This window comes from Lepisosteus platostomus, chromosome 17 (assembly GCF_059453375.1).
Source record: "Lepisosteus platostomus isolate fLepPlt1 chromosome 17, fLepPlt1.hap1, whole genome shotgun sequence".
NCBI lineage: Eukaryota > Metazoa > Chordata > Actinopteri > Semionotiformes > Lepisosteidae > Lepisosteus > Lepisosteus platostomus.
The window spans coordinates 9,090,498-9,328,546 of NC_142627.1; the positions used below are offsets into that span (position 1 = coordinate 9,090,498).

At 43.9% G+C, this 238,049-nt stretch overlaps 7 protein-coding genes and 1 pseudogene across 14 annotated transcripts; 3 read left to right on the top strand and 5 right to left on the bottom strand.

Annotated features, from left to right (window-relative positions):
* Positions 1-1,869: 1,869 nt before the first annotated feature.
* On the top strand, positions 1,870-24,831 carry LOC148646082 (atlastin-2-like). Of its 3 annotated transcripts, XM_088609866.1 has the most exons (14): positions 1,870-2,029; positions 10,669-10,937; positions 16,672-16,806; positions 17,191-17,295; positions 17,495-17,545; positions 17,845-17,901; positions 18,488-18,580; positions 18,983-19,121; positions 19,587-19,714; positions 19,791-19,847; positions 20,600-20,671; positions 21,210-21,641; positions 22,530-22,544; positions 22,649-24,831. In XM_088609866.1, the coding sequence occupies exons 1-14, from the start codon at positions 1,957-1,959 to the stop codon at positions 22,757-22,759; spliced, it is 1,737 nt and encodes a 578-aa protein (XP_088465992.1). In that variant the 5' UTR covers positions 1,870-1,956; the 3' UTR covers positions 22,760-24,831. The 3 variants fall into 3 exon arrangements, with proteins under 3 accessions (XP_088465992.1, XP_088465995.1, XP_088465994.1); XM_088609869.1 differs by lacking the exon at positions 22,530-22,544; XM_088609868.1 differs by lacking the exon at positions 22,530-22,544 and having other exon boundaries at positions 23,206-24,831.
* Positions 24,832-25,926: 1,095 nt separating this feature from the next.
* On the bottom strand, positions 25,927-32,022 carry eif4a3 (eukaryotic translation initiation factor 4A3). Its single transcript, XM_088609870.1, has 12 exons — positions 31,741-32,022; positions 31,331-31,403; positions 31,175-31,241; positions 30,322-30,384; positions 29,371-29,503; positions 29,127-29,207; positions 28,532-28,673; positions 28,202-28,340; positions 27,507-27,622; positions 27,113-27,220; positions 26,722-26,849; positions 25,927-26,197 (listed from the first exon to the last, which is right to left on the bottom strand). Exons 1-12 carry the CDS (start codon positions 31,892-31,894, stop codon positions 26,181-26,183), a joined length of 1,221 nt encoding a protein of 406 aa, XP_088465996.1. The 5' UTR covers positions 31,895-32,022; the 3' UTR covers positions 25,927-26,180.
* A 2,015-nt stretch (positions 32,023-34,037) lies between these two features.
* gng4 (guanine nucleotide binding protein (G protein), gamma 4) lies at positions 34,038-51,485 on the bottom strand. Of its 2 annotated transcripts, none has more exons than XM_088609871.1 (3): positions 51,307-51,485; positions 43,972-44,079; positions 34,038-38,243 (listed from the first exon to the last, which is right to left on the bottom strand). In XM_088609871.1, exons 1-3 carry the CDS (start codon positions 51,331-51,333, stop codon positions 38,115-38,117), a joined length of 264 nt encoding a protein of 87 aa, XP_088465997.1. In that variant the 5' UTR covers positions 51,334-51,485; the 3' UTR covers positions 34,038-38,114. The 2 variants fall into 2 exon arrangements, with proteins under 2 accessions (XP_088465997.1, XP_088465998.1); XM_088609872.1 differs by lacking the exon at positions 51,307-51,485 and adding an exon at positions 49,454-50,061 and having other exon boundaries at positions 43,972-44,075.
* An 810-nt stretch (positions 51,486-52,295) lies between these two features.
* Positions 52,296-142,265, bottom strand: lyst (lysosomal trafficking regulator). Of its 2 annotated transcripts, XM_088609865.1 has the most exons (55): positions 142,003-142,265; positions 141,241-141,520; positions 119,638-119,729; positions 111,143-111,341; positions 107,810-107,900; positions 103,309-105,391; positions 100,415-101,375; positions 99,801-99,962; positions 98,784-98,943; positions 95,731-95,951; positions 94,678-94,744; positions 93,953-94,062; positions 92,448-92,874; positions 92,020-92,173; positions 91,352-91,525; positions 90,845-91,005; positions 89,566-89,756; positions 88,823-89,068; positions 87,753-87,926; positions 86,098-86,247; positions 85,497-85,634; positions 84,961-85,159; positions 84,235-84,363; positions 81,608-82,268; positions 79,456-79,636; positions 78,924-79,093; positions 78,440-78,670; positions 77,830-77,996; positions 77,124-77,276; positions 76,342-76,503; positions 75,045-75,236; positions 73,838-74,016; positions 73,008-73,217; positions 71,763-71,939; positions 71,446-71,522; positions 71,161-71,349; positions 70,378-70,523; positions 70,179-70,275; positions 69,642-69,703; positions 69,335-69,390; positions 68,036-68,188; positions 67,335-67,579; positions 66,705-66,771; positions 65,689-65,845; positions 65,026-65,166; positions 64,168-64,385; positions 63,360-63,590; positions 62,810-62,999; positions 62,031-62,167; positions 61,363-61,461; positions 60,522-60,661; positions 59,664-59,761; positions 58,857-59,013; positions 57,130-57,201; positions 52,296-55,962 (listed from the first exon to the last, which is right to left on the bottom strand). In XM_088609865.1, the coding sequence occupies exons 2-55, from the start codon at positions 141,319-141,321 to the stop codon at positions 55,824-55,826; spliced, it is 11,724 nt and encodes a 3,907-aa protein (XP_088465991.1). In that variant the 5' UTR covers positions 141,322-141,520; positions 142,003-142,265; the 3' UTR covers positions 52,296-55,823. The 2 variants fall into 2 exon arrangements, with proteins under 2 accessions (XP_088465991.1, XP_088465990.1); XM_088609864.1 differs by lacking the exon at positions 76,342-76,503.
* A 7,592-nt stretch (positions 142,266-149,857) lies between these two features.
* On the bottom strand, positions 149,858-182,275 carry LOC148646086 (nidogen-1-like). The gene is made up of 20 exons (XM_088609659.1): positions 181,901-182,275; positions 174,523-174,825; positions 173,510-173,745; positions 172,471-172,937; positions 172,248-172,388; positions 170,704-170,955; positions 169,927-170,127; positions 169,043-169,276; positions 168,361-168,498; positions 166,784-166,912; positions 165,870-166,013; positions 164,154-164,282; positions 160,084-160,317; positions 158,259-158,419; positions 155,831-155,957; positions 154,928-155,099; positions 154,209-154,366; positions 153,237-153,360; positions 151,308-151,420; positions 149,858-150,623 (listed from the first exon to the last, which is right to left on the bottom strand). Exons 1-20 carry the CDS (start codon positions 182,108-182,110, stop codon positions 150,496-150,498), a joined length of 3,801 nt encoding a protein of 1,266 aa, XP_088465785.1. The 5' UTR covers positions 182,111-182,275; the 3' UTR covers positions 149,858-150,495.
* A 7,983-nt stretch (positions 182,276-190,258) lies between these two features.
* gpr137ba (G protein-coupled receptor 137Ba) lies at positions 190,259-203,937 on the top strand. Of its 2 annotated transcripts, none has more exons than XM_088610414.1 (8): positions 190,259-190,442; positions 193,173-193,667; positions 196,626-196,675; positions 197,971-198,193; positions 199,568-199,717; positions 200,404-200,532; positions 201,528-201,649; positions 202,028-203,937. In XM_088610414.1, the coding sequence occupies exons 2-8, from the start codon at positions 193,296-193,298 to the stop codon at positions 202,137-202,139; spliced, it is 1,158 nt and encodes a 385-aa protein (XP_088466540.1). In that variant the 5' UTR covers positions 190,259-190,442; positions 193,173-193,295; the 3' UTR covers positions 202,140-203,937. The 2 variants fall into 2 exon arrangements, with proteins under 2 accessions (XP_088466540.1, XP_088466539.1); XM_088610413.1 differs by lacking the exon at positions 190,259-190,442 and adding an exon at positions 191,527-191,759.
* Positions 203,938-205,059: 1,122 nt separating this feature from the next.
* On the bottom strand, positions 205,060-230,684 carry ero1b (endoplasmic reticulum oxidoreductase 1 beta). Of its 3 annotated transcripts, none has more exons than XM_088610409.1 (17): positions 230,164-230,684; positions 225,804-225,923; positions 222,045-222,128; positions 221,471-221,512; positions 220,024-220,062; positions 217,333-217,415; positions 216,422-216,495; positions 215,837-215,957; positions 215,699-215,745; positions 215,415-215,426; positions 214,289-214,315; positions 213,429-213,521; positions 213,080-213,326; positions 212,743-212,812; positions 211,710-211,796; positions 211,138-211,271; positions 205,060-209,447 (listed from the first exon to the last, which is right to left on the bottom strand). In XM_088610409.1, exons 1-17 carry the CDS (start codon positions 230,317-230,319, stop codon positions 209,387-209,389), a joined length of 1,497 nt encoding a protein of 498 aa, XP_088466535.1. In that variant the 5' UTR covers positions 230,320-230,684; the 3' UTR covers positions 205,060-209,386. The 3 variants fall into 3 exon arrangements, with proteins under 3 accessions (XP_088466535.1, XP_088466538.1, XP_088466536.1); XM_088610412.1 differs by lacking the exon at positions 230,164-230,684 and adding an exon at positions 227,654-227,942; XM_088610410.1 differs by lacking the exon at positions 220,024-220,062 and having other exon boundaries at positions 230,164-230,683.
* A 5,060-nt stretch (positions 230,685-235,744) lies between these two features.
* LOC148646089 (C-reactive protein-like) lies at positions 235,745-236,998 on the top strand (annotated as a pseudogene).
* Positions 236,999-238,049: the final 1,051 nt, after the last annotated feature.

Below are 238,049 nucleotides of genomic sequence, written 5' to 3' on the forward strand. Positions count from 1 at the left end.
ATTTGGAAGACACACAGAAGGCTTCGCTGCTTATAATATGAACTCTTTGCTTAGTTAAACCGATTTACTATAAATCCATAATAATGTTTTCCACTACTTGTACAGAGATGTAGAGATGCCTTGAGAAAACATTGCTCAAATATCATCTGGATATTTCTGGATACTCCATTGAACATATTTATGAACATGTTTAGCATTTAATTCTTAACTTAACCGGTGTGAGCTTTTTTTATGGGAAGACTCAATTGTAAAAACCCCACCCAGTTCCCTCCTCACAATAAGTAATGTTTGAGGGTTTCTGCTTGGACCTTTAACTATATACAACCTCTCTTTGTAGCTCTGTGGTCACATTTAGGCAAAAGACAACTTCTCTTAAGGATGAGTGGAAAACGTAATTTAATGCACCAGATTAATGAACATTCAGCTGCTATAGACTAGCCCACTGGAGGATAAAACTCAGGCTGAAGTAAAAAAGAACTGGGTCACCTGTTTCCAGATCCGACTTCTCAGCTTTTCAAAACCTTATGAACAGACCTCTCCTCCTTTTTAATGCCCGTACCCGGGGTTTTGTTTAACATACTGTGTGAAAAACCTGTTCCCAAGTAGTTTAAACCTGACTATATACTGCATGTATATTGAAAGAAAAGTAACACAAAATATTTCAACACTGTAAATTTCATGTGCATCCCAGAACTGTATTCAGTAGATGGCATATCACGGAAACATCCAGTACCATAACAGTTCCATTTTTATATGGGTTGAAAGGCCACGTGCCTCTTTCTGAGATTCAAAATGCAGCAATCTGTTAGAAATATTCTGAAATATAGCTTTTAAAAACAGAGGGTCCCACTAACTCCCCTTCCAACAGCAACCTTAGCTTTCCCAGGAGTCTCCCATCCAGGTACTGACCAGACTCACACCTACTGAGCTCCAGTGGGCTGCTAGTTGTGACTTGCAGTGTCATTTAGCCACTTACAAACATGTTTGAAATAAAATGTCTTCCATTTTAATTCCAGTCATTGTGAGAATGGACAGTTCATTAGCAAAAATGTTTCTTAGGTATGGCAATTATTTTAACACCTCATTCCTGATTACAAATAATAAATTACTTATATTAGAAAAAGTTATTTTTTATATGGAACATATGTTTTTTTAAATCAGATACTATAAATAACATTGAGAATTTAAATGAAAACAATTAAACGATTTATTTTATTGGTAATAAAAGTTAGTGTGCATTGACATGTGTCACATATGTATGTGATGCAATAATATATTACATTTAATTAATATTTCACATTTTCAAAAAGACATAATTGATGAGAAAAAAATGTTGCTGGTAGAATAAACTTAAAAATCTTCTGGCTCATCCAACCAAATCAAATAATAATTGTATTTTTTGTACAATGCTTTAGTACAGCACAAATGCAGGTTTTTAGAGTCTGAAATGAAACTAAACTTTTGGATATCAGAGAAACTGCCGCCATTTTTTCAGCAGAAGTAAAACTGCGGCGAGGACACCGCTGCAGAAACAGAAAATCATTAACGCATTATTAAGGATATCCTGTAACTCTTGTTCAGTCGGAGCAGAGAGTTGCACTGTTAACCTTCAAAGAGAAACTGAATTTTAACATTAAAATCATTCAAAACATCCAAAAATAAGAAAGCTAAACCAACCCGTGATATTTATGTAAGTTATGTAAGATTATTTGAAAAAAAAAGTATCCCTAACAACTTTTATATTGCATGTATGCGTATGCGTTTGTTTGGTTCGATGTTACTTATTGTTGTTTGTTGTTGTAAATAGTTATAGAGCACTTAAAGAAAGTTGCACCGCAAACCGGCGGGGCTCCGCTTTAGGACCCAGAGGACTGCCCTGGCGATGCCTGAACTAGATAAAAAAGGGGGGTTCAGCGCCTGACGTCAGCGGGGTTTGATTATTTTAAACAGAACAAGATGGCGGAGGAGAGCGGGTTGAAGGCTCGGAATCATTCTGAACGAAATCGGAAAAGCAACGTCTTTGGCGAAGGTAACAGTTTATCCAGCAGCTATCCCGAGCAGCGTTGCTCTGAGGGGACGGGAAGCGATACGTGCCCCGCTCCGGCGAGCCGGCTGGCGCTCTGTTTTGTATCTGTTGTTGGTGTGTGTGTGTGTGTGTGTGTTTTTTTTGCTGAATTCTGTACCGAAAAAATAAATGTGTGTGTGTGTGCGCGCTTGTCGCTGCCCGGCGGGGAGAGCTCTAGGCGCACGGAGTAGGTGCACTTTGGGCAGGGCGCTCGCCGTGCCGGGGCTGGTGCGCCAGGTCCCGGCTCCACCTGGCCTGCGCCGTCCCGCTGGACCGCACTGCTCTGCCCGGGCTGACCGGGGGGCTGCCGCCGCCGCCCCGCGGGCCACGAGTGGCCATGCCGGCCCGTCCCGGGGTCTTGGAGGAATGATGAGGTTGGGGCGGGGGGTATACAGTCACCCCTGTGTTCAGGAAAATAAAGCACACCGGTCTATCCTGGTCCAGATATACATATGTGTGTGTGTTTTTCAGAACAGCCGGCGCCGGGTCGCAAACGTCTCTGGAATTGCGTTGGGCGCTTTGACCTGTTTCGGTGCGGTTTTTTTCACCTTCCTTTGAGATGGCGGGTTTATTTACTCAGGCATGTATGCCCCTTGCTAATTGCCGTGAACCCCCCCCGGGAGGTCGATAGAGATAAATGGCGCTGTTTATTTATTTTTTCTTCCCCAATATCGACTTCAGAGGAGGTAGGGGCACGGCAGCTGTTGTGACTGGCGCTGCGCAGGTGCGCGCGTGTCCAGATGCGGGTCTCTGGACCGAGCCGAACTGGGTCCGGGCACTGGCATTTACCCGAAGGGCTAGACGTTTCTTTGCGAGTGAAACAGAAAAGCCACCTGTTATGTTGCACCAGTTTAAGATTCTGAACTGAGGGGTGGTTCTGTGCCGGGGTTGCTGCTCTAAATGATTAAATTGACCAGCTCGTGGGGGGTGGGGGGGGGTATTTTGCGGGGCTTACGCAGCGCGTGGCACACGGGGTCCGGCTCGCGCCAGCAGATGTTTCTTGAGCTCGGCACATCTGGAATTGCGGTGGCCAGTAAAATGACCCTCCAGCGCTGTTAGTGGCAGTTTTTTTCAGGGAGCTTTACCACTGCACCTATCAGAATAAAATGACTAAACCACGAGCAGTCATTTTTTAAAAAAAAAAAGTCGTTTCTATGACTAATTTAGATCAGAAATGGACGCTTTCTCGGTTTCCGAGTTGCAGTCCTACTTTTCCCTCCTCCGCCTGCCATCGCTGAAGATTTGCAGAACTTGGGCGCACACGGCTTTATGTGGATTGAACTCAAGTCTCTATTAGGCGGTGGCAGAGCATTTTAAGAATGGACAGACGCGAGCAAAAAAACTTGACAAGGAATAACAAGTTTTGGTGGAATTTGGTTCTGTTGCATTACAACGTGAGTTTGACTGCTTTCCTGTAAATCCCCGTACTTTACACACTGTGCAGAAGTACAGTAGCATACACATTTGGCTGCATTTCTCCTGCCACCTGTCAGTACTTTGTGAAGAGTCCCCCCCCCCCCCCCCCCCCCCCCTAAGCTGAGATAATCTTCAGGCAACAGTATTTTCCCAATCATTGCTTTTGCAAGCTGCAAGGAGTAAAAGTTTCACTTTTCTTGGCTGTGCTGTTTCAACTTTGGTCTCCTATGTTGCAATTTGAACCCTGGTCCAGTTTGGAACTGTCCAGGGTGTATTACACTTGGCATTTCCAGATGATAAACTATTAAATTAATTTGTGTTGGTTAGACATGCAGGGTTATGTAACTAGTGCTGATGCATAAGAAGTAACCTCCGGTACAGAACATGTCTTGATGAGCAGGACCCTCATGAATACAAGACTGTAAGTCAGACCTGTGCCAGCTGTCATGCACTCAGTCAGAAACACCTGTTAATGATCTGAGCCTGTGAAGCAGGTCACGGACCATCTTGTAAGACCAGGTCATTTCCATTACACAAACATTTGTCAGATCCCACCATCAAAACAAGACTGAACTGTCTGTATTTTTAACTTTATTTCTGTATCATGATGTGTGTGTGTATATATTTTCTTTTCCTTTGAATAAAGGCATCACCCAAATTGGTGAGAAACTTTTCATCCGTGTATGTATTGATTAATCCTCCAGTGAATCTCTTTATATAGAAGAGTAAAAGAAGTAATGTTTGTCTTCGGATAATTGTAGCGCAGAATTGACTTGCAGCATCAACAGCAGGAAGTCCTTTCCGCTTGCGTTTGGCCACTCGGAACCAGTGCTTCTTAAGTTTTGGAAGCGGCCGGCGGGTCTTTCGATCTTCCTGTTGGTCTGCTTCAGCCTGCGCAGTCCTTTCCTAAGGCTGTGGTGCGGAAGGAGGACCTTGTGAAGTAAACACAGTCAATAGATGGAGTCTGTCGGCCACAGTCCCTGCAAGAGATGCCCTTAAAGCGAGGAGGTTGCGTGTCGCTTAATTCTGATCAGGGTGCTGGCCTGCACCTTGACCAGAAGGAGTTTGTTCTTCCAAAGCTCTGTTGACTTTTTTGCGCGCGCGCCTGTGAGATGCCCGTGTGTGCCGTCAGGCTAGGTGTGGAGGGCTGTGCTTGTAGCGCTTGCAGAACTTGCTGTTCCTGCACCAGATTTGGGGGTTATCAAGCCGATGTAAGCGCTCACGTGCGGGGAAGCCTTGTGGGGAGATAACGACTGTTTGGTCTAGAGCTGCTCTGAACTGTGGAGGGCACGGCCCGCTCTCGCAGGCCTTATCACACACCGGGCACTGATTTGCTCAGACTGACTGCGGTCTGAACTGCAGACTGCGGAACGGCCGGTGGATCAGACTGCTGAATCGGTTCTAAAAACTGCATAAGAACAGGTCCGAACAAGAGGAGGCCATTTGGCCTGTCCAGCTGTTTCAGTAGGAAGCAGCTGATTGATCTGATCCAGGTGCTCTCACTCACTGCACATGTCTCTGTGGCATCTGCTTCTGTCCACTGGTTTGTGTCTCACTGTTCAATCTAGGGGAGTCTTCTGGGCTGGCTTTGTCCATGCCCTTGAGCATTTGAGTGCTTGTGTCCAGTCCTCTTTTGGCTTCCTGTTCAAGACCGTAAAGGTTAAGTTCCTTCAGCCTGTCACTATAGGAAACTGAGGAGGGTCTTATTGCATCATCAAGTAGTAGGCTTTTCTTTAGTTTAGGCATTAAGCCATTTTAAAATGCCATTTATTGTGTGTTACAAAAACATTTAACTTGTATGCCTGTTTTGAAAATGGAGCTGAGTCTTACAATTTTGTTGGATCTGCTCAGAGCTACTTCCCACGGTCTTCACTCAAGTTTCTTGGTATTCCACAGTTATGAAGGGCCATGGAGGGGTTAGTTCCTAAACATGAACTTCAAGAAATCTTGAAATCTCTGTGAAGAGTGACAGTCCTATGTTTTGGTGCCAAGCTTTAGGCCTATGACAAGAAATGTTTCTTTGTGCTGGGCTTTTTTCTCTCTTCAGTTGAATGACAAAAACTGGGACCCAGTTATAAAAGTTTAAGGTGAGAATGCGGGTAGAGGTATTGGATACTTTTGCACTGTGGTTAGCACCCTGCCTGAACTTCAGAGAAATGCAAGAGCCCTTCCTGTAAATCTACAGTTGGTTCTTAAAATCTTAGCAGAAAGTCAAATCAATATTCAGTGAAGAAAACTGCATTAATTAACTTTAGCATTAGGGGCAACTCTATTAAGGCTACCAAATCTTTTTAGTTGTTTAGTGAAAAGACTTAAGAGAGTCAATCATTGTGTAGGTTTGGTTTCACTGGAGTGCTTTTCAAACAACTGTTTCTTGATTACGGATTTAGAATTCAAACAACAGGCTTTTGTTACACAATTCTGCTCTACAGCTCTGGAGTTGGTTTTGAGAAATGGTCTGCTTTTAAAGAGCGATTGTTTGCTTTTCCCTTTACTGATTCATAAGTACAGTGCCCATCTCGCACCACCCCAAACAGAAATAGTACGTTTCTGTGACCTTGTCTGACCAGTTCTGGAGCAGTTTTGCTTGGTGTTGGTTAATAGAAATGGGAGTGCTTTCTGAGTGATGCTGTATCAGCTCTTCTAGCTTGGTTTTTTCAGGTATGATTTCCATCATTCTTCAGTTCTCCTAATCTTTGACTATTTGAAAAGCATCGTGAATTTTAAAACGACTGCATCGCAATTCTCGGTTTATGGCCGTGATTATCCTAGGTATCCTAACCTTTTATAGCTTTAAACAAATTGATGTAAATTAACTTTTGTTTTGTGGATTATTTGTACCTTCTAAGAATTGGATTTCATACAATATCAGCTTCAAGAACTGTTTACAGTGCGTCATGCAATGTTCTCTGCTAGTAAGGTCAAAGATCTATTAAATTCTGCCTTGAGGACTTCAGTTTACCTTTAACATTGCATTTGAGCATAACCTTCCTGCTATGCATAAGTTCTATATACTGTAAGTTTATTTCAGCTAGTACTGTTTTGATACTGTATTTGCCTAAACACAGTAGATTGATTTTATTTGGGTAAAAAGACTGCAGCTAAAGACATGCAAATATCTTCTTTTGAAGAAGCTGAGAAGAAATAACCTTTTTTGCATAGATGTATTTATATAGCGATGGGGGGAGGGAATCTTGAATGTCATGTTATCGGGTATTGCCCATCTGCCATGCTGTGCATCTCAGTTCTTGCTCTTCAGATGTCGTGAGGACAGCAGGATAGCCTTGGCTTAAATTGCAAGGAAATTAAAGGGAAATGCAATTGAAAAGGAAAGCAGATGTCTGGTATGTACATTGCTGTCATATAATGTAAATCCAGATTAATCTTTCTCTTTACCAACTTATCCTTTCACACATACTGCCAAGAGTGTATTTTATTTGTTAATGCAATGTTAAGTTTGTGGGCACTCTGCTGTTTGTAGGTAATTTGTGTCATGCGTTTTCCCAGTTTTACAATGCATAAGTACGTGTTAGTGAGGTCTTCCTAAAGCTCAATGGCAAGGATGCAAAAATACCTGACAACTGTTGCGGTTTCTAATAATAGTTTAATTTGTCTCCTTCATGCCAGGAGTGCATAAGTACCAGTACTTTAGCTACGTTTTCATTTTTGTCAAGATAGCAGCTTTGGAGTGTGTGGTGTTTAATCTCCACCACGAAGACTAGTCTGGTTAAGAAGCTCCAGGAGTGCGGAACTGGGGCTTCAGGGTGGGCTGCTTGGTCACGTTTGGGTAAAGGGGCATGGGAACTGGCTTCACTGTGGCACAGAGTTAGCTTCTGGCTGTGGTACAGCAGGCCTCCCTCCACGTCCGTTCACTGGCTGGCCTGAAGGATTGTGTGTTCTGAGGTCCCATTCCAGCTGTCAAGCCGCAGGAGTGAATTCACTGTTCTCCTCACCCTGACTGTAAAAGGAAGCTGGGTGGAGGCTGTATTGTCAGCGTGTAGCCGAGTGAAACCTCGAAGAATGCTGGGCGTTTGTTACGGGGAGGTGCTGTATGAGCCAACTTGGTATCGGTCTTCCTACTGATCCGATTTGACAAGACCAGCAAGGAGATTGTTTCCAGTTCGAGCCCGTAAGAAGCTGCGTGTTCTTCAGTGTGCGTCTTCTGAGAGCAGAATAACAGACTAGACCTAGGCTCTTGCCTGGGGACAGGGGGTGATTCATACTACAGTATGTGGTACGAGGTCTGCTTTTTGTTCTTTTTTTTTATATGAATTCCATACGTTTCTAGAAGTACTCCACCCAGATGTCTAACACGGGTTCCAATTCAGAATGTAATGAGCAAGGTTCTGGTAGGCACTGTACATGGTAGTGCAAGTAACATATTCAAACAATTGCAAATTGTGTAGGCTGTGCATTTCCTTTCCAGTGAGATTTTTTTTGTGGGGGTTGTTGTTGCAGAATGTCCGACTTGGGACATTAATATACAGCTAAGATTTTACACTGAACGGCTGTTCCAAGCATCTGCCTTTCTGCATGATATAATGGGAAATCATTGGTCATTGGTTTTCTGTGTCCCGTGTCGAGAGTACCTGAGCACGAATGCAAGGCATTTCCAAATGTTATCTTCTGTTGACCAGAATCATCACTGAGGCTGATTTTCAGCCTGTCCCATCTGCATGCTAAAAACCGCTGTGCCTTATTATTCTTGCTGTTAAGGGCCCCCAGTGGGAGAGTTGTCTCCTGACAGGGTAGAGCTGTTGAGAACTTGGCAGGGCAATGTTGTCTTTTTTTTTTTTCACGCCTTGCTCACATGAAGAGGCACGCTTGAGAACATGCATGGAAGAGCCTCGGTATTACCCGAGCGCAAGTCTGTATGCTACACGCATGTATATTTAGATGGTTGTGAGGTTCCATTAGCTCGCCCATAAGGAGCATGGCTGGCTGTCACTGGGAAACTTTGTGAAATAGAGAAGGTTTATTTATATCATGTTCTATATGGCAGCTTGTAATACCTGCAATGTCATCATTTGCAGTAATGTGATAAGGCCCAGCCCTTGCCACACTCTTTATGTCTGAATGTTTTGTCCTTGGCACAACATTGATGGAAGTGATCACTGCGTTCATGAAAGAATCCGGAGGCTGCCGTTGGGGCGCTAGACACTGCACCATTCCCCCACCCCCACCCTCCCCCAAGTGGATGTGTTCCTGGAAAAACCCCATCCCCTCTGGTTCTTGATCTACCTAGGCTGTTAATCAATAAAGGTGATGGATCTGTAGTTAAATACAGTTCTTGGCTCTCGCGCTCGGTTGGCATTTCCTGTGCCTACCTTCTTCCAGATGTAATAGTGTTGTTCCTGTCTGTCAGGCCACCGATAATTTAAGAGTTTTGGAGTTCTTAGTGTTTCTTTGCAAAAACCCACTCTCCCTCTGGAGCGTTTTCAAAAGCAGGAAGTTTAATTAGCCCAAGTGGTTCTAAAGGCCCTGTTAGTGAAAACTCAAGGAGGAGAGAGGATTGAGAACGATGGCTTTTAAAAAAAACCCATGAGCACTTAAGTCCCGTTTTTGCCTCCTCCCGGGGTGGGTGACGGGTCATGAGAGCTGACATGTGAAGAAGCAGTGGTGTGGACAGGCTCCGAAGTCTCTGAAGTCACTCTGGGTCATGTGCCGGGGCTGGGGGATGGTTTGCACATATTTGCTGCAAGGCATTGGAGAGCCAAGATAATTGGATAATGACATGTATACAAGCGAGCCGTACCGCTTATAACTGCAACAAATTTCCCTGTTGCTCCCGAAAATGAGAATAGTTTGTTTTGTAGTGGGAGCACTGGTGTTTTATTGCGCGCGTGTGGCACGGGTCCATTTATTTTGCCGGTTTACGCTGGCCATCGACAGGACAGACGGACACGGGGAGTACTGTGGGCGCTGGGCCCTCAAGAAAGCCGTTGCACGCGGGCGTGCCGCGCGGATGAGCGTGCGAGAGGGGGCACGTGGGTCGGGCTGTCGTCAGGCGCTGCAAGTGGAGCTCGGTCACCCTTGGACCTGGCCATCAATTGGGTTGCAGTGCCCAGCAGTTGGCAGACCATTATACAACTCTGCCTCACATTCCTCCCAGTGGACTGCACAAAACCTGAATTCATAGCTTAAGAGGATTTGGCCCCGCTGCTCCACATGAGCTGTTGCTCTAACATACTAATGATACGACAGTATTGTTCTCCTAATAAACGAGGCATGTAGGTTTGTTCCCTGTGAATTGTTCTTAATATTCATCAGGCTGGCTTATTCAAGCGTTGGTTACCTCATCACCTGTGCCCACGTAGTTCCCTGGCCAGTGCAGTGCTTTAGTGGCTTGTGGTAGGAGTGTCGCAGTTCGTTCTGATCTATAAAATGATGCCTAAAATATCGGAGTAGTATCAAATCTGTGTAATGTGTAAAAACTTGTATAAATAATTTTGTTTGTATGATGTTTGGTATAGCTTTTTAGTTTCACTATATCAGTTATTTAAATACCCAAGTACAAGTGTCAACTTAATTTTATTGATCCCGTTTTGGAATAGTACTTAAATGGGAGTTCTTTAATGAAGTCCAGGTGCTCCTTAATTTCAGGTCTGTGTTGTAATGTGTCAGAATACTTGTAATGTTTCACACTTTTGTCAAAATTAGAGCAGACCTAAACAATGACTGGTTTTTCTCTTTCCCCAGGGCAAAGACTATATAGTGCTTTGATTGTGCTGAAATAAAAAAAGAATCTTTTGTTGGAACTGGACGTGGTAACTGCAGAGTTGTATTTATTATCTGGGAACTGAGTTAGAGAGAGAGAGCGAGCTCCGTTCATTTGCTTCCCGATTTCCTGGTCTCGGCGAGTGCTCCTCTGATGTGTGGATTGTTGCCTGCTTGTGTAGGCTTTTTTTTCTTAAACTTGCAACCAGCCAAGAAATGTAGCTACTGAGACAGTCTAGAGTCACGTATGAGCAGGCAAGGTTGTTTCAAGGCAAATGAGAGCTAAATAATTCTATTAAATGCTGATTATAGACTAGTCATCTGTCATGATCTCGGGACTCCAGAAGTCTAGAATCGGCAGGCTGGCAGTGTATCCAGGATAGCTCCAACAGAGAAACCTTGTGCTAGCACGTGCAGTGCAGTAGAAAAAGGTGACATGATTATAATTTTTTTTTTTTGGGGTGTTCCAGATGTGAGCGGTGTGGAACGGCTCTCCCTCAACTCAGACGGCTGGCCGCTGAACGGCGGCGATGTCCCCATGAAAGAAGCCCGGCCCGTTCAGATCGTGCTGGCCCACGAGGACGACCACAACTTCGAGCTGGACGAGGAGGCCCTGGAGCACATCCTCCTGCAGGAGCACATCCGGGACCTGAACGTGGTGGTGGTGTCGGTGGCGGGGGCCTTCCGGAAGGGCAAGTCCTTCCTGCTGGACTTCATGCTGCGATACATGTACAACGGGGTACGTACGCCGGCGACGAGGCGCCCTGGGTGGCGTCGCCAGGAGCTTAAGTGCGGTGTGGCAGGGATGTCTACGCGCGTGGCATTTCTAAATGGTCATATCTGCCTTCTGCAATGGGATGTGCTGCTTACACTGGTGGCCCCTGTTTGACTCCAGGTCAGCTGATGCCCGAGCATGAGCCAAAATCTCTTGCACACATTTCACTGAGCTTCATGGGGATGATCTACAGCGTATTGACCAGCACCGAACACTTACAGTACTGGATTTGTGCACACTCTCCAAAAACACATTGAGATGCGTTGTAATTGTTTCCTTTTGGTGGCCAGTTGAAGACATACAATGAGGTGGCAGCTGGGGTGACCAAGCTTCTCCCTGGGTTATGCCCCCAGCATCCCAGGGCTAATCCTGCTTCCGATCGTACGAACCGATCGTACGAACTATGGAACCCAGTCCATAGTTCAGGCTGGGTTTCCGAGTCATCACAACTAATTGCAGCATCTCTGATTGGATCTTAATAAATAATATTAGAATTGCTAACTTCAGTCTTTGTCGTGGTCTTGGTAGAGTGCTAGTTTTGCACAGTTTGAGAATTGTCGGTTTTCTTTTTTTTTGTTAAAAAGTGTGCAGAGGCTTTAAGCATTCCCCGACGCTGGAGATGTAGGTTGTGTTTTTTTTTTCTGAAGTTCATGAACAGCTCCTTTTGAGTTCACTGTAAGAAAAACATGTTCGTGATGAGCTTTCAAATGACCAAGAAATGCATTTAGGTGCCCTGTAATACCCACGTTTTACGTCTTCATGCTTCTCTGAAAACGAAGACGTGGCAGGGGCGTCTGCATTTTAAAGTTGCTTGAAATGGGAGGCTGTCCTAACTTACCTGTGAGGGGCTGAGTGGAGGAAGAAGAGCTGGTTTTCCTCATGAGGAGGTGACTGGGAGGACTCCTGGCCCTGGCGGTATTTGTCAAGTCGGTGAGCTTGCAGCAGGATGTGTGGATCACTTTACAAGCTGTGATTTCTGCTTATAGGTCGGGTAACTTGGGAGGAGCTATTTTTGTATTTGTGTTAATGCTGTGAAGGAGAAACGAAATTACTTCTTGATTGATTGTCGGTGTCCTTTTAGATGTTCTTTTGATTTGATTTTGTGATTTCACAGCAATTGAGAACGGTCAAGTTATGGTCAAGTTGACATCCTGGACCACTTTCTATCTTTTCCTTTTTAGTGCAAATGAAAAATAAACCCTTAGGTGCTTTGGAAATTCCGATGAAAGGTTAGGGTGTGTTTACAACAGTTTTGTTGTCCAAAACAGCAGAGCACTCAATTTACTGCATCTTGTGAAAGTTCGGATGTCCTATAGTACATGAACTTTCAGCTTGTATTTACTACCAGGAGAGACAATAGGCATTTTCATTCCTACATCGCACAGAACAAATTGATACCAGGTTTTACTTTGGAGAAGCGGTGTAGCAGACTGGTAGTGCTGTGAGGGAGAATAGCTGTCGTTTGTCATGCTTGTGCTTTTTGATGTTGTTTTCCGCTGTTGGTGTTGTAAAATGCTTGTCAGAGGTGTAACTGAGGCGGCAGTCCTACTCTGTCAACAGCATGTTTAGGGCAAATGCAATCCAAGCTGCTGGACTTATTTTTGTAGTCTTTGGTCTTTTCTCCCATCGCTTCTACAAGACTATATATAGCTCCTAGTTCTCGATGCGTAAGGTACCTCCATGCTGGGCAGAATGACAAGTGCAAAGTCACCGAGTGTCCGTGCATGTCCACTGCAGCCTGGAAACCATCCAGAATGCTGCACATGAACGTGTGGTCCAGGCCGGGGGGTTGTTTGGCAGAGCCTCTGTGATTGGCTGTCCCAACACGGGCAGGGCGGGGGCGGGCCCTCCCCACGGGGAGCCGTTATCTGCACACGCGTACGAGGCCGGCGCAACGGGAAGCGGGAGGCTTTGAGCCGTCTCCGTGTGCTTATCTCTGCCTTCTGACATCTGTTCCCTTACCCTCACGCTTTATTTTTGCAACTCCGCTTTTAAGAAAAACCAGCAAAGCTCTGTGAAATGGAAACGCGTGACGATTCCTGTCTGATATAAACGAGTCAGCTGTCAGGGTAGTTCACCAGCACGGCATGATAACAATATTAAATCTGAAAAGTGTCATCTCGATGCTTTTGATGGATCGCTTTCTTTCCTGCCAAGTGTAGAAAAGGTTTTATTTCAGCAAAGCGAATGTTTCTTAAAGCATCGTGGCTCACTGCCGCTGTGGATACATCCATCCCGTTCAGCAGGTTTACAGTAAGGTTTGCCGAAATCCTTGATTGCGTCTTCAGTTGTACCTGTGTGCTTCTGTAGACTGGCGTGAGTATGGGACGCTTTGAGCCGACGCATGAATGTACACCTGGGGGACTGCTCAGCTGGGTGGTGTTGCCCGTGACGTTTAAAAGATAAATGGCTGGAGTGTGGGTGAGGAAGTGCGGGCAGACCCCTCCCACCCATTCTCCCCCGTGTGCGATCACGGTGTTCGGAGCTGCCAGCTGAGCTGTGAAAAACACGTGGCTGTTCCAAATTGGCTAGGCGTTAGTTTAACCCACACCCGTTTTCATCTATTATTAAAATTCTCCCATTTAAATAAAAGCCAGGGATGTTTGCACACAGTGAAATGTCTCATTCTTCTCATAGCTGACGTATTTTTAGAAGCTGTGGGATCCTAGGCCTATATGTGCAAGTTACAGATTAAATAAAATAATGTGAAAACAACCATTTATTTTTTTTTTAGTTATTGCAATTTGTTTGCTTATTTTTGTTTAAAACAACTGGTTAATTGCTTCCCTGGTTGAAGGTTGCTGCTCTCATGTAGTCTGATATCTAGAGATGATTATGCTTTAAACCTCAATTTAAAGCTATAAATTTCATAACAGTGGCATAAATGCAATTTTAGAAATGAGAGGGGCTTAGATCATGTTTTCTGGCTTTAATTTAAGATGAATTTAAGTTTTCATTTAATCACAGTAATTATCGGTTTCAAATATGAATACAATTTGAAGTGCTAAGAGTAAGTTTCATACACATACTGTAGTTTGAAATAAGAAACTTAATTCTATGAATTAAGTTAAATCTGTTTTAAACAATGTGTTGCTGTAACATTTTATTTGTAGCAGAAATGTCCAAAGTACAGTAATTACATAGTTCAGGTGGGTAGCTGCGTCAGCATGCGTAGGCTGCAAAGGAACAAGTAGTAGGTTTATTCCATGCTGAAAAAAAGAAGAAAGAGAACACAACGTTTCGGCCGTGGAGCCTTTTTCAGGTTGCACACCTGAAGAAGGCTCCACGGCCGAAACGTTGTGTTCTCTTTCTTCTTTTTTTCAGCATGGAATAAACCTACTACTTGTTCCTTTGCAGTAATTACATACAGTGCCTTGCGAAAGTATTCGGCCCCCTTGAACTTTTCAACCTTTTGCCACATTTCAGGCTTCAAACATAAAGATATAAATTTTTTATTTTATGTGAAGAATCACCAACAAGTGGGACACAATTGTGAAGTTGAACGAAATCTATTGGATTTTTGAAACTTTTTTAACTAATAAAAAAATGAAAAGTGGGGCGTGCAAAATTATTCGGCCCCCTTGCGTTAATACTTTGTAGAGCCACCTTTTGCTGCGATTACAGCTGCAAGTCGCTTGGGGTATGTCTCTATCAGTTTTGCACATCGAGAGACTGAAATTCTTGCCCATTCTTCCTTGCAAAACAGCTCGAGCTCAGTGAGGTTGGATGGAGAGCGTTTGTGAACAGCAGTTTTCAGCTCTTTCCACAGATTCTCGATTGGATTCAGGTCTGGACTTTGACTTGGCCATTCAAACACCTGGATACGTTTATTTGTGAACCATTCCTTTGTAGATTTTGCTGTATGTTTGGGATCATTGTCTTGTTGGAAGATAAATCTCCGTCCCAGTTTCAGGTCTTTTGCAGACTCCAACAGGTTTTCATCCAGAATGGTCCTGTATTTGGCTGCATCCATCTTCCCCTCAATTTTAACCATCTTCCCTGTCCCTGCTGAAGAAAAGCAGGCCCAAACCATGATGCTGCCACCACCATGTTTGACAGTGGGGATGGTGTGTTGAGGGTGATGAGCTGTGTTGCTTTTACGCCAAACATATCGTTTTGCATTGTGGCCAAAAAGTTCGATTTTGGTTTCATCTGACCAGAGCACCTTCTTCCACATGTTTGGGGTGTCTCCCAGGTGGCTTGTGGCAAACTTTAGACGAGACTTTTTATGGATATCTTTGAGAAATGGCTTTCTTCTTGCCACTCTTCCATAAAGGCCAGATTTGTGCAGTGTAAGACTGATTGTTGTCCTATGGACAGACTCTCCCACCTCAGCTGTAGTTCTCTGCAGTTCATCCAGAGTGATCATGGGCCTCTTGGCTGCATCTCTGATCAGTCTTCTCCTTGTCTGAGCTGAAAGTTTAGAGGGACGGCCAGGTCTTGGTAGATTTGCAGTGGTCTGATACTCCTTCCATTTCAAGATGATCGCTTGCACAGTGCTCCTTGGGATGTTTGAAGCTTGGGAAATCTTTTTGTATCCAAATCCGGCTTTAAACTTCTCCACAACAGTATTACGGACCTGCCTGGTGTGTTCCTTGGTCTTCATGATGCTCTCTGCGCTTTCAACAGAACCTTGAGACTATCACAGAGCAGGTGCATTTATACAGAGACTTGATTACACACAGGTGGATTCTATTTATCACCATCAGTCATTTAGGACAACATTGGATCATTCAGAGATCCTCGCTGAACTTCTGGAGTGAGTTTGCTGCACTGAAAGTAAAGGGGCCGAATAATTTTGCACGTCCCACTTTTCATTTTTTTATTAGTTAAAAAAGTTTCAAAAATCCAATAGATTTCGTTCAACTTCACAATTGTGTCCCACTTGTTGGTGATTCTTCACATAAAATAAAAAATTTATATCTTTATGTTTGAAGCCTGAAATGTGGCAAAAGGTTGAAAAGTTCAAGGGGGCCGAATACTTTCGCAAGGCACTGTAGTTCATAGTCTTGCAAAGAACGTGCAAGTTTATGCATGAATTCTGAAGTGCACTAAAGGCGTTCCAGTACTTAATGAATTTGTCCTGTTTGCAGGAAATGGTACTACTTTTAAAATGTTCTATAAATGATTGGGTTTTCATCACATACACTGAAACATTGTCAAATTGGGCGGAGGGGTGGCTCTGTGGCTCAGGATCTGCGCCTGTGGCTGGAAGGTTGCCGGTTCGTATCCCGCGGCCGGCAGAGGAATCCTACTCCGTTGGGCCCCTGAGCCAGGCCATTAACCCCAACTGCTCCAGGGGCGCTGACCCTGCGCTCAGCCCCAGGCTTCTCTCCCCGTCTGTGTGTCTCATGGAGAGCAAGTCGGGGTATGTAACCCCTGAAGAAGCCCTCGCTGGTCTTTCATAAGAATCACAGGGCTTTCTTGCAGCCTGCTGAAATCTTTTGTAACCAGCCAATTTCTGCACAGTATGAAAGTTAACCCTATCAGGGCATATAACCTGTTTCCAGTAATTGTGTGAATTAGATGTTGGCTGAGTCCATGTAGTTCCCTGGTGTGTGTGGTTTGATTTGAGCTCTTTCTTTATGAATGCTGACGGCACAGTGCCCTCCAGTGGTACAGCTTGGCACTGCCGATGTCTTAACATTCACAGGCCATGGTCAAGGGGCATAAATGGTTTTTGTTTTCTTTGCCTTAGAATTCCAGTTCTTGGCTGGGAGGCCATGAAGACCCCTTGACCGGCTTCACCTGGCGCGGGGGCTGTGAACGAGAAACCACCGGCATTCAGGTCTGGAGCGAGGTCTTTGTGGTGGAAAAGCCCGATGGAAGCAAGGTGAGTCTGCCCGCAGTGAAGGGTTTACCTGTTCATCCGAAAGATCCTTTTCCGTTGGTCCCACAGTTTTACTCTTTCGTAGAACAGATAAGTGAGCTCTTAACTGCGCTTCACAGTTTTCACCATTCACTCCAGTCCACAACTGGCTCGCTTGGCTCATTCTCTTGATTTGCCAGTGAATGTGTTTGGAATCCTGTTAAAACAATGTGCATACTTCCTGTACATACTAGAGGCTGTTCATAATCCGTTTTTACCAGTTAATTTTTCTCTTATTAAATGTTCAGCCTCTCGTGTCCCTGTAATTATATTTGGCAGTGCAGAGTGTCTGCTGCAGATGTTGTGTATGGTTGGGCACGTGGTAAATGACCTTTATCTCCTTTGTAGGTCGCAGTGCTTTTAATTGACACTCAGGGGGCCTTTGACAGCCAGTCAACCATCAAAGATTGTGCAACTGTGTTTGCACTGAGCACCATGACCAGCTCAGTACAGGTTTGTGGTTTTTCCATTAACTCTTCAGTATGAGCAGTTTAACTCTCATCTCCCTGTACAGAGGGGTGCAGGTAATTGCATTGTTAAAAAGCAATATTGAACCTTTTAATCTTCAGGGAAGTGGTGTTTTAAATGGGTTAAGTGAAGAGCAGGGAGAGGTCTGTGCCTCGGTTTTTATGTTTAAATTTGTCTTTTACAGGTGTACAACTTGTCCCAGAACATACAGGAAGATGATCTTCAACATCTTCAGGTAGGTATACCCCCCCCTCCCCCCCACTATATTCATTACGTATTCATGCAAACACTGTAAATATAGGATGCAAACTTGATTTCATTAGACTCCAAGCAAAGTATTGGAGAGCGCTGTGTTAATCACAAGTCACAAATTTGCTAACTACTGTTGTGCTTAAGGTAGGTTATTGAAACTGGGTAGTGGGAAAACAGGACATCAGGTTTTTGAAATCTCTTCAAAGATCTACAGATCTAGATCTTTTTTAAAAAAAATCATTTAAGATGAAGCTCATCATTTGTTCTGTTATTTGTCTATAGCTCTTTACGGAATATGGACGCCTTGCTATGGAGGAAATCTACAAGAAACCCTTTCAGGTATGTTTTTCTCGGATTGCCTTTGGTGATGAACATGTATCTTATTTTTCAGTAACAATCTAGTACAATAAAAGGTCATGATGAGCCACAGCCTGTCCTTGCAGACAGTGGGCTGGGTTATGGCTGGCTAGGGATGTGGGCCGGTTAACCTGGCTGGCACGCCTTTGGATTGTGGCAGGAACCCCCCCCGGTCATGTGACAAGCATGCAGACGCCACACAGAAGGTGTGAAGGCCCAGGCTGAAGTCAAAACCATGAGCGGGCGACCATGCTCTGGCCCCTTCAGCCCTTAAATCATTAGGCTTGCTTACATTCCTCATGCATCATGCACAGTCTCTAAAATACAAATTATTCCTTTAGCAGAAAAAAATTGCCAACATTTTTGATGGTTGTATCAAACCTTTTCTTTCAAATAATTCTTCAAAATACACTTTTCAGTTTTTTTTTTCTTTGAGCCCAACTTTTATTCCTACCTGGAGAGTCAAATCTTCCCTTCCCACGAGCTGGGAGAGTTTAGGAGAGTGCATTTTTTTTTTGTCAATTTGAAACATGAGCATTGATGCTCCATCTTCATTGTCTCCCCCCAGAAACTTATGTTTCTTATTCGAGACTGGAGCTATCCATACGAACATCCTTACGGCCTGGATGGAGGAAAGAAGTTTTTGGAGAAGAGATTGCAGGTGAGTGCAACATCCTTTTTTTTAAAAAAAAAAAGTGGTTTGTTGCATAATTTGGGGTGGGTAACTGGAAATGTCTGAGTTTCCTATACATCGGGGAGCACAGTGAAATCGTAGCTGTTTCAGAAGAGTTGCTGAGAGGCTGAGGCATGCATTGCAGAGTATTTATCAAGGAGCCCTGCTCTCTGTCAGTTGCTTAAGCCCTGCTTCACCTTTCATTAACCTACATAAGGCTACGAGTGAAATGGCCTCCAAGCCAGACTTGCCATTGGTTATTTTGTGGGATAAAAAGAGCATCTCGTGCTGGAGGGTACTGTGTGTGCAGCAGGCAGTAGGGGTTACCCATCTGTCAAGGCTTCAGAATAGCTCTTCAGAGGGTTTTCAACGTTCGCCTCCTGTCGACAGGTGAAGGAGAACCAGCATGAGGAGCTCCAGAATGTAAGGAAACACATCCATTCTTGTTTCTCCGACATCGGCTGTTTCTTGCTGCCACACCCTGGTCTAAAAGTTGCCACTAATCCCCACTTTGATGGAAGATTAAGAGGTATGGCATTCACATTCACCCCAAAATTCATCAAGCCCTTCATCTGCTTCCACTCTAAGCGAGAAGGAACTGCTCTCCAGGACTTTCAGTACGTGAAGATCTTGCCTGGTCTCCACTCTGTTCCATCCGAGTCTTGTCCTTTGCACATCGAGAGCTAATTGAACTCAAAGGAAATTACACCTTTAGCCAAGAACCATAGTCTGCAGCGAAAGGCCAGCATTATTTTGGATATTTCACATTTCTGAACAATGCAGGTGCATTTAGTTGGCTTTTCTCATTTTAAAACTTATTGCCAGTTTTGTCAATTTTTTTTATTCAATAAATTGTGTGTACCTTATCGACTTTCAATGGTGTAAAATGTATTTCCAATAGTGTTTTCTGCCTTTGGCTAACTCAAAAAATATGGGAAGGATTGTTCTCTTCTGCATGGTATGAACTTACTGGCGGCTCTACTGTGATGTTTAGATATAGATGGTGATTTCAAGAAGGAGCTGCAGTCTCTTGTGCCATTGCTACTAGCCCCCAAGAATTTGGTAGAAAAAGAAATTGGAGGATCCAAAGTGACCTGCAGAGATCTCGTGGAGTATTTTAAAGTAAGTAAAAATCATTTTTTGCCTTCATTTTAGCACCACGGATATTGTTCCTTAATGTATTTTTTTTAATCTCTAGGCATATATCCGGATATATCAAGGAGAGGAACTCCCTCATCCCAAATCCATGTTGCAGGTAACTGGATTGTCAACTGCTCCTACACTTGTTTTTAATTTTTTTTTTAATTATACACAAATAATGCTGCAGTGAATTGATAGAATTACTTGCTTGAGATGAAGGTTATTGAGCTGTGCTTTTGTCTCTCTCCCCCACACACTCAACTACTTACACTCACTGGAGAAAATCCTAGGAACCTCCTTCATCCAATGTTGGCATATTTGCAGCCTAGTCCCATTCATCCCACTCTGGGATGAGGGTAGCGGGTGTTTCGGATACTGGTTTTCAGTAGGGTTGACATGGGAATTCTTCAGCCAAGGGAGGTGTTGGAATCGTCTTGTCTTTTCAAGTCAAGCACATATGGTCTGCTTGCCACTGGGAGAATCTATTTTATTTGACTGGGATTTCCTCATATTTTAGCCAGTGAGTGTATGATGAACACTCTAGGTCCTCCCTTCATTTAATGGGATCAGTTTTCCCTTTTTCACATAGCAACAGATTGTGCAATCAAGAATGTTGCGTGAATTTCAGGTGCATTTGTGAAAATGACAGAAGATCATCCTATAGTCCGAAAGGATTGTCTGCACTTTGAATAACATTTCACAGTCCCCGTATTTCCTGCAGAAACCCCAGGATGGAACAATTCCATCAAACACCAATTCAGTCTTGAGGTTTATTCGGGTCTAAATTGTGGACTGTCACTTGTTGAAAATGGACGATTACATTGTCCTGGTGCGGCAGGTAATGAAGTGCTTTGTGTTCATACCCAGGCAACTGCTGAGGCCAACAACCTTGCAGCTGTTGCAGGAGCAAAAGACGGCTACAACAAAAGCATGGAGCAGGTAGGCATGTCCTGGCTTTGCAGCAGTTCTGAAGATGCTCTTTGCAGCTCTTGGTGGACGTGCTTGATTAACGCCGCAATCCGATGAACCTTAAGTGCAGGCACACCGTAAAAAAACAAAACAATCGTGTAGCGCCTTGAAAATAAACTGCAATTAAGTGGAGGTTCTAAGGTCAATAATCTCCTTTTCACTAATCTGATAGATGCCTTACTTTAGAGTCTATTGCACCTCACACTGGAGTGTTTTAAATCATGTATAACGTTTACCTGACCTTACTTTTGACTGAGGAAAAGGCTTGTCCATTGAATGAGGTTCTGGCTTTAGCTCAAGAGGAAATAAGCATATAGGAGAAATTGCAGAGTCCTTTACCCCCAAATGACTGCGGTCGATCTGACACCGGTTGGGTCACCTGCTGGAGGGAACGGCACGGCTCCCGCGTGTTCCTCGAGGAAGCCGCGCGCTCCGAGGACCGCGCGACTCGCTCTGTCCTGGCCTAGAGTACGACCGCCGCCGCTAACCTGTCCTGTAACGTGCCCAGGTCTGCGGCGGGGACAAGCCTTACATTTCTCCCAGCGAGCTGGAGCGCAGGCACGAGGGCTTCCGGGAGTCCTGCGTCAAGCAGTTCTGCTCCGTGAAGAAGATGGGAGGGGAGGAGTTCTGCCGCCGTTACCAGGACCAGCTCGAGGCGGAAATCGACGAGGCCTATGCAAACTTTGTCAAGCACAACGACAGCAAAAACATTTTCTTCGCCGCCCGCACGCCAGCCACTCTGTTTGCCGTTATGGTGGCCATGTACATCGTCTCAGGAGTGACTGGTTTTATTGGGTTGAACCCGGTAGCGACCCTTTGTAACCTCATCATGGGAGTAGCTCTTGTGTCCTTGTGCACCTGGGCGTACGTGAAGTACTCGGGAGAGTTCCGAGAAGTGGGGATGCTCATCGATCAGCTAGCGGAGACCTTATGGGAGCAGGTGGGTGTCGGCTGTTCTTCCGTTGTCCTTTCTGACTTTGGATTCCCGCTCAAGATCGAGGCGAGGTCATTGTTTTCAGGAGAAGTGTCCGAGTGGATTGCTTCGGCTGTTATTAAAAGTCACTTGAACTTCTGCAAGATTTGTTTTTGGGAGAATGTATGAAAGTGACGTTTGTGAGGAAATGCATCTAAACCCAGGTAGTAGGTTATTCTTATATAGTGTATGAGGTAAGCTGCTGTAAAGACCATTTAAGTTGAAGCCAATTTACTCATCCTGCATCTGTCCTGTTGAATTCAGCTTTGCAACCTGCTTTTGCTTCATAAACAATGAACAATGTTTTCCATCTTTGTACACCAAAATCAGAGTTCACAAATGTTGTAGAAACACTTATATTTGGTTAGAACTGCATTTCCAGTGGTTTTAGTGTAAGAATCATGCAAAGCAGTACATTAAGATGAATGCCTTGCCCAGCCCACTGGAAGATAAAACGACACCACGCCTAGGCGTACTTTGGAAGGCACGGTTTTCTCCACCTTTTTGCCTTCAGACTTCAGAAGATCTCCAGAATATTAGGAAACTAGTTGATGTAACTTGACCAGTTTATCTGAGAATTTCTAATCCAGTGTTCCATTTTGACTGATTTTGGTTTACAGAATAATTCCCTCTCCCCTTCAACCTTTTTGTGTGCTGCTGGCCTCTTGGGGCGTTTTGCAGTGCAGTTAACCTCTCGCAAATTAGAGAGAGTTTGATCCAAGATCCACACATTTCAGTGATGACATGAATTGCTGCTTGCCTGATTTGTCGGTCTCTTTTGACATTTCCCTGCTTTAAATCCTAACCTTTCTCTTATTCTAACCCTGTTCTTGCTTCTTTTCCTTTGCTACACAGAGGACTCCCAGAAAGGTGAGACAGGATGGCACATCCCACCCTTGCTTTTTTCCTTGCTTCAACTTTATTTGGTTTTCTTTAACATGTCTGCTGCTAACTTGACCCATTCCCTCTTTTAGGTGTTTTCCAAGCTGTTTGAATTGTTGAGAAGTCGAATGGCAAGGCGTTCTTTTGTACCTGCCACGCGAAAGAGACTGTCCTCAACCAACAATAACAAGAAGAAAAACTAGCTGTTTTTTAGTTTTTGGCTTTGTTCTCGAGCTGGGTGTTCGTCTTTTATTTTTATAAAGTACATTGTCAGCGCTGTGGACAGGCCAAGCAGGTCTAGATAAATACTGTGCAGACTACTTGGCTCACACCACATGTAGAGTACAGGTTTGCACCTAGATCTTTTGAACTGTTTTTTTTTTTTAAGAGGTTTGGGGGACAGTTGGTGGGAGTGGGGTGGATGTTCTGGTTATTCTTGTGTGATCTTCACATCAAACTTCACATTGCCATCGTTTACTTTTTTTTATTTGAGTAAAAGGGTATCTTTTATAAGTAAATGTTTTATTTTCTTACCGTTTCCGTTTTTTCTTCATTCATGTCCAGATTTACTTTGTTTTGGTTTTTTTCCCCTCTGAGTTTAGCCTCGTTTTACCATATTCTTTTCCTGTCGCACATTCTCACTTTTCAGGTTTTGAAGCCCCTGAGTGATCATGTTATGGAAGACAACATGAGACAGACTGTGGCCAACCCCATCAAAGCTGCAATAGCAGGGCAGGTCACCCAGCACGCCAAGTTAAAGGCACACTGAGAGGCCCGATCGCAGGCGCCTTTAATCCGACTCTGTTGTAACTCGAATGCTCGTCGTAGACTGAGGACTGTTTGAACCAAAGTTTGCTCTCTAATGTAGAATTAAGAGCTGATCCGGCTTCACCGAATGCTGCCACCAATTCTGAAGATGCCCATCTGGCGAACTGTTGCAGTCTTTCTTTTGGTTCAAAGTGGGGAAAAATGTTCTTGCTAAATGTGACAAGGTTGATGCGTCACCCACTTTTTGATTAGATTGATTGGGAATTGAGATTTGTCCCCATGACAGTGGGACAGTGAGCGCTGGTTTAGAATTTTTTATCTCTATTGTACGCAGAATTTTATAAGTGGATTGCACTGGTTTGGTTTAAAGGGTATTTCAGGGAAAGGCAGCTTTGCAGCTGCTTTGTTTAACTCAAGCAAACCTTTGTCCTAGTGACTTTTTGTGAGCCTGTCTGGACTAAATTTAAAGATCCTCAGTGGAAACAGATTTGCGAAGCCTCGAGCCACTACATTTTTAATAACAATTTTAGTGTGTACCAGTATTAAACATTGCATGATATCAGATCTACACGGCACGCACAACATCAAGGTAAAGTTACTGTAATTAGGGGAAATTAATTCACAACTGTACATTGCCTTGCCTTCATAGCTGCAGACTGGCCCTAAAAGGATTTATCAAAGAAAAGCTGTACTAAAGGTGACTTTTCTTTTTTTCTGTAACATAGCACTAATGTAAATTGATTATGCCAATGTTTGTGACAATTCCATCCAAAATACATTGCCTACAAGCTCATGTCTGTACAGTTTAGATTTTTTATCAGATCTCAGAGATAGGGCATGTATATGAACTATAAATATATAAATACCAGTTTTCTATAAAGGTTTTTGTAGTTTATTGAAAAAAGATTCTGTAGTAGGCTAAAGTGCAGTTAATGTAAAGGAATGTTTTGTGGTTGGTGTAAATGTGAGAATGCTTTTTTAAAACAATGTGAAATATCTTGCCTTGGGCACTGTAATTCCACCCCTCCTGGCAAAGCAAATTGGAATGCTAGTGGAACTTGATTTCTTTATTTTTGTTGCTTTTTAAAGTTATTTCTTGTAATTTATTTTCAGTACATAAAATCAAACTATAGTAATTCATGCAGATTAAATTGGGGAAGCAAGGGAGATCAGGTCCTATTGGGTTAGTTGTGAAATGTCGTCTTGCTTTTAAAAAAAAACCTTGATTTTTATTTTGAGGTTAAATAACTTCAAAGGGGGAGTAAGGGGGTGTTTTCTTGATGGAGCTTCTGGATGGTGCTTCCTGCTTGTCCCTTTTCAGTGTCATTTGATTTCTGGACAATGTCTTCTAATAAATAAGCCTTGAACAATGTTATTTGTCCTTAAAATAGATTTTACAAGGTTCACTAGAAAAGAAAAAAGCACTTTCTTTCCCAGGGGGAAATGCTTCCTATGTGGTGATCTGCTGTTTAGTGTTTTCCCTTTTCAATAAAAGAATTCTATATTGGCCTTGTTCTTCCTTCAAGTGCAACGGATGGTTTTTAATCAACTTTAGAAAACAAATTGTCTAAGGATTAGCTTTAGTGAACTGGTCACTTCTGAAAGAAGGATGTCATGAAAGTGAGATTTACAAAAGTGTTACTCTAGTTAACTTACCTATGGCTAATCGCCCAGGTTTTAATACCAGACTTTATTCTGCACTCCATTTCAATGATTGTGCTAAATAGTAATTTTTCCCAGTCAATTATGGTGGTAGGATTTTATTAAATGTATCTGATTCAACTCTAAAATGGGTCTTTTCCCCCTTCACCTTAAATCTCTTAACTTTATCTTGAGAAAAGCCTAGAAAGCTTAATTTGTTTTAATGTAAGTGTGCTTCATTGCCACCGTCTCACCCCGATTTGTTAGTTTTGCAGCAGGTGGAGGGGGGGACTTCAGAGTTAGATAGTGTGGCTTGGCAAGAGGTATAAATGAGAAGTTCAAGGCAAACATTTAGTACCAATATTGTATGGCAATTTCCCTGCAACCCTAACCATGGTTGCCTAGAGTTATTGATCTAACTGCAGTAAGATAGATGCAGTCATGGGGGACTGATTTTAATCATTCTTATGCCTCAAACTGTCACAACAATATAATTGTGCACAATCAGTGTCTTGGACTTCATTTAGAATTAAATGCACCACCTATTAGATATTAAAGATAAACCATGGGTCAAAACCACAGCAGGAGCATTTTTCAAAATGAAATAGTATCTGAGAGCACTGCATATGAAAACTACAAAGACATGACAACAGGCATATAATGCAATGGACCATGCCCACTGCCTCTGGCACACCATAGTTGAGAGACACATCCACAGTTATAGAATTTAAGCACAACTACATGATAAAGAGATGCAGTTACTTCAATGGTCAAGTTCAAACAAAGCTGCTGCCACTTCTGTCTGCCAAATTCACATTCCTTAATCCTTTAGGGCTTTGTGAAGGCTGCAAATACAAAGCCATGATTTGTTTTTATCACAAGAAGTTCACAAAAGGTTCAAATGAATTTCAACAGCCCATAGCTGTATCATTTTAATAAAGTCCCAAAAAAGATGCAAAAATTAAGCACTGGGCAGTCCTTTTATTACAGAGCAAGGTAAAATGGATCACAGTGAATCATTAATCAAATACTTTATTTACAAGTCTAATATAAGCAGTGACATATTACAATATCCACTATTGTAAAAGATGCAAAAGATTCTTACCAATAAAACTTAAAAAAAACAAAAGCAGAGTCTGAAACTCAAGGTTTTAATATAAAAAGTCCCAAACAAAGATATACTGGAATTCCAGGCCCCAATATCTTCCAGCTTCTTCAGATCAAGTCCGCAACTGGAGAGAAACAAATTAAGTTACTGTCAATGAGTACAGTAAACTACTAAAATATAAAAAGTTTTAGAAGCTCAATTGCATGTATTTAGTTTTGACTTCTTAAGAGAAAGTGGATTTGTATACAAATTTCCCAAGCTATGGTAGAGCTTATATAAGCAGTCCTGATCCTAGACAACTATAGCCCTGTGTGTTTATAGGCATTTCACCTCAAGCATAAACAAAACCAAAAAATCAAACTGCAAGAAGGGATCAGATCACCTTGCTACTTAAAATGAGCTGAAGGAAAAACCCAGAAGACAGGGGTACCTCAAGGTTCTGAATTTAGACTGGTTCAAATAAATGTTTGCTACATGTTTTAAAAAAAAATACATTATAAACTAAACCCAGTCTTAGGAAAACTGCCACACCTGGAAGACAAAAGAAACCCACCTCGGAGAAAAACACACAAGGGTAAAAGAACCTAATAAACCACTGTACCCCCTACTTAACCACTGCACTGCAACCAAAATCAAGCAGAAAGTTACCGTTCATTGGCATCTCGTCAATCTGCGTTGAGTAGTACTGTTCAATGTCCCGAAGGATTCGGATGTCATCATTCTTGACAAAGTTGATGGCAACACCCTTACGCCCATAACGCCCTGATCGTCCAATTCTGAAAGGTAAGGAGGTGCATCAGCTCCATGTTCAGGGCAAAGTTATTGAAAATAACCAATGAACAGACCAAAATGTCCAGTTTCATTTTAATATTAATGAAGAAAGAGTCCAGATGAGCACATAAGTGCATCAAATGAATAACATCTGGTTCACACGATGGGCTACCTAAGGCCAATTCCATGATGAGGTAGAAGCCATTCCCCAAGACTGTAATGGCTATTTAAATATGCCACCTGACACTCAATTATCAAGGGACAATACCTGTGAATGTACAATTCTCTGTTGTTGGGCAGATCGTAGTTGATAATCAGGGACACCTGGGGCACATCCAGACCTCTGGCCCAGACATCTGTGGATATGAGAACTCGGCTGAAAAAGCAAAGACATGGGTTAAAACCACTCTTCTACACCCAAGACTGGTTGACCTAGTTTTGCCCAGTGCTTTGAGGGTAGCTTAAACCTAAAGCCACAACAAACCTATACTAATCGAACCAAAAGTAGGTTCTATTATTTGAGATGACTGCCTCACAAAAAAAAAGAAGCAAAGTCACCTTTTAGATAGGTTACATACTTTAAACCAAATACACATTCCCCTGACAGGCATCGGTTAGGCAGACCATCTTGAGGAAACTAGCAAAGTAACTTCTCTACATGCCTTGCGCCCGATCTGAACTCTTTCATGATGGATTCTCTCTCCTTCTGTGGCATGTCTCCATGCATCGAGGACACTGTGAAGTTGGCCTCCCTCATCTTCTCGGTCAGCCAGTCCACCTACAGTCACAACAAAAACAAGATCACAAAGAGAGTCAGTACCATATACAGGAGTCTGCAACTAAAATGCAGCTACTGTTTTGTACTAACAAGGTAATGTTAAAAATGAAAGAAGCAGATGCCATTCAAGTACCCCCAGCTGTCTGTGAGATTTTCATTATGGGGACTGTTGAAAGAGACCAAGCAACGACTCTCTATCACTCCCGATTCCCCCAGCACTTGCACAGTCCTGGCTTTGGTGGGAAAGGTTATGGTACAGTAAAGACTAACTTCCACTTGACCGATTACCAATTTAAAATCAAACCCTTCCCTTTTGCCATTTCTGTCCATACACCTTTCCAGACCTAAGTATACCCCACCAATAAGTCTAACTGAAGCCAGAGTTTCATGGCCACAAATTGTAATCCAACCTCATCATTTATTCTGAAAACTATCTGAAATCTAAGATTTAACTGGACCAAAGTGTGCTCATGACCTCCTGTAAAATACTGCACGAAAAACTAAAATGGGACAAAATGCCACTGTTTCCAATCCAAAACATATCCACTAAGCTGTTCCGCTCTTCAGAAAAGCACAAACCTTCCTCTTGGTGTTACAGAAAATGACAGCCTGCGTGATTGTCAGAGTGTCATACAGGTCACACAGCGTGTCGAATTTCCATTCTTCTCTTTCCACAGCCACGAAAAACTGCTTGATGCCTTCTAGTGTCAACTCATCACTGAAATAAGGGCAAAGGAAAAGAAACTCAATTAATATATGAGCTAAGAGATACGTAAAGTAGTCAATTTACTTGTGAGCAGCTTTACAGCAAGACCCAAAATATGAACCCATTAAGACGAACTAAAAAAACTAAATTTGCAAGTGCACATCTTCCTTGGTGCAACAAATTTATATCCGGAGAGCTCTTACCGTTTGACCAGGATTCGGATGGGGTCCGTCATGAATTTGTTGGTCATCTCCAGGATTTCATGTGGCAACGTGGCGCTGATCAGACACACCTGTGTAGCAGGTGGCAGGTATCTGTACACATCATAAATCTGCTCTTTGAAACCTTGAAAAACATAAAAAATAGGTTTATGTTACCATTTAAAAACCAACATTTAACACTCAATTTCAGGAAGGCCTTAAAAACCCATCTAAACTATACTGATACCCATCTATGTACATTTCTCTCAGTGTCAAGGCTTTCTATACAGGTACACAATACAATAAACCCTACATGTGTCTGAAGTGCTGTAAATAAAAGTAATTTGTTAAAAGGGATATTTGTCTTTACAAAACCATTATCCACCAAAACTGAAAATTTGATACCATTCAGTCATATAAACTGAATGCATCCGACATTTGAAATACTCTGAATTAGGAAATTACCCACATTTTGAAAATCTACATATAACTAATAGACTGGAGCATTGGGTAGCAGGTGCTGCTGGCAAGAATACAAAAAAAAGGAACACTTTGTTGATGCAAGGTTCACAAAAGGGAAAGAGCAGCATCACTCTACCTTTGTTCAACATTTCATCGGCTTCATCAAGAACCAGCATCTTGATAGCACGGGTTCTCAGGCTCCTCCTGCGGATCATGTCTGTTGAAAGCAGCAGAAGGCAGAAACATCACAGTAAGCACCACACAGCCGGAGGCCAGGTCTGAAGCCAAAAACGGTTTACAAGATGCATGCAACCCGTCGTTACTTATGACGAACGTGCTTCTGCAAAAACCAAGTCTGGAGGAATTCATGCGTTCATTACCAAACACGCGTCCTGGGGTCCCTGCAACAACGTGCTGTCCATAATCCAGCTTCCGGATGTCCTCGCCGACGTTTGTCCCACCGATGCAGGCGTGGCACTGCACGTTCATGTAGTCGCCCAGAGCCAGAAGTACCTAGCGAGGATTTCAAACGAAAGTGACGGCTCCGACACTACGCTCAATTTCTCAATTCACACTGATTGAATGGAGCCCCTGTACCCACATGACTGGACACTTGAGCCTGCAGCCCATGAACACGCTAAAGCAGGGGCTGAGAGGCATTCGAGCTTCCACTTTCTTCAAAGAGACATTACCCAAGAGGCTGAGGGCAGGATGGAAGGCTGCATTAAACTTCACTGGGAAGTTACACAGAAAAGGCTTCATTTGAAGAGGTGTTATCACAGGTTTAACTTCCAGCAAACATGTTTATCGTTCTGGAAAAGATCTCATTTACGGGGGAACCGCAGTCCCAATCCCAGTTATTAAACCCCAGTAACAAGGTATAGAAATGCTACAGCATTTTACAAATTGAGCACAAAATCTTGAGCTTTGTCAAAAAACTGAAAGTCACCATATTTTTGCCAACCCCTGGTCTTGCCACGGGCAAGAGTGCGAGTTCCCGTGAACTGGGACGTGAAGCAGCCCTTCCTGCTCACTAGTCACTGTAACGACTAATGTAATGTACGCACGAACAATTACTGGTGGTGATATACCTGTATATATACCTGCCTGTGATATAAATAGAAGATTTTACAAGTTACTGTGTCCATTTTACTTTTATTGTGGTTTGAAATGCACTTATCAAGGCTGATTTTTTCTAACCCTGAAATATAAAAACAGTGTTGCAGTTCTTCTTCAAAAGACTCTCATGCATCATGCACCATAAATTATTGAACAACATAAGAATCTGGGGCTTCAGAGAGAAAAGACGAAGATAAATCAGGAAATCCAACCTTTTGTATCTGCCCAGCCAATTCTCGGGTTGGTGCCAAGATGAGTGCTTGTGTTTCACGAACCTACGAAGTTTAGAAACAATTGTGAGGCACATTTAAACTGAGGCAGGAAGACAATGTGGCATTACATGTCATTTCTGGTAGATGCATCACTCACCGGGACTGATGAAAATATCAGCTGTTACACAGTGTACAACAGTCAAAGCAATCTAGACATTTAAGCAATTCCACATATTGATGTGCAAACTTATACCGAAAGCTCTTTTCCCCATCTTCACGGGTTCTACTCCAAACTTCCAACAGTCTCACCTCAAGGCCTGACAGCCAGCTGTTTGACATTTGTACATCTCCCACTCATGCATAAAGACCAAGATATCGGTGTCAAACAGTTAGCAGACAGTTAATCTGCAGTCTGGAATGCCAATTGCACATTACAGAACGGAACATTCATAGTTCAGAGAGCTGCAGTCAACAGCTTAGGTAAAAAAGTGGGACACTACAACAAGAAGAATATGGTACAATGATTCATTCGTATTCACATAACGATGCAATGCAATATACCGCTGTAGACCACAGTACAAAGACTTACAATACATCCGAAAGAGCCTCGGAATGAAGAATATCTAAGTTCACAACAGAACAGATGAAAAAATACCCATTTCTGTATTTGATGAGCAAGTAGTAAACAAAGATAACCAAGGAATAAGATGAAAAATGGTCAAATTCTCAATGGCGCGATGCCCAATTATTCCCTTCACCATACACGTTGAGATTGTTTTTTTTTTAAACTGCACTTTTCCCCCCTCAGCTCCGCCAATACCCTCAAAGGCACGAAATAAAAACACAGCTTTACCTGAATATCCAAGCACTGCAGTACGGAGATACAGAAAGTTGCCGTTTTGCCCGTGCCAGACTGAGACCTGGAATGAACAAAAAGTCAGGTTTTCAACACCCTGCTCCAAACAGGATCGGCATGCAGACTAAACGTCTTCTTCAACGCTGAGCTTACTGTGCAATGACGTCTCTTCCTTTGATGATCTGTTTAATCGCTCTTTGCTGGATAGCGGAGGGTTTCTCGAAACCTGTATAAAAAACATGAAACCAACACAGAACTCTATTAGAACAACGCTTCTCAAGTCTGAACCCCACCATTATAACGATCTCGCCAGGGAAGGTAGACTCAGGAGCGAAAACACAAACAGCTCCGCCTCCATTTACGACGTTCTTAATATTTAGCCTACTTTTCCCAATGGTAAACTACAATGAAGCATTTAACACCTCAATAAAAGCTATGAAAAAAAATCGAAATATGACCTTGTAGTCAAACCGTCTGCGCATTTCTAGAAGCTTTAATTAATGCGTGCCCATCTTCGTAGGCTTTCAAAACTGAACAGGCCCCAACCTTATCCCCGGGCTCACCGTAAGCGTAGATGCCGCGGAGGAGGTCTTCCCTCAGGCCCATCGTATCAAAGGTTGGAGTCACATCCACCTCCTCGCTCGTCTCGAACTCCACTTTAGTCATGTCTTCCTCCTTCAGGAGTCGTTTCCTAACCGGTGCCGGGGCGGCTGCCATATCGAGATGGGATACAAAGGGACACCTAAAGTCAAGACCAGGAACGATACTTTTCGGGCGCCGACAGCAGGCCAAACTGCAACCAAGAGACGCGTGCTAAATGACGCTAAAAAAAGGGTCCAACGCAGGTAGTGACGTAGGATGTGGAACGGAAGTCAAGTCCACCGTCATGTGACCAGAGAGCCACCAACCGGCTAACATTAGCGTTCGAGATGAGCTAATCACTAGTCTGATGAGCGTATGAGGACGCCATCTTGACTAGGTGCATACACAGTGCTTCACGGTCACCGCAACAAGTATATAACAATTGCGTCGATTTTCTCTTGAATTTTCCACTCTTGATTACAGTGTTTAAAAATGAAGCTCTTATGAAAATAAAATAATAAAAACGTTGTATATACATAAATGATATTTATATGGAGTTCAAATGATTACATTTTTTTCAGTATATGGAAGGTAGCTATACAGTACACGGTTCAATTATGTCAATGGACGTTCGTTAAAAAATCATTACATTTTTTAACGATAGTCTAATTATGCAGCATTCTAAATGATCTTGGGAACTGTATGTACAACAGGTAATAATTTTAATTATACCTGCTAAAAAAAGTAATTCTCCTAACATTTCATTAGCTGTGTGACAACTATCGACCTTTCATGTGTTGTCGTTTTTTTATTTTAATACATTAACCAGAACAAGCAATAAACAACCACTTATCGGAACCACAATAACTGCCTAACGAGGCAGGTGGAGAGGAGTATGGGGATGCACTGTGTAGCCTTGCATCGTATATTTCACGCACAATATACGTCACCTCACGTTAAGATCTATAAAAGTGATCGACCCTTTCAACCATGAAATGTTAATACCGATGGTAAGCGGTGAGCAGCAACAAAAAATAATCTCGGACTTTCCTATATTTTTGTGCTACAAAGGCTCCGCATCCGGTCTGTGGACAGCACTTTCCCAAAACGCCACACGGGGGACCCCGATCCACATCACTTTATCGTCATTCGTGACGTTTGTCACAACGTCTAGTTGAAGATGTAGGTTAATGTCTGGCAGAAATCCTGAAAAATGTCAAAGCGGTACAACGTGCAGAGATCTTAAGACCCACATCACCCACCCATGAAGTACAGTGCTAGGCCCGTTTATTATAATAATAATTCCTCGCATTCCTTGCATTTTATGAAGCACTTTTCATCCCAAAAGGACTCCAAAGCCATTAACAGATAGGAGGCCCGGAATGGCTGAAGTGGTGCACTCACCTAGATGATACGTGACAAGCCCCACTGCACAGCAGATCAGGAGAAGTGAGAAATTGCTTTACCAGCTGAACTAAATTTGCTGAAATTTGTGTAGGTCAGATTGTACAATTGTACATTCCACCCAGAGTGGAATGTAGCCTAGACACTGAGGTTAACATGTGCCTGGGGTCTTTAATAACCAAGTGTTCAGGACCTGGGTTTAATGTCTTACTGGAAGATGGCACCACCTACATCATTGTTCTGTCATCACACTGACACTGTAATTACAAAATCTGCTTCGGATGTTGTTTTGCATTCTCGAGAATGTTTTTTTTTCTCGGTCTTTGTTAAATCACAAGAAGTTTCAGACCTGTGGAGCAGGGTGGTGCAAGCTGTTGGGTGACTCAGTCAGATCTAGCCCACTAAGTAAGCAGAGACCCCTGAAGACAGAAGTCAGAGATCTGTGGTCTGAGGAATAAAGGTCACAAACAGTACACATCACCAGCATAAAACCCCCCAGTGCCATCAGACTGGCTAGTTTGTGCCAGAAAGGTGTCAGAAAGAAAAGTGATTTGATAAATGTGTGTCTTCTTTTGAGCTAGACCATTGGCAAAAATCATTTGTTGTTCTACAATGTTGAGAGTTTTCTGGGCTGCACAGATACAGGTCTGAAGTTCAGGTTGGACCCACGCTTGAGAGTTCAATCTCTAAAGGTTCTGGATAAAGAATTAAAATAGGTTTGCAGTGTCACAACATAAAAAACCTGTCTCTCTTGTGCATTGGCGCTAATATGACTAATGACATACAAAACTGGCCTCATAGAATGACAGTGTATGTTTTTTATATTTTTTTGTTTATTTCCTTCTGCTACATACATGGCTGTACACTTTACAAAACAGGTTGAACTCTTTATTTTTTTTTCAAAGCTAAAGCACCACACATTCCATGTAATACTCAGTGCTCTGCAACATATTTCATATCTACATACGTTTGTAAAAATGAGCAAATTCAAGTTTAAAAAACGGCAAAAGAAACATCTAAAATTGTGCTTTTTTTTTCTCAGTCAAGACTGTGATACAATAGTATACAAGATAAGTCTTTCTCACAGCACTTGACAATCTAACATGCAGGTAACAGGATCTACTGTCTCTTTCTAAAGAGAAGAAACGCTGTCTCCTAATTGAGCAGAGAAACATGCATTCTCGTGCCTTTCAAGTAAGGCAAGGGCCACGCAGATCTGAACTTGGGTTTGCAGGTACATCACAAGTCATAATCATAAAAGTAAAAACCAATAAATAAGTAAAGAAGTGAAGCGAAACCGATAACTAAACAATTTAGAATACTAGGTGTACATGGAGTGCTGGTCGTTAACATAGTTCAGCGTCAAGACAGGCAGTGCTCTGCAGCTGGTGGATTCTCTCCTGCCATCTATCATCACAGTGCTGCAGAGTGGACCGTTGGATGAAGCAGACTCTTCTCCTGGTTGCACTAGTTAAAAAGAACCTTTGCTCTGGAAAATATCAACTACAAGAAGGCATTCTTCAACAGGCTTTTTACGCCCTTTCCAAAAAAAATTCTTTGATTATAGTCTGCAAACCCCTTGGTGCTGCTGATAGTAAGACATGATTCACTGATGGCTATTTAACGCTGGAATCTGGCAGTCCTCAATAACCACCAACAAGACACCAAAGTATTCTAATCATTTACAACTGTGGGCTAGTACAGGTAATACTGGGACAAAATATTTAATAGGATGCACTTTAAGGTTCTGAAAAGGTTGGGTAATAAGTGATAGAGTTAACACCTCATTCAGGAACATCTTGCCTCTAGTCTGGGTTCAGGGTAGCAACACTTGACGTCTACAAGGAACAGTTAAAATCATATTGGCACTGCAGCTGCTTCAACAGCTAAATCAGCTGAATATTTTCAAGGCTCACTGGACAGCATCAGGGTCACAGGCATTGTTCGGCAAGTGCATACACACTCTCGCAACACACCGTTCAAAAGCTAAACGAAAACGAAACGTCTTTATATTGGTGTTTATATTGTTTTAACCAAATTGTTCCTTTTTTGTTCACATATATATCTCTAATTTGCTCCAGTTAAGAAAGAGGTTAGGGACAATGTCCCTAAACAAACGAGACGATTCCTGGGACCCCTTTGAATTCCTCTACACCAGTCCCTGGCTTTTTCCTGCCACTCCCCTCTCCTACCAGCAGACTGACAGAAATCAGATCTGGAGCTCAAAGTAAGGTAACAGGCTATTTTACAAAACAAAGCACGTCGGACTGTGCACCCATTATTTCTCACAGTCTCAGTGGACTTGGCGACAGGCTACTTTTTGTGCTGCGGGAAAAAGACCTCAGAGCTGACACTAGCTTTGATTTTGTGTTGACCCTTGAGCCAGCTGGAAATCAGGTTTGCAAAACGGAGAGAGATGCCAAGCTGGATGTCTGGCTCCCTTAAACGCTGACAAAAAGCCAGCATTAACAGATGGTTGTATTTTTAAATTCATTTTGGCAATTCTAAATACTACATACAAGCAGGTTCACCCCAATTGTTATTTTCAATTAAACCCTTACTGTACTTCGTTAAATAAGAAACAAACAAAATTGCTTTCCTGTATTATATATAATACAGTGTACTCTTTAAAGGGGTTGAGTTATCTCTATAGTGCCAAAATTATAATGAATAGCTGATCCGCGGCTCAGTCGTAGCCTGGCATTCAGTCCATCACACACCACTGGAAAATGTGTAGTTCAGGAGGGGTTTAATTGTGACTATACCAGGGTGGATTGTCTAAGATGGCAAACAGGCCTGCTATACGTAAAGCTCCAGGTGAGCTTCCTCTGCTGTAACGAGAACAGTACAACAAAGACGTGTAGGGCCTGCTGTGCAAGGTATGGAGATCTAGCAGATTCAAGTCAAAGAAAATGAGCAATGACAGCAGCGGGATGCACACTCTCTAGCCCTGTGAACTTTATAACACACAGTCATCTTTTCTGCAGATGGACAGAAGGCCTTTGTCGGCGCGGAAATGTTGACAGTGTCTAATAAACATCCTCAGAGTAGAGAGTGTGCGTCCTGCTCGTCTCGGTGCTTTGATTGATACCCATCAGAAGGCATTTCAGTAACACTGGGTGTGCTTTTTCCTCTTTTTTTTATTTTAAATAGCAAATCATCTGCTCTTGTTCTGTTGTTGCATTGCATTGTGTTTCTCACTATGTTTTCTGTGTTCCACGGGACACTGGCGTATAGTTTCTCCCTACATAATGACAGATGATCAGATTACCACGCATGGCCCATTGTTTACCAGAGTGGCCACAAGTCTGGAATGTGTCTAGTTTAAATAACACTCAAACCCAGCCAGTGCCGTTAATGCTGTATTCTCCTTCACCAGGGCCAGTCAGGGTGGGAAAGAGGCCAGCTGTTGGTGGTTTTGTACTGCTTAGGAGAATCACAATGGAGCTCTACCACCTGCCAGTCTCCTGTTGTAAAGAAAAGGGATTGTTCTGGAGCATGTGACGTGGCACCCTTACCACAGTGCTTCACAGTGTGCGTTAGCCAGGTGTCTTTGAAGTGGACTGTTCAATTCCACAATGACCTCTGCCTGAAGATGTGCCTTTTTTCTTTGCAACACTACACTAGCTGATTAAAACAAATTTAAGCAAAAACACTTCCAGAACATCACACAGAAGTATTTCCACTTCCTGGTGAGACGACATTAATTCCTTTAAGGTAGACTTATATTGGGGCTTATTCTGAACATTACTTTCCAGCTTGGAAAAGCCAAATCAATCATGATTATTCTAATGTTTGATAGAAACATGGCTGTCGTTGTGTCTTATCCTAGTGCATTACAGATCACTGTTTATTAAAGATCCCCAATGTAACTATTTTCATTTCAAGGGTCTCTCCATCTCAAAGCACAGTATGACTGGAGAACATTTAAGTGGCCAAAAACTTGGATGTGCATTAGTCAAAAGCCAAGTGACTTTCAGAAAATCTCAAAATACCTTTACAGGACTTAAATCAGCAGGCTCGAGTCTTATATCTGATCACTTTTAACAGGGAGCAGAATGCGGTCTCTCTGAAATGTGATTTCTTTTAGCTATGTGATTGAAGAGATGGTTATAGAGGACAGAAAACAGGAGAAGTGGAGGAGGCTCAGTCTGTAATAGTCTCACAATGCAATCAACAAGCGTGCAAATGTAAGAGCAGCTGCAATGGAAATAGTCCAAATCATAATACTAAAAGGTAGCTGTGCCCTTTTCACAGTAATTGCTCAGATTAGGCAACATCAGTCAATTATAAAAAAAATTCAACTCGGCATAAAAATCTATTGCTGACAATTAGGAATTTTAACTTAAATACATTGTACCAATATTTTAACGAGTAGGAATATGTCAAGAAATTAATGTACCTCATAAAAAGGAAAAAAAAGGTCAGGCACAGCCGGGGAGAAAGGATTCCCCTGTGCATCTGTTAAAATCTAGACCTAATTTTCAGCTGCTCCCTTGATTGTCCTGAATCTGCCTTATCTTGCAAAGTCTCCCCACCCCCCATTACCAACCACGTTTCATCTTATCTTGGGATTCAACTCCTGTTCTGGAACGCCACTGTCTCGCTCGTGTTGTGTATTGTTTTAAAGCACTCGGGAGTATTTTCTTCTTCTTGTGTTTTCTTGCCTGAGGCCCATGGAGAAAGTCTAGTCGTTTGAAACAAAAATCTCTCTTTAGGCAATGAGCGACGCTGTTCTCTACTAATAAGCATAACGAACCTAAACGAAACACAGACAACCAAACGACACCAGCGACTGGACTGATGCGACTCCTGCAGTCACCAAACTGAGGCGGCTTTTAACGGGGGGGCCGACTCGGAACTCCTCCTCGGCTCCTCGTTAACTCCTGCGTGTGGTCAAGGTGCTGGGCGCTCAGGAAGCCCAGGCTCGCTGCTCGGCCCGGCGGGGGCCTCAGAGGATGGTGCAGAAGAACTTCTTCTCCCGGAAGGGGTTCTCGGAGGCTGGCACGGGCACGATGAGCGGGTCCTCCCGGATGTGGGCGTCGCAGTACGCCATGAGGTCCGCCGCCGCCTTGGACACCTGCGGGAGAGACCGCACAGGGGGAATAAACGCACGGAACGCTTCCATCCCGTCCCAGATCCCTGTCCTGGAGTGAGGGAAGCCTGCCTGCCGGGTACTGCCGGCGTCACGCTCCACAGCTTTTCCTAGAATTTTCCGTCGTAGCCTTCATTTACATAATCGTGAGAAAATCACAGCGAGTTGTAGAGAGTCGCAGCTTGCGCCCGTGACCGTCAGTTGTGTAGTGTGACACCCCCAGCGATTCAGTCATAGCGCTCTTAACAGCCCCTACGACTCTCTGCAACTCGCTACGACAAAATCAAACTGGTGGGCTCTGTAAGACTGGTGTCTGCGACAGTCAACAGCCAATGAGCGCTCAACATGGAAGTACAATGCGTGCAATGCCCACAAACAGTGAAGAACAATGGTGGTCAAACCGTATTGTCCACAACCGAACAAATGTGGTCTATCTTGTGTTTTTCGGCGTATCCCCTTCTTTTTTCTCGTCACAAAGGAGAGCACAGGCTACAGCAGAGGCGGCAACTGCCTGCTTGTTCTCCATGTTGTTTGTTTACTTTTGTGCAGGTGCTCCTCTTGTGCTCCACGGTGATTGGCTGCCGGAATGAGGCGACCTCGCGGTTCTTTCGCGGCGCAACGAGAGATTTGGAACCGTGATGAAAAGTCGCGAGGGAATCGTGTGATTAGGCACCCCCTGCGATTCCTAGTCGTATAATTTGACACCCTCTAGGACAGGAAAGGCAGTGAGATTCAGCAACTGCAGTCGTTAAATCTCACATGCTCTCCGATTAGAAGTCGTGTCGAGTCGCGTAGTGTGACGCTGGCATAAGCAAACGAAAGGGTTCAGAATGGGCAGGGCGGCTGCCAGGGCAGCCTTTGAAAATATTAAGAAGATTGGCTTTAGAAAAAAATATAATAACAACAAAACATTTACTTTCTAGATCTGTAAACTGGGAAATTCCACATCTGCAATGACCACCTGGAGAGTACCCATTAACACAGCAGGGCGTTTCACTGAAGCAGAGCACCTTTGCTCAAGGGCATTCCCACCTGAGATCTAAGCTCATAAAACTACAGTTACAAGTCCAGAGCCCTAACTAGTGCTCCACATCCACAGTCCAAAAAATGCAGTTTTATTTTTCAGTCACACAAAATTAATGGGACCTTTTGTTGTCACGACTGTGGATCCTTTTGGTTTTCTTCTTAATTAAGATCTTAGCTGCAACACAGCTTGGCACTGAAGTTTGAACAGAACCTAATTAGCTCTGCAACAACCACAATATCCAATGGTAATCCACCCTTTGTGGACGCAGTTTTGGAGAGTCTTGCAAAATGAAAATGATAATAATACTGATACTGTGAATCAAAAACATGAAAAAAGGGCACAAGGTCAGAAGTGTGCATGATCACTAGTATCATTTCCAAAATTCACACTCCTGGGTGCACAACCAGAATCATATCTTTTGACTCTTAAGTTTTAAAGATGCATTATTAGATCAGTGGAAACCAGCACATGCAGAGTAACAATTACATTTTTAAACAGTTTGACATTACATTAAGTGGGAGAGGCCCCTGTGTAAAAAACAACTGAAGGGAAAGAGGAGCTCCTGAATTCAAACCGAAGAAGGAATTCTCTAAGTATAGAAAACTGCCTGTTTGTGACATCATACATCCCACACCCTTGAAGGTGATTTCAAGAATTCCTGGGAATTCTGTTATAGAGACCAACTATAGCAACACCGACTGCCTGTGGAAAGAGCCGTTCCACTGTGACATTTTAGATTCCGGAGTTAAACTGCGGAGAAAGGTGTGGAAGAGGGAGACAGGAGAGGAAGCTCACTGTGTGCGGAGCAGCCAGGGAAACACTGCTGGTGAGGGTGGGTGAGGAGTCTGAGTGTGAGTGAACTGGTGCTCACTGTTGGCTCAAGAGCTGGGCACGCAGACAACCAGACGACACCCTTCTTACAGAAGACATGAGTGACATAACTCTGTGAGTGGAGCTGAAGTCTTCACAGTGACCAACAATGTGACCAGACCATACTGATCGTCTGTCTCTCCACCAAAAGCACCTCCAGTTTCAAAAGCGAAATGCCCGACACAAGCGTAGTGTGGTTGTCGCGAACATTATTTTTAATGGACTGTTAGAAATGATGAGCCAGTGTTCCAGCTGCTGATGTGCCCTTTCGTTTCGAACTCTCGGGAGATGAAAATGCACCACGGGCGAGGAACGCCCTGCAAATACACAGGAAACACAGCTACCGAGAAATTCCTCTCTGAAATGTGCCACAGATTTTTTTGCTCAAACCCTGTGTGGGAGGATGTAAAATGGAGTCTGCTCCTTGATGGATTCTGTTACCATGGCTCCCCAGCGCTTTTATTCCTATGCTTTGGTCATGTCACAGTTGGGTCAAAACCAACTTCGTCTGAAGCTCTCCCCATTTCTGCTAAACAGTAACTCCGCACCTCTTCCCTCTTCCACTTAAGGAAGCATCAGTTTGGATCATATTGCTGGAAAAAGTGTAAGTGAAGCGCTTGTTCACTCCACTCTTGCTCTCCTGCTGACTCTACATGACTACCTATGTGGATATGGGTTTGCTACAGCCCTCTGTGGCCATGAGTGACAGCACCCCTCCTTCTGAGCTGGGCGGGCGAGACGATGTTGGCGCTGCAATGCCATCAATGACAGGGGGATCAGTGTTTATTTTTAGGGACCAGGGTGGGTTTAGAAATGTATGGGAATGGGCAGATTATTTGGGATGGGGGATTACTTCACGACATTGTTTCCTTTTAATTTTATGTTTAGCCTTCAATGGCCTGGGGGTAGAGTAGTGTGGTGGGAAAGCCTTAGGATTCATAACTGACAGGTTGTGGGTTCGAGTCTCCGCTGCAGACAGTGCTGTGGTACCATGAGTGAGGTATCGCACCCCAGTTGCTCCAGTCCACCCAGCTGTTTAAGTGGGAATGAGGTAATCCCTGCAATGGACCAGTGTCTCATGCAGGGGAATCACCTGCTCTCTATCCTACCTATGCTCCAGAAACCAGGACTAGCTGTGGTATGGAGTTTATTCTGCTTTACCTGTTAAAGGCTTAGTCAAGTATTACTCAATAATCCGAAGAACGTGAGGTATCTCATCAAGGTATTACATCCTATAAGAAATTCAAATTCAGGATGTGTCCAATGAGCTACCCTATATAGTCCAGTGTTGCACCTAGCATTTGAGGAAATCCCATAAAACCGAACAAACGTACATTTACTGCAGCCAGAGAGACCTCCAAGGCAGTCCTGGAGAACGGCTATATATGTCTGACCTTGTTTTTTTTTTTTTTACATTTATCTTTTCCACACGAAGCTTCAAACAAGCAACGCACGTGTCTGTCAGCTCAGGTGTTCTTCCGCTTATAAAATCCGAAAGCCGAAGCTGGTAAAAAAAAAAAAGAATCAATAAACACGGATCCGCAGGAGTCTCTGAACTCACCGTGTCGTCTTTCCTGCTGCTACAAATGCGACTCCAGATCTGCTGCTGGTGCCTGGGCTGACATGTCATCCAGTTGGATGAGCTAGAATTATATGCCGCACCGATGGCGGTGAGGCCCTCTAATTACCACATATCTCGTTCCGCCATGCGATTGAGGAAATAATGAATACTCCTACCCGCTATCAGCTGAACATGTACTTTGTTCCTACAATCGATACCTCCTTCCACTGGCAGCCCCATAATTAGATTTAGAGATGAGCGGAAGAGGCCAGAGTCAGTTCTACTAGGGAGAAAGACAGCGCCTGGCAGGGGTGTGTGTGTGTAGGGGGTTATTACAACTAAAGGCAAAAAGAAACTATTAAACTTGCTACATGGCACAAAACAGCTGAGACTACCTGAAGAAGGCAGCAGTCCTTTCCTGTAAAACAAGCCCTTTATCCCCGACTTCCAGTCTGGTCCAAATCCTAAATGGGCAGTTAGCCTTGTACAAGTTTTATTTCCCTGCAGTGATGTGCCACGCAGTCTATAAATGAGAAAATGTGAAGGTATTCACTCCAGTCATATATATTTTGTTTTGCAGCTAAAATGTGAATAGTACCCTTTTAGAAAGAAAGAACAGGGTCTAAGCTAAAGTGGAGATTTTTTTTGTCCTTTGAAAGAACAAAAACAGGAAAAAAAAAGGCCAACGTGTAATGAAAAAATGATATACTTGTAGAATACTTTTCACTCTGGTAATTACAGTGCCCTTCCCCTGACACACAGGGTAATAGCTGGGGGAGATACACTGTACACCAGTTATGTAATTAAGGAGCTTTAAGATAATGTCACAGCCCTGGAGAGCAGGGTTCCAGTCAGTTTTAATAATGCTAGCAGCTTCATTAAGCATACAGCATCACGAGGCATCTTCTACATTCTTTGTAATAAACTGTGTCCGTATAAAATCAGTAAGGCACTCCAAGACAAAGAAACAACACTGAAAAAATATGAGCAGGATTTCTCTGTTCTGTTTCACCTTGCAGTGTTTCTAAACTCAAAGAGTTCATGTGACCAAGCTTCTACAATTCCATGTCTCTGAAATCAAGGTGTATCCATCCCCCACAAAATGAACTTCATATACAAATACAGAGGGTAAAAAGATTTCTCTATAAAAACAGCATCGGCATGATAAACATCCTCAGACTGTCAGATGTACGTATTTTGTATCCAACCAATATTTAGTCCTTAGTCTTAATTTTTCTATAGCATTCATAAAACCATACCAGAAAATACAGGTTTGATCATTTCCATCTGTTTGTTTATTTGTGAGGAAATCGGATTCCTACCACTGACAGTATCTCTGTTGCATGTGCTTGATAACATAAAATATCAAAAACAGGACAGCTTGTCTTGTTGCAGTGTGCACTGAATAGAATGATCTTTGTTTTACTTGGATTTTCATTCTTTATAGACTTGGTTAAAGGCAAAACAAGTGCAACTATCTACCGATCTTTATATCTCGGAGGCCTTCCTTTAGTTGTATCTCTTACACTGTTTATCAGGGCATCAAGCTGTGCTGTGTCCAGTAAAGTCATCACCTCTGTCAGCCTAATGGAGGTCTGCTCTCAGTGCTGCACAAACAGCCAACGTGACTAATGTCCTGGGATCAGTTCTTTCAAAAGTTTGCCGTGTTCAGCTCACTGCAACTGGAACTGAACCTTCAATTTAGGAAAGGCTGAGTCCTTGTGGGATCTGATGTTACAGGAAATCGAAGGAGCGCGCACCCACTAGTAATCCAATAGCTGTAGATCTTTGCAAGACTAGACACTGATCTCTCATACAACTTTTCACCACATTCAAGTTGTTTTGTTTTCCAGAAACTGGGTTAGGTCTAGCATCAGAGTTACAATTAGCTGCATAAGTACAATTATAAGCGATATGCAGACCCCTGTGGTCTAGCAAATGGCCTTTGGCAAAACAAAGTAATCTGTAGGTGAAAGCTCGTCATCACAGGGCAGGGCAATTAGATTGACCATAACATTATTTGCAGCAACAGACAGCATGATCCATCTGCAATATTAGTACAAAATGTAGTAAAATAAAGTACAGAACTTAACTCAAATGGCCCATGAGAGCTGCATTGTTTTTTTAATGGTACTTTTAAAAAGACAACATCTTTCCACTGAATTTGAAAATCACAGATATTATTACAGAATGTCAGTTTTCAAATGCAGTGTCCTCACTACTTATACGTGCACTCAGTCAGACAGTGGCAGTACCTTCATTCTGTCCATACAGGCCTCCATCTTCAGCTGCTCCACTGCCTTCCTGGCCTGTGATATACTGGCTGTGCTGTTGTTGGCCATGCCGTCCTTCATTGTGGCTACCTAAACAGAGAAGATAACAACACAGACACAGAGCTCGGTGACATCACAATCACAGAGCTCGGTGACATCACAATCACAGAGTTCGGTGACATCACAATCACAGAGCTCGGTGACATAACAAACACAGAGCTCGGTGACATCACAATCACAGAGCTCGGTGACATAACAAACACAGAGCTCGGTGACATCACAAAAACAGACACATCTCTGCAAGTTTGATTAATTAGTTGGACACAGCTCTCTTTGCTCTTCCATTTCTTTGCTCTTCCATTTCTGGCACACAGTTATTAATGCCCTCTCTCTGCATGTCTTTGCCTGCCTGTAGGAGGCGCTGTAGGGGGGTGGGGTGCCTTATACTGAGGACCATGCGGTATAGGATCCAAGAGATGGCACGCCTGTGCACAACCTACATCAATTTACGAAACCGGACTTGGGCAAGCAGAGTCAGTGGGCATCACTGCTAGGGTCACTGAACCCTGCCCCAAGGACTCTGAAAAAAAAGGCTGATTGAAAATGTTGCCTAGGAAACACTCTGGAGGAAAGTCACTGCAGGCATCAGGACAAGCAGACAAGCAGCAGCGGTAGAAACGAGAAACAAACAACGACAGACGCCGGGGACTGGATGCCATGACCATCATTCCTCTCCAAGAGCACGCACCGTTCCTCGCCGTCACCACCTCCGAGCGCTTCCCGCTCCGCACGAGTGCGTAGGAGCATTCCGTGGAGATCGAAACGAGTGCCAGCGCAACGTGCTGCATGCCGTCCACTCCAACGTGTCGTTGTTGAACGGCATAACAGCTGAAAGAGCCTCACAAAGGCGAAACAGAAGCGGCAGCCGAGTCACGCCACCTAGGCCTCACACTGACAGTGTTTTTCACAACTCCACCATGCGTCAGGCATTTAAGGCAACCAGCTCTTTACTGCGCAACATTTCAGGAGAATTTCAGAGGAAGATGGTTCTCATAGTAAAATGCTTTGAGGCCTGGGAGTATGGGAATTCCGGAGCACTTTAATTCCCAGGGGACACGTGATGCTGATGCAGCAGACAAGGAGCTGTTCAAGTGTTCCCTGTACTGATGAAATTCAGTCATCGCTTGTAACTGCCTCATATCTTGTTGGATGTTGTAATCATACAGTAGACAAATTCTCCTCTTCAGTGCTTATTACAAATTTCAACACACCCATTGTTACATACGTAGCTTATGTCACTACAACACCAGTAACCTAGAAGATACAAATCTAACACAAGGAAAATCAATGAATCAGAATTCTGCTACTTGGAAAATTATTAAAATGACTGGGTGCTGGGGAAAATGATTAAATTGGTTCACTCCCCTAAATGAGCGCCTGAGTGAAATAAGAGCCATCAGATCTCCAGAGGATCGGACTTCATGAACAAAGCCCTGAAAGGTCAGGGAAAGAGATCCTGTCATTGCTGGTTCTAAAATGCACGCTTGGAGAAAAGAGACTTCATTTACAGTTTCGATAAAATATTTTACACCTGGAACTGTGAATTTTAACTGGCTAGATCTGCATCTTTCCCCCCCTCTGAATGCTGTTGGGTCAAATACACAATTTTTAACAAAGTGAGGGTTCATTCTGCAGCTGACAGTAAAAAAGAAAGCACCTGACAGCACTTAGCTATCTTTGAAATTCAAGCAGCCTTTTGCCCTAATGCCTGTTAATGCAGCTCCTTGTGATCAAGGGACTAGTTTTCATAGTGATCCCTGTTCCAGTTTGCAGAGGCTCGCAGGCAAGCACACGTCTCACTTGAAATAATTCAGCCTCCGTGCCTGTGCTACTTTTAAACGCCTGTGTGGCGATATCAAGCATACAGGCTGCAAATGACTTTTAAAATTGCATTAACACAACAGGAGCAATTTTTAACACGGCGACTGAGTTGGTGCGTCACACTTGCCAGCTGTGTCGCACACAGGACCTCAGCAGCTTGTTTCAAGGGATCAATACAAGATGAGGAAGGTTCCTCTCTGAAAAAAACCCAACTGAAATCCCACATAATGCAAGTGTGTGACAATCCTTCAGTTTTAATCTCTGGTGGCAGATATACTCTATGTGCGACAATCTTTAGGATAAGATTTGACATTAAATGTTCTAGGTTTTACACCAGTCCTTTCTTGCCTATAGCCATAAAAGCTGCAGGACAGCAATGGTGCCTGCAGCTTCTGCACTCCCAAAACTGCCCTACAATCCTTCCCCATCTGCCCAGGGTTTGGATCCAACCCAGAACACTAACAATTTACTTTCTCAATGCTTCCATTTAATCCTGCAATATAATTGCGTTTTCAAGCACGTGTTAAATATAAGCATGGGCGTGTTAGCATGTGGCAAGCGCTGCATGTGAATTTAAAGTATATGATTGGGGTGGGATTAAAAAGCAGCAGTAATTGTGGGAGTATTGGGCGGCATTGCTTTAGCAGATGGGAACCTAAGGCAGAGGAGCTGGTAAGAGAAGCTCTCGACTGACCATCATTTCTTGCTACCAGTACCCACTCATGTCAAAGACCAAATAATTATGAAGCTAGTTCACCAGAGTGAGCTCATCCAAGCTTGTTTGACACCTGCTGAGCTAAAACAGGTTAATGACCGCACTGCCTCCCACTTGAAGAATCTCAGGAATTTCTTCCTCTGTAAGGTAGTGCGGGGAACCAGTGTGAGCTTCAAGCAGACACATGGGCTTGATTTCTCAGTCCATCGTCTCTTACAAACACATCACACCGAACTGGGGAAAAGCCTGCTGTTAAAAGGCTCCGTATCCTTTTGGGACCAAAAATTGTTACAATATTTTTTAAATGAAAAATAAAAGAACATTTCAGAGAAATGTTAACAATTGTATCTAATGGCACTTAGCCCCATGGTCACAGCTCACACAGTCATAGGCTGACAGCCTTTTGTGTCAGAAGACAAAAAAAAACCCATGATCATCTCAGTGGTGCTTGTTTTTCACAACAATAGCTTGAATCTTGGCTCCTCCTGCTCCCTCATTAGTGACCCTCTTGGCTCAAGTTCAGTGAAGCCACAACACTACCCACATCCGAAAATCTGGAGGCTGCTTGAGCCAGAAGAGATTTGTGGAATCTGGAGTCTAGGCCGTTCTTTTGTAGGCTTCTCTCTACAAGAATGACTTGAAACCTACAACACCTTCCAGGCCAGATTCCCTCTACTGCAGGACAGCCACACCTTGCTGTCCAACCCCCATGTCTTGCAGACAATCAAAGTTTGGTGAGTTCATGCAAAGAAGAAAGGTCGTTCATTCTACAGTTCTCATGTCAGAGGTCCCCCATAGTGCCTTAATGCTGTAACCTCTCACAATCCCACAAAAATAACTGGCTTTCCTCAACATCCACCTGACATCTCCGGCAAACCTGCTGGATGCAGACTGGGCAGCCTCAGTGTTGACACGCAGTAACATTTCTATGCCAGCAGCACCACTACAAAGCCGATCAGCTGGAGGAGTGAGAAACTGAAATTCAGGGGGCAACGTGAGGATGGCCAGACATTACAGGAGCAGAATCTAGCCAGGACACCAGGGTTAATATCCCAGCTCTTACGAACACTGTCAGGGCATGTTTAACAACCAAGCAGCTTGGTTGAGCTCATTGTCTCATTTGAAGGAGAGGTTTTAGAGATCGGTTGGAACAAAACACCCTGAAGGACTAGAAATTCTTCATTTCAGTCAATGATTTGCTTAATGGATCAATAACCTAAAAGCGTTCCAAGTGATTTAGGGTGTAATATAAACCCAACTGGGCTGAGTTTCTCCAGAAGCACTCAGAACCACTGTCTCTGGACTCCTCATTGACCCCACTTTTTCAAGCAAATGAAAGAGCAGTTCAGGTTAAGGTATCACACATCACATGAAGTCATTTAGTTGCCTGTATGCTTATTTTGTGATTATGTAATGGCAGACACCGGAAGGGTACATTAACACACTCATCATTTTAGTCATCTGCCCCTACAAATGACAGGCTTTCCTGAAACACAGAACAAGCTGATGGATGAACCGGGTGTCCAGGTGTCCAGAGGTTAGAGGTCATGTGTGGACAGAAGTATAACTGAGATACTGTGAAGAGGATCCAGCCAATCACAGCTGAAAAAGCCAACACTTATTCTCAGAAGGTGTGTTAGCTGGCAGCAGGAAAAACACAAGGTAAATATAAGATAAATTAATCTAAACATTAAATAAGAGTTCACGCAGATGACTTCATGTAACCCAACGGCATGGAAGTATATTAAAAGATTGTTTGGAATTCACATTTAATTGGTGTGATAATGAATTATTAAAACATTCGATTTATTTCATTTATAACTAATTTAATCCATTAAAATCATTCAACATCTTGATCAATTTCAAACACACCAAAGTAAAACACACCAGCGACAATTTGTGCTCCCACTCGGAAATACGACTCCCGTGAAACGGAGCAATGTGATTGGACAGACCGAGCCTTATATTTTAAAACGTTTGTGTAGCGACGTTATACGGCAACCTGACAATACCTTTACAAAGGCAACATAAAACAAGTACACAACACTGTTCACTGCGAAACGTGCTGTAGGAATGGGAATTTCACTGTGTTTGCAACACGACAAATAAAATCTCCTTCGCGTTTGCAGACGAGCTATTTTAAAGCAGGTAATTTATCTTTTGGCGAAGCCGCGGTCGGCTACAGTACAGTATGAGGATCTTTATTATGCACGAGGGGTGGGGGGTTCGAATAAATCTTTAGGGAGGACGAAATGAAATGTTGAAAAGAAACGTCTTTGAGGGGGGCGCGTCTAGATGTCTTCAAAGACGGAATACATCGATCATTTTTAAATAGACGTGAGAGAATCCACAATACACATTCCCCCATGTCTTCATACATCCACGAAGGCTCCATTTACCTACTACTACAGGATGAACTAGCAGCACTACGACTGTACCCTCCAAAAGGGCATTACAATTTTCTGAGGAGCTGAGGAGCCTCTTCATGTCGTACAGTAATTATATGGGTCAACCGTGCTAGTCAAATCTAGCACCTCAATGTAGCGCTACCAAGGCACAACTTATAGTGGAGATATTATATATATATTAAAAACGTAATCCAAAAAGGCAAAACCCAGTAATTGACTCACTGCCATTGTTTTACCGAATTCCAGTCTCCAGCGCTCAACGTGAACATTTCATTGCTGTTTGATCTCTCCGCGAAAAATCGGTATATTTTCACCTTCTATTTGCTTGCTAAATAGCTAGAACCATGTTTGTTGTTCGCTATAGGTGTTAACCTTGCAGAGTAGGCATTATTCCTTCGTATTGCATTGAGCGTGTCACGGACATAAGGATGCACTTGAAAGAAAATCAGTTAAGCATCACCTACCTGCACGGAGAATTGCCCGGTATTCAGAAATCAGGACCGATTTCACCTACAAAGGATCAGCAGAATCAGAACTAGGGGGCGAGAGGACTCGCATCCAGTTAAAACACAGCAACGAGACGCACTCTAGCCAGTTACAGTGGAAGCAGACTCGATAATAGCCAATTTTGGTTCTTCGGCATCGTGCTTTTATTAAAGCGATTTTAAGAAACCTTCTCCTGTGCTCTCTGAATGCACGCAGGCGTCCTGTGAATAGACACAGATCTCGGATTCTGAGAAATGCACCCCCCGGTCTGGATCAGCACTGCCGGGTTTGGAGAGATGATGATAAATGCAGTTGGGGGAAGACCTGCTCCCTAGGACGAGGGAAATGTAGGGCACGGAGGGGTGTCGCTAGCCATTAGACACCCAGAAACGAAGGCTGTTCTTGCTAATGGGCAAGTAAAACGATTTGTGAGGATTGCGTTGGCAATCGTGGACGCTGGCGCACAGGGGCTGTCAGAAACGGTTTCGTTTCGCCCAGATTCTCCGACACCGACCGGTTGTGCGCCTCCCCGCCCTTCCCTTGCTACAGGAGTGTGAACATGGCATCCGCTGCATTTTGATTGTGCCTCGCTCAACCGGCCCTCATCGCAGCACGGTGCTCTGGGGACGGAGAAGGCTTCCCTGCTTAATTTTACATCACAGTTTTGCATCACTGGGTCTCCCAGTTGGTCCATCTTGAAAAGTGAGTTACGGTCGTAGGATTCATCAGGAAAAAACCCCCCGAAGCTTTCGCACTGCAATATTTAGCTGGTCTTAGAGGCAAAATATCTTTGTAAAATATGATCCATGTTTAAAAAATGCGGTGCCAAATTACGAATCGTCAGTGTACAAACCGACTAATTTATCTTGCTTCATCTATTCAATGTGAGCATGATAGCGTATTTTTTTAAAGATGTAATGCTTCTACCTAAATAGATCTAGCATAGCAGTATTTTCAATTAACAGGCAATCACAAATACATTGCCCCCCACTGATAATTTGCTCTTATGTTGTAAATTTACAACATAAATAAGTTGATGGTCAAGCTGCATCTTCACAGGATGACCATCCTAATTGATTTGTAAACACCAGTCTTGTTCTTCATTATATTTCATTAGTTATTATAAAAGGGCTTGATCAAAACAATAACATATAGTTTAAGGTTTAGGTTTATTTTCTGCTTGGTTTTTTTTGCTATTGCAATCGTATACTAATTCATTTGGTATTCCATTTTTCCCCTGTAGATGGAAATTTGTCATGTGGTATTGTGGGGAAAAGAAGCATTCATATATCTAGAAAGAGCTACCGACTTCCAGTGTAGCGAGGAGAACTCATGCACAAGTCCTGCCATAAAAACGGAGCTGTTTGTACAATTACAGCTGGTGATACTTTACATTATTTTTGTCATTCCAGTCTCACCCTGTAATTATGCCACCACTATCAAGGAGAGCTTTTTTGCCTTTTATTTGACCTTTCACAATAGTTTGAAAATGTTTTGATAGAATAGTGATTACATAGTATAGAAAAGGAAGAATGTACATATCATGACAATTTTTCATGACAGACCAATATCGGTAAGGATTTATAAACGACTATGTACACCGTGCTGATCTGCAGAGGCTGAGAGTGCTTACAGCAAGCTGTGCTGTCCCTTGGAAGAGATTCTAAGATTTATCACTCTGTGCTAAGATGTATAATCATCAGCATCTACCTTAGGTATACCAGTTGGCAAGCGCTGTGCTATTCTAAAATAGACAACAAATTAATAGTTGCTGCAGTGCAACATGTAACAGCATATTAAATTAAATGCACAGACTGAAAAACTTACACTTGTAAATTTCCTGGACATCCTCATTGACAATCTCAGGTCAAGTGCACTCGGGAAAGCAGTCCTCCGGCAGCTCTGCTACAGGGATGAGGAAGATCTGGCGATCTCCATCAACACAATGATAAAGCTCACATGTACTCCTGCAGGACCCGTTTCCCTTGGGGCTCTACAGTCTCTTCACAGGGGACTGTTGGCAGCCCAGAACCGATCCTTCCTTTACAAAAAATAAAAGCCTGGTACATAATTGATGTGCTGGGACATCTGTCCTCCCTTTCCTCGATGCAAATTCCCAAAAATTACAACCATGTTCCAAGAATAGTTTTAAGTGTGATCAGCTGACAAAAATGCAAGCTAATTAGAGTATGTTAATCTTAACGGTTCAAGTAAAAAAAAAACAATTCCCAAACAATTAAAATGCCAGATACAATGGTTTTTTTTTTTTTACACGACCTGAATAATTTGTCAGTAAACAAGATTGCCTGTGGATGTTGCCCGTGTATATACAGTAGCCGAGCCGCGCGGAGTTAATTTCCAGAGCCGCGGCGCAGTCCCTGCACATCGGGCCGTGCGTTACAGCGGCAGTTTCCCTGGGGCCCAGGGCTGGGCCGAGCGCGCTTCACGCATGTACGAGCAACTTCCAATCTGGGACATTGGTGTCCCCACGAGAAAGGGATAATAAGAGCACAGGGGATTTCTTTATGATTCTCGTCCATGCCGCTGTTTGATTGGATTTTGCGGTCTTTTTTCAAAACAATTTCTTTGAAATCTCAGATTCTGATATACCATAATCTAATAGCCCGGAGCTCTAACCTTAATTTCAAAGACTGAGCCACACATTTTACGCGTTTTAAAGTAACAAAACACAACTAATGTACTGTATATATCATGCATATTATATACAGTACCTTGAACACAACTTCACTGATATGACACCACACTGAAAACGTACACAACCTGACAATAGTCTTTAGAAAAAAAAAGACATCCTCTTATCCTTTCTTAATTATATATTTTATTTATAGTCATGACTTAATTTGTACATACATAGGTACAAAAAATAAGAAATACCCCCCCCCCCCCCATTTCAATTCCTATTTTAAGGAGAAAAATGAAATTATTCTAATTTATAATGAAACCATGAATTGAATTGACAGCTAAATTAACTTACATAATTCACAAGGGAATATAAATTACACAGCGAATCATTTAAACAACCAAAGGACAAACCATTTTACAGTTCCTAATGCATTGCAGACACCTGTTTTCCATGCATCTCTCGTCTCCCAACATTCACACGGCAGCACAAAGGAACAATACTTGGCTCTGGCTGTCAGCCAGCGGCCCTTCGGAACACAAAACACAGATGCTAAAACGACTGTTCCACTGGAGCAGAAATGCACAAGGGAAATGGTATATACACGTGCACAAAGGGGCAGAAATGGGTCCCAGACCACACGACAATTGGCAGCAAAGATCAACTGTAAACATCAAAGAGCGTTCAGGACACAGCGCGTGGTGTCGAAAGGTGCTTATTTCCTTCTGCAACAGCTCACAGAACCCATGAGCGTGATGGTGACGAGATGGAATTGCACAAACCCACCTTAAATCCGACCGACAATAATAATAATAATAAAAAAAAAACATTACAACGCTGTAGTGTGCAGAAAGTCAAACAATGAAGCACAAAGGATTGACTTCAGTCAAACAAACCTCCTGTTGTGCTGAATTCCGCAAGGCATGGAACAGGCAGTCCTCCTGCGTTGTGTTATTCCGCTATAAGAGCCTTCTTTACCATCGGTTGTCCTCACCCTCCAGGAAATTGGGACTCGGGAGTGAAATGGACAACTGCCTGGCTCTCTGGGAAGTACTTTTGCCCCAGTACTCCCAGGCAAACCCAGGGCAGGAAATGGATACAGAGCAATCTTAAATAATTTAGTGTCTTACTTCTGAATGTCTTTGTTTTCACTCATACAGATTTCACTTCACATTCCCCCTCCCTCCCTGTATGCAAACCCTTATTGACTGCAGATAGTCCAACCCCACTCTGTGAAACCCTCTTTGGTTTCTGGGGACAGGTTGAAATTTTTCGGTCACCCCGGTACCTTAAAAAACGTTATCATACCGCAACTTGCTTTAGAAAGGGATGCTGTGACAAGAGGCTTTGTGGTACTCCGCTAAAACATTCTGCAAAACTTGGAAGACATGCAGAGAAAAAAAGCTCTCAGGGCCATAGGTGTCCTTGCAGGTTTTAGCTGATGTGACAAAACCTAGTGAGAGCGAGCATTAAGCAGGATTTGTGTGTCCTGACAGGGCAATAAAGCAGTAGCTTTCAGCGCCTTCTGTCTAGTTCGGTCACTCAGCTTTCCAGAACATAAAAATCAAGGAAACCCTGCATTTGCACAGATTCTCGGCAAACCGCACAGACCATTCGCCCTCCACTGTGCCTCACAATCGCTGCAGTAAATACCTTCCGTTTTTAATCCCTGCCGTCACAAGGCAGAACTTCAAATGGTGTTATTTTGAAAATTTGCCTTGTTTGGTGGACAGTGATCAAATTAGCCGAGATTAAATGTAGCATAGCTCATTTGTCAGAAAAGACTGAGATTAAGACAAAGACGGTGGGATGAAAAGGGATGGGCATGAATTTGGAATGCATTGGCTGCTAGCAACCAAATGTGCCCCAACAAACCTGCCCTCTATTCTTAACCCTTATTGCTTTATGTAGTGACCACAACACTGTCCAGCTCCCCAGGTGAGATCTCCATTCTGAAGCCCGGGCAGGGAGGAGATCCCAGGTCTCTTTGAGACTGCGGGGGTCCGTGGCACACCAGCAGAAGAGCGGAGGACGAGACAGCTCGCTTGTTTGCGTAGGTGGTGCACTGAGCTTTTAAGAGGTCCGTCTGGGATAAATCAAGGACCCAGGAATCTCCTAAGGCTTCTGTACGCACTTGCTGCTCTTACTGTCACCAGGTGTTCACACACCACGCTGATGACTTCTGACAGCCATTTTATTATTCAGTAAGACCGCAGGGTCTCTATTCTGCAGGGGGAAACCCTCCTTCAGCTGCAGTATTACTCCACACTACAATCCCCCACCCCTCAATATCCTATTAATTCAATATTAATATTCCAATAAAAGACAGCTTCCGGTTGGAACATTTTGGAACATGACCCTGGTGCGAGGAATCCTCTTGATTACAGGACGCTCCTGCAGAAAAGGATGCTAAGGTAATCCCAGGACAGGCAGGGGAAACAAGGCTCACATTACGCCAATCCAAGCAAGCAGGTGAGCCTTGCTTGTGCTGATGTGAAGACAAGCAGGTGTGTAAATCACACTTCTAATGATTTTGCAGGTAATTTGGCCTAGAAAAGCACACTATTTCTGGCCACTGGAATGTTTTGCAGGCCATGCTGGTCTATGAACTTCTAACACAGTAATACCTATTCCAGAAAACTGAAATGAATCCTTTCTGTCCTAAAATCCCCAAACAAACAAAATTACATAATATAAAAAAGGTCGTATCGTCCCATCTACTGGCTGCAGATTTCGATGAAAGCAAGGCTGTTTTCATCAGAAAATGTTTTTCCTTCCTCTTATAACCTGTGTGCTTTTACACACACAGGTTTTTAGTTCCTGATCCTTTTCAGAATTTGATAAAAAGGCCCAGAGAGAAACTGGACATCCTAGGAGGATGAAAGCACTCAGGCAAAAGACCTTATTAAAGAAAGTCATACAAGTAGAGAGGAGAGGGCTTACATCCAATATCAATAATAAATACTTCATGCCCGCTGGTGAGCTGCATCTGAGGAAATCAAAGCAAAATGTAAAGACAAAACTAAATCAAGAAAAAGCAGGGCTGCGATTCCACCCAGTCTCTAGCGTCCAGGATCACAAACTGCAGCAAATAACCAAATGCGGCTCGCTTAATTTGTGAAGGCTTGTGCCGCAGGAATCCAATATACATTTTAAGGGGAACTTGGGCCCTGACAAAGCTGCAGCAATGACACAGGAGAATGGACTGCTGTTTCCTGGCAATACTGAACAGCTCAGACAAACGGGCTGGCCCGTGAGGCTGTTCCTGCAAGACGAGCAGCACGAGCGACGGGGTCGATTTTGGAATCCGGTACGAGAGACTGACACTCAAAGTCTCCATCCGATGATGAGCTCTTGAGGAACCGACAACTTTGGAATGAAAGCCGTCTTACGTTTTGGTCTCGATCGGGTGGGAAAGTACTACAGCGCAACTCCAGAGCCCAGGGGCATGGAACAGAAGCTTCAGGATGGCAAAAGGTCGTGCAGACGATATGAAAGTGAGTCTCTGGCTGCAAGAGCCACATCCTCCTCCTGCCCCATCCTTTCTACATGAATACAATCCAGTGTGAGCTTAACAACCTAATGCATCCAGCTTTCTTTTTCCTTGCCCCAGCGATCCTGCAGATCCGGGCTGGGGTTTGGTGCATGCTGATGGATGCTCTCCCTGGGGTGGCCTTGCACTGGGTGGGGCACACGGCAGCACTCAGCCAGCGGCGTAGCTGCTGAGGAAGGAGTAGAACATGGGCAGCTTCATCCTCTGCTGGTCTCTCCGGCACCAGGCGATCACCGTGCCCTCGCTGTTGGCCGTGTAGAGGTGGTGGCCGTCGCAGGAGTACGTCAGGCTGCAGCACCGGGGGGGAACAAAGCCATTCGCAATTAAAACACCAGCAGCAACCAGCACAACAGGGGCCACACTCAAGAATATCCTCTTCTATGCTAAATGCAAAAACAAAGTTCAAAATGTATAGCACTAAGTACCGTGGGAAAACACTTCCTGAATGTAAGTGTGAGAGAGCTACTATGAACAGGGATGTTTACTGAGGGCCAGGCCATTCACAATGGCTCATCAAAGAGATGTCTCCCAGGCCCCCAGGGGGGGCCACAGCCTGAATCCTGGAAGATTCAGCTCCTCCCCACGGTCTGCCACCTGCTGCCAGGCTGGTGGAGTGAAGGCAGGCACTGGCTAGTCTACAAGAGCTCCGGCTGAAGGTACTGACGTGTGCACGAGCTTCGCGAGTTGAGCTATAATTCAAATAGAACGTCCTTCTTGTATTTAATCATACTCTGTCGTAATGAGCAGCAAGGTCGATGGAATGCCCCAGTGAATCCCTCGTATGTTTCTCATATGTAAGAAATGGCACACCAGGGAACACATCCCCTTTGAACCCAGACTATAATTGCCTCTGTTTCCCTCGATTCCCACAGTGCTCTTCTTTCTGGGAACGCGCTGACAGGGCTGGGGGAGGCATTGCTGTATCTGCTCGCTCTTCTTTGGAGAGATTCCAGAGCAGCAATATCTTGTTCAGACTACAGTTGGTAACTGCAGTTGTACACTATATGCCAAGTGAGGGCTTACTAGTGCATTACACTTTTTTAATTCTGTGCTTCCGATTCCCACAGCTCTTTGTAAACCGTCAAAAACTGACGGTGTTTTTTGGTCGAGTATCAGGGTTGATCCTTATTCACGGAAGGCTTGAGTCCTTTGAAGGTTGCAGACGTGCACCTGAAAACCCCCAAAACTTTCATTTTGAGCCCAAAAGCCATACTTCTTATCTTAATTGCACAGATGTCAATTGCATATCCCCCAGTAAAACACTGTATGTATCCTGCTGTATCGCACAGTGAGGCCCAGAAATGTCATTCTCACAACCCGGCAGCTGGTGGTATTGTGAACCTGGTATTGTGCACATGGTAATGTATCAAGAGTGGGTTTCCCTTTAAAGCTGGTTGAAGTAAACAACAAAATACAGCTCAAAGCAAAAACAGACCGAGCGATTAAAAGGGCTTACCCAACGATGGGCTTGTTCGATTTAGGGAATGTGATTTCTCGCACTGGTTTCAGGTCCCACGTGCTCCACAGCCTGCAAGAGCAAAGTCAGAGAGCTCCACGTCAATCTCAAAGGACAGAAAGAATGTACCACCCCCCCCTCTTTGCAGAAAAAATAATTTGTCCCTCTCGAACACAGATTTTGCGGTGCTCATAATGTTTTGCTTGAGAAGCCCAAAGTGCACAGGACTCGCGGCTTAATGGTGCCGAAGCCCCAGACGATGAAAAACACCGGTGAGTCACGTTCACAGTCTGCGCGACTTTACTAATTGCTGGTGTTTGTTTTTAGAAGGCGCTGATTTAGCTACAGGAGTCACTTTCTCAGTCATCAACCTTGGCTCCACAGCTTTATTACAGACCATCTTAGTGGTGGAAAAATAATGATGAGGTTGCCGTTGTGAGCGAGTCATACAGCGGTCTGAAAAAGTGATTGTGAAGTCCTAATTAAATCTGGAAAAAAAGGCCAGGTTCAGTTGAAAGCTTAGCTTTTCCCCCAGCTCTTTAATATGTCATTAAATTGTGCCTAACGCCATTAAAATAATGTAATACTGTATTAATGCACATGGAATACAAAATTCAAAAATGAATTTAAAGATGTGTATGTATATACTCACAACATAGAATATATACGTTTTCCAAATGGAGTCTGCTTTGTTATTTCATTTAGTTCGAGAAATATTTAACACATTCATTCTCTACACACTCTTCTTATTGGTCAAGGGTATCTTCCTCTTAGCGTGTCATAGAAAAGGATACTAAGGGATTTAATCAAGTTCACACAGGGTATTTCCACCACTGTACTAATACACACTAAATGAATCTTATAGTTCAAGTAGGTAGCTGCGTCAGCATGGGTAGGCTGCAGAGGAACAAGTAAAGGTTTATTCCATGCTGAAGAGAGAAGAAAGGAAACAACGTTTCGGCCCTGGAGCCTTCTTCGGGTGTGATATGTAAATAAATCGTATGCTCACAGACACGGTCATACTGTATGAGGGCAGAGTTGGAGTATACCAGCTCTGCAGGGATAAGAAGAATATTAACAAAAAAATGTTTCAGCTGTGGAACTTTCTTCATGTGTGTACAACAAGAAGTCTCCACAGCCAAATCGTTTTTTCTTTGTTTTTGCTTTTGGAATTTTTGCATGGAATTAACCTCTGCTCCTTACGGTACGCGCGCATATAATTACATCAATTACAAAACTGGGGGTGGTTCAAATCGATCTTGAACAGCTGAACCCGTACTGGTGATACCAACTCCATGTGTAACTGTCCACTCCTCTGATGCCACTTCAGCCAGCGGGCAGGAGCCTAAAGGACTTTAACAGGTTTATCAAATCAAACGGCAACCGTAAGAACATAAGAATGGTTATAAATGAAAGGCTATTTGGCCCATCTGGCTTGTTTGGGAGCTAGCTATTAATTCATCCCAGGACCTCATCTTGCCTTCTCCTGAAGGAAAGCAAGGTTAGCTTGTTCCAGTGTCCCCCAGCCCTGTGACCCACATGTGACCCAGTGCAGCGGTGCAGTGTGCGACAGTCTCTGGCCTGAACAGCCCTGCGCAGATTCTGCTCCCAAGATGCACTGCCCGGGCTCCTCTTGCCCATTTTCTCAAGCCACAGACAAAGCCCTGTAGTGCCGCCGCGCAACCAGGAAGAGCTGCAGGGTTGGGGTGAAGCTGAGGTGCCCTTGCCTGACCACGCCGTTCTCCAGGCCCCCCGCGATCACGTTGACGGACATGCCCTCCGTCTGGTTGGAGAAGGCCACGGAGCAGATGATCTCCCTGCAGTGGACGTGGCCAATCAGGTCCCCGTTCACCGTCCACAGCCGCAGGTCACTCCCGCCCCCCACTGCGGAAACGCATCGGACGAGGGGTCACAATCCACAAGGAAACTGCACTGCAGCTGCAAACTGAACTGTTACACGCCTTGTACGACACTGACACTACTGAACCCCTGTCATCAGCCCCACCAAACTGGAACCTGAAACATATTCAAGTTTGCTAGTGTATAAAAACACAATATTGATCTCTTATTTTTCCTTTTTCTTAATCTCTTAGTGTTATCCATGTGAGTATACCTGCATTACTAGCTGATATTTTTATACCTTGGCGATTCAGAGTGGAAAGGTTTCGCCTCCTCTGAAATTTTACATAGCTTTTATGGTCCCATAAAACAAAACCTGCTGCTTTTTGTAATACCAGATATGCATGTCTTCAGCCTACACCACCACCTTCAGAAAGGTGGGAGCAAATTCTGCAAAAGTTGAAAAAAACATCAAACCACAAACAAATTAAAAAATGTGTCCAATATGTCCAATGACAGTGAAAGTGGATGTTGTACTATAGTACTAGGCAGTACTATCCACTGGAGGATCATCTAAGAATGCCAGCTTTTCTTGATCTGCCGAATCACCACTAACCCAGTCTGAAAACAATAACTGACTGGTTCATAGTTTTTTCACAAGTACACTGTGGAAATTCAACAACCTGCTCACTCACCGGAGTCACACACGGTGGCGATGTCTCCTGTTGTCTCACTGGCCGACACTGCAGTGACAGGGCTTTTGTGCCCGGTAAGGCTCTGCACGTAACACAATCTGCACAGAAACGAAAGCGCAAATTCAGAAAAATAAAACTAAAAATAATAGAGGAGTGAAAAGCTTTCACCTGACAACCATGTACTGGACAAGAATTACAGGTTTCAAAGTGCCCCAGACTCTAGACAGAAGTCAAGGTGTTACTGTACAATGAACCGTTACTTCTCTCGGCTCAGGAGTGTGAAAACATTAACTCCGCTCTCTGAAACTACACTCGGCTTGCTCAGCAGGCGGGTTACAAGCAAAGGGTGGCCCCTTGGCCATTCGCTTGTCAGCATTCCTGGGAAAAACTGCTCACGCAGGCAGAACCGAGCGAGCTGCGGCCCAGGATGAAAATTCATTAACTGCACAGACTGGCTGCAGCGGAAGGTTCCTGTCAACTTTTAAAATAAACTTGCAGCTGGGCAGAGAATGGCTTTCACAGCTGCCCACACTGAGATACACTTTGACAACCAACAGTAGGTCAGGTTGTCCGCAGTTAGAATCGCAGCACTCAGTTCAACAGAGGAGAATGTGTTTAGAACTGGTGCCTGGATACTATGGCTCTCAGCAGTTAAAGAAGATGTAGTGCAGAAATACAAGGAGACTCCTTTAAAGGACATAGGATAACAGCAGTCTTTAAGGACGGTTCAAGTTCTGATGGACAGCAATGCAGCACTAAAGGGAGGAAACAAGCCATGGTTATTGATTCAGTGTACACCCGTGTGCAAGCACACCGCACAGAGCAGAAAACGCCACGAGCTGTACTAGAGGAGCTCACCTGTTCAGGTCCCAGATGATGCAGGTGCCGTCCCTGCTGACGCTGATGAGGATGCTGTAGGGCTTGCAGACAAACAGGCTGGTGACCTCGGCCGTGTGCCCGTATAGGTGGACCTGAGACTCCACCTCCATCTCCGAGGGCTGGCGGGGGGAGAGGGGGACGCAGTCATGTGCCAGGAACTTCTTGGGTTATTTAACGAGTTTGGAAGGTAATTCTTCAGTTTCCTCTACAGTTTTCATTGGTATATTTGCTACATTTGTCCTTTGAATGTTGGTTGTGACAAATCAAACAGTACCGGAGCCCTACGAAAAGCTCAAAGGACCATAAATGTCAGGACACCGTGCAAATGTAAATTCTGCGCTAACGATTTTGACATAAAGGTCTGTTCTTCTGAATACCAGTGGGGAAACACCGAGCTAAAGGACTAGTGCATTCATCATTATTCTTCACACACTGTAAATCCTGCCAACAATAAACTTGACCAGATCAAACAACATCATAAGACTAGCTTGGAGATTATAGGTTTAGAGACCCACCAGAGTAATTATAAAGACTAAGCATGCAGCCAGTACCTCTCTGTGTACGTGAGACCCGACACAGCAGGACAGTGACCACATCCTAACTAAAAGAGCAGCATTCCACTGGCTCTGATGTAAGTTTGGTTTACAACAACTCTATCTTTAGTTTCCCAGGAAATGTGTTTCTAAGGAGACTGGGATGCTACTAATTATGCTTGTACAAAAGACTGAAAAGGCTGTTCTCCCAGCTTTGAAGCATAGGAGGGGGGGGGGGGTATCTTTTGGTTACCCTGGAAACAAGAGTCTGGCTTAAAGGTACGTACCGCGCTGCTGGTGAATCGGCTGCCGTAGGCTGTAATGACTCCGCACTTACTGCCTGTGAAGAGCTGGCAGCTGTCAGGCACCCAGGCGCAACTGGTGACCTGGAGTTGAGAAAGAGCAGAGCTGGGACTCGAGGACCAGAACGTGCGCTTTCTGCAGCACTGCGCTGGCTGGCTGAAAGGATGAGCTCTGCAGCGATTCTTCTTGTCAGGCAAAAAAAAAACATATCTCATGGATTTCCTTGAAAAGCCTAAAGAAATTAAAACCAAAATCTGTCCAGGATGTAGAAAATAAGTGCTCTGTGACAGCAGTGTCATGTAGGATACTGTGAAATGCAAACCCAGAAGACTGGTCTGGCAGGTTGACCTGTAATAATTTGTTTTATTTTTTAATAATCTTTAAGAACCACCACACACACACACACGGAGGGTGCAGCTCTATTTTTCTCTTTTAGTCACTTCCTTTCCTTGTGCTGCTTTAAAATCTTATAGAATGTCTTAAAGTGAACGCTGCTCTTTTGCCAAGAAGATTCAATAGGAAATGGCTCTTGCTTCGCATGTTGTCACCCTTCCAGCGGTACCTACGCCGCCCTGCAGTTATAGCAGCAGAAGAGGCGTGTTCCCTCAGTTCCCGACAGGTGGCGCCGGCCTGGCGGGGAGTCCGGTCTCACCTGGTGCAGCTGGGAGCACTGGATGAAGTTGACGGGCGGCTCGCTCTGCTTGCTCTTCAGTCTCAGCATGTTGTCGGAATAGCCCCAGCTGAGGATGGCCGACCACTGGATGTCGGTGCTGTGCATGCTCCGCACACCTGCCAGGGTGACAAGGCGGTGAGACAGCAGGAGAAGGAGATGTCCCGTGTACATCTACTACACAGCCCTCATACTCTCTCTACTGGCTAGAAACCCAGTCGTGCAACAGTGAACAGCCTCTGGAAACCCAGGGCTCAGTACAACAGCCTCCAAAGAAACCAACACTCCTGGGGCTTTTAAACCTCCGGGAAGGTCAAAACAGTTCTTCAAAGTCACTGTGATCAGATGGTTCTTTCATCACAAATTTAAAGAAAAGAGCCACTCTTCAAGGGTTTGTTAGAAAGTTACTGACATTTGACCTGAATCACGTTACTTCTCTCTCAAATATGAGAGTTAGGGCACATTGTACAGAGCTTTCAAATCAAGGGCAGCATCTTTTGTTAAAATGTAGGCAGGGTATGACAGAGAGGAGTGCGTATGTCTTCTGTTCGGCCTTAAAAATAACGAGAACCTGCTGGTATAGCACATCACGGCTCTGAAGAGTGAAACAATTAATGTCTGCACTGTAAATGCTCGTTAAAAATTAATCAGAAAAACACGTGGGTGGAGTGCAATGGCCAGGGGCAGGAGACCAGACTGCCAGAGAAGTGCGGGGCCTGTCCCGACCGCGCTGGGATCATGCCCTCCTGCTGGCGACTTGCCTTGCTCCTTGCTGTAAATCATCATCAGGCAGAACTTCCTGGACAGCCCGCAGATGGCGCGGGTGGGCAGGGCCAGCAGGGACCCGAAGCGCTCTCCGTGGGGCTGGCTGAAACACACCACCGGGTCGGGGGCACTGGGGGAGCCCACGTACTCCCCCCACTTCAACCCTTTGATCCAGGGCAGGGGGCTCTGGAACGAGATGGGACACGACCAGTCACAACAGGACATCTGCCGACTTTGACCATTTCCCCCCCCACAAACAGGCCAACCAACACAGCCCAGAACAGGCCCTTGTGTCTTTATTCGCTGACCCACTACGCAGACAGGCTCAGGGACACCAACAGCGATATCACAAAGCTCGAAGTTACATTTCAGAAACTTTTTAAACAGGCTGGGCTAGCCGGTTTAAACCCGGTGTATACGATACTGTTCTTCCAAAAGCTCTTCTTCTATTTTCTGGCGGGACTCTTTACGATGAGCTACGTTGACCACACAGCTGAGCCCCTGGATGGGTCTTGGTAAGCCCGTGCTCCCCGGACAGGCCCATACCGGGTAGACTACTTCCTTGGCGTGCTCCCTGGGCTCGCGGAAGGCCAGCTGGACGAGCAGCCCCATCGCGGCGGGCAGCTCCCCCTCCATGACCAGCCGAGGCCCCGGCCGGCTGATGTGGGCCGTGCTGAAGAGCTGCCGGGGCGTCTGGCCGTAGGTCTTGATCATGGTCTCCAGGGCCCTCCTCTGCACGGGGTCCTCCACCGCCGACACGTCCATGCCGAAGTACGTCTGCGGGCAAAAGCAATGACACCCCACAAACTCAGATCCATCCCGCTGACTGAAACATAATACGCAATCCACTCCACAGCAACGAGTGGAAGTTTTGCCTTGTCAGGATCTGAATAAAACCCAGATTCATCAGGGAATTCAGACAGACCTTCACATGACGAGGGAATGCATGGCTAACCCACAGCCCCCAGTAACCCGTAACTGGGCCACAGGCTAGGATTGACTTTCCTTTCAGCTTCCGATGACTGTCAAGTACAGTCGCTAAAACCGAAGAGAAGAAGCAACACCCAGGAAGGGGAGGAAGGAGGAACCCAGTTACGACACCCACGCCAAAGCAATGTGACTCCTTTCAGAGCTGCAGGCCCTATGACAAACCAGCACCAAGCCCTGAACATCTCTGCTTTATGGAATCACTTTGGGCACCTCAGACTAGACAGATGCGTGACGCCAAAATCACATTAAACATTCTGAGCTCCTCATATACAAGAGTTGGCAACTCATGACACCTCAAATGCGCCAGACCGCCCCACAAGGGGAATCCACATGGTTTCTCCTGGTGCACGCCGGATCGGCTCACCGCAGGGTGGAACACGTTGATGGCCTGCACGGCGGCCTTGCCCTTCTGCTTGAGGCCGAAGACCAGGTCGATCCACTGGCACAGGGTCTGCGACACGTAGTCCGACTCCAGGGCCTGCCGGTGGATGAGGATGAAGAGGCGGGGGTCGTTGCGAGCCCAGGGGGGCAGGTTGACGTGATTCACCCGCTCGCTGTTCTGACGCACCCCGAAGTCGAAGCCTGCGGCGCAATGGGAGGAAGAGGAGGATGAGGAAGGGCGAATAAGTCTGGAATTCCGAGGCAATCACACTGCTCCCAGTGGTTAGGCTTCTGCTTGTTTTCAACTAAATATTTTAATTGGCGTCCTGCCCAGATTTCCCATTGGCTTTTACCAATCATGGCCTCCTAATAATTCCCATCCCTGAACTGGCTTCATCACTCTGTCCTCCCCACGGAGAGCTGGTGCCTGGTGAGTGTACTGGTGCACTATGCCTGCTGTCACATCATCCAGGTGGATGCTGCACATTGGTGGTGGTGGAGGTGAGGTCCCTATTACCTGTAAAGCGTGTTGAGTGGAGTGTCCAGAAAAGCGCTATATAAGTGTAAGCAATTACTGTTGTTATTCATTTGATTACATTCACTACAGTCATAATGCTGGGGCTTAGATTGAGCCAAACCCAAAGCCAGTTTAATAAATAAAACCATGTGCTATACAAATTAACCAAAAAATGTACTTAAAATCAACACCGTAAATCCTGTGTTGCACTGAAAATCAGTTTTTGGTCAGATCACTTCTAATTTTTCCAGTAAAAGAAATCATTTTTCAGGGCCTGTTGATTTAGCTAGAAGACGTTAGAGCAAAGCAAAAAGATTATCCTACCTTCTCTGTTGACCAGGAACTCGGGGAGGTAGAAGAATTCCGGGATCAGCTCCTTCACATCCGTCATGGACTCGTAGGATGAAAGGCGCCATGTGGTATTCATGGAGTGGAACGTCCGGTCTGGGATATCAAAGCTTTGGTCTATGGGTTACGGAAGAGAAGGATTCACTATTAAAGCTCTTGATAATGACACTGCTTGTGTCGGTTTACAGGCTGCAAGGTCTGCATAATTTATGCATTAAAACAAAAAACCTTGGGAAGGGGGGGGAATTATAAAAGGTCTGGCGAGCACTTTGAAGAGGAACGCATGCATGGAAAAAAAAACGGTAATAGACGGTAACCGAGTGGCAACCGCTTTCAAGATCAAAACTCTCATTTAAATGCACACCTCTAAAAAATAAGAAAGCAATTCAAATCCATTTAACCATCTAGGCACTGAATAAGCTTCCGTACATGATGTGCCAGAGTGGACTATATTGTACTGGTTGATCATACAGTGGAGAGACTTTGTGTATCCTGTGGATTCTATTTTTGTATGTTACTATTGTTATACGAGGCTCTGCAGCGATACTTCACGGTCTTTTTAATAAAACACACAGGCGATCCCAGCGGAAGAGGGAGATTGATCACAGCAGGAACCACTGACGTCCATGGCAGCCTTACCTTGGTAGGCCAAGAACATTTTAGTGAAGGGAGGCATCCTGACCAGGAAGTGCAGCACAGTGCCGCTGTTGGAGTAGTGGGAGCCGTAGTGGTAGGGCTGGACCGGGGGCATGGGGTCGTCCTCGCGGGTGCCCTTCCGAAACTCCTCCTCCAGGTACTGCGCAGCGAGGCAGGAAAGGAAGAGCCCACCTGTGACCAACTCGCCATCGGGGCTGCTCTCGTGACGACTGCTACGGTCAGGAGATTTGCCAGCCCAGATGGAGAAACCTCACACTCTCTTAAGCAAGGAAGCTCTCCACCATGCAACGAAACGTGGCTAAGAGAATGTCAAGAAACTGACTGTTCGCCTTTCATACGAGGGCCAGAATATAAAGTTATCGATACAAACTCTGAACATAAAGACACGGCGTCTGTCTTCATCACTCGGGACCCCAGCCATGCTCCCACACTGTGCTCCCTCAGTGCTCCACTCACCAGCTCACAGGAGCCGAAACGTGTAACAAGCAGAAGCTTGGTAATAAACAGAGCTTGTTTGTTATTATAGTTGGATAATTATTGCTTTTAGCCCATGATTATCTAAGCAGAATAGAATTACGCAGTAGAGGTAATGGACTTGTGTGGAAACAGACATCAAGGCCTATAAAAGTTATTAACTTTATGTTAAATGAGATCCATACTTTTATTATTACTATCCTTGCTTTTGTTTCGTCTGATTTCATTCAACTGGATTTTCCATACCCGGAGGACAAATACGTCGGCTGCGGACCACATTGTTAATAGACATAATTTGACAAGACAAGACAGCCAGGTCTCCGACGCAAAAGGAAATTAATTGGAAACAGCTTTTCTGGTAAATAAATGAAAAAGATCAGAAAGGATGAAACCGTCATCACCTTCCATCCTAGAAACATATAAATGATAAGGACAGCCGGCTGCCTCAGGTAACAGGGAACTCTGCAGTGAACCTTGATGACCTTTCCCACGGAATTCTGTTTCCCACGGAATTCTGCCTTTACCTTATAGTTGTCGACGTATCGGTCTTCCTTCTCCTTGGATTGCACTGCTATGGGTTTCGCAAGGTTCCTGAGGAGAAACACGGGAAGCACTGAGCAGCAGAACAGTCTCAAGACTCCAGCTCGTCTCACCTCTTGCAAATCGGTTTGAGGCGCGTCTTTTTCCTTTCAAAGTCCTCAGTTAAAATCAGGGCTGTGCCCGTTCTTAGTGAGTCATGGCTGTTCCCTGGGCAGAGACTATATATATCTAGCAGGAGAAGTTACCTGGCTCCACCATTAAAGTTGCTCCTGGTGCACAGAACGTTTTAAGTAAAAAGACTTTACAATTAAGAGAATCCACATGGTGCAGTTTGTTTCTCATGTTTTTACAGGTGTGATCTGATGTCTGTGTGAAGTCATGGGTTTGTTTTAACAACACACTTCAGATTACTCAGGTTCCTCTCACACAACTCCATCTTCCACTCTGCGGGAACACTTTCTTGAACCCAACAAAGCCAGCCTAAAAATGTCGCGCAGTTCTGGGATCACTGGAATCTTTGCGTTGCTACTGTCACAGAAAACAAGCAGCAGCATCATTTACTAATCTCACATTCCGATAGAGACAGAAAGCAGAGACACCGAGAGGGGGCAGACCTGTAGACAGCAGCGTCGTTGAGGTCTAGGGTCTCGCTGGTGTAATCGCTGAGGATGAAGGGGAACACAGGGTACTGCATGAGGTCACTGAAGGAGCGCCCTGCGTGCTTGTTCAGGTGGGTCAGGTACTCAAAGTTGGAGATCTGGCCCGAGCCCCACAGGTGCGTTAAGGCAGTGATGTTTCCGTACTCCAACAGATTGGGGAGGTTGGAAGTCAGGATGTTGTGGTAAACGTCATCGCGGACCTGAAAGGGGGAGACAGGTGGAACAGACATTTTTCTAAACTCTCCCGATTTCTCTCTTTCATTTCTTTAAGACTACCTAATGAAACAAAGCTGAAACGCATCTCTTCTTATGCCCTGTAATTTCTACCATTAGCTAAATGTTTTTCTTTTGCAGGCTGGTATAATAGAGTTCCCCCATACAATTATGTGAATGTGTGAACCTTTCTGTACTCACCAAAAGAACCGCGCTACTGAGAAAGACTCAGCATGGGAACCCCCTACACACCGACACCTCCGTGCCAACACAATCAGTCACCCCACGAACCCTCTTACAGATTTCACACAATTCAATTTTCTTTTCTTCTTGTACCGAAATTTCAAAGTGCTGTAACCATAGAAACCACAGTCAAGTTCACCCAATTCAAGTTCTAAATAAGAAGAAGGACTCGGTGACTCATGGGGCACCGGGCGCCTTGCCTTGGCGTTGTCGAAGGCCAGCAGCAGAGTGCGCCCGTTGGTCAGGAAGATCTCCGCGGCGTTGTCCCGCAGCTGCCACCAGCGCTTGTGGGCCTCCTTGATCTCCTCGTAGGTCCAGGAGAACGAGGCGGGCTCCGTCTCCCCGGGAGGGCTCTGGAAACGAGACACAGGCCGCGCCCGCAGGCTGCTTCAAACCCCTGTGGCCTGCGGGCCCAGGGAGCCCCACCCCCACGGCCGCGCCTCCCGCAAGAAACCCCCCGCCCGGGATCACAGGCCTCACAACCTGCCGCCACAGCTGGAGCGGAAACCGCCGAGCAGCAGACGTCCGATGCTGGAAAGTCCAGCACTGGCATCAAGAGACGGACGATATATCTAATATATCCGATACTGAATGGTTTGCAAGCTCATCGGGGGTCACCCACAGCTCCTTCTGAGGGCACTCACCACTGCCATGCACAACCACCCCCACCCCGCCCCCGACCTCCTTCACGCAATGCCTAGAAACGGCAGGAAAAACAACAGGCAATCGACCAAAAGAAAAAAAACCCACAAACTTTCCTTCAGCTCCAGCATAAGGCTAAAAACGCCTTTTCACGGCAGACCTGGACAGATCCCAGAACGGATGCAGAGTCAAACTAGCTGGGTGTGAGACGAAGCCCAGTGTTGGAACTCATTGGACGGCTCCATTTGCTGGGTACTAGTGTGGTGGCTGCGCTCACAAAAAATTAATTACCTTTCAAAAGAAGCTGAAAATTCCCCGCACACAAGAAATGGGTTGTCTGCTGTGCTTTACTGCTCAGCAACAACTCTAGTTAGGTAACAGTGTCCATGCCCTTTCATGAAGTATACTTAACCTTCTCAATTACAGAGAAAAGCAGTGTAGTAGTGTTTTTCAAGTGTTCTTGATGAGACAAGGAAGAATGGAAAGCTGAATGAAGAGGCTCCTTTGGCCAGCCACCACACCTTGTTCTCCAATAGCCTACTTCGAAATCCAGCATTGAACAACTATCGTCAAGGATGTACATCAGGCTCCTTGCTCTATTTCCATCAACCCACTGGGGCTGAATTTCATAAGCCAGGACGTAATTTGGATGAACAATAGAGAAAAATGTTTTAGCAGTTCCAGGAAGAAGAACTGGTTTGGATTAGGGTATGCATTCAGGTATGTTCTCAGGCAAGCAGACACCTGCAGCAGCTGGTCAGGCTGAGCAGCACTACTAAACACAAAGAGGGTTGTCGATTTCCAGGGTAAATGGCGCAAGCATCTGGTCAAAACTGATCAAGAATGAGAAATCTTACTTGACTATCACAGGCATCAGTGGCATTGTCTTCCACGAAGTACATCCCAGACTTCCCTGCAAACAAAACGCAAACAAAGAAGGCAGAATAAGCGATCCATTAGCCCAATGGCATCCACCCAGAAAAGCAGGTAACAACTGGGAAGAGGCTAACAAAACTGCGGCAAAATTAGAACAAGCACTTTGATGGAAAAAACCTACGGTGTTCTAAGAACATTTCTGATACATTTTACTATGCAGGGTGGTTAAACGGTTACCTAGAATAAAGTCAAGCGGTGGACTGATGGGGATTAGTAAGCAGTGCTTACCCAAGAGCAGCTCCCCTGGTGTCTCCCTGGAGGGGGCCACGTTGATACACCTCCTGGTGAACCTACAGAGCCAGAACAATGCCAGAGGTCAGCTGCACAGCCTTCCATGGACACAGGCCTTTACTTTAACAGTCTGATGTTTTGGCACCTAAGGTTACCAAGCCAAATCCAAAGGGGAATTATCTCCCTGCCACAAGCAGTGGTGCGACTACTACAGCAAGACAGGTGACTCTGGATCTGATATAAACCCACAGTTCTGACCAGAACATGTTAACTCGACAGCAGTCACTTTTGCTAAAAGAAACATGACATCAGCAAAAGAGGAATGCATTTTCAGGTGGTTAGCAGAAGCATAAACCAAAATACAGATTTTTTGGCACATGTAGTCGATCAATTCTAAGTCTATCAATTCTTCCATATACAGTTGTTAATCTTATCGCCCCGCTTCAGGATTGGAGAGGGTGAGACAGACTACCAGCTCGGGGGAAAAAGAATCCCTGCTGTGGGTGCACCTCTGGAGAGCTCAGGGCTGCCTACCTGATGGCCTCGCTGGTGGCCTTGTCCTTCACCGTGGAGGAGAAGGAGGAATGAGTCTTGTCTTCGAAGAGGTACGCCAGGGGTGGCTTGACGGGCTCTACAGTGAAGAAGAAGAAAAAAGTCACTTAAAGAGACACGGGGCGGGCAGTGGGTGAACCGGTGGAGCAGCTGGTTACCAGCTGGTGAGAGAAGCCCTCACCATCGGGCTTCTGCCGGTCCTTCAGCAGGTACTTGTTGGGGATGGTCAGGTAGCACCGCTGCAGCCGGCGCCGCTCCCGGTTCGGGCCCTCGGTGGGGTCCAGCTGCCACGAGGTCGGGTAGGACGCCTGGTCGTACCACACCGCCCTGCAGGGAACACAGACGCGTCACTGGCTTCGGGAGGCCCCAGCTGACGCCCCACACCCCCCCCCACAGTCGTGTCACCCACACCATGGGGAGCAGTGGGGTACAAACCAGCACCCATTACCCAAGACGTCAAGGACTTCAGTTCAATACTTCACTGCCATAACCACTATCTGCAGGGAACTTGGTGAGAAAGGGAGACAAACGCGCCCAGTGTGGGGCACGAACCCACAACCCCGAGGTTAAGAGTCTCTTGCTCAACCGACTGAGCTAGCCTGGCTCAAACCTTCTGCCCGTGGTTGAAAGGTGAGTGGCTGGACTTCTCGCCAACAGATTCAAGCACTACGGGTTTCGTGCTTTAACGACAGGCAGTGTTACAGACATTCAAATATCAAATCACATCTTCTGCTGAACATTCTGCACCACAAACGTGCATCATTGCTGTTGGTGAAAAACACACAAAAGGAGAAACGACTGCTCTGTGAACAGTAAGGAGGTGGGCTAGGAGAGACAGCCCAGGAGGGTGCTGTCCACGCCCATGCGGGCAAGCGGTCTGGACTGCTGTCTCCGTGCTGCGGAGGCGGAGGGGGTGCGCGGGGACGAGCTCACGGGAAGTGCCCTCTCTCACTCACTGACTCACCGGTCGTGCGTGAGCTGCTGTACCAGCTCCTGCCAGTGGCGGCTGGCGCTCAGCTCCACCTTGTACATCCCCCGGATGTGCTGGATGACTTTCTTCCTCTCCATGCCCTGGCGCAGGGACACGTTCTGCGTGATGTCGGCCGCGATCTTGGAAATGTCCTTGGACTTGCTGTCCAGCCGCTGGATGAGACTGCGGGGAGGTGGGATAGGAGTTTCTGATGAGATCCCTTCAGTACTTTAACGTTGCTCTCGCGTGACCTTCAGGAAAGGCGGGGATGTACTGTACCTGTGTTGGACATTTGCCATTTTCTTTTCCCAGGCGGCTTTGCTATTTTTTTCTTCGGATTCATATTTCAGCTGTTCCTATAAAAACAAAAAGCTGGGCATGAAGGTAGCTAGAGGATAACGTGACAAAATTAGTTTTCACACAGCAGATCCCACCACCGTAAGCCTTATTATATCCTAATTAAAGACAGAGACTAGAATGCCTTTGGGTTATTGTGCATTATTGTTTCTTTAGCGGTGGGAAGGGAGCCCGACGCGTCTCACTCCGGCTCACACGAGACGAGTCCGGCGTCGCCACGGGGACGGCAGCCTGCTTACCTCTTTGATAGCCTTCATGAGGTCGGGCTTGGGCGGGGCACTGGGGGGGATGCAGCGATGGCCACACAGCTTCAGGGAGGTCATGAAGACGCCCACGGCGGCCTGCTCCTCCTTGGACAGATGCTCCTTGTGATCGTGCAGCAGCTCGTAGAGGTATAGGGCTAATTTTGGGCCGTGCTGTGACCAGCAATGCCCCCAATCCCCAAAAAGAAAAAAGAAGAAAATAAAAAAGGACTTTTTTTTTTTTAGAAGAGTGACCATACAAATCCCACACTGTGCCACTTCAGTTGTGAAAGAAAAGGTTTTCTTGAGTGATCTAAGTTTTGCTTTCTACTTTCTGTCCCAACAGTTGCCAGAGATGCACCGAGAGAACAAAGCTGGTTGCCATGGCAACACAAGCAATGAGCCCGATAATGAAGACCTCCTCGAGTTTTTCTTCAGAACAGCAGCTTGGCAGATGTCTAGATATAACGCACTGGAAAATGGCACTTGCTGGCAGCTGAAAGGTTACTTGCCTTCCAATTTGAGAATTTTTTCTATCCGTTAACGTCAAAAATTTGTTTTGATGGCCTACCATCACAAGACGCGCCTCCGAAAATTGACTTTTTTTTTATTTTGGTGCGTCTCAGGCTGGAGCTCCATTTCTTACAAAAAAGTAATTATTCACAAAATAGCTTTTTCATGTTAAGGACACGGTTATCGATTTTATGTCTGGTTGTCTCACCCTTTGAAAACAACACTTCACAAAACTGCTCTGTCACTCAGCTCCAAAAAGCATCACGAATAAAATTTTCAATGCATGAGGATCTGAGCGCAGGCAGTGTCTTCCAGGCACCACGCCAGCTTGCTCTGCAGGATATACAGTATACATGGAAGTGCATTTACAACTGAGAACAGGGGGCACTTTTTAACACCAAGCATGGTGGCAGTGGGGAACAAGCTGCCCAGCCATGCTGTTGAAGTCAATACCCTGGCATCTTCCCAGCTGGATGAGATCCTCCAGACAGGACAGGAGGCACTGTTTTACACAAAGGCTGGTGGGAGAGTGAAACGGGCTGACAAATCATGCTGTTCAAGCCGACACCCTGGTTTCTCTCAAGAAACCGCTGGAGGAGATCCTTGGATCAATTAACTACAAACTATCGAACTGATCTGATAAGCTACACGGTCTCTCCCTGTTCATAGCCTTTCTTAAGTTCTTACATTGGACACCTGCTGGACTGGTTGTCTGCGAAAGGAACTGACCTCCAGGCCTGGGCTGAGGCACTCACGCAGGATGTCGGGGTGACTGTGGTCGTTGACGATCTCCAGGGCATGCTTCCTGTGCTCCAGGGGGCGAGCCGGGCACAGGATGTGGACCAGCAGGCGGCCCATTTGGACCCGGAAGGTGTCCCGACAGGACCAGAGAATTCGCCTCCACTGGCTCCGGGGGGCACTGCCTCGGCCCCCAGTGCCCTGAGGGAGACAAGCCCACACAGCCGCACACATTAGCAGGAACCCCTCCTACCGCTGTCATGGGCATCTCGATTCTTACGCTTACTGGAGAGGACTGGTGGCACTGTGGCTAAGGATCTGCGCCTGTGGCTGGAAATCCTACTCCGTTGGGCCCCTGAGAAAGGCCCTTAACCCCAGCTGCTCCAGGGGTGCCGTATAAGTGGCTGACCCTGTGCTCTGACCCCAAGCTTCTCTCCCTGTCTGTGTGTCTCATGGACACACAGACAAATTCCTAATGCAAGAAATTGTATATGGCTAATAAAGTGATCTTATCTAATTCTCAAATTAGAGAGGAAACACAGCTGATCTCTGGTTCATCATCCACACACTAAACGGATTTGGTTGCAGAGTCAAGAACATTTCCTCCAACAGGAAGGAAATTGTATATGGCTAATAAAGTGATCTTATCTTACTGCCCTCAAAGCAAAGACCTCGAAGACAATACAAGCACACAGACCGGCTCCAGCGCGTGCTCTTCGCATGACCAGCAGGGGGCTCCAACACAACACACGTGGAGACTCCGAGCACTGACGCTGCCCGTCGATACTCGATTATTTCAACGGGGGCTTTCAGGAACTCACAAAGCCTGCTTTGATGCCTTCCATCATGAGCTTCAGGATCTCCTTCTGAAACGTCTTCATGTTGGCAGGGGGGGCTGGGGTGCCGTTTTCCTCTGGGTGCTCACACTGGGCACCCGCAGCTTGCTGGTGGCTGGGGGACTCGGGGATATTCAGGAGGTCAAAGAAGTCCTGGCTGACATCTACAGACACGGAGAGGCCAGAATTAGTACATTAGTGCAGCTTCACATCGCACATCAATACACACGTGGTTCTCCCAAGACAAAACTCACACAGCTTCCGAGGTGAGGAAACAAAACACTTGGAAAACATTATTTTATAGTGTTACTTCACAGATCTAAGGCTAGAAGAAAATTAACTGCTACTTTAAAGGAAATAAAAACAAATATCAATTCCGAGGAGAACTGGGCTTTTTCTTTAGGAAAACAAAGCCTGGGTACTGACTTTGCAAACAAGAGTCTACAGCTCATAAAACCTAAAGCAGATTGAAGTGCTGTGCAGTGGGAGTCTTACCAAGCTCCTGCCACTCATTTCCTTAAGTGTTTAAGGAGAGCAAAACCGCAGATGACTGCAGCTCTGGATCAAACTTGCATGCAACACCAAGACACAACAAACATTTATTAAAACAAAGACATGCCAACAGCCATATCACCCGGCAGTTCACAGCTGGCAGCCCACTGGAGCCCAGCAGGTGTCAGCCTGGTCAGTACCTGGATGGGAAACCTCCTGGGAAAAACTAAGGCTGCTGCTGGAAGAGGTGTAAGTGGGGCCAGCAGGGGGCGCTCACCCTGTGGTCTATGTGGGTCCTAATGCCCCAGTTTAGTGACAGGGACACTTTACTGTAAAAAGGCACCGTCCTTCGGATGAGACAAACCCAAGGTCCTGACTCTCTGTGGTCATTAAAAATCCCAGGACATTTCACGAAAAGAGTAGGGGTGTAACCCCGGCGTCCTGGCCAAATTTCCCATTGGCCCTTACCAATCATGGCCTCCTAATAATCCACATCTATGAACTGGCTTCAACACTCTGCTCTCCTCTGGTGTGTGGGGAGCGTACTGGCGCACTATGGCTGCACACTGGGGGTGGAGGGGAGTCCCCATCATCTGTAAAGCGCTTTGAGTGGAGTGTCCAGAAAAGCGCTGTATAAGTGTAAGCAATTCTTATCATTAAGAGTTCTATGGGGTTTCAGGACCGTGCAATGGGGTGTCACCTTGGTAGATGAGCCTGTTGACGGCCAGCACGGTCAGCCTCTGCAGCCGCTGCACGTACTCCGCCTCCGCCGCGCGGATGGGGTTCTCCTGGCTCATCCTCCTCTGCATCATCACCGCCAGCTCATCGCTGGCCACGGAGCGCAGCTGCGTCAGCAGGGAGTCGGACTGCGCCAGGGAGAACCTGCGAGGGCCTGCGCACGCACACGCACAGGGAGACACGGCGTTAGCCAGCTGCCCGAGCTCGAGACGAGAGGGGCTTCCACAGCTACCGAGCACTGCAGCACGCGAGAAACCTCAGCTTTCCAGTTTGGAAAGGAAAATAATATTAAGAAAACCCATACGCTAAAAGAAATTTGCTTTTATTATTATTGTTTGGAATACTCGTACATTTACTCCCAGCGTCTTTCACTCACTAAATTCTACTCACATACTACAAGCACTTTGAGAATCTACTTTCAAAGGCACTATATAAAATGAATTTAATATTATTATTTTCTCTAATCACACTTTGAGAAACTTGGAAGACTTCCACAGATAACTGTAATGCAACAAGTACCACTGCAAAACGCTAAATGCACCGTAAGAGGTATCTCAAGCACACCGTTTTGGGTTTTGGAGCCTCCTGGTCAGAAAAGGAGGGAAATTGCCCTTTTGTAAGTTTAGAAGTTTAGAACGGTTCAGGCAACAGACGTTCTCACCTATGTAATAACAACGTCAAGACACAATTCACACAGGCTAGCTTCTGAAGCAACTCCATAAATATCTGTAATGGGATTATGCTTAGTTCTTACCCCAGGCGAATTTACATTTGATCAGTTATCCATTAAATCCAAAAAATAATCAAATGAAAGCCTATTAAAACATCGTAACTCAACAGTTCTTTGGGTTTTCAGAGCATTATGAAAAAATCTTAATCACGAGACTTGAGCGCTGGCATTAGTAAGGTGAGAGGTAAATCGGTTTCATGCAGTTATCTTCATTTCTAAGGCTGGGGGACCAGCTGTCTCCCTCCCTGCATTGCAGTGAGCTGGCGTCCCTTCGCGCGAGGCATACCGTCAGGAGAGATCTTTCACTACGTTCAAGGAATAATACAAAAAAAAGAAATTCCGACAGCAGGAAAAGGGAGTCAGATTAGATGCAGCGAGCAAGGCACCAGTGATCGCTCGGTCACTGGGCGAGTCAGAGGTTTTCATGCGCGAGTTCTCTAGGCTAAGTGTCCGCAATGGAGAAACATTCTGGAGGAAGGGGAATGTTGTCCTCCATTGAAGCGGACAGGCACGGAGGCCATTACTGCACCTGTTTCACTGGGAAAGACATAGCCCGGGGATCCCGTGGGGGACGGGAGGGGAGACTCCAGGGATAAAAAGCCGTAGGAAGCGGGCAGCGGAATCTGCCCGAAGGAACAGTAATGCTGTCTCGGGATGCGTGGGATAATGGAGTCTTTCATGGCAATTGAACCTTGGTTTCAAACAGGTGCAAAAATAACAGAACAAGGAGAGCTGTGAGTGACCCGCGCGCAGGTGACGACGGCCGCCTGTCCGACGCACAAGGGAGCCCACGCTAGGAGGGGAAAAGAGGCTTCAGGCACCCTGGTCACACCAGGGCTGAGACCCTTTGTTTGCTCACTGAACATCATGCTGTCCGGCCTCAAAACGGCGCAAGGCAATTTGCAGAAACAGTCAAGAGGATATAAAAAAGTATTTTGACAAATTCCTTATTGCAAGAGGAAGACGTCGGTCATTGCTCTGTATAATCTACGGCTCGCAGGTTTTCTTACACCAACCCCCCATTCCAGTCACCACAAACACTGATGCCCTCACTCCAATGTGAACTGGCATTGTTCAAGCTGGAATACAGAGTCACGATACTCTTACAATACCCACATTTACTGTCATCAATGACACAGACCCTTGAATTTAGATTTATAGTATAATATGTAATTCTTCTGATTAGGTGAAGTACTTTTACAGTAGCTATGGTGAGGGAGAGATTACAGCATTAATGATCATGCTATGTGCCCTAGATGAGTATGCTGAATGTGAATACCTACTGTATATCTTGCAGGGGTCTTTTCTCACCTGCAATGCTCTTGCGCTTCTGGTAGATGGCGCTGTGCTGGAGAGGAGGTAGGTGCACTGAGCTGCTCAGCTTCTGGGGGTCCTGATTTGCTGTCGTCTTGATGAACTCTATGGCTGACTGGAGAACCCGGAACTGCAGAGCCACAGCCATTTCTACACACATCGGGGAAAAGGGAAAAGGGAGGAGTGAGACATGCAGGAAGACATTCCTTCCCTGTCGATGGAAGGATCTGTGTTTGTAAGAGCTGGGCGGAAAAAAACAAAACTGCAACTGAGATTTTCTGCACTTGTGTTCAGAAGGCAGGTCAATTAAGGGGATAGACTAAATCAGTTACCATTAAGGCAAATTTTCCATTTTTGGTTTATTGACAAGGGTGCTTACGACATTACCAGGCATTACTGTAGGCCAGTGTTCTTCAAATTCAGTGCTTGAAGGCCACAGGGTCTAACAGTTTCCATTCCATTTTTAGGTAACTATAGTTAGACTTTAGTTAATTTAACTAATTACTCTCTTATTTCAGCCACTTACTCCCTTTCCCAGGTCTAAGGAAGGTCATGATTCCAAGAGAACTGTAATGATTGTGGGTTAGCCTAACTCCCAATTACTTTCCACCTGCTAGCTGGATTCTATATAGGGATCTCCTGGCTGGGACTGTGCCCCGTGGTCCCGAATCGACTCTGCCTGCCAGAGGCCCCTAGGCCTTACCCTGTGTGCGCTTGTTCTTGCTGGTCTGCAGGTAGCCCAGCAGCGTGATGAGGTCCTCGATGATGCGGAAGTACTGAGAGCCCGAGGAGCTGCAAGAGTGAATGGTCACCGCCACCAGCACCTGCTGGATGTCACACACCAGGAGCTTGTAATCGTTCAGCGGGATCCTGCGAAGGGGACCAGCAGAAAGGAGCCATCACACCCAGACCGTACAGCCTTCAGACAGCCATGATCTACACATCCTTATACAACAGCAGATCCTTCCTTCTGCTCAGCTTCTGGAAGATCTGTACAGATGGCACTATAAACAACAAGTGATCCGCTGTACTTCCGTAATCTGATAGGTGCTATACTATAATACTCTATTCTGATAGGTCCTATACAAATATGAATAAGAAAAATAAAAGTGTTATAATCTAGAGGCTGGTGATCTCATTTTAACACCTTGTGGAAATTAGTTTATGAAATCCCACCACAATGTAATTGAAGGGCAGTGGGGTTTTTCCAGGGTCAGATGTGGGTTTTGCTGCTGGTTGCTCTGCTTCAGGACCCTCAAGGGGTAAGATCTGAATTAGATCAGAGACCAAGCGCTGCGAGACAAGTCAGTTACCTGTTTTCCAGGCCATTGAGGGCCGCCAGCGTGTTGAAGAGCACGTAGAGGAGCCCGTTGTCCAGCAGGATGTCGGCCAGCTTGGAGCAGGCGTTGAGCAGCTGCAGGAGGACAAACAGCGTGTTGTGCACCAGCGTGTTCTCGTACAGGGAGTTCTCGATCAGCCCCAGAACCGGAATGATGCATCTCTTCAAGAAGGGGTCGACCTTCTCCATGTCCTCCAGGTCCAGGCTACACAAAAAGGTGAAGAAGAAAAAGGAAGAGCTCACTTTTTTGGTGGCAAGATCAGTGTACTAAGCACAGAATCTCACTTGTATCTCCCTTTTTGGATAGTTTCAGAAAAACCATGCAAGGGGCCTCTTGGACATAATTAATGACTCTTCTGGCGAATGTGGAAATGCAAACTAGGTTCAACAGATACATAGAGGTCAGGATCTGTAACTCTCTACTCCCTCCCTCTCTCTCTCTCTCTCTCTTTACTCACTCCTCCTCCATGCCCACCGGACGGCCGAACATCATCTCCAGGAAGCACTCCAGGAGCCCCTGTGTCCCCTGGTGCAGGTACAGCTGATTGGCCAGCAAGGAGAACCCATAGTTCTTGAGGAACTTCTCTCTCTGATCCTTTGTTGACCGGATAAAGTACGCATCCAGCAGCTTTAGGAAAGAAAGATGAACAGTCATTTCTGTTGTACAACTCCTTAACTGTTGCTACTTCATGTTAACATCAATGTAAAACACATAAGAAGTGTAAACCTCCTGTTCACATGATAAGCATCTCCGTGGTTAAGAGACATGCTCTACAGTACATGCGCTGATATGAATTACTGCGATGTGAAGCTCAAATTAGTTCTGTTTGACATAAGTTGCCATGGTCGACCTCATCACATGGAGCTCATTTTCCAACTCCAGACTCTTCCAGAAGGCACATCTATCAAGGAGGGAAGAGTAAGGAGAAAAGCAGGGAAAACAGGAAAGGGGAGAAGAGAGGACGCAGGCAACAGAAGAAGAAGCCCCACCTTCATGACTCCCAGCTGTATGAGGGGCGAGGGGTGGTTGACCAGGACGATGAGAGCCTCCGGCTGGATCAGCTTGTCCATCACGTCTTCCAGCATGAGGTCCGGCAGGAGCAGCAGCACGCCCCGCAGCAGATCGTACAGGCCGCAGCAGATCAGCACCAGGCAGTCCTCCGTGCTGGACCTGCAGGCACGCCGCAGCACGAGTCACACACCCTGCTCAGACACTGCACTGCCAACATTCAAGGCCTCATCTATGGGAGGAGGACTGTGCTTCACACAGAGGCTGGGCCTTTAAATAACACTGCTGTTTTTACCCCCGCACTATGAAACTATTAAACTCCCAGCCTCTCGTAGAGCCTACGATCTGCACCCTTACGGTGCCTTCTTTCTTTCTCAAAACGTGAACGCACATTGAAATCTCCCTCTACCTCACGTGTCAAGATGTTTACTCTCCATAATTTTGTATCCTTTACTTAATTCTGTCATTGTTTTGCACATTACCTGTTACCTGTTGTCTTGCACATTATCTGTTGTTTGCACTACTTACCGTCTGAGAGCTAGCTAAATATCATTTTGTTATACCATAAACCTGTGTCTGAGTATAATGAAAATAAACTTCAACTTAAACTTGTTCTTTAGGAAGAGGTCATTAAAGCAGTATTACTAATACAAAAAAAACCCAAGTATTGTTACTTGCACCACTTTCAAAGCCACGCAGCAGTTTCGAATGAGCACTTCATTCTTCTAGCCAAGTCGGCTCACTGCTCGAGTTGTGGGTCTTTTACAGGAGAGATGAAAAGGGTCCTTGTCAGGGCGTCTCCCAGTGCCTCAATCCAAGAGCCCAGACTGGCAATGAGTGAGTGGGAGTGTTACAGGAAAGATACTTTCAGAGATACTTCACTGCAAGCTCAGTGAAGGCTGGCACTTTGCACAGTGGCTGGACTTTGTGAACACGGAGGTCTCCTCCATCCGGTATTGCTCTTGAGGTTAATATCTTTTTTTATCATGCTGATGTTTAAATGAACAGTCTGATTTTCTCATTGCTCAGTGAGTGATTTCATGTATTTCATGTATTTTCACAGTAGGGAAGAAAGCCAACAATCACAAGTACCGATTATCATTACTCTCAGACAAGGATCTGTAAAACTTTCATTTTCATTAGGGCACATTATGGAAGGGATTTTCTGTTACAGTTTCAGCATGGCTTTTCACGTACTGCACTGTCCCTGTTAAACCAGCACAGGTCAGGATAGAGTACCGCTGCAAAACAATTCTCACTTTTTTACAGCAGGTTAGTAATGTGGAATACTGCACCAGCCAACATTTGACTTCAGCTCCATTTGCTCTAGAAGCAGATTAAACTGGTTCTTTTGACAGCCCATGCTGTAACTGTGTACACAGTAAACTCAGTATTGCAGAACCAATATTGAAAGCACATACTGGCAAATAAGAACTTTCTTTCAAAGGGATCAAAGGGCACCCCCCGAGGAGATAATGAACTACATGCTGGCTGAATTGAACTCACACACGAATGCAGTGAGTCCATAAACGAAGACATACTTTAACCTACATTCACAATGCACTGAAGCTGGCCTAGCGGAGTATACAGCTTATTATTGTGTATGTATGTCATATATTATTATCATTGTAATAAGATGTGAGAAACGTTTTCTCTTTTTTAAAAAAACAAAAACAAAAGAAGAGTCAGCTGTGGGTTTTTTTTCTTTTGTCTTGGCTGGCTCTCGGCTAAGGACGCCTGTGACCGCACTCAGAGGAGAGTGAGATGGTGTACACAGAATCTCCGACCCGCCCTCCTTTGAGCTGCAGAGCCATTCGTCTTTAAACACAGCCACCACCTCACAGGCAGCAGCTCAGCCTGAAAGAGCTGGTGAGGGCTGCTGGGTGTGCTGCACTGAGGAGAGCCGGCAGAGCTCGGTGGTGCTCAGGATATTGTGTGCTGCCACTTTAGGGAATCCTGCTCCAAGTGACATGACGCAGGAAAGCTTTTAGCAAAACTGAGCAGTACATGGAATTATTCCGCAGGAGAAAAGGCACGAAGGGTTTGCCGTCTCACCGTAAACACGCACGTGTAACTGCACGAACATTAAGCACAAAGAAAACGGGGTTTGTCTGGCAGCCTGGCCGGCCTCACCTGTCTCCCGTAGAGTCGGGTCTGCTGTAGGCACGCTCGTAGCCGGGAGAGAAGGTGTAGCTCTCCCAGTCCTCGGGCAGCTGGCCCCTGTCGGCCAGGCTAGGCCAGAGCGCGATGGCCAGGGAGCCATTCTGGGCCGGGAAGGCGAGGCCCAGGCTCGCGAAGTTGCTCTGGCTCCTCTGGAAAGACTGGATGCCCTTCAAGCTGTCCGGGCGTCGGATGCCCTCCTCCGCCGGGGGGTCGAACTGCTCCTCCGACTCGAGGCTTCGCGGGCTGCCCTCGCCGCTGCCGTCCGCCAGGCCCTCTGGCCTGCTGTTCTCTCCCGCCTCCTGCTCAATGCGGATGGTGGGCGTGCTGGAGAGCTGGGGGGTCTCGCCCGCCTCTCTGGAGTCGCAGATGGTTTGGACCGACTCGCAGCTGCTGACGAGATGCTCTTCGCTGGCCCTCTTGAGGGTCTCGGTGGCCCCGTGCGCCTGCTGGGCCCCTGAGGACCGCCTCTCATGCCCGGCTCGCCTGCTGGGCTCCCCCAAGGCTCGGCCCGCCTGATGGGGGGGCAGCGGAGGGGAGGAGGTGGGAGAAGGTGACCAGCTCTGGGGGTTGCGGAACTGGCTGTCCACCACCAGGCCAGTCTCCCGCTCCGAGCTGTGGGCCGCGATGGTTTCTGGAGACAACAGAGCGAATTCAATAAGGATCTCGTCTTTTATGGACGCCAAAACCCAAGGGGAATCTTTCTGTCAAACGGCAAGTGAAACATCTTCAAAATCCAACCACTGATTTTGCAAGTAAAATAGAGTACATTGAGCCAAATGTTGGTTAGTTGCTGTTGCAGATGTCTACATCAATACTCTACACCAGTGGTTCTCAAACTATGGTACCGCCGCAAGGTGGTACACCATATGACCCTGGAGCTTGGTTGTGTGCACCGAAAAATCAGGACGGGTTTTCTATTTTAATAGGCGTTGAATACGCAGCTTAGTTACTACCATACAGCACGCACTACTACTTGAGTGGACACAAGAGCTACTATGTAATTCTATACTATTCTATAGGAATGTGTGCTATAAACGCAAGTGACCAATTGTATTTAAAAAAAGTTATCTCCAGCAAATAGGGAGGTAGAGAATATGTGTGATTTTGTAACAATGCCAATGTTGTAAGCACAGGAATGCATAGAAATGCGTGCTAAGAACGCTGGCAATCTTGTGAGCACAGGAAAGCGTGATAGATAACAGAATAATATTTAAGAACTGTTCTAGGTTAATTTTCGGAAAGTACACAGAGCATCTATGTTTCGCTCCCATGCGCGTGAAATAAAAACCTCTCTTAATTTCTGAGATGGACTCCTGAAACGGAAACGGGGAAAAATGCAAGCTTGCGGATTGCTAAAGCAGGTAAGCCCCACACTATTTTTGAAGAACCTTATTTACCGTTGGCAAAAGAGCTGACACGTATTACATGTGGAGAAAAAGCTGCTAAACAGCTCGACTGGCTGCCCCCTCCGAAAGACACAGTCACTCATGAATGACTGATATGGCGGATGATGTCAAAAGTACACTGATAGAGCGCGTTAAGATGAGCAGATGCAATTAGATGAGTCTGTAGATGTCGTCGATTTGACCAATTTGCTCGTTTACGTTAGATACGAGTTTGGGGGTACGTCCCATAAGGTCTTTCTGTTCTGTAAGCTGCTACCAACGGGAACTAGAGGAGAGCACATATTTAAGCTTCTGAATGAATTTATCGAAGAGAATGGAATCGACTGGAAAATGCGTTGGAGTTTGTACAGATGGTGCTAGAGCGATGACAAGCCAATGCAGTTGCACGAATTAGAGAGGTTGCTACAGAAATGAATGGACGCATTGCAACATCCACCGCGAGAACTTTGCTGTCAAGAAAAAGCCTGACGATTTAAAATCTGTTAGACTCTGTTGTGAATTGTATCAAGGCTTGTAAAATTAATTCACATCTGCTTTGATCGACTAAACAGGCTCACCCCTCTCACCGAAATTGTGCTTTTTTGTTTATTTTTAATTGTTGTTGTTCCTGTTTTTTTTTTCTGTAAAGGGCTTTGAGAAGCCACCTTTAAAGGTGCTACATAAAATAAAGTATATTATTATAAAATGTATTATATGTGCATGTGAGTGTGTGCACGCGCGCTCATGTTGGTCATTGAGAATTTCTGAGGTTTCTATGAGAAGACGACTTGTAGGTGGTACTTGGATGGTTTGGTTTGATCAGGGGTGGTACTTGGTCCAAAAGTTAGAGAACCACTGCTCTACACGATGCAAGTGATTCACACTTTCAAAGCGCCTTAGATACCAACCGCTCATAAACACTGGTATTCCGTGTCCCAGGGACTACCAGCTGCGTTTTAGCCATGGTGATGCAAAAGCCACCATCTTAAAAATGAGCAGGCTTAGAACTTCGTGAAATTTGTGAAACTTTGAAGCAATGATATCATTACCCTGAAAACAGAAAATGGAGGATTGCAGATTGATTTGGGTTGCAAGCGAACAGAACTGGACTTGAGAAACCTCTTTGGAAATGAAAGGACCTTTGAGATGTCATGCTGTGGGTTTCCCATGGCTTAAGAAAGGAGCACAGTGCTTCGGGGCGCTGAGAAATACCTTCTACAGGAGCCTCAGTGAAGCCTGACGGGGAAAGAGAGACAGTGGAGCTGCCGGCTGAGCGAACTCCGCTGCTCGAATGCCTGAGATACATGAAGGACTGCACCTTCTCCTGATAGAGCTTGCCATCTAAAATGCACACAAAGCAGAGACAGAGGATTAATGTCTTTCTGCAGACAACCATCCATTTCAGAAGTGCTGTGGCCTCTTACAGAGATTTGGCACCTGCCTGGATATCAACATTGTCCCACTGTTTTTCTAGCCTAGAAAATCTTTTCCTACAGTCCAACACTAGATTAACCCATAAAAACATTTAAGCAAGCAGCAATTCAAATTTCTTTAATCCAAACAGTATATCAATGGTAGATTCTGAAAATCTGCTCAGCCACTTGTACGTTCACAAACCACGTACATTCTTGTAGAGGAATTAAGTTAACATATCCATTAATAACTCAAGGTTGAGGACTGAAATGATGCCACATACCATTTGTCTTTTGACCAAGAAAATGTGCTAAGCAGCGTAGAAAGTTTTTATTTTGTTTGGTTTACTCTAAGATTTGAATCTTTGATGTACTTAAAAGACCTCCTCACAAAGAAGCTATGTGCTTGATGGTTCAGCCATTTCTCACCATTTAGTTACTTCCAGCCAAAACCGTCAGCAGCTTCCTGGCTGAGTGAACGTTACTCTAGGGCCCAAGTGAAATGGGGGTGGGGGCGGGGTCTCACCAATATGCAGAGAGAAGTAGAAGCTGGAGGGCGTGTGGCAGACGTAGGTGTTCGTGGGGGGATGTACTGCAAGCAGAAAGTTGTAGATGAGTCTGAGAAGGTCCAGGTCAGGGGGGGATCCCAGCACCTCCTGGATGATCTTGACGAAGGACAGGCAGACATCCTGTGGGATTGATGTCAGGTGCTCGTTACGATGCTCCTGAAGGACAGAAAGGAAACCCGAATAGGGGAACTCCATTAGAAAAAAGGCCTGTCCAGTGCACCAGTGAACAACAAGCATATTGACGTGAATAGCTCTGAGGAAAACACCAGACTTTCACAAGCTCACAGAGAATTGTAGATACAGAGGCTGCCTAATTTGGAGTGTTTGCCTCTCTTTACTTTTTTTCACAGGGTTAAACGTACTTTGCTGTAAGTACTGTAAAACATTGCAACCACACAGAAGGGCTTGTGGAAAGGAACAGCCCCTCTGCAGGAGGGCGGGAAAGTTCGGACTGCACGTGGTTACAGAAGGGCTTAGCGGCCCAGTGTTGTACCTGCAGCACTTGACAGGTGAGCAGGAAGTGATGGACCACCTGCGCCTTTAGGAGCTGCTTGATGTTGAACACCTGCTGGGGGTGGTGAACCCTGATGAGAATCTCCAGAGCTGCCAGCAAAGTCTCCCAAACGCCACTCTGAAAGACAACCAGACACAATGGCTTATTCATGTACAGTGTTGGGGACACAACAGTCAGGACGGCTTCCCCATACACATGGTGCAACAGACAGAATAACTCAGAGTTAACGGAGAAAGAAAGCTGAAATATAGCACAGAAAAAACCTTGAAATCAGTTCTACGCCTTTTACACCACATTGCATTCCCATCAGAATTATTTTTACCTGATTTTTCACATATCAAACAAGCCTTTAAAAGTCTGCAGGTTTACCCACGTGTGAACAATTATTGATTATCATAGCAGAGCATAAATTTGTAGTGTGCATAATGTTTAAACTCCCTTTATTTCTTATCCATGAAACTATCTCCATCACAGATTTCATGCTAAACCCACTACACTCTGCTGTGGTTGGGTCACCAAGATGAAAAGAAATAATTGTCGGGTGGAAGGAAACCATGGAGGGCAGCAGTCTAAGGGCTACCTGAGCCTTGGCCCAGATCTTCCAGTCCCGCAGCACCTCGGACAGCAACGTGAGGTCCACAACCACAGCCGTAGACTCCGGATCCAGCCTGAACTGGCCGTCTTCGCTCACAGTAAGGACCTGGCCACTGCAGCAGCCATCGAGCAGGGTCTGGGCACAAGCCACAGAGCAGTCAGGGTGGTGTAGACAATCAAGACAGGGACACAACTGCTTTCAGTCCACAATTAACCCCATAGCATGTCACCGATATGAAAGTTGTAATGTTATACCTTTTATCCTCATCAGGGGAAAACAATTTATATTGGTGATATACAGAATCAATGATGCCATCTCCATACAAACAGACCATCTGAATGACTATTAAAACAAAAGTCAACACGTCGGATGTTAAAGTGAGCTTAGGGTTTTTGTTCATCCAGTTCAATACAAATATTCTGGAAAAACTGGATTACTGCAAAACTATGCATTGTGTTCCAAAAACCCAGGTGTATGGAAATTATGACAGAGGAGGCAGACAAACTCGCAAACTACGATGGCATTGTAACATACTAGTACCAGTTCAAGAAACGTATCTGTACGAGATTAATGATGTCATACCTTAAGATTTAAATAATACCCATTCATAAGCCATTAAGAAAGGCTCCTGCACAAAGGAAACCATTCATTCAGCACCACTACACCGCCCATCACTCCAGCAGAACAAAAGCCTTACTTCTGTGCTCCACCTGCATTATTGAAACCCACTTTCATACATGTATGCGAGGAACAGATTATCTGTAATTATATAAATGGCAAGACAATGGAAAGGGCATGTTATGGGCCCAGGATATGGAAAAGGTCATATCCCTTATAGCTCTGTCATGACAATATTTGTAGATCTAGGCAAGCTGGGAAATATCAGGAAGGTGTGCATCAATTGAGGGTTGCTGGTTTGACTGACCACAGCTGGAGCTTGTGTATAAAACGGTGTGACAAACACAGCCCAAGGTCTTTTGTTTGGAGTCCAGAATGGTGGATATCAGTTTAGGGAAAATAATTATTTTCTCAAAGAATACAGAAGGTGAACTTTCACAGTTTTAAGGGAAAGAGGAAAAGAAAACTTCAAGAAAAGTAGAGTATTGTTGTCGCTAAGTCAGTGTAGGAGATTAGCTCCCTCACCAGTACTAAGACATGGAATATAAATTAGGATGTTATTCCACTTTCATGCAAGAGGACAAGTGTAAGTAATCCATCTGTGGTGACCAGGTTCATACATCAGACATACAACACTGCATTTCAGACATTTTACATTCTATCAGGCTTTCTGCAAACGTGAAAGTAAAGTGACAACCATTACAGTGCCAGAAAATGGATATCTAAAAAAATACCAAAAACAGATACGAGCTAACAAGGCCTTTGTAAAACCAACTCCTGCTCAGACCCAGCAAGTCTGTGCATTTCAGACAACACACAAGAGAAAGCTCCTGAGGGTAGAGGCACTTTTGGAATGCCAACTGGACAAGATTATGTCAGCAGGACTGAACACTCAGAACTTATTCGGCCTCCTTGATAGCCAGAGAGACAAGTTCAGACTGAAGTTTATTTATGTTCATGTTTTTGGAGCACATAACAGCAATGTCATGTCATGTTAATGGTTCTGCAGAGGCACTGCTGACCTTTAGCATATGGTAGCCCACGATGCACTTGGACTTGATGAGCACCTGGTGGATCATGGAGTAGCCATGGCAGCTCTGCATTTCGTGGACCCGGTGCTGGTTGTACCTCACGAGGGACAGGAGCACCTGCAGGGCTAATGCCTGAATCTTCTCACAGTCACTGAGCTCCACTGCCTAAAGAGAGAGAGAGTGAGAGGGGCTGTGTGGACGAGAGACGTTACCCACCAGCTTCTCCTGTCTGAGAACGCAGCCAGCAGTCCACCTCCAGAGGTTTGAATCTTCAAAATCACACTGTGCAGGAAATTACATTTCATTTCTGTGTGCTGTGCAGTCAAAACCAGACAGACTCATGAAAAAAGCAATTACCTACCTTTTATATAATGTCATTTTTTAGACAATGTGGGATAACTGCAGTGTTCGAAAGCATTGCTAATTGCATTGAATATTAGTGGAGGTAGTAAAAATACACGTCATCTCAACAAATAAGACAATTTGCTTTACAATTTAATTCTAAAATGCTTTTTTTACAAAATGTAAACTCCTTAAAAATCACATTAAAACCTGGACTCTCAGGGTTTCCAGGGGAGCTCATCCAGCAAAGTGCTGGCTATAACCTGGGTTCGAGCCTGGGTCATGATACTAGCCAACTGTGACTGTGACTCTCCAAGGTTGTGGTGACTCTCCAAGTGGCTCAGTGTCCCCCCCAGCCAGGGTAGAATCCCAAGTAAGATCTGGGTTAGCCAATCAGCACTATCTTGATTCCAAGAGAAACTGAATCCTGGGCCTGCATGTTCATGGTGATGTCAGTGAGCCTCCCAGCCAATCGGCACAGAAGCTCCTGTACGGCACTGCTGAGCCTGTAGTGTGTCTAGACATAAATGGCAGGTCAGAGCATGTCTGCACTTTCTCAGTCTCCCTTGGAGGGCACAGGGGCTTTTGATAGGAATCCAGATTTGTAGAAAAAGTCCCTAAGGGTGCAGATACATAATGAAAAATGGTTTGTCAATTCTCATCCAAATGTCCGGGTTCACCAATCACAGGTCATTCGGTACTGCTGTGAGGACACTCACCCTTGCGAAGAGGAAGACGAAGGTCCCAGCCCCCCCGATCCTGTGCAGAATGCTCTGAAGGCCCTGGGGTTCGGTGGGGCACAGGGTCCTCAGGTACTGGGGCTCCAGCACCATGCTCTGCGCCTCTTTAGCACTGAAGGGTCTCTGAGAGGCCACCATCTTGGCCTGCCCCTTCAGGCGGATCACCGGCTCGTAGATGGTGTACTGGGCTGGGCAGCTGGGCGCATAGGCCACTGCTAGGCTTTCCTGAGAACACATAGGCAGACCTCTACTGCTCCTCTAGAGAAAACTTCATCAAGACTTCAGTCTCACAAAACCCAGAGGTACAGCTTAGATATTCACAGGGTATTTTAAAGAACACTTCCACTATAGAAAATGGTATAGTTCTTCATTTTTTAAAAGCAGCTGTAACACTTTATCTAAACTTATCTTGAAATTATCTAAACCTTATCTGGCATTGTAATAAGTGCAGTAAAGTACAGAAATTGAGCAAAATCCTTTAAAAACCTTTAGATGTCATGGCAATCTTTCTGAAACAGTGTATCATTTAAATTACAGCTTTGGTTGAAAATGTAAAATACTGGAAACTGAATATTAGAAAGGCAACAGGCAACTTTTCCTGTAGTTCCTCTAACAACATCTAACAATGCCTTTACTGAAAAAGGAGGCGTTTTGAAGGCAATGATTCCTGTCTTCTGTGTGCTGGGAAAAAATCCAGACTCAATGACATGGCAGACACTTACAATCAGTGGCCCAGGGCCGATCTCCCTGTTCTTCATCAGCAGCTCCTTCAGTTCCTCACACTGCAGCCCCTCCAGAGTGATGTACTTGGAGAACCTCAGGCTGGGCTTCCCGTATTTGCACGGCATAATGGAGGTGAAATCTGGACCACTGGCATACAGGTAAAACGCCTCTTCGGGACCAATCCTAGAGCCTGGAAAAGACAGAGGCGAGAGATCAGTCAACAGAAAGACCCCAATGCAAGTGTGTTAAAAGTGAAGCTCCAGAGTGCTTTACATCCCCGTATCAGTAGTTTCAATTTAAACTCTGAACCAGGCCTCTACTGCCTTTACTTAAAGCGTTATTACAAAATGTTTAAGGGGACATCATTCCAGGTGGAAATTGCCTCTCAAAGTCCATGACAGTAAGAGGTTTTAATCTAAGTGGTTTCAACTACTGATGTACTTCTCCACATTCAAGAGGGAAGGTGTATTCCATTTTCTGGGGATTTTTCAATGTTGAAAAATCCAGGTGTCACAAAAAATGGTTGAGTTTATAAATATCATTTTTTTTAAAGGGGAACTGCAACACTATTTTTATATTTCGGGATCAGAAAGAATCTGCATTGATGAGTGCATTTCAAACCATAATGAACTTCAAATGTACACAGTATCTGCAGCTCCATATTCTGCGATTCAGAACGAGGCAACAAAACTTCTGGTGATGTGTGCGGCCTTATGATATTGCAAACAAACAGGCTTGTGAATACATAACCCAATAGAAATATGGCTCTCGACTGCTAGATGGTTTTGATGACAAACACTACTTGTTAACTGTCATATTTGAACATTTCTGTATTGAAATGTCTGCTGCACAACCTGTACTTATTGCTGGTACATCACGTTACATTAGTCATTACAGTGACTAGTGAGCAGGAAGGGCTACTTCATGTCATAATTTGGCAAACTATCGCTCTCGGCCTCGGAGAGACCAGGGATTTTAGACAAAAAGGAGACCATACAGTACTTTACAAAGTTCACGATTTTGTGCTTAATTTGGAATTTGTCAACTTTTCAAGACTGTCAATTAATTTGTTTATTTAACTCCCGATCTGAGATTGTTGTACTGCTGTTCCCCTTTTACGGTTGTGTGTGCGATTGTAAATTCTCCTGAAAAACACCAAGCATGTCCAATTGGATCTCTCCAACCTTTTCACTGCCCTAACTGGCTTTTTTGAAGACTGGCGTCTTACTTTGGGAGTGCAATCATGCCTGGTGTGACAGATGGAGAAGAGGGCCTTACCGTTAAAGAGCAGCAGACTGCCAATGTCCCAGCTCCCTGCCAGTCTTGACTGGTCCTCTGCTGAATGAACATAGTGGCCCACCATGCAGAAGGTCTTATTGCTGTCTGAGGATAAGCTGGACTTCCTTGGGAGAGTGTAGTCCAAAGAGATTTCGCATTTCCTGCAGGGGGAATACAAGTGTGCATGATATTGCTTGTCCATGCATTTATCCATTTACCACTCTGTCACTTGCCTTTTGATTTCATGGAGTAAACAAAAACTGCCTTTAAATGGAAAATCTTTCACAGCATAGTACCGATATAAACCCTGACACAAAGGATTCAGGATCACACTTAAACTACAGTAATCTTTAAATCAAGGTATGCTTCTCAACTAAAACTGACTCAACACTACATGTCTGAATGGTAAGAGCCAGATTTGAGCAACACCTCTGTCTTGACAGCATCGTGCTGCTGACGCGGGTGTCAGTATCATCGCTCAGTGTGCTAGGCATAAGGGTGCCCTACCTCTGCCCCGAGACCCACATCACCAGTTTCCCATGCACATTCTTCTTGCCCTCTGGCTGCTGGGTGTAGTTGAAGGCCAGATGCTGCCATCTGCCCGGAGTCAGAAGGCCTTCCTCCGACTCGGCCTGAGCCAGGAGGCCAGCCTTCATCTCATCGTTGGGATCGATGCAAATCCTGTCAAACCATCCAGACACCACAGCACTTAGAATGTGGGCCCCCCCGACCAGACCCCTTCACAGAGACAACACTAACAGCCTCTCTGCACCTTTCAGCGTGCCTAACTAGAACAAAGAACTAATGACATTTGTAATGATCCAGCTATTTCAATTGTGTTCTTTAGCTTGCAAGGTTGCAGGGTGGAACCAAGAAACTTAATTAATTTTCCTGGCTCTACAGAGACCCTCTCAGCTTATATAATCCATTGCAAACTAAAGCAGGTTAACAACTCCGTACAGACAAATCATTACCAAGGACTTTGTAAGGCCTACAGCTCAGCCCTATAAAGGTGGTAGCTGTCGATAGTTCAAACTGCACTAGTAATAATAGTAACATAGTAATAGTAATAACACAATAATAACATTATAACAGTAATAACATAATAAAAGTGATAACAGTAACAATGCAAACTGCACGGTATTACTGTTCCAACATCTAGCAGCTGTGCTTACCGGAAAATGAATGTCCCTGTGTTGAGATCAGCCCAGACCTGCAGCATTAGTGCTTTGGAGCCCAGAGAGATGACATGAAGACACCCTTCTTCCACCAGCTTGTCCCCAGAGCTGGAAGGACCCTGCTGGTCCGCCCCCCGTTTCTTCTCTCCTTCTGTGAAAGAGACACTTCAAGATGTGTTTATTCCTTCACTCCTATGAGGAAAGCATTTAAATCTGCCTCCCAAGGGCTTAACGCTAGACGTTGATTTCCATATCCAGAAACTCAGAACATTTCTTAAGTCTTTACCCCGTTCTTGACCTCTTGCTTCTAAATCGATAGGCGAGTTTTAGCACATCACCTCCACGAATAAAAGGATGGAGCGAACACGTCTGCGCAAAGCAAGCAATGCGGAAATCAGACAGACGCCCTCGGAGAGCGACAGTACCTGTGCTGTCCACGCTGCTGTCCCTGAACGCCCCCAGGTGCATCCTCCTGCGCTTCCTGCTCTTGTCTGCAGCACCGTCCCCGTCGGCAGGAACCTGGGCCCTCAGCCACAGAGACACGCCGAAGCCCTCCGCCATGTGGGGCCAGCAGTTCTGCCCCACCAGGGGCAGGTGGATGGGAGCCACGTGCCAGGAGGATGACAGCTGGTGGCTCAGGGCGTCGCCCTCGGCCTCTCTCCGGCCGGGAGACGCCCGGGCCCTCCGCAGCAGCCCCGCGCCCTTGGCCCCCGGCGCCCCGCTCTGCTTGGGCCCTGCGGGGGCCCCCCCGGGGCTGGAAGAGCTGGGCAGGAGCGGGAAGGACAGGTGCTGCAGGGGCTCCATGTGCACGTTCGCTTCCACGATCCGGAGGATCCCGTTCAGCAGGATCTCCTGCAGCACAGCCAGCGGGGGGACAAAGCTGAGGTTCCGATTCACTGAGCTGCGTCAGCTCGGCCTCTCTGCCCTGCTTGGTGGCTTACTGTGGTGCCCGGTCATTATGAACAGGAAATTAACATCTTCACTTCTGCTCGGTGCAGTGAACTGAAATCTGTGACACTGCAATTCTCTGAGTTGTTCAAACCTTCCATAGTTTGCACACTATATATTACAGATATGGTACATTGCACAGAGCGCAGTGTTCTTTACAGCTTTAGAAGACGTCTTAGGAAAAGTAGAGTTGTGGTGGGAAAGCTTTTCTTGGGCAAGTTAAATGACATTGCCGGAATTCTTTTTTAAAACTGTGCCAGCTTTTGAGAGCTGCCGATGTACAAATTAACAAGCTGCAGTGAGGTTCTCAAAGGACCTTCATCAGCGTAGCAGTACAGAAAATGCAGGTTTTACAAACAAATGCACTGGCTGCACAGTCCCTTCGCACACATTAGAACAGAACATCCACAGCCGAGGACAAGCCATTGAAGAAGGGGAAACTGTCTGTGCAGTGAAAAGGCCAGTCTGACCCAGTGAACATGAGTATAGGATGGAAAAACAGCTTCTGTGAGGTAACTGAGGAGACTGCTTCATCTTCATCATCAACAATCAACCCAACTGTCTGTCTTAAAGGAAAGCTGCTCATAGGCAATTCCCACCAGACAATGTACAAAAATCACAGCCTAACACGAACATTAGCTCTGTTAATGGTGCTGCTTAACTCAGTACATATTAAAGTATAAATTCCCTTGGTTAGAATGAACTCTGCAGTGTTTTCTAATTAATCACATCCAAGTAAGGAATGAATGAACAGAACTGTAATCACTGTCTGGAATGTCATTCTCCTAGAAAGCACCAGGCCAAAGGCAAATATTATGCTTCTTACTACAAATGGTTTCACTTCTGTTAATTCCCAGTAGAATGAAAGAAACAACACCTGCTGAAAGAGGATTGTTCTTGAGATATTGGTATTTTGTACACAATTTCTCAGAGCTGTTTTCGGGTACCTTACTTCACTTTGGCTGGGGAAAAGTGTACTCACAGTGGGGGGTGCTTTCTCCAGAAAGAGTCGGATCAGCAGGGACAGCTCTTCCGCCTGGATCCGCACACTCACCATGGCGACCAGGAGCTCCACCAGCACAGCCTGGCACTCTGCGGGGACAGGGTCACAGTTCACATCATCGACGCCAGCTTAGCTGACCCTCCCAGGACATCCCTCGTGCCAGCTGCCCCACCGACAGCTAACCTGGGCAGTTCTGAAATCTACAACCCTGGCAGCCTGACAAACTGTAGGTGAACATGAAGCCATCAAACCGAACAGGTTATAAATCAGGGGTTCTATTTAGGCAACTTGGAAAAGTACATTTATTGCCTTCAGCTTCCTATTCCTGCGAGGTGGTTTTGTCATGTTTCTAACTGGAGTAATTAATTTGGCACGTCTAGCAAGTACTGTAGTTAATTGATCTGATCTCCTCCAGATGTTTCTCTAGAGAAGCCTAGGACCCGGCTGCAACAACATGGACTGGTTCCACACTCCCCCAACCCGCTGTGCAAAGAGGTACACAGCGGGTTGTTCTTGTTCTCTTGTTCTCAATTTTAAATGCACTCCCACATTGCATTTGGACATTGCAAAAACATCCATTTTTTTTTCTGAAGAACTCCAAAGGGATGACTTTGTCCAAGCCTTTTTTTAAAAACGACCTGTGAGTAGGGCCTGTATTGTACTTGCACAAAGTAACAGCAGCAAAAACGATCCTGATGACATACCTGCTGCAGAAGGGTCTGCATGGCTCAAAATATTCTGAAATCCTGTTAAAATTGTTTTCACAGCACCCTACGGAAGCAAAATATCGTTGAAAAAGTTAAGAAAAAATATTTATGATTAACAAACAACTATCAAATTTTCATTCACTAGTTTTATCCCTCATCTTCAGAAAGGGTGGGGGAGGTTATTTCTCCTTTTACTTTTTTGGTCTTGGATTAACTGTGTAATTCTAAGTAATTCTAAACACCTTGAAACGTAGTTGTACGTATTGGGTAGAGAAATGAGGACATGAATATAACACTGGATATTAATAGGACTACAAGGATACTGACTGCTGATTTTACTTATTATAAAATATATATAAATATATTATAAATATATTATAAGTCAGTACAAAACTAAATTACACCTCCGTTATCATTCAACACAGAGGTGTTAAGTTTTCCTGGAAAAAAAATTTCTAGCATTGTTGTCTAGTGCAACTGCATAACACAAACTAAGCATGACAAATTTAGGGACTTGTCTTAAGATTGGACTTATTTTATAAACAAACCAGGTATGAACGTGTGCTTACATATTTGTTTTACAAGGCAGGCTAAAAAGACCCCGTCGTTGTACAAAGTACTGTAGGGTGTGTTTAACCATGTGAAATAATCCCTCTCATCACACACACAAAATTGTATGGTATATCAACTAAAATTCTGAAACAACACAGATTTGCGACAGGTATCAAACACAAATGGATTCTCACAGAATGGTGAAAGACTATCTGAAAGTTTATTATTTATTTCTGAATCAAATAGTGCTCAGTTATTTCAAAAGGATAGTCATTCCAACAGACATCTCAAGCACACGTTTGCGGTAGGGTTATGGTTACGATCAGAAATAGGGTGAAGGTTACACTTCGGATAATGCACAGGGCTCTGGAGTGTTTCCAAGCGGGCGGATCAAAGATGTGCATGAATGGCAGCTGTGAATCACATGGCTCGGTACGCGCGCTCCGTCTGACCCATTCTCTCGCCCGCTGACTCAACGCTGACTGTCGAGCTGCTCACCTGCTGGTAGAGCAGCATGGCGTTGCGGGGGCAGCTCTGCACCACCCCCAGCAGGCTGCGGAACACGTGGGTGAGCACCTGCAGGTCAGGGGCTCCTGCCGACAGCAGCTGCAGCTCCATGGTGCAGATCTCGGGGTACAGGAGCACCCCCCGGCTAGGATCCTCTGCCAGGCTCCCCAGTTCGCTCTCGCCGGGAGGGGGGGGCTCCGCTCCTCTCTCTCCTGTCACAGAGAGCACAGGGGCAGGGCAGAGCCTCGTCAGCTGAAGAAGAGGAGCCGTTTCACATGCAGTCGATGTTGGATAATGATTTCTACATCAAAGCAAAGCGTTGGCAACCTTTCAAAAATGAGAGCCCCTGTCCAGAAAAAGGTAGGCTAAGGAACTGCCTATAAACAATTCCAATGTAAGAGTGAAGGCACTCAGGCCATTCAAAGACCCAGTTTGAGCTCAGCACCAGCCGATTCAGAGGTAAGATAAGAAACTGGGTCATTCCACTTCACCTCTCAACCTGCTACTCACATCTCCATCTCAGTTCAGGAAGACGAATGCACATCCAAGAACAGAGCAAGCCAAAGGTTTTATCAACCTAAAGAGTACACAGCCTATAACTGCTATTCACTGATCATGGATAGACCCCCTCCTTTGTCATAAAAGCTAGTGGCCTAAAGAATTCTTGCATCAGGAAAATACAAAGTTTCCAGAACGATGCTCCAATTACTACAGCTCCCACTGCAAAAGACATTTATACCCGTTACCTCAGGTTACTCATGTAAAAGCTTAGTTTCCACTTGGAATCTTTTTGATTAAAAAGAATCAACCTTCATGGCCTGCAAGAAAAACCACCACTTGACAAAACCCTGGCATGAATTTGTATTCTGCTTTCATTCCCTGATAGGTGAGCTGATGTGGAGGAGGCAGGGACAATGAACAGTATACAGGGAAACAGTAATGTTACGGGTAATTACAGCTCATGATTATGGGGGATTGCTGAACATTACATAACCTTTATACAGTTTCCATTACTCACACCTACGCCTTTCCATTTAAACACCTGACCTTTGGCTCTGTAAATGGATAAGCACTGCACAGCAGACAGTCTTGATACGCACGACTCGCGATTTGGACACAACAATTGCTCCTCCTTACTGAAACCCTGTCCAATACACATCAATCTGGTTCCAAGGCAGAAATGCAAGGCTTACGTCATGTATGTGACAAAACGACTCTTCCCAGTCTGAGCTCCTTATGAGCAATTTAATGCTTCATGTTTATTAAGCCACGTGTAGCAGCCAACACGAACTACATGTATGATTTAACACGCAGACAACTGGGGAAAGGCAAGAAGGGCAATTGTTTTCATTGGTAAAATCTAACACTGCACACATCTTTGGCACCTCCTATATCCACAAACTGCTAACAGTCCCTCTCCAGCTCTGCTTTCCTCTCTTATAAGCTCATTAACTGATTGGGGTGATTTTCAATTAATACCGCACTGTTAAAACAGCTGCTGGCGTTGGGTGATGTTTACAGCTTCTGTGCATTTTAAGAAGATTGCAAAAACAATTGGCTTGTTTTCTTCAGTGCTGTGACCAATATGTTTGCTACCCATTGTTTTTTTTCTGGATATCCAAATCGGATCACTCTGAAGCAAACGTTTGCGAAAGAGGCTTAAGCACTCAATATCATCTTTTCACTCGCTAGTGCTTCATGAGTGGTTTTTGTAGGCTGAAAGCAATGAGAGGAGACTGCCCATTCCTAGCCCTCCAATGAATACAGATAACGCAGGCACTTCGGCGTCTCAGATCATCACCGCATGGACTGACAGCTTTGAGGTTCAAGCAGGCTACAGTCTAGACAATATAATACCGGAGTCTGCCACACTAATGAGTTTCCTACTTTGGCATATAAAAGATTTTATTATTATTGTGACATTTTGTTTCCCCAGACAAGGAATCAGTACAGCTACAGGATCAGTGGGCCCTGTGAACACTTCAGTGAAGTGTATCTGACGAAAACGAAAACGGCAATAAGACAGAACAGGGAGTGTGCGTACAGTAACCACGGCAACCCTCCTGATGCGGTTGCCCTGGAAACACCTCTGCCGTCAACTAGGAGATGCTGGGCCTTGTGGGGAAATGCGAGTTGAGCAAGCGTATCGATTTCGAGCTTGGGCAGAAAGTGCTCATCGATAAGGGAGAGCCACAGATGTTGAAAAGAAACGGCGTTCACTGCTTCTCATGCCCAAATAATGGTCCAATAGTAGGTTCTTTGAATAGAGGATCAAAAATAAAACAATTGGGGTCCTGGAGGGCTAAAGAAAACCACAGCAGTTCCCCGTTCACTGCGAGGTCATCCCGTGCAAGACAAGAGTTTCACCAGGACTCAGGCTTTGCGTGGAGTCCTCACACCAGAAGGAACGTAACATCGGTGGGGAAGTAGAAGTGCAAGTCTCTATTCTCAAACCAAACAAGCAAAGTATTCTTCTGAAACACTGCATCATTAAACTCACATTCTTTGAATAATAAGATGGTGGTAATGTAACACGGCAATAGAGCAGGAAAAAGCAGAAAGTCTGGAAGCCTAGGTTGTCACGATACAAACAAACAATATATATGCATAATGCAGTGATGAGTTGCAATTCACATTTATTGTGGCTACTATTCTCTGTATCTCAGAGACCGTGAGCATCCCACAGCACCGCTACTCCAAGTGCACATCTGTCCACACCCCCAGGCAAGCACGGATGTTACAACTCTTAAAGCTGCTAAAGCTACATCTCCATCAACCAAACACGAGAGGAAAGTAGATTTTTCTAAAGTGTTATTCTTTAGCTCAGCTTCTTCTGGGCAAAGACACCTCTCCCTGCGTCTACTAATCAAGTCGTTTCCAACCGCTAACAAAACACCCTATCGTAAATCAGAACAAATTCATTTCAATATGTGCATCAGTCTCCTTGCCCAACAGTACCCTCAATTTTTTTTACCACAGGTTGCTTATGCTAAATAAGCTACTGGTCACCTCTTTGGTGCTGAAGCCCAAAACCCGCACTCTACCTTCCTCCCGGCTGGCCATGTCCTCGGGGTTGCTCTCACTGTCGGCCTCGTACCCCTCCTCCTCGCCCGGGAGTTTGACGCCGCAGCACTGGGGCTCCTCCACCTCCTCCGACAGGTCCCCGAGGGGGGCGGCTGACTCCTCCTCACCGGCCTGGTGCTTCTGTCGCAGTGGGAGAAGAGGGATCAAGAGGGCTTCTTCCCCTGCCTTTCTCCAGCGGGCCTTCAGGCTCGTCTCAAAAACAACAGGATGGATTTCTGCTTCTGACTTTCCTTGCCTCCATAACACAGAAGTGCGCCTGCACTTCCTATATACAGTATCGCAATGTCGACACTGCCCCCTAGAAATGTTTAAAATCCTGATCTCTGCAACATGATCATCCAATTAAATTAAGACATGCATCAACTTCTGATCAAATAAGATTAATTCCTTGCCAGGAGAATAGTCGCTTCATTGCATACAGATGTTTAGTCAATTAAACTGTAAGTCAAGAACAAGCTCTTCCAGAGCTGCAGGAATGAGACGACAGCCTTGTAAGCACTTCTGTGTGACACATCAGGGAACCACCTCTTACACAAGATGTGGGCAAGAAAGTCTGGTTGTGCAATGCAAGACTACAGTGCTTCTTTCTTTCCATTGAAAACCACATCTCTCTTTTTTAACCCATGCAGTACAGAAAACCTGTACTGATTTCTTTGGATATTCCAAGAAAAGTCCAAAGCTGTGATCTCCAACTCCTGTGAACAACTCCTGCCCCTGATTTTCTCTTGATTAACAGAGTACTGGCAATCATTTCTGCTGGTCTTGTTTCTGGCACGTTATTAGCGATTTGAGAAGGGATTTGACTCAAATTTCACGGCTCTCTCACAATGACTCATGACAATTGTCACAATGTCTTCCTTTAACAGGAGGTAAAAAAGTGCAAGGACAGCTGTTTAAAAAGTTGAAGTGTTAATAGTGAGCGTCGCACATGTGCCTTTACAACAGTGATATTCACCGCTGGTCCTGGAGGTCCTTACCCTCTCCGTTTTCTCCTCAGGGGATTCCGAGCCGGAGGAGACCTCTGCCAGGGCCACGCGGAGCAGGGAGTCGAACAGCGGGAGAGCGAGGTCCGAACTCACCACCCCGGAGTGGGACAGCTGCTCCCGCACCTCGCCGAGGGTCTCCTCGACGGTCAGCTGCTGTGGAAGACCAGACACACGGTGACGCAAGGTGCCCTCAGCAGCCCCGCAAGGACCCCGCCAACGGGTGTTGAAACGGGGAGAGGCCAACTTACAGCCAAGAGAAGTCCAACAACATCAGAATAAAAAACTGGGTAACAAAAAGGGGTATCGCCGCCATTCCAAAATTTCATAACTGTTTCTCAACAAAGGAAGAACATAGGTTTTGTTCATCTCTAATGATTTCAGAAGTCGTAAAGGAGTGAACTACTTTAAAAATGTCATCAAAGAGGGGCTCTGAAACACAAGACTGGAGTCGAGCTGTAATTAATTCAGCTAGTGCTACTGCAGTGATGAGAAACAGCCCAGACCTTGAACAATCCAACAAAACTGCATTAAAAGACACTACAGCAGCAGTAGTGGAAGAGGACACTAAACTTGAAACCACTCAAACAACACGGGGAAGTCAATACCTGAAAGGAGAGCTCTGGTTCTGTTTTCTGGGGTCCCTGGTTAGCACTGTGCAAGCATATTGCCAGCAGAGCTTCCAGGAGCCTGATGCTCTGAAGGGGCCACTCCTCTTCCAGTCTCGCGGCCGAGTCTTTCCCATTGGATGCAATCTGTCCCAGGCTGCAGGCGTCGGCCAGCCCCCGATGGCAGTCGTCCGCCTGGGTGGGCAGCGAGGTGACGGACCCTGGCGGGCGGAGATCCTGCTGGGATGGGCTGGAGCTGCCTTGGGTGTCCCTCTTCTTGGCCTTGCTGTCCTTGGTTCTTAAAGCCAGCTTCTGGATGACCATGATGATGAGCCGGGGGCAGACGTCCAGCCCGCCTAGCTTATAGAACTGCCTCTGGAAGACAGGGCTGGAGAGGTAGATCCCGCGGCAGGCGGCCCACACGTCTGCTGCCCGGCGGATCTGTTCCTTGGAAGGCAGCACCACGCTGTCGGGGGACAGACAGGGCAGGCGGCCGCCCAGGGGCTCACTGGCCGTGCTGTCGTACCCCGAGGTGTCCTCCGAGTCGTTGGCCGAGTCCCGGTCCGCCTCCGCCTCCTTGCTGACGCACAGGAAGGCCACGCACAAGAAGAGGTTGATGGCGCCGAGGTGGGCCTCGCTCCCGCCTCCTCCCCGGCTGCTCCTCCTGCGCGGGCCGGCCTCCTTCAGCCCCGCGTAGAACCTGCTGAGGTTCTGTGGCCCCTCTCCCGCCGCCCTGCCGCCCGGGCCTGCCCCCTGCTCCAGCGCCTGTGCCTCCCTCTCTCTCTCCTCGGCCTCGGCGGTCTCCGGCTCTCGCAGGGCGCCGGCTGCCGGCTGCTCCCCGGCTGCACTCAGGATCAGAGTCTCAAACACTTTCAGCGCCGACGACCGCACCGGGTCCAGGTAGATCAGCTCCGTCATCTGACTCAAGCCGTTACAGCTCAGGAACTGGTCCCTGATCACCCTGAGGAAGGCACACATCGGCAATGAGACCTCCTGCGGCACGACTCGGCACGACTCGGCACGACTCGGCACGACTCGGCACGACTCGGCACGACTCACTTTGGTTTCAAGTCAAACTATAGCACAGCCAACACATCAGAACACGGAGGAAAACAGGAAATGACACAGAGGAAATGGACTAAAGGGAAGAAGGTACTGTAAAGTAATTATTTACATCTTCACTCTCGGGAGTCCGAACATTTAGCAGTCTTAAGGTCTATAATGCTGATGTATGCAAGGACATTTGTGGACAATTAATATGTATCAGTTATATGAATAAATTATTTAACAGCTTACCATATTCTTAGTATGACAAACACAGAATTACAAAACTGATCTATAAAAAAATATGCACATGAATATAGATTATGTAGCTTGCATGTCATTTAGGCCAAATAAATGGCTGATCTATTAAAAAAGGCAAAAAAAGAAATTTAAATGGACGTATTTCATAAATCACTGCAGCGATTTAAATTAAGATATTCTAGGGATTTTAAAAGCTTCCAGAAATGACAAAAAAAAACATCAGATCTCATTTCATATACAGTATATCTCTATTTAATGGTAAATGCAGAGGATGAATTAATTCCTTCAGGACAGTCAGAAACTGAAAATCTGGGTTGACATGTTCAGCTGCCTGCTGTGAGAGAAGCTGAAATACCAGAACCATAATCTTGCAGGATGCAGGATTAAACCACTAACATAACCTAAGATACCGCATGACTCTCACAGTAGAGAAATACTTCCATGTAGTAAGTTTCTTAAAGTAACAGGATGGACCTGGTTTAAACACACGTCCAGGACATGTGTCAAGATGGAGAAAACTTGTGCAAAACCCTGTGCATCTCTCCTGAATCAGTTCCTGTATCAAAATGTTCCTCCGCTGTCTCCTTTGTTGCCTCACCTTTTTATTTGTATAAGTCACTATAAAAGAATTTAGCAAATTACTGAAGAAGCAATCCCTTTTCTAAGAAATGAACCACTGTATTTGTCTTTCAAGACATTCAAAGCTGTCAAAAAGGCTTCAAAGAACAACATGCTGTTACTAGATTATACAAGGGAATGAGGGAGCTCCGTTTGTTTAAAAAGCCTGCTCTATGGAATTCTAATCTCTACAAAACACACTCCAGGGAGGACACTCTACACTCAACACAGGACATTTTTTCTCTCAGGTTTTCCTCTAATTTGTAACTTTACTCTTCCTATAACTCTGCTCGCGAGACTGGCTGTCTTGCCCTTTCTGTACCGTTCCTATATCGCCGGCAAACCTGGAAGACAGTGTTCACTGCTGCACTGCTCATGAATAAAAATCCCCTTAGCCACATATTTTACAGTAAGGGGAAAAAAGGCAAAATTGTACAGTGCAGGTAACAAAGCACAAGTGAGGAGGTCATCTTATCAGCTTGTGTCAAGTGCACCACACAGTGCTGAAAAAAAAACTATTTTAATTTAAACTTCATTACCAGCTGCTGAAAATAAAATCAAAACAAAAATATTTTCTCTATACGAATACTCTATACCTCACTATAATCATTGATAAATTATCATTATGATAATTTGAATTATTTGATGAAAGATCATTATGTTATTTATTTACACTTATTATGTCATTACAGGCCTCATTCATATACCTGCTTTATCAGCCAGCACCCACCAGCAGCAATGCACTGCAGATCAGGTGGGGAAGCTCTGCTTCACTAGATGGATGAAGAAGGAACTTAGCCAACTGCGACAAGAGGTTTAACGGTGTGACACACTCGCCGAGAGTCTGAAATCCTTTAATCGCCATCACAAGACGCGTGCGCGCGAAGCCAGCTCGGATCGAACGGGTCTTCGGCATTCACCTTCAGCCTGGCCGCTCGCTGGAGGCGGCCACCGGGGGAAGGCGGTCTCACCTGGACTTGAGGAGCGCAGGCAGCGTCTGGAGGTAGACCTGCAGGACCTCCAGGGGCAGGCAGGCGCTGTGGTAGCTGCAGACCTCGGCGCAGGTGGTGGCGATGGCCAGCTGCTGGGCGTGGTGTGCCAGCTCCACTCCCCTCTGGAGGACGGGGCTAAATATGTGGGTGTAGAGCTGCCACTGCACGACCGCATTGCCCCGCTGGGTGAGCTGGCACACGTGCCCGGCGATCTGCAGGCTCAGCTGCCGGTCCTCGCTAAACACCAAGTCCTGGTAGGCCTCCAGGGCGTTCCACTTCCACAACATGTCTTCTGCCCCTCCGCTGGGCAGGATCCCCTGGGGGCGATAGGACGGGCTGGGCGAGGCCGAACTCGGCTCGGCCCCCCCCTCCAGGCTGGGCAGCTGGCTGCCGTCCACCGTGCAGATGTTGCAGGAGGCCTGCCTGGCCTTCTCGGAGGGCTGCCCCCCGCCCAGCTGCTCCAGCACCAGGCGGCTCAGGAGGGTGAGCACGTGGGGCTGGTAGCTGCGCAGGGCCGGCGCCCGGAAGGCGTGCAGCAGCGGCGCCACCACGGAGCGGGGGTCCATGCAGCAGCAGATGCCCACCGCCTGCACGCCGCCCAGGATCTGCAGGCAGGCGGGCCCGCCGGAGGACACGTGCTGCAGGAGGCGGAGGCACTGGTGGGCGCAGGCCGCCAGGCAGCAGCAGCGGTCGGGGTAGCGCACCTGCCCGTCGGGGGCCTCCTCCTCGAAGGGGTTGTGGTGCGCCGGCTGCTTGAAGGCGGAGACGGGCAGGCCCGAGAGGTCCCGGTGGTGGTGGAGGAAGTGCGAGTACTCGCAGCGCCGATGGCGGCGGCGGGCGCACACGGACTGGTGCAGCTGCTCCGACTTGGCCTTCTTGACGGCGCTGACGATCTTCACCACCCCGCCGACCAGGCCCCGGGCCCGCTCGGCGGCCTCCGCGGCCACGCCGGCGTCCCGCGCGCCCAGCCACTCCATCTGCAGCACGGCGTCCTCGAAGAGCTCCAGGCCCCGGTGCTGGACGAACTCGTGGAGGAGCTCCACGGCCTGGCTGAAGAAGAACGGGTTGGGGGCGGAAGCCTGCAGGCATCCCAGCAGCACCTGCAGGACGCCTTCCAGCAGCTCGGGCAGCAGCAGCGCGCGGTGGCGGCTCCGGGAGAAGGAAAAATCGTCCTGCACCTCCCGCAGGGTCTTCTTCGGGCGGGGAGCGAAGGGGTCGGCCTGCCTCTCCAGGCAGCTGCGGATCCTCAGGGTGGCCCGCAGGAGGTCTGTCAGATTCCTCCGCAGGTTGTCCGGCAGGGCCTCCCTCTGGCCCACGTCCACCGCCATGAGGTGGAGTATGGTGCGCAGGAGCATCCTCTGGATCAGGGCCGTGGGCTCCTCCGTCCAGCCAGCCGCCAGGTCCTCTCCTATCCCTCTGCCTCCCTCGCCTTCCTCCCCGCCGCCGCCGCCGCCGCCTGGGCCGCAGCAGTCCCCAAACTCGGCGAGGACCTCAGTCAAGGTGGGCACCACGCTGACGGCCAGGCAGGGGTTGTGATTTAACGTCATGTCGAACTTGCAGACCTTCTCCAGCAGGGAGAGCAGCACGTGGCACAGGTCGAAGGGCGAGTTCTCCATCCGGTTGAAGATGGACAAGGCAGCCGGGTCGCTCAGCGTCTCGGAATCGGAGGGCGGGCCGCCGGCGAGGCGCGGGTGGGCCGCAGTCCTGTCCGCGGTGGTCATGGCGTCCGCGAGGGGCGACGTCGGCGGGGGCGTTCTGGACAAGCGGGGCTGGCCACTCACCAGGTGGCTCGAGATGTGTGCCCTCCGGTACTTGCAACCAGCGCTGATCGTCTTCTCATCGGAATTGGCCTCCGAGTCGGAAGTGGAGAGCTGGGATTTCCGGGCATCCCTCACCGAGTAACGCTGGGCACCCCTGCGCTGGCGCCGGGCTTTCCAGCTGCCGGAGGCGCGCTTGGGGGCCACCGGCACCTCCGAGCCCGTCTTCTCCTGGGCTCCCTTCACGGGGGGCACCCTCCCTTCCCTGCTGAAGCAGACCTCCGCCAGCGAAGGCAGGATGAAATCTGAAACAGTCAACGAAATAAAAAAAAATCACCACAGCTGGGGTGAAAATAACCTTATTTGCTGGGGGAATAAAAAAAGATACCCGGAACAACGAAGTGCCACCAAAATGACATTAAAAATGGCTCTTCTTCTTTTTTTTTTAAACCCAAGGATGCCCTATCCAAAATGAGCATAATACACAACAAGGACACAATCAAATATTTTGGCAGTGTTAGAAAACAAGTAACATTAATAGTTTAATCGCTATTGCGTTATTAAATTATTAAATAAGGCATGCTGCCCTACCATTTAATGGTAGCAAGACAGTGTGCCCCAAATCAAGGTCTGCATCTCGCCTATGGGATTGATTCACAACTTAAATATAGTAACTAATAAGGTAAAAATGTATGAGGCCCTCGTTAAAAAGGATTAGCAGGCCTTTACTAGAAGCCTGTGTCTCATCAGGGTCAATAACCTCAGTCAGCAACCAAGATTGTAATAATAATCCTGTGCAGCACACAACACCCTGAACAACAATATTTTAATAACAGTTAACACTAATGAGGTTAGTCTTAACCTTGAGATAATCGAATATATTTATAATACTACAACCTTTTAAAAGAAGACAATGAACAAGATGGATGATTGAAGCATACTGGGCACAGTTACTGAAGCTCATTTCTAAATACACCTTGCTATATATAGATTCACGCTGAAAAACATTTGCAGATAATAAACTAGCTAACAGCGAGTAAAAAACAATTAGCTAACAGCTAATCAAACCTGGTCAAGTTTTATTGGGTGAACTAAAATCTAGTTTATTGGGTGAACTATAATGCCTGCATTATTGATCATGATTGTTTTTAATGTAAAAGTATTTTAAAAAATATAAGGAAAAAAATAAGCGTGTCGCAAAAATACTTTCCCTTTTGGTTTTGATTGCTAAGATCTAGAGAATGACCTTAAGAACTCATCGCATGCGAGCAGTTAACCTTTAGACATTTGACAAGCATGTGTCATTAGTCTTTCACTTCCATTTAAATGCAGTAAAACCACATTGCAAGATGCATTCAAGCTTTCTGCTATAAGCTTAGTGACACTATTATAGGAGTGTATGTTAAAATAAAATCACAAAGATTTAAAGACCTCTGCCCCTCCGCCCCCAAATAAAACCAAACAGTTGTATAAGCAGTTGGAGTATAATCTTCCGCTTTTCATGCAAATGCAAGATGTTTCAATTCTTCTCTGGGAAGAACAGGAAGCTCAGGCAGGAGAACACACCCATCCTCAGGTCTAGACTCTTGCAATAGCTGGCCTGCATGTTCCAGCTTTATCTAAACTGCTGTTGCAAGAAAAACAGAGTGTGCAGAGGACAAAGCCAAACATCCAGGGTAGTGGGAGGATGGGGCTGGGAGTCTGCTCATTAAGGAATGATAGTTCAATAAATTACAAGTTTTAGAGCAATATTGTAGAACAATGTGATTCCAGTGCCATCACCAAATCGTTGCCACATAATTTGAATACTTCTCTTTTACTCCATGAGGTTATCTCAGGTTTTTTAGGCTCTTAAAGAATCCTAATCACACCTTGATTATCCAAATCACCTTGAGTGAAAACTATCCCCATATCCCCTTGAATCCACTTGCTTAGCTACAGATTGTGTATATACGTGTGCTGCCACTGTGTCTGTGGTTAAGTGCTCCATGAGATTAAGGTTGTAGCACCAGGTAACACAGCACATTCACTTCAATGCCCTGCTTTGCATGTACTTCTAATACTCAAGATAATTCAATACCAGAAGTACCTTAAGACCCCAAAACCCAGGGCACCTGTAAAGGCAAGTCCACTTTTTAGCATTACTTTAAAGCTGTATGGCAGTTTCCCTATCTCTATCTCTACAACGCCACTGTAAACACAGTTTGAGTGGGAAAACTGCATTTGCTTGTCCACTTGAAGACTCCACAGCCGAAACATTTACGAGCGTGGAATTAACTTTTACTTGTTCATTTTTAGGGAGTCCCCTCTTGTAGACAACTACCAAGTTTTTAAAAACTTCCAATTCCTGTTAAGGTGGAAGTCCAAAAGGTTTTGATGCAGAGGGCGTGTCCCCACTTGGGTGAGACCCCAATCACCCTCACCTCGCACATAAACCCTTTTGTTGACACTACAAAGAAAGAGAAATATGGACGGGGGAAAACTGTGCCCCATCAGCAAGGAAACCAAAAATCACCTTCAGTCTTCACATGGATTTTAATGGGAGAATCTTTACTTGATCCATTGCTCTAAATCATGGTGACAATGCAACATCATCGCTTTCGACAGCTCCTGGAGTCTCCTGCCCACTTAGTAGAGTTAGAAGAGTGGGAGAGTCAGGCTGGGATAAGCAGCTAAGAGCAGCCCAAACTCGGTGCGGATGTCCGGCCAGTGGAAGGGCTTACCTGGGGCTCTCTCCTCCTGCACGGGGATCTTCCAAACCAGAGGCAGCAGCGACAACAGCAAAGTCAGCAGCTCCTCCCTGCAGGTCAGCTCCTGTCCAGGAACAGGCAAAAGAAACGCAGCTTTAGTCCCAGTTCCCAGAGCACAGGTCACAACCGCTTCCCTCAGCCAAACCGCAACAGTAACTTGTCTTCCAGAGGCTGCATTGATTTTCTCCCCTCTCTCTCTCTCCCAGCCGACTGAGCTGCCAAGCACTGTACAGCACGTGCGAATTAAGTACCGCAAGGGTACCGAAAGAAAAAACGAGCTCGACAGCCAACCAGAGCTCTGGGACAGGCTACGTCAGGCCTCTGAGACACTGCTTCCCATAAATACAGTGCCCACCTACCCCCCCCCCCAACTTTCATGTTTAAAGAATTCCTCACAGGGGAGAGAACATAGCTCCCCAAGTGCGAATTAAAAGTAAATAAAATGCCGCTGCTTCTTCTGTGTCAAGAGACGTGCGACTTGGTTTGAAGGCAAACGGCGGCACGCGCAGCCCACACACCCACCTCCGCGGAGACACCAGGGCCCGCGGGCTGTGCCTCCTGGGACCCTGCTGCGCTCGGCAATGGCACGGCACCCTGCTCGGAGGCGAACAGCAGCCTCACGGCCTGGCTCATTCACCAGATGTCGCAACTCAGCAGAGTAAGCCTGCCAAATCACAGCTCGAATCCGGAGAGGCAGGGTCCAGCACACCGCTACGCATCTCCCCACCACCTAAACCCCCCGTCCTCGCGCTGCTCAAAGCTCAGCACGGTTCTGTTACAGCAATCGCAGCAGGAGCACCCCTTCCAGATAATCACGGAAGTGTTTTACTTGGTCCCACATTTTTAGGGGCTGAATGGTTCTTTCATAGGCCAACATGAAAACAGACTGGCGTCTGGCCATCTGTCATTAGCACTGTGTTCTCTAAGAGCTCAGCATTCGCACTTTGATAGCTACAGTATGGCAAGATGCTGGAAAGCAACTGAAGGTCTTACTTTAATCGTCTTTTATTAATGTCCTGGTTTCTACCAGGTATAATTCTTTTCAAATGTTTTATTTTTAACCTAGGCTGATTTATCTCAGCAGTGAAGAAAGAAGCCACAGTAAGTCAAAAGCTCAGACTTTGATTTACCATTTCTAAGAAAGAAGCTACGCAGGAAGCTAGCAGCAGTATCAGCAGGTTTTATGACAAGGGCCCGAAATTTGAAAAAGACCAAAGACCTCATGGAAGAGCCATGATCCAGACATCAGACATCCAGACATCAGACACGCATAAAGGTTCGTGATGCATCGCTACTGTCAGGGAAAGATACAGACAAGAGCTGAACACCACCTTCTATAAACACAAGTTGCTTTCCTCACTGGCCATGCAAGGAATTGGGAATGATGGCAGTGTATGTAGTTAGGTGCAGCTGGGCTGAAGGGTTGGCCATCCCCCCCGATTGCTGTTGTCTGCCTGGCTGGATAGAGAGGTGACGGACTCAGCTGGACACTGAAATAAGTGTATCCATCGTGTTGAGTGGGTTATAATGTTATTACGGGGAGACAGTACAATCATTGCTCTCAGAGGATCTACAGTATGTATCCTCCAGCCACAGGAAGGAGGATCAAGAGCTCCTGAAACATGCAAAAACAAAGCTCAAGAAAAACTTGTTCCATACTTTCCCTCTGTTTTTGTTTTTCCATGTTCAGAACGTTCAGAAGTATTAACCCAAGAGTCAGACTGATACAAATGAAAACTACCCAGAAAAGACAGTGGTACTCATAACAAAGAGAGCATTTTGTTTTCTCAGAGCATTTTGATGAACATGATGATTTATAGACTACGTGACAAACAATCTTATAACTATTTTGTGTGGCAAAACAGGAAATCATATGACCATCATATAGCAAAGACTTTTGAAATTTCCATCAGAAATGGGTAAGCAATTCCCAGAGGTACATACAGTATACTGAAAGTAGTATTTATTGTCCATGTCCAGCCTACACACATTTCACTGAAGCTGATTGTTTTCCTTCTGAGAAGACATTCTTAAATATCTGCAATAGGGACTGCATTTATTATCACCAGTTACACAGAATCAATGAATCAGACAAACATAATGAGACAGCATTCGAGGCTAATATTTCAGAAACGCATTTCACAGGTATTCATCATTTGGAGTTAACATCATTCCTTAATATTTTAGAGTATCTTCTGTGATAAAAATCAACAGGGCACTGAGTCCAAGTGCAAGGCCTTTCTTTCATTGTGAAAAATCTATCTGGACGTCTACTGTTAAAAATGAGAGAGGCTGTGACTCATGGATTTTATGTTTAAACAAAGCTTTTCACAAACACTGTAGTCACACTTCCTCCACGGCACACTTCTGCCAGCTCAGAACAACTCAAATAGGACACGCTGGCTGAACTGCCCCAGATCAGTATAAGCTCACTAATTAAATCAGTCAAGGCTTAGGAAAGAGAATTAGTTGCCAGATGAGTCCATTTTACATGAAACAGTGCACAAGGAAGGCTTTTTCTAAATCAGAAATACAGTGTGCAGCAAGGGCAATGAAAGAGTTAAGACTTCCAGTCTGGTATGTGTCAGCGGATCCGTGTTAAAGTCTTATCTGGTGCTCTGATGAGCTTCGGTCAGGTACAGCTCCCAGGTGAAGAGTTACCAGCTATGTGGTGAATAATTCATGGTGCTGCTGGGGCAGAATTCAATCCCAGCCACGGTTTAGAAGTATATCTGATACTCAGTACCACCTACAGGTTTCATCATTTAACAGTATCTTGAGTCGGTACCTAAGCAGAAGATAAAACCTCTGCAGTTTTCCACATTACCATGTGTCTTCTTGTGGATGTGGGAACATGAATACTATGCCATTGTTCAAAAGTGTGTGTTATATGGAAATGTAAACTGCTTCCAGTTGTGAAGAGGCACAATCTCTCACACTTGTCAGCAGAAATGTGTAACCATAGGAAGGCCAGAAAAACAATGTCAACATGACTGACACGTTCCCATGGGCAGAACTGCGCTCGCTGTCATGTATGGTCAAACAGGAGTTGGGTGTTCCAGAATAAAGAAGGACAGCTATACAAACTGGTAAAAAACTATTAGAGGGGAAATTAGGCCGTCACATTTGACAGGAATGCCCAACACAGGGATGACTATAAGTATGAATGCATGAATTGTACATATAAGTGGTTTTGAAATTCTGTAAACTACCGACAGAACGGAGATTCTGGGAGATTTGCAGAGAATGAATACTGAATGAGTGCGAGTGTGTGAGGACTGGAATGAAGGGGAGGCGGAGCCTCACCTGGTCAATGATGGAGTCCAGAGTGCTGAGCAGGAGGAAGCCCCGCCCCCTCACCAGGTACTCTCCCAGTGCCACCATGTGACTCTCCTCTTCCTCCTCCTCCCGCGCCTCCACCTGCTGGGCCACCGCGCTGCACAGCTGGTGCACATCAGTCAGGAACTCCCGGGCCAGGGTGTTACTGGAGCTGCTCATGTCTGAGCTGCAGAGCAAAGGAAAGAGAACAGCGTTCGCTGAAGACTGACTGTCCGTTCACAACCCGAACACGCTGGATATTTGCCCATCACAGCATGGTGCATCACAGCAGCAGACTGAATTCTACCTCTCCTGGCAGAAAAGGCCCACATATAGACACCTATTGTGTGTCTCATGGAGAGCAAGCTGGGGTTTGCGAAAAGAAATTCCTAATGCAAGAAATTGTATATGTGTAATAAAGTGATCTTATCTTCTATAAATTGCATCCATCAGACATTGCATACTGCTGACTAGCAAATGAGGCAAGGGTAGAAAAAAGGAAATCTCAAACGAAGGCAAGTAGTGTTATCAGTGCTTCTATTAATCCATGAAACTGGTAACTATCTTAAACCAGGGTTACTTTCCTCTTCAGAGGTGCGGAATATATTTGGGTAGAATTGGGTTTTTAGACTTGTATTACACCAATAATACAAGATTCCATTCAAGGCTATATTAGTATACCGGATTGAAATTCTGATCCCCTGCGAGCTCTATATAAACCTCCCCCCCTTATTTGGATGCCGCCCGGACTGCAAGAAACAATCGCCTGTCACGAATTCTGAAAATCTTCTCTGAATGATCCTAGTTAGGCCCTCACTGCACTTGAAAACAATGCAGACTTGAAGCTACTGTACAAACAAGAGATGGTCACAGAACTGACAGCTAAGTTCTCACTTACCCGAGATGTTACGCAATGCAATTTTCCGTGTGTGGTCAGAGCGTTTTTCGCCATTTTTAAAACAGGAAATCAAGCGCACCTCACATCGCTGCTTATTACACACGACAAAAAGCACAGCAGTGACACTTGTGAAAAACTAGACTCGACGCTTGAAATTGCAAACAATTGTGCATTTCAAAATTTGCACAGCTCTGCAACCTTTCTCAACAACATGAATCTTAAGCGTTTTTGCTGCTAAAATAATTTTGCAGCAAGTAAACGCGTTTGTCAATGACACCTCTCTGCAATTTATCCAACACTCCATCCATCCTGAGTCTGCAGTGAAGATGTTTTTGTGAGTTAATGAATTTAAGAGACTGGGTATTGGATACGACAGTAGAAGATACAGATAAGATACTGGACACTACACCACTTATGACTCTGTATTAAGTCTTTCCATGCACAGTGTTTCTCAACAACACAAAGTAGAATATGTATAAGTGGATCAAGTACAATCTGATCCAGACAGGGTTAGGTTCTGAAAATCTATTTCATGGATTACATTAAACATAACCATCGTGTGCATTTTTGTATTTCAAAAATCCACATTTCACATTTTAACAAAACGTGCCACTGAACACATGCCTAAGTAACTATACACACTGCTTAAGGCTTTCTTCAGTGATACATACAGTGATTGAAAGAGTGGTGCCGAAACAGTTATGTAACCTTCTGCTGTAAAGAAGGCATGCTACCAAGCTGCCTTCAATTAAATCAAGTGCGAATTAAATGCAATTTTCTCTATTAAACAAAGAAAAAGATTAGGACCATATCCCACAAGTCTTTACTGCTAAACCCATTAATCTCTCATGTCCGAGCTCCATTCAGTTCGTGCTGCAAAAACAGGATTGTAACGTTTCTCAAGGCAAGCTCCACGTCGGACAGGAGGCGGGTTCCTCACTTTTGCCCAAACGCGCCACCAAATAACCGCCAGACACCACGAGCGAGGGCAGAGAAACAGCGACCCGTAACCCACTGCCTTCCCTCCTCTCGCAGCACAAGAGCACCGAGGGCAAAGAGAGGCATTGAACCACGTGAGACACTTGGAAACTTACAAACTTCCCTACCTGCTCTTCTGTTAGCAGACGCAAAATCAAGCAACCCCCCTCCCCACCCCCACCCCACTGAAAAAGAGATCAGATATCGGTATTCCTCACTGCGTTCATTCCCGGAGTGTGATCCCCAGGGATCTTTCAGGATTACAGGCTGTACCCACAGACCATCCTGGAGAGCTTAAGACTGAATTTTCTGTTCCCGAGCACAAATTCCATTAAATTGGAATTTAAAATGGAAGCCTTCCAGATTTGGAGATGATCTGAGCATCACATGAAAGCATGTGATGTCACATGGGACCAGCCCGTGAGAACAATACTGCACTAGCCCCATGCATAAGAGTGTCATGTGTAATATTATTACGACTACTAAGGAAAATCATACATTTTCACAGCAATACATCCCACAGGATCCCAAAACATATCTATCTCTAAATAAAAGACACCAGGAGCCCCACTGCATTACAAAGCAGATCAGGTAGGGAAATGAGAAATTATAGTATCAAATGAGTTAAGCAGGAAAAATTTTAAGCCCTACTGTACAAGTGCAGAGTCTAATTTAGCCAGGACAGCCGGGTAATTTAGTGCTACGAACTGTGCCACGAGTTCTTAAATGACCATGCAATCAGAACTTCAGCTTAAAGTCTCATCCTAAGGATGCTACCTCCTGCAGCACAGTGCCCTTGGTCAAAATACTGGCACGTGGGGCTGGAATGCCTGGTTCAGAGGGAACAGCGCCACCTTCTGGTCGGCGAGCACCACTCGCAGCAGCAGCAGCAGCATGAGTTTCCCCTGCAGGTGTCCCGTCCCAGTACCGACCACATCTAGCCTCGTTTCATTTACAAGAACAGGTTACAAAGAAGTAACTGCGATGACTAGAGCTGAGTTTTCTACAAAGGTTTGTACTAATCCCTTCCGAAATCTGGAACCTCCCATTCCCCTCCTCAGCCAGACTCATCTGGTAGGAAGTGTTAATCTGGAAACACAATTAGATCTGTGCTAAGAGGTTAGTAATCCAGTACACTGCAAGTGGTTTGTGTTTGGTTCCACTTGCATTAATAATCAGGGCCCTATGCACACTTTCCAATAGCATTTGATACAGTAGGAGCAAGGTTTCAAGATGGAAAAAATTTCTTTTACTTTTCAGCGATGTACACACTCAGCACCGTGCATCAGTTCTTTTTAAAAACGTTCTTTACAATCTTCTCATACATAAACGCTACTTTTCTAAAAAAAGGAATGGAATTATTTATTATTCCATAAAACATAACATATTATAACATAAAAAAGTTAACAGAACAATTGTACTCTGAAGGTTATAGAACCTGTATGGCATGTTATTCATTTGAGGGCATGTGAAAATCTGACTTATCCTTTGCATTTTGAACAGGGGTCACCATGCCACCTCACCAGGACTCCTGAAAAGTGTGACAGGCTGGGGCCTGACGTTTCAGAAGGAAAACATGCCATATGAGATGCAGGTTCCTGGCAGGATTTAAGTTACCTGTGCTCTGCAACGAGAGCCCTGCATAATTGACACTAGCCTCTGGTCGCCCTGCCTCACTAGTGAAACCCCTGCTACCTGCGTGACTATCGTGTTCCTTACGCCTCAACACCAGTCAGAGTTTCACTGGGATACAGCACCACGATAGCTGGCTGAACCAGCAGCGAGATAAACTAGAATAAACCAGGACGCATCAGAGAGCGCAGGTCAACTAGCACTGCACAAAGCTGAACTTACTCCTTAGCTGCATACAATTCCCCAGGTCCTGTGGAACACTGGGTGTCCAGGAATAGCAGTTTACTTTCCAATGCCTGGAGACAGGACAAACAGTAAAGGGCATCCAAATATGATTTTTTTGTAACACAAAATTCTTTTTTAGTCTTGCGATTATGCACACTATAACGTGAACTGTTACCATGCACAGTGATGTCCTGCTGTTGCAGCTAAATACAGTGAGCCCAATATTAAGTGTGTTGTGCACTATAACCCACAGAAAGCTGACGGGACTCCTGAAAGACACAGCCAGGTTCTGTTCAAAGCTGAAAACCACATTAAAGGCTACTTTCATTTTTAGTTCACTACCAAAAAAGAACAATAAAAATCTCAATAATTTCATTATATCAAGAAGATAGAAAAGGGCTGTGTGGATTGTTAACTGACGTTGATGTGCGACTGCTTTTCAGAGACCACTTTTATAAGGACAAAAAGAAAAAAAAACCTCCAGACTGCAGCACTGAAACTCTGCCACCCCAGCAGTGTCAGTGTCACAAGCCGATTCACAGCCCTGTGAGCTATCACACCTACCCTCCAGTTATAGCCCTTAACAGGTCAGAAAGCCAAGCTTCAGGTTACAAAGGAGGGCTGTTTGCTCAACGCTCTGTTGTCTTTTTAAAAAGGATAACCAGTTATACGAATTCATCTGATTTTTTAGAAAAATACACTTTAGATCATTTACATATGCAAAGCTAAGCATGGTTAGAGGGTAAGTAAAATATATATATATATCTCTGTTAATATGAAGAATTGAAAGAAAAATTAACTTGCAAAAAGCTTTTCAACTTTTCTTGTCTTCCTTTTGTTCTGTTCAGAAAATACCCAATATCCAATGTGCTCTAAATAAAACAACATAAAAAGATATACCCTTGTCTTTTGTTTGCCTTTTTAAGTGCTTGACCATGTTGTCTACAAGATGTAAATGATGTGTCAACATACAAACCTAAGTTTTATGTATAAATACAGTAATAAGATTCAGGGTGCCACAAATTTATGCAAAGTAAGTGTTCCACCTGCCAGAGCATGTTAAAATAAGAGCACGCCTGAGCAAATTAGTGTAAACTAATGAGCAAGAAAACTTATAACTAATAAACTCACCTGCATGCAATGCCTCACTTGCAAAAGCTTACCAAACAAAATTCCAATCTGGCAAACAGTCTCTCCCCCAGCTTCACAGCCTTTCCCACAAAGTTGCTTCTAATGAAAAGTGGGCTTGTCACGAAAATGTTTCATGACAGTTTCTAAAAGGCCCAGTTGCTCTCGGACATCAGGTCTCGCACCTCCGCTCCCCTGCCAGCCAGCCGGCACTGAGCAGAGGCAGCTCGTACAGCAAGGAGGTGAGAGGTGGCACAAAGCTGAAAAGCAAAAGTGAAACCTGCACAGGACGCTCTTGCTCCTGCTTCACATAGGGCTTGCAGGGCACATAACCAGCCACAGGAAACAGCGGGGCAGCGATTCCGAATCTCGGGACTATGCGTCCAGCCGGACTAACTTCCCTGCATGTTCAGCGAGGAGAGGTCTGTGCCGCGGAGCACCACATCTGTACAGCATTTGCTTTGATTCCTTGCCAGGGATTTGCTTTTTTTGTTCCATGAAATGAGATGGCACACGTGGCTCCTCTTGACTGCACATCCTAGAGAACGCCTGCACTATGAAAAGCTTTGCGTTTCCTGCATTGTTGTACCTTTCAGGGTCAATCTTGGGGAATAAGAAGCAGGGGCCACTTACCGGTGACAGGGCTTCTGGCCCGTAGTCTAATGGCCGAGAACACAGGACGGGGTGTATGAAAACTGAAGGACTGTTTACCACCGGCTCAAGGAAAACCGAAAAGGTTCTACTATTTCATATGAGACAAAAGGGAAGAAAAATTGAAATATACAGCTGTAAAAGTAAAATCCGAATGGTTGCTTAAATATTCAAGTCAGGATTTAAAAAGGGATACAGACGAGGATTCTTGATAAAAATGAAGGGAAGTTTCCAACATTTGGGGCAATCAAAGTGTATCTAAGGGATGTGAAAACATGATGGATACTGTAAATGATTCAGCTGCCCAGGTTTCAAGTTAATGATAGATATTCATTTAGGAGAGATGTCAGCTGTACAGGCGAGTTTTGCTGCTAAAACGGTGTTTAAGCAAAGAGAAAAAAGGATAATATGCATTTGCATGTACAATTGCCATGCATGGTTATAAATAGGGCTTTCTTCAGCAGATCTGAATTGTATATTCCCTTTCAATTTTCTGCTAATTAATGCAAACATTCACTGTCAGCTAAGAACCGTCTCTCCCTAATACTTCTGAATGTCTGCTGCCTGACAGAACGATTAAACCCAGGATTGGAGAGGAGTAAGAAGCATGCCTAATCTTTGAACTAAAACACTACTGGCTACAGCTTAAATCTTCTTACTTAAGGATTTAGGTTTTCATAATGACCGTGATGCATTTCTCTCCTTCCATTCACATAATATGAAAATTATGCTCTATTTCTCTTTCTGTAAAAGTATAACCTATAATTTCTCTCCTTGATAAGCTGTTGAGGTTAACATCACCCTTATTGCAGGTCAGAGTACAGGGTGGAAAATCAAGCTAACAGATAGGCAATGGTGATAAAGATAGAAAAAAATCTATTATAGTTTTTAAAGCAATACAAAAGGCTGCTATTTAGGCTGTCTTGTTACGATCTGCTGTTACATCTCACACAGCTCCCTTGATGAGTGGAGCTTTATCTTTTTGCGTGATCTTGGATGAAGAGCTCACATTGCATCTCATAGCAAATGCATTTTAATCTGCATGCAGATTGATCACAAAAACCAAATTAAATTCTGTGGTCACTTGACTTTTTGAAGATTGAGATTTAAAAGATGCCTGGTCTGTTTTGCACACGAGAGGCTCCACAGTGAAGCCGTACTGTGCAGTGAATTCATGTATCCCAGCACAGCAACTTCAGTTATAATAATAATAAACTTTATTTTATATAACGCCTTTAAAGGTTGCTTCTCAAAGCGCTTTTTAGAATGACAAAAGCAACAACAACCATTAAAAATAAAGAATAAAAAATACAGAAGATAAACACAATGAGAATATGCAGAGGAGACAGCAGATGGTAGTACTAAAACAATAGGAGCAGAGGGGTAAAGAGTGGAACCAGATAAATAAAGACTCTTCTAAAGAAGTCTGGATTTGTAAGAGTTTAGAGAAGGTGACTCTCTGATATGCCCCTAAGCTCTGGAACTCATATCAGAGCATAACAGGAGAAGGCCCTGTCACCCATAGAGTGGGGGACAGCCTTGGGGGACAGTTAGGAGACAGTTAAAACTAAAGCTAAAATGAAAGAGGTTAAAACAAGAAGAGAGGGTTCTGCTTGTATCGTTGAATGATGCTCACAGGATACTCCTTCATCAATAACCTCATTATTTCATCTGGTCTGTTTTCAGTAGGATCAGCTCCCTATACCCCAGTGCTATGCAGTGTAACTAGTAATGAAGTAACAATGCAGCTCAAAAAGAATCCCTTGATTTCTGATAACTGCTCAGTCCAATGCAGGGTCATGGACCTCAACCCAAAACGAGACCACGAGTGCACAGCCGGGTAGGTTACATGTCGGACAGACACCATCCACACGTCCTATCAAAAGCCACCAGAGCACCAGAACAGATAAGATAAGAAGCTCAGCTGCACTGCAAAATAATATAAGCTGAAACAGGTTCATGTCACGGAGCCCCAGGGCGCCAGAAGCTCTGACTTCATTACTAAAACCACGGTGCTTAAGGTGAGCTGCACTATATTTTTCAGAGAAGGGGTTCCCAATTCTCTTTCCAGAGACCCAGACACCTCCTGACTTAACTTCACTCACCAGAGAAGTTTCTTTTCCATTTGAAAGTCAGGGATTTTAAGTTGCTAATGAAACACGGTAGATAAAAGGCAACTTCCAAAATGTCCTAATAGCAAAAAACAACAATGAAATGATGAAAACTAATCTTATTATCAGAATAATTATGGGTTCAGCTACTGTATGTAACTGAAATCTTGACTGGAACACAAAAACAGATAAGTGTGCCTGCAGTAGCAGGCCTGGGAACCCTATTTTAGACACTTCATACAAAACCAATTTAAATTCACAACTGTGAGACTTCTATTAGTATTTTTAGTTTAGACCACAGCAATATAAACTACAGTACATCTACTGCAATTACTGGCACAATACAGTGTGTAGACCACAGGATTAAGAAGTAACAAAACAAAGACCTTATCATGTTTATGATATAAGCAACCAGATATACAATTCCAGCCTTATAGGAATATCCTGCACTGTCTATAGAAAATCTCTATATAAACTGTAGTTTGCTTATGACTTATCCTTATGCCTTTAAAACTGAACTTCTAAATTGTTGCAAACGCGACCGCAATGGAGAGGCCAGTAATTGAAACAAAACTGGCTCAAAATCAGCTTAAAATAACCTAGGGGGCCATAAATCGCCTTTATAAATCTGGACAGTCTCAACACGTTCAGTAGATGCTTATTCAGCGGGCAGCTGACCGGACAAGAGTGCATCACGAAGGGGGACACACTTCGGAGAGTCACTCCAGCAGGACCGCACTGGAGTGGTGCTTCGTCACCTCATTCGCAGCACCAAAAGAAGAGACAGCTAACCCCAGTTCCAGTCACCAGCCACATCTTCAAACATAGGACAAATCAGCTGCAGAAAAAAAGGCACCTACCAGAACTTCATAGCATCCTTGGAATCTGGATTGTTGATGTGTCGGACGCAGTGGAACAGGCACAGGAAGCGTTCTAAGCACTGGAGGGTGACCTGCGAAGGCAGAATAAGCTCCTTTCAGGGACAGTTCTTTAGGCAAAGTTATACTCTGCTGTACAAGCCCACAGACCTGAAGTGCTCACCAGTGTCTAGGAAACAGGCGCCTCTTTAGTGTTCCCGTGAGGTCTTCATTTAATACGTTTAACAAGTGAGATCAATGAATACGGCTGTCAGGAGGAGTGGAGGAAAGAAGAAACTGGCCTCTTAAAATGAGTCGCATACTGAGACTCGGACACTCCTGCAACATGTGGGAACTTCCTACAGCACTTTGTGGACGGCGCATTCCCAGGGGACTGAGGACTCTTCTTTCTGTACAAAAAATGACTACAAGGGATCATGCACTCTAAATGTAATCAATCGGCGAACACAAATGAAAAGTTTCAAGCATCTGGTCAAATGGAATACTTTCCCTATCAGGCCTTTCTTTTGGGGGGGGGGGGGGTTGGGGGGCGGAGTCACAAGCCACTAAGACGGTCAACATTCTTTTGAAAATGATTGTGAAACTGCCTCAAGCTACACACAGGCTGCTTTCATTGTGTGGTTTTCGCCGTTTGGGTTTCCATGAGATTAGCTCGACACGATTCCTTACAACCCGAAGGATCCCAAGACGCCACAGGAGAAGATCAAGGAGGAGGCTGAATTGAAGCGAGGTAAGGAATGTGTGTTACAGTGGCTCAAGACATTAGCTGCAGCACTACAATTTCCACTGGGGGCCCAAAGAGGGAGCCATTTCCCCTACTACTGCAAATGTAACACCTACGCAGACCCACCTGTATAATTTTCAAAAGGATGCTGCAAACAATCATTGAAAGGAGAATTAAAGCATTATGGCGCATTATAAAGTAAATACTCTGTTTTAGCATGGACTTTTTAAAGTATGTGGATTTTTTATATTGAGTTCATGATTTTGGCATGATACTGTGGGTCAGTCATAACGATGATAGTCCTCATCACCTGAATGTTTTCCGTCAGCAATAAATTTGACATGTTGTGTATCAGGTCTGATGCACAACAAGAAAGTAACCAATAAGGTCTGCTTATTAAAAAAAAAAAACTCTTTCGTGCTGCCAGTATACTAGAGGCCGGATGAAGTGCTGCCATCAACATGTAGGTCAACAGACCTCACTGGACTGTGGCCACCAGCTGACACAGAATATTTCTAAAAAAACTACACCCCACCCCACCCCCCCATGTGGTGCACGCAAACTTAATGCAGTACAAATCTGACACCTGAAAGCTTCGAGAGGAAAGTAAAAGTGTCAGACCAAGATCTTAGCATAACACACTATGGTTTAACAACTTCCTCTACAGAAATCCCTACAATAAACCTCAAACACTGGCACCACCCTTAATTTGCAGACATGGAAATCTTACAAAAAGAGGCACCGTTTGGGTAATATTCTTGCCATCCGGAGCACTTCTTCCAATATTAGACATCTGTTCTCTACAAGCTAGCTGTATTACATTTCTTCTTATTCTTTGAGAAAATGAAAAATGTTCAGAGCAAACTATTTAAATATCAGCCATATACTATTAAGACAGCCCACTGTGTTTTTCTGGTATCCATACACTCTCAGTTCCTGCTGCACTGACTACAGCCTCTGTTTAATATGGAGTTATGTGGTGCCTCTACATGAGGAAACAAGAGAATCCTACACAGATCTGCTGTATCACAGAGGCTTCCTGTTCAACTCACTGTGTTGCAGACTGACAGTACGGCCCACCAATTTCAAATAAGTAAAGGAAATTATGATTCAGATCATTCAGATAAATAAAACACCTTATTTATTAATAAAATGTTAGATCTTAGCTAGGGTAAGTGAGTATTTGTACAATATTTGAAGTTTTATTTCAAGAATCCTAAGAAAATATAACAAAAATATAACCAGAGGCCTCAAAATTCACCTATTCCAACTTAAAATGAGTTGCACATCCACAGCAACTCTCACAAGGTTTCAGATAGTACAGGCGTTATATCCTAAGGGTGCAAAACCTTTTGAACAACAACAACACTGGAATAACAATTCAGCAATTTCAATTCTCTAGAGAATGTCCCTTCAAGTCAATACACTGAGACCACTTTTCTTTCAGACCTGCCTTCACCCAAACATTGAAATGGTCTTTTCTCAAATATTTAAAGCAAATTTCAATCACTGAGCTGATCTGTCTCAGACACAGGGGTTCATTGTAAAAAGTCCCTGGAACACTGTTTTTTAAAGGACAAGGTAGTTTAATGGTGAAGTGCAGGACATCATAACCCAAAGACTGACCCCGACCTGCAGGGTGTTCGCAGCTTGAAAAGAGAAATGTACTAAAATGCACATTTCAGTATCCTCTACTTTACTATGGAAATTAGACAGGCTAATGAAAGGCCTCGATCAGTAATCAGATGCGATACATACAAAGGTGCATAACTTTCTGCGCAACCCTCCTGGGCTGAATTTATGAAGTATTCATGGGTTTAGAAACGGAGCACACCCTTTATGAAAGGCCAAAATTAAGAACCACGCTGACGTCCTGTCCAGTCATTACCCAGGGGGTCAGCAGCACCGAAAGGTATGATCACAGCGACAGCAGGAGTCCCTTGCACATTTCCTTTGTGACGTGAGGACAGGTTTGCCTTTTCCATTCGTTTTTGTGCTCAAAACGTACTCAGGAGACACGTTTGAATAATGAAACCATGAACTTCTGACTGGGGAACTCGGGAGGCGGATGACAATAATTAATTACGTACTCAACTGCAACTGTGTGGTCATGTTGCATTCCTCAGGATGTGTAAAAATAGTCTGCCTCCTGTTCCACGACAAATTAAGCAGCTGCTGAACCAAACTTGCATCATCAAAAGTTTAAATGGGAATTTTCCAGAAGCAGTAAAATACAAGATCTGATTAAATATCCCTGGCCTTAATAAGCAGGAAAAGGGCTGATTCAATTTGCCTACTATGCAACACATGGCAGAAGTGATGGATTTTGATTATAGCCTTGTATAGCTATACAGTATCACTTCTTTGAGCAAAATTATTCAATCGAAGCACAGTCTTAAATTACATGTGTTTACATTAATGTTCCAGAACAAGTGGATTTATCTGGTGAATTTGGGACATTCCAGTGTAAACTGTGTGCCAATCAGCTTCATTTTCACACTGCTGCCTTCCCACAATGCCTCATTCAGACACTAAGTATCTAAACAGAAGCACGAACAAGAAACTTTACTAAACTGCCCTACAGGGCAGATTCTCAGCCCCAGAGGTATTTATTTCATACTTGCCTATGAAAACTTTTCTTGGTGTTCTTTTGTCACCCTCCTCTGCAAAGATACACATCTAGTACTGGATAATCGATAACAATTGTCTGGGAAACAGTCATGGATCTATGATATTTGCAAAAACAAAAAGTGGTCTCATAAGAAGGTAGTTGTGCTCCTGTGGAAAACAGCATAAAGTTCTGACACATATTCAGATATTTCAGCAAACACGTTTTTATTCATGTGAAAGGAACATAAAGCAGAGAAAAGGAAAGCCAACAGCTCCTGACTGTAACATGGAAAATGGATGCTGTCAGATTTGTACCGCATCTCTACTGATGTGAAAAGATCTCACTTTCTGTGTCCCTGAAACACTCGTACTGTTTACTTCTCGTGCATTTTCCCCTCGCAAACGTCCCCTGTCTGGTTTCCTGATACTGCAGTCTGACCACATCTCAGGATGTGCTGCCACATTTTAGAGAGGAAAAGGAAGGCAGACCAACAGCTTTCTGCAGCAAGAGGTTGTGAACAATGCCAGAGAAACACATAGCTGGGTCTTTCAGCTCCTAAGCACACCAAAGCAAGTGCTGTTTGAACAGTTTGAGACAGCAGCCAAACGGTAATAATTATCCACAAACCACATGATCAGAGCTGGCTTCTCTTCTCTAGCTGAGATACAATGACAGGGAGCATGATGGCATGAGTTGGGTTTTGTTTTTAAAAACATAATCAAGTCATGATTTTTTAATACAATATATATTGCACTCCACATCATGTGGAACTCATAGTCCATGAGGATTCTGATGCTTCCTCTTATGAAAGCACATGGTTTGATCAAATCACATAATTTCCAGTGGACTGCCAGCAATTGAGGGGTCACTGCAAACATTCGCGGTTTGTATTTATGCTGTTTCAAGACCTTTTCCATTCCTGGCCTGCTCAAGCTGTCCTTTATCAACATTAATCTTGGGCTGTCTTGGCCTCGACCATGGAGAGGAGCCCTGAGACACGGTTCTTGCATGCTGGATTCTCAGTTTGCTCAATCGCCTGCAATTCACTTAAGATCAGTTCACTCTTCACATCGGCCCTGCACAGGAGTCATTCTCCAGTGCACTCAACACAACGCAAAGCTTTCTCAACACCAAAGACTTCACCACCACCCTACTCTCATTAGCTAGACAGCACAGGGATGGCAGACTGTTTTTAAAGGGGAAAACCAGATAAAAATACAAAGTCTACATTAGTCAAGGCCCAGGGTCACAACAGACGGTGCATGAACACAGTAAATACACCAGCCCTCTGTGGTGCAAAAACAGGCTTTAGTTTAAGGCACAGAGTAAAGGAAGATTTCTCAAAGTGTTGTTTTACTTCATATGCTTTTCTTGTGCATGAGTTGTTGAAACAGAAAAATACATTTTTTATAAAAATTAAAATACTGTTTCTATGATTGGTAACCATCGTTCTTGGCTAAATAAAAACATTTATTACCAGGTGGTTTCATATATTACCCGCATGTTGTATGTTATTACATTATAGTACTGTTTTACTGTTAATGTATTATGATTTTTATTAGTGCCAACTGGAGGAGAGGCACATCCCTCTGATGTCAATACAAATGAATTACATCCTTAAGCAGGCTGTGCTATGCCAACTGTGTGCCAAGTTAAATGTGGCCTTTTATTAAGATGGTACAATTGAACAGTTAAACTGCATCAAGAGACAAAACTTGATCAAGAGAAAGAAGTAAGCAGGCTTCCTTAATTTTCCACGGGGGCTGTCATTGACCACAGGAAGTCTGACTTAAACCACTTTCTGACCAGGCTGAAGTGACATGCTTTTCAATTTCAGGAACAGGGATCAGAAAAAAAAGGATAAATCTCAATAAACTGCTCAACCTGGGCTGCACTATGAATCCTTCACAGCGATATGAATGAACGAGCACCCAGTAAACCAGCACCAACAAATCCAGCTGACAGATTGCCTCCAGCAGACCTCATCTCACCGTTTCAACAAACAAGCAGCCGCCATTTTGAAACCACTCCACACCTGATCAACAGGATGTTTATTCACAGGAAGTGCTCGTCAATTTTTGATTTAGTTAGATTAACAAAAATATGGTGACTGTTATCGGGCACTCTGAAAAAGCATCAACTTTTTATGTACGTTTACCATTTCTTCTGCACTAACGCAGCCACAATGACTAACTTTGAGCTTGGAAAAAAGGATAAATAAGAGGAAACTATGATGCTGAGATTACTCACTTTGAAATAAAACTAAGTTGCAGACTAAATTTACATTCTCAGAGCCCAGGATAGTGTTTGATGAGCCAGCCCAACCCACCACCATCACAAACACACAAACAATGCAGACAGGACCACTGTTGTTAACCTACCATGAATAGTTAACAAAAGAAGCTTAGTCACTGGAACAGTATCTAACCTAATCTCTTTATGCTACCTTTGCCGTTAGCCTCTATATGATTATCAATGACCCTGTTCAGATAAACTGACGAATATGGGATAAATGAAAGAAATTATGATTAATGCATTTGACTGATGCTTTTTTTCCAGAGCAACTCCCATTCCTGCCAATTTATAGCACTGGATATTTTGCAGGAGCACTCTGAGCAAAGCACCTTGTGCAGGGGAGCAACAGCAAGTCCAGAGCCCTAATCCGCAGGGTGTGAAATGTAAAGAATGTGCCCATCTTGGCACTGTTAAGATGTTAAGACTGGTAGCACTGTTGTGGTGCTTTGAAAAGATTCTGCGTCTGGAGTGAAAGCTCAGTGGTTGAGCGCAAGTCCACATTTGAAGCAAGAAGAAGGAAATGTTCTTTGAACACGAAATAGTGCCACCACATCCTGCGCCACACCACACACTTTATACCCACTGCCCTACAATCGCTGCCATCTCGGTCATCAAGCAGCGCTGCTAGCAGGATAGAGGGGCATCTGTGTGCACCACCACAAAGAGGCAAGGTCACATCGCAACTAGCACCTCCTCTTCTTCAGAACAGTCTGCGGCCCTCAACAGGACAGCCTCAAACTCTCCGCTTGTCTTTTAACACTCAGAACAGCCGCAGCACAGGCAGGAACTATACAAACCACCCCAGCCCACCTCACACAGTCTCTCTGGCACAGGCCTGTTCTACACAAGGATCTGCTTCTGAATTAGGAGACAAATGTGTACAGGTCACTCGATAATGAGGGGTCTTGTACAGGCGGTCAAGAAGCAGTTACTGCATCTTAAAACCTGTAATGAAGTAAAGAATCTACGAACAAAATTATATCTTCATGTTAAATTTTGGCATTAGTAATTGGCTTGAGAAACTAAGCAGAAAGAAACATTTTGCTATTTGTTTCAAATGTCCTGGGATATCAGTTTTTTTGCCGATCAAAGCCATTTTACATTGTGGGCCACTAAGAAGCGTTCTGCAAGATCAAGGATTCGCCACTTTACATTCCTTCGTTACGCTTACGTACCCCTTTTCTGGAAACTCCACTCAAAGCGCTTTACAGGTCATGGGGACTCCCCTCCCTCACCAGTGTGCAGCCCCACCTGGATGATTAAAACTTCAAATGGTGCTCATTTCCCCTACTCCATCCGTTCAAATGCATGTATCAAAGAAGGTTCATTGTTCATTTTGAAAAGCAGAATACTCAAGTCATCAACCTCAGAAGAGTAGCTACAAATCAATTAAGTTTCTCCATCAGCAGTGGAACGCGAGGATTTATTTCTGACAACAATTCTATTTCATGGTTCTGCAGATGATAACACTGCTGATGAGTGTCATGAGGGTCGCCCCGCGCTCCGTATTTCCTGTGAGTGTCATGAGATGGAGGAGCGCCACTGCTGCAGCTCCATTCTGAAAAAGAAAAACGGTTGTGCCTTTTTTTTATGGCCAATCACATGATGTGGTCACCAAGCATTTCTCAATAAATGAAAAGAAAAGCATGCAGAACTCTTACAACACCTCAACGAACCCTCGAGCTATGGTTTGGAAAGTTCTGACATGGTGAGCAACTGACCAACCAGAAATCTAGAGGTTGAAAAACCACACTGGGACTGGAAGAGAAAATGGAGTCAGCCAGCAGTACGGAAAGATGAACTGTTCGCTCATTCTTACGTGGAAACCGTTTGTGCCCAGTTTAGAATACATTGTGTTTTGTGACACTGCCACAGTTTCAGAAAGAAAGGTATATTTGGCCCATCCTACCATCAAAGGCCTAATAAATCATCAGCACCCCGACTGAAACAGAAGTAAACAAATACAGTACATAGGCCTCCGCGGGAACATCATCATGGCTCATGGCGGCCAGCTGAGTCAAGGTGCCGAAACACTTCCCAGTGTGGCAGATAGAGGGCGCCCCTCACAAAACAGCCTGTTCCTGGCAGGGTGTGAACCCAGACGCTGCAGTGAAACCCTCAGTGGGCGCCCTCAGTCCACCCCTCCCTCCAAGTAATCTCTCATTCCGATTGTAAAAGCCAGCAGCAGCTTTCCTCCTCCCCCCCCACAGCCCCCTGGCAGCCTTGTTAATGAACCCCCTCCATCTTCCCCCACAACCCCCAACGCCCGCGTGCCTGCGAAAGCATTTCACGACACCGCTGCGGTTTTCTGCACACGAGCAGCACCTGACGTTGCCCAGCGGAGCCAAAAACTCGCGGAGGATTCCAAGAATGTCATTATCCTAATTGTCTGCCCCCTCGGAGCCTGACCTCCTCTCTCCAGAGGCATCTCTGCAGTTGCCCCCGGTCCTTGCACATGGTTCTTGCCAAGAAAGTGGAAAAGGAGACAGGCTGGCAAAGCTTGCAGTAGCTCTTGCCATTTCTAACCCCCTGGGATGGACAGCATTCCTCTCAGCACCAAGGACATTTTATTGCACTCATCTAACCATTCATAAAATCCAGTCACCTGCTCTCCAAAACCACTTACCCACGGTAACTCAGCAGTACTCATTTATTTTTTTCAACTCTCTGCGTTAGGGCAACAAAAATGCCTTTTCTTTTCTATTAAGAAACAGTTCTTAACTACTGCATGTGAAGTGCTGCAGCTGGTAGGTAACACCCTCTGTCTCCGTCTCATTCTGTGCATTGTAGCCACTGTCTTTGATGTGCCAGCTATATCATCCACTAACCCACTAATCCACTAATCATGATAAAACTGTGCACACTTGTGCAGTCATCAAAGAACTATTGTTGGCAGACTCTTCTCTACATCGTATCTCTTGCGCGAGTTGGAGAAAGTCAAACAAACCCACAAGGCAAACAAGAAAAAGGAGTTAAATGCAGGGCGATCATGTCGGAAGGCTTTTATTCTTTAAAACTCAGCAAGAAAAAGAACACGCCTGGATTTTTCCCATCTTCCAGCATTCCACGCCCTTTCACGGGAGAGGATCAACACACATTTAATGTTTTTTCTTCCTAACGGTCCTTTAACTGAATAAGGCTGTCACTTTACACTGGTATTCTTGTGAAGCAATGGTATGCAGGTGGCTTGGCTATCTTTTTGGGGATTCCTAGCAAATGAATTTTTGCAGAGCGTAATAACGGTGCGGGTCCTCTTTGTATTTCACCACCCCAAATGATTTGCTAAAATATTCTTTTATCGTAATGCAAAAACAACAGAAGAATTCTGTTAAAAAGAAACGGTGAAAACATCACTAACAATGCACAGCATGGAAAACTTCTTTGCTGCTTTGCAACTCCCATCATGCTCCGTGTGCCATCATTCCCATTGTAATGGTTATGATGCCAAACGAATGTGGACTGGATTCACAGAAACGACACTCTGAGATAAACGAAGCTGACTGGTGCTGCATGTGATGATTATACCATGTGCAGTCCTCGGTAGATTCAGTTTTTCCACTGAAAGGTGTCAAACCGCTCAATGTTCCACATTCAATTTCTCACGAAAAACAAAACTGTCCCGGGTGTGAAAAACACACAAAACACACAAAACCAAATCCGCTTTCAAAAGTGGAAAATCATTTTATAAAACATCCTTCTCAGTTTCTAAAGATTGAATAAGCACAAATGTTACTGATCAATTAAATTGACAGCCGACTCGTCCGTTAGATGTGGGAATCATTCCACTGACAGCTGTCCGGTCAGTATACAAAGACGATTAAGTGACACTAAGAGCCAGTGAAATGTAAACTTTGAACAGATTGAATTACACATTAATTAGAGTCCGCGAATACATTACACCCATGCAGAAAGCTTTAGGCACAGCACGTTCAATACAAACAAGTACGACAGAAAAAATAAAGGAAGTTGGACAAGCGGGTAAATGCTATTAACTAGACAGTGCCTGTGGTAATTCAGAAATCACTAAGCAAAGTGCCTGCAAGCCATATCACCCTGCAGCTCACAACTGGCAACCCACTGGAGCCCAGCAGGTGTGAGCCTGGTCAGGACCTGGCTGAGAGACCTCCTGGGAAAAACGAAGGCTGCTGCTGGAAGAGGTGTTAGTGGGGACAGCAGGGGCGCTCACCCTGCAGTCCACGTGGGTCCTAATGCCCCAGTATAGTGATGAGGACACTATACTGTAAACAGGCGCCGTCCTTCGGATGAGACGTAAAACCGAGGTCCTGACTCTCTGTGGTCATTAAAAATCCCAGGGCATTTCTGGAAAAGGGTAGGGGTGTAACCCTGCTGTCCTGGACAAATTTCCCATTGGACCTTACCACTCATGGCCTCCTACTAATCCCCATCTATAAAATTGGTTACATCACTCTGTTCTCCTCCCCACTAATAGCTGGTGGAGGGGATCCCCATTACCTGTAAAACACTTTTGGGTGGGGTGTCCAGAAGAGTGCTATATAAGTGTAAGCAATTATTATTATTAATTTCTCAGCTAAGCAATTTTAGCTTAGATGACCAACATTCCTTGACAGTGGATTGACCACATGCCAAGTCAGTAGCCAACTGTAACTGGGATTATCCCAGTAGCAGCTACAGAGGTTTGGATGGGAATAGTCGACTATAGCTCTCTTAGTTCTCTGAAAAAAATGCACCCCCGGTGGCTTCCTGTGTTCTCAATGAGGGGCGTGCTTCTCCTCCAATCAGCACCTTTTTTTCTGGTGTGGGGCTGTGCTACCTGTGACGTATAAAAATATGATTGGCTGGAAGGTGGGTGGCTCAGAGGAATGTCTGTCTTCACTTCCTCATTCTCTCCTGTGTGCCATCAGGGGGTTCAGAGCCGTAATCTGGTACATAATCAGCTAATCCAAAATTGAACAGGTATAACAAAACAAATATGATTTTTTGGACTATTTGGTCAACATTTTAAAAAAATTGAAAGCCAGAAGAGTCACTTGTCTTGTCTATCATTAGAGTCCTCTGATAAACTGGCTCCAATGTCATGAGCTCCACTGCTGGCCCTTTGAAAAAAGAATACAATTACAAAGAATTCCCTTAAGAAATCCCTCTAGACAGAAAGCATAACAGCACCTCTCACCATCAAGCAGCATGAGAGAGTGTTCATCAGACAACTATTTCTGTCACACAAGCAGGAAAAAAAAATAGCAGACGCAGAGAGTCATCCCTTTAGATTCTGCTGTAGTTTTTATTTTCGGACAGCCCTTCTTAAAAACAAAAACATTTTAAAGAAAAAAACAGAACTACAAAAAAAATGGTCTGAAGTTTCACAAACGACAAAATGTGCATCTGAACGAACTCCTGGCACTCTGACCTGCTCGATCCCCACAAAATAAAACACATGACGCTTGAGGAGTATAATCGCTTACAGTATTCCAGCTGTCAGGAGCCAGAAGTTCTGCCACTTCTATTTCATTTACACAGGCAGGGCAGAGTGGACTTAAATCAGCCAAGCCTTAGTTTAAAGGTTTGACAAGACAACCTATGAGAACAAATTATGTGCAACAAACCAGATCTATTAAGAGCAACAACAAGAGAAACACTGTTTTAGTTACATTAAACGTATCATACTATACAATAATGTGATTTACTATATTTCAGCAACAGACGTAAATTATCTTATTTCATTGGACCTGAGAAATTGCCTACATATTCTACAAATGTAAACATTTAATACAGCTTTACAGCTACCGTAGCGTAACTATATTGTGACCATTTTCTTGCATAACAAGCAGGAGATATTTGTTCACGCACAGGTAGAGTAAATCTGTGTCATGTCAAAGTCAATTAACATTGCTCCAGGACAAAATAAAATGCATAAGGCCAGCAGTATTACCTCTGTTGTGACCAATGTACCCCACTGCAGTCACGATACTCTCTCCTGGCCATGGGGAGCTCATAGGTAACGCGTTAGATAGCTGTAGAGGTCATTTAGACCAATTAATTCAAGAAGGGATCCAGTTGAGCTCAAGAAGAAGGCAGTTGATGTCACAGAGATAGATTATAAAGGCATAATATAATGCCTGATAATTGTTACTGTCAATTCAATGTTAGCCCCAAAAAAACCTGAAAATCATGTTTAACTTAACTTAGCAATGATCGTAGAGGTTCTACCCTGTTTTGAGTATGTGAAATAGCCAAGACAAGGAATTTACCCAAAAAAGGTTGAATTATACTCACAGGCTTGAATCCACCACACAGAGCACCATGTTCTTAGTTAAACATCCACCAGAATGCAAATCTAACACTTATACTGGTGAAATAAGAATCTTGTGTTGAAGCAGGGAACTGTCCGTATGAAAATGAGGAAGGAGGTCTTTATCCTACTATTTACAGTTCCTCTTGGTGTTGTACCAAGCAAAAGCCAACTTTCCTAGGGGGAAATGTCTTCCCCTAGCTGTCTGTTATAGGTCACACGAACAACACTGATAGAAAGTGACTCACCGCATGTGAAAGCTACAAGCACATAAATTGATTACGAAACTCTCAAATGTCAGCTTGCATCTTTTTTGCAGTCAGCTAAAACGGCAGCAAGACTCTAAAAGGCATTTATTAGACTGCACAAAGCCATGCCATAATGAAAATAAAACAGATGGCAAAGTATTCCCCTTATCTGAAGCAGAATCACAGGTTTCAACTGTAAAGACTAACATACGGGAAAAACATTCTTCGAGCTTCACTTAACAGGTTAAAGAAATTGAATTCATCTCCACCTTTCTCACGTTTGCAAAAGGCACCATCTACTTCACAAGGTCCTGGAAAGAACAGAGAATGCAAACAGATTTAAATTAAAAAATCTACACCATCTTGCGTATTTATAAGCATGACAAGAAAGTCCTCTTTTCTCTACCAGTCCAAAGCTGAGGAGTTTGCTTTCAGATAGAAGAGAAGTCTCAGAAAAAAGGGTGCTTTAAGAACCGAAAGCCATCCTAACAAAATTGACGTTATGGCTTCCGTTTTTAAAGGAAATCCTCTGGCTGTTCTGCTGCTATGCTAAAGAAGGCGCGCTGTGCCGTTACTGCAGAAACTATTGTGAGGACTGTCACCCAGCAGGGTCCGTGAAAACCCTAATGAATAACAAACAGATGCACTCTAAAGATTAATACAAGGGTAAAAACAAGGAAAACGACAGCAACCACTCAAGACCATATGCAAGGTCACCAAAAAAGCAGTTTCAGTTATTTATTGTGGAAAATAAGTTAAAAATATTTGTTGGCCTTTCAGTCCCAACATCTCCTGTTGTCAAAGAAAACAAAAAGTGTTTAAAGCACTGCATAAAAATTCTGGCATACCATACAACTTATTAAAACCTCATAATTATCAAATGTAATATTCTATCACACAGACTGTCAATTGGAAAACCACAATAGGGATTAAAATACAAAAGACCATTACACTAAAAGGTTCCATTATTCAGTCCCTTGTGTGATGTCTAATGGACAGACAACTATATGGGGCTCCAATTTTCATTTCAAAGTGAGAACTTGCGATTCTGTGCAGATTTTACAAGAAATACATTTAATTTTACTTTGTGCTGTACAAGTCTTCTTACAGGTGTGGAAGAAAACACCATGTATATTTCGAACACCTCTCCAATTGACACATTTAAGTGTTAGAGCAATGCAATTCTGCTCACTACATGAATGAGTTCCTCTCTACTCTATGCAGATCTACGGAAAACTGATTTAGCACCAAAAAGCACTGCAGGACACTGATGTTTGCAGCAACTGGCAACAAACCCAGGGAAGTCAAACAGAATGATAGGCATCCCACAAGATATCTTAAACAAAATACTTATTTAAAGGGATAAAAGTGAAAAGAACAGGAGCCTCCAGCTAAACAAAAAGATAAGAGCCTCTGCCCACAGCAGTAACAAAACCAAGCGAAATGTAAATTAGTATAAAGACACAGCAGCTGGTACCCAAGTGTCCTCCTGCTTATGTAATCTCCATGGCAACAGAAGATGCAAAGTGGCCATCCTTCAGCATTTTGTCAGAATTTAACATTCCAAGTAGCTCACTGACGTAGCATTTTTTATTTAAATTACACGTACAGCACGCTCACTGCTCTAATTACAGAACCAACGTACGCTGAAACAGAATGACTACTTTAAAAGAAATAATCATTCATGTCATTAAAACCAAATTTGCTGGGTGCAGAAAGGTGTGAACCAGACACAGATCAGCGTTTCACAAAACGCTGAAGCAAGGTTTCCTTCTTACAGCTGAAAAAGAGAGAGCTGGGGAATAGCTAGGCTCAGAAACAGGAGCTGCTGGCGTTCCGACAGGCAAAACAAATCAAAAGCAAATAAATAATGACATTTTATACACGGCAGAAGCTGGCTGTCAGCTCGCTTTTGAACAGCTGACTCGGGGGTAACAAGAGCTCAACTTCAAAATGACTTCTCCTCCAAGACTCTACCCAGTTCACACCCGGGTATCCAAGCAGTCTAGATAAGTAATAAATTAACGTCACGAACTGGCAACCATCTGGAGACTGCAGGTACACCTGACATTGCACTGTCAGAGTCTAACAGCATTTTGACCTCTTTCTTACTGGCCTTAAACCAAAGAATATATTCATCTGTGAAATGATGAAGAGCCAAATGTTTTTAACAAAACAAGGACTTGAAGCCAGAAGGCAATGTTATTACATTCCAGTCTGCCCCCGGGCCTGAATCAGGGTCCTGCTGAACTCGGGCACGGATGCCCATGCACATCCACAGACTAGAAATCACGAAGACAGAGTTCGTCCTGGCCAGCAGGAGCACGGATTTCACGCTTTATATTTCACGGGAGCACGGGATGCCAGCACAGCCTGCCCACCGACGCCTGGAGAAAACATGTGAGGACGACTCACCGTCTCCCAGCATCCTGTCTAGCCCCAGGACTTCCAGTCACCCCTCACCACGCCACACCAACACCACGGGACAAGTGTAAGGATCCCGGCACGGCTCGTGGTTTCACGGCGTCTCGCGAGTCAGTCTGCCGGGTTTGGCGCAGCTGGGGTTCATCACGTACAGATACGATACAGCCGAAAGAAAACAAACCATGGTCATTGGGCACATCTTGCTCATTTGACTGCTGGCAGTACTGTATGTTTTACTGATGAAAATACATGAATAACAAAATATTAACACTGTCGACTTCTGTTGCTAAACACAGAAAAGACAATCAGTATCTCAGTTTTACGTTCCGTTTAGAGTAATAATAACTATGCATTTATGTAGCACTTTTCATCCCAAAGCTCTTTACATACAGGAGGGGACGAACATCATTCGCCGCTCAATTCTGGACCCACCTGAGTGACACGTCGCAGCCATTGTTCACCAGCAGCCCCACCACACAGCAAATCAGATCAAGCGAGAAACTGCTTGACCGACTGAGTTTAGGGAACTTTAGAGAGATCATGAAAGCCTCGAGTGTAATTCAGCCAGGACACTAGGGTTTGACACCCCACTCTATACTTTCAAAAATGCCCTGGAATCTTCAGTGACCAAGTAGTCCGGACCTTAATGTGTAACCGCATAGCAAAGATGGCACTGCCTACATCACAGCAACTCTGATCACCAGACTGTGGAGCTGGCTGGAAACACAACTGTGAATTATCTTTCTGTGTGCATTTGGGTATAGGACCGCAAAGATTCCCATCAACTGCTTTTACCTTCCAGAGCACAGCAGGGTCTGATCAAGGCCAGCTCAAGAGAAAATGTTCCTGCAGTTAAATGACAAATAGATGAAGTTAGGGATTAACTATCTCATTACTGACCTCCACGTTAACTTCTCAACTATCACACAAAAGACAAGAACTGCTCAATGTGTTTGGATGAATTGAGAAATTCACCTTATTCACTTACAGTACGGAAGTAATTACGTGCTTAAACATATTCCTGCCTTATTCATGTAATTAGAAAGATGACATAAAACTGCTTACTAGTGAGCGATGTTATCTTGCCTTCATACAGAAATCACAGAATAAGCAGCACATTTTAAAGTGAGTCATTCATCCCAATGCCTTCTGAAAAAGCAAAGTTCTGCTGTAGAGACTGGCACTGGTATTTTGGGACATTAAGAACAGAGCAAAGTTGTTCTCCTGGGAAACAGCTGTCTCAGTTTACTTTAGAGCAAGTAAGTGGTTCTCTGTATTTTTAGCCGTGACTTGAACAATTTCTTAAACAAGCCTTTCATTTTTCTCCTTAAATGTGTGAACACGCAGAATTTCATTTTCAAGAAGCTCTAAATTTAGAGCTAACTGAATCTTAAATAAAAACCTCACATTATGAGAGCTCAAGCACGTAATATTGATTCCTGAAAGCAGGTGTATCAACATATCACTATGCAATCAATCAACTTATATTTCACATTTAATCAAACTTATACCACTAGTTGCATTTGATCTCATTTCATGGCCCTGCTGCTTGAGTATAGGTGACTGTTTTATACTCCTGCATGAAGCTACTCACCAGTGATCCCACTGCTCCAAATGTCCAACTAAACAACTACCCAGAGTAACCACATCTAGCCTGTACTCATTCAATACAGCAGAACAATCCACAGTATCTTCTCTGTGGATTAATACAGTGAAAATAAGATGCAGAAAAGAAGACCGAGGCATGATATTCATGCAAGTGTTTATTGATACAAGGTGTGGACAATATTCCTAGACGTTTTACGTTCATCTGTGTAGAAACATGGAATTCCACAAATGTGCATAACATCTGACTTTCACAGCTATAAAAACAGAATGCACATCGTTACTTCTTGGGTGCCCTGCATAATCAGCACATTCAGTCTCACACCACTAATCTATTTTTGTGTTAATCCCAAACATTCACAGAGAATGTTTTATTTCTAAAATTTCTCAAATTGGAAATGAACTGCTTTTCTTAAGAGACTGCATGCGTTGAATTAACATACACTTAACTTCAATGCAGAGGCGAATACACAGTCTTCACATAATAAATACATATTGTGCTTTCTGTCTCTGGAAGGAACAAGCAAGGGTGACACACCATTCGCCACTTTGACAATCTGTATCTCACAAGGTTTATCCACGCTGGTCTACTTTTTATGACCCAAGACACTATGAAAACAAGAGTAAGAATCCTGTTTTTTACTGTATTAAAATTACATTAATATTACACTACAAATACATTTCATATTTCAGAGTATACACATCTATATACTGTTGTAGAATAGTTTGTAGCAGATTTGCATTAAATATTTACAGTTAAATGAACAACCATTATAAAACAAAACTGCATTCAAGTATATCTGCCACTGAGAAAACATGACAGCTTTTGAGCCCATGCATTACAAAGGTGATTTCACAGATAGCACCTGCTGTCTCATAAACATAGCATGAGAGAAACACATCGCTGTAAGAACACAGATAAGTCTGACCTTTCAATAAAACACCTGATATTACTTGATATGGAGCCACTATTGCCTGTGTAATTTTAAACTCCTCTCTTGAATAAAGAAAAACATACTGTAAAGATTTATATGCATCTAAATTACAATATAACAAAAATGCAAGTTGTCTTCTTAATGTATTAATTTATCCACAGCTAGAACAGTCTCAGCTCATATACTGACACGTTAATGATGCCAAAATACAGTATTCTGAAGCAGAACTCTTCTTTTAGATAAATACTCTGGTGAGCATTTCAGGAACTGACTGGAACTCAAGAGCCACTGCAGAAAACCATGTTTGGGATTTTTGTTTAGCAAAGGCTGGGAATTATTAATCCAGAATTTGTAAAACTATGGAATAAATGATAATAAATGTTCCATCTCTTAACACAAAACTGTCAAAGCATTCATCATATTTTAACATTGCAAAAATTAAACTGGGTCATGTATTGTGGATTACTGCATTGCTATTTTCTTTAAATAAAGGTGAAGTCTTTGAAAAATGCTTTATTCATTTGATTCACATTTTAAAATGTTTAAAAAACAGTAGGCCACCAACACTCACAAGCTGGGTCTTACAAGACTTCCCTCCTCAGAAGAGTAGTTCTGCATTTGTGCAGCCCTCTGGCTAGAAGCTCATCATAAGACCTGAACAATATGATGCACAGTTTCTCAGCTGGTTAGCTTTTGTACACATCCGAGGAAATGCCATTACTGTGTGCAAAACTTCATGAATCCATTATATATCTTCTTTCCTGAACGTACAGTAACTCTCACTCAGGAAGGATACATTCTGAAAACACTCAAGAAAACACAGGGGCTGGTTCTGGAATCTGCAGCACTGTGGTTATTTTTAAAAGAAACACAAACATGGAGCTTTTCCTTTGGCAACCTGTTCACATTTTCCACTCAATGAATTCAGACATCCCAACACATTAGCAATCCTTAACAAGTTCTGACAACTTAGCAAAGCGGGCTCCTCTGGTTGTTCTTGGCTGATGTAAAGCAAACGAATAAGGAGAAGCAGAATTCTAACAGGACTGAACAACCACCAAAACAACACTGGTCTGGTCAGGAAACAGTGTGGACGTGATTCATGCCATATAGGACTACACAACTATTTATAAAACTTGTTGCTCTTACACAGAGCTACACTCAGAGCCAAAACCCCTGCACACTAAATTGCTCTACTTCAAGACAAAAGTTCCACCTGGCATTACAAAAAATTATGGTCAGGCTGATTGATCTTTAAAAAAACCAACATAAAATGCTTTTCCCATAATGTGCACAAGTGTGTACTCTTCATCTCCCATGTCTAGTTCTGTAAAAGAGACTTTCCCAGTATACTGTCGCTGTTAAGCAGAGAAGAAAACAGGCCCTGCCGACTGGCACCATGGAATTGGAGTTGGTGCTGCTGCCTCAGCGCTAGAGGCGTCGGTCTGTGTGGAGTTTGCATGTTCACTTGGGTCTTCCCCAGGAGTTCCCATTTCCTCCCACTTCCCAGGGACATGTGGCTGAGGTTACCTGGTCCCTGCATGGTGGTGGTATGTGTATGTGGGTAGTACAATGGACTGGTCCTTCGTCTGTGGCCTGTTCTTTCGGGATTGTCTCTGGGTTACTACAACCCTTACCAGGATTAATCACATTTCTGATAATGCCGGCATCACACTGCATGACTTTTCCTAGGATTTTCGTAATCGTAAGAAAATCACAGCGAGTTGTAGAGAGTCGCAGCTCGCGCCCGTGACCGTCAGTTGTGTAGTGTGACACCCCCAGCGATTCAGTCATAACGCTCTTAACAGCCCCTACGAGTCGCAAGTCGTAGGGGTGGGCAGTGAGCCAGATGTGTACTTGTGAGATAATGTGCCCATAATAGCACACGTTACAGTGCAATACTAATTTGTTGACATTATTCGTTTTAAAAGGGTTTTATATTTTGAACTGTGTTTTACTTTTGTAAATGTGTTCTATATTTATAAAGGAGAATTATATTTTTGAAGGTGCTTACTTGTGGAAAACAATGTCTGTGTTACACTTTTCAAGATGTTTACGTGTTTGTTCTCCATGTTGTTTGTTTACTTTCGTGCAGGTGCTCCTCTTGTGCTCCACAGTGATTGGCTGCCGGAATGAGGCGACCTGGCCGTACTTTAGCGGCGCAATGCGAGATCTGGAACTGTGATGAAAAGTCGCGAGGGAATCGTGTGATTAGCCACCCCCTGCGATTCCTAGTCGTATAATTTGACACCCTCTAGGACAGAAAAGGCAGTGAGATTCAGCAACTGCAGTCGTTAAATCTGACGTGCTCTCCGACTAGAAGTTGTGCCGAGTCGTGTAGTGTGACGCTGGCTTAAGCGTCTTTTCTTTCATAATGGTGCAGATGTCAAATTTATCAGGTCCGCAGAATGTGATGATTCCAAAGTCTCTTGACTACCTTGAAAAGGATGTGTTCATTTGAATTTATAAACTATTGCACAATGGGTTTTACACCAGTTTTTGCTTTTCTATTTTTCCCACAGTTTGGAATAAAATCCCTATAGGTAGCAGCACAAAAGGAACACAAATGCTAATGCACATTGCGCAGACTGAGTCATTCAGAGCTGCGGCAAAGTCACTATATTCCCCAGAAGCCGTTTTGCATCTTAATGGATGCTTCTTCCTATCACCTTAAGAATACATAAGGCAGAACGAGGCCACAGTCTGTGCTAGGACTACAAGACTTCGTTGAAAAATAGGCAGAGAGCAAGGTTGGGACGTGATAATGAGATCCTTGCAGTAGTGTATCCCTTTGGAGAACACAGCACTATAATTTAATTTCAACCATTTTCTCGCATTAAAAACTAAAATAAAAAGCCTTAAAATAATTATGAACACTACAAATCCACCACTGTTCCTAGTTACCTTGTAGTCTCTTCGCAGGAAACACACTATACAGTTCAGGTAAAGTCCACACTCTAGCCCATTGCTGGGCCCATCACAGAATTACCCACCGCACAGCTGGAACCCACTCAAACAGCTGGGTGGACAGATGAGGGTTGGTTGCTTGTTCACAGGCACAACATCAGCACCCACAGCAGAGCTTTGCAGCTACAGCTTTCCAGGCAGGACGGAGGAGAGCTGACACACGAGCAGAGTGCTGGCCTGGGCAGATGACTGAGTGTCATCACTTTCCTCTCACTATATTGATTTTTCTATCCTGTTTTTACACGTCAGGATTACAATTTAAAAAATATGTACTTCTTTCGAGCTCCCAGCACAGAATCATGCACCTACAACAGGAAGCACAAGGGAGTGTGGAATACACCAATCCATGTTTTGGTTGCAAAACCAGAAGCAGGGAGGTCCAGTGCAACTCATCTGATCCAGTGTGTCCAGACAGAGGAAACCGTTTTAGAAAAAGGTTTGGATACAGAAGAGAATGCCGACTGAAGGGCAAAGCTGTGGAGAATGATCCAACTTTGGATAAAGAAATTACTATATTCTAGACAAATGTCTCCTGGACATCATTATAAATCCAACCTATGACTAGAAATCGAAAAACCAGGTATCCTTTATTACTTTACGATAACCCCATGTACTGTATTATAGCTAAATAACATAAGAAAATGAAATGTACCAAACTCCAACTATAAAAATGTTGTTGTACTGTACAGTGCTTTACAGTGCCCAGAGAACTGGGTGTCCACTACTACAAAGTCAACAAAAGCAATCACCTCACATCAATCATAGCTGGGTTTGCTGCAGCAACAGTGAGTTGCTCAAACAAATCTGTGATTGAGACACGCAATTATGAGCAGGTGTCCTGCCGGAAAAAACAAACAAACGGTATTGCACCTTAGACTCTGCGAGACTTAAAGGATTAACACGGCAGGACAGTTCGGAATCCTCAATTGCGCTTCTGAGCTGGTGGTTAGTCAAATGAGCCTGTCCCATCATCTGCACTGACTCACTGCAGGGGTCTCGGAAGTACATGACCACAGATTTCTTCCCAAATACAGTGATTTCATCCTGCAGTATCGGACTGCGACAGGATACGCGCACACGTGCCAAAAGACATTAAGATAATTTAGTCAGGATTTTTTTTAGCATGTAACTGATCTAATACCTAATGCAACTTACTGTATATCTTGACCGCAAAACAAAACAGTTATGAGATTAAGCTAGGCTGCTGAAAAGGAATTGCTATAAATGACACTGTCATTATCAGATAAAAATGCCGTTTAATTTCAAACACATAAGCCAGGATCTCTCACAAGCACACAACGATTCAGACGCGGTACGAGCTTAGCCACGTTGTCCAGAATTTGCAGCAACTTAAAACTGCAATGGGAGGGTACGGGCAGAGACGACCTATTACGCCAAATGACATCGGAAGCATGATTTATCAGCTACGAGCCACTAATACAAACCAGAACAACCTGAATCTCCCCCCCCCCCCATGCAAGCAGGGACAGCTCGATTGTATCACCTACCTGTAGGTCTGCTCCGTGCGTCCTGCAGTTGATGTACTTGTCCCACGCCTGGGACAAATTCATCAGGTCCCGACTCGCCATTCCAGCCCCAGGATGAGCAAAAATAATAACACTCTTCGCGTAGAAGGATGTCAGGCTATGGTAGTCCGAGCCGAACAGCCTCCGGGGAGATGGGTGACGCAGATAAGTTCAACATTTTTTTGGGGGGGTCGATGCTCACTTCTGGTTGGGGTTGTTTTTTCCCACGTCACCGAGCTTATTCTTCGAACACACGGCTGAACTGTTCAGGAGAAAGTAAAAAAAACATAATAATCATTATAATTAGACAGCGTACAGTAGCTCGTAGCTAACCGCAGCGTTTCCCTTCCGTGCTAGTGCTAACCAAACTGCGGATGCTGACAGCAAACCCTAAACCCGTACCTCACCTCCCGGGGGTCACAAGAAAGCAGGCAACATCATCATCATCATCATCATCATCATCCTTGGAACAGTAGGCGGATGTCTACATGTACGCCTTGCAGAAGAGAGAAATGCACAGTTGCCGTACGTGGCAGCGAGTTACAGAGCACGCACACTGAAACACTCATTTTTCTGCCTCCGGGATCGACCTGTCTCCCAACTTTGGCACGGCTCACGGGCTTTCTCTCGACACGTGCCAAGAGAAATACACCTTCGCGGACCCATCAGTACGCACGAACACCGTGCAACAGACACTGCATTTCGCTTTAGATCAATTTAAAGCATTTCGCCGCAATTACATACCCTGTGATCGCTCTCCCCATTTACAGCCAGCCAGCGTTTAAAAGCTTAAGGTCCCGTGACACCAACAGCGGCGTCAACGGCAGCGTCTCCAGCCGACGTTTTTCACGCTTTCCTATGGTTCATCCTGTCGGAATTGTTTAAAGAAGAATTGAGGGGGGAGACAGTATTCAGTTGCAATCCCAGCCTACCAGTTCTCCTATTTCTTCTCCGCTGTTTCTACCTGCAACCCATCTCCCTTTGGGCAACGGGCATACAACACACAACACAGGAAATACCGCCCATAAGCGCTGTCTGCTGCCCCTATTGGTCACTCCGCCGCTGCCGCCTGTCAATCAAGAACATCTCTTTCAAAAGACCGTCTGCCTCAGCAATCACTCAAATTTCGTCAGGCCAAATTTTCCGCTTTCTAGGGCGGAGTTTTGTTACAATTCTTAACAAATCCGCATTTTGACTGATATAACGTGCAAAACGATTACGGCTAGGCGGTATCGATCCTGTTCTGTACCGGTGTTTTACTCTAACTCGTTTATGTCTTTTGATGCACAAATATTTCATATAGATAAAATCGATAATTATACGTACTTAAGTTTGTTTTAAAACACCTACTTTTTATAAATTTAAAATTGAACTTCTGTAAGTTTACATATCAAAATTACAAATCAATACACCTTTAGATTATTTGACATATCCTGTCCATGTGCTAAACAGCTCCTGATAGGTGTAGGTTAGTTCGTGTTAGGTCTTGTAATTCTTTTCCAGGACGTCAAATAAATAAAAAAATCTGACCACAAATGAACACCAGTCCTCAAAACATTTATTTATCATAGTGACAATAAAATCGGAAATTAGATGCACATCTCATCTTCTCCTCTGCTGCAGTCACAGTGATGCGCTGACACCTTGGGACAATTCAAAGCTGTATCTTTATACATCTAATCGTCATCGTCATACCGTGTCGGGAACTGATACTACTTAACATATATCAATAGGTAATGTTCAAAAGTCTACTTTACTAATACTTGAGATGTGTCTCTTTAAAGGCATATGGATGTGTCTGTCAGCTCTTATAGACTATGTGAAGTACATATTTCATATTATCTCACAGTTATAGATCTGGAATAGATTCATCTATAGTGAAACTGTACGTATCGGATGCTGAAATATATGTCTACCGTCGTAATTATAAAATCCAAATTTACTATGCAATAAAACTAAGGAGAAAATTATTAAAACTTGCATTTTAGGTGAAAGAGACTGCGAATTTAAAATCATTTGCACCATATTTCTTTTAACTGAAAGAAAAATACAATTTATATTTTGGCATATTGTATACAATATATGTGCAGTTTGTTTTAGCCAGCAGCTGTCCGACCCTGCAAATTACAGCCATCAGCGCCCTGAAATTCAGCAGGTGTGAGCCTGGCCAGTACCTGGATGAGAGACCTCCTAGGAAAGCTAAGGCTGCTGCTGGAAGAGGTGTTAGTGGGGCCAGTAGGGGGCGCTCACCCTGCAGTCTGTATGGGTCCTAATGCCCCAGCTGTAAAGTGCTTTGAGTGGTGTATCCAGGAAAGTGTTATAGAAGTATAATGATTATTTTTTATTTTACTGTAAATGCAAAACAAGCCTTTACTAGTCTGCAATGGTAAAATTGATATTTTTAGACAACTATTTGGAAATTTAGATTGCAACTAAACAGCATTTTGCATGTATGACTTCAAAACCAAAAGTGTAGGATCAGCCTTGTTTGGACTGTGTTACATTGTATTTTGTTTGTCAGACTGTCTTTAAATAATAATCCCTTCTCTTTATTTAATACATGTCAGAGCATCTAAATGTAGATGAGAATGAGAACTCATCACAATGAATTGAATCAATCAACCAATTAATTAAAATGCATGAGAATGAGAAAAGGCCTGTTCTCAGCAGGTTTTCTTTTGCCAAAACATGCATTGTTTTTTTTTATACTTTCTTCTCCTTTCAGTAGAAAGAGAAGTGCGCTAAAGGGTCTGGAGGGAGGGAAGTGTGAAGCAGGAGAGCTGAGGAAAAAAACAGAAGCGGAGTCAGAATGGGGTCAGGCCTGAGACCACAGGGCTGCTGAAAACAGAACAGGCTCAGGTCATCCCCAACCGCAGCGCAGTTCATGGGGACAGACCTGCTGCTGTGTGTTGCCTTGCTGTTTTGTTTTCTCTGAGAGAAAACTGTTAAAGTCATTTGAAGTAAAAAGTGTCTGCAGCAGGTCGAAGTACGTGGCTGGGATATTTATAGCACATAGTGTACCACTCCTGTCTATAGCGGGTGCATAATAGAGGAAGCACGTTGGCTTACAGTTGTAAAAGGTGAGAATGATCGTGGTGCTAGCTGTCTCACAAACTGTGACCCCAGCCCCTGCCCCCTGCAGCCCCCTGCAGCCCCCTGCTAGATCACATCTCTGTATGACACTACAGTTTATCACGGAGGAGAAACTTGTAAGGTGCTTGCCTTAAAGTGGAGGTGGCAAAGATATCACTTGCACTGTCAGACTACAGTGCAGTCTTGGGGTAATTTAAGGTCTATTTTAAAACTGTATCCTAAAACAAATTTAAACTAGTCTATAATAATAATAATGTTTCTTTATTAGCCCTATACAATTTCTTGCATTAGGAATGCGTCTTTTCACATACCCCAGCTTATGCGAAAAGACTAAAGTCTGTTAAAGACTTTAATCTGGGATGGTCATTTAAGGCTTCAACCTGACTATCACTCACATATACAGTAGATCAGGCTCTGAGTGTGAGCTCAGCCTTCAAACGCACCTTCAGACAACATACTGACTGGAGACGTTTTTAAAATGCAGCTATCGCACGTGTGGCTGTAACATTTGTGAGCCCCTGACGTCCCACGCTACGCACCCTTGAGAAAAAACCATTGGCATGCTGAAATAATAAATTGAAAAGGCATGAGTAGAAATAATTAAAAAAAAAACAAGATCCAAAACCAGGATGCATTTTGCATGAAAATAAAAAATGTTCAACTTTTTTCAGGTAGACATTTAACGGAGCCCCACAACCGTTCAATTCAATTCATCAATACCTCAATGCATCCACCCATATTCTAGCCCCTTGCTCCTGCTGAGTGTCAGTGTAGTGACAGGCTAGTGAGCAGGGCAGCCCAGAATTTGCTTTCCTTTTCCCGGCAACCATCTCCAGCTCCTCCTGCAGGACTGAGCAGCGACTCATCTCCACTGTCCTCCCAGTCTGCCAAACTCCTCTCCCTGTCACGGCGAGTAAGTCCAGCAGCCCTAGGGAGAAACCTCATTTCCACCTCTTGCCTGTGCAATCTCACTCTCTCAGTCACAACCCACAGCTCGTGTTCGCAGGTGAGGACGTCATTCCTATTCTTATTCAATGCTAACATCTGACACCTGCCTGAATCTGAATTATTTAACTAGGCACATCATTTAGAGAGAACACAGGTAAACATTATTGAAAGGCAAAAGTCTGCCAGAGAGTAACATGTGCTTGTGAAGAACATGCCTGCAGGACGTGAGTTAGCCCATTACTGTCTGTGTGCTCAGGCCTGTGCACACACTAAGGTATATGAGAGCCATTTGAATTTGATCGATTTTTACTCCTGCTTTGCAGTTGTGTGCAGCTGAGGACCTGAGAGCTATAGCGCGGTTGACTGAGCAGGAGTGAGTGAAGAGACCACAAGTGAAGTGAGTCACTGAGAGCTCTTCACACTGGTCTTGAACGTCGAGGAGATTATATAAGACGTGGATCTTAGACGATTCTGTAATTACAGGTGTGGGGGATGCGAACAGGTTAAAAGGAAGAGAGAAGAAAAAAAAACCCAATCTGCTTATTCATCTCTTTGTCCCTGAGAGCTTATTATTCCACAAACGGAAGTCTGAGCTTTGGTGATATCAAAATTATTCTCATAGTTAGCAACATAATGAGAACAGACCAATTAATGGGCACTGTCTGGTCTGCACGTCAGCTCTGCATGGGGTAAAGCGGATTTTATCAAATATTTTTAAAATGGTTTCATTATCATGTAACGTGCAATGTAGATGCTATCATATACTGTAGGTGTCTTTACACCATGTAACGAGCTATAAGCCTATATATGAGCTCAATTAATGTTTGGTTGAAATATTTTCATATTTTGTACTGGAAGAGGATCAAAGGTGTGATGTGGGTTGGCTGGTTAACTCATGTCCACAGGAATGTTCTGACCGAGATCAAATGGAGAATAATGATCTACAAGAGAATACTGATCCATTGTGATGCGTAGGGTATAGCGCTATGTGTCAATTCGCTAAAGGCAAACCGGAATTTACAGACACAGTATTTCAATTAGAAAGCAATCAATGGACATTCAAAACGACGTCACGGCTGGGCAAACACTTGGCAGGTGACGTCTCATTCAGACAAGCGCGGCGTTTTGCACGCAGCTAGTAGAAACATCAGATATATATACACAATGGAAACACGGATCTAGAGGAGGCTGCTCGTTTTGACGCGTCGTCGACAACTTCTAGACCACGTGGGAGTGCGGAACAAGCGACCCAGCCCAGTTGTTGAAGTTGATACTTTGACTTCCTTCAAAAAAAAAAACTGCTGGATGAGATTCTGCGATCAATCAATTAACACCTAACGACCAAACAGGCTAGATGGACCAGATGGCTCCTCTGGTTTGGAACTTTTCTTGTGTTCTTAATTCAAACTCTGTGGTGCATTGTGCTCTTTCAATTGTTCTGTAATATTCCCCCCCTTCCAAACACTGCCAGTGACCGTTTCCTCCAGCTATTCTTACTTTCATTTTTAAAACACGACTTCACCTTGCAGGCACAACATCGTTGTTTTTAAAGAATATGTGTATATAGCAGATTTTCTTCTCCAAGATCAAGCAGTTTAAATGTGAAAATTAAAGATGAGCTGCTGCACTCTATGAATTGGCTTCATCACTCTGTTCTACCCACTGAGAGCTGGTGTGTGGGGAGTGCACTGGTGCACTATGGCTGCCGTCGCATCATCCAGGTGGGGCTGCACACTGGGGGTGGTGGAGGGGAGTCCCCATTACCTGTAAAGCGCTTTGAGTGGAGTGTCCAAGAAAGCGTAAGCAATTATTATTATTATTATTATTATTATTATTATTATTATTATTATTATTATTGCTGTGCAGTTCAATAACCTGCGCTGGCGGTGGGGTCTTTCAGTGTAGGTTTGTTCAACACTGACTTGTTTAATAACACAGATCGATCAGTAAGCTGAGGTGGCAGACAAAGAGAAGCACTTCAAGTCGTTTATATATATATATGCACGATATCATATTGTGATTCTATGATACAACTGTGTTAATCTTTTGGGATACAGAGTAGCAAACAGCGCCATCTAGTGTTGCATCGTGTAAAACACGTAATAAGCTTATGATCTCGAAACCGTTAGCAATTCAGAAACTCCGACCGCAAAACCTCAGATCTCCGTTATGATCTGAGCTCTCCGCTATTTTGTGCATTTCTCGTTCATAGCTCTCAGGAGACGTTCTCCGCCGTTTCTTAAGTAACGTTGTTTTAGAGGCAATACTCCATATCACATTAATGGTACGTCTCTTGCCAATACATGTATTAATCATAAATAGATTTCAGGCTACGAAATGTGAAAGTTAGTTTCTTGTCCACTTATTAAGAAACCACCCTTTAAAAAATCAATTCAGCTCATGATTTAATTCGATAGATTCACAATACCTGCCTTACAGTGGACAGAATATAAAACACTTTGAAATGTAAGATTTTTTGTGCAATCACTAATTTAAATACGGTACTTTAAGAATTAGTCCCATTTCACAATCGTTATTTTGATTTCATGTCAGGGAATTGCTGTTACAGATAGTTGCAGAAACTGAATTTAAAGTTTGTGATGTACGTTATTTACATCCTACTAACATTTGTACAGCTGCACCATTGTGTAAGCCCAGAGGTAGTTATGCACTTTTCAGAGCCACTGGTATGAAGGTCACTAAAAAACGGCTTTTTAATAAGACAGTTTTAAAAACAAAATGTTTTTAAAATTTGGATTTCAGGAAAATCTAATAAACCTTTAATTTAATTAAAAGTATCGCCTTTCAGTGAGCAAGGTTTATAACGTTTAAACACCAGGGGGCTCCAAACATACATCCCAGATTATGTAAGAGCAATTTTCATTTATCAGCTAACTTTCCCAATATGAATTAACAAGATGTTTTTTAGGTTTTAGTTAACTTCAAAGCGCTGCAAAACGGAGGAGGCGATTTCGATATTCTTGAAGCAATGTACATTACATTCACATTCAGAGACAATTTGGACATTTATATTTGTAAAATAAAAGAATAGGAAGGCAGTAAAAAATGCTCTCCAATAGTACCCTATACTTTACCTGCTAGGGATGCACACATTTTCAAAAGGGATGTCAGGAAAGAGATTCATACAAGAACAATTAAATCATATAGTGAAAAGAGTGTATTTTATATGAATATTTTCTTACAAAGCTGAGTCATGTCACCAATGGATTCTCCAAGCTGAACTCACCAGAGAGCGCATGTGGAAACCACTTTAAAAGTGGAAGCGCACTTATCCCTCAGTATAGGAGGCACTAGTGTGCACAGAGAGTTGCAGGAGCTTGGAACAAGTGTACCAGCCAGTAGAGTTGATACTCTATATAGGCTGGGGGAGCCAGGCAGCCTCATCTTGTCTTAGACTTTTCTTATATTCTTTTGTGCACTGGCTCCAGTGATGAGGCATGTACGATGTGCCAGGTACAGAACATGTTTTTACCTTCAGCGAATCAAAGGAATAGAAAAGAACAAGAGTTTATTTTTCTAAATCAAGCAGATATAGGTCCTTTCACTGTCAACTGTTAATCGAACTCACCATGGTGTTTTTTTTTCACAAAGTACAGTAATAGCTTTTACTACTTTTGAAATTTCCGGCACATTACAGTGCTCTTATACGCTAAAAAAAGTGTTGTTAAGACCAGAGGATAAAATTGGGAATGAGTACCGGGATCAAAGATTCGTTATTTTTAACAGTATTTCAAAAAGTAAACCTAGTACTTAGAATAAATCGAAATAAGAAAAGATAATTTGGGAATTTGAAATGGTGAGGAAGCAGGCAAGTGTAGATGGCTTAAATATAAATAGATGTCTTAAATATAAATGACAAAGAACCACAGAAACACCAAACAATGCTTGTCTTATGTAGCAGCACACTGAGATTGAAGTTACAGAAAGGCCCCTCCCTTGTTTTTGTCGTTTCATATTTTCCTAATAGAAACTGCCCCGACAGGCCCATCTTCACCCCCTTGTGTGCACGAGATGTTCGCGTGAGTCGAGGGGAGCTGGACGACATGCTACTTGACTGTTTGGGGCTGGCAAGTCTTTCTTCCCTCTCACACTGTTTTTGTAGGAAAAACAAACAGTGGTATTATTTCTTAAACACCAGCTTATTTTGCAGAACCCAGCTGCTCAGGGGAATTTGAGTATTTCCCAGTAATTCTTACTTTCACAAAGACTGGTGAACCACTGTCAAGCCTCAAGGACACTATGTGATACAAAACCATGAAACCACTAGCAGTCTCCCAGAAAGTCCTTCCACAGCTGCTTAATTGAGCAACAACACTGCTGCACTATGGTACTGTATGTAGAAGGTCAAGACTAGTCATGCACAGTGTTATGTTGTGCCATGTTGTTTAACCAGTGGGTATGTAGAACTCAAATGTCCTGCAACGTTCAGGTACAGAAGTAAGATGTCAAAGAAGAAATTCGTGTGAAAGTGCAATGCAATGTTAAAGTGGGCTTCAGTGAACATGAATGCTTAAAGGAAAAGCTCAGAACCACCCTGTAAAAAAGGTCTTTCTTTATTTTTGGGTAGCTGTACAGAACGTAACATCTCTCTTACACCAGCTGCACATACAAGAGATTGTCAGTGTGCAATACTTTAATGCAAGGCCTCAGCCCCTTTTCTTCACGATGAAGTCATCGAAACGCTTCGCACAGGCGTGCCAAACAGCTGTATTGACAGAAGGCGCAGACAGACCTAGTTGCATTTTTATGTTCTTTGTCTTTGAGTTTTTACTTCACATTCTGCCATAGAGGGTAAACTTCACAGTAACACCTGATACTTTAAAGATCTCCTCCTCCCACTGCGGGATACCGTAAAAAACTGAAAGCACCAGAGGGAAAACCAAAAAATAAAAAACTGGAGAGACATCTATATTTGTATTTATTTACAATAAAAAAAAAACTTCCAACGGATTAAAAATGGCAAACAGGAATCAGAACGAATCTAAAATGTTTTTTTTTTAAGAATTACTGTGTTAAAAAAAAACAAACACCTGGAACACACTGGTTTCCATCACACTCAGTGCCTTATTGGGTAAGTATAGTAACTGGCAAAAGCTGCCGTTGACACCAGTGGCAAGAGACCAAGAGTCAGACAAAGGAAGTCCCCCGTGCTGGCAGCTTGTCCCTCGCACGTTACTACCCAAAGCTTGATTCCACGCAGCCCACGCCCACCACGTTGTCAGGGCACAGGCAGGAGCGGCCCGAGGGGTTGGCGAGACACAGGTGGGTGCAGCCGCCGTTGTTCACGGAGCAGTAGTTCTGCCCTGGAGACGAAGCAGAAGAGAGGGCTACTGCGGCGCCGGACAGGACACGCTCCCCCACCATCGCCCCTGGAACCCCTCGTGTGACCGGAGGGGGTCCCCCCCCGCCCGGCTGGTCATTCAAGACGCCCGAGACCCGGCGGGGGGGGAGGGGGGCAGCGTGAAGCCCTCTCCCAAACGCCTTTCGCAGGAAAGCCGGGAGAGGACAAGGAGGCACACCAGACGCCAGATCACAGAAACAAGCAGCCGTGAGCCCCAGATGTAAAAGGATTCATGTGTCCTGCATTCCTTCTGCCCTGAGTAATTGCATCCAGACCAGAGTCTGGAAAATCAACTAGCAGGAACGTGAGCTCCTTGCGTGGGCTCTTTGATGACCTGTGTAAGGACGATGCTTTCACTGCTTCATATTTCCTAGTCGGTGTAATTCTTTCAGCAGTGTTTCTTGCCTGTTGAAAACTTGCTTTGGCCTAGAGACCGAGTAATACAACGCCCATTCACGTTATAGTGCGGGAGAGGATCCAGGAGCTTCCAGTTATTAGCCATAATCAACGTGATGGCAAAGGTAAGACCCGTAAAACTAAGGGTTAGAAAGATAAAATCTCTAAATCTGTGCTAGAAAACTTTAATGTCTAACATCTCCGTTATGTGTAAGAGCTACAGAAGGTGAGAGAGGAAACTGGGCAGTACCTGCAGGGCACTGGGAGTAGGCGGTGGCTATTCCATACAGACGGGAACGCTTCTGCGGCTGGAACTCCTCACTCTCCCGGCCCAGGGTGCGATCTGCGGCGACCACAGCGTCCCTGAGGCACAACGCACACTGGCAGCTCAGTAAAACAGGCACAGATCACTCATCGGAACCCAGAACAGGAACCACCACACTCAAACTCCTTCCTGCCTACAATTTGAACCCGTATTTGCGTGAGGGTCATCATCAGAGCTGTGGAAGGTTGAGACTGGGTCCCAGGGAGTTCCTTTTCATAATTTCTGTTTTGGCTATGGCCCAGGATAATGGAAAAGTGTTCTTTAAGGCTGTGCAGAGGTACTCACTGTATCGAAGACAGAATCGCTGTTGTTTGGTTTGCAAAGCTATCACCCCTTGCAGGATGAAAAGTGATGAGTAGCTTGAATACATGGCATGGGCATTGCAGATGTGACCGGCAGAGGGATATGAGAAATAAACTAAGAAGAAATTGTATTAAAAATTTAATCTATTCAGTTTTATGGGTAGCCACAAAAGGCAGACTGATGTACAGCTCATGCATGGCAGGATGAATGAGAGGGAATTTCAGACAATAAAGGTAATCTCATCAATAAGACAACAAGAGACAGGCTTGATCTGACAGGGACTACTGCTGTGTTTTTCCTGGTTAGATCCTGTCAGAAAATCACTTTGGCCAGCCGGTGAGATCTGAAGGAAGCAGTTCTTGCAATTCTGAAATGCGCCTGCATATGCAGTTTACTCACCGGACTGAAAAATTGCAAGCAGCTGTGCGATTTGCACAGGCTCTTTGACCTCCTTTTAATAACAAACATACGCAGATCTAACAACTTGAAATTAGCTCCACTGAAAACACACTGCTAGCACTGGAGCATATGTAATGTGGGGTCCCAGCAGTCTGTTTGGCGCTCTGGTTATTCAATGATCTCGGTGGGAAATACAGACAGAGGTTCCCTGCACTGATCCTGTCAGTCAGTGGTTGATTTGCTCACTCTGGAGATCTAAGAGATCTTTATTTTCAAATGACATAACCAGAAAGGCAATTGAGCACCCAAGTCCTTCAAACCCCCACTGTTCAAACATCTTTTCAACCCTTCTATTTAGTTATTAGAAGGTGACTAATTAATTTTCCATGGGGCTGAACACAAATAGTACTTCTTAAAGCATTGCTACAAAAATCAGGAAGGTTACCTTGTTACCCTTTGTGGAAATACAAATATGTATCTAATTAAAACGCCCTTTTTTTACTGAGATGGTGGCACAGGGGTCAGCACTGCAGCTGTGCAGCGCTGGAGCTCCGAGTTCAATTCCGGACCTGGGCCACCGTCTGTGTGGAGTTTGTAAGTGCTGTCTCCTGTTTCCTCCCACAGTCCAAAAACATGCTGGTAGGTTAACTGGTGCCCCTGTTGTGAGTGTGTGCGTGTCTGTGTTGGTGTTCTTGTGTCAGCTTCATGATGGACTGGTGTCCCATCCAGGGTGTACCCTGCCTTGCACCTGTTGCTTGCTGGGATAGGCTCTGGCCCTCAAATGACTCTGAATTGGAAGATGAGGTTTAGAAAATGGATGGATATTGACTTAGATTCATGCAAACAACCTGATAATGACCACTGGTCTGTTAGATTAATCAAACTGCTATTAGTGGTGACCTTTATTTTGAGAGTCTCCCACAGTGAAGTGTTGGTATTATCCTATGGTTTCACAGAGACTTACTTTTTGAGGGCTGACTGTGTTTAATAATAATTATCAGTCTTTATCATCTATCCTCTTCTCCAACTATTACCCTGTCTAAACTGTGATTTCACAGTGGTTTTTATTGAGCTTTACCACACTTTCCTGTGCTGTTGCCATGTCATGCCACAGTAAACTTGTAGACAAATTAGTGTATCATTAAGGCCCACCTCCTCCAGTCTGTGTAGTACAGATTCTTCCCATAAGATGTGATTCCGAAGGGATACTGTATTCCTTCCAGGATCTTCCGGCGGTTTGTCTGGGTGGGGTTCATGCACTCCACCTTCCGAGTACCTGTAGCCACGAGGGAAAATCAGTCAAAAGTGTCTTATTTGTCAAAATAAGTGTACAGCAAATTTAGCCCGTGATCACACCTACTTTAAAATGAAAGATATTCAAAGGCATTTGTGCTTTCACTCATGGTACACTTTCAGATGCCCTCTGAGATGAAGGATTCTGAATAATTTCATACTGTTTTTTCTTTTTAGTAAAAAAAAACCCAAGTTTGCCATGTGGCAGAAACTGTTTCTATGAATATTGTCATGTTACGTCATGTCATTTGCCAAACTGCTTTATACTTACGGTGTCGCGGGAAGCCGGAGCCTACCCGGCAAGCAACCAGCGCAAGGCAGGGTACACCCTGGACAGGACACAAGTCCATCGCAGGGCATCTTCAAGCCAATCATGTATAGGGACAATATGGAGGCCACGGTAAAGGCTGAGGGGGGAAAGTTGACCCAGACACCGGGATAACTCCATATGCTTATCACCACTGAGAGTCAGGACCTCGTTTTAACATCTCATCGGAAAGAAGGCACCCACCACAGTATAGTGTCCCCGCCACTATACTGGGGCATTAGGACCCACAGAGACTAGAGGGTTAGCACCCCACACTGGTCCTACTAACACCACTTCCAGCAGCAACCATAGCTTCCCAGGAGGTCTCCCATCCTGGTACTGTCCAGGATCAACCCTGCCTTGCTTCAGTGGGTAGCCAGTTGAGAGCTGCAGGGTGGTATGGCTGCTATGCCCTATGAATATTGTCCCCGTATATACATGTAAATGAATGCAAGACATTGCCAAAGACTCCCTAATGAATGTACAGTACATAACCGTGTTCAGCTGCAGTACAAACAACACACCTGCATCAGCCCAGCACAGCAGGGAAGAGTAAGGGTCATAGGTCAAGCCGTTGGGCAACCCCAGGTCATCCTTCACCAGAACCCTCCTGTTGGTCCCGTCCATGTACGAGGTTTCAATCTTGGGGGCCTCCCTGTTCCAGTCAGTCCAGTACAGATGCCTATTGGGGAGGGAAGACTAAAGTTAAGAAACGACATAAACAAGAAAGTGGGATGCCAGTCCCACGTCTGTCCCACAGGGATAAAAGAACTCATAGTCTATCCATTCACACAGCATGCTTGTTGTCGCAGAAGGACCGGACCACTCTTCAATCCTCCTGCATAGGGAACCTGATGGTTTCGGCACGTGACCAGGTGGTCACATATGATAAATCTTTCCAGAACGTTTCCAGAGAAGAGCATGAGGTTTTGTGCAGGGCAGGACAAACCCAATGGGGACTGGAGGAGGCCAGCAAGGAGACTGCTGTCCTGAAAATCTCACTCGAAAGCCTTAACGGTGTCAAGGATCACAACCTCAGACAGGTCTCATCAGCACACCTAGTCCTTTGCTCTATAAATCCCACGATTTCCAGCAGCAGGTTCAGTTGTCCCAGTACCAGCTGGGTTGCAGGGCGCTGGAAGAGCCGCGCTTGCCTATCGCTGGCACGGCGATACCGACCAGACAGCTCAGAAGGAAAGGAATCGTCAGGGTGCAGATGTGGGGTCAGGGGGGCAGGACGCACCCTTTCGCAGAATCCGTGACGATCGCCCGGGGGTTGACCAGGTCGGTGTCAAACAGCACGCGCCTCTGGCTGCCGTCCAGCTTGGCCACCTCGATCCTGTCCCGCATGGAGTCGGTCCAGTACACGTTCCGCCCCAGGTGGTCTATGGCCACGCCTTCAGGGCTCTCGAGATCTAGGGGGGAGAAAGCCTGCGTGTGTTAGTGGAGGAGGGCGGAGCAGTGGCTCTGTGGCTCAGGATCTGCGCCTGTGGCTGGAAGGTTGCCGGTTCAAATCCCGCGGCCGGCAGAGGAATCCTACTCTGCATGGCCCCTGAGCCAGGCCCTTAACCCCAACTGCTCCAGGGGCGCCATATAAATGGCTGACCCTGCACTCTGACCCCAAGCTTCTCTCCCTGTCTGCGTGTCTCATGGAGAGCAAGCTGGGGTATGTGAAAAGACAAATTCCTAATACAAGAAATTGTATATGGCCAATAAAGTGATCTTATCTTAGAAGGACTTTTCTGACAGACATACATAAAGACCAACATCAGCACCAACAGACAGGAGAGCACGGATGGCAATGTAACACAGCAAGAAGGCAGGAACCTTAAAAGTCAAAAGCAATATCTTATCCCGACTGCAAAGGAAAGGAACATTATTTTGTGAATGGAATTTTTTTTTGCTTTTGCTTTGTTGTATATTAATGTATTAACTTGACTACTAATAACACTATTAATAAAACTGAATGCAAATTGCTTATTCATGTTACACACGCATTAGGTTCTAATTAACTAAGCTCTTAACCCCTATTTTTATTTTAAGGGCCTTGCTACTGGCACACAGTTAAATCACTGTACACAGGTGAATATATAGTAGTAAAGTGAACTCCCATTCCCAAGAAGAACACACCAAAGATCCAGCCCACCTGTAGAGATGATTGGCACAGGCTTTCCTCCATGCAAGCTAACCTTGCTGATGGAGGGCCCAGTGATGTCAGTCCAGTAAACCATCTTTTCCACACAGTCAAAGGCCACTCCGATCACCACCTTATCCTGTGAGGCGAGACGACACGAGACATGCCTCAATATTTTTTGTTCTTCCGGAATTAGAAGGCAAACACTTTTCGTTGTGCAATACCACATGTTCAGCGCTGCTAAAAAAAAAAAAAATTGAACATCTATCCAACAACAATTTCTTGCCACTGTCTAGACATCAAATTACCCAAAACCACGATTGGGTATTCCTGCAACAGTTCCATGTGAAAAAGGAAACTAGAATCTGACCAATGTTTTAAGCTGTTAAAGGCTTATTATTAATCATTATTTTCACATACTCATGGCATATTCATTACCGTTTAAAAATGCATGGTTTTCCTCATTGATATGCAAGCTAGTACAATAGTATTCTATCTTGCAACCTTAATAGTAAAAGATTAAACCATTAAAGACGCTAGAGACAGAACTGGTTTATGCGGGCGCCTGAGTCCAATGCAAGTTATCCTACCTTCTTCACTAATTCCATTGGTTACTTGTCAGGAGTATAATCATTGTAAAGCACAGTCAATGTTTATAGAAAAAGCATTCGCATGTGATGGACACTGTAAAAAGAGGACTTTCCAGTAGTATCTAGTCTGATAAAGCAAAGTACTGGTTGACACCAAAAGTTCCTTGATCTAATTTGTAAGTCTGGTTTATGGCAGTGCTTAAAAATATAATTGCAGCCACATGTGACATGAGAGAGCCACAGTAAAAAAACATAATTATTTAAAAACTACATTATTTATGAATGAACACTCAGAGGTGATTACCTCCAGAATTTTGAGATTTTATAAATCTCCCCTGATCACATACAGTACACTCATTTCAGTGCATGAGTTACTAACATTAATCTAATCAAAAACAAGACAAGTAAAGTCTTAAAAAGAATTTCACCAGAACAATCACAGGACTGTTCAGAGTGTGAGTTTTTGTACTGCAGTAGTACAGACACAATTAGTTAGTGTATTACTAGCTTTCATTGCACTTGATCTTTAACCTTACTTGCACATCTTAATATGATGATCCTTATAGTATGGTTGTACAGTATTAAACAAACATCTTGAGATCCATATGATTAGACTGGAGCCAATTAAAATGGATTCTGCATTGCTAACCCAATGTCAGCAGACGACCTCAATATCATAGTTTACCAGTTTAAGATCTAGCAGGAGCAGGAATGTGTGTCTCTTACCTAGCCCCACAGAATGGGCAGCAGGATTATGATATTCTCTGGCACTGCTTTCTCCAGATCTCAGAGCTGAGAACAAGCTCTACTCTCTACTCCTTACTGTAAGTGTTGCAAATTATGCAGGGGGCATTATAAATCAACTAACATCTAGAAGGGCTCATACCAAGACCAACAACCAATTTCTTTGCCCTGTCTCGCTAAGAGACATTTATTAACCCAGGGCTTTAGTAGTGGAGGGTGAAAGGGATATTTGTAGTCTTTATTCTGTATATTAAAAGTTTATAAAATTAGTCAGAAGATTCTGATAAATCATAGCCTGTGTCTTGCCTTTTTGCAACAGCTAGTCATTTAACAGCCTAAGGTCTTGTTCACCTCTGTGACTAAACCCACAGAGAATATATAAGGAATGTGTTCTCTGAACCCTCTTTGGCACAGCCCAAATGCATCTCTAACAATTTGTACATAAAGATGAGATGTTATTTAAACTATGTGTCCTCTGGAATCCTTGAGAAACAGACTCTATCACTATGACAAAACACAGCTGCCTGCTGGCTCTGGGATCCACTGGCCTCATGAGTCATGGTTAAAAATAACAGTTTGCAAACATATTTGTAAACAGCTCGATTGTGTTTTTTCTCTATCACTGCCCTCAGCATGTCTGAAGACGCAACACTTGAACAGTCAGTGTGGCAAAAAAAAGACGAGATATAATTCTGTTATCGAAGAAGCTCAAGATTCGTGTACTGGTGTTTTATGTTTACTACATTTTGTACACATTGGTGAATAAATATCTTGTTGTTGTTTTTGTTGTTTTTTTACTTTATCAATGTTTCTGAGATTCAGAATTTAAATCCAACTCTACGCCTGATGGGGATGGCACAGGGCTAAACTGCAGAAATTGCAATTGCAATTTCAAAACTGCAGATATGCAGATCTACAGGCAAGAATCACTGTGTTCTCTATGGATGTCATACCTTCGCCTTGCCCAAAGCATTCAAGAACACTGTTGCAAACACTAAGAAGGTGGAACACCACAGTACCACGTCAAACACTCTAACAGTGTCTTGTACAGGGCGGAGAGTTGCTCACTGAGAAACTGGGGGGGCCAGTGTTTCGGGGGTACTCACAGGGAGGTGCAACAAAGCCTTGGCATCGCCTTTCTTCATGCTGTGCCCCTCTAGGGGCACAAACTCAATCCTGCTGCTCTGGGCAAAGAGCAGGTGGGTTCCAGGAGGCAAAGGATGAACATCAGGCCTGGGCGTCGGCCCCAGGGGGGGCGATGGGGTGCCTGGGAGGTGGGGGGACGCAGAGCGAGAGATTAGGGACAAGTGAAGTCAGGTCTTGGCGTCTTACGCCGGTACAAAAGAAAAAATGACAGGTATGCGCTGCAGATCAACCTCATTTTAGAACCTCTTTTATTTTAACTTAAAAAAATAAAACACCAGAGAAGTTGCTGTGAGTCTGTGTTCTTTTTAAAAAAAAATAAAGCTTAAAGACATGGTCAAGTCTGGTAACTGTTTGAAAAAGGTACGCACAACTACGCACAGTTTTCTGGTTGTAGTTCATCTGCTTTGTCTTGAGCAATCTTCACATTAGCTTCCACGATTCACGGTGCTTGATTGCCATCTCTACAGCACTTTTGGAACTAAAGCCGAAATCGGATAGCCTCCAAATTCCCAGATAAACAACCTTAAAAATATGTTTCCTTTCAACAACAAGAGGACAGCTTGAATCCTGGGACAACTGTAATGCTTATAAGGAAGTCTGAAGGGAAATGACCTTGCAGAAAATTAACCAATTAGGTCTACAGACAGAACAGGCCCCAGACGTGATTTTATTTAACACATCGTTGGATATAAGGTTTTGCTTTCTCTGTGCATGGATGTGTGCTCATTAAATATCTAAAATACAGATTTACAAGTTACACAGTAGAGCTAAAAAACACATAATCTTTACAAAAAGAACTATTTTACAGCAGTTGCTAGTTTGTCACTCTATGAGCCAGCTGACAGAAGAAAATTGTCATATATAAAAGGGGAACCGCAGTCCTAATTTCTCAGACTGGTTATTAACTCTCCCCAAAAAATTCATTGATAGTAGAGAAAAATCGTACGGATTTCGAATTAAGCACAAAATCGTGCACTTTGTGAAAGTACTGTAATGCTTACGGCCGACAGGCACTGTGTAAGAGCCGGCGTACCAGAGCAGGTGACGTCACCGCCCTTCCCTGTGATAGCAGGACTACAGCTACTAGGCTGTAGGGAGATCTCTCTTTGGCTCACCGGGCTGGATCCCTGCTGAGTGACGAGGGAGTCCCGGGTTCGAGCCCCCGACAGTGGGGGGCTGACCTAATGCGGCAAGGGCGCCCGCCTGAGCCCCCGTTGCGTTACAGTACTGTAAGACCATGGTGTCGCAAACCCCTGGTCCGGCAACAGGCGTGGAGAGTTTATACAAATTACGACGTGAAGCGGCCCTTCCTGCTCGCTAGTCACTGAAATGACTTATGTACTGGGTTGTACGAGTGAATAAGTACAAGCTGTGCAGCAGACATTTCATTATATAAATGTTCCAATGTGCTCTGCATGCAGAGTTAACAAGTAGTATTTGTTAGCAAAACCATCTCGAATCTTGGAGATTTTACAAGTCACCGTGAACATTTTACTTTCGTTGTGGTTTGAAATGCCCTCATTAACATTGATTCTTCCTAACCCAGTTGCAGGGAGTTCCGAACGTGGGTGTAGCACCTGGTTATCTAATGCAATCTCTGAATTTGGATTTTGGACATATTTGAAATGACACAATTTGTATGAAAGAGTACTTGGGGGAAACGCACAGGAATTTACAAATGGATGGAGGAACTGCTTTGCTCAGTCCGAGTGGTTCAGCTGGAATGGACTGGTTTGGGCTCGACGGTGTGTCATGTCTAATCTCAGCCCCCCCCCCGTCACTCACATGTGGGCGTGGCCCCGGGCCCGGCTCTCGTCCCCGGGATTTCGTCCCCGTGCCGGTTCACGCACCAGCAGTGGCCCGTGCTGCCGTGGCACTGCAGCGGGGTGTAGTTGCCCAGGGAGTCGCAGGTGGGGATGTACTGGCCAGGCACGGGACGGGGCCCCCGCGGGCCGAAGGCGGAGGAGGAGGAGCCCAGGAGGCGGTCCCGCTCGCGCTCGCACTGCGTCTTCTCGGGCACTGCAAGGAGGATGGGGAGGGGGGGCGGTCAATTCAACAGCCCCGCGCGGGGACACCCCCACCGACACGAGAGCAATCTCCTTCCGCACCTGCAGCGACATGAGCAGGACCCACTTTCCAAACACGTCGGGGGAGAAGAGAGCGGTTTCACGGGAGGAAAACTGGCATTTAACCTCCTGTGAATCATAGATACCAGCTTCTCATCATCCTTTGGCCAAATGTTTACCTCCCCCCTGTTTTTAATGGACTGTTTATCCCGTTATCAAACATCTTGTTTACAGCACTGCATTTAGAAAAATGTTAACTCTGGCGTTTCTGCTTTTACCTGTTGCATCATGAATTTATGTAAAAACCTTTAGAATATTACCGGTCCCATGAAATATTCTGCAATACATAAAAATGTGAATGATTTTTATACAAGAGGTCGAACCGTTCATGATTACTGAGAAATGAATCTTATCGAAAACTGTGCAATTCTGCTCTGTCCCTGGGCTCCTCACAGTTAACACAGTTACGTTAAACCCGACGTGTCGACTGTGCAGCCTTCTTCGAAGAAGGCTCCACAGCCGAAACGTTGTGTTTCTTTTCTTGTTTTTTCAGCGTGGAATAAACCTTTACTTGTTCCTTTGTAGCCTACGCATGCTGACTCAAATAGCTACCTCCTTGAACTATTATGTTAAACTTCACTTATCCTTGTTAAGTTCCTATAGACCATCCCTAAACTAGTGCTTTGTAGGAGTGCTAGTCAAAAATGTGTATTTATTTTTCTTTTGTAGGTATGGCAGCTCATTTGCATGAACCAGTTTTCCAGCATCGAACGTGTGGCTCAGACAGAGCAGAGACCTTGCCCCCAACACTGAGGAGCATCGGAAAAAAAAACGTGGTTTCCCAGCCTGTTATGGGGAACAATTCGACCAACTGCGAAGATTTCCGCTCGAGACAGAACTCTGCTGGGGGCTTCTGCATTTCCAGCAGCCCACATACGAGTCATAACAAAATGTCTGCCTTCCCACAAACAAGAAAGGCAAAGAATAATAACCAAAACCCCACCCTTTCACACAGGCTGACAGAAATATCCTGTAAAAAAGCTGATAATATCGATCAATCAGCCTTGTTTGTGTAGATTACGTTGATTAGTGGTGGGAGTTCCTGAGTTCACTCATAGAACCTAGTCACACCTACTATGCTTTGAGCAACACCATTAGGGCTTCTCAGTACTATTCTGAGGTAAGGACAGGAGAACAGTTAAAAAAGAGAGGAGGCTGGTCCAATTAGTAGTTAGTAGTTAATGTATCCAAGTATGTCTTCCAGCTGTTTCTTGAAAGAAACCAGGTATCGGCCTCAACAGCATGGCTGGGTAGCTTGTTCCCCACTCCCATTACCCTAGAAACCACAAAGATAAGCTCTTCTTTCACAAGAAAAAGAAGACAGGGAGGCACATCCATGAAGCTTCTATATACATAAGAATACACATTTTTCCACTTGTTTTGGTACACCATGCTAAAAACAAGCAGGCACAAAGCGTTCCTAGAGAACAACATCTTAAAGGAGGAGCCTACACTGCAGACTGGAAGCGGTAGCCTGCTTCACATTCAATTGTGTACTCCTTTGTCTCAGTCCTCAGAAAAACACACAAGCCCACCACAACAAAACTGGAGCACAATGGGAAAATCTCAAAGTGAGCAAACCCATGGTTAAGCATGTAGATTATACAAGATGAGGAAAAGCCTGGCTAAGCAAAGCCTTATTTTAGCAGGAAGAAGTTTAGAATAGTTTTGTTGAACCTGAATATCTAGGGTCATTTTAGTACTTCACTGAGACTTGGGAGATTGTAAGGCAAAAAAAAAACTGATTAAAGATTGTTAAAATCTAGTGAAGTTAAGTGGATATTGTCAAATCAGCCAGGAGCCAACAGATAACCATCAGTTTTGAATGAGTGTTTCTGCTTGAGGGCTGAGAGATTAAGATTATGAAGAAAGTACAACAGATGTTTACAGATGTTTACAGCCTTAACTCATGATACAGATTAGTGACTGATAATACATTGGTGACCTAAATGCTAATTCTTGGTGTGGAAACCAACCCATGGTTTGCCTCTTAAGGCAGAGAATTCGGTCAAGCTACAGCCAGCAATAAAGGCCCTTGTTCTGAGTCTCCTACACACAGCCTAGTGAGGGGGTGCCAAGGTCAGACATCTGCTTCTCGTCCAGCTGGAAAATGAAGCACTAGAAAGCTACAGGCTGGAGAAAACCGATGAGCGCAATCAGTCGGTATTCTGTACACTCTTGCGCGTGGACAACCACACGCGTGTGCCAGAAGTCTTCATGCTTAGGTGGTCAAGATTAGGGGAAGATTTTCATCAACCCGACACTGTAAAGTTGCACGGTGACATCAAATAAAAACGCCAAGCAGAATGGAGCAAATGTACTGACAATGCCACCTTTCACAAGCCAAAATCGCAGTGCTGCACTGTGGGATCAGACAGCTAGTGTTCTCTGTTCGGTTTGCCCCACAAAGCATTTCGCATGCTCAAGCTGTGCCTCAGGAAAGTTCACCGTTGTACTGTAGATTCCCCACTCCTACAGTATACAGAGCTGCTGTTTCTCACATGTTCGTATCATGCTTTTCCACAGCCTGGTATACCTGTATACCTTACCATGCTTTTACCACCTATTTAATTCCTTCTGCTTTCACTGCCGTATATCATAGTGAGCTTATATAAAAGTTGTTTAGTGGTAAAGCACAGCTTGGAAACTTGTGATGAAACAACTCTCTGAGCAAGGCGTCAGTAAGCTTGACTTTGCTACATTATCCAGCAGACTCTTGGAGAAACAAATACGTTTACGTGGAATTTTCAAATGCATATACAGTATAATGACTACAATTTACCAAAACAGAAGATTATCCGCCCTCAAAAAAGAGATTTTTATCTATAACAATGTCTTGCTTTCCTGTCTCAGACACTTGAATTAAGAACAGAAATGGTGTAGCTCTACTCCGGCCTGCAGGTCCACAGTAGCTTTTTTTATAAAAAAAAACAAAGTTTGTTAGAGTTGAGTCTGTTAATTAGCTTAGCTTTAGTGCACATTTGTGCTTCACATCAGACACAGCAGTTCAGCACAAGTATGTCAGACTCTGGGGCAACAGAATCACATCTGGTTTTCATTCCCCAGAAGGCTCGCACTAAATAAGTAATGCAGTTTTGGTTCAAAATGGCTCAACTGGTAATATCTTCTTTTCAAGGTTATTTGTTTGCACAATTGAAGACTAAAACAATTCCCTACATTCAAACTGCATTAGTCCTAGAACATTTGGAATGCATGGTTTAGCACCATGACCTTCATCACAGTAAATATTGTTCAACTGTAAAACAGGTTGCCTAAAACGTTGATGGTTCAGACCTGTTTACTGTATTATGAAAACCACCTACAGTGGAACAATGACGTCTTGTATACATACCGATACAAATGAGATTATGGGGAATGTGTTTCCGTAGGCAATGACTGTGCACATTCGTGTCCATGATGGCTTGCACATACAAACACATGGTAAATGTGGCATGAAGCTGTTCATTACCCATGGTCATTCTTGTACACTGTATTCCCATGGGTAGATACTCCATAGTGCTCTTATTTTATTATATAGTCATTTGTCGAAGGTCAACCGACTTTATAAGCAGCCAGTACATAAAAAAATAAAATATGGATCTCATGTCATGCGTAAACACTTCTACTTTAGCAATACCTGTAATTTATATTAAAGTTACCACATACGCAAAATTACATACACATTCTACACAGTACATAGCAAGATGGAAAACAGGAAGGGATGCTTACCTGCTATATCAGGGGTGCATTGACTCCCATCTCCATAGAAACCCGGCCTACACTGACATCTGTACGAGCCTGGAGTGTTGTAACAATCAGCATTTGGGTGGCATCTGCCTGGCTGGCATTCATCAATATCTGTGAGCAAACAGGAAAGGAAACTGTCCATGATCTCTCCTCCTGTGTGTCAAGCACACAGGACCACAAAGGCACGACACCAGAATTACTTGGCCATGAAACTTGCTTTTCATACAACCTTAAATTAAATCTTAAAACACACATTTAATGTATTTGGTTTTAGAGTTTCAGGAGGGGACTGAAATTAAGATGAAGGACAAAGGCATTTTTGCATTCCCGTAGACTTTTGTGTTATTTGGTGGAAACTGAAATGGTCTCTTATGGAGGCAACTGTAGCAAAATCCAGGGTTGTTTTGAATAAGAGTATGGATGTTTACTGCATGTATTTAAAACACAATCAAAGATCTTACAGTAAAACAAAGCACAGCTCGAGAAAAAGTACAGATATCATTTACACCAGCTGGCTAACGCAGGTCTCAAACTGAATGACGAGGTGGAAGAAAAACACAAACTGAGTTTCCTGAGCTCCAGGCGGCAGCTGGCCCTGTACAATAATTATTGAGGCAAGTGCTGGAGACACTGCCAATGGAATCTGCAGATGTTTAACAAGTTATCTCCTTCCTGCCTCATACTGTCAGCCACACTCCTTCGTCAGGACAGTTAACCCTTTTCAGAGGGCCAGTGAAGCTCAGCTTCTCCCAACATGGAGACCCTCTTGACGACAGCTGCCTTTCCTTCCAGCCTGTCTCTTGGGAACCCACCCAGGCAGGGGGTTCGTTTGATGCACCAGACGAGTCCGCATGTGCTGCTCAAATGGAGCCAATCACATTGCCACATGAGCTGGAAACAAAATGGGACTGGAGACCCTGGTTTCATTCATCTTCGGGGCTTTGGTGCACACAAAGAGGCAACTGTTTGACAACTATAAAATATTTGAACTCTAAAATGGCCCAGTCTTCAAAAATGAAAAACTATATGACCCAAGTTTTCTAAGCCCAATGACTTTTTAACATGATTGGTGTTGATTTAACGAGAGCGTTAATTCTTTTGTCAGTGCCTGTGATTATTCATCACAGTATTTATCAGAGTACCTGAAGCGCAAAGTAATCATCCTAAAAGCCTTTTTATTTCATGCTACCCAAATGCAAAATTAACGCTCTGTGAGTTAGACCTGTATTCGAAGACTATGCCAGATTAAGTTGATAAACTCTTTTGAAATAGGCCTGGGTTTATCTACTAATGGTGTGACACATGCAATTCGCTACTGAGATTCTGACGCTGTCTCCCATTCAGGCATGCCGTTAACGTTTGACTCTGGAGCCTGGAAGAACTTAATCTATAATGTTCTGCTTCGAGCTGAAGCTGTGTGACCTTATAAGGTACTTTAATGGAGTACAACACTGTGAGAGAGAGGAAAGAAGGGAGCATATTCAGTCTGCTATCAGAGGTACTGTGGAGATTAATAGAGACACAGAACAAGACAAGAGAGCAATAACAGAACACAGGCAATGTACAGCAAGAAGCTTTAGAGACTCATCATCATCATGTCTGTCTAAACCTAAAGAATGCCCCCCGCCCACAGACACATGAGTATTTCCCCACCCTCCTCCCACTGCTATGAGTTCTTTATAAGAAGAGAAGACGCACCCTGACAGGAGCGCCCGTCGCCCACGAAGCCCGACAGGCAGGAGCAGATGAAGGAGGACCCCCCAGTGTAGATGCACCTCGCCCGCTCCGGGGCATCGCAGTTGTGAGTGCCTCGCTGGCAGTGGTCAACAGGCATGTCCACCTCTGAAACGAGAGCCGGTCAGCGGTGCAGTGCCCATTGACAATCAGGAAAAGTAACTCATTTTCCAGGTGAGCCAAACGCCCTCTCCTAATAAATTTGGACCCAAAAAGTACGGACTGCAGTAATAATAATAATAATAATAATAATAATAATAATAATAATAACTGCTTACACTTATAAAGTGCTCTTCTGGACACTCCACTCAAAGCATTTTACAAGTAATGGGGACTCCCGTCCACCACCAGTCTGCAGCCCCACCTGGATGATGCGACGGCAGCCATAGTGCACCAGTACACTCACCACACACCAACTCTCAGGGGGGAGGAGAACAGAGTGATGAAGCCAGTTAACAGAGGGGGATTATTAGGAGGCCTTGATTAGTAAGGGCCAAGGGGAAATTTGACCAGGACACCAGGGTTACACCCCTACTCTTTTTGAGAAATGTCCTGGGATTTATAATGACCACAGAGAGTCAGGACCTCGGTTTTATGTCTCATCCAAAGGATGTTTACAGTATAGTGTCCCCATCACTATACTCGGGCATTAGGACCCACAGGGACCACAGGGTGAGCGCCCCCTGCTGGCCCCACTAACACCTCTTCCAGCAGCAACCTTAGTTTTTCCCAGGAGGTCTCTCAGCCAGGCTGACACCTGCTGAGCTTCAGTGGGGCTACCATTTGTGAGTGGATGTGTGCCACCTCCTCCAGAGCTGAAGACATGCCATTCAGAATGAAACAGGCTGAGATCAGACAGTGTGCAGAAAAGGACGTACCAATGCAAGTCCTGCCGTCGCTGGCGAACTGATATCCTTCCACACACTCACAGCGGAAAGTGCCAGGCTGGTTGTTACAGACTGCGTTTTGGCCACAGATCAGTGGGTTGTCACTGCATTCATCAATGTCTGTCCAAATTGCAAAAAAGAATAAAAGAATAAAAAAAGAATAAAAGAAAAAAATCCTCATATCACAAATTACACTACAGTGCAGCAACAACTGCCACCAACCCTTCTGTACACTGTTGTGTTCGTTGCGTGCTGTTCGAATAGGGCTGTGGGTGTCTGGAACAAGCTAACCAGGCATGATCAGGCAGCCAAAACCAGCCCTGGTTTCTTTCAAGAAACGTCAGATCCATCAATTCCCAGACAGGTTAGAAGGTTTAAATCATGAAGCACATAAAACTAAACTCTAAATACAACCAATCTTCAAAATAAAGTATAATCATAATAAAGCTTATTTAAAATTAATGTTAAGACGCTATATTTTTTTCCATGTTGCATTCATTTCTGAATAAATTTTGCCAGCCCTTTATTTTAACATATTTTGGTAAAGAAATGTTAAATTATGATTAAATAATAAGACGTAAGCAGGCATTTAACCAAGGCAGCCTAGATTCAAAACATTACTTAACTCCAAACATTTACACAGTGCTTTAAATCATAATAAATTGGATTTATCAGAATGATGTGTAAAAAGAATTCATAAAAGATAGAAAAAGAATGTTGAGTGTGGACAAAGCTTTCTCTTTCAGCCCCTCCAGAGCTGCCTTCCATTTCCCAGCACAAAGAATCAGACATTATTTACAAAACACTGAGCACAAGGTAAAAAAAAGAGAATTCAGTTCAGTGTTTTGATTAAAGACACAGGCACACTGCTGTCAGCTCTGCTGCCACACAGCTCCAGGGCTCCGAGTTACAGCCTCTCTGAGTCTGGGAGACGTCCGTGTCCTCTCCACATGTTTGCATGGGCTTTCTCCACCTGTCTCACTCTTCCCAAAAACATGCCGGATGGGTGTGATAAGCAAGTCCGATTTGTCCCTCTCCTTGTGGCCTAGGGCTGGACTGGCACCCCTGACAGGGGGAGGGAGCTTGTGCACCCCATGCTTCCTGGATGCGCCCTAGCTGTGCAGCCCTTTCTGTGATCGCCATCTTCCTGATAATGGGTGAATGGATAGATCAAAGACTATTTTCCAGTGAGTCGCTTTAGCTTTCTTGTGTTATTTTGAACAGTTTTACCTTGAAACCAAAGGCCTCAGCCCTCTTCTTAAAAATGATACACAATCCTCTTAATGTTATTTTCAAGCTCTCCCTTTAAAGCAGATGTTCCCAAAGGGAGGTTCTTTGTAATGAAAGGGGCTACTCTGCCAGCATTGGTCAACCAGAGAACAGTCTTTATTAACTCACTTTAAATCCTGCAGATGTCACAGGAAGGAAAGCAGTACTGGAGATGTTTTTTACATAGAAAGTACAACGTTATCTTTGAATTCTTCTGTGAAGGTTCAGCCTTGAACCTCTGATAGAACCGGCAGTCAAAACACAACCCACAAGCAGGGATTTCACGTTCAGTGGCCTACCGTAACACCTGTGTCCATCTCCACGGAAACCGGTGGCGCACTCACAGGTGAACTGGTTACCCTGGCCGGGCCGACAGGCCGCGTTGGTATCACAGCCGTGTCTCCCAGTGAAGCAGGCGTTTTCTTCCTCCCCGCCCCCTGAACACATCACAAACCTCTTTTAGGTCCCTTACAGAAGGGGAGGGATGGACTGAAGTACAAAACCCCGAACGCAGAGAGAACTTCTGCACTGCCGAAATGCTGGCGGCCGCGCACCGAGAGCCCTGCTCGAACCAAAGCAGGTTTAGATACCTACACCTGTAGATGCCTAACTAATCAGACTCCTCCACGCCACTGCACGAGAAACAAGTGATCCGAGGATAAACGTTACCACATGGAGAGACTACTCCATATCTACAGACAAGCAATGTTCTAAACATTGAGAAGAAAACACGTACTTAAATTACTTAACCAGCAGCTGAGCTACGGTTCAGCCTGATCACGTCACTAAGTGTTCTGTGCTCATTGTCAGATTTCGGGTAAGCACTCAAACTGCCAAGAACAACCCTTCTTTCTTAGCTATCCCCCTTGGTAATTCAGGATCTCCTTTGCTAACCCCTTGCCATTTTTCCTCTGAAAACAAGCCCCGCTCTCTCGATCCTGTGGTCTAGAGAAGCACTCGAGCTGGACAGCGGCAGGTTACCGTGAAGCGAGCCGATCTTGTTGCTCATGGCGTAGCGGATTAGTTGAGTGTCCGCGTCATACATCACGAAGATCTGGTCCACGCTGAGCTGCTGTGTGGCTGGGGTGGCCCTGGAGGCTTCGTCGTGAGGGCAGCTCTGGAAGAAGATGGTCTGCCTCCACTGGTATGATCTGGTGTAAGTGCTGCCGTCCCCCAGGGTGACGGTGTAGTCCCGTGTGGAGGAAGAGGTGATCACTGGAACAACCAGGAATAGTTAGCAACCCAACCATAAAAAAATGTGGTTTTAATTTAGGCGTAAAACGCAACACGTTGAAGGAACAAACCTCTACGAATACTGGCAGCTAGCAACCACACAAGTTTGCGTGTGTGTCTGCCACTCATCAACGAGACCTCCTGTGTAACACAGACAACTGTGCCCACGTGCTGGGAAGTTGTCTACCTCTAGCTATTATGGTAAGAAACAGCTGCTGAGGTGATGAAAGAGCCCTTTGCTCCACTGTAGATCCAATGGGTCATCAACTGTCAGGAATTTTCGGCTTTTACTACATGGACTCCCCTTGAAGTTACCATCGACACAACATTTCAATTACTAAGACACCAAGTGTGACAAGAGAAACTTCTCTTTCTCCTGGACTTTTACAGGCTTTCACAGTCAGACATTTTCTTCTGCCTGTTGCCTTTTAAAGGGTGACTTTGATGGTCATCCCTGATCTCTCTTATTTACACAAGTATCATTTCCCGTCATAAAAGAAAATGCCATTTTCATTCAAACGAGCAAATCGACACCCCTTGTGTCAATAAACACATTGCAACAGCAGCAACCAGCAACCGCTTCCCGTCCCAGCAAAGATGTGCCAGACTCTCTCAACCGCAGCGAGACTTACTCTGGCTGCTGTAATGGTAGATCTCGGAGTAGGGTTCGATCTGCACGGACGCCCCCTCGGGAATTTCCGGTAGCCTTCCTTCCACGTCGGTGCTGACCACCAAGTGGTCATGCTCATCAATGCCCTTGAACTCCTGCCGGATAGTCACCTTCTCATTCCCAGGAAGGAAGGTCACCTCAGCCTGACGAGTGAACTCCCCTCCTGTAGTAACCAGAACGGGCAGAGAAAATGCACTGTCACTGAGATGACAACCCAGTGATTACCAATGCACAGGCCCAGAGAAACATCTTCATTCAAATTTTAACCTCCTCCCTCATGAGATAAGTATAGAAGTTCCTCTAGATCATTTCTTAACACCCTTTTATTTTCAACAACACATGCAAGCACCACATATCATGTTGTAGTGACGCTGAGTTCGGCCCCTGGTAAACGTGAAAATATGACAAAGCTATGAGTGAAAAAAGCACCTCGCCCAATTTTTCAAGGTCCCAGGATTCTTTTAAAAACAAATTCTACGAATGATTAACACCTGAGAAGACAAATTTCAGAACCCACTTTGCCATTAAATGCTTCTACAAGATCGCAAAACTTTTGGAATCTGGTTGCATTTTAATCTGGTCTCAGATTTTAAAAAATTAACTTCAGGAACACAAAGGTGTAGCCAGGATTGTGCGGTGCGAAGCCGAGCAGTTCCTTTCACCGTAGCAGGGAAAGAAAAGGTGTTAAGGAAAAAGGCAGCTAACAACGTGAAAAATGAATTGAAGGAGGTGCTCTTACCTACTACACTAAAGCCATTTTCATGACCTGGAGCCTCCAGGGCGAATGCCCAGCCGATGACACCTCCTAAAGAGGACAGGGGCAGCAGGGATGGGCCCAGGCTTCGGGGGATGGTGCTGATGGCCACATAGGCCCGGCCATCGTTGGCCACCACGTAGGAGTGCAGGTCGTTGTTGCTTAACACCACTTGGGAAGGAGAGCTGCCCACAAAGAGCCTGCCATTGACTTTCCCATTCATCCTCTGAGGCTTTCCTGCCGATCACAGATCCACAGATCAAGAGGCTTGCAGAAATCAGAAACAATAAACCAACACACCTCCACCTCGCACTCCCAGTGGAACAGTCCAGGACCTACTCTGATTGTGTTTCTAGAAGAGCGATGAAACAGAAAGGTATTTGTGTGGCTTTACATTCACATATTAAGGACCATTGGTGCATTCATTTGTGAAATATAACTTTAGAATTTAGCAGGAAACTTTGCATCCCCCCACTAGCCAGAGGAAAACACAACAAACTAAATACTACGGAAGGTTGAGATGATTCTTCTGAAACCTCACATTAGCTTTCTAAATGAAATCTGTAAAGCCAGGGGCAATCTTAGATGTCTGTATTTACTTATCCACTCTGCCTGTTTCCTCTTACACTGGCTTCAGTCCAATAAAGAGAGCTGTTGTCAAAAGGCTTTCCACTCCCTTCTTTTTTTTCTATATATGTACAGTTTTGAGCCAAATTCAAGGAATTCCTCATGTGCAAACAAAGAAATAATGAGCAGATTTTTTAAAATTCTTTAACCAGGAATAATCTCATTGATACCGTGTCTTGTGTCTAAATCTCAATGACATTTAATTATACTGTACATCATAAACTTTTACATTTATGTGATTCCGTTAATCTACTCTTTCAACTTAATCTCATTAATTGTATTTTTATCTGATGTGTTGTTTTTTTATCCTATTCAAAATCATTTCACACACAGTGTTGCAAGACTATTCCAGTGCTGTGGCGGCACTGTGATTAAATTTTCATCAAACAACATAGGTTCTTGTCAGTGGCGCTTTCTAACTTTATACAACACCACTTTTGATACCAAACATAGGTGGTTTTGCACCTGTAAACTTGGACTTGGATAATTTGGTGATAAAGTTATTCCTGATTCATGCTCAAGAAGTAAAAAGACTTTACAGAAGAACCATATGAACCTGCCTTGTCTAAACACTAGGACCGGAAAGTGTATTTCCTGCTAGACTGATGATTGTGGGATGTGTTCACCCTCTTCGACACAGTGTGCTGACCTTTGGACTGAGGATTTTGGGGTGTATCTCACCCTCTTCGACACAGTGTGCTGACCTTTGGACTGAGGATTGTGGGGTGTATCTCACTCTCTTTGACACAGTGTGCTGACCTTTGGACTGAGGTTTGTGGGGTGTATCTCACCCTCTTTGACACAGTGTGCTGACCTTTGGGCTGAGGATTGTGGGGTGTGTCTTACCCTCTTCCACACAGTGTGCTGACCTTTGGGCTGAGGATTGTGGGGGTGTATCTTACCTTCTGCCACACAGTGTTTTCCATTCCCATAGTAGCCAGGCCTGCAATGGCAGCAATAGCCAGTGGGGTAGTCCCTGCAATCAGCAAAGTTGGAGCACTTCTGTCGGCTGTTAGCACAAGTCTCCGAGTTGTATGTAAAAACTGCAGGGAAACAGGAACAGGAAAAGACGGTCAGCAAAGACTGAAGCACATGTACTGCATCCTGTAAGAACAGAAAACGTACCATTGGCATCTACTTCAAGGTCCCCATCCACAACCACGACCCTGGCGTTGTCGATGGGGTAGAGTGGCTGCCGGGCCTGACCAATCTCTTGGGGGTACTGTGGACGAAACTGGACCGGCTGGACGGGAATGGGCTCTGCGTAGGTGTCTACAGGAGCAGGATCTTCAGGGGTGCTCAGTGCAGGTCGTTCCAGTCTCCCCTCATACGGGGATGAATCGGGGTTCTCTAAGGCTGGCTGGTGGGGGTACGGCTGGTAGGGTGGGTACTCCAGCACCTGCTGCTCCTCCTCGCGTCTGGGCCCCGGGACCACACGGGTCTCTGGCACTTCATCATCATAACCCCCCTGGGGATTCTCCAGGGGGACCTCGGTGGGAATCTCTTCCACTTCCCCCGGCGCGACGTTGCTGAAGTAAGGGGTGGTCCCTATCTCGTACACCCACACGCCTCGCTTGCCAGAATTCGTGAGCCTGAAAGAAAGAGAATCTTCCGTCAGCGCTTTACAGCAGAAAAACAAGGACTTCACTTAAAACGGAGAGGGAGCGGAGGGAGTCATTCCCAAACAATCCAAATCCCAAGCCAATTCATGTGCCTGTTTCAGACACACGACAGTCTGCGATTCCAAAGTCTGTTATGCTGTCTGTTCATACTGTACCTAACAAACACTCATTTCATCTGACAATAAGGACTCTGGAACTCAGCCGAATTCCAAAACCAGGGATAAACAGAGTGCATCCTTAAATTGGAACTGGCTCACTGTAAGTCCGGGAAATAAAAAGCGCAAATAAGTCAGAAAGACGCCAGGCTTATGGTTAACATATTTGAACTAATGCTGCATAGTTCTAGACTTTTACAGGAATTATTCTTCGATCATTAATGAAAACAGCAACCTTATAAAGCTATTTTAATTATTGTGAGACCACGCTTTTAACCCTCACTGTGCAAAAACACCAAGAGGTTGTATTGTAGTTTGACTGTAGCGTAGGTTGTACCGTATTGTGTTTGGTGAGAGGGGCCCAATGAGAATGAGGAAGTGTCTTACTCATAAAGATCCCTGACAGACTCTTCGCTGCTGGTGGTGATTTCATAGTAAGGTCCTGGGCGAGAGCTCCATATCAAGTACCGCTGCAGTCCTTTGCTAAAGGCAACTCGGGCTGGACGGTCTGTGTCTGTGCCCTTCGAACGCGTCGAAGAGAACTGCAGCCCATCCCTTGGGTACAGCAGAATGGCATACGTAGATTTTTCCCCAGAAGCCAGGATGGCTTGGAAGGTGTTTCTCTGTGCAAGTGGAACAAAATGCAACCTATTTAGACAGTACCCGCGATCAGTGCAAGTCTCTAAAGGAACCCATCACAAACTCCATCCAGATCATCCCGTTCAAAATCTTAATTCTTCTCTTCTTCTTGGCTTGAGTTTGCAATGGCATTCTGTTTGTATCACTAGCCGAAAACCCCCATTGCATTACCATTGTTTTGCAGAGCGAATTGTAAAGAATTATCCAATTAAAAAAGGCCAAATTATAGACGCATAGCAAAAAAAAGGTATTAAAACAGGATCGCACAAATACAAAACACATACATATGGGAACAATCCACTTTTAATTAATCACGATACAGGCCATTTACTTCAGGATCAAGGATAAACTGCAATACTCACACGCACACTTGAAGCAGAACTGAGAGGTTTCGATCAAGGCACTGAATTACATAGACAACACATTAAATGAGAATTACAAGGCTTCTGTGCAAGGTTAAGTGGATCAGAGTGAAAGAGCTTGCCTGACCTTTTTGCAGTGTGATGTGATGTGAACAGTAAAATACCCCACCACCACCACCACCACCAGATGGGACACTAGCCTTGTAAATGAACCCCCCAGTAAAAACTGATTTCCATTAATGGAACTAGATGAGGAACATGGTGGTTATTCAGATTGGAGGACTTGTACCCAGGACCACCTTAACCTCCCTCTGCGGTCTACTATCCCCTCTTACGGTTGCTTTGAAAGGAGGCTGACTGGGAAAGTGCAGCAGGGAGCCAGCCAGTGCCCAGGGTTACCTTGCTGTCCAGCCCGTCGCCCCTGGTGTGCTCTTGGTAGGCAGCCACATCCTCCCAGGTCACGATGAGGGTGTGAGTGGGGGTGAACTTTTCATCGTAGGGGAAGGCCCGGTTGATGTGGGCGGCCGCCAGCTGCAGGGTGTTGGGACTGGCGTCTTGCCGGACGAAGACTTTGCCAACTCCGTCGCTGGTGTCCAGGTCGGCCAAGAACATGGCGACCATGCCAAAACTGGGGGGGAAACTGTCTAGATACTCCCTCTCACTTGTCGGTTGACTGGTGGCAATGAAGCCATTGGTGTTTATCTACAAATTAAACCAAAACAAAATAATATTTTACCATGTATGACTCCAAACATTCCAAAACACTTTTAACATTTCATTGACGTGCATATTATTTACTGTACACGTTCAGCAACATACCAATACCCTTTACCATATAGTTCAAGCCACGTCAGCATGCATAGGCTGCAAAGGAAAAAGTAAAGGCTTATTCCCAACATTTGGGCCGTGGAGCCTTCTTTGGCTGTGGGTGCCATTTGCAATGGGTTTCCTAGGTATGATCTCTAACAATAAATATAAAGAGACTGAGAAACTGTAGGTCACACTTCAGAATGTCCCGAAGCTGCAAGGACAGGAGAACTGCACCACCACCCCCAGATGGGATATTGGTGTAGTGTTTGAGTATCTGTTGCGCAATAACACAAGCTCTTCCAACATCTTTGCCATTTCTACATTTGTCGTCAATAAATACAGAACGAAGAGACAAAACCCATGTGTGTGGCCAGTGTGCAGGACTACCCTGGTGGCAGCATAAGGCTGCCGAGCCCATTTCCATGATACCAAACATAATTCAGCATCACAAAAACTGCCTGACAGCAGCTGAGCACCGCCTTTCCAACGTGCCTTCCTCAGCACTCCGCCACTGGAATAATCCCAGAACACCCTTTCCCTTCCCAAGCCCAAACCCCCAAATGACTACTCTTGAAAGTCTTAAAATAAAAAGCCCTTTTTAAAAAGACTTCCTGGATACATTGTTATTGTTATTAAAAAAAGCTTTTTGAAGACGTTGAAGAGGAAGAGCAAACACAAAGCACCTTTTTAACTGGCAGTAAACATAAAGGTTTAGGTTGCAGTTCTGGAAAGGGGCAAGACAGGTTATAGAAAAGAGACTATTTTTGTATGTAATCACAGCTTCGGGAAATTGGTTAGATTTTATATAGATTATAAAAACTAGACACATTTTTGTGTAGGAGAAAGCAGTTTGGAGAGTCAGCTTTGACATGCAGGGTTGTTGATGAACCATCAATTTTAAGTGGCTGAAACGTAGGGGGGAAATGTATCTAAGAACAGGTACTGCAAATGTGCAGCTTTCACAGCTTGTTGCTTCTCTGAGTTTAGACGACAAAAGCCAAATGTGCAAAGTCTTGTCGAAGGGTCCTCTTCAGCCTGGGATCCAAATGCTTAAATCCAAACCATGAAGAGTTAAAATGTCTGGCTGACAGCATCACAACCAAGAGGAAGCTAGCTCCAGTGGTCTGTGTGTAAGCCATCAAAGAGCTCCCTGCGAGTCTGTGAAGCTAATTAAGAGTGCGTGTAGCAATGCATTCCCCTAGTTTGAACCTTAGGCTCCTGGGACAGACTCTTTAACTCAATGTTGAAGAGTCCACACAGCCTGCTATCTGTCTGGCAGGCACTAGGGATGACAATGAATGGTTCCCCTAGAGAGAAGGGATATTTCTATTCTGATTGTGAAATTCAAGCCAAGAGGAGTAAGATAAGCTGCAGTCTACACTGACTCCATCCCAACAACACGGCTATCAAGAACAGGAAGGGCCACAGCACAGAAAATTCACCATCATGCAAGACAGATACTCTCAGTCACTTTCTGTTATGTTTCCTTTATGTTGCCTGAAGGCGAGTAGAAAAAAAGTTCTGGGTTTGTGACACTGGTTGCAATGCAAGGATAAGATAAGAGCTTTTCTTGGGCTGTACAGACACACAAGCCTTGTGCTCTTCATCTCAAAGGAATGCTGGGATCTTGTGGTTTAGCTCCACTTTTAATTAAGAAAAGAAAAAGTTGTTCGACCCATTTAAGCACACCTATCATTCCCCAGGGCTTAGACACAGAAATTACAGGAGCACATTAGGCATGTCAAGATCTGAAAGAATCTGCAAGGGCCCACAAAGTAAAAAAAAAAACACTAATGAGACCTAGTTAGGAGCAATTCACCAACTAAAGTCACTTGTTCTGTATCACATGGTTCAAATGGAATTGTAGAGGTGTACTGACCAAGTGAGCAATAAACCAGGTTGCAGCTGTTGGTTACTTTTTTCAGTACAAAGACTTTCAATTCCATTTTCAATGGTTAGCCTTCCACTGCTACTATACCGCCTGAATCAGAAGGGAAGTTTTCATCTTTTTCTCACCACAAATAGCACTGAAAAGCATTGAAGGGCCCTATCAAACTGCCTCGACAGATATTCAAGCTCAGTGCTGTACAGTGGGTGTCCAGGTTGGACTTCCATGAACTGACTCACACAGACAAATGACAACTAGAAACATTAGCACTGCACAGACTTGAGCTCAGGAGATTTTGTTGTGCACTGAAACGACAGAATGTCAAAAACAACACTATCTTTTCATTTAAGTGAACGTCACCTATGTAATTACTGTTAACGTGCACATATTTCACCATTATGTAAAGACTGTATAAGGATATGCCTAAGGAAAATAAATGTCGCTGTCTCTTTATGAGAAAAAACACAGACACAGTATACACTTTATCATGCACCTCATAGCCGTTCTTAGTATAGTGTAGACAAAGGCTTTTCTAAACACAGACAGCCTGTGTTGCAGTGTGTGTCCAGGTTATCAGGGCTGTAGTGTGTCTTGGCCTCAGGGCAGGTTTTTATTTGAGGAGGATGAGCACAGAATGACATGGCTGACATTGGCAAGACAATGAAGCTGTCAAAAGAACTTTACATACCTGCCGTCAGCTTAATGCTCTGTAAAATAGGAGAGGTTTTTTCTTTCAAAACAAGAGCAGTGATAAACATGAAGGAATTTTTATAAAAAGAATTCAGATGAACCAAATGGCACAATTAGGTCCCAGCTGTTAATCACAAAGAGGAGTTTCATCTGCCCGGACCGCCATATTCTCTTTAACATAAGCGTGATGTCGAATTTTGTGGGAGAGATTTTATGTAAGAAAATGGTGAATTCCTAAAAAAATAGTTTGAAGGCATGGAGGTAAAATAAGTGCTTTAGCATTCCCACATCCCCAGCAAAAACAAACCTACATGATTGTGGAAAATGAACCATGAATAAATAAGAAACCACAGGGAATTGTGCTGGCGCAGGTCCAGGGTTGATTTTCTGTGCCGACAAACAAAATATGGTTAAGATGTCAAGAGCTCTGTTTTAATAAAGGGGAAGGATGTAAAGAATGTCTCACACTGAAAGAAAATGGTGAGTACATACTGAATGGAATCAATCCTACCAGACGCAGAAGAGATTTTCCCCAGTACAGAGAAAACTGCTACACCACAGTTCAGACTAAACAAACCCATCATTAGGGAGAGTTTACATTTGATAATGTCGCATGAGGCCTTGTTTATGCTAAGAGACTTGAACACAAAATGCATGGGTGTGTGAATGTGTGCGTGCTTAACGACTAATTACTTCACTGGGGTATTTAGGTTTGTGACAAATTGGGCTGGAAAATATCCGCTTTTAGCAAACTGGTTAAAGGGCCTTACTGCTCTATCCCTTCCAGTGTGTTGAAGAACAGTGGCAGAGACGTGAAAAGACCTTGAGCAGAAGTGAAACATCGGATCACTTTCTTCATCGACAGCATAAAAAAGTCCTTCTGGAGAAAGCCTGCAGGAACAGCCAGATATACCAGCTGCAAGGTTTTGTGTGTAGATAATGCGAAATAATATTCCTTTACTGAAGATTCAGCCTGACGGACCTGACCTAGAGCAAAAGAGAGGTGCCTAACTCCCTTTGGTCATTTAATCATATGTTGCTTAAGAGTAGTTTAAAGTTTCTTACACAAAGGGATTAGACTTATCATATTCACGCCATCTCTCTGAAGAACAAGCCTGAAGGACTGATGAACCTGGAGCAGTGAGCTGAGCACAACAAGGCTGAGATGACCTGCAACTGACTTGTTTGGAAGGGAAGTAAAAGTCGACACACAGCAAGTAGGATTCACTGCTATAAAAAGACCATATAAAAACCTCAGCGCAACAGGAAATAACGAGAGCATGCTCTCAAGCAGATCCAAACCCACAGCATAGCCTCTAACCCATCACACAATATTCACTTTCATTCATGTTATTTCAATGCAGTCTTTGCCTACTAATTCATTTGGATAATATATGAATTTGAGGACCTTTCAAATAGCTTGTGTTCTTCAGCAATGGTTCTCTTCATACCAGTATTGCTCCCCAGATACAAGTCCGGTAAAGAGCAAATTGTTCAAAACATGTTGATTCCAGTATCGGCCATAAAAAAATAATGACATTCCCAAGCAAAAGCATTGTGCCCACCCACTGAAATAGACAAAGGGCTAGAAATCTACTTACGACTTCTTTCTGTCAAAACAAAAGAGCGGGTGAACACCCTCAAGGTGCTATCTGCAAGTTAAAAGGCTCACACTGGAAAGACCCTGCTCATTCAGAGACACCAGCAGGAATCAGCAGGTTCCATTTGCTAAACTGGGGGAGGATTGCAACTTGCAGCCAGGGGGGGCACTCTTACTTCCTCCCTATCCTAAATGAATCCTTCTTCTTCTGTGACAGAGCACAGTCCACATGGGCTCCAACAGCATGCAGAAAGAATTTAACCTCGGCCATCCCCCACCTCTCCCAGAGGCTCCCCTCAGTCCTGCAGGGTAGGGTAATGATATGAAACCCAGCTGTTGCACATGAAAGCAGCCCGCGGGAGAAACAGGACCTCGTCCTGAGTGGTGGAATGGGAAGTGAGGGACCCAGGCGCCGCTCACATCTGCTGATGTGCTGAGGATACAGCTGTGAGGGTACACCCCTCCTGGGCTACAGGGACGTGCGCGTAACACAGCGTCCAAGAGGGGGAACAGTTCAGGAGCGCAAATGAAGCACTGAAACGATTTGGTGAAGACAAAAACTCCACAGCACATCTCAAAATGCAAGGCTCCACACAGAGTATTAATCAGACAAAGCCGGTACACTCCAGCTCCTGACATCACAGAACGACTGGCAAAATCAAAAACTCACTGCTAAAGCACAGCCTGAGAAAGAAAATGTACTGCACTTCAAAAAAAGGTCTTCCCAACGTTCCCAACAAAACCCGGAGGAGTCCCGACATTGCTATTTTGGGAATAATTTTCAAAGGAGGTCAGCATCTATCCAGCAAAACAGGCAAACTGTCTGCCAACTGCGTGGCCTGTTCTCTGGCTATTGTGTTAAATCAATTAGCCATAAGTGATGCACAAAGAGAGAAAAAAATAGGTTCCTGTGCGCATAACAGGATTAGCAATAAAAGAATATCCCAGAGGAAACATTCCGGACAACATGTCCAAAGATTGCACGGCTACATAAATGGAAACAATACTAAAATTAGTTCATGGTTTTTTTTTTTAATGTGGAAAAAAAATCCCATAATCCCCATTACCTGTAAAGCGCTTTGAGTGGAGTGTCCAGAAAAGCTCTATATAAGTGTAAGCAATTATTCATTATTATTATTATTATTATTATTATTATTATTATTATTATTATTATTATTATTATTATTATTATTATAGTCCTATAGCGCATTATCACCCAGTACAGGAGACTATTGCCTCAGACCAGAGGAATAGCAGAGCCGAGAGGTTGCAGAGAAGGATCTCAGTCCACATCTTTAGCAGAAAAGGCTACAACTAGTCCTAGAATCTGGTGCTGCCATTAAGCGCTCGTAGAACACAAACACAAATCACTTGTGCTCTAAGGCAGGAAATTGTCTTTAGTGAGAACGCAGGGCTGGATTTCTTTCAGACTATCCAAAGTCGAAGCTGGGCTCTACAAATATCAATTACCCCAGAAATGAGTAACTTTGAGATGTTTTATAATCACTATGCTGTATTTTTTTGTCGATTGTGTTATTTTTACTCAGAGAAATTCCTTTTATTTGAATACAGTACTTTAAATGAAGACAATCTTACAGCAACACAAAATGCAAACAGCTGTCCACATCTCCTGCATCGGAACACTTGTGATCTAAAATAATGAAAGGATTTCAATAACAGTTAAAAGTCAGGAAAAGCTCTCCTCTTGCTAGAGAGGGCTGGAAATATCGTTATGAAAAGTTAGTTCCTTTCTGAGGCCTCCCTCCAAACTTGGATAAAATCTCCTAGACCAAACATTAGACTTTAAATTGGTTGCTCACGTCCTTAGATAGGATCAGCATTCCTTAGCGAATGATATCTGCTTGGGAAACCTCGGACTTTAAAATTCAACTTCAATAATCATGCCTAAAAAACCGCTATCTGAAGAAGCCCAATTAAATCAAACAAATCGGTTTTGGGGCGGTGTTTCCTTTGGTTTGCTGCTTATCTGTTTATTTAATGCAGAGAGATGCAACATTAAAAACAATGGTGGCTACAAAACTGATAATCGCAGGCAGATTCGCGTATTTGATGTTATCAGTGCTGGCTCTCCATACAGTACCGCCTGGGACTACCTTTTTTCTCTTGATAATTACAAGGCATGGGAGTGAGGTAAAAGTCCAGTGGTTAAAAAATAAACAAGGCAGAGTTTTCTGTTGCCACAAAGATACGAAGAAACAGTCGATGTATCTATTTCTTGAACAATCGATAATTACTCCGGCGCAAAAAGTAGCGCAACACGAGATCCCTTTGGTGGGCGAACCGTTGTTTCGTTTTTCCAAGTAAGGATCGCAAAAAAGTCTTAGTGTAGTTATTTCTAACCTTTAGCTGGCTGACATATGTGGAAAGAAAAGGACTTGTGAATCATTATCTTAAGATTCGGCATGTCATTTATTCAGTGCATTTCATAATGCTTTGTGCCCTTAATAATATATTATTTCGCTTAATATTAATATGAAAATAGAAGACGAAATATTGAAAACAGTCGTCGTGAATTGATGCTCGGTGGTTCTTTTTTGCAGATTTGTCGTAAGGCACCTTAAACATTGAGTTTAAAGTGCCTTACGACAAATCTGCAAAAAATAACCAAGATATTGTGGCGTTTATAGATTACGTTTACGTTAAACATTAACCATTTATACCAGCACACAACTCCTTTTTTCCAATAGGTCTCCCAGAGCTTTCACAGTGCTTACAAAGGCTTTGGAAAAGAGGTCAACACGCTTCGTGTTAAGTGACTGCCTACTTACATGAACGCTGCTGAATTTGCCGTCGTAAAACATCAGCGGTTTATCCAGAGCGAATTCAAGCGAGGTGTCGTCTCCTCTCTCCAGGAGCTGGTCCCCAGCCCCCTCCCCGTACTGGAAAAGTTCTCTCCGGCTCACGCCGCCGGTACACACCGCTAACCAGAGAAGGGCGAGTCCGAGCAGCCAGCCTTTACACCGTGTTGTACACCCCATTCTCAATCCAGCTCGGGACCGGGAGCAGATTTGCAGATTTTCCTTCTATTCTCTCTCTCTCCTAAACGGGGTGGAAATCTAAAATGCTGAACTGTCCCCCACCTTCTGCTCCGAAGAAATAGGGGGGAAAAAACTTTTTCCAAAAGTTGAGACAGGACAGAGAAGCGGGGGGGGGCGGGCCGGAGTTGGGCAGGGCGGAGAGCTCTGGGACAATTGATTGATAGCACTCATCTCCCTGAAACTTCTCTAACCCTCACTTCTCTAGCTGTTGCGGGCTGGAGAAGATCTGGCCGGTGGACACTGTGTAAGACACAGGCAAGCACTGACCCACCATCCCTGACTGAGGCCAAAGCCGACAAGCCACAGACCTGCACGCGTGGTTGAACCTGCGGATGTGCTCGAAACCAGAACATTAGGTCTTGAGTTTTGTTACATAAACCGAACGCTACAGGACAAATCCAATCCAATTAAAAGGGATTGCTGATATGTTATGGTAACGAACTGTAGTTATTCGCTTTTTATTTTATATTTGAGATAGAAACATAATTTAAAGTTGAAAAATGAATTGCAGTGTTGAAGCGTGTTCATGTCTTGTTTAATTCTCCAATACTGGAATACTGAAATGTTCTGCTTTTTTTCCTCCCCTTTAAACACCACGCTCTTCAGTTTGGGGGAAGAGAGAAATGGGATTTTGCGGCGTGCAGGGACACACGGATTATTTGAAAGTCACGAAACAAATATTCATATTAAAAGATCTACCAGATATCTCAAGACAACAGAAGGCTTCCTGGATTGTTTAGGAATGTAAAAATGAAGTGGGGGATCTGACATGTATATATATATATGAAAAGCAATATTCTGCTCTTATGGCGAGCCCTGCCCAATCCGAATAAACTGTGCTTTCGCGGAGAGGACCTGCAGTGTTTTTCCGCTACGGCCGCTCCCATGCTGGTGTCAAACGACAGCGCGTCTTTCGGAGTTTCCATTCGCCTCGGCTTTCCTTTCACCGTTAAACTAATTATGTTTAAAAAGTGGCAACAGCTCAATAGTCAAAACTGTTTTATTATTTTAATGGTTACATTGTCGGCTGTTGTTTTCGTGTTTTCTTTTGACACGTTCATTAGGAAGCCCTGGTGAACACAGACAGGCGTCACCTGCGGTTCGTGACCGAAATGCTCTGGTTGCAATAAAACTTCCAAATCGCGCTTCCAATTTCTGGATTCAAAAGTGCAACACTCGGGGACAGCAAGGTGTTGCCTGCACCTGCTTGCTTGCGAATGTTAAGGAAAATAAACTCCAGATCTTATTAAAAGGTGTAAATCGTTAGTGTTTGGAAGCCTGTCACGTACAGCGGGATCTGGGTGCTTGTCAAGGATCAGTGGTGTTCAGGTTAAGGGAAAGGGCTTTGTAACCAGCGGATTCCGGGCTGTCATCATTGTGTGCCCCCCAGTCTAAATGACTGAACCTCCGCACGCTGTGCTGTGGATGAGATGTAAAACAGGGACCCTACTGCACGTAACAGCCTTTGGTGCCCCCTTGTGAGGTGAGCTGTGGTGTTCATCTTTAGATGCCAACTGAAGGGCCCTCAGGCGACCAACAGCTGCTCTTTGATGCCTAATCTCATCTTTAATCGGCGCTTCCTATGAGCTACAGTGTCTGTCTGAGGACAAAGTCGTTTTAAGTAAATTATCGTACAAATAGAGTTTGTTTTTTTATACTGCAGTCAAGGCTTGAAAAGAAACCCCAAAACCAAAGCTCGTCTCCCTCCACACAAGTCCGTTTTGATCCTCCCGTTATGTCCGCATGAACTGTTACATGAGAAAATCTCATGAGATTTTGCTGCATCCTTCCATCTGTTTTATAACTGCTTCAACCAGTTTAACCCCGCAAGCAGCAGGTACAAGGCAGGATACACCCTGGATGGGATGCCAGTCTGTTGCAGGGTTCACACAGACACCACCACACGGCCAATTTTCCCAGAAGCCAACTAAAACTGCCAGTTTATCTTTGGACAATAAAACAAATCTTTGGAAAAATGATCTTTGGTCTGGAGGGATAAGTACGACGTCACCAAATGGGGCTTCTCCACAGCAAGGGAGGGCTGGAAAGGACCCTCTAAAAAGTGGACATACCTGCTCCCCGAGCTCCTCCGCAGGTTCAGAGCCGGGACAGGGAAACGGACAACCACGAGAGGTGGGGCTCGGAGGGACTTGTTGCGCAAATCCGGCCCCCTCATCCACTTGCACTGACTGATAACGGACAGTCACCTCATTCGGAAAGTTCTTATTTGATGTGAGTTTAATAATTTGTTAGAATGTGTACCTATTGTGAAATGTGTTTTGTGAAAGTTTATTTTGATGGGAAAAAAAATAAACTCTCTTTGGACTGGAGGCAAGGGAGCGCTGGAAGGGACTGTGGGCCTTGTACAGGGACTGAAGCAGAAATCTCTGCTCCCTGAGCTCCTGCGGAAGACTGGACGACCGCCGGGTCAGAGCCACGACAGGGAACTGGACAAAAACAAGCGGTAGGACGTGGAAGTGAATGTAGACTCTAGCAAATCTAGCCCCACTTGCTCTGTTTGATAATGGACAGTCACCCGATTGGGAAAGTTTTGAACTGATGTAAGTTTAATCATTTGTTAGTTATTGTGAAAATGGTTTTCATGAAATAAAGTTTATTTTGCTAGAACAAAAAATATCTTTGGACTAGAAACCAGATCACGTGAAAGAAACCCATGCAGACAGGGGAGAAGATACAAACTGCACACACATCACACCCCAGGTCTGGAATTAAACCAGCGCTGTGAACCAGTATTGATAACTACTACCTTTCTGCTGCAGCTCTGTTGACATTTTTTTTGATTGCAGAGGTGGGATGAGAGGAAGCACCTGCTTTGCATATTAGATTGGTCTTCCCAGAGCAAACTGGAGGCACTGGTCCCATCTCCTGTCCTCTCTCTGCTTGGCAGTGCTGCCTGCTGGCTGAACACAATACCGCATGGTAGCGTCCATGAGATTCCTCCCCGCCTCAGACTGAGAAAGGAAAACTTATTACTGTACTTCATTTGTCAGAAGGATTTTATGAAAACAAAAAGACACATGCAGACCTGCTGTAGGCTCACAAACAGCAAATTCTGCCCTCAGCAGATCTCAGACTTAAACAAAGACTTCTGTGTGTGGCCAAACAAAAACAAATGTGCAATGTACTGTAATACACAAGAAGATTGTTTTTCTAAACAGCCTGATTTGTGTTGAAACAAGGATGTTTGCAGTACAGTGTAAAATGAAAAATAATAATGCACAGCTTTCCTACCAAAACAAGGTATTCTCAGCACAGACTCACGTCAACAGTAAACACCGATCCTGTGCTTCATACAAACTACCTTATCTATATTGTGTATATACTTATTTAAAAAAAACAAAGGAGATTGGTTCGAATAAAGAATTACAACAAAAAATAAACAAAGCTGCAAATCAGCAACAGGAACAATGAAACAAAAAACTAAGGTAACTAATAACTCCTGAGAGAAAACAATTTTACACAAATAATGTACAATGGGTAAACTTCCATTACTAGAAGACATGTGCCAATGGCCTATACCAAGTTTGCTTATGCAGCATCACAGCAGAAATAACAAGACCGGCCTGGGAGAATAACATTGTTCCCAGCCTCCATATGTCAATATAGATCCATCCAGATGCTCCAGAGAACTAACTACACTGAGAGCAGCACTAGCTTTTGATCCAAAGCTGGCTGGCTCCACTAAGGCTTATTAAAAACAGGATTAAACAATCACTGTACTTCTTTTCAGCTCCTGGAAGTTTTCCAAAAAAGTTTGGCACAGACTCCCACAGGACTACTATGTAAACCTGCAAGATGTTTCTATAAATAATTTTACACACACATTCCACATACAATAAATGTAGGTGCATTTAACCTGAACTACCAGCTATAAAATTCAAAAGCAGTCACTGAGAAACAGGAAACATTACAAAAGTTACATCTTGCCTACCCACCTTTTAGCTCTTTCACAAGCAGCCACAGTAATGGAGACACATAGGTATGTGATATTTTGATATGCATTTAGATTTTATGGATTTATTTTTCCATAAGTCAAAAGTACCAGCAGGCGTTTATCCAAAAATACAGCTCAGGAGGTCAGGCCAGGCTCAAAAACCAGTAAATCCACAATAACCAAGTCAAGATATAGAAGACAAAGCCAGGCATCAGAGCCAAAAACCTAGAAATTTTGCAGGACAGGAAACAATTGCTCCACCTACTTAATATCATTGATGTCATCTGGGGTATAGTTTGTAAAGTAATTACAATTTGCAGATGCCACCAAACGTGGAAGACTGGCAAGCACTGCAAAAGCAGTTAGTGAAATTTCAAAAAGATTTAGATGAAGTATAAGACTGGGCAGACAGCTGACAGATGAGGTTTAATGTAGACAAGTGCAGGGTTTTGCATGCATGTGCCAAAACTATAAATAGAAACTCAGAACTATAAAGTGAGCTAGAAGAGGCATCATAGGAAAAGGGCTCAGGTGCTTGTGTTGACACATTATTTACAGTACATTGTTTTAGAAAATATGGAAAAACAATTAAAAAAAGCCAGAAAGTGTTATGTATGAGAATACTGTGCATAGACAAAAGGGTAGAATGTACAGTAATTCAAGGGATCTTATGTTAAAATTGTATTACAAGTTAAACCATTTTTAGAATTATTTGTGCAGTTTAGTCACCACGCTAATTGCCCTTGAATTTACATGTTTTCCTCATGTTTGTGTGGGCCCCAAAATAGAGGTAGGATAATTGTCTTCCTTAAAAATGGCCTCGGTGCGAGTGTGTTTGTGTCTATCTGCCCTGCAATGCCCAGAGCTTCCAGTGATAGTCTCTCCCTCCCCTGCGACCCTGTATTGAATCCGCAGTGATTTGAAAGTGATGTGATGATTTTGACCTTGTTGCTATGGGCTGAAAGAGCAAAGGGAATATTATATAGTTTAATACTGCCATCTTGTGACCATTTATAGTTTTACATAGTTGTATTACTAAATGGCCGCTTAACAACATGGGAGATCACGACTTTTAACACTGACCATATAAGTCCCAATGTATGTCTATATCATCAAAGGCTCCCATTATTAGCTCTTAACACTATTGTAATATTCTGCATTGCTTACATCACAGGGTATTTGTTCTTATACTTAAGAAAACACATTTAGAACAATGTTGGGATGAAGACCAAATGACAACAGTGCATCAGTTTATTATAGTCTCTGGCACTCATCAGCCCAGCAGTAATATATTCTGGTATACCTCATGCAGGCTTGGCTACACTTATACCTCACTCTTCAGGAAAGCTGGAAGCGATGGTAGTGGGCCCAGTAGGGGGCGCTCACCCTGGAGTCTGTGTGGGTTCTGTCCGTCCCTAGTACAGTGACGGGGACACAACACTGTAAAAAGGTGCCGTCCTTCAGATGAGACGTCAAACCGAGGTCCTGACTCTCTGTGGTCATTAAAAATCCCAGAGCATTTCTCGAAAAGAGTAGGGGTGTAACCCTAGTGTCCTGGCAAAATTTCCCATTGGCCCTTACCAATCATGGCCTCCTAATAATCCACATCTCTGAACTGGCGTCATTACTCTGCTCTCCTCCCCACCGAGAGCTGGTGTGTGGTGAGTGTACTGGAGCACTATGGCTGCCGTCACATCATCCAGGTGGGACTGCACATCGGTGGTGGTGGAGGGGATCGCCATTACCTGTAAAGTGATGATGGAGTGTACTATCCAGGAAAGAGTAGTAGTAATAATAATAATAATAATAATAATAATAATAATAATAATAGGTGGGAGACACTGTAGCAGCTTGTATTATGATCTAACTAGTTGTGATAGCATGATTTTGTTCAACTAAAGAAAAACTGTTTCAAACGGGGGTGATGACGGTGTGTGGTCAAGGCACGCTGGGGTGGATCGATGTGGCCCACTGGGGACACCAGCAGTGTCAAAGCCCCAGTCTGCGGTTACTTTCTCAGCGACAGATCTGACGTCAGCGAAAAGGGCAGCATGAACCCTGGCAGGGGGGAAAAACACATAAAACAGCAACGAAAAACACAGAGCAAAGGCAGAAGGACTGGGTTGGGCACACAACCCTTAGGTATTAATGCCCTGATTTAAAAACAACAACTGACAGCACTCTGGCAGGCTTTGACAATCTGTGATGCAGGTCAGTGATGTCACCAGCCGGCCTTTGCCCCTGTGAAGCCTGGCACCGGCTCTCCTGGTGTTTCTCTATGTGTGGGAACCAGCCGGCTGCCAGCAAGCCTGACCATATTTAGGCAAATCGTGAACGGGCAGCTTCTCAAGCTCACAGTGCCAGCAGGAAACCCTACTCGCTCTCCGCGCAGCAGTTATGGCATCACAAAAAGCATCCCCAAGCACCGCAAAAAAAGGCACAGGGCTGCTGGATTCTTTATTTCACGAGTGCTGTGTAGTCTGTAGCGTGACTCACAAGATGTTTCAAAATATAATGTAATACATCTAATATAAATTCATGTTAAGTTTGAAAATATTTTCAAAATATGATATAATAAATGTAATTAAAATAGAAAATATCTGAATCACTCATCTGTTGATCTGTGCTGAATAACAGGCTAGGTCGTAGAGATTTCGATTTTCAATGCATCGAAATCAATGTTCCTGGTAACCAGCGTGGAAAACCAATACACAATGTATTTATTCTTAACAATATCGTAGTAGAAAACCTGCCAATCCCAAACAGCCGTCCTGTCAAGTCAGATCAACATAAGGACAATTTCAAATTTTAAAAACATCCATCTTCCTTGAATAGCAATGATCTAATCCCTGCTGAGAACACTAACGTGGGCCTCACTGATCCAGGTGCACTGATCCAGGTGGACTGTACTGCGCTCATCTGAGACCCATGGCAAGATGCACCTGGGGAGGCCAAGGGGGGCAGGAGAGGGTCCTCCAGCTTTACAGCCTCCTGGCTGAGAACATGGAAGGCACTGGGAATCAAACTCTCAATCCGGGCTGCTTTCACAGTTGGAGTCTGAAAAGCAGAGAGCATACAGTGCAACGCCTTTTCATCCTTTCCTGATGGTGGGTTACAGCAGAGTAATCACAAAAGACTAAAGATTGCTTTTCTCAACGACAGATTGGTTGTTTTTGTCTTGAATGCAGCAAAACAGGTAAAGGAAACTTAAAACCCTCGATTCCCCTCGAGTCCCCCCCATCGGAAACGAAGAGGACGGGAGATCTTTGATGGGGGCTCCCTTCTTACCTTACAGCTTCCAAAACTTTCTTTAACCTAAGACAGCGGCTCAAGAATCCAAATTCTATCTCAAGGTCGTTCTCTACCAAAGGCACTGCCCTGCTGGAAAGACCGGGGCATTTATGAGACATCGGAGCAAGATCAGCCTACTTCAGCAATGTGGACAAGTTTCAATACTGTACCAGGTTATCTTGATGTTCAAAGTATACACAGTCTGCAATGTAAGCTTTAGATATTTCTCAAGCATTCTCACACTCTGTCCCAGAGTACATAAAGTATTGCATACACCCTAGACACATAGCAGCTCTGTTTATATTGAGTTTTGTCTGAATTTACTTAATTCAATTTCTATTGCACTATAATCTATTATTGTAACCTTATTGTAACCTTATTTGTAACTTTAATTTTGTTTTTTTATCCCCCTGTTGAGCTTGTAGAAAAGACATTTCATTGACAGCAACTACTGCTGCACGCTGTATTGTTGTGCATTTGATAAACTTTGATTGATTGATTGAGAGATAATAGTGTCTGTTTGCCCACCTTCCATCCTCCAGCATCATGTGTTTTTCAGAGGTTTTCATTCCAGCTGAGCTCCTGACAGCCTTTGAGTTAATCATGAGTTTCTTTGCATTAACTAAACTACTGTTGAATGTTCGTTTTCACCCCGTTTGCACAGAGTAGTTATTTCATGTCGCTGACTGGCGAGTTTTTCTGTGATCGTTAAAAAAAACACGAACCACTGCTGTGTCATACAGTACCCTCGCCCCCCACAGTGGTTTATATTAGTAGGCACTTCCTCAAACAGAGTGGCTGACGTACAGTATTTTAAGGCTTTACAAATCTCACTGACGGATCATTTCAGTTTCCCTTTCAATGCTTTATTTTAACAAAACAAAAACTTTTACTTATGTCTCAGATAGCTGTCTAATCTCACCTTCTTTGTAGTAATATAATCTCATAGAAAAGTTTCACAATATCATCATTTTTTTAAAATAAGGCAAGGTACAGACAGAAGATGACGGGAGGATTTCAAAACTGGTAGGTTCGGAAAATGATACTTATCAGTTGAAAAACCCAAGTTAGCGTGGAAGCATTGAGTTGTAAATTGCTGAAGCCATTAATTTATATAGTTGCTGTATCAAGTTAATCGTGTTTTTTTGTTGTTGTTACACGTATAGTTTACTTTTTCAGGGTAAAGAACTGAATAAATATTTGTAAGTAGCTGTGAAAATGTGCATTTAGATATGTTGCTCTTAGCGTTGTTTTTCTCTAGAACTGATGCTTTGATGAACATCAGAGGCTCTAGGATGTTGACGCCTATAGCAAAAGAATTCAGACTCGGAAGCCAGCCACTGAAATTAAACCTGTTTAACAGGTTGCGCATGGTTACGACCCCTAGAAATTATTGAACACAAATGAAGGTAACAAAAGGAAAATATATCTTATTTCATGTTTATACTCTTTTGGTTTTGACCCGTGGAAACTGTACGCTTACACGAGCATGACATGTTAAATAATAGCATATGCCTCCTTATCTGTTAAAGAAGCCTGTTCATTAAGGTCATCATGGTGACATCTCTCCCGCACTGTTTGTTGTGCATCTCAACTCCCAATAGCCGGTCATGACAACAAACTTTACAAATCGATTCTAAAAGGAGGAAAAAAATAAAAACAAAAATCAACAAATGATTACACACAATGACCAATAGCCAAAACAGAATTTAGCAACTAAAAATAGTGAAAAATCAACCCGACACTTAATCCATACCTCATTATTTCTACACAAAGGGCTTGTTTGATCATGAACGGCTCATTTGCTACAATACTGTAGCTGTTCTGAGTGGGATTTGTGGAAACATATTCTTTCAATTTATTCTGTGTCCATCTGACCACACGATGGAATGCAGCTTTGCTTCCTGCTTGTATTAAATTAAGTAACATGTCCGTTAGCTGTGTCCATCCTTATGGCATATTTTCCCGACGAAGGAGATCACAAGTTTACAGCTTTGTGCCTTTCCCGTGTTGTTTTTGTTTTACCTAGATTGCCCCTTAAAATTTAGAGGCTGGAAAACAAACTCCATTCGTGTTTACTGAAGTGGAGTCCGACAGAAATGTTTATCGATCCCGAGAGAAATGACGGGGCTGGTCAAAGGTCCGAGCAGAAGACCTCCATTACCGGTCTTCCCCAGTTCTCATGACCTGCGGTCAGACGGAGGAAAACAAGCAGCAGCGCACAAGGAGAAGGACCTTTGAGCGCACAGCATCTTCGAAGGAATGAAATATGGACCACGGGGCTTCTAGATGTCAGGGGATTCTCGTTATCCTCTTAGAGAAGAGATCCTTGTACTTCTGCTGGTATGGGATTCCCAGGATTAAGATCTCATGTGGCGTACTGACCTAAGCAACTTGCCTCAAACGTTTGAGTAAAAGCGTCTAAGCGAGTGCAGCACTGCTGTACTGAAGAAAACGTCTGGTAACGTTGTGTGGAAGGGGCTAAAACGTGCTTAGATTCAGTACACTTAATGTGGAAATATCTGCATTTAATACCAAATCGAGTTTGATATCACAGTATCTGTAAGTCAGTGTGCGCCACCAAACAGGAAAAAAAAAAGATTTAGAAGCACTCAAATGCGTGGAAGTCATTATATTACTTGATTTGTATTCTTCGTGTAGGATATCCTGGTGGTTGTTGTACTTTTTAAAAATACAAAGCTCTCTCGAAAAAGAGAAATATTCTCGTAGAGGGAAATATTTTCTATAGATATTTTCTATAAATACAGCAGTCTGCATTAGCAGAAGTGAAAGTAAACGTAAATATAGCACAGCGACCGTACAATGCATTCCTTTGCATGACATCTTTTAAACAGAGGACAACATCGATCCATTGAGGCTCAAATTAGGCGATATTATTAATAGATGTTCTTACACAAGCTGAATACACGAAATTGTAAATAGCGATGGGTATTGCAAACAAGTTAACGCTAGTTACGTGAAACACTGTTTTGTAAACCTTGCATCACAAGGCGACAGCAACAAAGCCAGGACAGACTCGCAATTACATTTTTCAAATCGTATAAATTAAATGTCCATATTCTTCGACTTGTACCTTCCCATTCAAAAGGTTAATGAATTTATTATTCATAAAACTGACATGAAAAAGAAAAGTGTTAGAGATTCTGAATGTTTTGTTTTTTTACCTATAATCCTAATCTCTAGGTGATTTGTGTCTTCATATGTCCATAGCTAAGCACGAGGAAAAGTAACTGGTGAAGTATAGTTTAAGAGAAATTTGAAAGGGATTTGCTATTTAAGCTACCTAAATATATGCACAGCAGATTACATATCTATAATATATATGGAAGTGTAGAGTTTCCACACTTGGGAATGAACATAGACCTGGAACAAGTCATTTTTTACAAAAAAACTTGAAACAGCTTTGTAACATCTGAACCTCTACAGGTTTTTTGAAGGCCTTCCAAAGAAAACCGTTGCATACAACTTGTCAATTTGAAACCAAGTCAACCTTTTGCTAATAGATTAATAAAACCTTTCGTCTCGGTCCACATCCGAGACTGGGTCTCTCTAAAGAGTTAAAGAACTGTCAGTGTGTGGATTGTTTGGGGATTGCCCACAAAGAGCAAATTTCAGTTTCCTGCCAAGTGCTGACAAATGATTCATTCTGAATAGAGATCATGTGCTGCAGCTTCTGGCCCTCGCCGATGTGCAAGCAGGAAGTGAGCTTGTTTTCTTTTTTTCTGTTCATGCCAGAGGCTGCGCTTGCATGCACAGCCTGCATGGAACGGCGTCGGGGAGAGGGAGACAGGTTGCGCTGAGACAGACGCGGAGCGGAGAGGCCTACCGCCGGTCGGTGGCGGACGGGGGCGGGAGGTGATGGCAGCACCGGTGAGGGACCTCCAGAGGAACGATTCTGTGCCGCCCCCGACCCTGAGCCCAGCCGTGCCCCCCTACGTGAAGCTGGGCCTGACCATCGCCTACACCGTCTTCTACTCCCTGCTTTTCGTCTTTGTGTACGTCCAGCTCTGGCTCGTCCTCCACTACAGGCACAAGCGTTTCAGCTACCAGACTGTCTTCCTGTTCCTCTGCCTGCTCTGGGCAGCACTGCGGACCGTGCTCTTCTCCTTCTACTTCAGGAACTTCGTCACGGCCAACTCGCTCGGTCCCTTCGCTTTCTGGCTCCTCTACTGCTTCCCAGTGTGCCTGCAGTTCTTCACCCTCAGCCTGATGAACCTCTATTTCGCCCAGGTCAGTTCTCCTCCTGTGTGTCTGTGAGTGTGTGTCAGGCAAGCTCTCATGAGAAATGGGGAGATGGGTTACAGGTATGCTGTTTTTCTTTTTTCATTTTTTTGCTCCTGTGGGAAAAACCTACTGTAGCTACTTCAGCTACTGCCAGGCAGGGAGAACCCTCTCAGGTGCACCACCGTCCAGTTAGTAAACAGCAAGAGTCTCGAACGTTATAGATCCTTCTGTGACCCTCAGACTCTGTCTTTGAGGTGTGCGAAACTTCTGAAGTGATGCACTGCAGTTACTTGCACACATCTTTTTACAGTCATGCTGCATGTACGGTACATTCATTCAGCGCTCTTGTGGAGTCAGTGTCAGTTCAAGCCGCTCAAATTGTGAAGCAGAGACTTCGCTGTTTACTTCATCAGAGCCAGCTGACAGTGAGTCTTGTTCTCACAGGAGGTCCTGACAACAGGCACGTTTTGACAAGTTTATAAACCACTGGACTGCAGAGCAGACTGCAAAGGCTAGAGGCAGCTCTCCAAGTTAGAAATGATTCATCGAGCCCAGGTCATGCTAACTAAACATATTTGTTCAGTAAAAAAACCTGACTTGAAAAAGTGAAAAATTAAATGAACTCAATACATGACTTAAACGCATGTAGTTTTCCAAATACTTTACCGAGTCTATGGTCAAGGAGCAGAATCTAAATTGGCAAAATGACATAGTGCTTATATTTTGTTTATTATTTTACTTTACTTTGTGGTTCACATCTAGAACCCCAGGAGGACTGATGACAAATCACACCTTGGAGAGGGTTTAGGGCTTGACTTGAGGGTTCTTACTTATAGTTAATATAGCGGTGAGGCTTATATTACTAATTAATTACTAATTAGAATATAATGTATTACTTTATTAGGGCTGTGCATCTAATTAGAGCTACGTTAGATGTATTAAAGTTAGGGTAAGTGTTTAAGGGTTTTAGGGATAAAGCTGGCATTAGGGTTTGTTAACTGTTTACATTTATGGGAACTGAGGACTCACTCGGTTTGGTGAGTAAGTGTTTAGTTTAACTATTTCTAAGGGTTAGGGTTCATGCTGCCTGGTGATTAGCCACAGGTTGTAGTTCAGGTTTATTTTAGAGTGTTAGGAGCAGTGTTTTCTTAAAAGACAATTCAATAGTAAATCTCTAGCTGCGGTATAGTAAACCACCTTCTGTATCTCAATCAGATTTTGTTGTTAGCATTCCAAACAACAGTATCTCCGATGTGATCTCTTGTGATTGTATATACTGGAGATTATCCACAGCTAATCTGAACAGCAGCTTTTGTTTCCATTCTTCTGTTGCAATTAAATAACCTCTGGCACTGTTTTTGGAATCCCCAATAAATCCCACACATTGTACTTGGGAAATCTCCCTCAGCGCGTAAGACTCTTCAGATTTAGAGTGTTCTCCTGCGTATGCGAGAGAGAATAAAAACCACATTTCTAACTTTCTGCTCTTCCAGTCTTTGAATTTCTTTCTATTCCGTTAATCCTTCCTGGCCAGTCTAACTTCTGTAGAAAATGCGGCCAAACAAAAGTTTTCTCAAATTTATATTTAGAGGTTGAACCTTTTATGTAATCTGACTTTAAATCTTCAGCACATATGGTGACCTCTGTACGCTTCTTAAAACCCTGCCTCAAAAGCTGTAAGGTGAATGTGAACATCCTGAGGAGCTGCCAGCGGACGTGTGAAACCTGAGAGAAACAGTCTGGAGTTTGGCGAACGCACTGTCCAGAGCCTTTTCTGTCGAAAATCTCTGCATGTCCTGTGTTTCTTCCGGAACACAAACACTGTTTCAACACGCTGTTTCCTTTTAGATACTTAACTTCACGCTGGGCAGAAAAAAGAATTCAGTAAAGGGGCTGTTGCGTCAAACCAGCAATATAGGCAGTGGTTTAAAAGCAAGTGCGTTGTGTAATTGGTGGATCTGAAAACAAATAAGCACAAATGTTGCCACTTTGCATGAAGTTGAAGGAAAACTTGCTAATTTGGGTAGACAAGGTTCAAAATAGGACAGATATTTCCTGACTGGGGGCAGGTTTGGGTCTCCTGTGAATCAGCCCTTACACTCACACATACTGTATAAACAGCTTACTTTAAAGAATACCAGCATTCAGCTATGTTAAGGAGTATACTATAAAGTTACTGAATCTGTAACAGCAACGTATTGTGTGAGAAAGGGAGTGACTATTTTCCTTAAGAATGCTGCTAGACAGGCTGTACTTTTGCACTTTAATTGTGATACATGATTTTGACTATTTTTTAGAGGTTCAGTTGTTTACTACACGATTCTTTTTAACATATTTTTTTTTATTCCTGCTGTTTTTTATCCGTAGTTAAGAGGAAGAATTTTTTTTTTAAATAGATTGTCTGTGTCAGACACTTCCCCATTTTGCGCTGGCTTCCTGGCGATAAGGGAAACCTTTTCGCTTGCTTTGTGAAATGACTATTCGTTTGGTCAGGCATCCGTTTCGGGGGCATGAAAGAACTCGTGAACGGCCAGCAGACCGAGCCGGCGAATGTCTGTTGGGACATGCAGATCATTGCCTCACATCACACATACGTATATGACCCAAATACATCATAAGTGCAAGGTACATATCCCTTTATGTGTGATACTTCATTGTACCTGTTCAGGCAGGATCCAGAAAGACATCCATGTAAATAAGTGGTGACAGCATGAATATTAGGTTCATGAATTTTATGCTTATGTGCAAACTATGGATTTCTGATCACATCCCTACTTGTTTCTGGGGGTTGGGGTTACAGCAGATATTTAGATTAATTAGTAATTCAGTCTCATCAAGGGGCAGGTGGGCTTCCTTGATGCAGTGTCACAGCATAGTCTTTAAGATACAGACTTGGGCTGCCGAAAGACAAATGACTCCATGGTATGTTTCTTCAGAACTTCTCTTTTCTCTCCTCCCATGCAGGTTGTTTTTAAGGCTAAATCCAAGTATGCACCAGAACTTCTGAAGTACAGGTCAGACGCCTTTAATATACTCTGTTTCTTCATAAGGCTGAGAACTGTCCAGCTTTGGCTGTTGTTTTCTGTGGGCTAACTGCCTGGCTGTCTGTTTCTTTCAAATGTGACACATCCTTGCAGTCTGAACGTCTGAACCTGGACAAACTCAGGCAAACGTTTCCAAAATATCATTTAAACAACAAAATTAAAAAAGCCTACAAAATGTCAGAGGTTATTGAAAAAAAGAGCAACTCTCTTTTTTAAGGAAGTGAAACGTAACCTGGGCAACCAGAGTTTTCAGCTTCACAGAACACACAGCTTTTAGCTGGGTTATTATTAAACACAGCGCTAAGCTAATGGGGAACTTCATCATCTACAGTATGCAAGGACAGACAGGGACTACAAGAAGAGAAGCTACTTTATTTCCACTGGCCTAGTGCTTGAACAAATGTGCCCTACTAGCCAGCAGCTATATCACCTTGCAACTCACCACTGGCAGCCCACTGAAGCTCAGCAGGTGTGAGCCTGGTCAGTACCTGGATGGGAGACCTCCTGGGAAAACTAAGGTTGCTGCTGGAAGAGGTGTTAGTGTTGCCAGCAGGGAGTGCTCCTCCTGTGGTCTGTGTGGGACCTATTGCCCCCAGTATAGTGACGGAGACACTACACTGTTAAAAGGTGCCGTCCTTCAGATGAGATGTAAAACCATGGTCCTGACTCGCTGTGGTCATTAAAAATCCCAGGGTGCTTCTTGAAAACAGTAGGGGTGTTACCCCCTGAGAGCTGGTGTGTGGTGAGTGTACTGGTGCATCATCCAGGTGGGGCTGCACACTGGTGGTGGTGGAGGAGAGTCCCCATTACCTGTAAAGCTCTTGAAGTAGAGTGTCCAGATGTCATATAAGTGTAAGCAAATATTATTACAATGAAGCCAAGTAATGTGATGTCCTATGGTTGTCACACAATTAAAATTCTGCATAGTACTCACCTTTATTGTGTTTGTCTTTTGCAACTGCAATGTGTAGAGTACACTGTGTTTATTATGCATGTCAAGGATTTTGCCATACCCTCACTGTACTTTGCTTGAGAACATCATGATTTACCACGGTAAATATTTAACAGGCCTGATTGTTTCTATGTTTCTAAATGATTTATGATGGTAAACCATGCAATTATTCAATTCCGGCAAAGTCAAAACAGTGAGAGCCTGGTGAAGCCCATGTAACAATCTGAGCATATTTATCATGGCAGACTTTCAGAAAGTCTGTACTTTGATTCTTGCTGATTTGATTCTGAGCTCTTCCATTCGCTCATACCAGGTTGCCTCTGTACCTGACCTTCCTGTCCATCAGCCTGCTGTTTCTGGTGGTGAACCTGACCTGCGCGCTGCTGGTGAAAATGTCCAGCGCCGATGTCAAAATAATCGTCCTGGTTCGAGTGGCCATCAATGACACGCTGTTTGTCCTCTGCGCCGTGTCCCTCTCTCTGTGCCTCTACAAAATAGCCAAGATGTCCTTAGCAAACATCTACCTGGAGTCTAAAGTGAGTCTCCTCTGGTGGGACATTTATGGGCTTACCTGCTCAGGTGGAGGTACTGTGTTTATCTGTCTCTAGGACCAACTAACCTACAGGGGAGCTCAGGAGTGGATCATTTTGCATTTCCAAAGGTTTACTCTTCCACACAGTGGGGGTTTGCTCTCTGGGTTGTATTTTTGTTGTTGCGCGAAACGATAAAATAATAAACTTACCATTTCACACTGTTACAGAGCGCAGCACATGGTCACACAAATGCTGTCACACAAATGATCTCCCTCTGATATTAGAGCATGAATAAGGATGAGCCGTTCAGTTGTGTCTAATGGGAATACGATTCCTGGCGGCCGAGCCAGTTCAGTTGTGAGAACTTGGCCTTTAAATCATTCTGCACTGACATTCCCAGCAAAGATTCTGTGATATGATAGAACTCTCTCTATTACAAAAGTATGTTTTTTGTGCTAAGGACGTCAAACCTAAAGTATGTATTTAGGTAAGCACGTCCAGGGACTAGTATTAGTTGGATTTCTGTGAAATGAGTCAAAAGTTGAGAAAGTACCATTTAAGGTAACAACAACGTCATTTTGACATTGAGCTTGAAAGACCACAAGATCAAAGTGGGCCAGACGTTCAACAGGGAATGCACAAAATATTGAGACCAAGTAGAGATGCTTTTCAAAACCATCGTGTAGGCAGGAGCCAGCGAAGAGTACAGTAGATAATGCTGTCGGGTATCATCAAACAGTTAAATCACAGAGCGTTATATAAGGTGGGCAGCTTCCAGAATTTACAGAATGAGCGATTGTTGTCCTCCCTTATCAATTGTATTTTGACAAACCATAGAAAGACAGTCTTTGACACTGTAAGATGTTGATGTGGGTATGCATTAGTATAAACTATATATATATAGATATTAAACAGCATTTAATTTTAATTGAGTTGGTACTACATAAAGAAAATGTGTAGAAAAGAGGCAACCAGTAATGATTTTGAATCACAATAAAATTAATATAAATCCAAAATATTAGTAGACTGTGATTAAGAAATAAGACTGTCCAGAATCTGTATTAGTGCTGCTACAGTACATATGAGGCTCCTCAGAAAGAGCATCAAAACTACACTGAAATCCTCTGTTGTGTGTCGAATTAGCAGTGCATTGATGTGGTTAAGTGTTGTGGGAGTATCGAACTGTCTGCCCACCCATGTTGATTAAGCCAATATTCTGGTTAATTTCAAGAATGAGATCTCTGGATTAATTTACTACTAACTACTAAACGGGTTAGATCCTTTGTTCTTATTCCTGACGTACCTCTGGTAGCTAGATCAGTTATACTTCTGGCACACACGCAGAGTGGCTTTTTAACTCCCTGTAATTATTTTCAGGGAACATCAGTATGCCAGGTGACAATAATAGGAGTGACCGTCATTCTCCTTTACACCTCCCGGGCCTGTTACAACCTGGTGGTGCTGGTTCTCGCCAATTACAAGAACATCAATTCCTTCGACTATGACTGGTACAACGTATCGGATCAGGTACTGTGGTCGAGATCCTGTATTTTCTAATCTCCTTAATGTCACATTCATGAACTTATGCACGCTCATAGATCCTGACATGCGAATTCTTCGAAGGCGTCCTTATTTCCCTCAAACAGTAGGCCAATTTTCAGCTGTTTGTCTTCACAAGAGTCCACGTCTTGCACGATAATACCATTCTAACACCTGGCATCACACTCAGCAGAGCTATTTTTTTCAAAACTACTTTATATTCCCTGTGTATGTTTTGCAAAGTACTCATAGAATCAGAGGGCAGTATTACAAGGATTACCTATGCAATCATGAGCTAAACTTGAAGCCAAAGTAAAAACAATTGTTGCAAATATATTTTGATGCCCTTTAAATTACTCTCCTGAACCACAACTTACATGGATACATTCTTAATAAACCTAAACACTAACAAATGAATGCAAAAAAGTATTATGCCCAATAAATTATTGACCCAGCTTGATTCAGATACAGGATGGTGATAATTATGTGTTAAACTGAAGACTAATCTGACTACTGCTACTAATAATAATGAGCTATTTGGCCAAATGTTTGCAAGGAGGACTTAAATGGTTAACAAATCAAGCGTAAACTTTGACAGGCACGTAGCCGAGCCCCATGAATATCACCTCAGGCTCCGTGGGCTGACTGACACCTCCTCTCCTCTCTCCGGTCAGGCGGACCTGAAGACCATGCTGGGGGACGCAGGCTACATCGTATTTGGGGTCATCCTCTTTGTGTGGGAGCTGCTCCCCACATCGCTGGTGGTCTTCTTCTTCAGGGTCCGCAGGCCAGCGCAAGACGGGGTGAGTCAGGAGGGGGGCGGGGTGTCCAGGGCAGCTTTGGGGATCTTGGACCCAAAACCACCTGCTGATATCTGGTACTCAGACACAGTTCCAAGCACGAGACGTATAACTGGCTTTACTATTCCTGGTGTAAGGAGTACAGTACAGCTGGTATTACTATTCCTGAAGTAACGAGTACAGCTGGTATTACTATTCCTGAAGTAACGAGTATAGCTGGTATTACTATTCCTGAAGTAAGATGGACAACTGGCATTATCATTCCTGATGTGAGGGGTATATTAATTCCATCTCATGACGTTGATTCTCGGCGAACAGCACTAGTCAAGACAACTATTGCCTAAGGGGAGAGTAGAGGTATACAGGAATACTCCCCTACCCAGCACAGAAAAGTATACATTTAGAGCTATTTGATGGACAGCCTCTTTACATAGATAACAGTGAATGCACCAGTTGTTTTTTTTCTCCCATGATGAGTCACCAATTATCTTTAAAAGGCAAAGGAATGATTGTTTGCTTTGGCTACACAGTGCTTGATTTCATAAAGGCTGTTATTTGAAATATCCTCTCCTTTAAATGCATCATTTCACACTGCTGAAATATTGTTTTTTTCCACTGTTGTCGATTTGAGCTTTAACAAAAGACAAGTTTTGCTACATATATAATATAATGTCGCAAACCAGGACAAATCCGGTCCTTTCCAAAGGATATTGTTTTAAAATTGGCCCTGAGATATATTTCTGTGTCAGAAACTAAATGTTATCGAAGGCTGCTGAGGTTGCAAACACGCTGAAAGAAATGTTGGTGAATATCGGCAATACTTTAAACAGAATTTCACTTCCCAGGGCAGAAAAAGGTCCAGGCTGTGATTTGAACCCTGTTGTTTAACTTGCTGCAGGTTGACACATTCGTGATAGATGATATCTTGGGAACTGATAAATTTCACAACTGTTTTAGGGTGACTGTCTTCACTGTGTCTTTTCCTCTGCGTTCCTTAGGGCGGATCCCGGATCCCCAGCCACGCATTCTCCTCCAGGGCCTATTTCTTCGACAACCCCCGGCGCTACGACAGCGACGACGACCTGGCTTGGAACATCATCCCGCAGAACGTCCAGGCCAGGTAAAAAAAAAAACTAGGAAAGACGACACCGTAGAAAAGATGCTGCCTGAGGAGCTGTAAACTGCTTTGTTCTTTTAAAAATGACCAAAAAATACCCCCCCCCTCCCCAAATAAAAAGTAGCAGACGGCACCAGGCGAGAGCCCAAAGCAGTAAATCCATAAACCCCGACTTTGCAAAGCATAAATAACTGAATCAATGCAGAAACCTGCCAGTGCCATTAAATTGCCTGATTGCTGCCTGGCAATGATGGAAGTGTCTTAGTGAATTGGACACATTGGGTGCGAGATGAATTCCGCTACCTGAGGGGCGTTTGAAGAAGACTGACGAGCGGGGTTTTTGCCTGACCTGTGAGGGCTGTCTCGCCGTTCCCTCCGCAGCCTGACGGCGGAGTGCTACGACTGGGGCAGCCGGAGCAGCGGGTTTGTGGCCTACATCGGGACAGAGAGCCCGGACTCCCTCCCGACGCAAGAGGAGCTGAACCCTTACTGACAGACACTTCCTGCACCGCGCATTTGCACAGGGACCTACGGATGATGTTGGAAGATGGGGGGCTTCACCGGCTCTGCGAACTGTAGGACATGCGGCCTTTTACATTCATTGTAAATAGTTATTACTTTTATATATTAAAAAAAAGATGTGTTTTGTTGTTCGGGACCTTCTAAAATTTAGCTTTGCTGCTCACAAATGTTTTCAACTTGGTTTATTTCACTAGGCGACCCTGAAACCAAGACTAGTTGTCCTTCAGTCTCGAGATCAGTGCTGATGGGACTGACATTCATCTTTTTTGTCTCCCATCTCTCTCACAACGTCTCAGCAGTTCTTCACAAACTGCTGGGTATGACAGAAATACAGCAGACGCTGGGGCGTGATCAACAATATGATAGGCAGCCAGACAGCTTTGATAACTAGAATATGCTGCACTGCATAGAATGAATAAGAAGGAACAAGTAACAGGTTTATTCCATGCTGAAAAAAAGAAGAGAGAAAACACGTTTCGGCCGGGGAGCCTTCTTCAGCTGTGCAAAATATTCATTATATGAATATATATTATTCATATAATGAATAATACAGCTGACAAGAATCCACATTTAATAAGAGTCACTGGTCAAGGGCCACTTTTTCAGTCAGGACTGATGAGACCACAAACAAGGAATCCAAAAAAACCCAAAAGGAACAATTTCGCTTTCAGATGAAGGAAACCTTTTCAAATGTGAACAAAACCGAGACCTGCCAACTGCTGCGAACACACAGCCCCCACTGTCTGTCACTGGGGTATCTGAGCATGCACAGGGTTTGAATGGCTTGTCAACTCCAGGGGAACGCTGGAGAAAACACCCTCCTTCTGTAAAATTGGAATAAGATCAGAAGGTTAAGAAAGCGGGGCTACTGTGGCTTGGCATTGGGAGGCAGGTTTTGCAATTCCAGAATAATTCTGCACATTTTACACAGCAAACAGATGCTTTTGTTTTGGGGACGGTATAATATTTTAGAAAAACTAACCTACAATGTGCCACAGTGCAACCCCACTTATCAGTAATACCGTGACTTACTAGATAAACATGATGATGATGATGTAATAACTAGAGTGTGCTCTTATGCATTTCATATATACAGAGACAGTAAAAAGTGCAAAAAAGGGGTTTTGGGCCAAATAGCACCAGTTGTGTTTGTAATGCTTTTTTATTGAGGATTCAGTTCTTTAGACAGATGAAACCTTATCGGAGTATTAGCTCTCAATGGCTGAGCCAGAGCTAAGGCAAGGCTTTAAAAGCAGTGCAGAGATGGCTGGTCAACATTCTGAAGATTTCATTTTCAGCCTTGATTCTTTGTTATTACACAACTGCAGAGCTGTTGAAGGTAGTGCATCAGTCGAACTGGAATTGCAGTGCTGGCCCAACTGCACACATCACTAAGTCTGAGTACTTAAAAGCCTGTTAAAACAGCCTGCACTTATTTGTCTGAGAGCAACACTAATCCTGATGTTTTGTACAAAGCTTCACTCAGCATTGGAGAGATAGAGTAGCTCAATCAGACATGTACCTGCAGGAACATAGATGGGAAAGGTACATTTTATTTATTTTATCCAAGACCAGTGCTATTTATGGGGCACAGATATATTTTATGCATGTTTCATTTTCCCGATATAGAAAGGTTTTAGATTTTATTTTTTATATATATATGCATAATTATTTTAATTTCACATTTCGGCTCTACAGCTTTCCTATCTCTGTATGATTCGTGGTCCATTCTGAACTAGAGACGCAAATAAAGAGCACGTTGTACAAAATACCATCCCAGTCAGCTGTTTTTCCATCTGTTTTCTTTTACAGTATAATGGTTTCAACAAAAGCACTTGCATGTAGCGCAAAGTACGGCCAATGGACATTATGTCTCAGAGAACCCGAGTGCTGTTATTATGAGCCCCTGCTCAACAACATTTCAGCAACATGGTGTCACGGTTACGTAATCTCAAAACAAGAGACTTTGTGATCGGCTGTGGCCTCACCTCCTTCCCTCTCAAACCTCTACTGAGAGGGTACAGAGGCCTGCAAGAACTGGGCCGTTCTGCCCAACTATTTGGGACACGTGGCGATGTACTGTATGCTGAAACCAGTAGCATAAAGTACTGTAGCTCCATCGCCGTCACCATCATCACAACCTCAGTAGAAGGTGATCCTACCAGGACAGGGGGAGACCATCAGGGTCAATGAGGGCCTGTGTGTTTGCAGGTTTTCTTTCCAACCTAGTTCTTAAATTAACTCGGCTCATTATGGACTTATTGCTTCTCCTAGCTCTTCACACTGGCGCTTTGAAGTGATCTAGAAAACCAGCAGGGAGAGCTGCCCTCCAGGACCTGGACTGTCCACCCCCGTGCTAGAAGGAAGGGATGCGATACTTTAAAAACCCTCCATCCATTTTTCTCACCACTTCTTCCAATTCAGAGTCGTGGTTCTCCTGGCAGGAAACAGGCGCAAGGCAGGATACACCCTGGACCAGACACCAGGCCATCACAGGACAGACAGAGACAAGCATGCACACTCACACCAGGGCCAGTTTTCCCAGAAGCTAATGTTTTCTTGGACTGTGGGAGGAAACCCACGCAAACATGAGGAGAACATACAGAGTCCACACAGACAGAGCTTCAGGCTCGAACAGAACCCAGGGCCCAGCAATGCTAATCACTGTGCCACCGTGGCATGCAGCTGTGAAACCCTTTCATATAAGTTCAAAGTCCAACAGAACACAGAACCAACTATACCAACAACCCACAGCCAACAAAAAATCCTCAAATGAATCGGTGATCAAAGGAGCTATGTGGCCCCTGTGGTCTCTGAGGCCAACACATCATTCAGAGTTCCTTTACATTTTGGTGAATCTAAAATTTGTCTCAGAAAACACAAACACAATGTTATGCTTGACAACCACAAATATTTATTCTTCTCTTCAAATAAATATACTTGATAAGTACAGAGATCAATACAGGTGCAATGATTTTGAGTTCCTGAAAAAAAAAGATCAATTTCTTCTTTACAAATGCTAAGAGTTACATATTAGAGTAAAAAGGCAAGGTAAAGGGAACATTGTAAAGCAAAGAGCGGCAGACGGAACTTTACAATCGATTTTGTCCATGTGAGAAAGCTTCAACTTTAAGTTTAAGGCAGACAGTGGCTTGCACAGAAAGCTCTAGTGCTAGTAAGAGTCATGCATTTCCAACATGAAAAACAGAACGGAGTACTACAGTTGGTTTTATTTCACATCCCACAAGTTCCTTCATTTCTGGCTCGGAAAAGTGAAAGTCTGAAAGAGTCTAGAAGAAGCAGATGGAGGTTAGTGGAGTAGCACAGCACTAAACCTTAGGCAGCACATTTCTCATATGGAATGTAAAACACACACATAGGAAGGGCTCTTTTGATCACATTTAGTGCAGCATGGCTGTTGGATCACAGCGGAGGAGGGAGTTATTAATGGGCTTAACCATCTGCACACACAGTGCTGTCTGTTACAAGACTGAACCATGAACACTAAAGAGGAGGCAGCAATGAAACATTCACAAACGGGTCACCCAGTACTCTTATCCTTACGAATGCACCTTTTTAAAATTGGTAACGATTAGGCCAGACATTTAATTTTAAGGAAAAAAGGAATGTAAATCAAAATCATGTCCCCTAAAAAGATACAACAAAACCAGTCACCATATGCATTTACTGCTCAACAGTTCAAGAAAGGAAGGGCACTGCTCTACTCAGCAGGGGGTTCCAGTCCTGTAGAGCTCCAGGTCAGTCTTTTTTACAAGTTACATGAAAATCTATTTCTTTAGATTAGGAACAATTAGTAAATTAATAAAGATCAATTAAGCAATTTGTATAATCATGAGAAGTCAGGTCCTTGAGGGCTGAATGAACTTCAGAATTTGGTCTCAAATGATCCCTAAATTACTCCGTTTTTTTTTTTTAAACTTAATTGATCACAGGTATTGTCCCAGCTCTTCCAAGATAAGTGATGTAGCGTCTTATGAAAGCTGCTGGAAAGGGGCGCTCTAGAAGCAGGGCTGTGCACTACGTGTTTGTCATATCAACAGCACACACGTCGCTGAAAAGGTCACGGCGAATTCAGGGAAGCAGCATATTCTGTCTCCTTTCCCGTTTCAATGTCATAATCTTTACAATGGAATAGACCACCTTAGAGTTGTGGAATTCTTCCTTGCGGTCAGTTCAGGTTGTGCCGGATGCCATGAATTGCACAGTGCTACAGACAGAAAGCTGTTAAGTGCACAGAAGTGTCCAATACTGGTCCTAGAGGGCCTGGGTATCTGCAGGCTCTTAACAAGCTCATCATTAGCATTCAAAAGCACAACACTTGAAGAAATGTTTTTTAGATTTTATAGGCATAAACATTTAAAAGAAGATGCCATAAGAGCTCTATGACTTGGCCACAGACTTGCATTTTTTAAAAAGTTTTCTGTAAAAATCTGACCAAATAAAAAGCACATTATTCTAATTGATGGTTTCTCCTAATTATATGAGCAAAAATTATCTCTCGTCTGTATGAGTACAGCAAGTAAATTATGGGGTAAAAGCATCAAAAATAAGTTAAGAGGTTCCCCGGATTTCTTAATTGGACAGGAGGGAGAAATATGAAGCTTTGTGGCCCCAACCACTTGAGTCTTCCTCAACTCTTTTGAGTTGTCAGTCTGCTTTCACTGGGCAGGGACTGAAATACTGGTCATTCAAAATGCCTGCAGCACTGAGTAAATGGAAGAATTTATCAAACATCATAATAACAGAACTGAAGATGACTGGGCATGAGTTCCAGCTCCCTGAAACCATCATATAACTGTGACAACTTCCAACACGGTCAACTGTACACAGTGAATTCAAACTCTCTTCACAGTAAGAAGATTGTTAAAACCAAATTGCTTTGTAAGAGTCTTTCTTCATGGCCTTTTTTTTAAAAAAAAAAGGCTGCTAAGAAGATACATGGGAGTCTCTTTTAAGGAATTAAATAATGTAACTCAAACATGTTAGTAAATTACCCATTTACAATGAGTATGCTACATACTCAAACAGGTTTGCAATTTTATTTCAAGTAAGGGAAATCAACAGCCCTCTGGGAGAGGTCTATACTGGGCCTTCTTCCTCTTTTAACAGGTTTGCAATAAAATAAAATACTACTATTTAGAAAAGCTACTATTGGTTACTTTTAGACCTCTGTACAAAGAGCTGTATTTTAAAGTGCCAAGAATTACTTTAATGCATTTGTAAAGTCTGGCAAGTGGAAATAAAATGAATCTTGTTCTGACCTATAGCTTTCAGAGGCTATCAAGAGGTGGGGAAAAGCAATTTGCTATTCAGTAATTGTTTTAGCAATTACTTACACTATTCACGAAGATTAAATTCTATTGCATGTTATCTGTTCATTGCGAAGAGAATTCATAACTTGGGCCTCTATTATTATATTAGAATCACCACTCTCATAAAATAAAGTGCTTTATATCCATATATTTTACTGTAACCCCATCAGCAAAGAATATGTAGCAATGAAGGCTAAACTTCACACACCAGCACTTTAAACTTAAAGGTTGTGAAAGGTTTGATTTTTCAACAAATCACACATATATCAATAAAGGAGGCATGCATCAATATGGTTGGCTCAAAAGTCATGGCAAGACCCAACTTTAATACCCTCTTTATCATCGCACATGCCTGATCCCACGATACCACTACATGACAGGATCATAACTTCCCTTATGCACAGAAAAAAGGCCTGCTGGAGGAGATGGTTGATGTCAAAAGAGCCCATTCCTTTAACAATAAAAAAAGCTTTACATTTACGAACGCTGACCCTACCTAAACAAGGTATTGCCATGCTTGTGTCAGTTGCATGAGGTCATCGTGTCAGCTGTTAATACAGGACACGAGAACAAGAGTTCAGCACAGCAGTTGCCTCCCTCTTGATATGGAATTGCAATTCGGCGCGATTTCTGTAACAATTTTCAACCAACAAAAGTAAACAAAACAAAACTCTCACCAGATTGGAACAAAAATAAATGGTTTCATCCCCCGTTCCAACACCAGCGTATCACTGGTTTTACTCCGTCCAGAGGATGGGAAGCACTCTGAAAGGAGGGGAACAAGGAAAAAAAGTGCAAGCCTGTGTTCCGGTGTTGTAATTGGCTGCATGTCTGCAGCAGGCCTCGCACCCTGCCGTTTGGCTGCGTGCCTCTCGGTGTCAGCGAGACGCCAGCGGCTGCAAAGCCTGCACTGTGCACCTATCTAATCAAAAGGGCGAGACGTGTTACCAATGACCCAGCTCGTCTATCTGCTTGATGCTGATAAAAAGGTGCTATGAAACGCAGTACAACCACGTATAAGTCTTCAACGTAACTAAGACCCGTTATTATAAAATGAAATGACGTGTTTTTAGAATGGCAAGGTGGTTTACCTGCCTCAGGTCTCTGGTTCAGTTCTGGCATGTGAAGCCTTGTCGTTTGAGCCTTGAGTTTGCATGCTCTCCCTGTGCGGGATTTCTCCAAATGTCCTGGTTTCCTCTCACTTCCCAGTAACATGTCGGTTAGGTTAGGAGTTTTATCCAGGATGCAGTAGGACTCTACGCTGCTGCAACCCTTAGCAGTAATATTTGTTTTGACAACCAGTGGAATAGATAACCTACTTTAACAGAGCAAACTCAGCTATATAAACCACATTAATCTTTTATCCCTGGAAAACTGAGACAAGCGTACTTTTTACGTTTTACTACACTATTGTAATGCACTTCATAGCATACCATTATCAGCTAAGTGCAAAGTGCTTCCCTTCTTCTTTAACAATTTGGACAATCTTTAATCCTTTTACAATGTCACACCTCACAAATCACACTTTGCAACCTCATCTGACAAGCCACATGAAGGACATTTTTGACTACAGCACTATCTGACTGTACGGTATACTTCTTTACCGACATCCCTCGTAAAGAAAGGGGAATGAAAAAGGGATGAACAGGGACAGAGTGTCAGTGTGGAGTACAAGCTGGGTCACTGGTGCGGGCAAAAGAAACCTAAATGTCAAAGCTTAATATTTGTATTTGCTTCTGCTTCCTGAAGTTTCAATATCAAGTTGTGAATATCCAGGTCTCGACTGTACAGTCCCTGAAGTATCAGTCATTCCGGAGAAGGCCAGAAGTATTAAGACTATTGCAGTGTCCACTGGAGGGAGCCACGCTGTGGCAGGAGATATTCGTTACCTCTGGTCCTTCAGAAGCATTCTGAAGTTATGAAGTTCTTTTATGCTGGTGGAGAGCCTGGAAAGAGAACAGAGAAAGAAAATCCCAAAAACGGATGGCAAAAGGAAAAGTCAAGGTAATGAAGACATGGCGTTAAAAATTTTTTTTTAAATTAAAAAAAATCAACCACTGGATTATAATTTGCTTGTTTTATTTGGCTCACGATGACGTATCTTTAACATTTTCTTTCATTCGGTTTTTCAGGTTTTCATTAATAATAATAATAATAATAATTAGCATAGTAAAGGTGTCATTTTCAGGTCCACATTAACCTAAGTGTTTACTGGGAAGAAATTAGCTTTTGGACAAATAGCTGCTCTTGTACTGTCAACACTCATTACTGTGGAAGTTAACAGCTCCCTCTTGTGACCAAGAGGGAGCTTTTTTCACCTCAGAATAAAGGCACGGCTAATGTAGCATACAATTAACAAGAGAGTACATTTTCACCCTGCTAAGTAACAGCTGAAACATACAGTAAGAAAAAAATGTGCTTGCTGTAGCTCACTGGCTTCCTGCATTTACAGAGAGCAGACAAAATACAGGAGAAAAAGGAGAACAAAGGAGTTATACAGGACCGCTGTGAAACCTAAGGCAGGATCATTTAAAGGGAAGCTTGCAGTCTCCATTTCTCAGACTGGTTATTTAATCTCTGTAACAACATAAATTAATTGACGGTATCTGACAATTTTACAAATTTCGAATTAAGCACAAAAATCGTGAACTTTGTGAAAATACTGTAAATTGCCATGTTGTCGCCAACTGCTAGTCTTGCTATGGGCAAGAGCTCACGGAAATTGACGTGAAGCGGCCCTTCCTGCTCACTAGTCACTGAAATGACTAATGTACTGTGATGCACTGCACAAGTGAATAAGTGCAGCCTGTGCAGCAGACACTTCACCGCAGAAATGTTCCAACGTGATCTGCACGCGGAGTTAACAAGTAAGTGGTATTTGTCGGCAGAACCGTCTCGAAGTTGAGAGCAATAATTTGATTGGATTAAAAGAGATTCAGAAGCCTGCTTGTACGATGTAATAAGGCTGCTTCACCTCGCCGCCTTGTTCAGAATCCCAGACAATGATGGCAGTATGGCGCTGGGCATGCCTGGAAATGTAGTGTTGTAAACGGGAGATTTTACACTTTACTGTTGAAGGCATTCAGAACTCATGCTTGTTATGATGTTATGTTACAAAATTAAATGAGCAAATTCTGCTAGATTTGTTTCTGTGCTCCAGGAAGTCAGGGTCTCATGAACGGTGGTATGGTTTTGCATCTTGTGTCAGATTTAGCTACATAAAGCGGAAACAGGGACTTTGGCTGACTGCCAGCGTTGACCACAATTAAACTGTCTTAACTGGCTGATTCTGGCAACAAACTGTTAACAACCAATCCTAAAAATGTATGCTTTAGTATGGAAATTTTGCTCATCTCCAAAAATGAAAGCCTGTTGGTGTCCTTGAGAAAATAGGTGAGAGGAAAGTTACTGGCTGCATCTGTTCTCCTTTTTTATCACAATACAGAAATTTCCATCTTGCTTTACAAGAGTCGTATGGTTTTCTAAGAACGGTCTAGCACTGTGTACATTTCACTTTCACTGTAGTTAGAAATGCACTCATTAATGAGTTTCTCATCCTAAAAAATAAAAACAGCTTTGACATTCCCCTTAAAGGGTAGCCAAGTGTTACTGGTAGCCAACTGTTACAGATCTTACCTCCCAAAAGCATTCAGAAGAGCAACTACCTCCTGACGTGTGAGTTGAAAGCCTTTGGATGGGCTGTTCTCCGGAAGGTTTTTAATTTCTTTTTCTGAAAATAAAATCTTCAGCGCAGCGCCCAATCCCTGGGTCTGCACAGAGAGAAACCCAACATTATTTGAGAAAACACAAAAAGATCCTGCAAGCTTGACTCGTTTTCCAGCCTCTGAGAAAGAGAGGATGCCTCGGAACAGTGGATCAGCACAGACAAGAAATTAGTTTTCACAAGCAGAACTAAACTGTTACCCAACACTAGATGTAAGAGCTGATCCATGCCACTGGAAAACAGTATTGCTTTGCTGCACGATCCAGGCTTGGGTTTGAGGAGAGATGTGCAAAAAGTAAATGAGAGTTCTTGAACAAGTCTTAATGTGAATATTTTGCTGAACTGCCAAAGGTAGATACATTTATGTGGTAAGAGACAGAAACAAAGCATGCTGCTGCATTAGCCAATCGCATGCCATGCATGACCGGGAGGAACAAAGATGAATTGGCAGAAGTCACCCTGCACGAGAAAGAGATGATCATACCTGGAGCTTGCCCCACAAGCGGCACTTGCTGCAGCCGACACAGTCCATTATACGGGAGATATTCTTGAAATGGAGCCTGAACTCCTCCTAGGAAAATAGAAATTGATTCTGGGTTTTAGATTTACTTCTCTTATGGAAACAAACAGTTTAGGAGAACTCCAGTTGAGAGGGAGAGAAGGACAGATGAATTCATATTAAAAGGCACACTAACACTAGATAAGGGTATAGAATCTGTTCAGGGAGTTCCACATTTATGTTTTGATGAAGTTATGTACTGGAAGTATTTCTTACGAGCACAAATATTTAACACCAGATGCTAGGCAATTATTCAGACAGTAAGAACATAGCTACAGATGTAGATACAGAAACCAAAATGCATTTGTTATAGTTATTTTTACAAGCAATGCAAATCCCTACACTCTGGTTTGCATAAAGAGCTGTGGTTTTCAAAATAATTTGTCACTTGTTGTCTTAAAGTGGGGAACAGATGAGGATACACTAATGCTGTCCGAGTCTAAGCAGGCATTTATTTATTTTGTCTAATGAAGGTTACAGAGAAAAAGAAAAGCTGCCAGTACCACTCTGTGTAGTGAAAAACAGGAAATGCATCTCTGCCTGAATGACTGCAGTACACATTGAAGCAACAGAAACAGAGACTAGTCATTTACAAAACCCTTTATTAATTATCTTCAGTGCCATACATAATTAATCAGTTTGAGCAATACCGGAGTCGTGTCTGTCCTGGGGTCAGAGAACAGAGAAACAGCAGGGAGATTAATTAAAACCATTTCTGTGCCCTTCTTGGTTTTTATTTTCGTCTAAACTCCGTCAGCAACAGAGGTTTCTGATGCACATGAATACTCTGCTTGTGCTGCATTAGGAGGGAATGTTCAGAGGGTTTAAACAGGTGAGTGATGCAAACACACCATCAATGCTCCGACTCAACCTCACTGCTGCCTGGCACCTGACAGCCCTTTCTGACTGCTCTGTGACTAGACTTCATTTCTCGATGCTGAGGATTGAATAAACTTACCTTGAGCGTCTTTGCTTCCATTTTGTCTCCTGCAAACATGGACTTCTCATCAAAGTGCATGGGGAAAGCTCTGTTGAAAGATAATTAGTAACAGTGGCCAGTCATCCCTCCAGAATCTAGCATAGTGTAACAACATTCAATGCACTTCCGTATTCTTAAACAAGAAGGGCACACTGGCACTACTCTGTGGTGCAACATGTGAGACTTAAAATAAGAGAACTGAAAAGCAAAGAAACATCACAATAGACTATCAATGGCTTAAACTAGTTTCCCCTTAATTACAGCTGTACACGGAGTGTGTATTGTGATGACGACAAGTGATAAGCTCGTTCCTTACTTCGTTTCATTGAGGATCTGCAACAACAGGTCCTTTGTCTCAGTGTCTTCCTGGGCGTTTCCTGTGTACAGGTTGACAATCGAACGCTCAAAGTATGGTGCAACTTTGGACAGCGCCCGCAGCTCGATTAAATACAGGAAGTACAAGTTTTTCAGCCTCCTCGGACCCTCTCCCTTGGTTTCGGCAGGATCGAACCGATGGTGGAACTCCTTCACATTTGGTCCCCAGACAGTCTTACCCCAGCCCTCTGCAACACACAAAACAGCACAGTAAAGAACAAAAAAAGCTCTTCCATGTGCTGATGCAATTCATCCGAACAAAAAAGAAAATGTTTTTGCCGTTCACTTACCATCTAGAAGGTGTTTTGCACAGAGGTGAATGTTGATGCTGCTGTGGAGTCCTGATATCAATCTGTAGAAAACCCTCTTCTCGAGACACAGTCCTGTATGAGAAGAGAACAAGTTTGCAAAGAAACGAAGTTACATGCAAAATGCATCAACATCTCTCAATAGGTTTCACCTGCTCAAAAAGATGTAAATCACTCTATGAATTTCACATCAACTAATAGTTAACACTAGCAGACAAAAAGGCTACCTCTTTTCGTGTCATAAAATTAGTTTTAAGACTTTTACTGATTTACTAACTGAAGCATAACATACCCAGCCAAGTTCCAGAACTTTTAAACACCTAAACAATCTGCAGCTTCAAAAACACATCTTGCTTTACACAAAAGGAATGACAAAATAACTTTGGAAAAAGAAACCTTGTAGAATCCAAATTTGAATCAAGAGAGGATAAAAGATCTTGCATAAAACATAGATGTGATGTTTCCTAGTTTGACCAGAATACAAGGCGTTGGTGTGTGTTTGAGGTTCTATGGTTGTCTGAGTACAATGGGTCAGTGAGGCCATGCTTCTACACATAATGAGGTGAAGACAGCCCCTGTCTCATCTCCTTAGTTTCAGCTGAATGGGACAGAATGAAGGAATCGTCTGGTTCAGGTAATCCTAGCTCAAGGCTGGTGACATTACCTGTGCACAGGTAACTGATGTTCTCCCTTGGCTTAAAATAAAATAATTAATTTAGTAACCATATGCACTACTAAGGATTAGTAGTACTAAGGACACAAGAAATAAAATAGCATTTTCACATATAAATGTATCATATTACTGTTAGTTTGGTAATGTACTGTATAAGAGCAGAAATTACCTTCTAGCCAGTTGTAAAATCCTTCACCTGTGTAAAGAAAATATTTATGTTATGCTTTATTTATTAAATCATGTAACCCAGAGAAGGATAAAGATTTGAGAATTCAGAGGGCATCTGCCACTTAAATTGCCCCTGAATAAATTATTTTGAATTAAAGTGAAAATACATTTTCTACATTTGATCTCAAATCTATTCATAATCTTGATACAACATGAAAACTGCAAGTGTTCATTCAGTATTTCATACTTTCACTGATGCTTAGACTACAGGTATTGGATATTGCAAAACCAAATGTATCCAAGATAACTGCACATTTTCCAAATCGACTACTTAAATTTATTCACACCCTGCAAATCCATTCAATCTAGATATAAATACATGTATATGTAATGTCGTACAACTGTCTGAAGTTCTTAGCTACAGGTTAATAGTGATCACCGACTTTATAGTCAGCAATGGAAAAATGAAGAAATCCCAGTTTTGATTGTGGTGTCCGATATCCAGTTGTTCAAGGATAATGGGATAGTTGCTACCCCACCAGGAAGAGGATGAAAGTGCACTTTATCTAAATCTGCGGCTAGAGAAGTTGTCTGGGAGGTTAACTCGCATGCAAGGGTAAAAACGGCCTTCTCAAACCATCAGGATGAAATAATCCCTATGACTAGTCCATATTTTCCTATTTTAGACCTAAAGCCTAATTAGATTTTCCTGAGTCTTAATCAAAGAGGAAGATAACTCATCTGTGCTATCAGCCAGGTGCTACAGCAAATTTCAGATCAGCAACAAAGTTCTTTTTATTTTTTCTATATGCCTATGGGTAACTACTGAAATAGTAAACACTGGAGTATGAATATTTTTCATATATAACTAGAAAATATGACATTGTTTTGGGTTTTCCAATACTAATATTCTCATATATTTTCAGTTTTCATTTCTGTAACAAACTGTGAATGGACATTTGCATTTTGTTCTTGCTAAGACCGGCTTTACATTACCAGCAGTTACATTATATAAAGGGCATGTGGAGCCACTGTGTAATCATAGAGGTAGCAAAAACATGGAAACTATTATAATATGATAGACTGTATAGCTGTGTGTTGGCATTAAAGAAAATAAATATTCTTACCGTCATCATCGCCTTAAAGAAAAAAAAAAAGAACAAAAAATAATCTTACAAACACATCTCCAGCACAAGAATGACAAAAAGTCCACATTCACACAAGTACTGCGCAAGTGTAACTGCGTAAGAGGTTTGCACTCACTTTTCTTATGCTTAAGTGACACTTAATTCCTGACAAGACCAGGACGAGTGGCGTCTGTTTTAATTCTGCTGTGTGGCCAACTCCTGACATTTCAGCCAGAGGAGCACAGAGAAGAGCACACTCACAATTTCACTCATCCCTCTCTTACCTTTGCTTGGAGCCAGTGGATTAAGGGGACGATACACGGATCGAGGCCTGGAGAGAGAGAGACAGCCATTCAATCCAGCGCATGCTTTCCAGTAACTAGGTGGAAAGCCTAAGAAATAAAGTGAATTTGTTTCCTCACTTGAAGCAGTTTTCCTCGTAGATGCTGTTCCACACCCGCCATGCGGACGGGCCCTTGTACCCAGTGTAACGCTCAGGGTTCAGACGTAGGTCGACGTATTCTGCATCAGGCGAGGTCTCATCTGAAGAACAAGAACGGTCAGCCCCTGTCTTGACTGTCCCTGGTCAGTCAAGAGAAACAGCTGAGAGGCACGGAATAAAAACTTTGACAGTCGGAAAATTAAGCTGCAGCCAACCTATGGCAACTTTTTTGCTTGTCCAAAAAGTCTCCTTTCTTCACTACAACAGTAACCCACTAATTACAACTACAGCTCCACATTTGCGCAATGTTAAAATTTTAATTTAAGCAGTGTGATGTAAAAAAAAAAATTCTACCATAAAAAGTTATCCAGCAAGACAATTCATGTCAGGGGCACTGCTTCAAAATCAAAACTCCTGGGAAGACTAGCAAGATGTTTTAGAGGCACTAAGGTACAGCTTTCGAATGTTAATTGTCTTCCTTAAGCTTTTACGAGAGTTGTTGTTGCCATTTAAAAAAAAAAGTTTCTATCTTTTTCTTCGTAATCGATCAAGAGGCGGACATTACCATCGAGTTCACAGAAATGGTCCTGTGCATCATCATGCCTAGCCCAATCTGCGAAGGCTTCTTTACTCTGGTTGCTGAAGAAAATAAGTTTTACAAATAAACAATTTAGTAGAATGATACACTGCATGAGAATCTCAGGTTTGTGTTCTTAGGAGTAGCACTGATCTCAGGGCTCCCCATATTTAATTTTAGCATCAGCAACCACAGATTCTAACATGTCAGAGTCCACAAAACTATACGTTTCTCCTCAAAGCACTTCTCTGGTAAATGGAGAGAAAAATTGCTGTTGCCACATCAGCAATCATCTCAAGGATGAAATGGCAGCAAAATGCAACTCAAGTGCAGGAATAAGTGCATGAATGCATCTGAAGACCTGCAACAGTCCAGTGCTACCACTCCTCAGTACTAGAACGGTAGCAGCACACCATTCTGAGAAAAACACTGCCAAGCCAATTAATGTCTGTGAATGAGATTTTAAATATTTTAGCTAATGTACATTTACTTCCTTCAGCTTTGAAAGATGGAAGAATTCCAAAAAGATGTACATTTCTCATCATGTGAAAGATAAATTGATTTCCTGCAATGCCTCTGATGTATTTATTTATCAAACCACTTTAAATATTTATATATGCTCGGCAGCAGCAGAGAAACAGCATGACTGAAGTCTACACCAAAAGACTTTTTAATGTTCACAGAACATTTTAAAACTGCTTTTTTTTTAAATAAAGAACACTGTCCACTGCTGTTCTGTTTTGAGCTCAATGCTCCATTCAACATTAAATATTCTAATTCAACAAGGTAAACTTAAGATTTTCACCGAAAATATTTACTGTAGTTACTCAGTTTATTCCACATGGACAAAACGATTGGGACTTGTTAACAAGTGCTGTACCACTACAGCGTTCTCTTACCTCAGTGTGCTATTTATTGCTCCAAGTTCATGTGCCTGTTCACAGTCTTCTATTTCCTTAATTGCATTCGCCGCCTGGGAATACTACATCAAAACAAACCAAAGCAAATTGAGAGCGTTATCCCACAAAGAGCTGGTTTGTTAACCCATCGACAGCTGGGGGGGAATCGCAGCAAACTGAAAGGAAGATGTCAGAAGATAATTCCATCCATGTCCTTTCAAATGGAAGAGCAGATGTACCTAATTATGACCTTACAGGTTTAGCATAATCATTAGATAACACACGGGCCTGCTCCCGCTTGGCCTGACTGGCAAAGGAACTTGCTTTGAGGGCAGGTAGAATCGCGTGGCCTGGATCCGAGCTTGGGACAAGCCGCAAGCTGACGATGACCCGAACAGGCAGCGCACTGCCAGGGCTAGGGTGGGGCTCCCAGCGAAGGAGTGACCCCTTCCCAGGCTCCTCCACTCTCACAGTGACATCAGCTCTGTGCCTCAGGAGTACAAAGATGAACAGTTCACTAGGTGAGTGTGCAGGAGGTTTGCCCTTCAGGTGTGGGCACAGCCTCCCTGCTGGTTGTTGGGTTTATAGTGAAAAACTAACTGGCATTCCTATATTTTGAAGACTATTTTGTAGAACTATCATATAAGGACCAAGTCAAACTTCATTAGGTGGTGAATTGAACTTGCTCAAAACAACACGCTCATATACTACAGCACAGCATAATCTACTGAGGGTGAACACAAAAACTGGCCAGCTCTGCAAAGTAACCACACCATTCTGCATTACGGGATATCTGAAGAATGGCACAGACTCCAACTATAGTCTGGACTGACAGCTGGAGAGAAGGCCGATTTAGAATGTTTTGGCTAGCAGATCTTGTTTTGACAGGTGGAGAACATCTTCCTGCACTCCTGTCATGAACCAGATTCTCAGAGGACAGGTTGGCACCCAGAAGACAGGCGATCACAACACAAGCTTCCAGCAGGCCTCACCTCCCACAGCCCTTGGAGACTGCCTCCTAGATCACAGAGCCTGGCCAGACTAGCTCCGGCTGGCAATTTTTCATTCAAATGTTCGAATGTGATCCGATTGTGTGAAAGGACTCCACAAACTGGCTGTAAGGACATTGCTGGGCTCCACGGGCATTTTTCCAGGCCACCTGAGACCTGAGGAAGGCAGCACATGTTCCTCTATAGCAGTGCTTCACAAGTCTGGTCCTGGCGACACATACCAAGATTGAGAACCACTGCTCTATAGCAGCCTATGTAGAGAACAAAGTCAAATATTGAGCTTCCTTGCTTAGTGCTGTGTGTCACCAACGAGAACTGGAACTAAAGGAGCAACCAGAGAAGGTGCTATTTTACACTACTAACCCTCATGTTAAGCCTTGAACCAGGCCTCTACTGACTATACTTATAAAGTTATAAAGACATTTTTAAGGGGATATCATGACAGATGAAAATTGCCTCTGGAGGCCTGTGACACATAGAAGTACTAAAAGGTTAAGCCTACACAGAGAAATTCCCAGCAAATTGTGTGCTCCTCACCTGAGTAAGTACCCTTCACAGAAATTACTTTTGTCATCCAGGGCACTTTACAATGGGGCATAATAACTTCTTAAAGAGCAAAAGAACAACCTGGGGTTCTGAAATAATGCTACGCTAATAAAACGGTTCTATAAAGTTCAGTGAAAGTGTGAGAAAATTTTAATTTTTGTGCTGAAATACTTATGTTTCACAAACTTATGTTTTTAATACCTGTTTGTCTATTCAAGGAAAATTATCATCAGAACAGCTGATTTTTAAGACCCCTAGCAACATGACTAGGAAAAAAAATCATGAATCGAAAGAAATCAATATGAGGGGTGCAATCATAATTTAATGTCCATCCACTTTCCAATAATTCAGAGGCAGACATTTCGGTAATGTGGAAGATTCTCACAGATAAACACTGAACTTTAGTTTTACGACGTTTTATTAACTGATACTCAGACAGTAGGGTAAAGTAGAAGTAAAATGTTCGAATGTGATCCAGTTGTGTGAAAGGACTCCACAAACTGGCTACTAAAAACAGTGCAATACAACTCCTGCCACAGGCAAAGTCTTCATGAGCTACATTAGCGTTGAACAGTACTGACAAGATATATGAAGCTGTGCTTTCAAGATTAAAGTTCTGATGAGCTGAGGGCTTGTTCTAGCCCTGCATATAACCATGGGGCTTTTAAAGTGTAGGGCTGCCCAGGCACCATGCATATGAACATCTCAAAACTCTTCATTTTTCATCACTGGACCAGGAAACATCTGAAAGAGAAACCAGCCCAAGCTGGTCCCTGTGAGCTTTTCATCAGTAAGATTAGTGAGCCGTGACAATGATGTCAACTCCACCTGCTGCGTATTACAGATTTACATACATATGCAGGACTTGATTCTGTCCAATATAGCAAGCAGGCTTACCGATACAGGCTGAACAGCAGGGTTTTGGTAACTCGGGAGCTGTCTAAACTTCTGATATGTATTCCAAGAAACTGAACCAACTTTCACACTTTTTTTTTTTACCAAACTTAAGTGCAGGGCTTCCACCCTGTGATATGATTCACCAGTAAAGGGGGAACATCTGTTTTCAGAACATGCAGAGCTCAGACTCATCGGGAAGGACAAAAAGCTGTTACTCTAAAAGTGTGCAGCAACTGACCTTGAGTCTAAGCTGGCCAGATGTCCCCGTTCTTTGGCCCTAGTACAGGACAAACAAACCAGCACATTACAGGCAATAGACAAACAAACCTGTTTGGGGAAATGGACACTCGCATGCACTTTTAAGAAAAGCCACTTTCAGTATATTCAGTTAATAGGAAATGCCAGACCTTCAAGCTTATTTAAATGTAGATATAATCAGAATTCCCAAAATAGTACCCAAGTACCACGACAGGTAATATTGTGCTGCACAACATGCCATTCATTGGTAGGCTCGTTAAACCAAGAACCAAACTACTAAGATCCCAGGACCTACTAAGATTCTGTTCTCAAGAACAGGGGTATTAACACCAGTGTCCCAGCTAACCCAGGTCTTGTATAGTCTGGCCTCCCCATACGTTCCTTCTAATTTAGCTGGTGAGACAATTTCTCACTCCACCTAATGTGCTGTGTCGTAGGGCTGCTGGTGCATAATGGCTTCCACACGTTACCCAGGTTAAGCAATCTTTTTCAGAGCCAAATAAAGTGGTTTCCTACCTACAGTATATGCAAAGCTTTAAGATTAAACATTAAGATTAAAGCACCTGTGGGTGAAAGGCACGGGTCTAAATACAAGGAGTGATTATGTTCACACTGTTCATTGTTTCTACAGTTAGCAGCGAGTTTGCTTTCCCACATTTCCTGCTACCTGACACAGTGTAATACAGCACTGCTCTCCAAGACCACACTGAGCTTGAGCTGCTGTCATTCACTCAGTCAGCTTCAACACACAGGCAATGCTGACAGCAACCCCAGACAAAGAGTGAGAAGCACAAAACCAGCTGAGAAAGAACAGTTCACCAACACCTGGCTCAAACACTAAAAATAGCCAGTTTCATTATTATACCTTTTCTCTGTTTTCCATAGGCTTAAAATATTTTTTTTCTTTTCAAAGCCAACTGGTGTTTGCTGTACTTTATTAATATCATTAGAGTTGTTTATGGTTAAACTCCACAAAAAGACTTGCTCATTAGTTAATTATCCGCCACAGCCATGTCTTTCTGCATTCATTGTGAATACAATGAGCCCAAAAACAAGTCATATATGTTATATATGAGCACATATATGTTATAGATGAGCACAGAGACTGTTTAAGTCCAGTATTGGACAAGATTTAATAGTCATCAAATTCTGCATACCCAAGATCCCTCCAAAGGGCTCTAAATACACAAGCTCAGGAACACCCCGCAAAATTGCTTTTCCCACCCCTAAATTAAATGCATATCCATGTAATATACAATGACTGAATAATACTACATAACAGCATAATTTGCTAAATTAAAATATATAAAATAGTAATAAAAAACAAGTATCAAAAACCAGTAGCTTTTGCATATAAATTCTAATAAAATCTGCATAGATTACTGCCCTGTGCCCTCACTTTGCAGTATGCAGTGAAGAGAACTTACTTTGTTGTAGTTTCCAGCTTTAATCCCAACTGGCACTTTACTCTGTCAACAGAAATATACAGCAGATTAGAGAAGGGAAATATTAATGTCAGACAATAGCTACATAGAACTGAAACTACCTTTGCGTGCAAACACTGGACAAAGTAATAATGAAAATATTAATAATGCATCATCTTTTCATACTGCAGTAATGTCTGTGCATGCTACAGAGAATATTTCATGACACCAGGCTGTAAATTTCAACAACTCTGTTCTACAGTATCAAAGGAACTATCAAAAATGAAACCTTTTTAAAAAAATAATGGTTCTGGGGAACTTTTAATCAAATGCATCTTTGTTCTTATGTGCTGTAGGCTTAACAAGCCAGTGCTCACTATTTTGTTTAATTTATCTGTCTATCTTGGCACATCTGTCTATGTATTCCACCAGCACCGTCTCTCTCACCCAGAGCAAGCCTGAGTTTTTTCACTAGCGAGGAGACAACCGTCCAAGTCAGCTATTTGTTAATCAAATGGCCACCACAACCAAAACCCTGAGAAATTGGAGCACATGCAAATAAAAGGAGGAGGCGAACCTCGGGACAAGGCTCGACTTGGCAGTCCTTGATGGCACAGTGACTGTCGTCCGGCCAGAAGGGGCATGGGCGCTTCAGATTCACCTGCAGGAGAGGAGGAGGAGGACAGGGGGCATCGTTACCGGCTACACTCACCCGCCACCAAATCGGTACACCGAGACACGGAGAGCCACTGAGACAAGAGAGACACGGTTACACTGTGACGGACTGGCGTCCCATCCAGGGTGTATCCTGCCAGGGTTGGGCTCCAGCTCCCCGCAACCCTGAACTGGAAGGAGTGGTGAGAAAATGGGTGGATGGAGTCTGGGGTCAGCTCGTGTTCTCCCTGCCACCCTGTGTTTGGGCTCCACGCTGTTAAAAATCTGATTAAATGCCACGTGCAGCAAATGTGGCTGAGCTGCCTCACTGCCCTGGACTATGGTCCAGTTAGGAAGGTGAAAAGTAAATCGGGGACAGGGGAACTGGGAGACCACAGGGCTAAAACCTACTGTGCATATACTGAAGAGACATGCAGTAAGTAATTTGGATTAATAAAAATGTGGACATTTAAAAGAAGTGGGCAATGCACTTTAAGGTTAATACTTTAAACTAACATTTTCATGTTTAATCAGAGAATGACCATGTAATAGAGCAAGGGAGTTTTCACCTGATTCCAGCGGTTATCTCTTTCTTTTCCGAGCTGAATTCAGGCTCCTAATCTCCTGAACCACCTGGAGTCCTTGAACAGCGGGTCAGCTGTCTTTTACACAGAGAGCTGTGAAAGGGGCTGACTGCGAGCTGCCAATTAAAACTGTACAGCACATCAAAAGGCTGGGCTGTGCACAGAGGCCCTGCTTCACAGCCGGTAGCAACGGAAGTGTGTCAGACTTCCTTTTTCACTTCCACACCCTGCGGAGGAGCTGTAGAGCCCAACTCCCTTATATATTAATTATTTTGACATCAAAAATGGATAATCTTAATTTTCAGTGCGAAACTCTCTATGGGATGCGGACACTTTTTGTGATATGCAGTTTAAATGATAAAGTGTTATAATGACCAAAGCCTAAGATTTTTTTTCTTTTTCGTAACTGTGTAGCTGGGCGATATAGTGGGTACCATGGCTGCCTCGCAGTGCTGGGGCTCTGGGTAATATAGTTTAGGAAGAACATGCCTTTTGTTATCCACCCCTCCACTATCTCCCAAATCTTTCTGCCATAAAAAGGCTGTGAAGTTGAATGGCTCCATCTTTCTGCCTGTATGAATTATTATGGAAAGGACCCATGCAGTCAATATGTAAATGAAATAAGCAGCCAGACCGTAACACTACCCCTGAACTAAGCCCACACAAACACATCTAGAGCACTGTGCGAGCTTGCTGTAGCTGAGCCGAATCTGTGCACCAGGACCTCTCTGCCTGCATAAGGGGTCAAACAAAGTCAACACCGCAGCACAGACAGCTGGGAAGCAAGGGAAATTAATGGTGCAGGTGAACCCTCCTGCCTCGTCAGTAAACAAAGAACAACGTGTTGTGAATGTCTCAGTGTGAATTTCCAGAAACACAGAGAACACTGTCGAGTAGGATCCAAATGTGCTCATTCGGGCACGCGTAAAGTTGTATCAAGTATATTGTTGACGTGGCTGTATTAGGCCCCTCCACCACTAAGCCTTAGACACACATCAAAAGACTGCAAAAGGAGGACGCTCACAGCAGCCCTCTCCTACTGTGCATAATGCAGCTATAATGAGACCAATACCCCTGTCGTGCAGAAATATGACCTACCAGGTCTTAAAGACTATTGAGTGTAATGTTCTGGGGGACAGTGTGTTCAAGAGCTTTACACAACTCCTACAATCTGAAGACACCCCAGGATCTTTCAATAAAGCAGCACCTTTCATTGCGATTCTTACCTACTGCTAGAGAAGCACTGCAGCTTCCACTATTGTGCTCCAAGAGGTCTCCCTGTGCGATTGAATGAGCAGCGCACTAAAACTGCCAATACCCTCCTATTTACTCAGCCTTTTAAAACCTCACATTGTCTCCTCAGAAGTTAATCCATAACGCAGCTTATCATGTCTAACTCCTTGTTTGCAGCCTGGTTCGATTTTGCCATCATTTTCAAAGGTGAAGAAATGGCCTAACCCTCTCTTCAGCTTTCTAGACTTGACTTTTTTATAAACCTGCGATGAGGTATGGTTAGGCGGATTTTGTGTAAGAAAGTCAATCTCTTATCTGTACGTTTTTAAGATTTGTTTTCTGAATATTATACTTACTAGAAACTTAAATATGATATTATATATTTTATTATTATATAATATTTATATATAAAATAGATTTGTTTAGGGTTTGAAAACCTATAAAGATATTGCATAACGGGTGAAAAATTACTTATTTTGGTATTTTATGAACAATTTTAAAGACTAGCACAATTCAGCCCACAAAAAGAGATAAAATGAGAAAAGTGCAAAAAATACAGCAGTCTTAGCACTACAAAACCCTTGACTATGCTTGTTATGACGTCTACCACACTCAAGTCTATACCAGTTTTTTTCTGACACCATGACTTTTAGAAGCCTGCTTCCACAGCACCCTGAAATCTTTCAGGATGCTAATTTTGGGTCTTTGTGGAGAATTTCTATTACAATTTACTGTGGAATACCATGGCAAGGACACAGCCATGTGGAGTAAAACACAGAAAAGTATGGGATGAGGCATGAGACAGACTGAGAAACCACAGAAAATATATGACAAACATGGTGAAGCTACTACAAAACTGCTAACAATATCCTGCATGTTTATTCATATAGACAGGACATTTTGCTCTGTGTAATGCAGGGATCCCCAATTCTGGTATAGGAGTGCTTGTGTTTATATGGGTTCCAGTCCAGCTGTGCTTGTAACATCCTGAATCAGCTCATTATTGATTTACTCGATCCAGTTTATAAGTTGTTCCCTGCTCTTCAGGTGCTGGTGCTTTAAACAGACTTTAAATAGACTGGTGCACAGATACTGGACCTAGAGGAGCTGGACTGGGGACACCTGTTATAGAGACTAGCCCTACCAATTTAAAAAAAAAAAAAGTAATGTAAACTAAGCAAAAAGGAGAACATGGGCTTACACGATTTTTGAGCAAACAAAAGGCTGCAGCTACAGTTACATCCATGCATCTGTCCAGCATGAGTATCTAAGCAATAACCGGTTGTGTAACAAGATCGCGGGGGAGTCCATGTCTGTCCAGAGTGAGGGGAGGACGATACAGCTGCAGCACCAGTGACTTCTTCATGTCATGGTCTACAATAATTAAATCTAAACGAGTTACAAAAGGGCAAGGATCCCTAGGACAAAAAATGTGTTTTAGCCCATAAAAGGGTAACTAGTTACTAGAGAACTAGTTGCGAGAACCTCATCCACAACAACAAACACAAAAAATGAATAAGCCCATTTTGCTTTCTTTTTTTTTAATTGGGTTAGGACAGATCTTTGAAAAGAAACACAACAGAACCTATTTATCTCCCCACCATGGAAGTGTAAAGAGCACTTAGTGGTTTTGCCAGAGATTTAGACTGGGGGGTGGGTGACAGGAACCCAAACTAAAGCCGTGTGTATAGTAAACTAGACCCATTTGAACTCATTTTATTTCAAACTCCATGAAATCCGATTTCATCAAAAGCCTTGGAAAACACTGCACGTGAAATTTAAAGCTACAGTATGTTGTTATGGGTTTGTTTTTTTCCCTCGCAGAAGCACATTATACCAAACATGTACCTGACAGGCAGACTTACTCTGTAGTATCTGAAGTAGTCTCTCTCCGTCAGTTTTTGAATCCTTGGGTAAATCTTGAAGTTGTTGAAGACGTCAATGCTCTCTATGTCACAGAAGCAGTCATCCAAGACACCTGTCAGCTAGAAAACACCAGACAGGGCTCACAGCAAAACTCACCACACAGCATCAAAACAAAAAGGACAAAATGTCTCTCAAAAAACAGAACAAATTTAAAAACCCATCTCTACTGTCCGTAGACCTGGCACTAAACACAGAATTATTAAACTTCCCTCTACCAACTATTCCCCAGATTTACAGTGTAAGCATAAAAACCTGTTGTGAAACCAACATTAAGGTCTGACGATCGCAATCAAGGATAAGATAAGGCTGCATCGTGGCTGATGTGAAAAGCAGCGCTGATACTAGACTTCCTGTCCTCACATACATTTCACAAACCACCAAGTATTGCACTGCTTCCTTAAGCTTGTTTAATTCACTCTCTGGTAACTGGTTTCGTGCTGTCAAGAAAGATCAGGGCCGACATGTTTGGGGGTAAAATTGGTGCTGCTAACTTTAATTCGTCAGCATTCATCACCCGCCACGGTCTCCCGAGACTTGACCGCCAGTAGAAAAGGTCTATGAACTCGGAATCGGGGCCTGTGGCCTGACAGGACTGCAAAGCCAAGTCCAAAGACATCTGCAGACTGCAGAACTGGGGCGGACACGGGCCGGATCTCAGCTCTTAAAGGGCCAGATGTGAACTGTGTGCCTCGGCCATATTCGAGGTACGCACTCTCTCAGCAAAGCGTTCCTTTGCGGGAACGAGACAAAAAATGGGGCTTCCCAACACATGAATAAAATGTTGTTGTTTTTTTTAAAAAAAAGCTCAAAACAGTTTTTGTAAGTTGTAGCTGAATCATTATTATGTAAATGGATCTCAGGTATTATCCTTTAAAAAAAATCAGACTGATAAACTGATGATAAAACACCCTATACACACCTTGTCTAAATCAGTTGAAAACCGTATAACAGCAGAATATTTAATATACTCTGGGTACACAGAGAGACCTGTTGAAATGTAATATTTAAGTGCAAGCGAGTAATACTTTCAAATTATTCATTATATGAATGAAATAAGCTCCTGATGTCTCCATAGGTTATCCACAATAACCTTTCTGTCCTATACCTGCCACCTCTTAGTATTTGCAAACACTATTATGTATTTTACACAATGACAATGGATAAAGGATAGCATTGTAGCAGCGAAGTGACTGCGGGTTAGAGCAATAGGTTTTCCCCGTTTTATAAAAACATTTTAATATGATGTAAGCCATTTTATATGATTTCTAAAAAACTTCTGAGAGCACTTTAACAGTAAGGGAAAAAAGCACACAACGAGAGGAGACAGCAAACTGACACAATTACAATAAGGGTTTGCAATACAGTAATAAAGCAAAGGGACAGAAACAGTTAAATAAAAGCCCGTCTAAAGAAGGTTCTGAGTTTCGATATGAAAGTGTTTAGGGAAAGAGACTCTCTGATATCCTTAAGGATAGAATTCCTGAGCTTTGGGGCGCAGCAAAAAAATACAGAAAATACACAGCATAGCATTACATAGAAAAAAAAAACACTTATTGCTCTACTATGTTCACGTAAAAAATTCCGAAGTGTCTCATTAGCAGGCGCAATTTGAAAACTTAATATAGCTGATATCATTTAAACCGCAGTCAATGACAGGCTGAGAGAGGAAGAACGGGTTATATTTAGAAAGCAAGCATACTTTTAAGCGTGCTTTTCAGAAGTTCATTGTTACCACTTAAGAAGCAGAATGTTTCAGCAAAAGACACCGTAGCAAAGGTCTCCGACTAACCTCTGACTTGCACTGCCCGAAACAGACCATTAAAAACAGCGACCCCACACCCGACAGGGAAAGCGCTCCGCTCATTACGTAGCTGAGTGAGAGGGTACCCCTTTCTTTCTTCGGCAAACGCGTTGTCAAGCGTTCAAAAGTTTAGGGTGATCTTGCATTGAGCAGCTTTCACTGCGAGCAAGCCACTTTTCCTTATGCATCCATGCAAATATTCCAGACGCTACTCTGGTCCGTCCTGGCAGGGTTGTGCGGTGCCTGTCTATTAAGTGCTACAGCTACAGCCCAGGGCAGGTCGGAACTCACTCCCTGCCCCCTTAGTTGATAACCAAACCCCGCCTCCAAACAAAGGAGGGCTCGCAGCACGTGGAAACGAGCGGCGCATCAAAAATGCATTCTGCGTCTTGTAGTCCGGCCTGCGTTTACAACCCGTTCCACCAACGGCATCTCTTGGAGAAACGGACTACAAGTCCCGCGCAGCCCTAGTGAGCGTCGTTATAGTGACCCAATCCGGATAGGCCACGCCGTTCTGTATCACGTGAGGGGGCGGGGAACATGCTCCTACTTTCAAAAACCCGACTGAGGTTAATGTTTCCTGTTTTCAAAAAAAAAGTTAACGACCTTTAAAATTTCGCCGAATGTTAATAGCATACTTCTTCCTCGTATAATAAACAATAAAGGCGTGGCGATAAAGTGAAATTAAAAGGGACCTTTTTTCCTTTCATTATAACGTGCTGCAGTGTAGGCTACCCATCGAAATGAAGAAGTTATGCATTACATATATACATTTTTCTGATTGTTAATGTAACCTTACGGAGGCAAATTACTTGGTTGAACCTTTTGGAGTCCAGTTTAAATATGTCCCTAGCCAGTGCCTGCAGTCGATCAAGGACGTGCTCTAAACAGATGCGCATGAGGTGATCAGAAAAGGAAGAGTACAGAGGAGAGAGAGAGGGAGTGAGAGAGAGATCAGAGCAAAGAGACACGATGTCAAAATCTCAGTTACATAGGTGGTCTGATTATTCTATTGCATAACTGTAATATTTGTAACCAGTTTTTACAAATAAATGTGCCTTTAAGTATGTGGATATTTTGAGTAATCAACTATAAATGATTTCAGGAAACATTCAATACATGTATAATAATTTAGTTATTTTAATTGAACATCCCGGCTTCTAAATAAACCCGGCAGACTCTGGGACCTCCACGTACTGAAAAACCTTGATTTTCAGTGACCAGCAAAGGGAACGTCGTCTTATATTAAATTTACCGCCGTGATGGACAGACTCCCTCCCTGTCTGTGCGTTTGAAAATACAGCCGATCATTACAGCCACTATAGTTCAAGTTCAAGTCTATTTGTCAGTCCAGCCATATACAAGTCTACAGGGGAGCGAGATATCGCTCTACAGGTCTACGGCGCGAATAGACAAGACATTGACAGGGTAAAGTGCAACGTGCATAGTGCAAACCAAGACAATATATTTAAACTAAGACAAAAACATCCGATTTGCAATACCACAGCAATTTAGGTTTTAGAAGTGTCAGCTGTTGAAAGACACGCTGGTCTGTTTCCTAAAACAGACGGAGCGGTGGCACTGTGGCTAAGGATCCTAATGCAAGAAATTGTATATGGCTAATAAAGTGATCTTATCTCTTAAATCACAGCTAGTAAACAGCCCAAGTACCGTTATTTGTTTTCCAGTTTGACAACTCCCGAAACAGAAAGGGCATATCATTGCAAAAACGCAGACACCCCTTAGGAACCGAATTAAAAACTATTTATCACATGCAAGTTATAAAAAAAAGATTTAAAAATTGATTTTTGTCTTGCAGAAAGGTTATAAGAGGTACCCTGTCTCTAATGTCACCCGCAACTAAAAACTGTATTAGAACCGCTGATACACGAGACGCATTAATGTGAGACAATTAGCTGATCAGTTAGCAAGGAGGCCTTATAACACCCGTGGAACCAGAATAATAAAAGCTCATGTCAAATCTGCCTAGTCAGCAGTTGTTGTGTTCAAAACAATACATGGTATATAAAAGACAGAGTCTACAATTGCAAATCGACTGTAAACAGCAGAGAGGACTCAAATTGTGTTTTTTCATTTGCCGTCTTCAACAGTGGCTTCCAAAAATAACATATATATCTATCTTAATTATAATAGGTATCTAACGTGACTTTTATTCAATGCGTATCACTAGGTTCGCAAGAGGCGAAGGGATGCGGGAAAATACTAAGAGAACTACAGTAAATTGCCTGACATCTAAACCAAAAAGACAAGCTTCCTTAGAACGAAGGAAACTTAATGATGATGATAAAGAAACCCGACTGGAATCGAGAAAACGGAATAGTTTTATAACATGCCAGCACAACATTTTTTGGTGCATTTATATGACGTCACATTAAGGAGACAGTGGAAAATGCCAGAAGTTTAAACGGCCAGGCTTAAAGGACAGTTTTGAAAGTCTGGTAACATCCTCAAAGATATTAACCCCCATTTATACTTACATGACAAAAACAGCTTTGGTCTAGGTTATCGAAAGGTGAAACCCTGCCAGCAGATTCGCTTCGTTGCCTCTCGTTCAACCAGCCCAAAACCAAGTCCCCAACGAGCAACCACAGGAAAAAAGATATCCCTCCGATCTGAGTCGTGATTTTTAGCATCACGGATCCAAAAGAATAATTAAAAAGCACGACAGAAAGCTTTCCAATAACAAGAACAAAAGTATCTCAGTTCCACCTTAACAAACACTCCAGAAGAAGGTGGGCATCGTGTAACATAGCACTGTCGCAAAGGAAGCGATATAAAACTAGTAATTCCGCGCAAAAACTAGTCTTTTATTGCCCAATATCATCAGTAAAGATACCTTTGAATCGAAATTGGCGAACGGCTATAAAATAAAGCTAACATAGGCAATACGTGTGCACCACACACATCGTCTATTGTCCAGCGAAACCGTGTTTATGTTTTGGTTTCGAGATAGATGCGGACTGATCTCCTGAGCCAGCGGGAAGTAGTGAGAGACGGGCCGGAGTGTTACGCGTGTGGAGTCCAAGGGTACTAGTGCCCCCTACAGGCGAGTGGAAGAGTCAACAGACTCAGCATCGTACCTGAGATCTCAGGTCTGGCAGCCTCTCCTGGCTCCTCCGGCTTCTGGAACGAAGGAGCAAAAATGTCTCCATAAACTATGCCCAGGTGTGTTTGTACAGGCGTCATTCACTTCCTCTCCAACTCTCCCCTCTTGAAAACGTTGAAAAAGTTATTCAGCTTCAGAACTACCCTGCTGTTTGCAAACCTGTAGTGTCCCGTTAAGCTTTCCAAAAACACGAAAGCATTGTTAGACTTATTTGTAGATCAATAATTAAGGAAACAGATGGTTGAGATCAGTAGATTGATCAATAAACTACCAGACATTGAACAAAAAGGTGGAGGTGGAGTCCTCCTGTTGTAACCCTTTCATATGTTGCTAATTCTGTCTTAAGAAGGTTGCTATTATTTCACAGCCTTGTCCACAAGGATGCAAATGCAATGAACTGCCCTAATTCATGATCTTAACAATGAGAACTGAACACTTTAAAGACTGACGACCTCTGATTTGTTTTGTTTTTTCGAAATACTTTCCAGACAAGGACATACCGCAGCACCTAACAGTTGAAACTATTCCCTGGCTTGAAGATCAGGCCAATCATATAAATTGTGGAATTCAAAAGGCAAGGAGACATAATTCCAAAAATATATAGTGACCAACAAGAGTGTCAGAAATATTCAATTCGCCACCAGAGTCCTGACTTTGTCCAAGAATTGGAATTCATTGCAATGGACTTACCTCTGTATAGGAATTTTAAAACAACGACCATATCCATTAACCCTTTCCTGTCAGAGACCCAAGATATATAGAATGAGTTATATTCTGAGTGCATATCCGACATTCCCTGTGATATTAGCGGCCACTTTCCACATCATATCGGCCTTCTCATGGCTTGAAAGCCATTGATGCAGGTGGGGGGTCTGGCCGTGTTTCCATGTGATAACTCTGTGAATTAACTAAAACAAGATACAACACAACTGGGTATGTATGGATGGAATTTGCACCCCTTTAACACAGATGTCAATGTTTGCAGAATCCATAACCTGCACCTGCTGTTGTTCCTGAACTTGAAATAGACTACATCTTCACAAAATTAGCTTAAGTAAAGTTTAACAGCTATCCCTGAGAAAAATATAACCAACCATATTGTAAAATACTTATTCCGTGCCACCATGCTGCCCTATATATGAATTATATCAATTAAAAAAAGCTGTAGTTACATTTTTGCCAGGAGACAATTACTTCAGCTGTATGGATGTGGACTGTGGGAGAAACACAGAGTAGCCAGAGTAAACACACACAAACCCAGGGAGACTACACAAACTCCACACAGCTAGCACACCAAGGCCCCAGCACTGCAAGGCAGCATTGCTGACCACTGCTCCACCTACCAACATACTACCCTCTAGAACATCTGCTCCTAAAATATAATTATCACGCTCTTGTTTTTAAACATTTAGCAGTGCTGCTCTTGTGCTGCATTTCCTTCAAAGGAGCTGGCCTGATGCTTTGTAGGGTCCCTGGGCTCAACACAGGTCCTGCAGATTCACCGCTGCTTTGCCCTTAACATGCATCTCCACAGACCTCTCAGGGAAAGTTTCAAGCTCCTGAAATAATCCAAATAATCTCTAGTTCATGCCAGAGAAGAGCAACATGTCGAGGACTGAGATGGTGTGCCTCAGGTTCGTCTCTGTTCTCAACACAGCGCTACCTTTTCTCTTGTTTTCACCCTTTCTGTGTGTCAAAGTGGTAGAGACGTGCAGATGAAATTGCTGCTGAAGGTGCTTCAAAATAATAACATAATAATAGGTTACAAACAAGGGGAGACCATTTGGGTGTTAGTAGCTAACTAAATCTCATCAGGCTGTTTCTTGGAAAAAGAAACATGGCTGGGTAGCTTGTTCCAGGCTCCCACTACACTTTGTGTAAAGTGTAAGTTGTGTAAGTGCCTCCTGTTCTCAGTTTTAAGTGTATTTCCACACAGCATCCAGTTGTATCAGGTATCATATTTGTATACATCCATCAAATTTTGACTCCCAAATAGCAGTGCATAAAATACACTATATAGCCAAGTTCTTCAACATTCATACTAATTTTCATCGTCAGAAATTGTTCTGTGGCCCACTAGAAGTTTAGCATAGTCAGAATCAGGTTTCCTTGTCTGTGCTGCACTGTGGGTTTGTGAGCTCTGAGTGTTGATCTCACCACTTACTGAAGGACGTTGAACATATTGAACCACACGATGGCGCTGGACACTTAAAAAAACACAAGGGAGTAAGGGACAGGACATCTGCTCTGCTTCACGAGTGTGGAACAGTGGGCAGGGCTCTGGACCTGTAGCTGGATGGTTGTGGGATCAGATCACAAGTGGCACAAAGCTGTTTTTATCCTTGAGAAAGAGGTACTTCACTCTGATTGCTCAGTAAAATGCCCAGCTGTATAAAAGAGTAAAAACACCAGTCAGTTAAACATGTCACACATTAAATTAATTTGATTAGGAGGGGAATAAATAGTGATGGATAAGAGACAACAGCTACCACTCTTGCACTTTGTCGAACCAATTAGATGCCCTAAAACCCACTACAAAGTCTCCGCAGTGCACACAAAGACATACACAAGGCTTCTATGTGTTTATTGAAAACATTTGGATTTGGATTTTTAATTTATCAAGCAAACTGACAGTCATTAAATATTAACACTGTGTTTTACATCACATTGATTAGATATTGCATTATGTCATTAGCTTACAGTATGATTTTTTCCTGGAGGAAGCATTTGTACTAAAATCAGTGTTATAGTGATGACAAGATCCCAAGGCTGACTGACTCTCCTTTCACGATGATCTTGACGATGATGACAATGATGGTGATGATGATGATGTTTTTTTTAACGTGGTGCAATGAAGAATGGAACTTATGTGTCTTTAATGAGTGACCAAACAACAAAGTAACTGATCTCAGAACACAGGTGCCTGACCAGACAGAAAAGACTCCAAAACAGCTCTGGGATGGATTTCGCACAGTGTCCATAAAAATTCTCAACTCTTGCCACAGGGTTTCCTTGGATGTCGCAACTCACCCTCCTGATTACATTTTACGCACTTTTACGCATGTTACTCTGAACGAGACGCATTTGTTTAGACTTCATGGCAAACGCTAAAACATTCTTTGTTATGGGTCACCTTTCAATGGCAGAGTAAAGACAATTGTCACACTGCACACTGAAGGCAGCTCAAAGCAGAAAGGCTCATTCTTATGACTCCTTAATCCCACACAGCCAGTTTCTGGCAATGAGCTGTGCTGTTATTAAACAGTGAGGTCCTCCATCTTTTCTTTATGCATACAGAGAACATCCTTACACCTCACTCACTGAGCAAACTGGGAAAATCAACTTTCACATCTTTTTTTACCTTTTTCAGGTAGGAAGTACACAAACAGCTGTATTTTTAAATGAGAATCATGTCTGGTACTGTATCTGCTCACATTAGAAAAGTACATACACGTTCTTTCAAGGTTAGTTGTAAGAAAGTCACAAAAGGCTGTAAATTTCAGTATAGGTTATACATTTTAAACAAACGAAATATGAAATGAGGATATATTGACTTTGCAAAAAATAGAAAAAAATATTCAGAATGACCCGTGCCTTTTCCTTTCTATTGCATACAAAATCCTAATGTAGTCAATTGTTTGAAATTAGGTGAGGTTAAAAATTAATCAGAATAAGCCATGTTTTTTTCTCTTTCTTCTTCAAATACTCAAATGTAAATTAGATGATTGTTTTTAGGAACACTAGCCCTTTACTGCAGAGCACTACATATTTCTCTGATAGAAAAGAGTCTTTTGCCTTCATGCAGAATGAAACCCTTCTTCCCTACCACGAATAACAGCACCCATTTCTCTGTTTGATGCTGTATTGTTACAATCTTAAGTACATACCTGTAATGGGACTAATAAGAAATACAACAGTTGGGATGCTAAACGCCAAATACTGTCCCTAAGAACTGGAACAACAACAGCAAAACAATTATAACAGCAATATTCATCGATTGATAACATTGCTTACATAGATAACTCCAGGGTTTATTGCAGGCCAGTTTGGACAGTGTCATGCAAGTGAATGATGAGGCTGCACAAGGTCTTACAGGTCAGAGTGATTACTTTCTGAAAGATAAACGTCTCAGCTTAAGCAGGTAGAGGTAAGCTTGGTGATGATAAAACTCGCACATATTTTAATCAATTCTGGACAGAGTCTGAATTGGCCCTGGATTCAAATCCTGTCCCTGGTGTGCGTGCTGTACCCTGCCTTGCTTGCTAGTATGGGCTCTGGCAGGAAGAATACAGAAAAATAGGTGGGTTTGAACACTATATGAAGAAATAAAAAAACACACTCTGGAAATTTTCTTAACTCTCTTGAGTTATGCACAGACAATGGGGAATGTTAGCAGATTATTTGCCTTTATTAGATTTATTGTGGATTTTCCATGGAAATCCTTAACTCCAAAGAAGGGTTTTATTGTTTCCTCGTGATAGCTCTGCAAATGAATAAAAAGAAGGTACAGCACATCTGGGTGTGGATGGAAGTTGCACCCCTTTGTCACAGTGTGTTCCCTGCGCGGTACTGGTGTCCTGTCCAGGCTGCACCCTGCCCTGTGTTCATTGCTTGCTGGGAAAGCTTCTGGCTCCCCTGCAGCTGTACTTAGGACAAAACAGGCAGAGGAGAGAAAAATAGATGCGCTTGAGTATTCACTTATTTGAACACTTAACTCCAGTGAAAGTTTTTATTGTTTCCTCGTGATAGCTCTATAAATGTATAAAAGGAAGATACAGCACATCTGGGTGTGGTAACACCCTGTTATCAAATTTTCAACTTGCCTATATAAGGGTCCAAACCTCTTCTATTCCCAGCATTCAGTTCCCGATTCTCGCTTTGATTTAAAGTGAGCAAGTGTCACTGATTACTCATTGGACAGGCATTCTGAAGGCTTCCAGCCCTGTTAAAGAATGGAGAGGCTCGTGTTTTGGATCGTCTTGTTGAATTACTGTTTTGCTGCACCGGAAGTTGAGAAACTTTGAATATTTTTTAAATGCATGTGAGACTCCACCAGTGTGAAAAGAACAAGTTTCAGGTTATAGGAAATTAACTGCTGTCGTACTTTGGTGAGGCCATCCTTTCTTCAGTTATGTGCTTTTGCTGTTATTACTATTGTTTTTTAATTGAAATATTTTGTAAATACGGTGGCACAGTAGTGTGGTGGTTAGCACTGCTGCCTTGCAGAGGCCGAGGCCAAGTTTCCCAGAAACCAATTAACCTACCAGGTATGTCTTTGGACTGTGGGAGGAAACTGGAGCACCTGGAGGAAACCCACACAAACACAGGGAGAACACACAAAACCCACACAGTAGCACCCCAGGTCCAGAATTGAACCCAGGGCCCCAGTGCTGCCCTCTAGAACATCTTCTGTTCCTACAATTTGACAAATAAGATCTTGTTTTAGCAGTGTTACTCTTGCAAAGCGGCTGGGTTTGTTTTATAAGGTTCCTGGGTACAGTGCAGGTCCTGCAGATTCACCAGAGCTTTGCCCTTGTCTTGTATCTCCACAGATCTCTAGGGGAAAGTCTTCACCTTTCCGGAAGAATCCAACACTGCCTACGCGAAGCTCATGCCAGAGAAGACCAACGTCACGCGAACTGCGAGTCTGCCTGAGGTTCTTCTCGGATATCAGCAGATCTGAAGGCTTATTCTCCCTGGCCACCTCGTCTTACTCCAATGGCTTTTTGCTGTATAAAACAAAGGAAGCCGAGTACCACATGGCCATCTGCGACAAGTCTGCTGTGTTCTGGGGACTGCCCGGTGAGCTGAACGAATGGAACTCCATTTGTGCCACCTGGGACTCCAGCACTGGCCTGTCCCAGGTGTGGGTGAACGGAAAAGCCGGCTCCAGGAAAGGTCTCGGTCGTGGGAGATCTCTCACGGATCCCAGTATCATTCTCGGTCAAGAACAGGATGCCTATAGTGGGGGATTTAATACTAACGATGCTTTCACTGGTCAGGTTACAGATGTGCACATGTGGGCCTATGTTCTCTCTCCCTGTGAAATACATGACTTCATGAATGGTGTGAGCTTCAAGCCAGGAGATATCATCAACTGGCAGGCACTGCAGTACACTACGTCTGGTTATGTAGCTGTAGAAAACAAACCGAACACCAGTTTCAAAGGCTGCTACGATGATTTAAGCAGATGCTCCAGGGATTAAAACCCCAAACTCCCATTTCTGTGAGAGTTGCTAATATTTGCTTGGTTTGGGGTTGTTCTTAATCTATGCAAATTCATTCTTTTAAATTGAACTATAGCTCTCAGTATGCATATAATCTATATCAAATTGAAATGGCGTTTCACTATTCATTATGAAACACTTTTTATTTTAGAATCCATGGTAAATGGACTTTTGGTAATTGTCAAAATGAAAATGACTGGCAATAAAAGACCCTCATTGTACTGCATATATTGTCTTGCAAATGTTTTTACCCACAGCTTTAGGGAGTTGAATCTGATTGAAATATGGTAGGAAAACCTGATTAGTGCTGAACAAGACTAGAGAGAAGAAAAGGCAAGCTTTCACCTTTTCCATGTGTCAAACTAGTAGAGACTAGCAGCTGTAATTGCTGCCAAAGGTACTTCTAAATAAAAACTGAGGAAAGGTTACGAACAAAAGATCATTTGGTACTTAGTGGCTAATTGGATCTCATCAGGCTGTTCCTTGATAAAAGCCTGGGTATTGGCTTCACCAACATGGCTGGGCAGCTTGTTCCAGGCTCCCACGACCCTTTGAAAAGAAGTGCTTCCTGTTCTCATTTCAGTCCTCTGCTTCACGTTTCACTGTTCATTCTGAAGAAATCCACTGGCTTGTGAGCTCTGAGTGTTGATCTCACCACTTGCTGATGGCCATTGAACATATTGAACCACATGATGGCGCTGGACACTTAGAAAACATACTTTGGTCTTCGTGCCAATACAAATAAACCCATAGAGACAGGTCTGTGACACGTGAACATATCTAACCTTTGTAACAGAATAAAAACTTAGGCCCTTTTATTTTAGGGAGTAAATACTATAAGCACGGCCAAGGGACATTCGAACACAAAGTGTGAGCCTTCAGAAGAAGCTGAATGAATATACTTTCAGACAAGTCTCCTGTTTGAAATACACCTGGCCCCTGCCTCCCACAACACACACTGCAATTCAGTTGTGTACAGATCCAGGGAGTAAGGGACAGGACATCTGCTCTGCTTCACGAGTGTGGAACA

Bases quoted from the DNA above. Each gene is read 5' to 3' on its own strand.
- LOC148646082 (XM_088609866.1), top strand. From the start codon at position 1,957: ATGGCGGAGGAGAGCGGGTTGAAGGCTCGGAATCATTCTGAACGAAAT. The intron at 17,296-17,494 runs GTTTGTGGTTTT...TGTCTTTTACAG, and splicing joins CCATGACCAGCTCAGTACAG to GTGTACAACTTGTCCCAGAA. The intron at 19,122-19,586 runs GTATGGCATTCA...TGTGATGTTTAG, and splicing joins CTTTGATGGAAGATTAAGAG to ATATAGATGGTGATTTCAAG.
- eif4a3 (XM_088609870.1), bottom strand. From the start codon at position 31,894: ATGGCAGCCGCCCCGGCACCGGTTAGGAAACGACTCCTGAAGGAGGAA. The intron at 31,404-31,740 runs GTGAGCCCGGGG...TTTTTTATACAG, and splicing joins CCGCGGCATCTACGCTTACG to GTTTCGAGAAACCCTCCGCT. The intron at 28,674-29,126 runs GTAGAGTGATGC...ATGTTTTTCAAG, and splicing joins CGATGAAATGTTGAACAAAG to GTTTCAAAGAGCAGATTTAT.
- gng4 (XM_088609871.1), bottom strand. From the start codon at position 51,333: ATGAGGATGTCCAGGAAATTTACAAGT. The intron at 44,080-51,306 runs GTAAGTTTTTCA...TTCTCTGTTTAG, and splicing joins TGTCCAGGAAATTTACAAGT to GTAGCCACAATGAAGGACGG. The intron at 38,244-43,971 runs GTACTGCCACTG...TCTCTCCCGCAG, and splicing joins CCTGTATGGACAGAATGAAG to GTGTCCAAGGCGGCGGCGGA.
- lyst (XM_088609865.1), bottom strand. From the start codon at position 141,321: ATGGCGAGTCGGGACCTGATGAATTTGTCCCAGGCGTGGGACAAGTAC. The intron at 119,730-141,240 runs GTAGGTGATACA...CTGCCTTCGCAG, and splicing joins CGCACGGAGCAGACCTACAG to GTCACCCTCCAGTGCTTAGA. The intron at 65,167-65,688 runs GTAAGGCTGCCA...CGTAACCCATAG, and splicing joins AATGTTCTTGGCCTACCAAG to ACCAAAGCTTTGATATCCCA.
- LOC148646086 (XM_088609659.1), bottom strand. From the start codon at position 182,110: ATGGGGTGTACAACACGGTGTAAAGGCTGGCTGCTCGGACTCGCCCTT. The intron at 155,958-158,258 runs GTGAGTACCCCC...CTCGCCTCACAG, and splicing joins AGGCTTTGTTGCACCTCCCT to GATAAGGTGGTGATCGGAGT. The intron at 154,367-154,927 runs GTGCGTCCTGCC...CCTCCCCAATAG, and splicing joins GTCACGGATTCTGCGAAAGG to GCATCTGTACTGGACTGACT.
- gpr137ba (XM_088610413.1), top strand. From the start codon at position 191,706: ATGTCAGGGGATTCTCGTTATCCTCTTAGAGAAGAGATCCTTGTACTT. The intron at 193,668-196,625 runs GTCAGTTCTCCT...CCTCCCATGCAG, and splicing joins TGAACCTCTATTTCGCCCAG to GTTGTTTTTAAGGCTAAATC. The intron at 198,194-199,567 runs GTGAGTCTCCTC...AATTATTTTCAG, and splicing joins ACATCTACCTGGAGTCTAAA to GGAACATCAGTATGCCAGGT.
- ero1b (XM_088610409.1), bottom strand. From the start codon at position 230,319: ATGCTAAAAATCACGACTCAGATCGGAGGGATATCTTTTTTCCTGTGG. The intron at 222,129-225,803 runs GTAAGTCTGCCT...CCTCTCCTGCAG, and splicing joins ACTACTTCAGATACTACAGA to GTGAATCTGAAGCGCCCATG. The intron at 216,496-217,332 runs GTAAGAGAACGC...TATTTTCTTCAG, and splicing joins GCAATAAATAGCACACTGAG to CAACCAGAGTAAAGAAGCCT.